The sequence below is a fragment of the Chaetodon auriga genome, chromosome 16 (genome assembly GCF_051107435.1).
Source record: "Chaetodon auriga isolate fChaAug3 chromosome 16, fChaAug3.hap1, whole genome shotgun sequence".
In the NCBI taxonomy this organism is placed as follows: Eukaryota; Metazoa; Chordata; class Actinopteri; order Chaetodontiformes; family Chaetodontidae; genus Chaetodon; species Chaetodon auriga.
The window spans coordinates 10959317-11242477 of NC_135089.1; the positions used below are offsets into that span (position 1 = coordinate 10959317).

The window sequence follows — 283161 nt, forward strand, 5'->3', positions numbered from 1 at the left end:
TTCAGTCTGGTGCATTGGTGTCACCCACACTCTTTCACTACTGATGCAGTGATGTGGTCAGTCCAAATAGACAGAGCTTCTAATGGTTGAATGACATTGATAAATATTTGCCCACAACTGGACTTGTCTCCAAAAAATGACAGAGTGAAAGCATGAGAAAGACAAAAGCATGCACAAGAGCATAAACAAAGGAGTGAAAGCCTGTGAGGGTGAAAAGCTGAACTGAAACTTGACTTTCACTTGGCACTCTTGTAATGTCCCTCTGTGGTTTAGCAGCGATGTGCAAAACTGCAGTTGCAGAGTCTCTGTGACGCCCAGACTTTAACCTGTGGCTACAGACAAATATGAGTGGGATCAAACATGAGTGGAACATGCATTCGCACATACACAGATCTCTCTTAAGGTCACTCAAGGTTACACTCATGGCAGAACACAGTGTTGATGATGTGAGTGGCTGGATGTGTTTTTCACATTTCCATCCCACAAACTTGCCGCCCTCTCTCTCTCTCTCTCTCTCTCTCTCCATCCGCCCGCAGTTTACACATCCAAATCATGCAGACAGCACTTCCGCAAAGGAACGTCTTTCTGTCTATCTTTCTGTCTCTTTGGACCAAACACTCGAGACATCCCTCTCATACTGTATCATGAAGTTGTTTTTCTGACATTCATCCAACAGGGGAACAAAGTGTAAGTGAACCAATTCTAAAGATATTTGTGGTAAAATAGCCATGGATATCAGGCGAAAAGGCTGATCATCATGAGAAAATGAGGCCTCTGCGCCCTTTATTTATGTCTAGAAAAGAGGCCTAATAATCGTCTGGCTTTTTGTTGGTATGAAACTATTCCAATAGTCTCCGAATGTCAAAACACAGAGGAGGTATAACATTACCGTCTACAACATCCGCAAGCAGAACAACCATACACACACCCTCCTCTACACCCCTCTCTTCTCTTCCCATGCCCCTGCTTCCTCCCACACTCCCTCCTTTTATCACTTTACCAGTCACATTACATGATCTGCTCCCCCTCCCTTACTTGCTCTTTGTTTCTTGTCCTCATCCTACTTTTATAAAAACCTTTCTCTATTCATTTCTACGTGCTGTGATTATTGAAAATGGTCCCAGTCAGGAACTACTGTTCTGTAACAAAACCCAGTGGTGGTTCAACTTGCACTCTCATAAATATAATACATCCACCACACTGCACTCATTGTTTTCCAAGTGCCCAAACAAGATATTTTCTTCCTCCTTTTCTCAATGACAAATGCATACAATATCGAGGAGCCTCTTGTTCTCTTTGTCTCCTGTCCGCCCTCATTTCTGTAGCTCATCACTCTAGTTTGAGAGGAAAGAAAGTGGAAAAAGATGAGGCCTGCGGTAGAGCAAACATGCTGACCTGCTCTGAACAAAACTATAAGACACAGGAGGAAAACAGACGCACTGAGGAATGTCATTACTGTGCAGAAACCTGCTAACGTATCCTAATCGGCTCCAAGATATTAGTCAACACCTATCAATTGCAAGTGCACAGATACTGTACAGATGGGCCTGCACACACAGACGAACACACAGGGTTGGAGAGGACATTTCAATAAATTACTCATTAGAAAGGTATGGGGAGGAAATATTAATTGTGTCTGATTTACTGATTGAATTCAGATGGCAGACATGTGCAGACATGTTGTTGGTTAAGCTCTCTGCTAACAGACATAAACATTGCACATTGCATGCTGAGGGCTTAGCTAATAGAAGAAAGGTGTTGTCCCTTATGTGTTTCTTTGGAAGAACATCGAAAAAAAAAAACCCCATCAAAAAACACGTAATTAGCAGAAAAATGAGTTTTGTGACTGTCATGACTCACTTGAAAAATAGATTACTTTTGGAAAAAGGAAATCCTCCAAGAAACACAAGACATGACCAAACCTTAGGGTCTATTTTGATGGATAGGCTTGGCAGAGCTTCCTCAGTGCATTCCCGTTTTGGATGCAGCCAGCCATGAGACCGCCATGCATGTGCTTTAGTGTATGACAAGGTTTTGACAGTTTCCAATGCACCTATTAGCCCTGCAATCAAAATAAACAGACACATAAAGCAAACACATACCTGCTTAGGCTGAGACTCAGGACTGCAGAATTATAGGAGTTCATTCAAAATTAAAACACTATTCAGGTCTTTGCTGACACTTGGGAATGGATGAGATGTGGCAAAAGCTGGTCTGGTTTTTCACCAGAAAGATTGCAGGGGCAGAGGTATGATGGGAGTGCGTGTGATGGAGTAGCAGTGAGCTGTGACGAACACAGAAAGACGGCCTGAAAAGGGAGAAAGCCGGGAAGAAGGGGGAATGTGATGCGTGCGATAACATCCGCGGCGGAGACGAGATCCATAAGTGTGTAACAAATCGAACGAAGGGGAGAAGGATGAAGATGACGAGGGATGCAAGAGAGTGAGGGGATGGAGGGAAGGTGGAAAAAAGTTTAAAGAAAAATTTAAAGAATGAGCATTTAAGGATAGAGATCATGTGCGTCTCCAAGGTTGTTTTTAGGGTTGTGGTACATTTTAGTTTACGATCAGCATGTTCCAGTGTCTCAGCCGGTCTGTTCTGAGAAAGAATTGTTTACAGCTGTCCTGATAACATCAGCAAAACACATCTCTGGACTCACGCTACAGCCTTGAGCCACCTCTCCACTCATGGCTAATGTCTCTCTCTCCCCCTCTCTCTCTCTCTCTGTGTCATCACACAAGTACAAAAGTGCTGCTGCAGACATTACATAAGCCTGTTGTCGATGAGTGCTGGTAGTGCATCATACTGCAAAAATGGGATTGATGTTGTTTTGTGATGACAGCACGTGGGGAGGCTGAAAGGTCTCCTTGTTCTTGGTGTGAGTGGACTCGAATATATCCTGAAAAATGATCAAGAATTTCAGCATTATACTTAAGTACCCGTACTGCGGTACATACAGTTGAGTATTTCAATTTTATATTACTTTATATTTCAACTCCACTACCATCCAAAGGGAAAATATTGCACTTTTTTTACACCAAAACATTAATCCGAGTTACCATTTACTTTACAGATATAGATAGTCCCAATACCCGATAAGCTTATAAAATATGATGCACATCATATGTAATACAATGGTATTATTATATTTTTACACAAGGGAAGTAGCTGAATAATATTTCAGAAGCATTTGAGAGAGATCATGTTTAAGGGTTCATGAGTTATATTCTGCATTAATAGGAGTTATATATTTTAGGTTAGCGTTTGGCACAGTGCAGGGATTGGTTATGTATTTAAGAGCATGTAAAGAAACTTTAGGCGTGCCCTCATTTCCAGTGCCTTGTCATTCCTTCCTCAGATTCAAACCATTTGTTTTCTTCTGTATCGGGACAGATTGATGTGCTCATTAATCTCCAACAAACCCTGGGCTTTCCTAACCCAATATGTTCTGCTGTCATGGCTCCTTGGCTACACTTTTTTTTTTTTTTTTTATCTTCTTCTCATCCTGTCTCCACTCGCTTTCCATCCAGGTATGACATCTTCGCAGGCTCTATATCTGTCTGCACGCTGTCTGCGGGCTGAGGATGACTTGGGGAACTACCCCTCCACGCTTTTATTACCTGAACAATTTTCATGTGTGCTGGCTGTGTCTTCAGAGCTGCAGATGAAAGAGACGCACTAGGTGTGTGGGATCAGCATGCAGCTTAAGTGTGTGTTTTTCATTTGACTTGGACGTGATCCAGGTCTGCCTTCTGTCATCATGTCCTTCTTTTTTCTGTATTTGATATGTTAGTCAGCCTGTATTTCTATTTCATATCTCGTCTGCTGTCTCTCATATCATACTTTTATTGGTCGCTCTCTTTCTCATCTCTGCGGCTGTCTCTCTTCATCCTCCTAACTCTTCTCTTTTTTCTGGTCATAATCAGTTGTGGGTGTTCCTCCTTTCTCTTCTCTAAACTGCACTTCCACAACTATCTGAGCTTTTATATGCTGCGATTTCTCCTCAACTTGTCAACCTGTTTCCATTTTCACACTCCCACCTTGCATCATATTTTCTGCCCACGGTTCCTTGTTTCTGTCCTCCCACCTTAAGCTCAGTGCAGTATCACTTCTCTCTCTCCCCCCTCTTTGTCTTCCTCCCTCTACATTTTCCTCTTTTCCTCCATGTCTTTATGAGCTGTAATGATTATCTGTTGGTAGGGCTGAGCCATAGGCCTGGGCAGAAAGAAAGGCAGGCCAGAGGCAGTAAAGCCTGTTATTCTTTCCTCCCCTCTGTCTGGCATGTGTGGAGAATGGAGGGAGATTTGGAGCCTGCACTGCTGTAATTTCAACCCTTCCATCTGAGTCAGTCGGTGGAGGTGGGAAGGTGAGCCTGTTTCTATGATAAGGGGAACGACAGGGGTGAGACGGGGCATTCACTACCTTTTGTTCGTCTTATGGACCACCTCGCTAATCCTTAATTTCACCCCACCCTGCCGACATCCACAGAATGTGGTTTGCCCTGAGGAAGGTATGAAAAATGGGCAGTGTGCAGAGTGCATCAGGTGTGGATCCGTGTTTCCATTCATTACACAATACTTACAAATTCTACAATATTTATCACATATTGGCTCATTAATGTGTCCAGTCAGAGCACCTGAACCTGTCTGCATCTGTCTGCAAGACACCAGAAGAAATCCCTAACTCCAAAAATTCGCTTCCTGGGCCATGTCCCTTCCCACATGAATGGACATGATGCCTCTGCTCTTGTCCAACATTTCTTCTTGTGGTCAAACTTCCTGCCTATTCAGGCATCTTCTCGCATCACTGATAAAGTTTTAACCAGTGGTCCAGCATTCTTGATTTTTCCTTGTACGCATTGCAATTTGTGGAGGTTTTGTACTGACATTTTTGATTTATAGCAGTATAGCATCAAAGAGCTGTGAAAGGATTCGCTGTCTTGCATCCATGGTTTTCAAAGGATGGCGTCAGGTGCATGTGACCAAAGTCAAGTCCTGTACTGTACAGTTGCAATATGGTTATTGGTAAGAGGCAAAAGGTTTGTTAATCACTCGATGGAGCACAGAAAACAAGTTAAAGACAATTCCTCATTCTGAAAATCATGATGCTTTTTAACAAGTGTTCTTTTTGAAAGCAGAGTACCTGGTGACACACACAAAGAACTCTTTGGCGGATCTGTGGTGATCCAGCTGCCCACCATCCATCCACTAAATGCTTTAGCATGCATGGTCAAAATAAAGTACTTCAAAACTAAATACATTTATGTTTTATTCATGCAGTTTTGTCTGTTATGGTTTCTAAATCAAGCTCAACTTCAGTGTCGCTCAGAATCAAGCTGCCATCTGTGATGTCAGTGAGTTCACAACATGAATGCACAGTATGTTTATGAATATAGATGTATGTGCATGTGTGCATTTGTGTCTAACCATCAGTGCATGTGTGTGTGTCTTGTGTGCCGCACCTGAACGTGAGAGAAAACCTCAGATTTTGTTGGATCAAACAGCAGAACAACTCTGGGGTTCCTGGGGTTCAGACTGGCAGCCGAGAGAGAGGCCCAGACCCAGGCACAGGTGTGTGTACTCTGAGGAGAGGGGCTGTGTGTGTGACTGGTGGTGGTGCTAGTGGTGAGGCGGGTGGGTGGGTGGGTGGGGGGGTTAGCCTTTGGATTGTTGCCAGGTTCACCCGCCAACCCCCCATCTGGACCTGGATTCCTCCAGTCAGCAGCAGGGTTTGCATGCCTGCTGCAGACAGCAGAGAGAAGACACATGTTGCAGAATAGACCGAATTTACTGTCGAGATGACCGCAAGGACTTTATGTGGGTGAACAGGATTGAGTGAATGACCATCAAAGATAGCTGTAATGTTAAGTTGAGGGCGAGGGATTGACACATTGTAGTGCTGTTGAAGATATGCTTCATAAATCAGGGACTCATTTAGTATGGTTGGGCAATCTGACTGAAAAATATATACCTTAAAGTGCTGATACTGTATACTGATTAAACTGCATTTTATAGGAACTGATTTACATTTCCCAGGGCTGTGAAAAGACCCACTTAAAGAGGGACACTGCATCTGCAGGACCTGGAATGTGTGTTTGGCACAGTGCCTGAATTCAGGAAAACATCAAATAGCTGCTTCAAGGTGATCAGCCTCTCCATCTTCTCATCACACTAGGTGAGCTGTCGAGGATTTTCATCATTAGAAAATCAAACAAAGGACGAGAAATGCCCAGCAGTCATTTTAAGCCCTGCCTGGACAAGTACAGTTCTGCTCTCCGCAACACCTCACTGATCCCTCCTGCGTTTACTTTTCCAGGTTTAAAAAAGTAGTACAAAGTTACAAATGCATACACCGAGGGGTATTGTAAGGCAATACCTTGCTGGGTTTTCCCCTTTTCACAAGTTCTGCAGCGGAACATTAAAAAAAAAGCACACAGACAACACACCCTTGGCAAAAAAAAAAAAAAAGTTAAAAAAAAAAAGTAAAAAAACGTGGCTGAAAGCTGCATTGTGTAGGGTATTCTTCAGGGAGTTCAGTCTAATAATCATGGGGCTGGGTGGGTTTATTTTCTAAATAAAACATCAAGGAGCCGTGTATTAATCACCTATGTAACCCTGTCGGACTTCCCCCCAGTGGAAAAACATCACTGTGGTCAGAAAGAGTTTTATCCCACCACGTCCGGCTCTCATGCCTCAGGAACCCCAGCTCGCCCCCCTTATACCCATGTACAGTACACGTACATGCATGAGCACATAAACACATGCTTATATATTTAGTGCATTCTCGGAGAGCAGCAGAGTACAGTAGACACAGGTAGGGCTGTTCTGAGAGGGCCGAGGACTCAAGTGTTACCTAATGGCTGGATATGTGCTGCTGTGAAAGGAGCTTTGTGAGGATCCTCTTTAGCCCTCATAGCGCTTTGGTACTTAACTCGTTGCACATGCCGTCATCTCTTAGTCTGGGGGATTTCTAGGTGGTTCACCCAGTGTGGAACTACATTGGTTTCCTATCAGTGCAACGATTCTGCAGAGGGAGCTTATAAACGGCTGAATTTCTCAGAATTTCAACAAATGAATGAAGCAATAACGGGTTCTCTTTTGTGTGGTTCCACTCCGCTGCCACCAAAGCATGACGCTGTATCACGCTGCATTGAGGCCTCTTGACTTTGTTTATTGTTAAGCCATGACGTTTCCTCAGTGCTGCAGCCAGACATCTCAGCTTGGCCAGGGCCTGGCTTGCCACAGGCTCCACTGCTGGACAAGAGGCCTGCAATTATAGCTCACTTCAAAGATGCCAGTCAGTCAAAGACGGCATTCATGCATTTATTTTGGCAAACCCCAGTCCACTCCCCCTTTCTTGCCTCCTCACCTTCCCACCTCCCGCCCCCTTTGCCCTTCTTCTTCCTCCTTTCCCACCAACCCTCAAGCTTGTTTAGATGAGCGATTAAGGAGAGAAACAAGTGCAAATGGAGTTTGGTTTGGCACAGATCACTATTGACACACAGTTTACTGAAATATCTCGCTGCATAGTTTTCCCCTCACCTAAATTTGGACGAGGTGGATGTCGGCAAAGATGAGGGGAGGAGTGGGTCTCATGCGCCCAAACAGGGAGGCTTTAGTCCTGGGCACAGAGACCATCCTCTGGCCCCTTCTCACCCCTCCTCCTCCAGCTGATCCAGAAATAAAACCCAAAGAGTGGGGGCCGGAGGACATGTTTCACCTTAGGCCATCTGCTCTACGCCAGCTATTAGATGTTCAATTAACATGGTAAACTGATAGTTTGCCATGTCAACAGAGCACTGTATTACCAAGCATCAAGTTCTGCCCCCCTAAATCTGAAACCCTCCTTTAAACCACAAAGTATGCCAGCTTTAACTGTCAATGACAAATTTAGAGAAGTGTTTATTCACTGGCCATTTCATTTTCTGCCAAGGTTTATTTGATCATGAGAATGCTGTGTATGTAAGGGACTAATAATACTACTTCCTAAAGCCTGTTATTGCATGGGAGCTTTAAAGTGGCCAAGTCAGAGATTTGAATTGAGAGGAACAGCTGGTATATTCTCTCCATATATTTCACTTTATTAGAAGGGCATTATCTGGCATATAAGTGATCATATTTCACACAAATCCAGTTGTCTACCATCTGCTGGGTGAGACCTAGTCTTGTAAACCTCCTGATCCGGTCTGAGACCCAGGTTTGGCTGTGATTGGCCCTGTAACTTCATCACAGTTACAGTTACAAGACACAGGAGCCTTGGGTGTGAGGTGCATGTGTTGTGTGCATGTTTTCATGTGTGAAAGCTTGTGTTATTTTGCTCATCTGTCTGATTTCGGGGTTGTGTGTGAGTATTGTCCGACACTGAGTGGTATGTTCGGGAGTGTCTGTAAATGTTTGTTGTTAAAGCAAACCAGACACCTCAGCCCCACTGGGCCATGAGCTCCACCATCACACCCCCTGGAATTTGAAACCTGATGCTGGAAGTTGGGCAGCCAGAGTGATTAGGGGGACCCACCACGCTGGCGGTGTTACAGTTTGGCTCAGGTGTCCCATTCGTCACACCATTGATCGGCTCCAGCCTGCACCAGCCCGGACCGACACCCCGGTCGCAGCACCGTCTCTAGGGTGGAGTCAGGGGGCCGGGGGGACCTCTCTATAGGAGCCTGTATGGCTCCCATGGGTCCAACTTATCCACCCGTCTGCGCAGGCTCCTCTAACTCGTTAAAAAGCACAGACCTGCGGTGCTAAATCATCAGGCTGTCACACACATCGCACACACCTGGTGGGACTTGTATCCCAGTAGAACAATAACTGTCACAAACTGGATATTGTGTGGATGCTGAGAAGTGGACTGAACATTTTAGGCTGCTGAACTGAGAGAGATCAAATCAGATATACTACACCATATGGCAGATACACACACAAACACACACTCCATCTTGGTCTGACAGCAGAGGTAGTTACGGGTCAAAACCACAGTGAGTGGGTCCACATAATGGCAGCTTTGTTAAGATGCACCGTGCTCCAAATACCATCCAGCTCAGCCACAAAACGTTACAGGAGACATGGCGAGGAGAGAGAGGACTGAGGTATGATCATAGATGTAGAGGTGGGATTTGCTGCTGCTTTTCTAGGAAGGAAGTTTATAACAGGTATACATGTATTCAAAGAGCTGTGCACTTTACACAATCTGTGTACGCACACACACACACAAACACACACTCAGTCAAACAGTCCCTCAGGGCCTTCGCTGCTTGGCAGGCCCCCTCATTCTCATCAAAGTGCGATCATGAAGTTCCCTTTCATATCTGCCCCTTCGCCAATGCCATACCTGACAACTTGCAGAAAGGTGCAGATCATAACTCACACACTCAAATACAATCACTCACAGTCTTGTCATTGTCTTCTCCCCACAGTTTTGGCTGGCATCCACGCAGGGCTCAACATGAAAAAGGTCTACAATTTATAGTTTGCTGTCCTTGACTCCACACTGTTTATATTAGGCAGGATAATGTTTGTCACTGTGGGACTTGTTTTCGCTCTCCTATTGTCTCCAGGGTCAGCTTTTTGACCTTTTTTTTGGACTTTTTTTTTTTGGGGGGGGGGGGGGGGGGGGCGATGATTGAAAATGTGTTCACACTAAGACATTTTCAAAGCGCTGGTTCTCTGCAATTATGAACAGTACATTAGTAGTTGTGCTACTTATCTCATTCGGTGTAATCAATTAATACCATATAAACAACTTCAAATACTATAATATGGCATGATATCAATAATTAGCTGCTATTTGTAGCTCCAAATAGCCAACAGCCATGCACAGATTATAAGACAACAGCCTGCTGCAGACAGACATTTAAGAGGTGCCCCACCCCTCCTATCAGGAAGCAAGACACCCAGACTGAGAGCGATGCAAAATGACGCACAGGCAATGTTTGTAGTTGTTTTGTGTCTCTTTGTGGTTGTTTTACATCTCTTGTTCTTCATCTCTGTGTTGACATTTGAGCGTCATTGTGGTTTAATTGATTTTCCATCAAGAAATGTTAATAGTCGCTACATACAGTGGTTCTGCTCCAAGGACTCATTCAGTCAACAAGCCAACCACCAGACTCTGGTAGGAGGGTTCCAGCTTTGGCCCATCAGGCTCTGCCCCTGAGTGCCGTAAGAAGTGTGAGGGGAAAATACTGATAGCTAGCTGTACTTATATTGCTTGAAGAGACAATCAGAGTGGAAGGGAAAAAGGAAAGACAGATCCCTTTAAGCAAAAATAACAATAATTATAATCAGAAACTTTTCTGTGAAACCCTTCTGGGTCAAGAAGTAAACAAATGACTTTGCCTCTGCAGCAGGTGACCTTTAACCCCCTCACACCGTCCCGTCACGGTCGTACCTTGAGGCGGCATTGTTAATGGCTCTCTCTGCTGGTATGCAGAGAGCGTGAGCAGAACAGAGAGGATTCTGCCAACCCAGCATGAAAAAAAAAACCCGGCCCCTGTGTGCATTAAGCCCTGCAAACGCCTAGGTGGTCCTGGAAAAGATGGGAAGAGCGGGAGATGCAGAGACACAGGAGTACATGGGAGGGCAGGAGTTATGTGGGAGGGAGATTGTCAGGTTGTCTGTGTCAACAATAAGGAAATAATTGGCCTCTGTAGCCCGTGGGCCTCGCTGCTGCAGCCTGGAGGCCCGCTGGGGTTGGGTGGGGCATGGCCCTGGCATTACACACAATTAGGCCAACAAGGGGGTCAAATGGGGAGGCAGGGGAGGTCCCAGCCCTGTCATTCATGAGAGGGATGTCTTTGTGCCGCAGGGTAAGCCGAGGCAAGGCCTGGGTCACAGGAAAATGCCCTGAACTAGGCCTCTGTGTGGAGATGAAAGCTTCAAGTGAGTGTCCTCCTGATCTGAGACCAGGCTGACGATGTATAATTACAGAGGAAGAGTTGAACATAGGTAGGCTAATGGTGGACTGAGGATGTTAACAGTTAGGTGTAAATAGGTGTTTGGTCTATGAGTAGGCATAAAACCTTAATCACTTGGTATTGGAAATTTAAGAGGCTGCTTGTTCTTTCAAAACCCTCCGTCTTTCTTCAGGCTCAGTTAATCACACACATGTTCCCCCTCCATGCTTTTGGAATCCACTAAATCCTACTCAACAGGTTTTCGTGTTTGTGGTCAGGCTCTGGACAGTATCATCAGCCAGACTGCTGGGTGGCAGCCCACTAGCCCCTCTCTGACTTGACTCCCTCCTTGACCTCTCCCTAATGTGATAAACATTCCCAATCAATGGAGGAAACAGGGTGGAAGTGGCCGGGGCCGTGAACATGACCTTCTGGTTGGCTTCAAACGACCAGCGACTCTCTGTTTACACCTAATCCTCACCTTGCTCTTCAGATTGGGGAAGCTCAGTCAGAGATGGAGGGAGGTCAGCTAGTTCAAATCTGACAAGGCTGACAAAACGCATCCATCTTGTTGAATCTGTCTCTCAAAACTGCCAGAAACATCTGCCAGTAGGCTGAGATAAATTATCTCCTACTGTAAATCAAAGTATTCTCTGGTGAATCTGATATCGCTTTTTATATTCGTTGCCAGGAAACTTTCACATCTGTACATATAAACACATAAAGTGTACCTGTACAAACATCGAAGCACACTGACATCTAAGCATATTTATTCAACTGTATAGTATATTGTTTTCTTATTGTCAGAGCTTCTCTACATACATTAAAATTATACTTAACATATTTTTTCCCGTTAAGGCTGAAAATAATGACTATTTTCATTAAAGACCTAATTGATGCCATCAAATTGCTCATTTGTCCCAACCAGCTACCCCAAACCAAAAAATATTCTGTTTAATGGTGAATAACCTCTATTTAAGGTCAGTCAAAGGGGCTTTACATTGATCAAAAACAATGGCTTGTCTGATATTACAAACTTTACCAGCTTCCCTATCTCAGAATTAACATCATGGTTTTAGTGGATCAAACAGTCTTGGGACCTAGTGCAATGTGAAATTGATCTCTAGTTAAAAAGACACGTACAATACACAGGAAGTTTGCCAAGAGGCGCTTTGTGTATAAATACGATGCAGTGCTGTTCTGTTCTCACTGCCAATGACTGTCACACCACTTTCTCTTGTAGTAAACAATGATGTGCTCAAAAGCCGTCTCCACTTATCAGCCTGAGGGCAGAATGAGCCAAAGAAAAGCTGCAAATCATCAGAAGTGAGGAGCTTGAACTTGGAAAAGTTTAGCATTTTTGCTTGGAAAATTGCAGAAATTAATTAAATTGATTATAATTGTTATAATTCTAAATGCCCACGTGTTTGAACAGTGTCATCCTTTTACATTCTGCACCACATGCCTCATGTCCCATGATGCCTTTTGACCTAAATTTGCTCCTTTGTGATGTTCCTACTTTTTCTGTTGTTTATATACTTTTCATTTTTTCACGTTAATACTATACACAGTCTACATTTCAGTGCACACTGTGGTGTTGATTGTATTTGTGCATTGTATTTAATACAGTTCCTTTAAATAGTGGCTCTTGCAGTCATCTGCCTGATGGCACACTTTTTTCAATTTCAGAATTAGTATTAGTTACCAATACAAAATGAACAAGAATCATATGTTATAAATTTACTATGATATGCCTCGTATAAGCTGCAATGTTTACACATTATATCCTATAACATTGCAGCCACTTTCATGCAGACTGAATCCAACAGTGTACCCATTCTATATGTTTTGAATACAAAACATATTTCTATACAAATATGGAGCCCTAAATTAACTAACTCAATAAAGCATATATGAAAACCACAGTGACAACAGATAAGATTCATGAAGCAAACAGGTGTGGACTGATCTGTTAATAGAACGTAATGAGAAAAATGTTTGTTGACAGATTTTGTTGCTAAATCATGACAGTGATAAATGTGTATGAGGAAATCAAGAAACTGAGGTAAATTCTTTAGTCCAGACACTGATTATCAGTTTGTCTAAACAGAGTGTATGTGTTACATAATACAGGCTTCCTTTATGGCTGCATCACCAGACCTTCATTGGCTTCCATTCAGGTCTTCACCTTGACACAAACGTGTGTCAGGACTCACAGAGCACTCTTTATTAGCTCTCCCCTGCAGATGAAACAACTTTTTAAGAATCGTTTTTCCAACTTTTGCTTTTATTGATAGAGAGGAGTGACAGAGTGGAAAGGGAGGAGAGAGAGTGGATGACATGCAGTACAAGGCTACAGGTCATACATGGGGCACAGGCTCTGCCAGGTGAGCTGCATGGACACCCTAAAACTTGACAACTTTATACATATCTGCAGCCAGTGTACAACCAGCATTTCACATTCTCTCCACAGAGGGCAGGGCGCTCTCACGTTCCACCAGAATGACTTCATGTAACAAGAGACGAGAGAGAGTAAAGGATCTGCACTCACAGGTCCATGTAACATGTTCTGTTCTCCTTGTTGACTCTCTTCTACAAGAGGAAGTGCCACAGCAAACTAACGTCACAACAAACAGTAGAGCACACCTGTCGATTGTCTTTGTGTTCACCATCCGCTCTGCCTTTGCTGAGCCGGTTGTCTTTATCACAATATCTGTGAAAGGTCATTTGTGAGTTTAACAGCCTGTTTTGGTCTGAGGAATTGGTCCCCCATGAAACTCCATCTGTGACAGTTCATGCTGCATTACTTTACCGCTGCAGTACCTCCACCCACTAGACTCACTCCATCTCACCCTCTCCCAGTAACACCATGCCCTCCTTTGGCTGATGGACACACAGACAGTAATGCCGCATGCACCCCCGCAGGAATTCACGGCTGGATGTAACAAAATATATGTCAGAGCTCTCCGTTTACTGAGGCCTTTCACTGCTTCCTCTTACAGTTTAGGACATGATCAAACAAGACGGCACAGGAAAGTGGGATAGCATTTAAGTGTATGTGAGCTGGGGCAGTCAAAGTGTGTGTCTCCGGGGATGAGGAGGGGATGGGGGATTGTATCTGTATCTCTGATCCCCCCCCCCCCCCCCCCCCCGGCCCCTGGGGAGCAGGCAGGGCTGCTGCTGAGACCGAGTAGGGCTCAAGTTTTGTCAACCAGCATCAATCTCTCTTGTCTGTCAGCCCTATAACTCCCGACCCCTGACCCTGCCCCACCCTCTCATGGCCTGGGTTACAAAGCGTCCTGGATGGGGATTGGTTGTCAGGGAGGTCCAGCTGAGAGACAGTGGAGACAGTAATCTGGCCTGTGATGCCGCTGCGTCTCAGGAGGATGCAGCTCCTATTGCTTAACTTAAAGAATCCAAATTTCTGCTAGGTCTTTTCTGGTCCCCTCTCCGCTCTCCTCTGTCTTCTCTGATGTTGTCCCTTATCGCTGTTCTTTTACCCCTTTACTATTAATAACATATCCTCCTCTACTATCTGCTATCTCTTGGTCATATCAGTCCATTTCCCCTCCCTCTCTCTTCAAGGTACAAAGTGTCTTCATCCATCTCTCTTCTAGTGACTGAACAGTCTGTCAGTGAGGTACCCCCGGAGTGAAGGATGGTGCTGTCGTCGAACAAAGAGGCTCACTTGTTCTCTACACATGCACTGAGTCTGATCTAAGAGCTCAGAGTCTGGGATCCTGGAGTCGGGACTGTGGTGTGTGTGTGCGTGTAGGATAAAGATATGGTGGGAGCACTGAGAGAAACTGTAGAGAGAACATGACAAACCACTCGTGGCATGGTTGCCTCATTGCATCTTCCAGAACCATTAATTCTTGCACGGCCCTGCTTGGCTGCTGTCCTGTCTCAAAGCCTCTCTGTCAGTGAGCAGCCGAGGTCAACAATTCACGGAGCTCCCCCCTGCACGGCTGCATTCATCTTTTTCTTTCCGCCAGTACATTCTGGGGTGTTGGCCAGTAGACAGTGACATTTTTTCTTTTTTTCTGGGGGTGGGGTAAGAGGGCAAACAGAAGGCAAGCAAGGGTTATTGGGGTGATGGGTGGGGGTTTTGAGGTACTCCAGCTGTAGTTCTCCATCTTTGTCACTTCTTGCCTCACCGTCACCCTCCATCACTCACTGTCCCTTGTCTATCAGCATCCTGCAGGTTCTTGATTAAAGGGAATGTCTCTTTAATGCCCCTTCCAACTAGAACCCCCCCTCTCACACACTCTTCCCCTCTTACTCCATCTTCTTCTGTCCTCTCTTTCATATCTCCTCCCCTCCCGTGTGAGGCGACCTGGCTCACTTCCATCAGCTTGTCTTTGGAATCTGTGAGCTGAGCCCCGGTATGCGCCCGGCGTGCTCAAACTAAATGCTTTTCCATTCTTCTTTATTTCTTTTCTCTCTTTATCCCCCTCGGATTTGAGAACTCTTGTCTTGAACATTGCTTTCCCACGAAACAGGTGGCAAGCCACGGTAGTCATGTGGGTCTTGCCTGGATTGAGTGTTTAAGTCGCTGACTGAAAGAAAAAAAAAGAAAGGAAAGCAGCTTTATTTTCTTTCTGCTTTTATCTACAGCTCCTCTGTTCTTAAGTAACATTTCAACCAAAATACCCAGTCAGCTCTTGCCTGTGTTTGCCATTAAAATCAGGACAATACACCTGCTTAACTCAACCTTTTGTCCCTGTAGCCCAATGATCAGTGAGATGCAGCTGACATCAGCGCCACCATGACACTTAATGAAAGACTCAAATCAAAGGCGGGGTGAACCTGTATGATGGTGCTTCTTGCTCACACACAGTTCTCTGAAGCAGGAGGCCCTACCCTTATGCAGGGACCCTCAATCATCATCAAATCATCGCTGGTGGCTTTGATGCTCCATTCAGTTGATGGCCCATTGTTGCTGCGCCCTATTCACCAGCACCTGGGCAGGCTGGCACAGTTAAACCCTTCTGCTGTGTTATCAAAACAAATGCATGACCTTACTTAGAAGACTGCAGATCGGGGGCGAGTTGAGAGACTGTTTAAGAGAGCAGTGAAGTGAACATAGATGCCCTCTCTCTCAACAAGATGTGGGCAAGTTCAGAATACGAGGGAGTTTAGACAGAACCAAATCCTCAAACCATTACCTGCAGATCATTTTTGCAATGCTTTCTGAATGTGCCATCATACAGGTCACAAACTGGATAACATTTTAATTTTAAGCTTTTACTAAATATCATCTTAACCACATCGTGTCTGGCAACATGTTTTAATCACATTTCTGATAGAACTAGAATAACCTTGGGCCCTGATTAGCAGAGACATCAATCCTGACATGAAGAGATAAAGATGGGAAATGCTGACCTGGCTAATCTGTAGTGGTTGTGGAGTCCTTCACAGCTGAGCAGGGTAGCTGTGGGCAGCAGCGGGCAAGACAGCCTGGCACCATCACCTTGAGAGCAGCCAACCCTGGTCTTGTCAGCTGTGTGAATGTGGCCTCAGACGCCAGCCAGCGTGTCCCCTGGGTGCCTCCTCACCTCTGTGGCCATGAGTGGGGGTGCGGGGGACAGAGTCCTCCTTCATCACCTCAATGTGGGGATGGGACCAGCGCCCAGAGTGGCCATGCCCAGCCAAGTCCATCCTTAGCTGAGCCACAGCACTGGGCAGAGCAGCCAGGGGGCTCATGGACCCACTGGCTACAGTAAAACTGACCGAATATGACTCCCCGTGAACTAAACCAGCCTGGGTAAACACTTTGAGATCTATGAAAAGGTATGTGCTGCTTGACAAAACACACACGCAAGTACCTGTGCATGTCTATGCGTACACATCATATAGCGGAGCCTCTAAGGTTGTTTTGGCCTGGAAAATTGCTGTTTGGAAATGATAACAACAATAAAGGAGACTTTGCTGGTTGCCCTCATGTTGGTCTTTCTCAAAATAGGGTATGAGTGTGAGAGGTGGAGAGAAGCAGAGACAAGGCTGGTGGTTCAACGTGGTGTCTTTGATGCACCGTTGTTCCGCTGGCTGCCCTCTCCTCTCTGTGTAGCCCCTGTGGTTTGGCCTTGGCTCTACGACCCTCTTCACAGCCCTCTGGTCCAACTCTACCACCGCAGGCTCACTTCTTTAGCATGTGTCAATATTAGTTTAGGATTATTTCTAGAAGTCCAGAAGGGTAAAATCCTTTTAGAGATTACAGAGCTGACACAACATAATGAGGAAGAATCTGAGGAACTGTGGAAGAACCATTAATGAATATTTATTATTTGCATAACACACACAGATGATTTAACTCAGGCATACTGTGGGCAGCTAAATTTGGATGAAGCCACATGGTGTCCTGGGTAACCTCAGCCCAGAATAGCCTGCGATGAAGACAGGAGTCACAGTAGTGTGTTAGGCTCCTCTGCTTACAGATGAGGATGGGAGGGATGAAAACAGAGTGAATAGAAGTCCTTCCACCCAGGGTTGATCCTCGGTAAAAGGCTTCATGTCTGGGTCAGCGGTAACAGCCAGCTGGCATTTGGCATCTCTGTTCTGGACAGAATGAACTAGGAAACCTGGGATCTGACTGGGTGGTCAGGTCACTCTCGCATGTGTGGCGGTACGAGGGCTGATACAGTCTTATGGACAAGGTCAGAGTATATAAATTTGAATAGGGAAACCGACAACGCCACCCTGGGATTTTTCACCCAGGGAATTCTGGATAGTGGAGAGGCACGCAGGTAAGTTATACAAAGGAGGACGGAGGTGTGGTTCAATGTCAACCAAAGGTTTATTAACAAATCATGCAAGGTAAAAGAAAACAAATTTTAAAAGAAAACTAAGGTGTTAACACTCCACTCCAACGGGGAAGCTTACCGACAGTGCAGGGGAGACCTGGGGGAGGAAGTCCAACTTAAAAAGAGGAGCACCCCACTCACACGTGACACCTAACCCAAAAAGTGAATTACACTGCAACTAAACTCCAAAATCACACCACACACAAGGGACACCGCCACCCGGGACACCACCACCACCGTCGGCTCCCAACAACTAGAAAGGAGAGGGGAGAACACAATTAGTTGAAATGTTACTAGTTATTGGCATTAAAAGCCGCAATAGGCAAGCAATTGGTAACAACAAAGGAAAACCAAAAACAAACAAACCAACCAAAAAAAGGAAACAAAGAACACAAGCCTCTGGCCAGAGAAACAAAAGAACAAATTTACATGAACCTTAATTCAAAATGAAAATTAATTAATAACTAACCAACCAAAAAAGTAACACAATGCACTCTAACAGGCAAAAGTGCCTTATCCCATCGGAGCCCCCCCACACACACACGCGCACTCACCCGTCCACACACGCACGCACACGCACACTCGCACACCCACACACGCACACACAGTCCAGGCTGGGCAACCACCGCTGGGGCCCGATGTTAGGAGAGGAGCTGGACCGAAGTACCAGGGCCCAAACAACCACTCCAAACTAGTCCCAACACGATGCGGTGGCAGCGATAGCAAGCTGGGCAAGCAGCGGCGAGCGGAGCAGGCAGTAGCGAGCGAAGCGGAAGCAGGAGCAGGAGCAACATGCACGAGAGACAGGCAATAGGGGTCGGCGAAGCAGCAGCGTTCCTGCACTTATCTTAACATCCCGGTTCGATCCCCTGGTCCGGGTCAACGGGCATTCAGCCAGTGAGGAGAGAGATGCAGAGGCGCTGCACGGCTCGGTGTAAAGAGGAGCGTCTGTGGTGCGCCGGTGATGCCTTAGCGCCGCTGTGAACACAGACCAGTGAGGCGTTTAGCACCTGGGCTAGCCGGCTATTGCTAGGCTAAACCTACATTAATGTGTCCGTACCTGGTCTCCTTTCTGTCTAGTACTTATGGGCAAGACGGAAGATCGCCACCATCCTCTTAACCACGAGGGAACACTTAAAAAGAACACACAGCCGAACCATTTACTAGGCTAATGTGAGCTAAAAATGCCTGCCGGTATGCGGCCGCGTACCTACCTGCACAGGGAAGAGAGGAGGAAGTGGAAGGCTGGGAAGCGGAAGGGCCTTCGAGCCAGGAAGTGAGAGGATGAGGGAGGGACGCAGTCTACCTTTTATACCTTCGCCCTCTGCACCGATAGGCTAATGCGCCAAGTATTGTACAGAGCAGCCGAACCACCGGTATTCAGCCCCAGCAGCATATCATACTGCTACAATCCACCCCCCCCTTTTCCATCGTCGACCCGACGATGCGCTGGAACAAGGTAACGTTAGTGCCAGGGTCTAAAGAGAGCAGACACAGCATTCGACTGGGCAGGTGGAGGCCTTGCCTGGGCCATTTCGTGGGCAGGCCTAGGAAGATGATGGGGGTTTGAATGATGGCCGGCCGTGGATCGGACTGTCCGCCGCATGACCACTTCGTTACTCCCTGAGGGAGGGACCACGAATGGGGCGGAATGAGTGGAGGGTAGGGGTACTGCTGCCTCAGCAGGAGGGGCTGACGCTGGCTGTGCCATACGTTGCACAGCAGTCACACTGCTCTCTGGAGGGGAGACAGCTGAGGGTGCAGAATGGAACAGGGCCAAAGGTACTGTCGCAGCGGCAGATGGTGCCACTGCAGGTGCCGTTTGGACTTCTCTTACCACTCGCCCAGCTGGTAGAGCAGGGGTCTCCTTTACCAAGGCCATCAAATCCTCATCCGAAGATTCATCTTGCGCCACAAGCTGGTCAGGTGGGGTGGCAGGGGAAGCAGGCATGCTGTCTGGAGAAGCAATCCCCACAACGGCCTTAAGCAGTGTTCGGTGCACCCTCTTGACTTTGGTAAGGTCATCTACTGGGGCAACCGTATACACAGGACCTTCTCCAGTGGGGGCCTTAAGCACCTTATGCAGAGTTGGATTCCACTTATCCTGAATCTTACACCGACCCCTCCTGCCAAAATCCCGCAATAGGACCATCTGACCCTCCACGAGGGGCCCAGACCGAACGGTCTGATCATGGCTCCTTTTTCGGCGCTCAGCTGCAGCCTTTAGCCTATCTCGAACCCCTTCGAAGGCCAGTTGCAACCGAGTCTGGTGCTCTTGCACCCACTCGTTCACGGTCCCACCAACAGGATCCTGCACCCTCCCCAACAAGAAATCAACTGGGAGCCTTGCCTCACGACCAAACATGAGGAAAAAGGGCGACTCCCCAGTCGATTGATGGGGGGTGGTATTATAGGCATACAGTACCTGTGGTAGACAAGAATGCCAATCGCGTTTTCGAGAGGCTGGAAGGGTGCGCAACAGGTCGTGAAGCGTGCGGTTAAACCGCTCGCATTGCCCATTCCCTTCTGGATGGTATGGGGTGGTTCGGGACTTCTCGATCCCATAAAGTCCACAAAGCTGTCGGATGAGTGCGCTTTCAAAATTCCGACCTTGATCGGAATGTATGCGGGCCGGGACACCAAACTTAGAGAACCACTCAGTGACCAGCACCTGGGCCACAGTAGAGGCTCTCTGATCGCGAGTGGGAACAGCAAGGGTATATTTGCTGAACACATCAGTCAGCACAAGGACACTCTCCAGCCCATTACAGGTGGGTTCCAGCATGGTGTAATCCATGGCCAACAGTTCGTTAGGCTCTGAGGCTAGCAGATGCCCCATGAAGCTCCGGACCGGTGGCCCTGGATCCTTGGCCACCTGGCACCGCTCACAGGCTTGGCACCAGTGCCTCACATCAGAGGTCATCCCGGGCCAATAGCACCGCTGCCTAAGCAGTTCTAAGGTCCTGTCCACACCTTGGTGGCCGTGGTTTTGGTGAACCTCGGTGAGGACCTTGTTCTTCAACGCGACTGGCAACAGGACCTGGAGAACTGCTTCTCCACCATCTGGGCGCAAAACCTGCCGGTAGACCACTCCAGCCCCTTCCGTCAGCCGATCCCACTGCTTGAGGAGAACCAAAGCTAGCGGGGATAGCTGCTTGCGCTCCTCCCGGTCAGGATATCGCTGCTGCCTCCAAAACGCTAGCACCTCCCCAATCACAGGGTCGGCCTGCTGAAGTGTGCTAATGTCAGCAGGCAGATGCTGAGGCAAAGCTAAGACGGCAGCCTGACGGGCTTCAAGCCCCCGAGCTTGCAGAGCTTGCTTCAGGGGTGGTGGGAGTGTGGTTCCAGGGGCGACAGCGTCGAGATCCACTGCCACCGGTGGGTGCAGGCGGGACAGGGCGTCCGCATTTGTATTGCTCTTACCCGGGCGGTAGCGAACCTCAAAGTCAAAGGCCGCAAGCTGGGCTGCCCAGCGCTGTTCCAGAGCACCGAGTTTGGCAGATGACAAGTGGCTAAGCGGATTATTGTCTGTGAAGACAATACACCGGTGACCGAGCAGGTACTCACGGAACTTCTCCGTCATAGCCCACTTTAAGGCCAAAAACTCCAGCTTCATGGAGCTGTAATTGGCTGGGTTGCGCTCTGTAGGCCTCAAACCTCGGCTTGCGTACGCTATTGGCCGGACCTTCCCATCCTGCTCTTGTGAGAGTACTGCGCCCAAGCCCCCATGACTCGCGTCCACCTCCAGGATGAAGGGGAGGGAAAAGTCAGCGTAGGCAAGCACAGGAGCATTGGTGAGCCTAGATTTTAAGGCCTCAAAGCTGTGCTGGTGTTCTGGGGTCCACTTCTCTGCCACCCGGCCTGCCGACCGCTTGGACTTGGATCCCCCAAGCTCGGCCACAAGGCGGTGTAGAGGGGCAGCCAACTTGGCGAAACCCTCCACGAAGCGGCGATAATAGCTGGCAAAACCGAGAAAGGACCGCAGCTCCAAGATGGTGGTGGGGGGTTGCCAGTTGGCTACCACCTCCACCTTGCCTGGGTCTGTGGAGACACCATTGGCAGAAATGACATGCCCGAGGTAGCTCACCTCTTGTTGGAAGAAGGAGCATTTTGACAGCTTGGCCTTCAGGCCCTCCTGTTGCAACCGCTGCAGCACCACCTCCAGCCGCTCGAGATGTTGTTGAAAGGTGGCGGAGAAGACCACAATGTCGTCCAGATACAAAAGCAAGGACTGACATTGCTGGTCTCCAAAGATCCTCTGCATGAGCCGCTGGAAGGTGCTAGGGGCATTACACAGCCCAAAGGGCATGCGGTTCCACTCAAACAGCCCGAAAGGAGTGCAAAAAGCTGTCTTGGGTCGGTCGGCCTCCGCAACTGGAACCTGATTGTACCCGCTGGCTAGATCCATAGTGGAAAACCAGCGGGCTCCAGTCAGTGCATCCAGCGATTCCTCAATACGAGGAAGAGGGAAGGCGTCCTTCCTGGTCCTGCTGTTAAGTTGCCGGTAGTCGACGCACAAGCGCAGACTGCCGTCTTTCTTCTTAACCAGCACGATTGGCGAAGCGAAAGGGCTGCTGCTTTCCCGGATGACCTGCGCACCGAGCAGCTGGTTGATATGCTCTTTAACCACCTCGTATTCCGATGGGGGAATACGCCGGTAGCGTTGACGGACGGGGGTGTCATCCAAGAGAGGGATTTCATGAGAAATCAAGTTAGTGCAGCCCAAATCACCGTCGTGAGAAGAGAAGACTGTGGTGTGCTTACGAAGAAGGCCTCGCGCTTCCTCTTGTTCTTCGGCTGACAAAGCCGACAGGTCCACTGCATCCACTGGGTCTGACAGTGGAGGGGCCACAACCTGGGATGCCATAGTGGCTGCATGAGATGGAACCTCCTCAACACCAGGAGGCAAGCTCACCACACGAACCTCACTCAGGGCACCTACCACTGTTCGAGGATAAAGCAGCACATCCGAGGAGCCCACATTCACAATGGGGATGTATGCAGTACCGTTCTCGACTCGAACCAGTGCTGGGGATGCCAACAGTCCAGCAGGAAGTCCCTGATCAGAGGGCTCAAAGAGCACAGTAGTGCCCGAGTACTGTGCTGAACACGTTGCCAGGACCACCTGCATGGTGCCACCAGGAATGCGGCACGCCTTCCTGCCTCGCACCTTGACCGTACCGGCGGCCTCAGAAGGAGGGTCTTTGGAGGCCTGATGGCACCTCTGCAATGCCTGCACCACGGACTCTGGGGCTCCAGTGACAATGGGTAGATCAAACAAGCCTAGTCCATGTTGTCCGAACAGCACCCTATAACATCTCTGTAGGATGTTCATCCCCAAAACACCAGGTGCATGAGGAGAAGCATCCGCCGGAGGGTCTTTGACCACCAGTACCCCACACCCTGGCAAAAGCCTACCACAAAGCTCTACTTCAAGCTCCAAGTAGCCAAGGTAGGGGATGGGCAGCCCGTTGGCCGCTCGAAGCTGCAGCCAATGGCAGGACCGAAGCCTCTCTTGGCCCCAAGCCTCAAAGTGCTGCCGAAAGAAGCTCTCGGTAATGGTGGACACCATTGACCCGGTGTCCACCAGACAAGGAACCACGACTTGCCCCATGACCACATCCACGTGTGGACAAGCAGCAATTAGCTTAGTTTCATCCCCATCCCCCAAGATAAGTGGTGAGCCGGTGGTTGCTCCCCCCGAACTTTGGCTCTGCAGTTCGGCGGGCGCTAGTTTCCCGGGTGCTGCACTGATTCATGAAGCATGCCCGGCCGAGAAGAAGCGGGCGCTAAAGGTCTAGGGCGGGAAAGTGCACGCCCTGCTTCACACTCCCTGGCAAAATGGCCAGGTTGCTGACACCGCCTGCAAATTACTGGGCCACGGTGGGGAGGATGACTGCGCTGCTGGCTGGCCTGCAGCTGAACCAGGGTTTCTGTGAGCTTGTTAAGCTGTTCCTGTTGGAGCCTTAACATCTCTTTCACCTCCAGCAGCTCACCCGCCTGAGGTGGATTAGCCGCCGGAGGGGCACTCTGAACACTGCACTGTAACCCAAGCAGAGAGGGAACCGAATGACTCCGGCCCCGCACACCTCCCGGCAACCCCTCTCGCTCCCACCTAATTGCCTCTGCTCTTACCTCGAGCAGGGTGACAGCAGGCTGCCTGCGTACAAGCTGCTTTAGCTCACGGCGAAGGGAACCATCAATGACATTCTCAACGAATTGGTCACGCAGTAGAACATCTGCATTTAGCATGTCACTGGGAGCACGCTGTTTCACCGACGTCATCAGACTCATTAGCGCGAGGGAGAACTCCTGAAGAGTCTCCCCCTCTTGCTGGCGCCGCGAGAAAAAGGCTTCTTGTAAGGCAACGTACGAGTCTGAGCAACCATACAGCTCCCGGAGAACAGAAATAATTGCAGCCGGGTCACTTCTCTCTGCACTGGAACGATACTTTATCTCTTCACGCGGCTCTCCCTCCAAGTGGTCAAAAAGAAAAAAGGCCTGATCGATTGGGGACAGGTGGCGAGCTCTCATACATGCCTGAACCTCTTCTATCCATTCCTCTAGCCCTAGGCCTGACCTACCCCTAAAGACTGGGCACTTCCTGTCTCGGGGTACCAAGATCAGCCTCTCTGTTCCAGGGGCGCTAGAGGTGGAGGGTGCTAGAAGAGGCTCAGTGGGAACGGGGGGTGCAGCACTAGGGCCAGGCACGGCCGCAGCCTGCTCCCGCTGCAACCTATCGTTCTCCGCCCTCAACTGTGCCACCAAGTCCCTCAATTCTTGCAGCTCTCCCTCCATTGTCTTTGACTGTTAACAATAACTCTGGACACCAATCTTACCACGATAAACAGGAAACCCACTGCTGCTTCGCCTCCACTTGATGACTTCACACACAATTTACAATCAGGGGAATAGGCAAATCAGGTATGAAAAGAAAACAAAAACAAACAGAAGGACCAAAAAAAAAAAACACAAAGAACACACACCTCACCCTTACTAAGTATATCCTGCCGACAACGCCAAGTTGTGGCGGTACGAGGGCTGATACAGTCTTATGGACAAGGTCAGAGTATATAAATTTGAATAGGGAAACCGACAACGCCACCCTGGGATTTTTCACCCAGGGAATTCTGGATAGTGGAGAGGCACGCAGGTAAGTTATACAAAGGAGGACGGAGGTGTGGTTCAATGTCAACCAAAGGTTTATTAACAAATCATGCAAGGTAAAAGAAAACAAATTTTAAAAGAAAACTAAGGTGTTAACACTCCACTCCAACGGGGAAGCTTACCGACAGTGCAGGGGAGACCTGGGGGAGGAAGTCCAACTTAAAAAGAGGAGCACCCCACTCACACGTGACACCTAACCCAAAAAGTGAATTACACTGCAACTAAACTCCAAAATCACACCACACACAAGGGACACCGCCACCCGGGACACCACCACCACCGTCGGCTCCCAACAACTAGAAAGGAGAGGGGAGAACACAATTAGTTGAAATGTTACTAGTTATTGGCATTAAAAGCCGCAATAGGCAAGCAATTGGTAACAACAAAGGAAAACCAAAAACAAACAAACCAACCAAAAAAAGGAAACAAAGAACACAAGCCTCTGGCCAGAGAAACAAAAGAACAAATTTACATGAACCTTAATTCAAAATGAAAATTAATTAATAACTAACCAACCAAAAAAGTAACACAATGCACTCTAACAGGCAAAAGTGCCTTATCCCATCGGAGCCCCCCCACACACACACGCGCACTCACCCGTCCACACACGCACGCACACGCACACTCGCACACCCACACACGCACACACAGTCCAGGCTGGGCAACCACCGCTGGGGCCCGATGTTAGGAGAGGAGCTGGACCGAAGTACCAGGGCCCAAACAACCACTCCAAACTAGTCCCAACACGATGCGGTGGCAGCGATAGCAAGCTGGGCAAGCAGCGGCGAGCGGAGCAGGCAGTAGCGAGCGAAGCGGAAGCAGGAGCAGGAGCAACATGCACGAGAGACAGGCAATAGGGGTCGGCGAAGCAGCAGCGTTCCTGCACTTATCTTAACATCCCGGTTCGATCCCCTGGTCCGGGTCAACGGGCATTCAGCCAGTGAGGAGAGAGATGCAGAGGCGCTGCACGGCTCGGTGTAAAGAGGAGCGTCTGTGGTGCGCCGGTGATGCCTTAGCGCCGCTGTGAACACAGACCAGTGAGGCGTTTAGCACCTGGGCTAGCCGGCTATTGCTAGGCTAAACCTACATTAATGTGTCCGTACCTGGTCTCCTTTCTGTCTAGTACTTATGGGCAAGACGGAAGATCGCCACCATCCTCTTAACCACGAGGGAACACTTAAAAAGAACACACAGCCGAACCATTTACTAGGCTAATGTGAGCTAAAAATGCCTGCCGGTATGCGGCCGCGTACCTACCTGCACAGGGAAGAGAGGAGGAAGTGGAAGGCTGGGAAGCGGAAGGGCCTTCGAGCCAGGAAGTGAGAGGATGAGGGAGGGACGCAGTCTACCTTTTATACCTTCGCCCTCTGCACCGATAGGCTAATGCGCCAAGTATTGTACAGAGCAGCCGAACCACCGGTATTCAGCCCCAGCAGCATATCATACTGCTACACATGCATCAAAGCCAAAAGATTTTACTCATTCTCTTTTTGCTATTTAATAGCAGACGACAGATGTAAGGGGGAGATGTAAAAAAAAATATGCTGTGTTTAAAAGGATGAGCTGTGTTTCCATGATCTCTGAATGATTCCCAGGTGGGATGTCCTCCTGGCAGGCCACAGGCTTGAGCAAGAGTTTCTGATTGTTTGAAGCAGTCAGCGATTAGTCACGCAGTTCTTAAATATGGCTGATGGATAACAGCCATGTCGTCTTCAGGGGCCTGAACTATATCTTCTTTTTTTTTTTTTTTTTTACTTGACTAGATGAGGTTATTCACCCTTTTCTCGGCCAGGCTGGATTGGATTAGATTAGACTGGGGCCTACCAAAGTAATTAAGGTTGAAATAAGCCTGTTTAGCCAAAGAACTACTTCAGCTCAAAGCTATGTGATCCCTTTAGAGCGTTATAGTTCCCTGTAGTTTCTGAAGAAATACTGTTTTACCTGCAGTGAAGGGGATTTCCCCTTCATTTTACAACTCTGCGTGTGTGCGTGCGTGCATGTCTGCATGCACGCGTGTCAGTATTGACCATAAACTAATGCTCTAGAGTGCTGCCTCTCCACTTGAGCTTCATTGAAGTTTAGTACAAATTACTTTTAGCGATTTCAACCATTTATCCACTACTGTTGAGAGCTTTTCATCATTTATCCATTACTACTTACTATCATGATTATTACTTTTACTAATATCAACTATTTTCACAGTTTATCCATTACTTTAAGCTATATTTTAACCATTTATACACTTCTTTTAGCTGACTTTTTCAACCACTTATCCATTCTATTTCAATGATTTATCTATTATTTTCAGTCTTTCAACTGTTTATCCATTACTTTTAGATAAATCAAATTGTGATTTCTATTATTTCTATTAGTTGAGCTCCTTTGCATGTACCCCAAGTAGCCCTGAATGGGAATCACTGCTGCAGAGGAAATACCCTCCCACCACACATACACATAGCTGCCAGGATTTAGCACAGGCAGAAGAGGCGGCTGTCATTTTTCACAGACAAATGCTGCTTGTCCAGTGTTAACTTTTGCAGCATGGGAGTCATTGCTATCACATTATCACTGTGTTAAGTTTATCCATTCCCTGTATGCCACACACAATATCACAGTTCGCACTTTATCTTCATGTTTGTCTTGGAAATATATAACTCAGATTATTTGTAAATGTCTGATCCCTTGAAGTCTTGGCTGAGGATATCAAAGAGTTGAAATAGCTTCTGAGGCACTCTGTTTGTCAAGTTAATAAATGAATGAAGCAATCCAAGTAAGCTCTTCCAGGTAAGGCGTTGCAGGTAAGGAATCTATCACTCCAGGGCTCTGCAAGTTCAAAAGTTCAGGTCCCACTTGACACTTGAACTGGGTGACCTGCAGAGCGACAGCTTTGTGTGGTGATTCGGCCGCAAATGTCTTCTTATCGCCATTTGTTGGTCTGCTCAGATACACATTGAAGTTACGTAACTTTTACAAAAGAACGGCATATGCTTGTCTTGTTCTTGTCTGTACCACAGGGTGTGTAACATGATGACGCGCTGCTCAGAGCACATTTATCTTTGATTAGGTGAATAATGTAGGTGACCATCATGTCTGAGTCGGACAACAGGAGAAGGCGGGAGTGAGTCACATGGAGAACCTGACTGAGTCATGTTTATGTGGAGTGTGTGTTTGAGTTTGAGTGTGTATGTGTGTCTGTGTGTGTGTGTGTTTGCCCCACTCTCCCTTTACTCTCCTCCTCTGCTGTTCAAGAGAAGAGTGGAAAGTCCATAAGCAGAAGTTGGAAACTACAACCACAACCAGCCAATGCACAGGACACTTATTCATAGACTCACACACACACACACACACACTTGGGGTGGGGAACAAGAGCAGCAGCAGTGGCAGTAGCAGTAAATTGGTACAGACATCCGTCAGAAGCCCCATGAGTCACCCACTGGAAAACGTACAGCTCTCCAAAGCCAGAGTAGATATCCATCAAAAGTGATTGCGGCTGGTGCGAGCTCCTGCAAAAACACATTTAGATATACACACAGTTACGTCCATACACACACGAGCACGTGCTCAGTCGCACACAACAACACACATTAAGTGCATACCCATGCATGCACCCACACATGCACAGTGGAGTGGAGATTTTTGTGGTGTTGATGGTAAGGTGGTGGAGGAATAAAGAGCAGTATGTTGTCCAGAGGGGAGACAGCAAGCCTTGGGAAGCCATGCGTAACCACTGCAGAGCCTTCATGAGGCTTTTAATTGCAGCCAACTTTACTTGTGAGGTCACCTGACAATATTAATACTGACTCAAGAGTCAACCTCAAATCAATCTCCTGTTCTTTGATTTTTTTTGTGAGTGCAAGCCACTAATCGAGAAGCCAAGCACTGCCACCTGTCAAAACCATGGGTATGGAGCATGGTGGAGAGTAACGCAAATTGATACGATTGATCCAGACACAAAAGAGCCTTAGATAGCTGTAACCAGCTCCTGCCAGAAAACAGAGAACAGTCTGATACCCACAGGATACTTATACCAGGCAATCAGGTGTATCATAGGTAAAGTGTGTGTTTGATGAGAGTCAGGAGGGCAGAGTTTGACGTTAGCGTAGGCTTTTCCTGAGTGAATACTGTTCAACTTTCCCAATTCCTCTGAACTGCATAAGAGATCTCCCATATGGCTGATATATATTGCCCACATGTGCTACACACATTACACTTGCACTCGAATAATGTGGAACATGAGAGAACATAAGGAGAAGCCCTTGTAGAGCTGTTCAGAGGATCTAAATAGCTCAGTATGGCACTGAAGCTGTATGCTCTCCATGTTTTTTGGGAGATCTTTTTTTTTTTCACTTGTAATAAATCAAGCGTGTGTTGTTCCTGCCACCCAGCCTGCTGTGTGTAAGCTCTGCCCCTCCAGCCATCTTTCATGGCTTTGATATAGAGTACATCATGAAGTTATGAATATGTAAAAATGTTCCAAGTGATGCTCTAGGAAAATATATTCATTGCAATTAGATACAGAGATATGGCTATGCATCCATTTACTTGCAGGATTTAGATTCAAAAGCATATCAGTATTATAGGAGTTAGAAAACAACTGAAACTGAGAGAACGCAGACACACAGCAGAGGGAAACGCACTGGAGTGTCAAACTTGCTATCAAAGCGGCTTATTATGAGCTGATGTTCGTGAGTCATTTCTCCCTTTTCTCTGTCTTTGCCCGATTCTTTACCCAGGCTCCTGCTCACCTCACAGAGGGCCCAACGGCTGTATTATGCTGCGTGGTCATGCAGGGCGGTGCTACACAGATTCCTAAGACGTCGGACATTCTGGTGTTGGTGGGGCCAGTGGCTGCAGCCTGCGCCTCACACATGACCTCCTCAAGGTCAGCGGGTCAGATCCTGTGATAATCCTGTCCGCATAGCAACATGGCATGCATGCGTTTGTCCTCTCTTTAAACCAGAGGGATTGAAGTTGTTTGCACGTTTACTTGCCTGAGTGTGTTTTCATGTTGAGGCTGTTGCTCTTCTGGATGGGCACTTAATTTGCCACCTGATGCTCAACAATGGTGTTTTACGTTTTGACCGAGAGGATTGAAAACACACTCCATGCTTTATTTGGCAGATGGTTTTGTATCTCATTTCGCTGTGCACGTGCTAGAGCCCTTATGTGAATGTTTGAGCATGCACATGTCTGCGCAAGCATTTACACTCACATCTTAGTGTGGATGTGTGTGTGTGTGTGTGTCCCAGAGGGAGGTCAAAAGGCCCACACCTGCAGGAGATCTGCAGAGAGCATCACTGTCATCTGGAGAAGCAAGAACAGAGAGACAGAGGAGATGAAACAGAGAACAGAGGGGTCTCTCTCCGCCCCCAGACATTATTATTTCAAGCTTTTCTCATCATATTGAGGAAGAGGGGAACAATGCACAGTGCACACACGCACTTGGAGCGCTCAGTGAGAGCAGCACAGTCAGCTCTTTCAGCAAACAGAGGACAGAGAAAAATCAAAGAGCAGAGAGGAGAAGGAGGGACGGGGTGAAAGATATAGACAGCAGGGGAGATAAAGTACCTTATCCACAGAGGCTTTGCTCTTCACTCCTCGTCTGCTACTTTTACACTGGTGTGATGCAATACATGCATCAACACCGCCTGAGCTAGAGGCAGCTTTAGCTCTTCGACTGTTTTTCCCTTCCACATTTGCCAGCTATGTATCACAGAGCCTGAGAGAAGTGAGATAGGAAAATGAATGAAAAAACTGAACAACGTGGAAATCTTGTCTAGTATTGCAGAAAATTAAACAGACAGAAGAAATTGTTTTCAATCATTTGGTCGGTTATTCCCAGTCACACTCAAAATGTATCCCTTTTCAAATTTATTAGACTTGAGACTTGACATTTTTGCCCTCATGTCTCAATCCCCCCCCCCCCCCCCCCCCCCCCCCCCCCCCACGCACTACCCCCTTCTCCAGCTGTTAGGAAGGAATGCCTCTCCTGTAGATCTAATGGCAGTTGGGATGATTGATCAGGTGGCAGAGACAAGAGTCATGATAGAGTCTACAGTCTGTGCGAGCATGCATACATTTGTGCATGCATGTGCAGTATGCATGTCACATACGTGTGTGTGTGCTGCTGGCATTTCTGTATGTGCGTGTGTAAATTCCTTGAACATACATGTGTGTGCTGCTGTGGCTCTACAGCAATGGAGACACCAGGACACTTGGCACCACACTGACGTGACCCAACACTCGACCCTGCAGGACGCCAGTGACAGTCTGACATGAAAGATGAAGCACAGAAGAGGACATCAACAGGCAGAGAGAAAACTAAAACCCACGTCTGCTTATTGCTGCACTTGCTTCCCTCAGAACTCTAACTGCAATGTTGTTTTTACTCTGAAAAACAGCCAAACTGAAACAGAGACACAGTACAGGCAGAAAACATGCTGTTGCGCACAAATTCATTTTCACACTCAGTGAGGCTTGTGCTGTAGATGTGTTTCTTCTTCACAAACCTGACTTCATTGAACCTTGACAGATTCCATACAGAGAAGGGAAAACAGCTAAAGACAACTTCAGGCACTTGCGTAACAAACTACAAGAAGAAACATATCTGTGTGCATTTCCCTCTTGGGAACTGTCCAATATTGAGGCATTTTGATGCTTCTGCTCTTACTGGCTGCAGAATGATTCTGTGTGCGTAGTGCTTCTCCACTGGCCAGCCCTTGCTCCTCTGTTTTTCTCCTTTTTTCTTCTCTGTTTCTTTTCTCCAAAAAATATTTGTTGGCAGGGTTGAGTAAGAGCTTGAATAACCTTCAATAGGCTTGGGATATTGGCGCGAAGCCACTGGGTTCATCTCGTGTTGGCATTTAACCCCCTCTATGGGAGGGCAAGATAGCCAGCTTTTCAAGGCTTTCATTCAAATATTTTCTGTCCAACAAGCACATGATCATGTTTGAGTAACAAGAGCTGCAGCGCAGTTATGATATACTGGGACACCACTGGCCCGTATAGTCATTTTTTACTTTTAATACATGGAAAATTCCCCTCTTATCATATGAGATGTGAAGTTTCCTGAGGCTATGTGGTGGTGGCACTTGGGGGTATGGTAGGCTATACTGAGTAAATACTTTGATGCATGCCTTGCTGTGTCTACCCGCCCTCCCTCTTTCTCTTTCGTCTACAATTGCTCCATTCAGCCCTCTTATTTCTGATCCCTTGGGGAGTGCAGTTGGGTCAGCTAGCTGATCTAATGGCCAATCAGCTGAAGGGCTGGTAGTTACAGAGCAAAGCTTTATGACTCAGGTGCATCCCACCTACAAACACACCTGACAAGAGCCCATGGCTTTGACTGGCCTGGGTGGGAGGCATGTTAAGAGTTTTGCCTTGGGACATTGTGACAGGCCAGCAGTTAAATTTGGGCCATCCCCAATTCGACTCCGGCTGATGACGTTTATTGCATGTCATCCCCCTCTTGCTCTCCAGTGTGTCCAGCCAGACTGTTAGCTATCTTGAAGAGTCAAAGATGCCAGAGAAGGATTTGGCCTTCAAAGCTGCAGGTCAATAAGAGAAAGAGAAGGCACATGAGGGATGTAACATCGTATAAAATGAATGAATGTAAAATAACATGGCCAAAAAATTAGATTTATATGTCTAAAATCCTGCTTTGGTACATTGATGACCTTAAGCAAATCCTTGATAATACAGTTTTCCTTCACAATGCACATGGAAACCTTCAAGGTAGTAAAAAATGATAGAAGGGAGAAAGATTTTGGTGTTTCTCCCTGCCAAAAAATTTGACACTGTACAGGTCAGTATTCCTGCGTGGCATGCTTACTTGTCTCCTCATGTCTCACATGCTAGACAATTTGAGTTTTAAAGATAGCAGGGCTTGGAGTAAGCAGGCAGGCAGGCAGGCAGTCAGTGAGGCAGGCACAGGGAGGCAGCTCACCCACACAATAACAGGCAGAGAGGCCTGGACTGGTACAGCAAATATTGATACTGACCTGTGGGCTTTCTGGTGTGTTTTTCAGGACGTTGAGTGGTGAAATTTGGCTCAGGGAGGGTGATGGATTTCTACATGGGTGCAACTATTGAGGAGTCTTAAATGCTTGCCAACACCTCAACCGACTCTCCGCCCTTTAACTGTGCCATACCTTCCTCTGGCGCTGTCATGTTTAGTTTTCCAGTCAGTTCCCCGTGCACCTCCAGACTTCCCCCAACTCCCTCCAGCAAAAGGATGCGTGGAAACTGAATCAATCAGCTGCTCTTCCTCGAGGTTTCCTTCTGTTTGTGGAGGAACTGTGAGGAGGAACTCAGTGAAGCCAGTCAAGCCTCCACTAACACTGCTGCTGTATAGTCAAATAGTCAGAGAGGAGCTCCCACAGTCAGATATAGCTTGTATATGTTTGCACAGGGTAGATAAAAATCATTTGGCAGTCACTGAAGGTGTACAGACTATAGAGAGATGTGTGCAGTCTAGCCTACCGTGAGATCAAAATGTAGAATTATATTCAGATGGACAAAATAATGGAAACAGCACACAATGTGTGTTTTCTGTTCATTACCTTTTCAGTAGGGCTGCAACCACCATCAATTATTCTACTGACTGTTTTACCTTGATTAACTGACTCGTGGTTTGGTCTATAAAATGCAGCTTCCCAGTGCTCAGGGTGGCATATTAAAATGTTTTGTCTGGCCTACAGCCAACAATCCAAAAATATTCAGAAAACTAGCAAATACTCATATTTCTGATGCCAGATCCAGCATGTTACTGGCATTCCTATTCCATAAAATGACTGAAACAATTAATCAATTATCAAAGTAGCAGGCAATGAATCCACCGGCTATTGTAGGAAAATAGAAAGAGGGTCAATGTTTTTCTCACTGTGAGTCAACTTCCTTCACAGACACTGTAATGGGAGCAGCGCACTTCCTCACACACGCAAATACAAACAAATGCAAGCACAAGAATCACACATTCAGTCTCAGTAGCACCTCGACAAAAAATCACATGGGTCAAAGCAGAGACATTGCTTTTAGACTGGTTATCTTGCGCCATCTGTAGGTCATAGATGATCAGTCCCTGTTCATGTTGAGACACTTTCTTTCAGTCTCTTTAATGAAAGAATGTCAATTTATTTTCCCTCAACTCCATCTCTGTTGAAATAAGCCACTTTGGCATAAAAAATAATTGTAGTATTGTGTGATTTACCATTTTATGCACACTCAAACACACATACACTAAGTAGGTCCTCTATCACCAGTAGGAAGAAGCTGTGAATGGATGCAGATATATAAGTAGGTGCATGTACTGTACGTGTCTATCTTTCCACTTGTCTGTCAATATTGTGTGTGAAAGAGAGAGACAGCATTCACGCCGGGTCCTCCTGGCCTTTGCACCACTCCCACCTCAATAGTTAGCAGCTTCACTGCAAGATTTATTTTTTCCTAAAACATTTACCAGGCAGATTGGAAAGTTTTAAACAAGCCCAAATGAATAGAAACACAGTCTTGCCTATAAAACAAGGATTTCTCTGAGAACGCAGAAGCCAACACTTTGTCTTTTGTGCGCTCCATTCAGCAGTAAAGTTCCATATGCTTACATTTATGTTTTCCTACTCCTACTATAATTTTGGATTTGTTTTCTGTGTTAACGGCAGAGGGAGGGAATGACAAGAGAGAAGCAGGAGAAAAGGTCAGGGTATGAATGGGCTCCTTAAATACTTTGCTTAGCTGCACTTTTAATATTAAAACTTGTTCTCTTACCCTAAAAATATGTTTTGACTTTGGTTGATTTACCTCTTTTAATAGCCCTTAATAATGTGTCATATTCAGGCTGTTCATGAGGAAAATCGGGATCTCCCCCTTTCTTTTTGACTCCTTACCTCTCTCTCTCCATCTTGCCATTCCTTCCCTCTATCCATGTGCCAAAGTAAAAGCTTAATAAAACCATCACTCATGAGGACTCACTGAGGAGGCCAGCAGCTTGACAAATCCAGGGAACCTTTTCATTGTGAGGAGGAGGGCCTTGTGGATGAGCTGCATGGTGGGGACCATGAACCACAAATGCCAGTGAGGGCCTTAGGGAAAACTCATTGTGACCTTACTATTAGAGCTCAAACAATATAAAATTATAAGGGTTTTAATCCTCAGAAGTTTTTAATGATTTGCCAAGCTCTGACACTGACAGCATTCTCTCTGTTACTGAGCCTGCCATGGCACTGGAAAACTTTGCGCAATCTTTTAATGTTACTGATAACAGAAATGCCCCAAATAGAGTTTATAAGAGATAGAGTCTCTGGTTCACTCCAACACTCCAACCAACTCCAACCAACAGAGACAAAGCCTCATCCAAGGTTAGAGCCAGTGGCATCCCTGAGGACTGGTTAACCTAAAGGCAACAAAGAAATGCCAGCATGATTAGGAAGGATACGTCAAATTATTATCAGTCAGCTCTCTCTGCCTGTGACAGTTAGGGTAAATTTTGGAAATTTCAGGTTAGCATCTCTTTAGAGTTTATCAAGGCCACACTTCTCATCTCCAACCAGAAAAGTATCCAGTCGTGCATGATTGAATCTTAATCCCCATTTCCTCTCCTTTGGTCTTTTACTCAATGTCTGTAGACACAAATAGACAGTTACCATGTCTGTCCAGCAGAGGGAGTCCCCAATGCCTCAACTGCCTGTGACTGCAAATTTTCGTTGGGTTTGGTAAGCAGTGTCGATGTTTACAAAGCTCTGCTTTGGTTAAAAGCATGGAAAAATACTGGTGCAGATAATTCTGACCAACTACTGTCCAATATCAAACTTCCTGTCTTTGCAAAAATCCCAGAATCATTGGTAAATTTACAACTATGCCCCTTTATGGACTCACTAAACATCCTACAGCCACAGCAGCCCCTTGTTTTAGTCCACATCACAGTACAATAACAGCGACAGTGTCATTCGTTGATAGCATGGTCTCCTCCATAAATATTGACGTATTGATATTCTCAAAAGCATTTGATACCGTTTATCATAAAATTTAACTCTACGAACTACAGTCCTTAGGTCAAGATGAAGCCATGCTTAAATGTTTTCACTCTTACCTTACAGAGGGAACTCAGACTGAGGGTACTCAGTCAAGGCCTCTTACCATCAGAAATGGCTTCCCACAGGGGTCTATCCTTGGTCCATTATTGTTTATGACAATATCTAAACAGAACATTAAAATAAGGCAAGGAATAAAAAACAGCAGTAAGAGGAGATAGAGGTAAAAGTAGTTACATTAAAACACCTAAAGGTTATGCCCATTTGCGCTTTGATAGCCTGTAGTATCTCTATGTAAAGTCATCAAAGGTGAGGAGCAAGCAAAGAAGAAAAAACAAGAGTAACACTGCATGTTTTATAGGTGTATGTACAAGATGAAATTTACTGTAAAATATGTGTCAGATAACATGAACACGGCACAGTCAATCATGTCTATTTCCATAGCTGAGAGGAGGGAACTCTACCCCACTGCACCTGTTTCTCCCTCCCTGCTCCCCGTCACACTCTCTTGAGCTTGGCTACAAATTAAAATTCCTCTTCAACAGATTTAGGGAATCAAAAACCCAAAGCCAAAGAGAAAAGGGATTCTGTATCCTGTCCTGACGGAGGGGAGGTAAGACAATAGTGGGTCAGGGGGAGAGGGGTCTGGCACGATTAGGCCCAGCTGTAGCATGGTTGTAGATGACTGATGGCTCAGGGTGAGCCACAAAAAGAGAGGAAGAGAAGGATGTGATGCTATTCTCTCTTCCCTTATTAAATCAAAGCCGAATGCTCTTCTGTGAGCCCCGTCATGTATGTGCGTACGTATAAATAACAAAGAACTACATACACAATATAAATCACAAACATGTAATGCAATGTGGGATGAGAGCTGACATCCTGCCAAACACAGGAAGTACAGTGTCTGAACCTTATTCTCAAAATAATCCAGTATTAATCCACTCCATTCATCCTCTCAACAACGGAGGAAGTCTGTTTTAATAGTGCGATACGGGCTTACAGTACAAACTTGACAGCCGATAACAAAATCTGAAAGCAGCAGGCGTGAGAGAACATTAAAAATGTATCCTGGGATGGCCATAATTGTGTGGTGTGGTACTAAGCCTCATGCGTAGCCATGCTGGTGGGGTGAGAGAGGAGATCACAGGCGACAGAGGAGGATGTGGAAGTTGTCTCACCACGCCTGGCGGCAGATGAGCCTGCTGCCTGGTCTCTCACGCTGGGGAGACATGGCCGCAGACTGCGTTCAAGCCACACTGAGACACATGGCGCGGCGGCGAGAGCTTCGTACTTCCTCACAGGACTGTCATCACCTTTTGTGCAACATGGCATCTGTAAATGTTAAATCAACAGTATCTTGTAAAAGAAATTCTCATAGCCAGGAGGCACAGACGGAGTGCAGATGTAGGTCTTTTGATTCTGGTCACACTGCGAGGCTGCAGAGACAGAATATTCTTGTAAATAGGAGAAAGGATCAAACATGACGTACAACATATGGAAAAGAGAGGGCACTGTATATTCATGATGATGGAGAGGCAACCCATGGTGGTGGGATGTCGGTTAGAGAGGGAGAGAAGGACTCATGTGGGAAGGAGAGAGGGAATGGAAGAAGAGCTGGAGGGAAAGGGGACGTTGTTAACTTTCCTGGAATCCCACAGTGTTGTGAGACAGCCTCGGCTCCATCAACATTTGTAAATGTGTGTGCAGATGTGTGCAAGCCCTCGGCTGTGTGTTCAGCACTGCCTTTTCCAGTCGGTGACACACAGGCTGCCAACAGAGCAGCACTCAGCTCAGACAATCATGCCCAGTCAGATTTATTGGAGTGAAGAGGTGTTGATTCCATATAGAAATGTAAAGGGAGGATGGCTCTATAAGACTGCATGTTTCCTTTTACTTGTAAAGTGCTATGTAAAATGCAGTCCATACATCACACCTAATTGTACTCTATTATATACTATGGGCAGGACTTCATATTCCAAGCATGCTGTAACTGGGACTGAAGTGGAAAAGACGCTGTGGCTGTCGAGTAACAAATGTCTCTGAGGTGAAAAGGTTGCTATCAGAATTACTCTTGTTATGACATAGCATAAGGTAATTTAAACCTTATCTCTGTTCGTTGGGGTTTTGATGGATTTTATTAGCCTAAGCACGGTTCTCTAAATGGTCTCGACTGATATAGGTGCTTTGGCCTTCACAGTTTCAAACTCTGAAACTGAAAAAATTTAATGTGTGCGGTAGTGTAGTTGCTAAACTTGATGTCTGGTTTTCATGAGAGGAAAAAGTACATAGTGTTAGTGAGTTTTATCTCTCGTATGAAGAATGGGGCTGATTTTAGATGCACTGTCAGGAACATGGGCCTCCTGGTGCCTTTGGTCTGGTTGCTAAGGAGCAGTTTGTCGAAGACCATAAAAATACAGCAGCGTTACTAGGTCTGGATCTGAGGACAGGGAGTGGGGAGGTGGGCTGGCAGGCAGGACGTGGTGTTTTTGCTCAGCAGGAGATGTGGTTCCCCCTGTGCTGTCATCTGTGAATGGAGCTGAATGGAGAAACTGCAGGAGCTCTGCAGCGTGGCACCACTGCTCCCTGTTCAGTCAGAGGCTCCGCTGCCATCCATCACACAACATCCCTGCCTTTTATGGGCTGAAACAGAGGGTGGGTGAGACGGAGAGAGAGAAAGAAAGAACGAAAGAAGGCCAATGGAGACTCATCTTTCCCCTGTTTGTCCTCTTTCTCAAATGTATCCCCTGCGTGTGACTGGCTGTGTTTGGTTACCAGGTAACAACCTGTGTTACTCTGACAGATGGGAATGTTGTGAACCTCCCACATAATCAAGATCTAATTTGGAGCATCCTAAATCAGACTGATCCTCTCACTTTGTGGAAGCATCATTCCATACATGCCTCAGTCACACACTGCCGTCCTCTGCTGTGCTTCTTTAGAAGAGATCCCAGGTCCTCTGAGATGGTGCCAGTCCTCTTGGCTCCTTGGATTTATACACACACACAAGTTAATCCAGCCACTTTACATTGGGCAGAGGCCTGTCCTTCCTCCAATTACCATGCACAGCATCACTGCGACCAGCATTTTTCCTGGCCAGTGGCAGTGTTTACCCATTGCTGGAATACTGACAAACTCCATGTGCTTGTACACAGACAAGCACACAGATAAGCATAAACACACAGACATACATACAGAGGCTGGGGAGATATGTTTGACAACAAAGATGGTGGAGAGGGGCCAGGGTTATATGGACGAAGCAGAAGAAAATGAAAAAAGGAGGGGGAGGGAGAACATACTGACTTTGTTCCTGATAAAAATATTCAGTACGCAGTCACTTATATGACAATTTGATTCCACATAGGATGTTGTTGCGTATCATCTCCCTCTCTGTTTCCTGTCTGTCTTCCCACCGTCACTATACTAAAGGCTAAAGACTATCAAAACAAAACCAAAAGTCTACTGCCATGGTAGCAGTCAGATCTGCATGCTAACATTTGCTAATGAGCAACATACACAAACTACAGCTGAGGCTGATGGGATTGTCATTAGTGCAATTAGTGCATTAGTCAAAAACCAAAAGCAAAGTATATGTAGTGATGATAAATGCAGTAGCATTAGTTATGGTGGGATGGTTCTTAGAACGTCTAGGGGCGTACAAGATGAGAATTACGAAAGGGTTTGAATAGATAAGAATCAACATTAAAGCCATCTTACTGCTTACACCTCTTAATGACCATGCCCTGAAAATGACCCTTCCTGGGCAGAGGACGTGGCTGTACATGCCACAAAGACACACGTACATATCTGCAGTCAGGAAAGAGCAAACAAAAGTGACCTGCAGTTTGACCATTTGCCTATTTACGGTTGAAGTCCACAAGTGCACCAACAGATATGTTTATTTGCACCTCTCACCGCTCGTGAGATCTTAGTTTTTATTGTCAATTAATTCTCTCATCCACAGTTTTGACCACTAATCTGTTTTTCTGGATTTTCTGATGTTCGAGAATTACCCTGTCAACAGGAAAATCCCCCACCTGCTCAGCATCACTACAAATATAGACGAGGGAAATGAGGGGAAATGAGGTAAACTGAGGTAAACAAGCGGTAAATAGAAGAGCAGTTGTGCCAGGGTGAGCAGGGCACACCTGGGTGGCTGGTTCTGAGTCAGGTCCGGCTCAAGACCTGGTCTGACTGCCTGTTTGTTTTAAGAGACTTGTCTTGAAGGAACCGTTGTTTGGCCCCTTCTGGTATGGTGTGTTGTTCAGTGCAGACTGGGTGCAGCTGTCACCACTGAGCAGGGTCATGGAAAGGTCTGGTCAGCTGGGTTTGGCACTGGAGGCAGGTGAACGGGGCGCTCATTTGCAGAGTCACCCAAACACGCACTGAGTTGCCAGTATATTTTTTACAGCTACATCCACTGCAGTCTAATACAGTACCTTTAAAGTAAATCCTACCTTTATGATCCTTATTATTGACAAGGTGTCTAAGAGTTGTTGATTATTATAGGAGATTATTAATCGTGATGCATTGAAGCAGCATTTTAATGTTGGAGCTGGTCCAGGAGGATGCTAACTTTATACTTAAACTGTCGTTATAAATGAATCAACTGTTGGGATAGTTCAATCTAACAATGCTTCATATTTTATAAATCAATCATTACTTTTTGATGTAAAATCTGCTAATTAACATCTGCTAATTAACATGTAACTAGAGCTGTTACGTAAATGTAGTGGAGTATAGAAAGTAGAATTTATGCCTTTGAAATGTAGTGGAACAAAAACAAAGTACCAGAAAATGGAGAAGTACCTCAAAACTGTGCTGACTGTGAAAACATTACTAATATTTGGATCTTTTACTGAAAATACTTCATTATACAAGTAAATGTGCCAGCTGCCTTTAAATCTTACTGAGCTAAAAGTAGAGAAATGTAAAAGTAATTTCAAAAGCAGATGTTCTCACCATGCAGATGCATCATGCAGGTGCCTTTCAAAGACTCCCATTTTTACACGGTTATGATATTGTTGCATTATTGTTGATGCATGAATATGTAATCAGCTTTTTTTTTTTTTCAAAATTATTTGGCAGCTGTTTTGATAATCCATTGATTGTTAAAGTCACTCATCCTTATCATTTTTTGCAGTTTTCTGGTGTCTTAAAAACCAAATAAAAAAAAAAAAAACGTTCAAAACTGCATAAGAAAAATGGCACATTTTAGAACTAGTTAGATAGAAGGTGAAGCTGTATGCTCTTGAAGCTCGGTTGTATTTATTTGGATATACAAATGTTAAGATAAGTCTGTGTGCATGTCAGGGTTTAAGGTATCAGGCTGAGCACAAAGTAACCTTTCAGTTTAATTTTAAACTGAATTGCAGGATAATTAGATCACTAATAGAGCAAAATGCCCACAAGTTCTGTTCTCTAAGTCAGCGAAAATTTCGCGGGACATTCCTGGGTCCGACCCGGAACTTTGCCGGAGCCGACCCGGAAAATTTCCGGAGACTTTACCGGAAAAACCCGGGAACGGTTCCTTTAAAAACAGATTTATTATTCAGAAAAAACAGCAACATCCATCCTCCACCACCAAAATTTGGAATAGAGAGTGAATATTTGTTCAAAAGCTTTGAAGCCCCAAAACACATTTGAATCTAAAACCTACAGCTCACAGGTGGATGTTACCAGGAGCTCAGTTCAAATCAAATCAGGTCTCATTCAATGCTGCATGAATGCATTCATAACTTGTGGTCAACTGACCTTCACGTGAAAACACACTCCTAACCCTCAGCAGAAACATTCAGAGATAGTATGGTCGCATACCTGCGTGTGGCACATTCTCCACATGTATTTTTGCTCCACAGATGTCACGAAGTTTATAGGGAGGGGAAATCCTGACACCTGGTGGACAGATGAGACTATTGCAGCTTGTCTAATCGCCTGTTCTTTGTCTGTTTTTGTCTCCAAAATAACGATGTACCAGCAGTGAGATTCCCTGACAGATTCACCCAGCACACCCCTGCACTAGAGCTAATTACACTCAGTCATCTGACACAAGATGGTGTGTTTGTTTTTGTTTACGGGGCAAAAAGAGGAAAAGAGAGAGGAGGAGTGACCACGTTTGTGTGTGACACTTAGGGAGGTTCTGGGCCAGATCTGGGCCACATAATTTTTGCTATCTGGGTGTGTTCACAAAGTGGACTGAGTCTTTGGAGAATGCCCCTTTTATACCCAATCATGATACTATCACCTGTTACCATAGAACCTGTTCGCCTGTTTATGCATAGTCCATATAACATAGAAAACATTAAATTCTTCTCTATTTGTTGTGGTAACAAAGCCTTATGGTCAATTTTAAAAGATGTGTCTGCATGCTTGTAATAAATGTTGTGACAGTGAGGTGTTGTATCAGCTTTGCAACTACTGCATTTGTCAAGACTTATTCAATAAAATAAATAAATATAATAAATTGTGTGAATAAAACAGCACTCGTATTTATTTGTTTTCTTGAAAACCTAAAAAAAAATATATATATGTTCAACATAATGTTTTAACCTTCACTAGATTTTATTTTTCTTCAACTCACTGACAAGGATAGTTAGGAGAACAACACTTCAGTGTGTCTATCTTCACAAAACTACATTGTTATTGGGAGTGAATTTGCAATAAAAGCACAGCAGAGAGATTAATATCACTTTGTCTGGTTTTAGTTGCTTGCAGTCTTGAAGACGTTTGAAAAATCAGATAGAATGAGCAAATGAAACTGAGTGTTTATCCTCAATCAGTGAAGCATCACCTCTCTGCTCCTCCCTCTCTTCCTTCCCAGGATGCACCTGCAGGCCTCCTCTCCTTATTTATAGCTGCATGTAAATGAAGTGTCAGCTCTCTGTGAAATCAGAGGGAACTCAATTCAGTCCCTTTATTCCCTTTTTTAAAGAAACAAATCTATGACAAGAAAAGTGCAGGAAGTCCTTTTCAAATCATGTTGTCATATTTTGGGGTCGGGGGGAGACATTGTCTACAGAGACAATAATGGAGACAGAAAAGACTTTTCCCTTCACAGAAGATAAGAGAGCAACAGATGTGCCAAAGCATGCAGATTGAAGCAAAGCTCCTCCTCCTGTCAGTCACTCTCAGTTTCAGTGTTGTCTTAAATTGCTCCTCCAGCACCTCCTCTCCTCATCCTCCAAACCCTCTAATCTGTCAGCAGGAAGCTCACTTTCCAAGTTCCAAGGCCATTCTCAGCACACACTGACAACATGCTGGGGACCCTCTGCACTCTCATCACTGCTCTAACATGTAAGGAGGCTGACTTACTGCAGCTTTGCGCTCATGTTGGATTCATCAGTCTGTGTGTTTCTCTTGACTTCATGTCATCTTGTTGCCTCCAGAAGCCTCCTGTTGTGATGCTGAGGACAAGAGAGACAGCCACCATGGACTGTAACCTGGGCACTGTTACTAACAGTCCTGCTTGGTGGTATAAACAGATTCCAGGAGGAGTTCCTCAGTTTGTATTATATTTTTTATCACAGCAGGAGCTCCCCTGGTTATGGCTCTGGATTCTTGTCTTCAAAGTTCACATCCACTCATCAGTCACAGTCAGATTATCATTTGATCATCAACAATGTGGAGGAGGAAGACTCAGCAGGCTATTACTGAAGATATATGACAGCTTTGGGGATGGTTATGTAACACTGTGATTTACACTGTGACAAAAGACTGCACTGACCGGTAAGTAGCCTTACTGAGCAGGACGGAAATCACAGAGAATTAGTGAATCTGAGCACAGGTTAGCACAGGATTAATCACAGACACAAACAACATGAGCAATTACAGAACTAGAGCTTGAATGATGAGCTAATGAACTAATGCTGTAGCATTTGCACCAAAATGGCAAACTGAAGGATCTGGAGATGAGAGGCTGAAGAACGAGGGCTGATGTACTGCAGGGTTGATGAGTTGATGGGCTGCAGGTGAGCGGCTTGCAGCAGGTGTGTCAGCTGAACAGTAATCAGGAACTCAGAGGAACGCTATGGCCAGAACACATCCAGACAAACAAAGAGGGGAGCACAGAACTTCATGTGCAATGGCTGCAGAGGCTGGGGTCCTTGATCAGACAAGATAAAACCTTACTGATCCCTCACCAGTGAAACTACGTTGTTACACACACCAAGAAATTACCAATACCAAGAATAAAAAGGAGATGTTGAAAAAGAACAAATAGACAATAAAAAGAGATACAAAATACAAAAATGCCTTGAGGTAGATGGTTCAGTTTCTCAATGGAAAATTTGATTTGCACATCAGAAAGACATTGATAATAATGTTTTTGTACTGTTGCACAGTAGAAAAGTACATAACAGTAAAAATTATATTAGCGCAGAAAGAAATTTAATATTGATGTGGGGCATCTGTGTTGTTGGTCCAGTCCAGTTTGTGGTTGATGTGAACACCCAGGTATTTGTACTCAACCATGATCTCAATGTCCAAACCCTGGATGTTCACCATCTCCTTTGTCTTGCTGCCGTTTATGTCCATCTCACTGAAGCAGCTATCAGTTACACCATTCAAACGTACCAGTGTACGAGACGACACACCTGCATAAAAATGATATACAGTTAAAATGCCACATGCAATACTTTATATAGACATCTGTACATGCCTGCCAATTCTGGCAAATGTTTTAGTATAACCATACGATATGCCAAGCACAAATTAAGCTGTTTAATGATTTTTAAGAGAGCTGACATTTAAACTCTTCATTTACATGCTGCTACATAAACAAGGAGAGGAGGCCTGCAGGTGCATCCTGGGAAAGAAGAGAGGGCGGGGTAGAGGTGATGCTTCACTGACGGAGCATGACGACTTTGTTTTATTTACTGATTTTAAGAGGTATTTCTAACATTCTGCAAGCAACTAAAACCAGATTAATACATATTAGTTTAGTGTAGTTTGGCTGTATTGTGCTTTGAGCGCACTTAAAAATAATTTTCTCAATTTACATAAATACCTAATGAAATGTTTTTTATGCAAATCTTCATGATAAAAAATAGTTTGAGAGAAAGCAGTCTTGAAATGTTTCCTTTGCGTCTTAACTGCCACTCTCACTGACAAAAATTACAAAAGCAATAGATGTTTTGATACAATGCTTTTTAATTGAACAGGTCTTAATACATTTGCAAAGCTGATACAACACCTCACTGTCACAACATTTATTACAAGCATGCAGACACATCTTTATGAACATACGAACCTTGTCACATGCAAACAGCACAAACAGTAAAGAAGCAGCTTTGAAATGCTCATTCTGCTCCTCTGCTATTCTTCAGTGGGACAGTTTGACTTGTTGATGTTTTTCTCTGAAGTCTGGGAGCCCAGAGACACTTTACACGTGTAAACCTTATCCATGTTCCAGTCTGACGTCTGGATGGCCAGATAGCTGCTGATTCGGAAAGTCCGGTCCGCTTGCTGAACAGCGGTGCTGGTGGAGATCCCGCTGCTCACTGGACTCCCACCAGACAACCAGCTCACATCTGCAAAACCCTTAGACTCATGGGGCAAAATGGACAGACAGACCAGAGTGGCATCGTTGGACTGGAGCTCAGCACTGGACGGAGGGAAGACTGTCACAGCAGGATGAGGGAAGCTGATGCCTGGAACTACATGAAGTATCTTTATCAAATCGAATCAAATCAAATCACTGATTTTGAAGTTCATTAAATTAGTTACAATATAACAAACACAGTGAGGGAGTAAAGCATTTCAAATCAACGAAAACATTTTGAAATCATCACCCAAAATATGAGCAGTGTTCCGCTTTAAAACAAAATGTTTCAGCCACATTTTCAAAAATGTTTTGGTCGATTCACTTTAATGTTTCCGTTGGAAACAAATTTATGAAGTCACTTTCTGTATGTGACAGATTGGTACTGGTATCAAAGCAGATGTGAGAAATTAAATTGAAATTATTCCCTGAACAGTTAAATATTCGTAACAGTTAGCATCATATAAAATGTTTCATTTCTCTTCATTTGTATCAGAAACAGAGAATCTGTCTTGTTTTGTGATCAGTTAAAAAGTACTTACTTGTCACAATCAGCTTGGTGCCTTGTCCGAATACCACAGTGATTCAGTTTGTACACATGGCCGTACAAAAACCTCCTGACTCTCACTGATGAGGGGAGTGGAACTGAAACATCCTGTTGAGACCAACTTTCACTGTCAACATCTCGTTCACTTCATCAGTCTGCTTCTGTTCACAAACACTGCTGGACTTGAGGACTGATTCTCAGTCTTCTTCTGCATCCTTTTGTTTTCATGCTGGACATGTTAAAAGTCCAGATATCATCAGTCAATTCAGTCCAATGTTAATGAGGAAAATCATTCAAACAATGTAGCTGAACTTGCATGGGTGTTATTGACTTCATGTTTAACTTGCTGCAGCCAAAAGCCATCTTCAAACAATCAAATTTAATCAAAGCAGTTGCTCTAATATTAGAGACATAATTATCCTGAAAAATAGTAAATTCTATCGTGGACTCCTCAGGCTGTATTTTGTTTGCATTGTTAGAGGTCCCATAGTGCCCACTGCACTATGTGTAAATACATTTAAAAAAATCTTCTTTTCTTATGACCTAATTAACCCAATATGTTGAAAAGAACAGACACAGCAGACAAATGTGATGTTGTAATATAATAATAATAATAATGTAATATTGCAAGTTATTTGCACCGATGCAGTGGATATTAGCAAAAGTTTAACATTAATGGGGCAAAAAGAAGGTTTGTGATGTTGTAATGTGAAACAACATCAACACAGTGCTACATTAAACAATGCTGATGATGAGTTAAACAGTCTGACAGCCGCTGGAATGAAGGACCTGTGCCAGTGTTCGTTCTTATACAGTCGATGCAGCGGTCTGTTGCTGAAAGAGCTGCTTACATCCACGATTGATGTCAGCTTGGCTAACATCCTCCTCTCAGCCACCTCCTCAGTGGTGCCCAGAGGGCAGTCCAGGACAGAGCCAGCTCTCCTGATGAGTTTTAGTTTTTTCTGTCTGTCTTGGAGCTTCCACAGCCCCAGCAGACCACTGAATAGAAAATTGCAGGTGACACCACAGTGTCATAAAATGTTTTGAACTGTTTCCTGCACGTTTCAAAGGACCTCAGTCTTCTCAGCAGATGAAGAGGACTTTGGCCCTTCTTGTACGGGGCACCTCCAGTCCAGTTTGTGGTTGAGGTGAACTCCCAGGTATTTGTACTCAACCACGATCTTGAAACCCTGGATGTTCACCATCTCCTTTGTCTTGGAGACAGCCAACAGCAGAATTTACAACCATGGCAATAAACATTAAAAATCGTTTCCTGCCCATGCAGATATTCTGATCAGCTCCATTCTTTTTCTTCTCCAGTTCCTGTCGCACTACCACCAGTCCATCATTTCTTTCCATTCCCTCAACTGCTTCAGTGTATGAAAAACACTTTTCTGCTCTGATCTTATTCACATTTATTTTCTAACTTGTTTTTGGACACTTTGCTGTCCCACCATGATGACTTTCCTCACAGTGCAGACACATTGGTTGCTATTGATCCTCTGGCCTGATCTTACACATTGTATCTTATATGAATGACCATAAAGCTTTGTATGTAATTGATGACATGTTGCCAGTGGCAGGGTTGGGGGGTAGAGGTTCATTGTTGTGTATGTTGTTTGTCATTCATGTTAAACAATTAAGATGAAAACAAAAGAGCAATGAACATAAAGACAAGCAGATAAGGAAGTGATACTGAGGCACACACAGAAAGAACAGATTAGACACACTAATATAATAATGAATATAACTATCTTTGGCGTTGTAAAAACGATCAAGCTATGAGTCAAAGTGGAGCCGGGCTTAAAAACTGCCAGGCTGACGAGCTGATGGACAGCAGGTGTGGGCAGGTTCAGCAGGTGTGCCTCATCAGCAGAGATCCAGGAGGCCAGAGAGTGAGAGAGGGATTTCCACAACAACACCAGAGACAGACAGGAGCACAGGAGACAAAGGGAAGAGGAAAACATCAGGAAACACAGGGGAAAACTGGACATGGTCCTGACCATTGGTGTTTTTTGTCTGTGCTGTCTAGAGCAAACAAAAAGCAAAAAAAAATAAAAATAAATACATAAACTAATAATTATTATTGTTGCTTCATGTTCAGCAAACAGTAAAGTTCAGTTTCATGAAAGAAAACTTTGATATTTAACTGGTCCTTTATGAAAGATTGAGGTAGATTGAGTAATTGTTTTTAAAGTCTCATGTAAGGTAGTTCCAAAGAGCATTAGCTGATACGTAAGTGTCAAAAAGCAGAAGTTGTGAGGAGGTTTTTGTCTCAGTGTGAATCACTGTGATACCCACTTCTTAGCAGAGTCATCCCATGTAGCACAGTAATAGACAGCAGAGTCTCCTGCCTCTGCCCTCTTAATGATGAACTGGTAATCTATGTTTGATGAGGCTTTAGAGTTGAATCTGTCTGAGGAGAATCCTGTTCCAAAGGTGGGTGAACTGTCCCCGTGGTTAAATTTGAGAACATTCTCAGGAGCTTCATCAGGAACCTGTTTATACCAAAAGACATGTTTATTATCATATCTCTCAATGTTGCAGCTGAGAACAACCTTTTGTCCTGTAGAAACTGCGTGGACAGCAGGCGTCTGGGTCACCACTTTCACTGCATCAACATCTGTCAACAAACACAGAAAAGTCCATGAGTGAAAGGTTTGTGTGTGAAAATCTGAGCTATAAAAGCAATGAGAAGAATATCTTACATGTTAGAGCAGTGATGAGAGTGCAGAGGGTCCCCAGCATGTTGTCAGTGTGTGCTGTAAACGTCCCTTACTGTCCAGCTGAGAGGTGAGCAGGGTTGGAGTGTGAGGAGAAGAGAGACTGAAGCTTATAAAGACACTGAGGAGAGGAGAAGAGGAGGAGGAGGAGGAGGAGGAGTTTCAGCATTAATCTGCATCATGTATGTGTATTTCTTTTCCTAAATTTTGATTATCTCCCAAAAAATAACTTTTTCATAGCTTCTGTCATTCACAAACACCTTTCTTCACTTTTAGTACACTTTTGTATTAAAGCGATTTTATAAAATAAAAGGATGTTGAATATTCAGTCAGTTTGTTTAAATTTATCTTTTGTAAATGTTATAAATCTCAGAATCAACATGATCCTTCAGGTCAATGTAGTAAGAGCCAGTGTAAGTACTGACATACCTGCATAAAAGTGATATACAGTTTAAACTCTACATATACTTAAAGGAGTCATCTGTACATGCCAATTCTGAAAAATGTTGTAGTATAACCATACGATATGCCAAGCACAAATTAAGCTGTTTGTTAAGAGAGCTGACACTTAAACTCTTCATTTACATGCTGCTACATAAACAAGGAGAGGAGGCCTGCAGGTGCATCCTGGGAAAGCAGAGGGGGTGGGGCAGAGGTGATGCTTCACTGACAGAGCATGAAAACTTTGTTTTATTTACTGATTTTAACAGATATTTCTAACATGCCGTGAGCAACCAAAACCAGATTAATGCATATTAGTGTAGTTTAGCTGTATTGTTCTTTAGTGCACTGAAAAATATTTTTTCTCAATTTACATCAATACTTCATGAGATATGTATGTTTTGTATGCAAATCTTCATGATAAAAAAAAGTTTGACGGAAAACATAGTCTTGAAATGTTTCCTTTGTGTGGTCTTAACTGCCAGACAAAAATTACAAAAGCAATCGATGTTTTGACACAATGCTTTTTTTATATATATATATATAAAAAGCATTGTGTCAAAACATCGATATATATATATATATATATATATATTTTTTTTTTTTTTTTTTTGCAAAGCTGATACAACACGTCCACCTATCTCCCACAACATTTATTAGACGCCATGAGTCAAAGTGGAGCCAGACTCAAATACTGCCAGGCTGACGAGCTGATGGACAGCAGGTGTGGGCAGGTTCAGCAGGTGTGCCTCATCAGCAGAGATCCAGGAGGCCAGAGAGCGAGAGAGGGATTGACACGACAACACCAGAGACAGACAGGAGCACAGGAGGCAAAGGGAAGAGGAAGACATCAGGAAACACAGGGGAAAACTGGAACATGGTCCTGACCATTGGTGTTTTTTTTGTCTGTACTGTCTGGAGCAAACAAAAAGCAAAAATACCTCATGTTCAGTAAACTTTAATGAAAGTAAACTTTGATATTACACCGATCTTTTATGAAAGACTGAGGTAGATTGAGTAATTGTTTTTAAAGTCTCATGTAAGGTAGTTCCAGAGAGCATTAGCTGATACGTCAGTGTCAAAAAGCAGAAGTTGTGAGGAGGTTTTTGTCTCAGTGTGAATCACTGTGATACCCAGTTTCCAGCATTTCTGTCCCATGTAGCACAGTAATAGACAGCAGAGTCTCCTGCCTCTGCCCTCTTAATGATGAACTGGTAATCTGTGTTTGATGAGGATTTAGAGTTGAATCTGTCTGAGGAGAATCCTGTTCCAAAGTGGGGTGAACTGTCCCCGTGGTTAAATTTGAGAACATTCTCAGGAGCTTCATCAGGAACCTGCTTGTACCAAAAGACATGTTTATTATCATATCTCTCAATGTTGCAGCTGAGAACAACCTCTTGTCCTGTAGAAACTGTGTGGACAGCAGGCATCTGGGTCACCACTTTCACTGCATCAACATCTGTCAACAAACACAGAAAAGTCCATGAGTGAAAGGTTTGTGTGTGAAAATGTGAGCTATGAAAGCAATGAGAAGAATATCTTACATGTTAGAGCAGTGATGAGAGTGCAGAGGGTCCCCAGCATGTTGTCAGTGTGTGCTGTAAACGTCCCTTACTGTCCAGCTGAGAGGTGAGCAGGGTTGGAGTGTGAGGAGAAGAGAGACTGAAGCTTATAAAGACACTGAGGAGAGGAGAAGAGGAGGAGGAGGAGGAGGAGGAGTTTACATCAGTGTTCATATTCTCAGGGGTGGTACAAATATTCTTTTTAAAGTGCTGTTTGAACAACAATTAATATCAAACAATGTCTGTCAAATAATGCTGAAATAGATATTGAATGATTAATATAACAGGTTGCTTTATAACCATGAAGTGACAATATGCATGGATACATGTGTGTATGCAGCATGCTCACATTTATATTTGATGTGTGTTTGTTAGAAAAATGTCTGTTGAAACTCTGAAATCCTTCATTTATAATTCAGGTTCTGTGGATGTTTAGTGTTTCAGGGTTATTGCACAGTGATTGTTTCTGACACCATGTGACTGATTTGACTCTTCATCAGTGATGGTCTGTGGGAAGAAACTGTTCTTGTGTCTGGTTGTTTTGGTGTACAGAGCTCTGTAGCGCCCACCAGAGGACAGAAGTGGGAACATGTGGTGTCCACTTTGTAAATGCAGGTTCAACAGTTTGAACAACATCCAAATGTGTTTTAATGAAAATTGCAAGCAGTTTAAAATCCATGTTTTTGTGAACTCATGAAGTTCAGTTATTCCTGGTGTTTCCTGTGTTTTCTCCCTGACCTCGTGTCTCCTGTGCTCCCCTCTTTGTTTCTCTGTGTGTTTGTCTGTGGATGTGTTGTGGTCGCAGCTCTCCTCTGCTGAGTCTCCCTCCTCCACATTGTTGATGATCAAACGATAATCTGATTGTGACTGATGAGTAGATGTGAACTTTGGAGACGAGAAACCAGAGCCATAAAATACAGAGCTATAAAAGAGCAAAATATACTGAGGAACTCCTCCTGGAATCTGTTTATACCAGCGAGCAGCACTGTCAGTCACAGTGCCCAGGTTACAGTCCATGGTGGCTGTCTCTCCTGTCCTCAGCGTCACAACAGGAGGCTTCTGTGTCACCACCGTCACACCACTCACACCTGGAGGCAACAAGATGACATGAAGTCAAGAGAAACACACAGAATCCAACATGAGCTCAAAGCTGCAGTAAGTCAGCCTCCTTACATGTTAGAGCAGTGATGAGAGTGCAGAGGGTCCCCAGCATGTTGTCAGTGTGTGCTGAGAATGGCCTTGGAACTTGGAAAGTGAGCTTCCTGCTGACAGATTAGAGGGTTTGGAGGATGAGGAGAGGAGGTGCTGGAGGAGCAATTTAAGACAACACTGAAACTGAGAGTGGGCGGCCTCACAGCAAGAAGGTTGCTGGTTCGAACCCTGGGTCGGGCAGGGCCTTTCTGTGTGAAGTTTGCATGTTCTTCCCGTGCATGCGTGGGTTCTCTCCGGGCACTCCGGCTTCCTCCCACAGACCAAAAACATGCTCGTTAGGTTAATTGGTCTCTAAATTGTCTGTAGGTGTGAGTGTGAGTGTGTGAGTTGTCTGTCTGTGTGTCTGTGTATGTAGCCCTGCGATCGGCTGGCGACCGGTTCAGGGTGTACCCCGCCTCTCGCCCATTGCTAGCTGGGATAGGCTCCAGCCCCCCGCAACCCCGAAATGGGATGCGCGGGTAAAGAAGATGAATGAATGAATGAAACTGAGAGTGACTGACAGGAGGAGGAGCTTTGCTTCAATCTGCATGCTTTGGCACATTTGTTGCTCTCTTATCTTCTGTGAAGGGAAAAGTCTTTTCTGTCTCCATTATTGTCTCTGTAGACAATGTCTCCCCCCGACCCCAAAATATAACAACATGATGATTTGAAAAAGACTTCCTGCACTTTTCTTGTCATAGATTTGTTTCTTTAGTCACTTCTAAATAAAAGAGATTGAATTGAGTTCCCTCTGATTTCACAGAGAGCTGACACTTGAACTCTTCATTTACATGCAGCTATAAATAAGCAGAGGAGGCCTGCAGGTGCATCCTGGGAAGGAAGAGAGGGAGGAGCAGAGAGGTGATGCTTCACTGATTGAGGATAAACACTCAGTTTCATTTGCTCATTTTATGATTTTTCTGACGTCTTCATGACTGCAAGCAAATAAAACCAGACAAAGTGATATTAAACTCTGTTGTGCTTTTATGGAACAGGAACACCTCGTAACAAACTAGCTTTCACATATTCAATTAAAAATCGGAGATAAGTCTGTTATCTCTGTGTCCTGGATTACCTGCAACTATCAGTGAGATGAACATCTGGAGAAAAATAAAATCAAGTGAGATTTTGTTCAACATTATTGTTTTAAATGATGTTTTCAACAAAGCAAACAAATACAAACATTTTTGTTGGCCACAGTTTTTTTTTTCTGTTCACATTTTATTGAATGAGTCTCGACAAACGCAGCAGTTGCAAAGCTGATACAACACCTCCACCTCACTGTCACAACGTTTATTACAAGCATGCAGACACATCTTTTCTAACACGTCAACCTTGTCATGAGCAAACAGCACAAACAGTAAAGAAGCAGATTTGAAATGCTCATTCTGCTCCTCTGCTATTCTTCAGTGGGACAGTGCGACTTGTCGATGTTTTTCTCTGAAGTCTGGGAGCCCAGAGACACTTTACACGTGTAAACCTTATCCATGTTCCAGTCTGACGTCTGGATGGCCAGATAGCTGCTGATTCGGAAAGTCCGGTCCGCTTGCTGAACAGCGGTGCTGGTGGAGATCCCGCTGCTCACTGGACTCCCACCAGACAACCAGCTCACATCTGCTAACGGCACAGACTGACTGGACAGACAGACCAGAGTGGCATTGTTGGACTGGAGCTCAGCACGGGACGGAGGGAAGACTGTGAGGACAGGAGGAGGGAGGCTGGAGCCTGAAAACACACCAAGGACATTCATCAAATAACTCCAAATCGAATCACTGATACAAAGCACGACAGCAGCAGATTATTTCACTGTTTTCTTCAACAATACGACAAACACAGTGAAGAAGTGAAGCATTTAAATGAGTGAAAACATTTTGAAATCATCACCGAAAATATTAGCACTCTCCCTGATTCAAACAAAGTTGATATGAAATATTTGGATTCATTCAGGATCATTTTTATGTTGAAAAAAGTCACTTTCTGTGTCTCACAAATGGCACGACAGTAAATCAGTGGTCATTTAGCTGTTTTGCTGTTGTCTGTCTAATCATCCAGAGAAAAAAAAACATATTAATTGATATAAAAAACTGCAAGAAATTCCCTAAACTTTAGAAGATTAGTCAGTAAACATTAATAAACTCAATAATTTAGTGTTGATATGACAGAATAAATTACATTTGACAGATTATTAGTATTTGTAGATATCATTAGACACATTTTGATCATTAGCAGATCTTTACTTTGTCCTCAAAGACACAGTCTGCCATCAAAGCAGATGAAAAGAAGTCAAAGTGAAATTCACTCAACAACATGTTTGACTTTCTAAACAGTCAGCCTGATATGAACTGATGATTTTCACCTAATTTGACTCAGAAACAGAGAATCTGTCTTGTTTTGTGATCAGTTAAAAAGTACTTACTTGTCAGTCAGCTTGGTGCCTTGTCCGAGTACCACAGTGATTCAGTTTGTACACATGGCCGTACAAAAACCTCCTGACTCTCACTGATGAGGGGAGTGGAACTGAAACATCCTGTTGAGACCAACTTTCACTGTCAACATCTCGTTCACTTCATCAGTCTGCTTCTGTTCACAAACACTGCTGGACTTGAGGACTGATTCTCAGTCTTCTGCTGCATCCTTTTGTTTTCATGCTGGACATGTTAAAAGTCCAGATATCATCAGTCAATTCAGTCCAATGTTAATGAGGACAATCATTCAGACAATGCAGCTGAACTTGGTTGGCTGTTATTGACTGCAGGGATGGGATAACAGTCATTGTTTAACTCGCTGCAGCCAAAAGTCATCTTCAAACGATCAAATTCAACCAAAGCAGTTGATATAATGTCAGAGACATAATTACTCACAAAAATGGCTCCTGCTGTACTGAACTCATCAGGCTGTGGATTTTGTCCTGTAACAGTGTTCACCCTGTGTTTGGTTGACATTGTTGGAGGCCCACAGACCCACTGCTGTCTGTGCAAATATACTCAATATGTTCTTCTTATGACCTCATTAAAACTCAATGTGTAGAAAAGTGAAAGATGTTTTGACACATGGTGACATTTCTGATGTTTGAGGTCAATTCAACGTCAGAGAGGTCAAACTCCCTGTTAGACCTCTTATGAACAGACTGTTATAAAACTCCAACAACATGAACTGATGGAGACTGATTTGATGTTTGGGAGGTGAAATGCTGCATAAAAAGTGCTGACAGCACCAATCACACAGATGGAGCTGATTCAAATCCATTGGATTTAATCTTGTTTCACAGACGGAGTCTCTGAGACCACAAACAGAAGTGATTCATCATTTCCACCGACTGATCAAGACAGATGTTTACCACATATATTTATCCCCAACAGTAAGAGTGAAATTCTCTGTTTATCTTTGTTTAGCAGTCATTGGTGTTTTTTCTGTCTCGTGCAAATGAAAAGAATAAAATGAAAAGCAGAAAACAACAAATGCTGAATCTAATAATTGCTTCTATTTCAGTATCGAGAGATTTGGAAGAAACTTTTATATGAAATTGGTTTTTCAAGATCAGGTTGATGAAACTGGTTTGTAGTTTTTCAAAGTCTCATGTATGTTAGAATCCTACGGACCTGTTCTCTCCTAGTGTGTCTCCTTGCCTTTTTTCCTAGTGTTTGTTGTCTGTCTGTTCTCCCCTGTCTGTGCAGCAGGTTGTTTCCCTGCACCCAGTCAGCTCCGCCCCCTCAGGGGCTCACCTGAGAGGCATGTTCCTGATTAGGCACAGTACTTAAGGAGAGAGCCCTCTCCTACCTGTGCCGGATTATTCATCTTTCCATGGCGATGTCTGGTCATTCCCAGCTTGAGTACTACGTTTCATTTCCTCCTCTCCTCCACAGATCAGCTAATGTCCATTGTCTTCAATTGCCACTAAGTTGTGTGCTCCTTTGTTTCAGTGCCTACCTGCCACTTCAGCGCATGCCTTGCCTCAAACCTGCCTCGACAGAGCTCCCTTTGTTCTTTCCCACTCCTTTTGAGTGCGCCTTTAGTTTAGTTGTTATCCACTCATACGAGTGCGTTTTCTGTTGTTTATTATTGTTAGCAAATCTACGGTCATGTGATTCCTGTGTCTGGGTCTGCATCCTTGGGTCCAAACAAAATACAAAAGCCTAACAATGTAGGGTAGTTATAGAGAGCATTAGTTCATGTGTCAGAGTCAGAAAGCAGAAGTAGTCAGTGAGGAGGTTTTTGTCACAGTGTGAATCACTGTGGCACAGCTACAACAGCATAGCTGTCCCCTGTGTTACAGTAATAGACAGCAGAGTCTCCTGCCTCTGCCCTCTTAATGATGAACTGGTAATCTATGTCTGATGAGGCTTTAGAGCTGAATCTGTCTGAGAAGAATCCTGTTCCAAAGATGAGTGAACTGTCCCCATAGTAAAAACCCACAACATACTGAGGAGCTTCTCCAGGAACCTGCTTATACCAGCTGACATAATATCCATCATATCTCTGAATGTTGCAGTTGAGAACAACCTTTTGTCCTGTAGAAACTGCATGGACAGCAGGCGTCTGGGTCAGCACGATCGCTGCATCAACATCTGTCATCAAACACAGAAAAATCCATGAGTGAAAGGTTTGTGTGTGAAAATCTGAGCTATGACAGCAATGAGAAGAATATCTTACATGTTAGAGCAGTGATGAGAGTGCAGAGGGTCCCCAGCATGTTGTCAGTGTGTGCTGTAAACGTCCCTTACTGTCCAGCTGAGAGGTGAGCAGGGTTGGAGTGTGAGGAGAAGAGAGACTGAAGCTTATAAAGACACTGAGGAGAGGAGAAGAGGAGGAGGAGGAGTTTCAACACTCAACACAGAAATCAGATTCTTTGCTTACTACCTAATAAAAGGGATTGAATTGAGTTCCCTCTGATTTCACAGAGAGCTGACACTTGAACTCTTCATTTACATGCAGCTATAAATAAGCAGAGGAGGCCTGCAGGTGCATCCTGGGAAGGAAGAGAGGGAGGAGCAGAGAGGTGATGCTTCACTGATTGAGGATAAACACTCAGTTTCATTTGCTCATTTTATGATTTTTCTGACGTCTTCATGACTGCAAGCAAATAAAACCAGACAAAGTGATATTAAACTCTGTTGTGCTTTTATGGAACAGGAACACCTCGTAACAAACTAGCTTTCACATATTCAATTAAAAATCAGAGATAAGTCTGTTATCTCTGTGTCCTGGATTACCTGCAACTATCAGTGAGATGAACATCTGGAGAAAAATAAAATCAAGTGAGATTTTGTTCAACATTTTGTTTTGAATGATGTTTTCAACAAAGCAAACAAATACAAACATTTTTGTTGTCCACAGTTTTTTTCTGTTTACATTTTATTGAATGACTCTCGACAAATGCAGCAGTTGCAAAGCTGACACAACACCTCCACCTCACTGTCACAACGTTTATTACAAGCATGCAGACACATGTTTTCTTTGGCTTTGTCTTCAAAGACACAATGTGGCATCAAAGCTGTCAAACTGAAATTCACTGAACAACATGTTAAATGTTTTAAACAATTAGCCTGAAATATCATCAACTATTGAATGGATTGATGTGGACTTTCAGACACTCATGTTTCCCTCGAGATGAACTGTAATAACTTTGTGACACACAAGGTGATGAGGCTTTCCAGAAGCATAAAAACAACCTTTGAGGAATTGAGATGGAGGACCGCTGAGGACTTAGAGTCATGATTATTGGTTAGTTACCTGTTTATTAGGCACACCTGTAGCTAAAACTAATGCAGTCTAATACATGGAGGAGGCACTCTCTCCCGGCCTGCTCGTAAAGTTTGGTATTCCTACTTTGACAGTGACTTCCACTGTGGACAGACGACAACACGGTGTCAGTAAACACAGACACTCACACATAGCTACAAGCTGGCTAGTGCACGTGCCCAAACACCGACATAAAAGACATATTAACAGATGCAAAAATATTTTACCTAACTTTGATCAAATTTGTAACACTGAGTGTGTCAAACAAACGTCGATGGTGCATTGTTATTCTGGAGACACAAACACACAGAGAACATGTGATTAGACAAGCTGCAATGGTGTCATCTGTCCACCAGGTGTCAGGATTTTCCCTCCCTCTCAACTCTGTGACATCGGTGGAGCAATAACAGTGGAGAGTGTGCCACACATAATATGTCTGAATGTTTCTGCTGAGGGTCCAGAGCTCAGGAATGTGTTTTCATGAGGTCAGGTGACCACAGTGCCTAAAGCTAAATAAGTTTTGAATGCGTCCATGCAGCACTGAATGAGTCCTGATTTGATCTGAACTGAGCTCCAGGTAACATCCACCTGTGAGCTGTAGGTTTTAGATTCAAATGTGTTTGAGGGCTTCAAAGCTTTTGAACAAATATTCACTCTCTATTCCAAACTGTTGTTTCTGAATAATAAATCAGTTTTTAATCAGTTAATCAGTTTTTTGGATTACAGACCACTGTTGAAACACTTGTATCAGAACTGTTTCACATCCAGTCACTTCACTTAAAGAACAGAACTTATGGGCATTTTGCTCTTTTGGCGATCTAATTATCCTGCAATGCAGTTTAATTTTAAGGTTACTTTGAGCTCAGTCATCCCGTTATCACAGTAAAACACAGTAAAAATTATGTTGATCCATGGCCTTTTAGGCCTTCCGTAGTTTTCACTTTCAGCTCTCTGTCACCATTTTGGCATGAAGGGTTGGGGTTTGAAGGAGGGTAAGAAGGGCATGATTTCCATATAATCTGCATGCTAAGGAGAGAACCCGGTCTTGAACCCGACGTCCACTCTGAAGCCTCTGGCACTGCACACCTGACATTTTTTGGTGCCGAAACTTCCAATACAACATTTCCCAATACAAGTGTTTCAATGAAAATGTTTCCTTTTTCATTTTAGCTTTCAGGTTCAGGTTTTATTTTCTCTGCCAAAATTTAAAGTCACTGTCCTGGCTCCATCGGCACAGTAATGTAGATTTGAGTCAGGAAAATTAGTTTTAAGTAAGAATTAGACAACAGCGAGGTTGGAAACTCATTTGCTTACAGCTTATAATCGAAGCAGAAACAGCGTAAAAAATAAAGATTTCAAACTACACGTGACACTTTGACTCAAACATGAACTTGATTGAGATTTATTTGCCAGTAAATCATATCAAATACATTTCTACATTTAGAATCAGTGGAAATGAAAACAAAACAGTTGTTAACTAAATAACTGAATGACTTATTTTCCATCTAGTTGTTTCCTTTTTTCATATTTGAACACACACAGAAAGCATTATTTTTCAATAAGCAACAGTTTTGATTTTGAACATGAAAGAAAAAGTCATTGAAGCCACTTTTTGAAAAGTCTAAAGGATATGTCAAATCCAACCCACAGCATGTAATCAAGGTTCAATGCTTAATGCAGACACCCATAAAATACCTGAAACCACCCCAATCACCCAATACTAAAATCATTAAAAAAAAAATCAAAACATGGAGAAAAAACATGAATATATTTCAGAAAAAACTCATTAAAAACTAAAAGTCTCTAAGATTTTTAATCAATAAATGGTAAAAAATTTCCCCCCAAAATAAAATCTAATCTAATCTCTCTCTCATCTAACAGCAAGGTTGAGACACTGACAAGTCATGAAGGTAGAGCTGTCACATGATCCATTCTGTTATCTGTTTGAAAGCTTGGTTTGGATCAGTCGCTGTCACTAAAACACACCTGTGCACATGTCATGGATGCAGTGCAGATCCTGGGCCAGCTGCAGATTCAGGCCTAGCATAATGAAAAGCATTGTTAGCATGATCAAGAACATCTTATAATCAGGCCAATTATGGAGACATTTTAACAGATGTTTTACCACATTAGTCTTCTTCATCTGGAGGGCCTCGTAGTGTTTCTTCACCTCTGCAAGCTCCTCTTTAACATCTTAAAAAGAAAAATGCCTTGTTTATGAGTTCACTATTAATTACACTGCTGGGAGTTTGTCCACTTGTTCATTTCAAAACAATAATCACAGTATTTTAAGTGATTATCATGTTTTCATTTTGATGCCTTCCCTTTACCTGGGAGTGAGTCACCATCTATCTTGAGTGACAGCTCGATTGATTTCTGCAGTGTGTCCTCGAGCGTCTTCAGGATGTACTCCTAATTCAGCAACAAAATCATCATCACTGACTCATACGGCCAAATACTGTGTTCAAGATTAGCTGAAAGCTGCATGGATTAACTGCTGAAATGGAGGCTCAGAGGGCTGCTCAGACAGGAAAAACAGTTCATAGCTGCATAAGCTTTTGTATGTTTCTGTTTGAGCTTAATAATGACGTTGCATGTTTGTAACAGCGCCTGCAGTGTTTTAGTAGCAAAAGCAGCTTTCAGGATGATGCATGTTTCACTAGAATAGAGAAAAAGCCTTCATGTAAATGATGACATAGAATAGTGGATAAAGATGTGCAGCAAATGTGTTTTATTTTGTCATCACTGTATGACAAACTACAAAACATGACAAACCTTCAAGTCAGTCAGCTGGCTCAACATAACATCTCTGGCCTGCTCAAACATGGTGTCCTTTGAATAATCGACGTGGTCCTCAATAGCGCTCCTCATTTTTTTCAGCGAGCCTGGTCCTTTAAATCCTCTTGCAGCTACAAAAAAACAGAACATTTGTGCACAATCACAATGAATGTAAACATGTATTATTATGCTGTCAGGCTGTATGTGTCATGATCTTACTCTGATAACATTCTTTCATGGTTTCCCCAATTGTCTCCGTCAGACTTCTGTAGATTGTTTTCTTTGTCTTTCGAATTTTGTTGTTGAGTGTAGTCTTCATTTTTTCTTCCTACACAAGAAATACAGATAAACAAGTTTTTTAAAGAAAGTCAAGGTGATCGATTCAAACCTTTTTAGCTTGATAATGTACTCATGGATAGGAAGTTATTAGTCTCGTCTTTTACCTCTGTCTGGAGAAATATCAGCTGCAGCTCGACATCTTTGTACTTTTCAATCAGCCTCTTTGTGTCAAGTGAAAATGTACCGATGACCCCGTTGAATGGTCCACATTTACTCTGATTTCTGAAACACGTTAACAAGTTGACATGTTTCATAACGGCAGCACTGGACGTCAATAATGTCCTTTGTCTGTATGTATGATCTGACATAACTTGTATAAATGTATAATGTAGAATCTATTGATTCCAGACACTCAGTGAAGTTTTTATCATTGGTCAACAAAAGGTTTTATGTTCTCAGGAAGTCATTTCTTACGGGAAGGTCTTCTTGAACTCCTCGTCAATGCTGTCAGTCAAGTGTGAAGCCAGCTTCGCATTGAGGTTTATTTGTTTCCTGTTTTTTGGTTTGTGGGTGCCGTTGTTCTCAACCACACACTTCAGTATCCCGTAAAATCCACGTTTTTTCCCTTTCTGAAACTGAACAGAAAACATGTGAAGACAGTTGTTATTCAGATTAAGAACCAAATCGTTGTTTTGATGTAATTCTAATTCAGATACGTACAGGATATAAGACAGACTTCAGGTCTCTTTGACATGACCTTTTTGATTTTTCAACCCCCTCACTGAGGCATTCTTCAAAGGTCTTATAAGCCTTTTCCATGGGTTTTGTGACTTTGTCCAGTTCACGCCTCATGTTTTCTTCAAGGTCTTTGCACACATCTGCTTTTCTACCAGCCTGAAATGAAACAACACATTCAGCATAAAAACAATGAAAGTACAGTGCTGCCTAATTGTTGAAGACAGAATTTATTGTTTATTTATTCATGAAATTCTGTTGCTGAAGTCTGAAAAATTCAGAGAATCTACCTCGATGGCCAAAGTTTTTTTCAATGTGACAACACTACAATATTTTTTCTTTTTAAACGCAGCATTAACACAGTTTCACTGGATTTAGGCAGAGTTTGCTTAACCATACTTATTTGTGATGAATATTATTTGTGTCTGTAAATCAATGAAAGAAGTGACTTATTCTTACCACGTCTCTGCAGCTGGCCCCTTGAATCAGAGAAAGAATCCCATGAGCTCCAGACACGTAGTTTAATGTCTCTGAGTGACTGTCATTGAGACCTCGCAGAAATTCCTGAAGTTTGGGTAATTCTGTAAAAACGTACAGTTTGCAGCTTACATATTTGAACATAAATATCATCACATTATTCACTCCTATTTGGATTAAAGTGTTTAACATAAACGAAAACAAAATAGGTTTTGAGCGTTATTTACAAAGGGCTGACATATGAAGACTTCACCCACCAGTTTCTTCTGGTGTGAGTCGTTTTTTCTTTAGAAACTCTTTGGAGCTCACTGTGAACACTTTGAAACAGTCTTCACTGAAATGTTTCTGAAAAAAAAAAAAAGGTTTTAAGGAAGCATTGAAGTTGTAGACAGTGTTTGTGTTTGATTTCCCGTCGATCTATAAAACTCACCTTAACCTTGTGCAGTTTTCTGAATTCTTTGGTCACTTCTTCCTTGGCTCGCATGTTCCTTTTAGATATGAGTGCACGAACAGCAGCGGCTGAACTGTAAGAAAAGATTTGCATCAAGTTGCACTTCGTGCAGTATTTAGATCATCTTTTATTGCATACAGTCTTCACACCTCTCAGAATCAAAGTCAAAATTATCTTTTGTAAATCCTGTAACTGTTAAAGATAACTCTACCATTCATATATTATAAAAGCTTTAAACTTTGCAGGTCTGTGATTTCTTACAGAGTTTTCTGGAAAGAACAAAGAATCTGATTTGGCTGTTATTATGATGAAAATAAACAAAGTTTCTAAGCAGTTACATAATTAATAATGTGCTTTCCAGGAATTTCCCGAGAAATTTACACTTACAATAGTTCCTTTCTAGGAAATTATATGATGAATGTTGCATTTTTTCAAAATAAATGACAGAAATGTTATTTTCTAATGTTTCATTTCTTTTTCTGTGTGTGATCCCAAAACTGAGATCTACACTGAACTATGAATTTACATCTCTAATAGTATTTGTATGTTCGTGTTCACTCATGTTGTGTCGGGTCTATTCTGGCATCTTAAATCACTCACTAATCATCTGAATCTCCAAAATGATCAGACTTGGTGCAGATAAAGTGGATTTGCTGACACTCGCCACCATTTCCCATGAGGCTGCTGGCACTTTCCAAGATGTCCCAGGCTTCTTTCTCTGCTGCCGCTCGATTGATCTCGGTCACAATCCACACGGTAGAACAACTTCCAACAAACTGAAGGGGTATAACAATGAGGTAATCACAAATTAATGGTCAGTGCTTTGTAATAACATGATGTAACAGTTTCCAGATAGCACAGTAAAGCAGAATAAACAGCAGTGAATATGAATGAATGACCTCTTTCCACATTTTATCTCTGCTCTTGTTCCGGTCACCATTTCCAGGAAGATCCACAAGTGTGACATGTTGGAGAAGATCATTACGAGGCACCCTGACAGTCACACACTTCACCAGTGGCCAATACCACCTCTTTACTTCTTCACTGTCGCTGTCTATTGAGCCATTTCTTGTGTATTTGGCAAGTTTTGCAGATAGCTCTTCAGCCTGCAACAAACAACAAAATAAAGTTAAAGCAAAGGTGATTTTATTGATACGAACATTCAAGTCAAGTCAGTGTTCATGGTCATGTCACTTAGGACCTTAACGCATACCTGTCAATACTGTGATTTGAAAATAAGGGACATTTTTAGGTGCCCCGCCCTGGTCTGCCCCCCATCCTTACCACTGTCAACATGCCCCTGACATTTAGACAAGGCTACACACAGTGAATCCTAAAATCACTGCTGGGCAACTACTTGCTTTAAGATATCAGACAACAAGGACTGGGTCAACTAGTTACTAGATACCTGGTTGAAAGGGAAATGCTGTGAAGGCTGCGTTCAATGTGTAAAAACATAAAAGGGCTTAGACATTCAGCAGTTTATTTATGTATGCTTCAATTGTGATTTTAAGGGATACATCTGGCATGTGGGACAATTAGTAGGAGACGGTGATTACAAAAACGGATGGGAAAGATAGTATAATATAACAACAATATATAAGAACATTGCTCTTCATTAAGGACGGGTAAGCCTCGTCCTCTTTGATGAGATACTTTTAAGCCTTTTTGGCAAGTACTCCATCCCTCACACATTCAGCTGTCTTCTTCTTGTTTTACTGGCGCGTGCTGTCTGAGTGAATGACTCCTCGTCAACAGATGTGACAGCTGACAAACTGCTACTGCAGGAGGGGAACGCAGAAAACATCAAATAGGCAGTTATGCTTACTGACGACATGAGAGTCAACCCCCGCCTCTCTACAGATAGATAGATAGATAGATAGATAGATAGATAGATAGATAGATAGATAGATAGATAGATAGATAGATTTTCCATTTTCCTCTTACTTACTGATTCACATTTCAAAGTCTTCTTCTTGGAAGGAAGAAATTCAGGAACTTCTTTGAAGTATTTGCCCTCCATGAGGTTTTCAGGGGATTTGTCTTTCCATTCTTCTCCATACACGGCTGAAAGCTTTTCAGCTGCGTCATCATCACTGTCAACTACCTGATCATCTTCCTGATCATCTTCCTGATCATTTTCCTGATCATTTTCCTGATCATTTTCCTGATCATTTTCTGGATCTGCATTATCGTTAAAGAAATTAAATGAGGACCACAACTCCTCTTGCCAGTCCTGGAAAATAAAATAATAGTTATGTTTAACTTGGTATCATTAAAGTTTATGTAATGTATCCAGAAACTGCAGTTTTGCAGCGATATCTTAACTTTTCAAATAGCTTTAGCTCGTTACCTCTTTTGTAATGAACTCAATTTCTGCCTCATACTTCGTGCTGTGCATGTTAGCCTCCACTTTGATTATGACTGAGGTACATGCTCTGAGGGCTCCAGAGGGCAGAAGATTCTTCTCTCCAATGATGGCATTTATCAACGAGCTTTTTCCAGCCCCAGTTTTACCAAAGACACCGACCAGCTCCCTCTTGTCTGTCTCCAAATCACTGATTGTATCCCTGTTGTAAGAGAGTTTAAATAGGGGTTAAATGATCGATTTTGGAAATAGACAAACACTGAAAGGAGGTGTCAAGCTCAGGAAGAGCAGTCTACAAACAGACTACTGAAGCACATTTAAAGAAGACTTTATCAATATTTTTATATTAGCAATGGTTCTAATGGCAATTTGTATGTGAAAGGGCTCACTGATGAGCTTATGCCACACAATATTATGTCTTGATTAGCAGCTGTTAGCAGTATAGCTGGTGAGCATGGTGAATTTAGTGTACAACTAGGTTCAGGAACAAAGACCACGCCCCAAACACATCCCACTTCCGCACAAGTATTTAAGATCACCTGATTCATTCATTTCCCCTTTTTCTTTCTCTCTCCCTTGTCTCTTGCTTGAATAGAGGAACTGGGGGCTTTTACTGAAATCCAAGAACATATGAAGAGGCGGCTCCCCCACCCTGAGCCTCAACTCCATCCATCCACCTCCTACTCCATCATCTCTCTACCCTCATGCCTCCATCATTCCATCATTCACTCCTTCATCCCTCTCTCCCCTCATCCCTTCATCCCTCCTTCTCTACACCGTGCCCTCCCTTCATCCCTCGACCCTTAATACAATAATAATAAAACTTAATACTTACTTCAGGAACTTATTGAGCTTGTTGTCTTGTTTCGGTAGTTTCCTTTGAACACAACTCATTATTTTTTTCACATCAGACAGGATGATTCCTTCTGTCAAGAGTAAAAGTAAACACCTGATGAGCAGGAACCATAAACCACTTTATTCACCCAGCAGTGATGCACAATCAGGTGTCTTCTTACACAAAAAAGGAGAAAAATAATGTGCAGCATGAGAGGAACTTATCTGCTACGTTAATGAAGGATGCCTCAGAGTGCATCTTCAAGTTTACATTATGGCCACTGACCAAAGGTAGTCTGGGTTTAAACCATCATCTAGTTAAAGGCCATGGTTACGTTTTTACTGATGCCTCACTTCCAATGTGTGGTACGGCTCGGCTCGGCTCGGCTCACTTGGAACCTTTAATTTGTTTGAGCCAAGCTGTACCATGCAGTGGAAAATGAGGCTTTGTTGTTGCTATGGATACCTGCCTCTTAATACACATCGATGGCATACATAACATGCATACTGTTGACAGTTTACAGACTCATGATCCAGATGAATGGAGAATGAGCAACAGTTTCCTGCTTCTCTGAGTTCTGTCTTATATTTCCAGGTTGGTCACTCACTTTTTATGTGACTCCGGATGTTTATAAGCTAATATGAATCCTTGGTGATGGGTGGTCCAGAAGCTAAAAGCTCGTTAAGTGTATAAATAAAGTAAAGTGTTACAGTACGTGACGATCCTAGTGGAGGAAATGTCACCCGACGCTGTAGTCAAACAGATACTTTCGTTTGTTTCTTTCAGCTCCTGGGCATTTGTGGGTTATTGCTATATGTGTGGAAATCAGTGGATGTGGTACATTATTACATTACATGCGTGCCGTTGACAGTTTACAGACCCCAGGCCAGGAAATGAATAAATAGTTTCTGTGGCCAAGATAAAGAAACAGACATTTCCTATACAAGTCAAGATGTCATCAAATAAAAGTTTTAACACCATATTAGGTTGAAATTGTTAAGAAAGTTACATAAATACCTTGGTGTGATGCCGGTGTAGTGCCACGTCGTTGCTTTGTGGTTGGTGATTGTCTTTTGCTGGGCTCACCCTGTAGATCCAACTTTCTCTTCCCTTGTTGGATTTTTTTTTTTTTTTCATATAAAAAAAGGAGACAAAAAGACAGGTTTTGGTTTCTCTCACAATATGAAAACTTGGTCACAATATAGTTAATTAAAACAAAATATTAGTGCCTTGAACACATCAATGAACACTACATCTAATACAGTGTGATCCTGTGTATCTCACCTCTACCACTTGTGTTACTGGTGGACGGCGAAGCCTGAGGATGAACATGAATATTTGATTCTTAAGAGAATGCATTCGATCAAGGAATGATATTCAGGGTTAAACGAGAAAGGACAAAGTTAAAATAACAGAAATGGGCCATGCTAGCTCGTGACGTGGAAAGGTTTCATGCTCGGGTTGATGTATAGTGCACTTCTTGTATGCATTTAATGAATAACGGCCTGAACAAACATCTTTACAGTTCACATGATATTTGAATTTGTGTTTTCATGCAATCTGGGATGAGACTTTCAAACCTCTGAGGACTGGAGCAAATTAAAGGGCTAATAAGTGATCACAGCAGCATCCAGCAACAACCCCCTGAACCAATGAGACACTTCTTCAGTCAACGGTGACTTTGTCTCAGGACACTTCAGTGCCTCAAGTGCGTCTGCATGAAGAATAGAGGAATGTTCACTGATTATATGCCTGACAAATTCAGTGTCATCCTTACCTGAGCAGAGCCAGCTGCTCCTTCATGCTCCTGCTGACACTGCAGATAAAATAGTCTTAAGTGCGAGATCATGTAAACTTTTGAGCAGACATTGAAAATATAGATGATTATAATAAATTGATTAAATGTTATCTATTTTTCTGAAGCTTTATTCAACTTACTTGAGGAGATAAATCAGCTGTCTCCTGATTCATTGTGTTTTCCTGGTGGCCAAAGAAAATACAATATTAATTAAAACTTGATCCTCCTGTAAATTATGAATGCGTGTGTGTAAATAAGTCAGATTTATGAGACCAAATACAGTATTTGTTTAAAGTATCTTTACAGTGCAAATCATTACCTTTAAAAGCTTAAGTCTCCTCTTGAATTTTGCCCTTGGTCCCACCATTGGTATCAGCTTAACAATGTCATCATCATCAAGGCAGAGAAAACTTTCTTCGTCAACGCCTTCATCTGTAATTTAAAAATATTCAGTTGAATCTTGGTCATGCAAAAATGAGAATAAATTTCAAATTGCTGCAGCAATTTATCTGATAAGGAGTGAAACAGGTTTGGGCTCAGCTGCTTATTTGACTTTTTTAAGAGCATGACAGCCTCAGACAGCTGATAATTTTATGAACTGAGTCCATATTGATTTGACTGTATTTCATCTGTTGGTTACTTTTCAGTCTTGAGTTCAGTGCTGCTTGTGCTGAGATCCTCGTCTCAATGCTAATGCTCAATGAGCTCTCATCTCAATTCTCAGTGTTTTCAGATGCTAATGAACAGCAGTTACTCTCAAATGAATGAAGCGTTCCTTCTATCTGTGTGAAAATGTACAAGACTTCAGTTGTGAGTGCTCTTGTGCTTATCAAACACAGACAGCAGTTGGCAGAATTTATTTATATATCTGGATCAGTAGATACTCATATTTCAGTATTGATAGGTCATATCAATGTTGTATAATATCTATACCAACACAGAAACTTGGTAATACTTTACCTTGAAATTTTTGGATGAACTCGGTGAGACCCCATTCAGTCAATTTGTTCCAAACAAAATCATCCATGACCAAATCCAGCAACTGGAAGAGAAACAAATTATCATTGCCCTTTAATCAGTTGACATTTTAAGACAGTTGTCATGGATGACACAAAGTCGATGGAAGCAGAGCAAACGAACACCATCTTACTTATCAATGTACTGTAACTGTTGCCTGCTGAAGGCTTTGACTTTATTTCCAGTGTCCCACACTGACAGGTCATGTGTCTCATTTATAAAAGTGCATCAGATCCACCAAAAGTGTCCGTCAAAAATGACAAAAAATGGCATGCGTCTCATAAATGCACGTGCACCCGGAGGCATTGTTTATAAATCACAGTCCACCATGAAATGTGTGCACATGGATCAGCCTGCAAAAGTTTAGCTATCCTTGCTCAAAATTTCTGTTACTGTGAATAATGACGTAACCAAAAGATGACCTGATTTCCAAGCAGTATAAAGTTAAAGATCACACATTTCTTGAATAATTTCAAGCAAGATTATTTGTTTATTTCCATCTTTTACTGTTTCAAAATAACAAAAAGGAAGAGGGCCACAAGAAAAAGTCTGGGCTCCTTGCATGGTCAGTACTTAGTGACACACCCTTTGACAATGTAGTCAGCTAAGAGTCTTTCAGTTCTTGTTTTTGGGGATTAGCGCCCATTCTTCTTTTCATGCACTGCTCTTTTGAGGTCTGTCCACAGGTGATGTTGATGTGAGGGCCATGGTAAAACCTTCAGCTTTCAGAGAGCTTTGTTTTCAATCCATTCTTCTTCTACTAATTTAACTATTTACAATCTCATTGCACATTCGGTCTACTTGCACAAAATGTTTTGTTGTTTTTTGCTGTAAATACTCTTTATATACTTAGTTCTATTGTATTTTTATTATAATATTATGATATTATATAATATGTATTATATATTATAATACATATTTTATATTTAGTTTTACTTCGTTATATTTTTTATTTTTATTCCCGTTTATATTTTTTGTTACTTTTTCTAAATAATTGTGTATACATCCTGTGTTTGCTGTATGTTTAATTGCTACTGCAACAAAATAATTTCCCAAATTGGGATCAATAAAGAAACCGTCTAAGTCTAGATTTTAAACAGGGGCACACGGACTCTTGCATGTAAACGGTTAATGCAGAGCATCTCCTGATTGCTACACAGATGTGCGTCACGTGGTACGTTACTATGTTCATGGCAACAACAGAGAGGAGGGAAGTTCACAGGCAGAAATCTTTCTGGGTGTGGTGGAGGCCAGAAAAACTGCTGCGAGTGGCAACACGTTGCAAGTGTGTGGATATCTGTTCCATCAATTTTGACTCAAAAATATTATATTTGTATGTATTTGTCTGTATTGTATTAAAATTACGCACACTCTCTTATGCAGTACTGCTATTTAATATAATAGTGGGTTTCGTCTTCCTTGTATTTGCACTTTCTCCCACCGCTCCAAAGTTTCACTTTTGTCAAAACGAAAGAAAAGAAAGACGTTCAGCTTTCCAGACTTTGTGGATTTAAAAAACATGTACAATTAAAGAATCATAATTAGCGGGCAGAAGTGCTCGTTGCAGATATATGGAAAGTTGGAATATATAAATATACACTGAATAAATAATACATGTATATCATACAGCATGACTGGGTTATAAATCCCAAACAGTGCAAAAGAAAAAAGATAACATAGTCCAGTAACTTTCTCCACGATCTTACTGTTTAACTTAGAGTCTCTGTAATATGATCAGTCGTCAATTTAACGCACTGATTCAAGTGTACTTACGTTTGGTTCCTCTTCAATGCCCGAACATCTGGCGCTTGATCTAACTTGATCACGACTCTTTTATGTTGTCTCCACCTCTCTGCCCAGGAAGCACATTCAGGAAGATCAGTTCAAATCTAAATATGTTGCATAATCTGATGACATCACAACAAACACACCTCGCAGTCTTTAAAAGGCAGTGATGGAAGAAGTACTTACTTAACTTGTAAAAATACTCTACAAGTTAAAGCTGCATTCAGAATCATATTTAAGCAAAACTGTAAAAGTATTTTTAGTAAAATGTCCCAACTTTTTTTGGATCGGGGTTGTGTTGTATCAGTCACAGGAGCAGTTTATCTTTGGAACAAATGTTAGTTTTGATTCTGTTACTTCTGATGCATTGAGGTACATTTTTTCAGCTTGAGTCGGATTTTAAATGCAGGACTTTTACTTGTGATGGAGTATTTTTACAATGTATTGGTAGTTTCACTTCATGATTACTTCTAGATTAAACATCTCTCCAGATCAGTGAAATAAAGATGGAGAATCCACCTGGAGAAAAGGGCTCTATTTCCATGTGAGCCAGGAGGTTAGATGACTCTGACCACTTGCTACAACAGTTTTTGTTTTGTTGGCACAAAGCAGCAGCCTGAGAAGACAACTTCATCCATGTATCAGACCATTATGTATCTGCAAGAAAGGTTGAGTTTTTTTCACCACTGATTTGGATTTTTCAACGTAGAAATTGCAAAAAGTTGATGATATTCTTCTGATTTGACCTCTTTCATATGGAAAATCTGCATGTTGTTGCAAATCACAAATCACAATTTTATTTTATTTTTTTATTTTATTCCAGGGAAGCTTTTTTGCTGGCATCATTCCTATCACATGTGAACATCACTTATAACTTGCTCACACCCAAAAAAAAAACGCTTAACCCTAACCCATTAAAAACGAATACTCTCTGTTGATCCTGAATTAACCCTGAAGGCAGAGGCCAGCCACATAACACAGGGTGTTTTACTGCAACATTATGTGGTTGAGTGATGTCACGCCACTGATATTTCAGTTTTTTTTACCCCTGTGACCCCTTTTTTCATTTTATGTAGCGAAAAAATTGTATTAATTCATTTCTTGCACAGTAATACAGGAACTGATATGAGTGATGATAAACCTCTGCACCGATGAGCAGTAATAAAACTGGTCCTACTGATACGTGTCCATACATTTCACACTTATTCACGTCTGCATGTCCCATTTTGCTTTGATAACATGAACAAACAGAATACAACTGAAGCTGTTTGGACATAAAGCGCGATCATTATCAGGACGACTATAAATACTAAATACTTTTACAGTTTTGCTTAAATACGATTGTGAATGCAGCTTTAACTTGTAGAGTATTTTTACAAGTTAAGTAAGTACTTCTTCCGTCACTGCCTTTTAAAGACTGCAAGGTGTGTTTGTTGTGATGTCATCAGATCATGCAACATGTTTAGATTTGAACTGATCTTCCTGAATGTGCTTCCCGGGCAGAGAGGTGGAGACAACATAAAAGAGTCGTGATCAAGTTAGATCAAGCGGCAGATGTTCGGGCACTGAAGAGGAACCAAACGTAAGTACACTTGAATCAGTGTGTTAAATTGGCGACTGATCATATTACAGAGACTCTAAGTTAAACAGTAAGATCGTGGAGAAAGTTACTGGACTATGTTATCTTTTTTCTTTTGCACTGTTTGGGATTTATAACCCAGTCATGCTGTATGATATACATGTATTATTTATTCAGTGTATATTTATATATTCCAACTTTTCATATATCTGCAACGAGCACTTCTGCCCGCTAATTATGACTCTTTACTTGTACATGTTTTTTTAATCCAAAGTCTGGAAAGCTGAACGTCTTTCTTTTCTTTCGTTTTGACAAAAGTGAAACTTTGGAGCGGTGGGAGAAAGTGCAAATACAAGGAAGACGAAACCCACTATTATATTAAATAGCAGTACTGCATAAGAGAGTGTGCGTAATTTTAATACAATACATACAAATACATACAAATATAATATTTTTGAGTCAAAATTGATGGAACAGATATCCACACACTTGCAACGTGTTGCCACTCGCAGCAGTTTTTCTGGCCTCCACCACGCCCAGAAAGATTTCTGCCTGTGAACTTCCCTCCTCTCTGTTGTTGCCATGAACGATAGTAACGTACCACGTGACGCACATCTGTGTAGCAATCAGGAGATGCTCTGCATTAACCGTTTACATGCAAGAGTCCGTGCACCCCTGTTTAAAATCTAGACCAATTTGGGAAATTATTTTGTTGCAGTAGCAATTAAACATACAGCAAACACAGGATGTATACACAGTTATTTAGAAAAAGTAATTAAAAATATAAACAGGAATAAAAATAAAAAATATAACGAAGTAAAACTAAATATATAATATGTATTAGAATATATAATACATATTATATAATATCATAATAATATAATTTTAAAAAGTATATAAACAATATTTACAGCAAAAAACAACAAAACATTTTGTGCAAGTAGACCGAATGTGCAATGAGATTGTAAATAGTTAAATTAGTAGAAGAATTGATCGAAAACAAAGCTCTCTGGAAGCTGAAGGTTTTACCATGGCCCTCACATCAACATCACCTGTGGACAGACCTCAAAAGAGCAGTGCATGAAAAGAAGAATGGGCGCTAATCCCCAAAAACAAGAACTGAAAGACTCTAAGCTGACCACATTGTCAAAGGGTGTGTCACTAAGTACTGACCATGCAAGGAGCTCAGACTTTTTCTTGTGGCCCTCTTCCTTTTTGTTATTTTGAAACAGTAAAAGATGGAAATAAACAAATAATCTTGCTTGAAATAATTCAAGAAATGTGTGATCTTTAACTTTATACAGCTTGGAAATCAGGTCATCTTTTGGTTACGTCGTTATTCACAGTAACAGAAATTTTGAGCAAGGATAGCTAAACTTTTGCAGGCTGATCCATGTGCACACATTTCATGGTGGACTGTGATTTATAAACAATGCCTCCGGGTGCACGTGCATTTATGAGACGCATGCCATTTTTTGTCATTTTTGACGGACACTTTTGGTGGATCTGATGCACTTTTATAAATGAGACACATGACCTGTCAGTGTGGGACACTGGAAATAAAGTCAAAGCCTTCAGCAGGCAACAGTTACAGTACATTGATAAGTAAGATGGTGTTCGTTTGCTCTGCTTCCATCGACTTTGTGTCATCCATGACAACTGTCTTAAAATGTCAACTGATTAAAGGGCAATGATAATTTGTTTCTCTTCCAGTTGCTGGATTTGGTCATGGATGATTTTGTTCGCAACAAATTGACTGAATGGGGTCTCACCGAGTTCATACAAAAATTTCAAGGTAAAGTATTACCAAGTTTCTCTGTTGGTATAGATATTATACAACATTGATATGACCTATATCAATATTGAAATATGAGTATCTACTAATCCAGATATAAAAAAAATGGTGTAACATATTTCTGTAGTACAGTGCTGACATATCCATGATGGGAGGGATCAGTGCTGATAAATTCTGCCAACTGCTGTCTGTGTTTGATAAGCACAAGAGCACTCACAACTGAAGTCTTGTACATTTTCACACAGATAGAAGGAACGCTTCATTCATTTGAGAGTAACTGGTGTTCATTAGCATCTGAGAACACTGAGAATTGAGATGAGAGCTCATTGAGCATTAGCATTGAGACGAGGATCTCAGCACAAGCAGCACTGAACTCAAGACTGAAAAGTAACCAACAGATGAAATAGAGTCAAATCAATATGGACTCAGTTCATAAAGTTATCAGCTGTGTGAGGCTGTCATGCTCTTAAAAAAGTCAAATAAGCAGCTGAGCCAACACCTGTTTCACTCCTTATCAGATAAATTGCTGCAGCAATTTGAAATTTATTCTCATTTTTGCATGACCAAGATTCAACTGAATATTTTTAAATTACAGATGAAGACATTGACGAGGAAGGTTTTCTCTGCCTTGGTGATCATGACATTGATAACTTGTTGCCAAAAGTGGGACAACGGGCAAGATTCAAGAAGAGACTCAAGCTTTTAAAGGTAATGATTTGCGCTGTGAAGATATGTTGCACAAATACTGTATTTGGTCTCATAAATCTGACTTATGAAGATACAGTACATACATTTATCATTTACGGGAGCATCAACAAGTTTTGATGACGCCTACATACAACGGATTGTATTATGATATTGTATTTTCTTTGGTCACCAGAAAGGACAAAACACAACGAATCAGGAAACAGTTGCTTTATCTCCTCAAGTAAGTTGAATAAAGCTTCAGAAAAATAAATAACATTTAATCAGTTTATTATAATCATCTATATTTTCAATGTCTGCTCAAAAGTTTACATGATCTCGCACTTAAGACTATTTTATCTGCAGTGTCAGCAGGAGCATGAAGGAGCAGCTGGCTCTGCTCAGGTAAGGATGACACTGAATTTGTCAGGCATATAATCAGTGAACATTCCTCTATTCTTCATGCAGACGCACTTGAGGCACTGAAGTGTCCTGAGACAAAGTCACCGTTGACTGAAGAAGTGTCTCATTGGTTCAGGGGGTTGTTGCTGGATGCTGCTGTGATCACTTATTAGCCCTTTAATTTGCTCCAGTCCTCAGAGGTTTGAAAGTCTCATCCCAGATTGCATGAAAACACAAATTCAAATATCATGTGAACTGTAAAGATGTTTGTTCAGGCCGTTATTCATTAAATGCATACAAGAAGTGCACTATACATCAACCCGAGCATGTAACCTTTCCTTGTTATTCTGGAGTTGTCATGTCTGATTCTACACTCTCAGTCATCTGTTTTAGACATGAGTAACTTTATCTCAGCCTCCCGGTCTTTAATGTTCGTCTGCACATTGTTAATTGTATCTTCCACAGATGAAATGAGTTCTTCAGCCTCATTCAAGCAGACTCAGCAGCTGTTGGTGCCCCTTTGATTTTCTGCTGAAAGTCGTGATAGCTTCATGATGTCTGCACTGCTCACATTCTGTCTGTGGTCTATATCCACGTCACGAGCTAGCATGGCCCAATTCTGTTATTTTAACTTTGTCCTTTTTTCCAGACTTCAGCATTTTATTTTCCTCAAAACTCAAGATTAGATTAGTACAAGTTTTTAAAGGGTCTCAGGGTGGTTAAATGCAAATAATGAGATTGTTAATGATGGAGAAGAAGCAATCACTCGGGTTTCCAATCCAGATGTCCCCTGAATATCATTTCTTGATCAGATACATTTTTTAAGAATCAAATATTCATGTTCATCCTCAGGCTTCGCCGTCCACCAGTGACACAAGTGGTAAAGGTGAGATACACAGGATCTCATTGATTATATGTAGTGTTCATTGATGTGTTCAAGGCACTAATATTTTGGTTTAATTAACTACATTGTGACCAAGTTTTCATATTGTGAGAAAAACCAAAACCTTTCTTTTTGGCTCCTTTTTTTTTATTTATAAAAAAATGCAACAAGGGAAGAGAAAGTTGGATCTACAGGGTGAGTCCAGCCAATGGCAATCAGCAACTCCAAAACGACGTGGCACTACACTGGCGTCATACACAGGTATTTATATTACTTTTTAAACAATTTCAACCTAATATGGCGTTTGTGATGATGATAGCGCCCCCTGCATGTCGGGGTAGATTCTTACCTGACTGTCAAACAACCAAACAAATTAAAGGTTCCAAGTGAGCCGAGCCAAGCCAAGCCATACCACACATTGGGAGTGAGGCATCAGTAAACGTAGCCATGGCCTTTAACTATATGATGGTTTAAACCCAGACTACCTTTGGTCAGTGGCCATAATGTAAACCTGAAGATGCACTCTGAGGCATCCTTCATTAACGTGGCAGATAAGTTCCTCTCATGCTGCACATTATTTTTCTCCTTTTTTGTGTAAGAAGACACCTGATTGTGCATCACTGCTGAGTGAATAAAGTGGTTTATGGTTCCTGCTCATCAAGTTTTTACTTTTACTCTTGACAGAAGGACTCATCCTGTCTGATGTGAAAAACATCATGAGTCACGCTCAAAGGAGACTGTCTAAACAAGACAACAAGCTCAATAAGTTTCTGAAGTAAGTATTAAGTTTTTCATATTCCATAATCATTGTTGTTGACGTGGTTCCACTCCTGACCAGTGACCAGGCTCACTAAGAGATTTTAGACTGCTCTGTAGTGTTGAGCCAGTCTCAATTTTGGTGAAAATGTAAAATGTACTATGATTTAAAATGAAGGTCTTGCTCAATGTTTTTTATCAACCTACACACTGAAAGTGACACAGGGACATTCTCTGGACAGACAAAGTCAAATCGAACAGTTTGGATCAATACATTAACTAAAACTGTGCACAAAATAAATGTGAACTTAATAAATGTTCTGACACAGTCAGATGTTTCTTGGCCTTATGGCACAGAGTTGCCTTGAAGGAGCACAATACTTACTTGGTGGGGAATGCCAATTTTGATTATTGATACATTATCAGCTGATAAGATCGAGATTTATAATGGTTTAATACGTATCATGGATTGAGGAGAGCAAAGCTGATGAATGGTAATACATTAGGATGAGGGTCGAGGGGTGAGGAGATGAGGGAGTGAATGATGGAATGATGGAGGGATGACGGTGGAGAGATGGTGGATTAGGAGATGGATGGATGGAGTGATGCAGAGATGGGATGAACTGAGGGAGTTGAGGCTCAGGGTGGGGGAGATTTCCAAAATCGATCATTTAACCCCTATTTAAACTCTTGTACAACAGTGATAAAATCGATGATTTGGAGACAGACAAGAGGGAGCTGGTCGGTGTCTTTGGTAAAACTGGGGCTGGAAAAAGCTCGTTGATAAATGCCATCATTGGAGAGAAGAATCTTCTGCCCTCTGGAGACATCAGTGCATGTACCTCAGTCATAATCAAAGTGGAGGCTAACATGCACAGCCCGACGTATGAGGCAGAAATTGAGTTCATTACAAAAGAGGTAACGAGCTAAAGCTATTTGAAAAGTTAAGATATCGCTGCAAAATTACAGTTTCTGGATGCATTACATGCAGTTTAATGATACCAAGTTAAACATAACTATTATTTTATTTTCCAGGACTGGCAAGAGGAGTTGTGGTCCTCATTTAATTTCTTTAACAATAATGCAGATCTAGAAAATGATCGGGAAGATGACAGTGATGATCGTGACACAGCTGAAAAGCTTTCAGCTGTGTATGGAGAAGAATGGAAAGACAAATCCCCTGAAAACCTCATGGACAGCAAATATTTCAAAAAAGTTCCTGAATTTCTCCTTTCCATGAAGAAGACTTTGAAATGTGAATCAGTAAGTAAGAAGAAAATAGAAAATCTATCTATCTATCTATCTATCTATCTATCTATCTATCTGTAGAGAGGCAGGGGTTGACTCTCATGTTGTCAGTAGGCATAACTGCCTATTTGATGTTTTCTGCGTTCCCCTCCTGCAGTAGCAGTTTGTTGAGCGTCAGCTGTCACATCTGTTGACGAGGAGTCATTCACTCAGACAGCACGCGCCAGTAAAACAAGAAGAAGACAGCTGAATGTGTGAGGGATGGAGTACTTGCCAAAAAGGCTTAAAAGTATCTCATCAAAGAGGACGAGGCTTACCCGTCCTTAATGAAGAGCAATGTTCTTATATATTGTTGTTATATTATACTATCTTTCCCATCCGTTTTTGGAATCGCCCTCTCCTACTAATTGTCCCACATGCCAGATGTATCCCTTAAAATCACAATTGAAGCATACATAAATAAACTGCTGAATGTCTAAGCCCTTTTATGTTTTTACACATTGAACGCAGCCTTCACAGCATTTCCCTTTCAACCAGGTATCTAGTAACTAGTTGACCCAGTCCTTGTTGTCTGATATCTTAAAGCAAGTAGTTGCCCAGCAGTGATTTTAGGATTCACTGTGTGTAGCCTTGTCTAAATGTAAGGGGCATGTTGACAGTGGTAAGGATGGGGGGCAGACCAGGGCGGGGCACCTAAAAATGTCCCTTATTTTCAAATCACAGTATTGACAGGTATGCGTTAAGGTCCTAAGTGACATGACCATGAACACTGACTTGACTTGAATGTTCATATCAATAAAATCACCTTTGTTTTAATATTATTTTGTTGCTTGTTGCAGGCTGAAGAGCTATCTGCAAAACTTGCCAAATACACAAGAATTGACTCGAAAGACAGCGACAGTGAAGAAGAAAGGAGGTGGTTTTGGCCACTGGTGAGGTGTGTGACTGTCAGGGTGCCTCGTAATGATCTTCTCCAACATGTCACACTTGTGGATCTTCCTGGAAATGGTGACCGGAACAAGAGCAGAGATAAAATGTGGAAAGAGGTCATTCATTCATATTCACTGCTGTTTATTCTGCTTTACTGTGCTATCTGGAAACCGTTACATCATGTTATTACAAAGCACTGACCATTAATTTGTGATTACCTCATTGTTATACCCCTTCAGTTTGTTGGAAGTTGTTCTACCGTGTGGGTTGTGACCGAGATCAATCGAGCGGCAGCAGAGAAAGAAGCCTGGGACATCTTGGAAAGTGCCAGCAGCCTCATGGGAAATGGTGGCGAGTGTCAGCAAATCCACTTTATCTGCACCAAGTCTGATCATTTTGGAGATTCAGATGATCAGTGAGTGATTTAAGATGCCAGAATAGACCCGACACAACACGAGTGAACACGAACATACAAATACTATTAGAGATGGAAATTCATAGTTCAGTGTAGATCTCAGTTTTGGGATCACACACAGAAAAGAAAATGAAACATTATAAAATAACATTTCTATCATTTATTTTGAAAAAATGTAACATTCATCATATAATTTCCTAGAAAGTGTAAATTTCTCGGGAAATTCCTGGAAAGCACATTATTAATTATGTAACTGCTTAGAAACTTTGTTTATTTTCATAATAACAGCCAACTCAGATTCTTTGTTCTTTCCAGAAAACTCCGTCAGAAATCATGGACCTACAAAGTTTAAATCTTTTACAATATGAATGGTAGAGTTATCTTTAACAGTTACAGGATTTACAAAAGATAATTTTGACTTTTATTCTGAGAGGTGAGAAGACTGTATGGAATAAAAGATGATCTAAATACTGCACGAAGTGCAACTTGATGCAAATCTTTTCTTACAGTTCAGCCGCTGCTGTTCGTGCACTCATATCTAAAAGGAACATGCGAGCCAAGGAAGAAGTGACCAAAGAATTCAGAAAACTGCACAAGGTTAAGGTGAGTTTTATAGATCGACGGGAAATCAAACACAAATACTGTCTACAACTTCAATGCTTCCTTAAAACCTTTTTTTTTTTTTTTTCAGAAACATTTCAGTGAAGACTGTTTCGAAGTGTTCACAGTGAGCTCCAAAGAGTTTCTAAAGAAAAAACGACTCACACCAGAAGAAACTGGTGGGTGAAGTCTTCATATGTCAGCCCTTTGTAAATAACGCTCAAAACCTATTTTGTTTTCGTTTATGTTAAACACTATAATTCAAATAGGAGTGAATAATGTGATGATATTTATGTTCAAATATGTAAGCTGCAAACTGTACGTTTTTACAGAATTACCCAAACTTCAGGAATTTCTGCGAGGTCTCAATGACCGTCACTCAGAGACATTAAACTACGTGTCTGGAGCTCATGGGATTCTTTGTCTGATTCAAGGGGCCAGCTGCAGAGACGTGGTAAGAATAAGTCACTTCTATCATTGATTTACAGACACAAATAATATTCATCACGAATAAGTATGGTTAAGCAAACTCGCCTAAATCCAGTGAAAATGTGTTAATGATGCGTTTAAAAAGAAAAAATATTGTAGTGTTGTCACATTTAAAAAAGTTTGGCCATTGAGGTTGCTTGAGCAACAGAATTTCATGAATAAATAAACAATAAATTCTGTCTTCAACAATTAGGCAGCACTGTGCTTTCATTGTTTTTAATGCTGAATGTGTTGTTTTATTTCAGGCTGGTAAAAAAGCAGATGTGTGCAAAGACCTTGAAGAAAACATGAGGCGTGAACTGGACAAAGTCAGAAAACCCATGGAAAAGGCTTATAAGACCTTTGAAAAATGCCTCAGTGAGGGGGTTGCAAAATCAAAAAGGTCATGTCAAAGAGACCTGAAGTCTGTCTTATATCCTGTACGTATCTGAATTAGAATTACATCAAAACAACGATTTGGTTCTTAATCTGAATAACAACTGTCTTCACATGTTTTCTGTTCTGTTTCAGAAAAGGGTGTCAGGGAGTGCTTTTCACAAGATACTGAAGTGTGTGGTTGAGAACAACGGCACCCACAAACCAAAACACAGGAAACAAATAAACCTCAATGCGAAGCTGGCTTCACACTTGACTGACAGCATTGACGAGGAGTTCAAGAAGACCTTCCCGTAAGAAATGACTTCCTGAGAACATAAAACCTTTTGTTGACCAGTGATAAAAACTTCACTGAGTGTCTGGAATCAATAGATTCTACATTATACATTTATACAAGTTATGTCAGATCATACATACAGACAAAGGACATTATTGACGTCCAGTGCTGCCGTTATGAAACATGTCAACTTGTTAACGTGTTTCAGAAATCAGAGTAAATGTGAACCATTCAACGGGGTCATCGGTACATTTTCACTTGACACAAAGAGGCTGATTGAAAAGTACAAAGATGTCGAACTGCAGCTGATATTTCTCCAGACAGAGGTAAAAGATGAGACTAATAACTTCCTATCCATGAGTACATTATCAAGCTAAAAAGGTTTGAATCGATCACCTTGACTTTATTTAAAAAACATGTTTATCTGTATTTCTTGTGTAGGAAGAAAAAACCAAGACTATACTCCACAAAACCATCCGAGAGTATAAGAAGACAATCTACAGAAGTCTGACGGAGACAATTGGGGAAACCATGGAAGAATGTTATCAGAGTAAGATCATGACACGTACAGCCTGACAGCATAATAATACATGTTTACATTCATTGTGTTTGTGCAGAAATGTTCTGTTTTTTTGTAGCTGCAGCAGGATTTGAAGGATCAGGCACGCTGGAAAAAATGAGGAGCGCTATTGAGAAGCACATACATTATTCAAAGGACACCATGTTTGAGCAGACCAGAGATGTTATGTTGAGCCAGCTGACATACTTGAAGGTTTGTCATGTTTTGTAGTTTGTCATACAGTGATGACAAAATAAAACACATTTGCTGCACATCTATATCCACTATTCTATGTCATCATTTACATGAAGGCTTTTTCTCTATTCTAGTGAAACATGCATCATCCTGAAAGTTGCTTATGCTACTAAAACACTGCAGGCGCTGTTACAAACATGCAGCGTCATTATTAAGCTCAGCAGCTATGAACTGTTTTTCCTGTCTGAGCAGCCCTCTGAGCCTCCATTTCAGCAGTTAATCCATGCAGCTTTCAGCTAATCTTGAACACAGTATTTGGCCGTATGAGTCAGTGATGATGATTTTGTTGCTGAATTAGGAGTACATCCTGAAGACGCTCAAGGACACACTGCAGAAATCAATCGAGCTGTCACTCAAGACAGATGGTGACTCACTCCCAGGTAAAGGGAAGGCATCAAAATGAAAACATGATAATCACTTAAAATACTGTGATAATTGTTTTGAAATGAACTAGTGGACAAACTCGCAGCAGTGTAATTAATAGCGAACTCATAAACAAGGCATTTTTCTTTTTAAGATGTTAAAGTGGAGCTTGCAGAGGTGAAGAAATACTACAAGGTCCTGATCGGGAGTCCGGATGAAGAAGACTAATGTGGTAAAACATCTGTTAAAATGTCTCCATAATTGGCCTGATTGCATTATTTCTGCATAATGCCTGATTATAAGATGTTCTTGATCATGCTAACAGTGCTTTTCATGATGCTAGGCCTGAATCTGCAGCTGGCCCAGGAGCTGCACTGCATCCATGACATGTGCACAGGTGTGTTTTAGTGACAGCGACTGATCCAAACCAAGCTTTCAAACAGATAACAGAATGGATCATGTGACAGCTCTACCTTCATGACTTGTCAATGCTAACCTTGCTGTTAGATGAGAGAGAGTTTAGATTAGATTTTATTTTGGGGGGGAATTTTTTTTTTTTTTTTTTTTACCATTTATTGATTGAAAATCAGAGAAAATGTGGGAAGGGCAGTCAGATTCACAGCAGGGACGTTGTGGTTTTCATGGAACTAGTTTTAGCCTCTACACGGTGATGAAGTCCCAGAGACTTTTAGTTTTTAATGATTTTATTCTCAAATACATAAACGTTTTTTCCCCATGTTCTGATTTTTTTTTAATGATTTGGGCATATGAGTTGATTGGGGCGCTTTCAGGGATTTCAATGACTTTTTTCTTTCATGTTCAAAATCAAAACTGTTGCTTACTGAAAAAAAAAAAAAAACTTTCTGTGTGTGTTCAAATATGAGAAATGGAACAAACTAGATGGGAAATAAGTCATTCAGTTATTTAGTTAACAACTGTTTTGTTTTCATTTCCACGGATTCTAAATGTAGAAATGTACTTGATATGATTTACTGGCAAATAAACCTCAATCAAGTTCATGTTTGAGTCAAAGTGTCACGTGTCAGCAGTGCCAGAGGCTTCAGAGTGGACCTCGGGTTCAAGACTGATGTTCTCTCCTTAGCATGCAGATTATATGGAAATCACGGTCTTCTTACCCTCCTTCAAACCCCAACCCTTAATGCCAAAATGGTGACAGAGAGCTGAAAGAGAAAACCACTGTAACTGAAGAAAATCAGTCAGTGTAAAAAGAACTGACAGCAAGAAAAAGAATGAGAGATTATCTTTGAAAAACATGTCATCATGCAAAAAATATCAAAATGAAATCATTTTTTCACCTGAACTTTTCCATTTATACAATCACAAAGAATGTAATTAATAAGATGAATGATTTAACTGCTTTACAGCACTAATTGTGATACTTACTGTTGGTTCGCCACCCAAAACCACATTTATGCCTATTGACTGTTATGGCATCAACCCTGTCATTCACAAGTATTGTTGTCTTTATTTCTCATGTTGGAGAGAAAAAGATCTCCACAGTCCTGATGCTGTTCATTTCCAAACTTTGTGACATACAAGCAACGGTGTTTGTTCTGCTGTCGTCCTGATAATGATCGCTCTTTATGTCCAAACAGCTTCAGCTGAGGTGTGGTGTTATTCATTCAGGGTTAATGGTAATGACAGGTGCAGTTGTATTCTGTTTGTTCATGTTATTAAAGTTCCTCTTGCAGACATGTATAAGGACCAAATGTATGGAGACGCATCAGTAGGACCGGTTTTATTACTGCTTGTTGGTGCAGGGGTTCATCATCACTCATATCAGTTCCTGTATTACTGTGCAAGATATAAATTAATACAATTTAAGTCAACACATAAGATAGAATGAATTCCAAAGAAAAGTGGGATCACAGGGGAAAAAAAACTTTAATATCAGTAGCATGACATGACTCAACCAGTAAAGCAGTTGCAGGAAAACACCCTGTGTTATGTGGCTGGCCTCTGCCTTCAGGGTTGCTTCAGGATCAACAGAGAGTATTCGTTTTTAATGGGTGTTACGCCCCAGTCTAGGGGAGCCAAGACGCAACATAAAAGAGTGACAAAAAAACAAACTTTGTCTCCAAATCAACAAATACTCTACGACCAAACCCAGGTACAATGGTAAACAATCAATTTATTGTTATTAACAAAAAGAGACCTGATGTACAGGTAAAAAAAAAAAAAAAAAAAGGGCCACAGCCAAAACAAAACAAAATAGTGCTGACTATATACCGTGTAACAAACTACAAACCAAAACCTGGAGAAGATCCGAAACCCACCACCAAAAACCACACTACCAAAACTAACTCTACCACAAAATACACCGGAGATCTGGGGACAAAGCTCTTGAGTCCAAAACGCCATAAACATACGAGTCACTGCTGTCAAGCCGAGTCCCCCGGTGAATGAGACATCCCTGGCTTAAGACACGCTGGATGCTGCAGCAGGGACCAATAGGAGAGCGACACCACTTGGTGTACGGAGGAGGGCACGACCAGCACAGCTGCTAAAAAAAAAAAGAAAGAGCACACACTCACACACAAAAACATGAACCGGACAAAAGGATGCCACAGGACCACACAGGAACAAACACATAGCGCAATACGGCCAGGGCCGTAACAATGGGTTTGTCTGTTTTGGGTGTGAGCAAGTTATAAGTGATGTTTACACGCCACAGGAACAACGCCGACAAACAGGCTTCACTGGAAAAAAGAAACCAAAAACACCAACAGTAAAAGTTTGTGATTTGTGATTTGCAACAACATGCAGTATTTCCATATGAAAGAGGTCAAATCAGAAGAATATCATCATCTTTTTGCAATAAGTACTGATTTCTACATTGAAAAATCCAAATCAGTGGTGAAAAAAACTCAGCCTTTCTTGCAGATACATAATGGTCTGATACATGGATGAAGTTGTCTTCTCAGGCTGCTGCTTTGTGCCAACAAAACAAAAACTGTTGTAGCAAGTGGTCAGAGTCATCTAACCTCCTGGCTCACATGGAAATAGAGCCCTTTTCTCCAGGTGGATTCTCCATCTTTATTTCACTGATCTGGAGAGATGTTTAATCTAGAAGTAATCATGAAGTGAAACTACCAATACAATGTAAAAACACTCCATCACAAGTAAAAGTCCTGCATTTAAAATCCAACTCAAGTAGAAAAATGTACCTCGATGCATCAGAAGTAACTGAATCAAAACTAACATTTGTTCCAAAGATAAACTGCTCCTGTGACTGATACAACACAACCCCGATCCAAAAAAAGTTGGGACATTTTACTAAAAATACTTTTACAGTTTTGCTTAAATATGATTCTGAATGCAGCTTTAACTTGTAGAGTATTTTTACAAGTTACAAGTTAATCACTGCCTTTTAAAGACTGCGAGGTGTGTTTGTTGTGATGTCATCAGATCATGCAACATGTTTAGATTTGAACTGATCTTCCTGAATGTGCTTCCCGGGCAGAGAGGTGGAGACAACATAAAAGAGTCGTGATCAAGTTAGATCAAGCGCCACATGTTCGGGCATCGAAGAGGAACCAAACGTAAGTACACTTGAATCAGTGCGTTAAATTGACGACTGATCATATTACAGAGACTCTAATTTAAACAGTAAGATCATGGAGAAAGTTACTGGACTATGGTATCTTTTTTCTTTTGCACTGTTTGGGATTTATAACCCAGTCATGCTGTATGATTAGATGCATTATTTATTCAGTGTATATTTATATATTCCAACTTTTCATATATCTGAAACGAGCACTTCTGCCCGCTAATTATGATTCTTTAATTGTACATGTTTTTTTAATCCACAAAGTCTGGAAAGCTGAACGTCTTTCTTCCTCTTTCGTTTTGACAAAAGTGAAACTTTGGAGCGGTGGGAGAAAGTGCAAATACAAAGAAGACAAAACCCACTATTATATTAAATAGCAGTACTGCATAAGAGAGTGTGCGTAATTTTAATACAATACAGACAAATACATACAAATATAATGTTTTTGAGTCAAAATTGATGGAACAGATATCCACACACTTGCAACGTGTTGCCACTCGCAGCAGTTTTTCTGGCCTCCACCACACCCAGAAAGATTTCTGCCTGTGAACTTCCCTCCTCTCTGTTGTTGCCATGAACGATAGTAACGTACCACGTGACGCACATCTGTGTAGCAATCAGGAGATGCTCTGCATTAACCGTTTACATGCAAGAGTCCGTGCACCCCTGTTTAATATCTAGACTTAGACGGTTTCTTTATTGATCCCAATTTGGGAAATTATTTTGTTGCAGTAGCAATTAAACATACAGTAAACACAGGATGTATACACAATTATTTAGAAAAAGTAACAAAAAATATAAACGGGAATAAAAATAACAAATATAACGAAGTAAAACGAAATATAAAATATGTATTATAATATATAATACATATTATATAATATCATAATAATATAATTAAAAAAAGTATATAAACAATATTTACAGCAAAAAACAACAAAACATTTTGTGCAAGTAGACCGAATGTGCAATGAGATTGTAAATAGTTAAATTAGTAGAAGAAGAATTGATTGAAAACAAAGCTCTCTGAAAGCTGAAGGTTTTAACATGGCCCTCACATCACCATCACCTGTGGACAGACCTCAAAAGAGCAGTGCATGAAAAGAAGAATGGGTGATAATCCCCAAAAACAAGAACGGAAAGACTCTTAGCTGACTACATTGTCAAAGGGTGTGTCACTAAGTACTGACCATGCAAGGAGCCCAGACTTTTTCTTGTGGCCCTCTTCCTTTTTGTTATTTTGAAACAGTAAAAGATGGAAATAAACAAATAATCTTGCTTGAAATTATTCAAGAAATGTGTGATCTTTAACTTTATACTGCTTGGAAATCAGGTCATCTTTTATTCACAGTAACAGAAAATTTGAGCAAGGATAGCTAAACTTTTGCAGGCTGATCCATGTGCACACATTTCATGGTGGACTGTGATTTATAAACAATGCCTCCGGGTGCACGTGCATTTATGAGACGCGTGCCATTTTTTGTCATTTTTGACGGACACTTTTGGTGGATCTGATGCACTTTTATAAATGAGACACATGACCTGTCAGTGTGGGAAACTGGAAATAAAGTCAAAGCCTTCAGCAGGCAACAGTTACAGTACATTGATAAGTAAGATGGTGTTCGTTTGCTCTGCTTCCATCGACTTTCTGTCATCCATGACAACTGTCTTAAAATGTCAACTGATTAAAGGGCAGTGATGATTTGTTTCTCTTCCAGTTGCTGGATTTGGTCATGGATGATTTTGTTCGGAACAAATTGACTGAATGGGGTCTCGCCGAGTTCATCCAAAAATTTCAAGGTAAAGTATTACCAAGTTTCTGTGTTGGTATAGATATTATACAACATTGATATGACCTATCAGTACTGAAATATGAGTATCTACTGATCCAGATATATAAAAAATGCTGCAACATATTTCTGTAGTACAGTGCTGACATATCCATGATGGGAGGGATCAGTGCTGATAAATTCTGCCGTCTGCTGTCTGTGTTTGATAAGCACAAGAGCACTCACAACTGAAGTCTTGTACATTTTCACACAGATAGAAGGAACGCTTCATTCATTTGAGAGTAACTGGTGTTCATTCGCATCTGAGAACACTGAGAATTGAGATGAGAGCTCATTGAGCATTAGCATTGAGACGAGGATCTCAGCACAAGCAGCACTGAACTCAAGACTGAAAAGTAACCAACAGATGAAATAGAGTCAAATCAATATGGACTCAGTTCATAAAGTTATCAGCTGTGTGAGGCTGTCATGCTCTTAAAAAAGTCAAATAAGCAGCTGAGCCAACACCTGTTTCACTCCTTATCAGATAAATTGCTGCAGCAATTTGAAATTTATTCTCATTTTTGCATGACCAAGATTCAGCTGAATATATTTAAATTACAGATGAATGGATTAGCGAGGAAAGTTTTCTCTGCCTTGATGATCATGACATTGATAACTTGTTGCCAAAAGTGGGACTAAGGGCAACATTCAAGCGGAGACTGAAGCTTTTAAAGGTAATGATTTGCACTGTGAAGATATGTTGCACAAATACTGTATTTGGTCTCATAAATCTGACTTATGAAGATACAGTACATACATTTATCATTTACGGGAGCATCAACAAGTTTTGATGACGCCTACATACAAAGGATTGTATTATGATATTGTATTTTCTTTGGTCACCAGAAAGGGCAAAACACAACGTATCAGGAAACAGTTGCTTTATCTCCTCAAGTAAGTTGAATAAAGCTTCAGAAAAATAGATAACATTTAATCAGTTTATTATAATCATCTATATTTTCAATGTCTGCCCAAAAGTTTACATGATCTCGCACTTAAGACTATTTTATCTGCAGTGTCAGCAGGAGCATGAAGGAGCAGCTGGCTCTGCTCAGGTAAGGATGACACTGAATTTGTCAGGCATATAATCAGTGAACATTCCTCTATTCTTCATGCAGACGCACTTGAGGCACTGAAGTGTCCTGAGACAAAGTCACCGTTGACTGAAGAAGTGTCTCATTGGTTCAGGGGGTTGTTGCTGGATGCTGCTGTGATCACTTATTAGCCCTTTAATTTGCTCCAGTCCTCAGAGGTTTGAAAGTCTCATCCCAGATTGCATGAAAACACAAATTTAAATATCATGTGAACTGTAAAGATGTTTGTTCAGGCCTTTATTCATTAAATGCATACAAGAAGTGCACTATACATCAACCCGAGCATGAAACCTTTCCTTGTTATTCTGGAGTTGTCATGTCTGATTCTACACTCTCAGTCTTCTGTTTTAGACATCAGTAACTTTATCTCGTCCTCCCAGTCTTTAACGTTCGTCTGCACATTGTTAATTGTATCTTCCACAGATGAAATGAGTTCTTCAGCCTCATTCAAGCAGACAGTGCGTTCTCTCATATTGGCCTCAGCAGCTGTTGGTGCCCCTTTGATTTTCTGCTGAAAGTCGTGATAGCTTCATGATGTCTGCACTGCTCACATTCTGTCTGTGGTCTATATCCACGTCACGAGCTAGCATGGCCCATTTCTGTTATTTTAACTTTGTCCTTTCTCGTTTAACCCTGAATATCATTTCTTGATCGAATGCATTCTCTTAAGAATCAAATATTCGTGTTAATCCTCAGGCTTCGCCGTCCACCAGTGACACAAGTGGTAAAGGTGAGATACATAGGATCTCATTGATTATATGTAGTGTTCATTGATGTGTTCAAGGCACTAATATTTTGGTTTAATTAACTACATTGTGACCAGGTTTTCATATTGTGAGAGAAACCAAAACCTTTCTTTTTGGCTCCTTTTTTTTTATTTATAAAAAAATGCAACAAGGGAAGAGAAAGTTGGATCTACAGGGTGAGTCCAGCCAATGGCAATCAGCAACTCCAAAACGACGTGGCACTACACTGGCGTCATACACAGGTATTTATATTACTTTTTAAACAATTTCAACCTAATATGGCGTTTGTGATGATGATAGCGCCCCCTGCATGTCGGGGGAGATTCTTACCTGACTGTCAAACAACCAAACAAATTAAAGGTTCCAAGTGAGCCGAGCCGAGCCGAGCTGTACCACACATTGGAAGTGAGGCATCAGTAAATGTAGCCATGGCCTTTAACTATATGATGGTTTAAACCCAGACTACCTTTGGTCAGTGGCCATAATGTAAACCTGAAGATGCACTCTGAGGCATCCTTCATTAACGTGGCAGATAAGTTCCTCTCATGCTGCACATTATTTTTCTCCTTTTTTGTGTAAGAAGACACCTGATTGTGCATCACTGCTGAGTGAATAAAGTGGTTTATGGTTCCTGCTCATCAAGTTTTTACTTTTACTCTTGACAGAAGGAATCATCCTGTCTGATGTGAAAAACATCATGGGTCACGCTCAAAGGAGACTACCTAAACAAGACAACAAGCTCAATAAGTTTCTGAAGTAAGTATTAAGTTTTTCATATTCCATAATCATTGTTGTTGACGTGGTTCCACTCCTGACCAGTGACCAGGCTCACTAAGAGATTTTAGACTGCTCTGTAGTGTTGAGCCAGTCTTAATTTTGGTGAAAATGTAAAATGTACTATGATGTAAAATGAAGGTCTTGCTCAATGTTTTTTATCAACCTACACACTGAAAGTGACACAGGGACATTCTCTGGACAGACGAAGTCAAATCGAACAGTTTGGATCAATACATTAACTAAAACTGTGCACAAAATAAATGTGAACTTAATAAATGTTCTGACACAGTCAGATGTTTCTTGGCCTTATGGCACAGAGTTGCCCTGAAGGAGCACAATACTTACTTGGTGGGGAATGCCAATTTTGATTATTGATACATTATCAGCTGATAAGATCGAGATTTATAATGGTTTAATACGTATCATGGATGGAGGAGAGCAAAGCTGATGAATGGTAATACATTAGGATGAGGGTCGAGGGGTGAGGAGATGAGGGAGTGAATGATGGAATGATGGAGGGATGACGGTGGAGAGATGGTGGATTAGGAGATGGATGGATGGAGTGATGCAGAGATGGGATGAACTGAGGGAGTTGAGGCTCAGGGTGGGGGAGATTTCCTAAATCGATCATTTAACCCCTATTTAAACTCTTGTACAACAGTGATAAAATCGATGATTTGGACACAGACAAGAGGGAGCTGGTCGGTGTCTTTGGTAAAACTGGGGCTGGAAAAAGCTCGTTGATAAATGCCATCATTGGAGAGAAGAATCTTCTGCCCTCTGGAGACATCAGTGCATGTACCTCAGTCATAATCAAAGTGGAGGCTAACATGCACAGCACGACGTATGAGGCAGAAATTGAGTTCATTACAAAAGAGGTAACGAGCTAAAGCTATTTGAAAAGTTAAGATATCGCTGCAAAACTACAGTTTCTGGATGCATTACATGCAGTTTAATGATACCAAGTTAAACATAACTATTATTTTATTTTCCAGGACTGGCAAGAGGAGTTGTGGTCCTCATTTAATTTCTTTAACAATAATGCAGATCCAGAAAATGATCAGGAAAATGATCAGAAAGATAATCAGGAAGATGACAGTGATGATCGTGACGCAGCTGAAAAGCTTTCAGCTGTGTATGGAGAAGAATGGAAAGACAAATCCCCTGAAAACCTCATGGACAGCAAATATTTCAAAAAAGTTCCTGAATTTCTCCTTTCCATGAAGAAGACTTTGAAATGTGAATCAGTAAGTAAGAAGAAAATAGAAAATCTATCTATCTATCTATCTATCTATCTATCTATCTATCTATCTATCTATCTATCTATCTATCTGTAGAGAGGCAGGGGTTGACTCTCATGTTGTCAGTAGGCATAACTGCCTATTTGATGTTTTCTGCGTTCCCCTCCTGCAGTAGCAGTTTGTTGAGCGTCAGCTGTCACATCTGTTGACGAGGAGTCATTCACTCAGACAGCACGCGCCAGTAAAACAAGAAGAAGACAGCTGAATGTGTGAGGGATGGAGTACCTACTTAATGAAGAGCAATGCTGTTCAGAGGTGCTTTTTATACCTCATGGATTAAATTATCTTTCCCATCCGTTTTTGTAATCGCCCCCTCCTATATCTTAAAGCAAGTAGTTGCCCAGCGGTGATTTTAGGATTCACTGTGTGTAGCCTTGTCTAAATGTCAGGGGCATGTTGACAGTGGTAAGGATGGGGGCCAGACCAGGGCGGGGCACCTAAAAATGTCCCTTATTTTCAAATCACAGTATTGACAGGTATGCGTTAAGGTCCTAAGTGACATGACCATGAACACTGACTTGACTTGAATGTTCATATCAATAAAATCACCTTTGTTTTAATATTATTTTGTTGCTTGTTGCAGGCTAAAGAGCTATCTGCAAAACTTGCCAAATACACAAGAAGTGACTCGAAAGACAGCGACAGTGAAGAAGAAAGGAGGTGGTTTTGGCCACTGGTGAGGTGTGTGACTGTCAGGGTGCCTCGTAATGATCTTCTCCAACATGTCACACTTGTGGATCTTCCTGGAAATGGTGACCGGAACAAGAGCAGAGATAAAATGTGGAAAGAGGTCATTCATTCATATTCACTGCTGTTTATTCTGCTTTACTGTGCTATCTGGAAACCGTTACATCATGTTATTACAAAGCACTGACCATTAATTTGTGATTACCTCATTGTTATACCCCTTCAGTTTGTTGGAAGTTGTTCTACCGTGTGGGTTGTGACTGAGATCAATCGAGCGGCAGCAGAGAAAGAAGCCTGGGACATCTTGGAAAGTGCCAGCAGCCTCATGGGAAATGGTGGCGAGTGTCAGCAAATCCACTTTATCTGCACCAAGTCTGATCATTTTGGAGATTCAGATGATCAGTGAGTGATTTAAGATGCCAGAATAGACCCGACACAACACAAGTGAACACGAACATACAAATACTATTAGAGATGGAAATTCATAGTTCAGTGTAGATCTCAGTTTTGAGATCACACACAGAAAAAGAAATGAAACATTAGAAAATAACATTTCTATCATTTATTTTGAAAAAATGTAACATTCATCATATAATTTCCTAGAAAGTGTAAATTTCTCGGGAAATTCCTGGAAAGCACATTATTAATTATGTAACTGCTTAGAAACTTTGTTTATTTTCATCATAATAACAGCCAACTCAGATTCTTTGTTCTTTCCAGAAAACTCCGTCAGAAATCACAGACCTGCAAAGTTTAAATCTTTTACAATATGAATGGTAGAGTTATCTTTAACAGTTACAGGATTTACAAAAGATCATTTTGACTTTGATTCTGAGAGGTGTGAAGACTGTATGGAATAAAAGATGATCTTAATACTGCACGAAGTGCAACTTGATGCAAATCTTTTCTTACAGTTCAGCCGCTGCTGTTCATGCACTCATATCTAAAAGGAACATGCGAGCCAAGGAAGAAGTGACCAAAGAATTCAGAAAACTGCACAAGGTTAAGGTGAGTTTTATAGATCAACGGGAAATCAAACACAAATACTGTCTACAACTTCAATGCTTCCTTAAAACCTTTTTTTTTTTTTCAGAAACATTTCAGTGAAGACTGTTTCGAAGTGTTCACAGTGAGCTCCAAAGAGTTTCTAAAGAAAAAACGACTCACACCAGAAGAAACTGGTGGGTGAAGTCTTCATATGTCAGCCCTTTGTAAATAACGCTCAAAACCTATTTTATTTTAGTTTATGTTAAACACTTTAATTCAAATAGGAGTGAATAATGTGATGATATGTATGTTCAGATATGTAAGCTGCAAACTGTACGTTTTTACAGAAATACCCAAACTTCAGGAATTTCTGCGAGGTCTCAATGACCGTCACTCAGAGACATTAAACTACGTGTCTGGAGCTCATGGGATTCTTTGTCTGATTCAAGGGGCCAGCTGCAGAGACGTGGTAAGAATAAGTCACTTCTTTCATTGATTTACAGACACAAATAATATTCATCACGAATAAGTATGGTTAAGCAAACTCTGCCTAAATCCAGTGAAAATGTGTTAATGATGCGTTTAAAAAGAAAAAATATTGTAGTGTTGTCACATTTAAAAAAGTTTGGCCATTGAGGTTGCTTGAGCAACAGAATTTCATGAATAAATAAACAATAAATTCTGTCTTCAACAATTAGGCAGCACTGTGCTTTCATTGTTTTTAATGCTGAATGTGTTGTTTCATTTCAGGCTGGTAAAAAAGCAGATGTGTGCAAAGACCTTGAAGAAAACATGAGGCGTGAACTGGACAAAGTCAGAAAACCCATGGAAAAGGCTTATAAGACCTTTGAAAAATGCCTCAGTGAGGGGGTTGAAAAATCAAAAAGGTCATGTCAAAGAGACCTGAAGTCTGTCTTATATCCTGTACGTATCTGAATTAGAATTACATCAAAACAACGATTTGGTTCTTAATCTGAATAACAACTGTCTTCACATGTTTTCTGTTCTTTCTCAGAGAGGGATGAAAGGTAGTGCTTTTCACAAGATACTGAAGTGTGTGGTTGCGAACAACGGCACCCACAAACCAAAAAAGAGGAAACAAATAAACCTCAATGCAAAGCTGGCTTCACACTTGACTGACAGCATTGACGAGGAGTTCAAGAAGACCTTCCCGTAAGAAATGACTTCCTGAGAACATAAAACCTTTTGTTGACCAGTGATAAAAACTTCACTGAGTGTCTGGAATCAATAGATTCTACATTATACATTTATACAAGTTATGTCAGATCATACATACAGACAAAGGACATTATTGATGTCCAGTGCTGCCGTTATGAAACATGTCAACTTGTTAACGTGTTTCAGAAATCAGAGTAAATGTGAACCATTCAACGGGGTCATCGGTACATTTTCACTTGACACAAAGAGGCTGATTGAAAAGTACAAAGATGTCGAACTGCAGCTGATATTTCTCCAGACAGAGGTAAAAGACGAGACTAATAACTTCCTATCCATGAGTACATTATCAAGCTAAAAAGGTTTGAATCGATCACCTTGACTTTATTTAAAAAACATGTTTATCTGTATTTCTTGTGTAGGAAGAAAAAACCAAGACTATACTCCACAAAACCATCCGAGAGTATAAGAAGACAATCTACAGAAGTCTGACGGAGACAATTGGGGAAACCATGGAAGAATGTTATCAGAGTAAGATCATGACACGTACAGCTTGACAGCATAATAATACATGTTTACATTCATTGTTCTGTTTTTTTGTAGCTGCAGCAGGATTTGAAGGATCAGGCTCACTGGAAAAAATGAGGAGCGCTATTGAGGACCACGTCGATTCTTCAAAGGACACCATGTTTGAGCAGACCAGAGATGTTATGTTGAGCCAGATGAAATGCTTGAAGGTTTGTCATGTTTTGTAGTTTGTCATACAGTGATGACAAAATAAAACACATTTGCTGCACATCTTTATCCACTATTCTATGTCATCATTTACATGAAGGCTTTTTCTCTATTCTAGTGAAACATGCATCATCCTGAAAGCTGCTTTTGCTACTAAAACACTGCAGGCGCTGTTACAAACATGCAGCGTCATTATTAAGCTCAGCAGCTATGAACTGTTTTTCCTGTCTGAGCAGCCCTCTGAGCCTCCATTTCAGCAGTTAATCCATGCAGCTTTCAGCTAATCTTGAACACAGTATTTGGCCGTATGAGTCAGTGATGATGATTTTGTTGCTGAATTAGGAGTACATCCTGAAGACGCTCAAGGACACACTGCAGAAATCAATCGAGCTGTCACTCAAGACAGATGGTGACTCACTCCCAGGTAAAGGGAAGGCATCAAAATGAAAACATGATAATCACTTAAAATACTGTGATAATTGTTTTGAAATGAACTAGTGGACAAACTCGCAGCAGTGTAATTAATAGCGAACTCATAAACAAGGCATTTTTCTTTTTAAGATGTTAAAGTGGAGCTTGCAGAGGTGAAGAAATACTACAAGGTCCTGATCGGGAGTCCGGATGAAGAAGACTAATGTGGTAAAACATCTGTTAAAATGTCTCCATAATTGGCCTGATTGCATTATTTCTGCATAGTGCCTGATTATAAGATGTTCTTGATCATGCTAACAGTGCTTTTCATTATGCTAGGCCTGAATCTGCAGCTGGCCCAGGAGCTGCACTGCATCCATGACATGTGCACAGGTGTGTTTTAGTGACAGCGACTGATCCAAACCAAGCTTTCAAACAGATAACAGAATGGATCATGTGACAGCTCTACCTTCATTACTTGTCAATGTCTCAACCTTGCTGTTAGATGAGAGAGAGTTTAGATTAGATTTTATTTTGGGGGGGAATTTTTTTTTTTTTACCATTTATTGATTAAAAATCAGAGAAAATGTGGGAAGGGCAGTCAGATTCACAGCAGGGACGTTGTGGTTTTCATGGAACTAGTTTTAGCCTCTACACGGTGATGAAGTCCCAGAGACTTTTAGTTTTTAATGATTTTATTCTCAAATACATAAACGTTTTTTCCCCATGTTCTGATTTTTTTTTAATGATTTGGGCATATGAGTTGATTGGGGTGCTTTCAGGGATTTCAATGACTTTTTTCTTTCATGTTCAAAATCAAAACTGTTGCTTACTGAAAAAAAAAAAAAACTTTCTGTGTGTGTTCAAATATGAGAAATGGAACAAACTAGATGGAGAATAAGTCATTCAGTTATTTCGTTAACAACTGTTTTGTTTTCATTTCCACGGATTCTAAATGTAGAAATGTACTTGATATGATTTTCTGGCAAATAAACCTCAATCAAGTTCATGTTTGAGTCAAGTGTCACGTGTCAGCAGTGCCAGAGGCTTCAGAGTGGACCTCGGGTTCAAGACTGATGTTCTCTCCTTAGCATGCAGATTATATGGAAATCACTGTCTTCTTACCCTCCTTCAAACCCCAACCCTTAATGCCAAAATGGTGACAGAGAGCTGAAAGAGAAAACCACTGTAACTGAAGAAAATCGGTCAGTGTAAAAAGAACTGACAGCAAGAAAAAGAATGAGAGATTATCTTTGGAAAAACATGTCATCATGCAAAAAATGTCAAAATGAAACCATTTTTTCACCTGAACTTTTCCATTAATACAATCACAAAGAATGTAATTAATAAGATGAATGATTTAACTGCTTTACAACACTAATTGTGATACTTACTGTTGGTTCGCCACCCAAAACCACATTTATGCCTATTGACTGTTATGGCATCAACCCTGTCATTCACGAGTATTGTTGTCTTTATTTCTCATGTTGGAGAGAAAAAGATCTCCACAGTCCTGATGCTGTTCATTTCCAAACTTTGTGACATACAAGCAATGATGTTTGTTCTGCTGTCGTCCTGATAATGATCGCTCTTTATGTCCAAACAGCATCAGTCGAGGTGTGGTGTGATTCATTTCGGATTAATGGTAATGACAGGTGCAGTTGTATTCTGTTTGTTCATGTTCTTAAAGTTCCTCTTGCAGACATGTATAAGGACCAAATGTATGGAGACGCATCAGTAGGACCGGTTTTATTACTGCTCGTTGGTGCAGAGGTTCATCATCACTCATATCAGTTCCTTTATTACTGTGCAAGATATAAATTAATACAATTTAAGTCAACACATAAGATAGAATGAATTCCAAAGAAAAGTGGGATCACAGGGGAAAAAAACTTTAATATCAGTAGCATGACATCACTCAACCAGTACAGCAGTTGTAGGTTTTTAATGGGTGTTACGCCCCAGTCTAGGGGAGCCAAGACGCAACAAAAAAGAGTGACAAAAAAACGAACTTTGTCTCCAAATCAACAAATACTCTACGACCAAACCCAGGTACAATGGTAAACAATCAATTTATTGTTATGAACAAAAAGAGACCTGATGTACAGGTAAAAAAAAAAAAAAAAAAAAAAAAAAGGGCCACCGCCAAAACAAAACAAAATAGTGTAACAATGTGTAACAAACTACAAACCAAAACCTGGAGAAGATCCGAACCCACCACCAAAAACCACACTACCAAAACTAACTCTACCACAATATACACCGGAGATCTGGGGACAAAGTTCTTGAGTCCAAAACACCATAAACACACGAGTCACTGCTGTCAAGCCGAGTCCCCCGGTGAATGAGAAATCCCTGGTTTAAGACACGCTGGATGCTGCAGCAGGGACCAAAAGGAGAGCGACACCACTTGGTGTACGGAGGAGGGCACAACCACCACAGCTGCTAAAAAAAGAGAAGAGAACACACTCACACACAAAAACATGAACCGGACAAAAGGATGCCAAAAATCCAAATCAGTGGTGAAAAAAACTCAGCCTTTCTTGCAGATACGTAATGGTCTGATACATACATAAATAACTGCCAAATGTATGGACGCACATCAGTAGGACCGCACTCTTAGACCTCGTTGTAGTTTTTGCAGTACAGTACTATAAAACCCTACAGTACAATGCTGCATTTCTTTATTACAGTAAAGTACTTTAGTTTGTGTTGCATTATGGGTAGTTTTGATAAGGCGGGAATATTTTATATTGTTACTGTAAGCTGTTGTAAGCTGAATGTAACCTTGATTTATAAGTTAATGTAAAAATACAGCACAGTTGTAAATGGCGAGTTAGCTCCGCCTCCCCTGCCTGCACACATGCGCAGACAACTCCCACTTCCACGCAGCACTGCAGCTAGCTAGGAGAAGGCACTGTGGCAGAAAAAAGACTGCGTGGATTTCTTGTGGATAAAGTTTAAGTAAGTTTATTTTTCTTGTTAATGGTTTTCATCCAGACGATTCAGACGATCCAGTGAAATGCTGGAGATAGACACCACTGTACTAATATATATTTCCTGAGGTTTGTATCGAACGCGCGCGTATCGGCGACGGGGGCTGTTATTTCCTTATAGGTCAACTCTGATATCTCGTGTTTATTTCCCCAAACTGCAGCCGTTGTGTGCATTTCTACATAACTTGGAAAGTCTTCCTCACTCTGGCACGACGGCGCACTATTGGAAAGCAGACGTCAGGGAGCTGCCAGTGTTGTTTTTTTCCCCCCCATGCACCATCGCAAATATGTGTTCAGCAGTGTGGAAGTCGAGGTTTTTAGCGTCTGGACCCTCTGCGACGCACTGACGGCTGCCAAAGTCGTTCACACAGGTGAGATTGAGTCAGAGAGCTGAAGCTGACCCGCCGTCACACACACCGACAAGCACCGACTTCATTTAAATCTTTGCTCAAAGATTGATTGATATGAAAAATGCTAATATGAAAATCTTTTAAGTAATTGAGTAACAATTTGGTGTTTCATTTTCAGGACATTCCATCCTGACAGCCTCCAGGTGGATGCTGTTTATTGAGGGAAGTGTGGTCATGACGCTGGACAGCAGTGCCAACTTCACAGATGCCTTGGCTGTGCTCTTTGCAAGCTTCTATGTCTTCAATATAGAGTACCAGGAGGCTGCTGCTTGCACACTGGAGCTTGCTCAGAGGTAAGTGAATATTATCACACTGATGAATTATTATTAAATCGGGTGTACAACCTTAGAATGGAAGTTATGAGGACTGCTGTGAGGACATTACGGTTATTTATTATAATAATTCTTAATTGGTATGATATTGCTTACAGGTTTCTGGTCAGGATCAACCCAGAGGATGGGACCAAATGCTCTGCCAGACAGGCAGTGAGCAAGAATACCAAGAAGATGGTGCAGAGGAAAGTGACGGCCATCAATCCTCAGGTCAACAGTTTCATCCGTTCCTTGTTGGAGTTCGAATGGAAGACATCAAACTGAGGGCCGGTAGTAAGCAGCCTGTGTTTTACTGTCCACCACCCTTCATTAAGATAACAGATCACTGTTGTTATTATTGTTGTATTGTTTAAGTTTTATGAAAGAAAAAAAGATGTTCACTGAAATAAGCACTGAAAATTGCTGCAGCATTATTTTGAAGAAACTATTACTGAAAGAGTTGATGTGTTTAAAGTTGCACTCTCTGGATGGGTAGACAAAATATATGTATTAACAAAGTTGCACTAAAAATGTTTATGCATGCTCCCTATGCATTGAGAAAATGTTAATTCATTTTATGTTTCATACTTTTGATGTTTTAATGCAATGCGTTTGAATGTTCAAGAACATTTCATTAACTGCAAACAGTTTTTAATAGTGTTAATTGTGAGTTTGAGATTAAAATAAATTCTTTATAAAGAAACTTGATTTGAATTCATTGTTATTAATGATTACAGAAGTATAGTAATGCAATATAATTAAATACAGTAAAAGGTTTAAAATGATAAATACAGTAGTATAGTAATATTGCAGTACATCACAGTATAATAAAATACAGTAAAAATGGGCTACATTAATAAAATTAAAATTACAGTAATATACTGCTTTGTATTAATACAGTAGTGTGCTTTATGCTGTAAAATGGATTATAGTAGTTTATAGTAATTCGGAATTACAGTAACTTGCTGGCCACTCTGCTGCCAGTAATGTACTGTAAATATGCAACTCAAAGGCTTAGAGTGCGGTTTTATTACTGCTCGTTGGTGCAGGGGTTCATCATCACTCATATTAGTTCCTTTATTACTGTGCAAGATATAAATTAATACAATTTAAGTCAACACATAAGATAGAATGAAATCCAAAGAAAAGTGGGATCACAGGGGAAAAAAAACTTTAATATCAGTAGCATGACATCACTCAACCAGTAAAGCAGTTGCAGGAAAACACCCTGTGTTATGTGGCTGGCCTCTGCCTTCAGGGTTGCTTCAGGATCAACAGAGAGTATTCGTTTTTAATGGGTTTGTCTGTTTTGGGTGTGAGCAAGTTATAAGTATTGTTTACACGCCACAGGAACAACGCCGACAAACAGGCTTCACTGGAAAAAAGAAACCAAAAACACCAACAGTAAAAGTTTGTGATTTGTGATTTGTGACAACATGCAGTATTTCTATATGAAAGAGGTCAAATCAGAAGAATATCATCATCTTTTTGCAATAAGTACTGATTTCTACATTGAAAAATCCAAATCAGTGGTGAAAAAAACTCAGCCTTTCTTGCAGATACATAATGGTCTGATACATGGATGAAGTTGTCTTCTCAGGCTGCTGCTTTGTGCCAACAAAACAAAAACTGTTGTAGCAAGTGGTCAGTCATCTAACCTGTATTGGAAATGAAATTACCAATACAATGTAAAAACACTCCATCACAAGTAAAAGTCCTGCATTTAAAATCCGACTCAAGCAGAAAAATGTACCTCAATGCATCAGAAGTAACTGAATCAAAACTAACATTTGTTCCAAAGATAAACTGCTCCTGTGACTGATACAACACAACCCTGATCCAAAAAAAGAGTTGGGACATTTTACTAAAAATACTTTTATACTTTTGCTTAAATAGGATTGTGAATGCAGCTTTAACTTGTAGAGTATTTTTACAAGTTACAAGTTAATCACTACCTTTTAAAGACTGCGAGGTGTGTTTGTTGTGATGTCATCAGATTATGCAACATAGTTAGATTTGAACTGATCTTCCTGAATGTGCTTCCTGGGCAGAGAGGTGGAGACAACATAAAAGAGTCGTGATCAAGTTAGATCAAGCGCCAGATGTTCGGGCACTGAAGAGGAACCAAACGTAAGTACACTTGAATCAGTGCGTTAAATTGACGACTGATCATATTACAGAGACTCTAATTTAAACAGTAAGATCATGGAGAAAGTTACTGGACTATGTTATCTTTTTTCTTTTGCACTGTTTGGGATTTATAACCCAGTCATGCTGTATGATATAGATGTATTATTTATTCAGTGTATATTTATATATTCCAACTTTCCATATATCTGCAACGAGCACTTCTGCCCGCTAATTATGATTCTTTACTTGTACATGTTTTTTTAATCCACAAAGTCTGGAAAGCTGAACGTCTTTCTTTACTTTCGTTTTGATAAAAGTGAAAGTGTTTCGAGCGGTGGGAGAAAGTGCAAATACAAGGAAGACGAAACCCACTATTATATTAAATAGCAGTACTGCATAAGAGAGTGTGCGTAATTTTAATACAATACAGACAAATACATACAAATATAATATTTTTGAGTCAAAATTGATGGAACAGATATCCACACACTTGCAACGTGTTGCCACTCGCAGCAGTTTTTCTGGCCTCCACCACACCCAGAAAGATTTCTGCCTGAAAACTTCCCTCCTCTCTGTTGTTGCCATGAACGATAGTAACGTACCACGTGACGTACCATCTGCGTAGCAATCAGGAGATGCTCTGCATTAACCGTTTACATGCAAGAGTCCGTGTACCCCTGTTTAAAATCTAGACTTAGACGGTTTCTTTATTGATCCCAATTTGGGAAATTATTTTGTTGCAGTAGCAATTAAACATACAGCAAACAAAGGATGTATACACAGTTATTTAGAAAAAGTAACAAAAAATAGAAACAGGAATAAAAATAAAAAATATAACGAAGTAAAACTAAATATAAAATATGTATTATAATATATAATACATATTATATAATATCATAATAATATAATAAAAATACAATATAACTAAGTATATAGTATAAAGAGTATTTACAGCAAAAAACAGCAAAACATTTTGTGCAAGTAGACCGAATGTGCAATGAGATTGTAAATAGTTAAATTAGTAGAAGAAGAATTGATCGAAAACAAAGCTCTCTGAAAGCTGAAGGTTTTACCATGGCCCTCATATCACCATCACCTGTGGACAGACCTCAAAAGAGCAGTGCATGAAAAGAAGAATGGGCGATAATCCCCAAAAACAAGAACTGAAAGACTCTTAGCTGACTACATTGTCAAAGGGTGTGTCACTAAGTACTGACCATGCAAAGAGCCCAGACTTTTTCTTCTGACCCTCTTCCTTTTTGTTATTTTGAAACTGTAAAAGATGGAAATAAACAAATAATCTTGCTTGAAATAATTCAAGAAATGTGTGATCTTTAACTTTATACAGCTTGGAAATCAGGTCATCTTTTGGTTACGTCGTTATTCACAGTAACAGAAATTTTGAGCAAGGATAGCTAAACTTGTGCAGGCTGATCCATGAGCACACATTTCATGGTGGACTGTGATTTATAAACAATGCCTCCGGGTGCACGTGCATTTATGAGACGCATGCCATTTTTTGTCATTTTTGACGGACACTTTTGGTGGATCTGATGCACTTTTATAAATGAGACACATGACCTGTCAGTGTTGGAAACTGGAAATAAAGTCAAAGCCTTCAGCAGGCAACAGTTACAGTACATTGATAAGTAAGATGGTGTTCGTTTGCTCTGCTTCCATCGACTTTCTGTCATCCATGACAACTGTCTTAAAATGTCAACTGATTAAAGGGCAGTGATAATTTGTTTCTCTTCCAGTTGCTGGATTTGGTCATGGATGATTTTGTTCGGAACAAATTGACTGAATGGGGTCTCACCGAGTTCATACAAAAATTTCAAGGTAAAGAATTACCAAGTTTCTCTGTTGGTATAGATATTATACAACATTGATATGACCTATCAATACTGAAATATGAGCATCTACTGATCCAGATATATAAATAATGCTGCAACATATTTCTGTAGTACAGTGCTGACATATCCATGATGGGAGGGATCAGTGCTGATAAATTCTGCCAACTGCTGTCTGTGTTTGATAAGCACAAGAGCACTCACAACTGAAGTCTTGTACATTTTCACACAGATAGAAGGAACGCTTCATTCATTTGAGAGTAACTGGTGTTCATTAGCATCTGAGAACACTGAGAATTGAGATGAGAGCTCATTGAGCATTAGCATTGAGACGAGGATCTCAGCACAAGCAGCACTGAACTCAAGACTGAAAAGTAACCAACAGATGAAATACAGTCAAATCAATATGCACTCAGTTCATAAAGTTATCAGCTGTGTGAGGCTGTCATGCTCTTAAAAAAGTCAAATAAGCAGCTGAGCCCAAACCTGTTTCACTCCTTATCAGATAAATTGCTGCAGCAATTTGAAATTTATTCTCATTTTTGCATGACCAAGATTCAACTGAATATTTTTAAATTACAGATGAATGGATTAGCGAGGAAAGTTTTCTCTGTCTTCGTGATCATGACATTGATAACTTGTTGCCAAAAGTGGGACTAAGGGCAACATTCAAGAAGAGACTCAAGCTTTTAAAGGTAATGATTTGCGCTGTGAAGATATGTTGCACAAATACTGTATTTGGTCTCATAAATCTGACTTATGAAGATACAGTACATACATTTATCATTTACGGGAGCATCAATAAGTTTTGATGACGCCTACATACAAAGGATTGTATGATGATATTGTATTTTCTTTGGTCACCAGAAAGGGCAAAACACAACGAATCAGGAAACAGTTGCTTCATCCCCTCTAGTAAGTTGAATAAAGCTTCAGAAAAATAGATAACATTTAATCAGTTTATTATAATCATCTATATTTTCAATGTCTGCCCAAAAGTTTACATGATCTCGCACTTAAGACTATTTTATCTGCAGTGTCAGCAGGAGCATGAAGGAGCAGCTGGCTCTGCTCAGGTAAGGATGACACTGAATTTGTCAGGCATATAATCAGTGAACATTCCTCTATTCTTCATGCAGACGCACTTGAGGCACTGAAGTGTCCTGAGACAAAGTCACCGTTGACTGAAGAAGTGTCTCATTGGTTCAGGGGGTTGTTGCTGGATGCTGCTGTGATCACTTATTAGTCCTTTAATTTGCTCCAGTCCTCAGAGGTTTGAAAGTCTCATCCCAGATTGCATGAAAACACAAATTCAAATATCATGTGAACTGTAAAGATGTTTGTTCAGGCCGTTATTCATTAAATGCATACAAGAAGTGCACTATACATCAACCCGAGCATGAAACCTTTCCTTGTTATTCTGGAGTTGTCATGTCTGATTCTACACTCTCAGTCTTCTGTTTTAGACATGAGTAACTTTATCTTGGCCTCCTGGTCTTTAACGTTCGTCTGCACATTGTTAATTGTATCTTCCACAGATGAAATGAGTTCTTCAGCCTCATTCAAGCAGACAGTGCGTTCTCTCATATTGGCCTCAGCAGCTGTTGGTGCCCCTTTGATTTTCTGCTGAAAGTCGTGATAGCTTCATGATGTCTGCACTGCTCACATTCTGTCTGTGGTCTATATCCACGTCACGAGCTAGCATGGCCCATTTCTGTCATTTTAACTTCATCCTTTTTTCCAGACTTCAGCATTTTATTTTCCTCAAAACTCAACTACAAGTTTTTAAAGGGCCTCAGGGTGGTTAAGTGCAAATAATGAGATTGTTACTGATGGAGAAGAAGCGATCACTCGGGTTTCCAATCCAGATGTTCCCTGAATATCATTTCTTGATCAGATACATTTTTTAAGAATCAAATATTCATGTTCATCCTCAGGCTTCGCCGTCCACCAGTAACACAAGTGGTAAAGGTGAGATACAATGTAGTGTTCATTGATGCGTTCAAGGCACTAATATTTTGGTTTAATTAACTACATTGTGACCAAGTTTTCATATTGTGAGAGAAACCAAAACCTTTCTTTTTGGCTCCTTTTATTTATTTATAAAAAAAATCCAACAAGGGAAGAGAAAGTTGGATCTACAGGGTGAGTCCAGCCAATGGCAATCATCAACTCCAAAACAACGACGTGGCACTACACTGGCGTCATACACAGGTATTTATATTACTTTTTAAACAATTTCAACCTAATATGACGATGATGATGATAGCACCCCCTGCATGTCGGGGGGGATTCTTACCTGACTGTCAAACAACCAAACAAATAAAAGGTTCCAAGTGAGCCGAGCCGAGCCGAGCCGTACCACACATTGGAAGTGAGGCATCAGTAAAAACGTAACCGTGGCCTTTAACTAGATGATGGTTTAAACCCAGACTACCTTTGGTCAGTGGCCATAATGTAAACCTGAAGATGCACTCTGAGGCATCCTTCATTAACGTGGCAGATAAGTTCCTCTCATGCTGCACATTATTTTTCTCCTTTTTTGTGTAAGAAGACACCTGATTGTGCATCACTGCTGAGTGAATAAAGTGGTTTATGGTTCCTGCTCATCAAGTTTTTACTTTTACTCTTGACAGAAGGACTCATCCTGTCTGATGTGAAAAACATCATGAGTCACGCTCAAAGGAGACTACCTAAACAAGACAACAAGCTCAATAAGTTTCTGAAGTAAGTATTAAGTTTTTCATATTCCATAATCATTGTTGTTGACATGGTTCCACTCCTGACCAGTGACCAGGCTCACTAAGAGATTTTAGACTGCTCTGTAGTGTTGAGCCAGTCTTAATTTTGGTCAAAATGTAAAATGTACTATGATTTAAAATGAAGGTCTTGCTCAATGTTTTTTATCAACCTACACACTGAAAGTGACACAGGGACATTCTCTGGACAGACAAAGTCAAATCGAACAGTTTGGATCAATACATTAACTAAAACTGTACACAATGTGAACTTAATGTTCTGACACAGTCAGATGTTTCTTGGTGTTTAACTGCCCGTTGCCCTGAAGGAGCACAATACTTACTTGGTGGAGACAGCCAATTTTAATTATTGATACATTATCAGCCAATAAGATAGAGATTTAAATGGTTTAATGTGTGTTATGGATGGAGGAGAGCAAAGCTGATGAATGGTAATACATTAGGACGAGGGTCGAGGGATGAGGAGATGAAGGTCAAGGGATAAGGGGTGAGGGATGAGGGGATGAGGGAGTGAATGATGGAATGATGGAGGGATGACGGTGGAGAGATGGTGGATTAGGAGATGGATGGATGGAGTGATGCAGAGATGGGATGAACTGGGGGAGTTGAGGCTCCGGGTTGGGGAGATTTCCAAAATCGATCATTTAACCCCTATTTAAACTCTTGTACAACAGGGATAAAATCAATGATTTGGAGACAGACAAGAGGGAGCTGGTTGGTGTCTTTGGTAAAACTGGGGCTGGAAAAAGCTCGTTGATAAATGCCATCATTGGAGAGAAGAATCTTCTGCCCTCTGGGGATGTCAGTGCATGTACCTCAGTCATAATCAAAGTGGAGGCTAACATGCACAGCACGAAGTATGAGGCAGAAATTGAGTTCATTACAAAAGAGGTAACGAGCTAAAGCTATTTGAAAAGTTAAGATATCGCTGCAAAACTACAGTTTCTGGTTACATTACATTAACTATTATTCTATTTTCCAGGACTGGCAAGAGGAGTTGTGGTCCTCATCTAATGTCTTTAACGATAATGCAGATCTAGAAAATGATCAGGAAGTTGACAGTGATGATCGTGACACAGCTGAAAAGCTTTCAGCTGTGTATGGGGAAGAATGGAAAGACAAATCCCCTGAAAACCTCATGGACAGCAAATATTTCAAAGAAGTTCCTGAATTTCTTCCTTCCAAGAAGAAGACCTTGACATGTGAATCAGTAAGTAAGAGGAAAATGGAAAATCAATCAATCTATCTATCTATCTATCTATCTATCTATCTATCTATCTATCTATCTATCTATCTGTAGAGAGGCGGGGGTTGACTCTCATGTTGTCAGTAGGCATAACTGCCTATTTGATGTTTTCTGCGTTCCCTTCCTGCAGTAGCAGTTTGTTGAGCGTCAGCTGTCACATCTGTTGACAAGGAGTCATTCACTCAGACAGCACGCGCCAGTAAAACAAGAAGAAGACAGCTGAATGTGTGAGGGATGGAGTACCTACTTAATGAAGAGCAATGTTGTTCAGAGTTGCTTTTTTAAAAATATACCTCATGGATTACATTATCTTTCCCATCCGTTTTTGTAATCGCCCTCTCCTATCTCTTAAAGCAAGTAGTTGCCCAGCGGTGATTTTAGGATTCACTGTGTGTAGCCTTGTCTAACTCTAAGGGGCATGTTGACAGTGTTAAGGATGGGGGCAGACCAGGGCGGGGCACCTAAAAATGTCCCTTATTTTCAAATCACAGTATTGACAGGCATGCGTTAAGGTCCTAAGTGACATGACCATGAACACTGACTTGACTTGAATGTTCATATCAATAAAATCACCTTTGCCTTAATTTTATTTTGTTGTTTGTTGCAGGCTAAAGAGCTATCTGCAAAACTTGCCAAATACACAAGAAGTGACTCAAAAGACAGCAACAGTGAAGAAGTAAAGAGGTGGTATTGGCCACTGGTGAAGTGTGTGACTGTCAGGGTGCCTCGTAATGATCTTCTCCAACATGTCACACTTGTGGATCTTCCTGGAAATGGTGACCGGAACAAGAGCAGAGATAAAATGTGGAAAGAGGTCATTCATTCATATTCACTGCTGTTTATTCTGCTTTACTGTGCTATCTGGAAACTGTTACATCATGTTATTACAAAGCACTGACCATTAATTTGTGATTACCTCATTGTTATACCCCTTCAGTTTGTTGAAAGTTGTTCTACCGTGTGGGTTGTGACCGAGATCAATCGAGCGGCAGCAGAGAAAGAAGCCTGGGACATCTTGGAAAGTGCCAGCAGCCTCATGGGAAATGGTGGCGAGTGTCAGCAAATCCACTTTATCTGCACCAAGTCTGATCTTTATGGAGATCCAGATGATCAGTGAGTGATTTAAGATGCCAGAATAGACCCGACACAACGCGAGTGAACACGAACATACAAATACTATTAGAGATGGAAATTCATAGTTCAGTGTAGACCTCAGTTTTGGGATCACACACAGAAAAAGAAATGAAACATTAGAAAATAACATTTCTGTCATTTATTTCAAAAAATGCAACATTCATCATATAATTTCCTAGAAAGGAACTATTGTAAGTGTAAATTTCTCGGGAAATTCCTGGAAAGCACATTATTAATTATGTAACTGCTTAGAAACTTTGTTTATTTTCATAATAACAGCCAAATCAGATTCTTTGTTCTTTCCAGAAAACTCCATCAGAAATCACAGACCTGCAAAGTTTAAAGCTTTTCCAATATAAATGGTAGAGTTATTAGTAACAGTTACAGGATTTACAAAAGATAATTTTGACTTTGATTCTGAGAGGTGTGAAGACTGTATGCAATAAAAGATGATCTAAATACTGCACGAAGTGCAACTTGATGCAAATCTTTTCTTACAGTTCAGCCGCTGCTGTTCGTGCACTCATATTTCAAAGGAACATGCGAGCCAAGGAAGAAGTGAACAAAGAATTCAGGAAACTGCTCAAGGTTAAGGTGAGTTGACGGGAAATCAAACACAAATACTGTCTACAACTTCAATGCTTCCTTAAAACCTTTTTTTTTTTTTTCAGAAACATTTCAGTGAAGACTGTTTCGAAGTGTTCACAGTGAGCTCCAAAGAGTTTCTAAAGAAAAAACGACTCACACCAGAAGAAACTGGTGGGTGAAGTCTTCATATGTCAGCCCTTTGTAAATAACGCTCAAAACCTATTTTGCTTTAGTTTATGTTAAACACTTTAATTCAAATAGGAGTGAATAATGTGATGATATTTATGTTCAAATATGTAAGCTGCAAACTGTACGTTTTTACAGAAATACCCAAACTTCAGGAATTTCTGCAAGGTCTCAATGACAGTCACTCAGAGACATTAAACTACGTGTCTGGAGCTCATGGGATTCTTTCTCTGATTCAAGGGGCCAGCTGCAGAGACGTGGTAAGAATAAGTCACTTCTTTCATTGATTTACAGACACAAATAATATTCATCACAAATAAGTAAGGTTAAGCAAACTCTGCCTAAATCCAGTGAAAATGTGTTAATGCTGCGTTTAAAAAGAAAAAATATTGTAGTGTTGTCACATTTAAAGAAACTTTGGCCATCGAGGTAGATTCTCTGAATTTTTCAGACTTCAGCAACAGAATTTCATGAATAAATAAACAATAAATTCTGTCTTCAACAATTAGGCAGCACTGTACTTTCATTGTTTTTAATGCTGAATGTGTTGTTTCATTTCAGGCTGGTAAAAAAGCAGATGTGTGCAAAGACCTTGAAGAAAACATGAGGCGTGAACTGGACAAAGTCAGAAAACCCATGGAAGAGGCTTATAAGACCTTTGAAGAATGCCTCAGTGAGGGGGTTGAAAAATCAAAAAGGTCATGTCAAAGAGATGTGGCGTCTGTCTTATATCCTGTACGTATCTGAATTAGAATTACATCAAAACAACGATTTGGTTCTTAATCTGAATAACAACTGTCTTCACATGTTTTCTGTTCTGTCTCAGAAAAGGATGAAAGGTAGTGCTTTTCACAGGATACTGAAGTGTGTGGTTGCGAACAACGGCACCCACAAACCAAAAAACAGGAAACAAATAAACCTCAATGCGAAGCTGGCTTCACACTTGACTGACAGCATTGATGAGAAATTCAAGAAGACCTTCCCGTAAGAAATGACTTCCTGAGAACATAAAACCTTTTGTTGACCAGTGTTAAAAACTTCACTGAGTGTCTGGAATCAATAGATTCTACGTTATACAGTTAAACAAGTTATGTCAGATCATTCATACAGACAAAGGACATTATTGACGTCCAGTGCTGCTGTTATGAAACATGTCAACTTGTTAACGTGTTTCAGAAATCAAAGTAAATGTGGACCATTCAACGGGGTCATCGGTACATTTTCACTTGACACAAAGGGGCTGATTGAAAAGTACAAAGATGTCGAACTGCAGCTGATATTTCTCCAGACAGAGGTAAAAGACGAGACTAATAACTTCCTATCCATGAGTACATTATCAAGCTAAAAAGGTTTGAATCGATCACCTTGACTTTATTTAAAAAACATGTTTATCTGTATTTCTTGTGTAGGAAGAAAAAACCAAGACTATACTCAACAAAACCATCCGAGAGTATAAGAAGACAATCTACAGAAGTCTGACGGAGACAATTGGGGAAACCATGGAAGAATGTTATCAGAGTAAGATCATGACACATACAGCCTGACAGCATAATAATACATGTTTACATTCATTGTGATTGTGCACAAATGTTCTGTTTTATTGTAGATGCAGCAGGATTTAAAGGACCAGGCTCGCTGGAAAACATGAGGAGCGCTATTGAGAAGCACATACATTATTCAAAGGACACCATGTTTGAGCAGACCAAAGATTTTATGTTGAGCCAGATGAAATGCTTAAAGGTTTGTCATGTTTTGTAGTTTTTCATAGAGTGATGACAAAATAAAACACATTTGCTGCACATCTTTATCCACTATTCTATGTCATCATTTACATGAAGGCTTTTTCTCTATTCTAGTGAAACATGCATCATCCTGAAAGTTGCTTTTGCTACTAAAACACTGCAGGCGCTGTTACAAACATGCAGCGTCATTATTAAGCTCAGCAGCTATGAACTGTTTTTCCTGTCTGAGCAGCCCTCTGAGCCTCCATTTCAGCAGTTAATCCATGCAGCTTTCAGCTAATCTTGAACACAGTATTTGGCCGTATGAGTCAGTGATGATGATTTTGTTGCTGAATTAGGAGTACATCCTGAAGACGCTCAAGGACACACTGCAGAAATCAATCGAGCTGTCACTCAAGACAGATGGTGACTCACTCCCAGGTAAAGGGAAGGCATCAAAATGAAAACATGATAATCACTTAAAATACTGTGATTATTGTTTTGAAAAGAACAAGTGGACAAACTCCCAGCAGTGTAATTAATAGCGAACTCATAAACAAGGCATTTTTCTTTTTAAGATGTTAAAGTGGAGCTTGCAGAGGTGAAGAAATACTACGAGGTCCTGATCGGGAGTCCGGATAAAAAAGACTAATGTGGTAAAACATCTCGTAATATGTCTCCATAATTGGCCTGATTGCATTATTTCTGCATAGTGCCTGATTATAAGATGTTCTTGATCATGCTAACAATGCTTTTCATGATGCTAGGCCTGAATCTGCAGCTGTCCCAGGAGCTGCACTGCATCCATGACATGTGCACAGGTGTGTTTTAGTGACAGCGACTGATCCAAACCAAGCTTTCAAACAGATAACAGAATGGATCATGTGACAGCTCTACCTTCATGACTTGTCAATGTCTCAAGCTTGCTGTTAGATGAGAGAGAGTTTAGATTAGATTTTATTTTGGGGGGAAATATTTTTAGCATTAATTGATTAAAAATCAGAGAAAATGTGGGAAGGGCAGTCAGATTCACAGCAGGGACGTTGTGGTTTTCATGGAACTAGTTTAAGCCTCTACACAGTGATGAAGTCCCAGAGACTTTTAGTTTTTAATGCTTTTATTCTGAAATATATTCATGTTTTTTTCCATTTTTTTTAATGATTTTAGTATTGGTTGATTTGGATGCTTTCAGGGATTTCAATGACTTTTTTCTTTCATGTTCAAAATCAAAACTGTTGCTTATTGAAAAATAATGCTTTCTGTGTGTGTTCAAATATGAGAAATGAAAAAACTAGATGGAAAATAAGTAATTCAGTTATTTAGTTAACAACTGTTTTGTTTTCACTTCCACTGATTCTAAATGTAGAAATGTATTTGATATGATTTACTTAAGCAATACATCACGACAGGCCGTGATATGCGAATGTAAAGAATTGTAAAATATCATTTCCATGAGGCTGTTCAATCAGACAGTGACAGAGCACCCTATGGAGCCCTAAGTGTCATAGTCGCTGTCAAGGTGCCGATCCTGTGACTGACCGTGAACATGTTTGAATGTTGTTAACACCTTAAAAAAAAATAGACATCAAAACCGGCTACTTTTTGCTGCGTACCGTAATAGTTGGTTGTTGTCATGGAAACATTGTTGCTTCCCTGAAGCGGAGTGATATGCTGTGATAAGGCTTTTTAGAATAGTCGCTGTGGTATACGTCATTATATCACAGTTAACAGGCAATCAGATTGCCGGATTTCACCTTTCCGTTTTATAATGGCAAATAAACCTCAATCGAGTTCATGTTTGAGTGGAAGTGTCACATGTATTCTGCAGTGCCAGAGGCTTCAGAGTGGACCTTGGGTTCAAGATTGATGGAAAACACGGTCTTCTTACCCTCCTTCAAACCCCAACCCTTCATGCAAAAATGGTGATAGAGAGCAGAAAGAGAAAACCACTGTCACTGAAGAAAATCAGTCAGTGTAAAAGAACTGACATGAAGACAAACTCCCAGAATTAGACAAGATAATACTTTATTAATCCCACTGTGGGGAAATTTCCAGTGTTAGAGCAGCAAAGAGGATCGTGTAATAGTAGGAATCGTGATATCTAAGTAAACCATACACAGAGTATAGTGATGGAGCTGTTGATCAGATAGGAGCACCATTCTATGCAAATGTTCGTACCATCAGAGAGCCTGAAATGCTACGTCAAAGCAAAGCACTTGGCACCGAACTTGAAGGTCAGACCGAGCACACTCTCTGATGCTACCATGAACACCAGTCCCATCACACTCCAACAGTAAGTTTACCTGTGACAGATGAATCAACTCAGTTGCTGAATGAATTACGAAGTACCGCAGGCCAGTTTCAGTGGCAGAGTTCCATCAGTCTGTTTTATCACTGTGGCTGACCTCATATACCTTCAGGTCTGCTTCCTCTTCAGGATGAATAGTTTGCATTTCATTTGCATTAGTTCTTTTTGTGTATACAATGGGGATTAAGCTTCTCTTATTACATGTACCTGCAAGTCGGACTCATCAAACCATGTGATCTCTGTCAGTGCAGGGAGGGGACAGCTACAAAAGAGCCCCGACATCAAAACAGGAGTAAAAGTGGACAAATTTTAAGACATCCTAAAAACTCATGGCACTCAGTTGTTACCTAAAACAGTCAACCATTGGAATGACATTAAAGATGGACACAAAGACAGGAAAATATAATAGTAGCAGGACTTTGGTTTGGCAGAGAACAACCTTAGATGAACCCAACATGTTGGGTCAATAAAAAGGTGCCTCCTGTGAGTGCGCTTGCCATTGCAATACATACCCTGTTGCACATACTGTATAACATTGTTAGCATGACAGACTCACTGCTTGAAATGTGGTTTTGGAATTTCTGAAAAAAATGTCTACTGTGTCTCCGTGGCTTGAAGACCTAAATGTCCCACACTTAGGTCTTAAAGAAAATGAAATGAAAAATAATATCCTTAACAGAATCCCTATTTGAAACCATGAGCAATGTGTGTGAGCGACATGTTTATGAAACATCATCAACTGAAATCAAATGGGAGAAAATGAGTTTAATGTGGATTAATGTGCTTTAAAGACCCCAAATCAACTTTAAATGACGTTAAAGGTCCAGTTTGTAGGATTTAGTGGCAGCTAGTGGTCAGGCAGCTGATTGCAACCAGCTGAACACCCCTTGTCTCACCCTCTTTTATAATGGCCATGAAAAATGCAAAACACTCTCTGGAGCTCAGGTGATTAGACAGCAATGAAAACATAAATGTGAACCTACAGACTGAACCATTAATGCCGACAGTACTGCATCATCACATTCATTTACTCCCATGCGTGTCTTGTAGAGTCAAGTGAGTTTCACTCTAAATATCTTCACATTTTATCATGAATGAGAGTCCAGAAAATTCAAGTAATGTCAGAATTTATTCTGGTCATAGAAAACATGACAATTTAGCATTTCAAATAAAAAAACAAAAATGTTTTTAAAAGAGCATAGCGATGTCAGCATACACTAAATACAACTGACGCAGAAGTATAAAGTCACTGTGGTATTGCAATGAACAAGTGGGTCGATAAGATATTGATGTGAAGATATTCACATCAATATTCTTTTTTCCAGAGGAAACTCTGCTGTTATGTGAAGCTACATTAACGCAACAGTGTGCCAGTAGTGTTGTAGTGTCAGTAAACAAATACATTTCGAATTTTTTTTTTTTTGCCATTTGGCGTTAAGCCAAATGTTGAAACATACTGACATGTCTCAGAGCACAGTAAACTCAGCACCATTTAATTAAGAAATAAAGCACAAACAGGTACTCAAAGCCCTTGAACAAAAGACTTCATGAACTATACACACATAAACACTATTTTTATGGCAACTACCTTATGTGACTGCCAGCATGAAACGGATGTTTGGAAATTCAGTCAGTTAAAACCACTAGATGCTCATGAACAAAAATGGCAAATATACTGTATGCATGCTAAGATACGACAGATAGCAAAAGCATAGTTATTAGGCACAGATAAACTTTTGGCCTCACTTCCTTTACTTCTGGCCTTCTTCTATTTCTCATTTAAGTACAGATTCTCTATCAAAAAAATCTTAAATGTACCTAACTATTCATTAAATACTCCACATCAAGCTACACTTGAGTTTTGTGTATGACAATCAGTTGTTGCTACTAAAATCTATTTTAGCAAACTACAACAAGGGCTTTGTGACGGTGTGTATCATTGAGCTTAAGTGTGGTCGTGAATACAATCATTTACATTTCAGAAGGTACGTTAAAGACAATCATGTTACTACTAGCAGCTGTGAGTGGAGTTTCGGTGGTGCAAGGTTTGTATTCAAAGACCGAAAATTCAAGTTGATGCGTCAGGAGACGTTGGGTCACCTGTTAGCCCAGAGAGTGCTGCTTCTTCAGGCTGTCTGAGCGCCTCACTCTCTCTTCTGGGGTTCGTCTGTACCAGCTCCTGAGAGGACACAGCCACTGTCATACCGTGATGACCTTAAAGACGTCTTTTAAATCTGAAATCCATACATGTATATGCATGGTTGCCTTTGCTGTGAGGTGATTATAATGATGTTGGCATTACAATTCATTTCTCAATACCTTTAAAAGTTAATTTTTTTAGCATTGTTAATCAGGACAGGAGGAGCCCAACAAGTCAATACATTTTTTTTTTCAGGAGTGAAGGAAGTGTCTCTTCAAATAAATTACAAATGACAGTTAACGTGTTTCATGACAGCAATTATAAGATAAGGGGTGAAAAGTTAAACACAGTGAAACAAGTACAAGTATATACTCACCCCTGGCGGTTCAATTGGCCTAGGACAGGAGAGTTTTGGCCTTGGCTTGGCTTCAGGACTCTGGGAAAGGAATAACAGTGTATGTACAGTGTGATTTTCTGGGGACAATAAAAACTGCAGTATTCAGCATGAAACCAGACAGTATTAAAGCACAAACTAAAAGAGAGGTGATAACAAATCACCACTGCACCTGCTGGTAGTTGGGCTCTTTGGCTTCTGCTGCATCTTCCTAGCCTGTGCTGGGGATTCGCCAACCCTGAAGGAGGACCAAACACTGATGAGTGGATCTCATCATTAAAAACATTAACATCTAAAACGAGTAAGGCTGTGTTCCTCTTCCCCATCTTACCTCTTTTTCCTGTCCAAAGACCTCTGTGTGGCAGCAGACAGAGCCACTCTCTCCTTGGGGCACTTTGCTTTCTCCTGCAGTCAGTAAAGAACAAAGTTTATGATGGAAGTACTAACACTGACAGCATAAGACAAAGCGTGTCAAAAGGCTGCCACAAAACAGTGTTGTTCTAAGCTTTACGGCAAGTCACTGTGATCAAGATGCTACATAAATGCAGGTCATCGTGATTATTTTTGCCATCAGTTATCAGCAGGTAGACCAATTATCATTAATCTAACAGACGTAGCTGTGCAGCTGGCAGAAAAACAAGCCATCAATGTCATTGATTACTGGCCTGTATTTTGAGGTTACCATGTCTCGTAGCTTCCTCTCTGCCCGGAGCTCCCTGTCCTGCTGCAGCAATGCCAATCGATCCCCCAGAGGCATTTCGAAGAAGATGTCATAGATGTCATAAAGGGCTGCACGTAACTGAGGGGCAAAAGATACTCACATGAAGGCAAAGAAAGAGGGACCTCTGCTGTCGACAGAGTGTAACTACTCAATTCATACCTGGGCTCGAACTCTCTCCTGCAGGGAGCGATCTTGTGCTGAGTAGGTGCCTCTCTTCTGTGAAGCTTCAGTCTGGAATGAACAGATGAACTCCTGCGTATCCTAAGCACACATATATACAGACCACACTCTCCTTATGACACTCACATCACTGTTTTCGACTGGGGGTACACATTTTTTATTGTGTGTGTGTGTGTTTTTTTGTGTGTGTATGTGAGAGTGTAGTCTCACCACGATGGTCTGGCGCAGGTGTTTGACCTTCTCTGTTTTGAGGAGTCTGCGTGTGAGGAATCCGCGAATTATGGCGCCTATTCGACAGAACGCTCTCTGCTGCTCTGCAGTCAGAATCTGGAGAACACAGTGCAGGGGGGTTTGAGAATACCATCTACGGTATTGTATAAACACACATAGTCACACACACCCTCTTGTCTACCGGGGACATACGCACCAGACTTAGCCTCACTCGAGGTTTGCTAACTACCCATGTGGGTCCCCACTGATAGACAGGAGGCTGGACAGAGGGAGAGGACACACTGGAACTTACAGGACTGGGAAAACCTGGAAAAAGAAACAAGCAGATGCTTTCAGTGTAGGTGTTTGACCTTCTTTGTTTAGGGCAGTCTGCGTGAGGAAGCCGCAAATGACGGTATCTATTTACCTTGTTTAAATATTTAATGAAGAGTTGCTCAGATATTACTGTCCTGGGCGGCAGTAAATACAAATTTAGCTTAGAATATGGACAAAAGTGCTGTGTTTTGAAGGGCAAAGCATAAAACTCCAAAAACATACAAACTTCAACACAGCAGTTAGTGAGCCTGTTGACGTGGTACCTGTGCTGTGTCCAGGTGATCGCTCAGATGGTGTGTGGCCGGGGCTTAGTCTTGGGCAGGAGGGGCTCACAGGGGGACAGCTGTCACTCACAGACCTACAAGTCCAGCCACAAGCATCCCCACTCAAAGGCCGCACACAGCCCTGCTCCTGCAGTCTTCTCTCTGTCTCCTCAAGCTCCTGAACACATGCAGTACACACACACACACACACACACACACGCACGCATTTCAGCGCTTAAATTCACTTGTAAACAAATAAATCAAATTAAAAATAAAGTTTTGGTATCTACTTCTATTTAGAATAGATATATATTTAGAATAGATATCATGTGACTTCACGTGCTGACCAGACGGAGGCGCTGTTGCTCTTTCTCCTGCTCGGCCAGGAGCAGAGACATCTGCAAGGCATGCTCCTCCTCCAGACGCCTTTGCATGTCCTCCAGAGCCTGTGCTCGCCTCTGGGTCTCCTCTGTTGATGTGAACAAATAAACACACATAATATCAATGATCTTTTACCTTTTAAATGGTTTTATCCTTTTCCTTCACTTTCACTGTCTCTCGATCACACAATATTTAACCTAAAAGCTGCACTGGGAGAGACTCTGTGATCTCAGTGGACACGACACAGTTTAACTCTATAGATTTTAGTGAATAAAGTGCACATTACTGGAAGTGTTCCAGAGAAACTCACCTGTCTTGCTGGTCTGTGCCTCAGCTGCATTTCTGAAGACCGCCGGTATGATCCTTCCATTGTTTGTCCCCTGAGGGTCGTCAGGGTCCAGCCTGAGTGTGACCTGAGCCAGGTCAGGAGTCACGCGGGGCCTCAAAAGAGATGGTGAAGGATTATCTACCTCATACGACTGGTTTAAGGGAGCTGCAGGGGTGCGCCAACTTGGAGCCTTCCATGTAACTCCTGCCATGAAGCGAGGAACCCTTTCCTGGCTGCGGTCTATGTGCTCAACTCCAGAGTGGTAGGTATGCAGCTGGCTGTCCAGGGTGTGGCAGCGCCGGCGGAATCCTGCCGCCAGATGGTCATGTCCCTTTGGGCTAGGCCCTGAGGCACTAACAGGGCTACAGGTCTCCTGCACTGGACTGGTACCACAGTGGCTGGATCGACGACTGCCACTCTTGCGAACACTGGCCCCACCTTCAATTCCCACTGAGACCCAGTGATCAGAGGACTTTGTGGCCCCTGAGAGAGCTTCTCCCCATTCTGCCATGCCAGAACCATCCCCTGACCTTCCTGGGCTTCGGGGGATAAGGTCTGCTGGGCCGACGGGAAATGAAATGTGAATATTCCCGGTAGAAACTGGGCGTGGTCTGCGTCTCTGTGCACGGGGACTAACGGTGGACTCTGGACTGGGAAGACGCGCATATCGGTCAGGCAGACTAGGTGAGAGGCAGCCAGACTGTTGGGGACTGGGGTCATACAGAGTTTGATGCTGGATTTGGGTCTGAGGTGGGCCAATAGGACTATGGTGCAGACTGAATCCAAACTCAATGCCTGTGTCCCCCATGGGACTGCTGCTCTTACTCTCCTTGTCAGAGGCGGTCTCAGGCGGGGAAGTCCTGGTGACCGTGTGGACAACTATTGACCCCTGCTGACTCTGCTCTTTCTTCACATATTCCCTTGATCTCTTAAGAAGGCTGTCCAAACTAATATCCTCCTCCTCCTCTTCCTCCTCCTCCTCCTCCTCCTCACTCTTCTCTTCCCTCTCCACCATCATTTCCTCTACTGCCTTGAAGCCATTGAGGATGGGGGTCTCAGGGCATGGAGTGGCAGGCTGCTCATTTGTCTGAAACCCAAATCCAGGGTCTCTGGGAAGTCCCGGAGAGTCAGTGACCAGGGTGTAGCCACTGACTGTTGCAGATTTAGAAACTGGCAGGTTTTCAACCTCTTCACTCTGTACTTTATGTGCCTGTGCAGAGATAATGATCACCCATCACCAACTGAAACCCATTGTTGGTTTTTCAGTAAAAATACTTTCACAGCCCCAATTCCAAAACAGTTAAGACAAACTGTGCTTACTGACAGCTATACAAAGTGTTCCTGAGCCCATGTAGTAACATCCTTTACACAATCATGTGTTCACAAAGTGGTGAAGCTCGCTTCAGCTGATTTGCAAGTGAGCATTATTGCTTTGGATGCTGAGTTGACAAAAAAGGGCCATCATCAGGCAAAAATAGCACAGCTTACCGGAGACAGTCAGACAACCTGTGTTCAAGTCTGCACATGTCACAAGAGATTCTAGGACAGACTGTAATTCAGTTTTTGTATGATATCGTGGGACTGACACACAGACCTATTTCATACTTGAGCATATTTAAGACTTTTGGGTGATGTAAGACACAAAGTGGCTTAATGTTTTCTAAACATAATAGTAAAATGTAATGTGGCATATTACTTACGTTTTCTATGGAAGGGACTGATTTTGCTATTTCATTTCACCTATTCAATACACAATATCACAGGAATATTGGGTGCTACTGACCTGAGCTTGGTCCAGTATGTCCTGAACCTGAGCCAAAAGCTTGTTCCTCTGCCGGCTCTGTCGGTTCCCCTCCAGCTGGACCGCTCTCTGTCTGTGGTCACACATCTCACTACGCTGCTCTGCATTCAGCTGGAAGAAGAAAAAAGTGACACGTAAGACGAGATTAGTCAAGAACTCGTTAGAACAACGTTTACAATACACAAAATGTAAAATTCTTTTCTGTTATTACTGATGACACAATCACTGTTACATGTTAGTGTCTCCTTTGTCTGACTGGAAGAGAAATCTTCATCAATCCTCACACTGACCTCTTCATCATGTGGCTATTCCTGATAACTTGTTTTGTCAGCAGTCTCCTTCTCCTGACTGACATCAAACAGCCTTGGTGTTCCACCTCATCAATTACCTCCTCTCTCCTCGCCCTGCCGACTGCTGATCTAATTGGAACTACTCGGCCCACGTGTTTCAGATATATTCTCAGAAAGAAACAAGCAATTTCCCCTGAGTGTTACCTCTGATTTAATGTAATCCGTGTGATTCTGTATCTCTGTGCACATCTGTGTTTTATGCCTCAAATGTGTCATAACATCCTTCCATTGTCACTGAGCCTGAACAGCGTAAGCTGTGTTTTCTGTTACTATGCAGCACTGAGATACAAACCCAGAGCGGGGCAGTCACAGACATACAGACTCTCTATGGAAACCAGTCAAACACTTTGTCATATTTCTCTGAATAACAAGTCATCTGATCTGCAAACCGCTTGAAAGCATCCATTAGCTACGGCTTCTGTCTGTGGTTACGAAACTTTAGAAACTTTCAGGTTTCAGCTACATTTTATGTTACTCCACTAATTTCTCATGTCTGCTTACTTCTTCCTTACCAGAGGCGAAAGCACAGCTCTTCCATAGAAGCAGATGACTGAGCGAGCCTTCAGGGACCACAGTGGCTCACATGTCCTCTTCTTGAATTTCCCCTCCTCCTGCAGTATGGCCAAACTCCGCAGACAGAACTCCTCGTAGCTTTCCATGTCCGGACACCCACACATCCACACTCTGAATGGGAAACACACACCATGTAGCCTCGTCACCCAGCTGTTAAATTAAACGGAGAGCGTGGGATTAGATGGACGTCCACAAGTCAGTGTGAGTTCAGACTCCCTGGGCGTGGATCACTAGAGGAAACATCTGGGATCGCAAGTGGACGAGCAGAAAAAAAAAATCGCCTGCAACAAAAGAGGGTCTGTGTGCCTTTAGTGGCTTTATCTCGCTCATCACATTCCTGCCATTCCTCTCTGTCAGACCTGGCTGCGACCGACTTCCATTTCCGTGTCTCTTGGATGTGGTGTGGTGTGGATGTGGTGTGTCTAATCAATACTGTTTCTATTTCTGAAAAGCATGTCAGCGAATGGATGGTACAGACCCTTCGCAGACAGGTAAGGTAACTCAGGGCGTTAGCCAGAGCGTGCAGCCGTTACATGGACGGAATTAAAGCATAAAATCGGTGAAAACTGCTTTATAATTAGTGTCACTCGTTTTACTACAGGGGTATTCTTTTAAAGCCACCATCCATCTGCTTAGGTTTTAATTCAACCTGGGGTCCCTGCGATGCCGCCCGTAACCTAGTGGTCTTCAGTCGCCTAATTACAGTCGCTACCTCACACTGATTCATTACAGCCGAGTGACAGCACAGGAGAAGTGGGATTGGTTTTCTTTTTGCATCCAGCTATTACAGGGCAAGCTTGATACCAGCACTTCTGGCGGCTAAGAGATGCTCGATTTTAGGGCATCCTGTGAAGCCATAAAGGCGCTGAAGTACAGATGTGCCCTGGCGCAATGACAGTTGATGCCTGTCGCCCCTTTACGCCTTTCTTACCTTCACAGTGGAGAAAAAGCGATGTGTCCTTTCCCTCCGCCCGACCACAAATAGGCACGCACAAATGTTGCGGGGAAACAACAAAGTGAGGCTACAACACGAAGCTTACGTCTCCCCTCTCAATCTCGGGCTGCCCGTCATCCCCATGTTCAACTCTTCCGGTCTCCAACAGCGCCTCCTAGCAACAGCGCGTGGGCCACGTTCCAATACGCTCCACGCGACCTGCTCACGTTGCCTTCTCCGGAGATTCCGTTATCAATAGTTTGGTTATAGCAGCGAGAAGAGTGTTTTCAGAATGCTGTTGAAGAGATAGCAAAGAAACTAGACTAAAGAAAAGAGTGAAACTGAGATCTCTGTGGAACAGTATCTCACTTTTCCATCTGAAATCTATTTAATTCTATTTGTGACAGATGACAAAGTATATCCTATTGTTCATCATAGGTTAATCTGAAGGAGACCTACATGGATTCATATTTATTCTTCATCATTTTATTTTGCAGCATTACATAGGCAGGCACTCACAATGTGTCTGCGTTTGGTTTGAGGGATCTGGATCACAGCAAAGGAATAGGTGGACGACCGCTCTACCTCCTGAGCCACAGCTGCCCTTTTGACTGTTTATATACCACTGCCCTGACACATAGGGCAAAGGGAAAATACATTAGAAAAGATTCCAGATAGATATATACTTACATCAATGTAGACTTGCAATATACGCTCAGTATCTGAGACCAAATTAATTCTACAATAAACTTTAGTAGGTCTGAAGAGCTTTGTATTATTTTTCCATCACTAAAAGGTGAGGCCTTGTGAGGACAAAGGAGCCTCCATCACGCCCGATATAATGATCAGCACAGGACAATGTTTTTCAATGATGTCTTTATTATACTGACGCTCAGAGACGCAGTATCATGGCAGCAAACCATCACACCGTCAACAAGGTGGCGTAGCTGTTTTCACAATTCATCTCTTGAGTGCACATGTGAACCTGAATGTGTAGGTCGAGCAACGCGCACTTTTTCCTTGTTGGCCCGAAGTAGAGCTTCAATGTCACTTTCTGTAAAGGTGTTTTTTATGGAATCCTGTCACAAAAGTTAAACAGTATTAGTTCTCATAGGAAGAATTTCGTCTAATTTGATTGATCTTAATGTGACCTACCTCAAAAGACTGGCGTTTCACCCCGACACATGCTGTGGACTGCTCATAACACAGGACTATATGCAGATGCTTTGGTTCCTTATTCACCAAAACTACATGGAACTGGTCATAATGAGATTCTGCATGGGGGTTCAAAAACAAATCAGTCATTCGAGTGTAAATAATATGCAAATTCATTGTTATTTCATCCCAATCTTACCTAATAAGTGCATGCAGGAGGATATCATTTTGTCCTTTGAGACCTGGTCATGTTTGTTTGACAGCAGTTTCTCACACACACCTCCACTGATGAGGCTCTCAACTACTGTCTGTCTACTCTCAGCTGGGGCTTCCCTCAAGGCTTTCTCAATCTCTGGAAGGCAGTACGCATATGCTTTTGTTTGCTTTCTATGTCTTAAATAAAATACAAAACTATATGAGGAACAAGGGACTCAGTGTTATAAGAAACCATTAAGTCAAAACAAGTGTCACATAGGTGATAATTCACTGCATATCATTTTGAGTTATCCACCATACCGTGTGCTGCTGCTAGACAACTCTCACAATAGGCATCTGTTAAAAAAGAAACAGTCAACAAGCTACAGCCACTACCCAACAGAAACCAAGACATGCCAAACTGCAAATACTGTCACAACTGGGGAAACTAAGTTGGGAGAATTGACTTACAGCGTTCTATGTCATCAGCCTGCGCAGGAAGAAGGAAGCACATACACATTACAAAAATTAGGATTTTCATTGTCAGTAATTGTAGCTCAGCATGCACACTGTGAACTAACAGCTCTCTACACACTAGGAAAGAAAAAAGAAGACAGAGCAGTCAGCTGCACTCAGGCTAAATCATCTTTCCGTTCACATAATGGTGTCATGTGATTTTGAGGACAATGGGATCACATCACCATCATTCCACAAATGACAGGGGTCCAGTTTTTCAGGTTTTTCTCTGACTGTTTAAAGCTATCACACACAGATTGAGTTGTTACTGGTCTTTGAACAGGCGTCTAATATATAAAATAATACAAGAGATACAGTATTTTTAGCAATGGGAGGGGGAAAAGGACAAGCTCAATGAATAAATATTTTGAACAGCAAATGTAGAACTGAAAAGATTATTTTGCAAAAAGGCAGGAGTAGCTTCTTGTCAAGTTATTATTATCATTGCTATTATTATTATTATTATTATTATTATTATTATTAGTAGTAGTAGTAGTAGTAGCAGTAGTAATAGTAGCGGTACTAATGGTAGTGGTGGTAGTTTTTAATCCTTATTATAAATTAATTCATTATTACTTGCTGTTCTGTTAACGGCCACTAAGTGACGCTGTTTTATATCGAAAGCCATTTTCAAGACGTTTTGACAGATCCCATATATGGTCATTTTTACCATATAAGGATTGACGCTTGTGACGCCTCCGTTGCAACGGAAAATATGACCGTGTGCGGGAAAGGCGAACGTTAGAGCAAGGTCCTCTTTTCAGGGGAGCAAATGTACAACTGCTGGAGAAGCTTTAAGGAACTTGATGGAAGAAACTACAAAATAAACCAGAAGGAGTTCCCCCAGCGTGTACCTTCAATAATACGCAGTCAGACTCAACATGTGAGTAGTCTGAACTTCTGTGTTGTTAATTATGTAAATGAATTTCACATGTGCTATCATGAACTGTCATGAGAGGCTACAAGTTATCTCCAGTCTTTGGTGTGCTGATGGTATCCACAACGTTTTGCTGTGGTGCAGTATATTTGAGGACACGTGTTGTGCCGTCCTTGTGTCTCCGTCTTATTTTAGGTTTTACTGATTAAAAAAAAAAGAAGAAGAAAAAGCAGAAGGAGAAGAAGAAGCCCATAAAGAGGCTTAGAGACTGACTTCGGCTTTTGTTTTTCCTGACCAGTGCCGTTGGACCTAGCTAGCAGGGGGCTAGGCTAATTTCTTGTACACTTCCTTCTCCGTTTAATTTTGTCACACAGTCGCATTTTTGAAGGCTATATATTTTGTTGTGCAGCAGTAACTACTGGCTTGTTTTACTAAACAAAGTGGTTTTTGTTTGTCTGTGACAAGCATGAGCATGGTGTTTCTCCTGGTCCAAGGCTGCTGCAGGCACACAGGGCTGGAGTTATGGCTTGAAAAAGAAGCCAGTGGTGGAAAATAAGTATTTGAGTTAACATTTTCTCCTGCTTTGTACTTCTACTTCACAGCAATTCAGAGGGAAACATTGTACTTAATGCTCCATTACATTAATCTTACTATAGGTAGCTCGTTACCAGTAACTTTGCAGTTTGATATGTTACACTAAACACATATAATAAGCTGTAAAATACATTCAAGATTAAACTGCTGGTTTCCAACCTTTTGTCTTGTGGCCCCTTACAGGGAAGCAGTGCTGTTGGGGCTCCTGGTCTTGTTGCATATCACTCAGTTGGTAGCAGTTCCACAAATTTCCCCCATAAACATCTCTCAGGGTTTCGTTTGAATAACAATTTGAGAGACAGCAATACACACACACACACACACACACACACACACACACACACATACACAGGAAGAGAGAGAGTGTCCCCAAAATGACCACAGAGTTTTGAAGCAGAGCTTAATCATTTCACAACACCTCAGACTTATCTTGTGACCTATTGGAGGAGCCAGACTCCTCTCCTTTGGACTTAGTAACTAAAGTAGTGAGAACAGCTTCACAGCTTCACTTTGACCAGCTACAGCAGCAGAATTCTGCCTGTCATTAATGAATTGACTCATGATTCCAGTTAAGAGCTATTTTGCTGAGGATACTTTTGTTATTTTAAGCAAAAGCTCTTCCACCACTGCGTGTCGCTCACCTGAAACACATCTATATGAGGTCTTATCTAGGCTGAGATGGGGTGTGATCAGCCATGTTGTTAAGTCTTTGGCAGAGGGATAGCCCACCTCTGCTGTTGCTGTCTAAAGGTCGCAGTGAGATTGGACCTCAAAGTCCATCTAAATGAAGTGCGTAGACTGTTGTCCAGCAGATGGCGCTGTGTCCACAACCTTTTATGCTCTCATCAGTACAATCACGGGATCCAGCTTTAGTTATCGGTAATGTTTTATATATCCCTGTGGAACATTTCCTGCTTCATCTGTTGAGCTGCGGGTCAGGATTCATTTGCTTGCATATTGTTGGACTTTGACTATAATCCATAATGTTATACCACCCCCCTGTCAACACATATGATAGTATAACTATGCTGTTTTTCATCTTTTTCTAATATCAGACAGTGACAACGTGTTTTTGTTGGTGTTGGAAGATAATTTGTAAAAGCAGCAATACCACAGAAGGTCCTGCATTTGAAATTCTACTCATGAAAATGTGAAAACTATTACAAGCAAAATGTACTTACTATACTGTACTATAAGAAGTAGTGCTCACTATGCACAATTACCCCTTTCAGAGTGTTGCATTTTGGAGCCTCCAAGATTCTGAAAGATATATATTTTTTACCTTATATACACAAGGTGATAGTTTTTACCCATAAGTTATTATTCTGCATAGCAAGATAAGACTTTCTTTTTTTGACTCTGGGGACTTGCCTGTTAGTTTGTTGTAGGACAACGTCCAACTTTATCATTCTTATTAGTACATGATGACTTCACACAGTAGGTCTAATCAAACACGACTGAAAACGCATGTGGGCAAACTCATGATAATGCATTACATTTAGAAAGATGATTGTATGTTTTGTATGTAAACTAATGACGTAATGATTTTTTCCCCCGGTTGCATTAGTGTTTGTAGTAACAATTCAACAATGCTGATGCCACCTTCCCCTCTTACTGCAGTCTAATGATAAGTTATAGCAACTCTGTTTCAGTGCTGAATATGGCATTAAGTACATGGAGTATAGCAAGCAATGAGGCCATTCATCTATTTTTTTAGGGAACGAGGGGAGCAGTGTATATTCCACCACTGAAACTTAACCATTATGTACATGGTCATGTAGGGCATTTTTCTTTTTTGTGTTCGGAGGGTATTAAAAGTCCTGACTCGTCCCTGCATTTGCAGTAAATGTGGCAGAATATAGCAATGACTTATTTACCTGATAAAGGAGAGCAAAAACTAACATTAGTTGCTAGAAATCTATTTTCCACATTATTTTTATGATATTAATTATACACACATAAATAAAAGTTACACGTGTTGATATTATTAATATTATTGTTGTTATAATACCATCGATCATTCATGCGATCGTGAATGTCTGTTAAGGTTGTTTTGGTGGCAGATGTGATGCGATCCAGGGACTTCAGTTTCAGTTTAGATCGCCTCCAGGGTTCAATGTCAACTTAAACAATAGTGTGATCCCTGTGAATGCACAGACCCCCAGCTGCAGTCCCGGGCATGCCGTTGCACCAGTGCTGCTTTCCTCCAATAGATTTAAAGTGTGCGCCCCGGCCGACAATAGACGGCCTGGGAGTGGGAGGATCAGCTAGACAGCGATCCTTCTGGCTTTGTTAGCCCGGGAAGCCATTTTGGAAATCTGCTTGTTGTGCACTAGCATAACATTCAGAGGCTACTTGCAAACTTTTGTGTTTTTTTAAACTAGAGGATAACGTTAATGGTCTGCGGAAGCGCAGTAATAAATAACCTTTGAGATCCTGTTTGTCGGGATGCTGCCAGAAGTTTCCGCATCTTCCGTGACAGTGATGTGAAGATCTGTTTCCTTTGGATTACGCTCCTAAAGAATATCAACATACATGGACCCTAACCACGCGGGCAAGTTGACATGCTATTAGCCTGTAACTAACATCCAATATATTACATATAGCTGCAGTTTTCTGTAATGAATGTGCCATTTCGTTTTCTCCACGTCTATTTTGTCCTTGCTGAGCTCCTTTACCGACAACTAACGCAATCTCAGGCCTTACTTTCTGGTCTGATTTGTACACATCTGCGACATGAACTGTTAAATGTTATCCACCATAAAGAGTGGCAGCCGAGTGCGTGTTTTTACTGGGAAATGTTAAATGATCCTGTACGGTGAGAAATGGGAATAGTGCGTCGTTGCACAAGCCTGTAAGTCAGAGCTGAGTGACGGCGTTGTTTAAATACATGGCGTCTAAATTTAGCACTGTGCAATATGAGCATGTAACTGGGCTTATATGTCATTTGGCCGGACGCTATCTGCAGTTATTATTAAACTCAGTGTGTGTTTGAAACGGCTCCGCTCTGAACACTGTTTTGACAGTAGGACGAGTCTCAAAACTCGTAGTTCGCCCTCTTCGTCGCAGGTGGTTTGCGTAAAGAAGCTAGCAAAACAAACGTGTGAGTAGAAATGCAGCACTGTGGAAAGGTGGCGTAGTTCAGGTCTCTCTCTGTGTGTGTGTGTGTGTGTGTGGCAACTTGGTCTGTTATGTTGAACCTGTCGCCTGATTTGTGAGCTCAAGGATTAAATGCCATCATTTTTCTGAAACGATTTAGTCACATGCACAGATATAAAGTGCAGGATGTATTTTGCTCTTTACTTAAACTGATAAGAGTAAAGGTGAGCTTACACCATGCCATCCCTCATCCTCAGCTGTCACAGGTGAGGCACAGTTGATGTGCTGCAGGAGGTTTGGCGTTTGGTTTTGTAGGACCCACATTCAGGGCTTGCATCATGATTCATTGCACCACTTGGCTAGTCAAAAATAAATAAATAAATAAAGTAAGTAAGCCTGGCTGAATTAAAGTAGTCCCTTGGCTTTTGGATATTTGTTTCCGTTTATCCCTCTTTTCGGCTCGGAGACTTGGATGGGGATTTGAAACGTGATTAAGATTATGAGTTGAGATTTTGGTGGTGGATTTTAGGAAAAGCCATCTGTTTTATTTGCCGCTCCAGCTACACATGATCTCTGTTTGATGGAATAGCTGAGCAGAAGTTGGAGCAGGAGTTTCCTTCTTCCTCAGGATATATGAGGAGGTTTTGGCCACATGGATAGAGCGGTATGCTGCATGGCAACTCAGTTGGCAGTTTCATTAGGTACACCTAGCTAAAACTTCTGCAGTCTAATACAACAGTCCTGCAATAAATCCGACCTTCATAAGGTTATAATGTTCTGTCTTTGTTGAAAGTGTTTCAGAGAGGTTTTAATTCAACTTACTGATCATTTTGGAGGATGGAGTTGAATTTTACTGCATTATATGAAGAGGTGTTTCTATTATTTAGCCCTGTGGTTCTCAACAATTTTGATTGGGGACCCTTATGCATAAATCACTGTCTACTTGGGGCTCCATGTCACATTTCAGGTGTCTCAGTTGAGTGGTTTGCATTTCCACCAAAAAGATTATCCCCCTAAACTTCTCACATGGTTGCCTTTTAAATACCTGTGGAAAATATCCAGCATTTCATAAAGAAGGAAAGATCGGCATGTTAATGTTTTTCCTCTCCGCATGAATCATTCACAACCTCTCAGATTCATCTTTGCAGAGGACATGACTGTAGAGTTGAATTAGTATCTCAGTCAGCAGTTTCAACAAAAACTGAATGTTATAACCTTCATGGACGTAACACTTATTGCAGGACTGTTGCATTGGACTGCATTAGTTTTTGCTAGGTGTACCTAATAAACTGGCAGCTGTACGGCGTACTGTGTTATGGTGACAGTATTTGCATAGCCTGTTCATACAATGCAGGTTTCCCTGGGAGAAGCTCAACCCTCAAACCAGTTTTTTTTCCCGCCCATTGCCTAAAACTCAGCCCCACCCCTTGCAGTTTTACTTGGTTTCATAATACTGTTCTTCCTGTGTGTGTGGAGCATACCCAAGAAGTCACTGTAGGAGTAGCTGTCCTGGTGAGGAGTCTGCTTAATACAACAGGAGAGAGGATCGTCGTTCTCTCTGTCTTGTCTCTGGCAGCCATTCCTGTCAGTTGCTTGCCGCCGCTTTGCCGACCAGAGAAGAGACAAGTCATTCATTACAGCTTCAGTGGCGTCAGTAGCGTCCGTCAACAACCGGCCAGAGCCAGCATGCAGGAAGAGGTCGGCCAACTCTCCTCCACAGTAGCATTGTTGTTCCTGGGGAAAAGGAATGTCCTGCAGCTCTCATTAGGGCCTGCCTGCGCTGGTCTTTCTGACATGGTTTTATAGCGTAGCAGTAACCGGTGGTCATGTTATCTTGGAGAGCAGCCCAGTGAATAGCACTAGAATTGATTTGGGAAGAGGCAGGAAATTTGCCAGTGCTGTATTGCATTTAATGTGTAGATGCGGTCCTGAATCTGTTTTTTAAATACATTTTCTCAGTGGCAAAACTTGAGCTCATTAGCAGAACAAATTTTTCTGCAAGAGACAGGCTGAACAAGGCAGTGCATGCGTTTTTTGTGAGTGTGTTTGGAAGTTACTTTGTGCTTGTTATCCCTCTCCTTCATGTCAGCTTTGGTTAAAGAGTCCTATTCTTTGCATCCTGACTGTTGCAGTCTAAACAAAGAAGAATGACCATGGATTTTTCCCAACTGCACACATACACGCCGCCACAGTGTGCTCCAGAGAACACCGGCTATACCTACTCTCTCAGGTGAGACTTCAGTGCCGTGCTGCGGTACGCTGGCTGCAGCATCAAACAGTCAGGCCTGTGGCATTTCTGTTACACTCTGCCTGTCATTTGTGACTCCACGCAGCTCAGAGAATTAACTCTGAATGAAGCCAAATTGTCCTTGAGACCCTGCTGTTGCATTTTAATCAGTTTTTTAGGCTTTGAAAGTGAAGTGTCAACCAGCTACTCCATATTCCATTTGCTCTTGCTCTTGTTAGCATATTATGCTATTAAGGGCCATCAGCCTTGACACTGCTATAATAATGGTTGTCAGTTTACTCATGTCATTGTGACAGTGTAATATAATCAAAAGTTTCTTGGCAGCCAATTTATCTCAGAGGCTGTTTTATATCCATTACTTGCATTCTGGTTTCCTGTGTCCTGTTTAAAAACCTTAAAAGCAACGAGCGTATGTTGTTTTTAGGGTGCAGCTTGCTTTGATAGTGGAGCCCCTTTTCCCAGTTAGACTGGAAACTGGCTACAAACACAATTACAGCATGAAATATTTAAATGTATGCACTTTTGATTATATTGTTTTGTTTTTTTAACTTTCAGAGGTTTTGCAAGTCAGTTACTCTCTAAAAAAATCCTGCGGTTGTGGTTTTGATGACTCAGCCTCATGATTCAGTTGGTGTGTGTTTATATGCTTTGTGGGGAATTGAGGAGGCTTGCACAGGGTAAAAATGGCATGTACCCCAGATTTCTCTGCACATACTTTTACTAAGTTGTGGAGTCAAGGTGCAAGCGTCAACTTTTTTTCGGCTTAAGGGTCAGTGGCTTAATGGTCAGTTCTGGATAAACAGCGCACACCATTCCTGTAATACCAACCTCTCCTGTCATGCTCCTCATCCATGCATTGTTTCTCCAGCTCGTCATTACAAATCATACCGTAGGCGTGGTCGACACTTCACCGAAGGTCTGCGCATGTGGAGGAATGTTGCTGTCTAAAGTACTGTCACCGTTGATGTCAGTAGCTATCAGAACAGAGGCATTTGGGTGTGTAAGTCAGGAAATGAAATATCACCTTTCCCTGTGCTTAACTCGCTTTCTGACTTTAGGGAAACGAAGAGTAATTGCACAAGCAGAAGCCTACCAACATTTCAGTAAAAGTATGAAAATGTCTTGTAAAAAAATCGAGTTCGAACAAAGACCCCTCATTAGGTTTACGGCCGTGTTTTGCAGAGATGCATTTCATTGAGCTCTTTCCCATCCAGCTGAACAAGTTCAGACCGCCATGATAATTATATGTCACTTTATGTGACTGTTGCATTTGTTGTAATCTATGTTTAAATGTCAGCAGTTCTGTCTCATAAGTTGTGAGTATGGCATTGATTATGCACAGTGGGAATTAGCCTGGTGTTTTCATGTTGAGATGTAGATGTCCTATATGCTGATGTTGTACAGATAAATGGATAAACAAGAATCGAACAAACCCTAAACATTCCTGCGATTTCAGTTCAGCTTTGTGGCACCAAAAGTCCTTTGCAGTAATGTGAAATCCTCTCTTGATACCCATCCTATGAGTCACACTATGGACTGAGGCAAAATAAGATGAATGTACAAAAGCTCGTTTGACACCCTGCTGGAATCTGCCAGGTAGACTGAAAGGCTGGAACAAGCTAATCATGTTCCTTTTGAATGCGGTCAGCTGAGGAGCTATTAATGAACCTCACAGTCACAACCATGGCCCTGATCCCAGGATTAGACTAATAGTTTATGCTTTGTGACCAGCTAGTCGAGAGATCTGTGGTTTTTATTAGCCTGTGTGAACTGCAGCTGAGCGGCTAATGATTCTCAGCCCTCCTGAGAAATAAACTTGATGAAGTTTACATCAGCTAACAGGACAGTTACATGCCTTTGACTCAGCCTACTGTAAATTCTCAGTAAACAACAGAATAACCAGAGAGTAAATATTGTATTTGCTACTTGTCCAAAGTTCAAAGTCAGCCCATCAGAGTCTGACAGCTGATTGTGTTCAGACCTCAGAGGGTGTCTGTTGTATGTGTCTGTGGCCTCCAGCGAATACAGGAGGGCAGTGTGGAGACGGACAGGGTCAGGTGACAGAAACCGTTGGCCCATCTGTTGTCACAACTCAAAAGAGCAGCGACATTGAATGGTACAGGAGAAAGAGAGAGAGGAGGCCAGCCAAGCACACAGTCATGTTGATTTAATGAATACAGTAAACACAATTAGGGAAATGCTTTCATTCACAGATTTATAACCGAGCAAGTTTTTTGGTCGTGAATTGGTGTTTTTGAGCTCTCAGTCTCGCTCTTTACTGGACTGATTCAGTGTTTGCAGGAAGGGAGACTGCAAGGCTTCACCCAACACTCTCTTCTAGCCTGCTTTTGGTAGCATGTCTAGTGTTTGGTAGTAAGTATGGTCTTGTTTGGACAACATCTTAAATCATGTCAATCAGTTTAGCTAATCCTTTAATATGGGACATTGTGTTTTTGTGTTGTAATCATAGGTATCACATTTAATTGTTGCTATTGTTTAGACAAAACTATTTTTTGTTAACTGGAGGAAAGGGTGGAGAGATGTGGTGGAATAGATAGAAATAATATAATTGGAATTGATGTGTAACTTCATAATATTTCCTTTGGTTCTTTTTACACACAGACGTCTTTGATACACCTTCATTGGTCACTGGCCTGCAAATTAGAGAAGTACTGCATCAATAAAGCTTTGCGATTTGCATCTCAGATGGAAGGTGGTACAGTGGCTCTTTTTACTATGAGGTTCACAGTGAACTGTTCCACCTCTTGAAAGACAGAGTGAATCAGCCCATCTCCCCACTGAAAGCAGTCGCGTGTGCTGTGTATTGTATTGACCTTCATATTTTATGATGGTGGAAGTGGGTCAGTGGGGCCTCTGGCTGGTTGGAGTGCTTTTTTAACCAACCCCCCCCATACGTGGCTTTCTGTGATCAGCAGCAGCAGATAATTCATGTAAACGATTGAAAAATTGTACGAATGATACAAGGTAGAAAACGTTCAAAGCATTAAAACAAACTGACTTTAACATAAATCTGAGAGTGCATATAAAATACATTTGGTGCTGTGACATTTGTGCATGCAAGTCATGCTTTGGAAGACGAGCCTTGGGAATGCAACTAAAGCTCTGTTCACTGAGTGCCAGTTGGGCGTTTGTTGTTCATCCTACTGTCACAGTTGTTTTGACATCTGGTACGGGTGTATTTCAGTTTATGCATCACTGGTCAAGTGCTAAGCAAATGACAGCAGCTGGAGTTTTATTCCTTTTCAAAGTTAAACTCACAGCAGCACAGATATTTCTAGAACTGTTGCACTTTTCATATGCTTAATACTACACTGGAAAGGTCTATTCAGGAACTCCTCGCATGCATTTAAGCGTATGTTGTGATCTTAAGCCGTTAGAAGCATTTCTGTGTCCGTATGAGCCAGGCTTGTGTGCTACAGCGTCTGTCTGTTGGTAAATGGTACATGTTTAGCCTCTGCTACTTATCACAGTCTCTCTCAAGCCAGGGAAGCTGTTTGAGTGGTCTCTCTGGCAACCGCGGCAACATGAAACGATACGCTATAGTGCTATAATGTGGAGAGCGAGGGACACCACAGAGAGTGGGCACAAGGAAAGTGCTGTCTGTGGGAGGGAAAATGAGGGTGGGCTTGTATGATCTTAATCATGGTGGCAAATTGTGCCCACCCGGAGATAGTTGGAATGGAAATTTGAAGGCTCTTTGCTCTGTCCCAGACTACCAATTCCTGACCTCTGGTAAATATAGGCCTCTGCACCTCAGGGGAAAAGACTTTCTCCACTCTGTAATGGTCTGAGGAAACAGGAAGGCAGTGTACTACGATTTTGCTCTTGTGTGTTATTTTCCCCCACGGATTTCCAGAGGCTCTCATAGCTGAATTTCAGGCAAACAAATTGAGAGTATAATTTTAGTAAACACAGCTCCCGCAGTTTCACGGGGTGGAGATTTAAATAAATTGTTGGGAATGGGTGGCAAAATACTCAGTTTCCTTCAGCCAAATGAAAGCATCCCAGGTTTGAAATTATTTGTTGTTGGCAGGGATCCAACACATGGAGATTTAGTAAGAGTGTGGTTGCCTCAAATTTGCTTGTGCTTGCACTGCTCCCATATATCCCATCCTGTGCTGTGTGTGTTAGAGAGGAGGGAGAAAAGCTTTATTTACCAGTTGTGATTGGTTTAAAGAGCCAACCAAACAAATTCCTTCTCATGAAATGGCAGCTGCAGACTCGTCCGTGGAAAATAAACAAGATTACAGATCTGATGTCTGACTTAACATTTGCAAGTGTTAACATTTTGTTCTGTTAATCTGTTACATGGTAGGACAAGAGTCTCTGAGTCGTCTTACCAAAGACACACAGCACACAATAACGGCTAACTAACAAATGTTTCCAAGCAACTTAGAGTGTCTGTTTTTGTTCCTCCTGAATTTCATTGGGAACAGCTCACCCCCTCGTCTTGCAAGAACTTTTTTCTGTTTTCTTGTGCGTGTGAGTGTGAGAGAGGTTATAGGCTTTCTGGCAAGCATTTGACAAGGCCTTTGTAACCACATTTGTGGTTTTTAGGCTGAGATTTACAACCCACCTGGTTTCTATAATCTGTGTCTTAATGTGAGAGAGTGAGGGAGACCATAAACGGTAGTCAGTGTTTTTTGATAAGGGTTTTGTGGTACAAGTGTGTTACCTTTTGAGCTCACTGCAATTGACTTCAATCCCAGAGCTGCAGATTAGGTTCTACTATGTGATCAGTTTCTGAACTTGTAATAGAAGTCTAGCAAAGAGAACAGACTAAATGTCTCGTTTTTCTTAAAAACTGGCATTTATTTAGTTATGGAATCAAGTTTTTGGATAACGTTATTAAAGCTGAAACGATTAGTCAATGAAGTGATTAGTGGAGCACCATCATTAACTTAAACTAATAACCAAACTATTCTGATTGCTATTCTGACTTCAAACTATTTGCTCCAGTGAACCAAACACAAATGTGTTTTTGAATCCAGATGTCTTTTTTGATTTGTTCAAATGCAAACCACATCTGCTGTGTAGTTGGTAAAGAACCAGATCATTGTCCCTGCGTGTAAACCTGATGTCTCATAGTGTCCATACTGTATGCCTTGCGATGGGATCTCATTTTTTTGCATACACTATGCAAAGCAGGCAGAAGGTGGGTGGGTGGCAAGTCCCTTTAGTGGCAGCAAACCAAACATGGCGCTGGAGGTGTAGACTCACCAGAAGCAATCTTACTAGAATTACTTTTTCTTTGTCATTTGTCTTCTGCGGCTCTCTGAAAAGATCTGAAGGAAATCATGACAAGCCGGTTTTGCCTCTGTGTTTTTGGCAGCTAATCTAAACCTCATGCTGCTGCAAAAAAAATCTAGTTTCTTGCTGTCTCCAGGTTATAATATCCTGAGGAGCTACTTAAGAGCAGACAGTGAAGAGATGGTGCCTCCGCCTCACGGGTAGATACCTTCTCAGTTATGTGAACACATTTGTCAAGTCACGTTTACACCTGGATGAATGCCTTAGATTCAATCAGCCCATCCTGAGGCTATCTGGCAGATCTGATCCCATTTGCACTGTGCATGTGCATCTTAAAGTTATATTAATTTTTCTTGGGCCAGACATAGATCATGTTTTAATCATGCTTAGCATAAAAAGCGATTTAGAGCTAACCTGTTTTGCTAAACTCATCTTATTTTCATTTTCACATTGTGTGTTATTGTCTGCAGAGCTGCACCGAATAGTTCGAAGCTTTATTCATTGTGTTGACATTCAAATTCTAAATCAACATTCAAATGCTGCAGTTTTTTTATGCTGCTGACTGGAGGCATAATGTTGTCAGTCTGTCCATCTGTTTGTATGTGCATCCCATTCTAATAATCTTGGGAGTCCTCCTTGAAATTGTGACCTTGAGACATGAATGTGAATGCAACTTGGCACTTTGCTGGATTTATACAGCCCTGACACTGCAGCTTTCATTTATTTATTTTTTGCAAGTCTGGTCATTCTATTTACATCCTGCATTTGTGCACAGTTACACATAAAGATTAAGCTACTACACTAATATTCTAAGTATTGCATAGGATTGTAAGGTATTCTATTAAAAGGATAAATGCAATCATTTCCAAAATTCAAAATATTCTGCATTAGTCCACATTTGTTGGCATGTAGCCTATCAAATATAATATTTCACTGCAGCCAAAAAACTGGTTGCTCTTAAGCAATAAGCCTAAGGCTGTGATTATTATTTCCTCATTATTTTATGCCTTTATTGGATTACCTTGCTGCCGACATTATGGTGACGAAAGTGACTAGTCATATTCATTTAATAAAATCATTGTCCTTTGCACTCCAAGTTATAGCACTTTTGTGTGCAGTTTCATTTTGCCATGGTTGCGACGGAGATCATAAGACTAAGAAAGAGAGCAAACATATTGATTAATGGACTAATCATTTCACAGCTTTTTGTATATTTGTATCTTTGCTATTTATTGTGGGCCATATATATCATAGCAGTGTCTTGCATTATCTTCTGATGGTCATCAAACCTTGAACCTCATCCTGCATGCTCGTTTCATGTTGCTCTGCATTATGAGACGTGCTTCACAACACAAAAGCAAAACATAAGCTGCTAAAATGTAGGATCCTATCTGATGCAATGCTCTGTGTAGTTGTGCCTTGTAAGAAATCCGGCTGTGCCCACTGAGTGTGGGAAGAGAATCAGAGCTTTAGTGTTACGTAAGGAGAGATTCCGGGAAGCTGAATGTCAGGATGGAAGTGTCTTCTCTCTCAATACTGTATGTCTGTCTCTTCATCCGCGTCTTTTTCGCGTCTCTATTTTTATCACTGATGTAGGCCGTGGGAGCCGCCTGGGAGAGAGCGGCACACAGATCAGTTTGGATACCGAGAACAGCTGAAAAGTGTTTGCAAACGAATTAAACACTGTTTACAGCCACTGATGAGATGGGCTGGGATCTGAACCCTTGCTAGTTTTTAAACATTGTTTTAGCTTGAGCTGGATGTACACTCTAATTTGTACAGTCCGGATAGGGGCTTGGCGGGTGTGTTGTTCAAGATCTCTGTTCATGAGTTGTCAGGTACAGGTTACATCAATGATTGTGTCTGGCTGTAGGCTACACAGACAGATGAGTCTGTTTGCTTTCTCACACACACCCTGCCCCACCCAGGAGCTCAGTCAGGGCATTAACAATGATTCCTGATTCATTATGTTCTGGTATGATAAACTAAGTTTGAATGCACATGAAGACGTGCCACAGTGAATGTTTTTCATTTCTGGATCAGGATGTCACCTTGAGGCAAGCTATATTAAGTTTAATAGCCCTGCAGCTGTATATTGCAACTGTGAGGGCAATAAAATATTGTTTGCAGTGCTCTCACTCAACTCTGGACTCACTGGTTTTTGAGACATTCAGCCCACTGGAATGAATTGTTTTTCTACAAAGTTTGAAATTCAGAGCAAGTACGAGCTCTGCACTCTCCGCAGCTGTTTTCCAACATTTGAATTTCACGTTTGAGTGAGACAAGCAGAATAGAAACATGTGATGGAAAGTAGATTGTTCTGTTGATTTCTGGCCCTCCTGCATTTAGGGACACACTGTTTTTTCGCTCCTCTGCTTTCACTGTGTCCTCCTGGGTCCCCATGTTGTCTACTGCAGGGAGCCACAGTGACTTCACTTCACCTCTCCGCTCGACTGTCCTCGTGTGGTCTCTCGCTCTGCTGTGTACCTCTCGCTCTCAGGCAATTCAGTACATAGAGATACATGGTTTAGAGTTTGTCACAGATGTATTTGTAGATAACAGTTCATTTACAGCTCAGTTTTACATGAATTTCAATATACTATTATTGTCTGTTACTTAAGTAGTATTTGAAAGTGGCGTGAGTTGGTATTGCTAATGTTATTAGCTGCTGCAGGTAGTACTAATGTCAGTGTTGTATTCATACTGTGCCGCTGTTTTTTAAATTATTTTGCAAGCCTGATGTGTGATATTGTACCTCTTGCGTTCCGCCTGGGTGAGATTTTATTTCTTTTAGGGTGTAAATGATGGCTCATAGGTATATGAGGAGAGACACAGTTTTCTACTCCCATGTATTTATTTATTTATAGAGGACAGATTGACATCAGGAGAGAGTCCTGTCAAAGAAAGATGATGATAATCTCCAAGTGTTGGAACAAATATGGAGTAGTGTTGTGCTTTTAGAGAAAAAGCAGATATTCCACATAAACGCACATGTAAACGAGGGCTGTGGTCCTAAATAACTAGTACATGTGTAGTCATTCTCCTTGGCAAATGCTTGATAGTAGAAGCTAGCTCTGATCAGTGTCAGACCAACAGGATACAGACGGAGAGGTGCTGTCTTGGTCATGTGCTCTGAGAAAAGCCAGTTGCAGCAGCAGGCAGGAGGCAGAGCGAGGATGAAAGCACATAATTGGCTCTCAGTGGGAGTGTAATCCTCAGGGTTTATAGCCGGTGGGAGGACCAGAGAGCAACACGCACAGTACATGTACACATGCAGCTGATATTACTCAGTCTACAGTCTCTGCCTTGATATACTCACTTCTGTGCAAGGACCACTGACAGGACTCAGGTGCCTTAAGCCAAACAGCTCTTGTTTATAAAGGGAAGGTCCCTCTTTCTTAAGTGTCAAGCAGGAAGTTTATTCTCTCTCCTCCAGGGACAGATAAAGTGCTCCGCCCCTCCTCTTCCTCCACCCTCCCCTGCCTGTCTGTGGAGTAGTTCTGCCTGACCCAGTTGAGCCACATGCTGAGGAGAGTACACAGCCTGCAAGGAAAGTGCAACATGGTCCTTTCAGTTCAGGTTGTCTGATTGGAATTGATCACACAGTACCAGCATAGTAAGCTTTAAGTAAACCTTTACCAGCTCTACCACTGTAGAGAAAGAGGGCATTTCCATGGGAGGGATTATAGACATAGTTTCTGTAGTGGTTCCTGTGGATTTCGCAATCGTTGCCCTGCTGCCTGTTAGTCAAGGCTGACTGTTGGCTATGACTGTGTGCCTACCCTGCCAGGTGGGTGTGGCCCTGTGAGTCACAGCTGCACGGCAGAGGCAAAATTTACAACATTCATGGTGTGTTTCCACTTACGTTTGGCATTAGGCTGCAGTGAGTGTAGAATACTTTTTTTCTCCAACCCACTAGCATACTTCGGGATGTTTATCGGGCTCATTTTTCCAATTTGTCTTGCAGAGACACATTGTCCCGTTTCTTTTGTCTTGTTTTCTCACTCCCCTGTGAGTGAGTCACTTCCTGTCAGGCCCACTGCCAGTTGCAGGGAGCAGCAGCTCTCTGAACGGACCGTCTGTCCCTGTGTTTTGTTTGTTTTTGTTCAAAAACAAGAAAGCTTCTCTGACTGAGGATGACACATGCATCTGGAAAAGCGCAGGATATTTCTATTCAGTATTGAAGTGAGGTTGAAAGCCACTGTTTGTTGTTTCCAAACGAATTTCCATGTAGCAGATATAAGAAACTTCCCGCCTTGGAATTAACCGTCATGCATTCCTTTTCTTTTCGATCTTCCCCACTTTTCCCGTTCCTTCTGTTCTACTCGTCCCTCTTTCCTCCCTCCTGCATCTCACTCTCTCAGCTCCAGCTACTCCACAGCAGCATTAGAGTTTGAGAGGGAGCACAAGATTGCAGCCGTATACGAGTCGCCCAGGATGTCACGGCGGAGCCTGCGTCTGCAGACCAGCGCTGGCCACTACGGCGGCGACAGCGCAGCTGATTACTCCCAGAGCCACAGCAGCAGCTACTCCAGCACCAGGAAAGAGACGCGGTGAGACTAGTAATGGATACTAATGCTCTCACATGTCAGTTTTCTAGAGAGTAAATCAGTAAATGTTGTCATCTTTTTATGCCTGTCTGAGCCTCAGTCTATGGGTATGTGCTCATACCCACTCTTGTGGTATTTGCAAGAGGTCAAGTGCCTGTTTTGTTGCCTACTACCTGGAACCCAGTGAATGTGCACTTAAGTGAACAGACTCTGCTGTACATATTATATCTAACTAGTGGTCTAAACATGCCTTGATCACACTCGTACACATGCAACAAAACTCATTCTTCTTCGTGTTTCCTGTCTTTGCTGTCCCAGGACACTGCGGAGCAAAAAGCAGCAGTCCGGTTCAGGCACCCTGTCTTTATCCCTGAGCCAAGCTGCCACACCGAGGAAAACCCTCTCCTTCTCAGCTGTCAGTACCCCAGTTAACAACAGCAGCAGCGTCATACAGGAAAGCAGCACAGCATGCGATGCCTCTCTGCTCACCTCCTTCATGGACCAGTCCCACCTGAGACACCGCACTGTCACCACAACCACCACCACCACCACCTCTACTTCTGTGGATGGACACTTGGGTCAGTTATTGAAAATATAGAATCCGTCGCAAATGACCCATTATGCTTGTGTAAAATTAAGTTATCTGTGCATTTTTAATTGAACTTCATTACGCAGGGCACACAACACAAAGCTAGAATAATGTCAGAAGCAAATGAAACAGCAGAAAATAATTCAATGGTAAATACTAGTTTAGGTTCTGACCTATATTGTCACTATTTTCAACATGTTGTTACAGTGAATGAACCTGAATGATATGGAACATTAGAACAGGGAGGTTTACATGCTACTGCAGCAATAATATTCCAATAATACAAAATATTAAATATAACACTGTCAGAGCCCGTTTTGGTTGCACAATGAGTACTTTTATACTTCAAGCACATTTATAATAATACTTTTTCTTGAAATAGTGTATCATATCCCGCATGTCTTAATCTGCAAATGCTGCATTCAAAGTAAGTCCCAATTCAGAATATCCAAGCGAAATATGCTGTTTACATGAGCCCTATAAAAGTAGGAACCTTGTCATATTTGGAATAATAGTGGAAAATTGGTGAACATGTAAACAAAGTCAATGAATTCCCTCCAAGTGAAGCAAAACATCTGTGCTTAGTAATGTTTTTCCACTCATACTAAATGCATGTGAGTGTTTTGCTGTGTGTTTAAAAATGAACTGGTTTTATTTACCTGTGTACATGCTGCTCTCCCTCAGGGAGGAGCTTCCACGCTGACCACAGCTCATCAAGTGTCAACGGCGGCGCCAGCGCGTCAAAGTCCCACACCTCGCTCGCCAATGGTTACATCTGCAAAGATTGCTCTTTACACTCTCAGAAGATGGACTCCTTTATCACACGGTCTTCATCATCATCATCATCATCATCTCAGGCTGCAGAAGCTTCGTTAGACGCCCTCTCCTCCTCCTCCTCGCCTTTCACAAGTATATACTCCAGAGACCGGAGTCGAAGGAATAAGACAGGTGAGAAGCTGTTGAGTTGGACTCAGGTGTCACATTTGAAATGCAGACTGCTGGTCTTCCTCATATTGAAGTGATCGGAGCTGGGACGTGCTGACAGTCCAGTATGTTCATAGCTTCATAAAGCTGTGATAATAAGAATATAATTGGTAGTGGTGTCTCTCTCCAGGTGTCCTGGTGTCTATGTCTAACACGTGTATGCGCTACAGCAAACGAGCCCTGGCCCCCATAGTGTCCTTAGTCACCCTGCTCTTCAACAATGTGCTCTGGCTGGGTTCAAGGGCCAAGAGCCCTCCAGGAAAAGGTATACAACAAGAGACGTTCTTTGCTTGTCATCCATCACCCATCATTCTGTATTTCGTCTCCTTCCTGTCTTTGGCGGTGGCAGTTCTTCCTGAGTCACTCTGCTCAGGAAGAGATTGACTTCTTTGCTGATTTGAAATTTCAACTCCTTGTTGGTTCCTGGCTGATAAGGCATCTTGCCATCACTCTTAATGTTTCCGGCTGAGTCATGGTCTAGATCTATTTCAGATGTAACCTTACTATCTTTCCTCTTATTGGGCTTTTCGTGGCTTCCTGTGGGTTTTCTCTCAGGTTACCTTCAGGGGATGTTTCTAACTTTCACTTCCTCCTCATCCTGTCACACATTTATATCGGTATTAATTTGTGCCTGGACTGTGCGTTGTGACTAACAGTGATTGTACGGGGGTGGGTGTGTCACCAGGTGTCCTTGCATCGTTTGCGGACTCGATGAGACGAGCAGTGTCCTCCAGCTTGTCCCAACTGTGGCTGTTTAAGCAGACCACTCTCCACAGAGTGATGGCCTACAGGGCTAATGGTTATGAAAAACAAGGTACCAGCCATTACTCCAAAGGTCAAGGGTCACAGCTTGTGACCTCTTCTGCTGCTCCTCTATTAATAAACCTTCTTGTCACCATTTCTCTCCTTTCAAAACTCTTACTTTCTGTGTTTAAGGACAAAGAAGCCTCATTTGTAGTTGAAGGATCATCTTTGTCATTTCTCTCCATCCAGCCTTCACGTTCACACCTTTTATTTCTGAGGAAGTATACTAGAAACAAAATTTAAACACCCCAAAACATCATTTCCTGACTTCCAATAAAACTATCACATGATAAGTTGCATTTTTTTTTTAATAGGAGTCCTTTAGTTCACATGAGGTTGTGAGAACATGTGCACTTAAATGAACTCTTTTAGCAGAACTGAAAAGACAGCCTGACTCCCGCCTCAATTTGTCCAAGGTTGGTTTTATTTCTAGTATGCTCCCGATTTAAGCTGGTTCTTTTCACAGCTGCTGAAGAATTGGATGAACTCTGAAGCTTCGGTTTCACCACATTTCTGCACTCTTGTCTCTAGCAGTCATCACCGTGTGTCCCCTTCACTGTTTTCATGCACCTCTATTCTCGTTTTCTTCATGAAGACGTAGAGCTGCCGTCACACTGGCAAAATGTGCATTTAACTCTTCTTCTTTGTCATCCGTCATTCATTCCGCCGCAATTTTCTCACGCGACATCGTTTTGTTATGTAAATAAATGTGTTGTATATATGTTGCAGCTCACTCAAGTTTCTGTGGAAGCATGAATGTGAAGGACCTGGTGACTGAAGATGCATCACATCTTAATCTCAATGGTTCACTGTGTAAGCAGACATACTCACACAAAAACCTCACACACACACACATGCTCTCTCTATACTTGGTACATTTTCTGGTGGTAACCGTGATTGACGGAGTTAATTATATGCGTGACCTGTGTGAGGACCAGTGAGCAGAGGTTGTGTGAACTGGTCAGCAGCCTGTTGACCGTTGTGACCTCCATTTGCTTCTCTTTCTGTCAAGTCAGTCCTCTAAAGCTATTTCAAGGGACCAGTTCAGCACCAAAATGTAACATAAGTGATGACAATTCCAAACATGAGTAAACTTCCTGTAACAAGCTCCTTGTTTTTAGCAGAAACTGAGGCTGAACAGATGCAGATCTTTCCCTATATTAAATAAATAACGTATGAAAAACACAAATTGCTAAAACGAAAGTATAAGAAAACAAAAATATGAAATAAAGAAAAGAAATCAACACTCATACAGCAATGCAGCTTCACCCAGCTGACAATCAGCATTTTGGGTCATTAGCGAGGTTTGAATGGTGAAGTCCATTCAGCCACACAGTTGTAAAATCAAGCTAAAAATCAAAATAAGAGAGTTAGGATGAAGTGAAAGTAAAATAAAAGCATTTTTCTGTCAGAAGATAATGAGAATGACTGCAGGGGCATTTGAGGGTTCAACAAGGTGTGCTGTCATACATTTAGCTGTGCATGTTGTCATCACACACAGTACACTGCATATAAGTGGCCCACTTGTACTTTTTTTTTTTTAAATCATATGCATATGTTTTTCATGTTGCTGATTCATTTATATATTAATTTCCGTTGCTCTGGTTGTTTTTATAATCTTATTACTTTAGTTCTTATGCTTGTAAGCCATCTTCATTTCATTCATTCACACATCCTTTGTTTTTCTGTTCTTTTCCGTTCGCCTGCTGTCCATCGTTGTGACGCACACAGGTGATGACTGTAAAGGGAAGCAGCACTCCGAGACACACACCGTCCTCCTCACACAGTCCTCCAGGCCTCGACGCCTGGTGGGGGCACTGTGGAGCGTCCTAGCTTACACAGGTTGACCAGCACTTCCCTTATGTTGATGACAGCCCATAGATATACTGTTACAAGGATAGTTTCCAACATAACCTCTTTGTAGGGATAGACCACTCATGCTGCAGTTAATCAGTTTAAGTATGTCCCTCTGTCACCCTGTCCTCCAGGTTACTGCCTCCTCCAGCCAGGTTACTGCGTGGTGAGAGCAGGCAAAGCGCTGGGCTCCGGAGCCGGGACAGTGGTGCAGAGACTGCTCTCGCTGTTCTGGATGCTCTTGGCAGCTCCAGGTTGGTGGAGCTTTTTTCTCCTCTTCTTTGGAATATGCTCTCTTTCTTTCTTTAGCAACATGGTCTGATTGTGTTCTCATTCTTGGTCTGTGTGTGTGTGTGTGTTTTTGTTTTTTATTTCAATCTGCCCAGTGAAGGCAGGCCGGGCACTTCTGTGGTTTCTTGCAACAGGATGGTACCAGCTGGTGTCTCTCATGTCTGTCCTCAACGTCTTCTTCCTGACACGGTAAGAGCCCACCCCCTATTATCTACCAGCTATTTTTGATATGTTTATGACAGCACTGTCAAGGAATATTGGACTTATATTCATCAGATGACCAGAAATACAACTCCACATGAATGCAAATGTTGCTCCTTAACTGCTGGATGTGTAAATAAGCAACTGTTTCCTAACAAATCCGCCTTACTAACTCCTCACTGTGATATTATGTCATTGTTGTGTTGCTTCCGCTGCCCCCAAGTGGCCAAAAAAAATCAGTTACTCTAGGTTTAAATATTCAAAATGGATGATTTTCTGCAAAGTCATTAAAAAGTAGATGGCTCAAAACAAAACAACAAAAAAATGTTGTCATTGAGCTTTTCAAGAAGTCATAGTTGACATTTTTCTGTCATTTATCAGTTATCTTTTGAGGAGTTTTAACATTTTCCATAAAGGTCCTGGTGTCTTCGGATTAACAGCATGTGCTCCTGTCGGTTGTACATGTATCTGACTGTGTGTGACTCTGTGTTTCAGATGCCTTCCCAAACTCTGGAGGCTCCTGCTGTTCCTTTTGCCCCTTTTGCTCCTCCTCGGTGAGTCTATAAGAACACGCTGCACCCTCTTCTTTTATCACAGGTGTAACCCATTTAGTGAGCACATATAGAGAAAAATCAGTCTGTAGTGAAGCAATAGATGTCTTAACCAGTACACATCCCCAGAGAACAGAACCAGATTCAGGTCTGCCTCTCTTGGCTGGTTGGAAGTTATTCCATTCTGTGGTTCAGCACGGCTCACGCACACTTACACAGCAACAAAACAATTTATGGATTGGGGTACTGGATGAACTGCTCCATACCTCTGTGAATCCTGACATCTCTGAATGGTTATAACAAAGTTTATCCACAAATTGTGAGTTTATGATGCGAGTGTGGTTCAACCTTTGGTACCTTTTTCGTCTTACATGCAGCTTTATGGTTGTGGGGTCCGTCCACTGCTGCCCTGCTCGCCTACCTCCCAGCCATAAACCTAACCGAGTGGCGTCCTGCCTCTCCCTTCACCCTCCTGTCTAACCTGGTGCCAGCATCTGCTTCTGTTCCTGCGTCTGTTCCCGTCCCTGCACCAGAGTCTCCAGTGGAGCAAACCCCAGCCACCCCAGTCTCACAGGCACCAGTAAGATACAGCGATAAAGCAATGAAAGCATAATCAGAAAGCACTGAGTGATTGCAAATGTGTGTATAAATTATTACATGATGTATGTTGTTGTTTTTTCCTGTGGTCAGCTGCACACAGACACTGTGTATTTCAGAGATGAATGATGACTTTGTGTCTCTGGTGCAAGGCAGGGCCGTCCAGGGAGTCGCCACAAAATTGTAACTTGTTTTGTCTTTGTTCACTTCTTCATCCTCAGCCAGCGCTTCCTCCTATGGCAGTCTCTGGTGTGGACTTAGAGCGACTGGAACGATTAGAGCGGCAACTAGCCCTGCTGTGGGAGCGAGTCCAGCATGGTGACCAGAAGCAGGAGCAGCGTCACGAGGACATCTTGGGTCTCTACGGCACCCTGAGGGAGCAGCTCCACACTCAGACCGACAGGGAGACCCTGGGACTGTGGGTGTCCTCCCTGCTGGAGCAGAGACTGGGGGTGTTACGGGGAGAGCTGGAGCAGGAGAGGGCACAACAAGCACAGGTAGGGAGATGAGGATAAGTGTGAAGCTACCAGAGTGATGCTTTGCTTCAAGTGTTTCTCATTTTGTCTTTTTCATGCTCCATGCAGAGTGCAGAGCAGCAGAAACAACACCAAGAGAGACAGGCAACACGGCTGGCTGATTTACAATTGCTGCTCAACGTTCTGGCGGCTAAAACTGAGGTAGATTCACTGCTGTTCCACGAAGGAAACACCTTGAAAACATGCCTGCAGAATGCATGTGAAAATGTTGCAAGATGGCTTATTTATCTTACATTTTTGGCATTTTACAGGCTAATCACACACTCGTGCCAATTTGTAATTGTCATTTACTGTCCTCGGAGATAATGTTGAATTAGCTGTAAAACATAAATCATTAAAGCAGCTAAATTTGTAAATTAAAGCAAATCATATAAGCAAGCAAGCACAAGACTATAATCCATAACAAAGTACAGAATCTAAGAGTACAGGTCAAGTGGTAAACATTAACAATACTCAGCACCTGTCAAGTCATGCAAAGCGTGGAGTCTAATTATTAACTGGCAAAAAACTGTTGGCAGGAGATGAAATGGTGGCACTCTTAAAGCTGTAGAAAGAACAGTATTAAAAATAATATCCTGACAGGCTTAAACAGGTATGAAGGCAGAGCTGGTTCTAAGAGAATACATGTGTTGTAGGAGGTGCAACAGAAGCAGCAGCAGTTTGAGCACGAGAGGCGAGAAAGAGAGCGAGAGGTTGTCACTTCAGCAGCAGACACAGTTCCTGTCAGGTAAGAAAAAACCAAACCAAAACAAGAAATCAGACCTTCAAATCCACACGTTTACTGATTTTTACTCATATTTTTTTACTCTGCTATTTACATTTTGTGAAGATTTTGGCAGCTCACGTATGTGTCTTTCACTCAGTGTGGGTGTGAAGCAGGAGGACCATGATGCTCTGCTAGTGGAGGTGCAGAGACTTGAGGCAGAGCTGGGCAAAGTCAGACAGGACCTGCAGGGTGTTTTGGGATGCAAGGGCAAGTGTGAGCAGCTGGACGCACTGCAGGAATCGGTAAGTAACACAAATGTTGACTCCTGTTTTGGCTTTACAGTAATATTGACGTTTCTTTATTGATTAGATTTTCTGTTTTAATGTTCCAGATATCAGCCCAGGTGTCCTCCCAGGTGCGTAAGGAGTTGCAGGCTCTGTTCTTCGGCAGTGGTGGGACAGGAGAGGAGGAGGGAGCGGTGCCTGAGTCTCTGATCCACTGGCTGTCCCAGCGCTACGTTAGCACGCCCGATCTGCAGGCCTCACTGGCCTCCCTGGAGATGAGCATCCTGAGAAACGTGTCGCTGCAGATGGAGCTGCACCGGGCCCAAACCCTGGGTGAGGCCGAGTCCCAAGCCAAGACCCTTGTTCAGACAGTAACCGGGACAGTCCAGCACACTGCTGCCACAGAGGGACTGACAGAAGAGGTAATGAATCAGTCACATGATCTGAGCAGAGCTCTGTTAGATCAAGAGTTTGTCTGTCGTGTGTTTTAGGCTCTTGTTTAATTTGCAATTCTTGTGTTTTGGTCTCTACCCCAGCAAGTGAAGCTGATTGTCCAAAACGCTTTGAGGCTCTACTCCCAGGATCGAACAGGCCAGGTGGACTACGCCCTGGAGTCTGGAGGTAGGAAGGAAGCCTCACATTGGTATCAGTTCTGTCCATCCTGAGCCTTTCTGCAAGTCTGTAGTTAACCCTGCAGGGATTAGCAAGATAGCTGCTCCATAACGCAGTGCTGTACTCTAATGTATGTCTCTTACGTAACGAGGGTGCAGGCATTAGCCAGGCTCGAGGACAACAGGGTATTAACGGCAGAATCTCAGACTCCATTTTCATGTGTGTTGACCTACATGATAACATGGGCATTGGGATGTTGAGGAGTTAATCCCAACATCCCTGGTTTGATTTTCAACACCCTCTCTTTCCCCAAATTTCCTGTTTGTCTCTACTTGCACCATCAAAACAGGCTACATATCAAATTCCTCTTCACCTCTGTGTGTGCTCAGGTGGCAGCATCCTCAGTACTCGCTGCTCGGAGACATATGAGACCAAGACGGCCCTCATGAGTCTGTTTGGCCTGCCGCTCTGGTACTTCTCCCAATCTCCACGTGTTGTCATCCAGGTGAGCCTCACTGTGACACAAATGTCACTTTCACTGTGAAGTTAGCTAAAGAATAGGTTCACAGTTTTTCAAGTCTGTCTTAAAATCAAAGCGAGGTGTCCGTGTGAACATTGAAACAGCTTTTCTAGCTCCAGTTCTTCCTCCTGTTCACGCTGCTCATATTGGATTTCTCTCAGCCTGATGTGTACCCAGGTAACTGCTGGGCGTTCAAAGGCTCTCAGGGCTACCTGGTGATCCGGTTGTCCCTGAGGATCCTGCCCACCTCCTTCTGCGTGGAGCACATCCCCAAGGCTCTGTCCCCAACTGGAAACATCACCAGCGCCCCACGCAACTTCACCGTTTTTGTAAGAAACACGCAAACATAAAGCCGTACAACTGGACATTTGTGAATCCAACACAAGCATGAGTGAGAGTGTTTTCCCTGATGTTTTGTTTGTGTAGGGTCTAGATGATGAGTACCAGGAAGAAGGGAAGCTGCTGGGGCACTACACATACCAGGAAGATGGGGAGTCGCTGCAAACCTTTCCTGTTATGGTAACCTAAGACACTTCCAACCTGTTAGAAGAGTAAAGATCACTTCTCTGTTCGATGGCCTGTTCTGAATGTTTGTCCTCTTCACTTTCAGGAGCAGAATGACAAAACCTTCCAGATCATTGAGGTGCGGGTCCTTTCTAACTGGGGCCATCCAGAATACACCTGCATGTATCGCTTCCGAGTCCACGGAGAACCTCGGCCTCAGTGAACCAACCACTAACATTAAAGCTCATATATGACATATCACACTATCTGTACATAGCTCTCACCAACCTGTTAAGAACGGAGGGGACTCGGCTGTACTTTGTGGACGTTTTTGTATGAAAGACCGGAGGAAAGCAAAAGTGGAGGATGGTCAAAGGAACGTGTCTGGAATGAATCTTGAACATGTGTTTTGTAATATTGAAAGAATCACAGGAAAGTCTGCATGAGGACTGTCGGCGGTCGCAGAGGAAGAATGGAGCCACGGAAGAAGCTAAAACTCCAAGTCCCCTTTTCGTAAAAGGTCTCTTGCACTGAATCAGCCCATCAGGGTGGAAGACTCCACTGAGCGGACAAATCCATCCCCCCCTCAGCACCTTCCACTTGTACAGTGGAAAATGGGGGATTACAGACTCATCTCCAACATTTCCTCACACACTGCATTTCAGTCTGATTTAGTTTGTGTTTCTTGACCATCTCTATTGAACTTTGATTTCCTGTTAGTCTGCCGTTATCAGGATCAAAGCCACTGCACGTTTGCCTGCGACGCTGTCCAGGCACATCACCCCCTCGTTGCCGTCAAGTCTCTGCAGTGACTTTAACTGAGCTGTTTGCGCAGCCTGCAGGACTGGACCACACTCACAGCGGGTGTACACTGGACATGAAAGGTTCACTACGTTCAAGGCTCGGCATCATGCATCCACACAGCCATAACTAAGATTTGTTTTCCTTTGGAACTGAACATGCTGCCTATGGACTGGCTCTGAATGTTTTGTCAAGCGGAGGCTTTGATGCAAATCATCCTTTAACTTCACAGCAACACTATATAACCACTGACCTGAGCTCTGTGTGTTCAGAGTACCAGGAGGCTCTTCACTACGTACATCAGACAAAACGTGTACGGTTAAGGATGGACTCCAGGATACATTCTAGCGTGTGACTCTTCTCAAACCATGCTCCTGACCTGTTACATGCATCATGGATTTACATATGAGTGTGTCCTCTCTGAAGCTTTGAGTCCTGTGCCTGGGTCTGAAATTACCAATCAATGTTGAAAGCTAAATAATATAATTACTCCTCTAGACAAGTGTGATTTTTGTTTTTTTTCCCTTCTGTTTCTAGCAAGAAGGGACTCTGTCTCCCACTTGCTCAGTTCTAAACGTCCTCCTCTCATGGCTCCCTCTATTCTAAACCCCTGAAGGAATGTAATCTGTATATTTCATTGTTGATAGCTGGTCCTTTATAATATCTGCTTTTATCAGTGTTGCGTTATAAAGAATCATCCTGTTATTATCATAACTATTATTGTATTACTACCATTATTTCTACATCGTGTTGTTTTGCTTGTTTTTTTTTTTCTGTTTTGTTTTAGGGGGGTTATTGATGATGTCAAAGAATGCACTGCAACGACTTGTTAGAGAAATATTTGTGGCACGGGTTTTCACGATTTGTTTAAAAGAAATGGGGGCAGGGGTGTAGTCATCAATTTTAGGTGCAAACATGGGGAAGTCTAAAATGTTATGTATAAAATGTTTTGTTCACAATCTTATTTATTAACAAGTCAATTAGTGACTGCAAGATATGAGTTACTGCAATGTATATTTTGTCAAAAGCTGTTCAGTGCATTTTGGAACCATCTTGGGACTTTTTTTTAAGATAAATGGCTATTTTTGTTCAGTCATGAGATGACTTAACTGCTTTGGAATATGTTCCAATAAAGACTTTAATTTTGAAAAACTTCTCTGAATAACATAATCACAATTTAAGACTAAGATTATTTTCATCTCAATCAAAACTTCAATCAAAAATGTTTTCTATGATGCAATTTTGTTGTGTTTGGTTGATCATACACACACTGAATTTTTCATGGCAGAATAGAAAAATAAGCACACAAGGAATATAATTCAATTTTTAATAGACAAAAGTACAAGATGACAGGTGGTATGAAACAAGAATCCCTTGAAATACCATTAAACTTCAGAAAACGTAATCTTTAATGATGGTGTTTGGTATGATAGCCAAAGCCACCCCCTGTCCTTTCATTTGAAAAGGTGAAAAGCAGACTCCTTAAAAATACTCCCAGCTCCTTAACTAACAAATCATGTGCATGAAATTCCCTTTGTTTATACGTTAATTTGAAATAACTATCAGTTTAAGGTGTTTTTAAGGTTCCTACAGGCACAAACCTCTACAATAATCAGAGACATAGGTGAGCAGTTAGATTCATAGACTTTTATTTGCAACAGTCCTTTCAGGGTAAACTAAACAGAAACGGACTCAAACAGAATTCTCTTTTTTCTCGTGAGGCACACGTAAAGTCATATTTTATATCTGAAGTATTTCATCAGCTCTCCAGTGGAAAGTGCTTGCGTTTTAAGACTAGACAGTATTAATAGTACGTTATCTGCTGCCCTCTAGCGGTGAATCCGGGAACTATGGGATTTAAGGCGAGGTGCTGCAGCGATTTGGTTCCGACGCTGGAAACGGCTGAAATGGCAATATTTTCTATTTTTAGCTTAGATTCAGGGACAAAACACGACCTTGTTTATTGTGATGTAGAAGAGGCTGCTTCAGGGGCGGTACACGTCGACACAACCAGCAGCTGTAGGCTATTTCAGGAAAAGCACTCCGTTTGTTGGGTATGAATTGCACCGTTTTAGCCCATAGTATGCTACTAGTAACGCTGTCGTGATATGTTACACTATGACTACAACGAGCTTCGTCAGTATTGTATGCCAGATACCGTTATTATTTTGGTTATTTTTCAGTTTTTGAATATATTTGACTACTAGTTTTGTATGGTTTTATCTTGTCACTTGCTAGCGCTGCCCTGCAGTCTACTCTTGCGGACCTTATTTGTGTGACACCGGAAGTCGTTGATATGACTACTTCCTTGGAGACGGATGTGTCCAAGCAACCGTTGGCGACAATTGGCAGAGTAATGGCAAAGACAATCGGTGCCAAAAAAACACTTTGGCAGCAAGTGTGTGAAGGTAAGAATGTACTGTTCGTTTTGTTTATGCTTTCGTGGATTGAAAAACGGCGTCAATTAGAACTTTTTTTGTGTTTTTGGAGAGTTTGAAGCTGAGCGGCCCAGCTCTCCCAGTGCTGTGAGGACAGATAGAAGCCCAGTGAGCACCCAGCTCTCCCAGTACGGCGCCAGTACACACTCCCTGGACTTTTATGGACTCACCACACAGGAGGTTAGGGGAGATCATTCAGCTCATTCATCCCTGCAGCTGATTGGTTTAACCTGCATCCTCTGACACGAGCATCATTGGTTTTATCAGGTGCTTGTGGATGATGATCCTCTGAGAGACTTCGACCCTCTTCTCTGCAATCCTGCTCTTGCTGACTTCTCTGCGTTTGGAAAACCTTGTCCTGCAAGCCAGAAGCACCTGTCAGCAGCTGAAACCACATCGCCTCCACGAGTACCTGAATGTAAGATGAACGGGCTTTGCTCTGCAGGATGCAACTGTATGCTAATATCTGTCTGGTTTCTATATATTGTATAAATATATGTTAATGAGTTTGTGTCAGGTCCTGTCACACGTTTTCTGGAGAGGAGAGTGTTTCCGGTGTTGTTGCCTGGACTGGAGGCTTTGCTGAAAGAAGCCCAGAAACATGGCTGTTTTGAGGTCTGACTTTCTTCTCCTTCTAGCCATTAAACAAGCTACGAGCGGCTCATGATGCTGAACACTTCTTCTGCATGATGCAGGACATTCATTACTGTCTTTTGTGTTGCAGAGAAAAATGACAGCATTTAACCCCTGCGACTTCCTAACTGAGTGGCTCTACAAGTAAGAGCCCCCCCCCCCACACACACACAACTCTTTCTTCAGTGTATAATGCTCATCTTACCTCACCCCATCAATTCTCCCCCAAAAATGTGTGTCTGTGTGTTTTTTCTTCCACAGCCACAACCCCTGCAGGCGAGGACAAGTTCCAGTGACCTTCCATGACATCCCCTTTGTGAAAGAGCGGCTCAGCATTCAGTGAGTGTCTCCTCAGCCCACAGCTGTCACCTGCAAACTGTTTGTGAAGAAATTAAACTCCTATTTTTTATGGGAAATTTGTCTTTTGGTGTTTCATGGCCACCAGCTTCCTGTCGACAACACACGGACAGTGCACTATCACAGATAAATGTTTCGACAAACCTTCATCTCTTGTCTCTTTTTGCACTTTTTCCTCTCTGTCTTTCTCTCTCTCTATCTTCAGTCCCAGGCCTCCGCTCCCTCTCTTTCTGCTGCTGAGTGAGGACCAGGCTGCTGTGCTCATCCAGGCTTTCTGGAAGGGATATAAGGTACACTGGACATGACCAAAAGAAAAATAATTTGCAGGCTTTCTGTGCAATAGTCTATTAAACACAGGTCTGAAAAGCCTCAAAAATATGGAAACAAAACATATTAAGGCTAAAGTCTGAGAAAATCAAGGTAATTTCAAATTGAAAGCTTTGTAAAAATACAAAATGTTTTTATTGTAAAATGAGTTTTTACAAAGCTATCACTTGACATATGTACACATAACTTTAGCTATGCCTGGCTAGGCTGCTAAAGCTGGCCGGCTCTAATTATCCCCTCTTTTCAGACTGATTTAAGAAGTTACAATGTGGAAAAATGGGATTTTGAAGTTGGAAGCGTGAAGGAACCCTGCAATTACCCCACACACCACAGTGAGCCTCTCTGCCTGGCCGTGTGCATCTGGTCAAACACAACAGGCGACCTCCTGCGTGTGCATTGGCCCACAGTACGGTCTTGTTGTATAATCCTATCCCGCTGAAAAGCCCCTCTTCCACAGGGACAGCAATTTCATTCAGCAGCTTGATTATGTCATCAGTGATGATGCCGGGATTTAATTCCTTCCTGTGTGGGTGTTGTGGTCTGAAGTGCTCTGTACTGTGATATAAATAGACATAAACAGACACTACCAGAGGCAAACAGCAGCGATTTCTCCGCGCTCACACACAAATAAAGCCAGTCTTGTGTGGTAAGCAGGGCTCATGTTTTTGTTTGTCTCACATGAGGTTCTTATTTTCTCTTTCGTTATCCTTCTTCCTTTGAGAAGACTCAGATTCAATCTTGCTACACAAACCACTGAGAGCAAAAGATGCCAGCTGCACAATTTGGCTGTTTAAATGATACGAAAATGTGTTTTTTCATGTAGTTGAATTTGTGGGCGTGTGCATGACAAGATGTGATGAACGTGTGAGTGCATGCATCCACGTTTGCCCTATTTATTCACCAGCAGGGGGCAACACTTCCTCTTGTCTTTGTGTGACAACACAGAATCAAATTGGCCTTTGCTCACATGAGATGGCAGCATTGAGCCAGCTGCCTGTCACTCCTCACTGTGTTTACCCTGAACTGAGAGAGGTTCAGTGGGGCCACAGATAGCACTGCAGCCCAGCACCCCAAGGGATTTAGAGGAAGAGAGACGCAGCCAGAAAGAGACAGAGAGTCAGTAGTGAGAGAATGGGAGGATATATCTGGGAGGATGAAGCTCAGGCTGTGTCAGGAACATTTTCAGATGGATGACGAAAGGGAGGAAAGAAGCAAGATGATGTTGCAGAGTGGCCTTGGATTAGGAATGGGGTGAGATGGAGGGAAATGTAGCCTTAGCAGCATTCTGCAGTGGGTAAGAACAGGGAGAAAGACGGAGACTGGAAAAGCACAGAGAGGCTGTGAATGCAGAACAATCAGGGCCCGAAGTTGGCCTCTTAGGATCATGACTTATTCAAGATACACGGGGTGGAGATATTTTGGGTATAGGCGCTGTGGCAAAGTCCTGACAGGCGTTGTGGTGTGTCACGACTGCTGTTACCTTGGCTCGAGAAAAACAGCAGTTAACAGCTCAGTGGGCAGCGGAGCAGAGCCGAGGACATCAGCACAAACTGAGTCCCCCGTGAAGCACTGATGCACTGTAAAACTTCAATTGTGTCTGCTGGCGAAAGAACGTGTGTGCACTAATTGTCTCCCATTATAATTGTATTCTGCCCAAACTCGTATTTCTAGATATCACGGCTTACAAAGTTAATATCAATAACAAGCTTATTTTTCACAATAAAATGGCCTACTGTGAGATTTTTAAATACTTGAGAATATTCTTGAGGGTTTGTACAGTAAGAGTATAATAGGATTATGGGATTTCACTATAGAAAAACACACAAACAAAAATTGGCTCGATGAATATGAGTTTTCTGTGCGGATTTTGAATTCTTCTCTAAAAATTATAGATACAGAGATAATGCTCTGATTATTATCCTCATCTAAATTTGATCCTCTTCCTTTATTACTATACCTTGCTCTCTTCAACCCCGTCCACACCCCCTCTTTCCCCCTCACTCTTACACCCTCTGCTGTTATATAACCTGCCTGACGCAGCGCTGACTGCAGAGGGTGTGTGTGTGTGTGTGTGTGTGTGTGTGTGTGTGTGTGTGTGTGTGTGTGTGTGTGTGTGTGTGTGTTTGTGCAAGTGTGTGTGTTTGGAAGAAAGACAGACAGACTGAGAGCCGGGGCAGGAAGCTGGGAAGGAGGGTATTTTTGTAGATTGGATTTTTACTCTCCATTATTAATATGTTTCATCAAAACATACCAGGGACTGAAGAAGAGCAGCGGTAGAGATAGCACATGCAGACACACACCCTCACACACACACACTCACATCAGTGACCCAGCAGGCGATTGTGTCTTGTTTCACTCACATACAACTATAAAGAGCTGATGGGTCTAAACATATTACATAATCTTCTTTAGACTGTGTGCCTTAGCCCAAGTCTAATCCATTCATCCATGTCTGCTGCTGTAATTCACACATATGTACGGAACATGCATACACACACACACACACACACACACACACACACACACACACACACACACTCCACTGATCACTAAGACTTCTCAGGCTCTCTCAGGTCCAGTCAGCTGAGTCGGAGTAATGTGGCTGCTGTGTAATAAATAGGCAGTACAATTAGGCTGTCAGTATTAGGGGTTTGTGGTCAGCACAGACGAAGGCTTTTATCATAATCATTTCCTCTGCCCACTCTTTGCACATTTATTAAGCATACACACAGTGAGGTTGGTCTTTTCCTGACCATAGCACGGCACCGTCCTGTGCAGCCTGGCCATGCCTAACCTAATCCTGCACACTCGATTCTGTCCAGGTGGGACAAGGTGTTTGTGGTTGGTTAGCTCTTCTCAGCCTGTGATCTGTTGTCAGATTTGATTTTGCGTCATGTTGGTTTGTTTTATTTTTATACATAACAGAAAGGAATAGTTCAACATTTTGGGAAATAAGCGTATTTGCTGTCTGGCAGAAAGTCAGATGAGACGATCGATACCGCTTTCACGTCTGTGCGGTTTATACAAACTGAGCAGCTAGAAGTTGGTTGTCTTAGCTTAGCATAAAGACTGGAAACGGGAAAACACCTCGCCTGGTTCTGTGCAAGCGTGAAAATGACCATTCTCCTTGCTGTTTTATAAGAGTTATGTGTCCTGCTATTTCTTCATTTGCCAGGCAGCCAGCAGAGATTCCAGGAAGTCATTGCTTCCAGCCAAGAAATAATTTGCCACATAACCGCTCGTACAACGGCAAATTGTTTTTACACTTTGGTCTTTGTGGAGATTTAACAAAACAACATGACATGTTCATTTTTGAGCTTTAGAAGTGCTGGGAGATGGATTTCCTTATCTTTGGGCAGGGCCAAGCTAACTGTTTCCTACTGTTCTCAGTCTTTATGCTAAGCTAAGCTAACCGGCTGCTGGTTTTAGTTTAATTCTTACCGTACTGGCATGTGAGTGGCATTGTTTGCAGAAACAATAATGATTTGCTCACCTGAACTAAATGCTTTGTTTGTAAGAATAACAATGTAATGCAAAAAAAATAAAAAATAAAGCTTTCTAATCATTTGCTAACTCATTTAAACACAAAAGTGTCACAGTCTCGACATGTCTGAGGAAAGTCTTCTTGGACTAGCAGCTATTGTCTAAAAGTGGGACACTGTGACGAGTGAGTGTATTCTTCTTGACATAAACTAATAGAGCTGTTTGAAAGAATCACACACACACTCATACCGGGAGAGCTGTATAGTTAAGAGCAGAACTAGGTCTGTGATTCCAGCTGAATGATCCTAGGGCAGCAATAGATGAATGGTTTGAATTGAGGTCCGGTGTTGAGTCAGTGACAGGCCACGTGCATTGACACTCATGCAGAAAATATGTCACAGGCACTCAGGACATCCAGTAGCCGGTGGCCCTGCTTCGTCCTCACTTTCCCCTCCTGCAGAGGGCCTGTAGGGGCACGCTGTCCCAGAATGAGATGGACTGGTCATAGCGTGAGGCCTCCTCGGGTAGTCCTGTGATATCCACTATAATCTGTAATATAGATCATATTTTGGATCTAATTTACATCTAAGTGTTCTTACAAAGGACAATAGGGACACAGTGCAACCACTAAAAAGGCACGAATCAGATCACAGCTGGTTAAGCTTCGATAGAAGCATTGGTCAACAAAAAGATGATGGATCGGTGGGTGGATGGAGTGTGACGCGTAGATAGAGAAGGCTGTGGTGGCTGTGTCTTTATGCAGCCTGTCAGTGAGGCTGGTGATGTGAGTGCAGCCAGTTCCTCCGAACAGAAGCCATTGTGCTGCTGCAGAGTGTGAGAATGGGAGAGGAGCTCAGTCTCACAGGCAGCTTTGCACAAAAAGGAAGGCAGCTTGAAAGGCTGTGCAGTGGGATTGAGGTGTGTGTGTGTGTGTGTGTGTGTGTGTGAGAAAGAGGGCATAGTGCACACAGTTTGTGTCAGTGTGCGGTTGTACGCATTTTTGTGGGTGAGCTTAGGGGGTCCTGCTTGTGCTGCTGGTGCTGTCGGCTTTGAGAGAAGGAAGAGGATGGAGTTCCTCTTTTTAGTGTTTTGGTGCTTTTGTGTGATTTTCAGTCTGTGTGTGTTCGCTGTTGGCTTTGCTTTCGTGTGTCAAATAATGCGTGTGAATGCACGCAGCCTTGAAATGTCTTACTAATTTTTCTAATCACTCTAATCCCAGCCTTCATGCATACGCACAGCATGTGAGGACTGACTCACGTGCACAGTGAAACACACTCCGTCATGTGTGACACGGATGATTATAGCAACAAGACACTGTATTGTGAAAGGATCGTGAATGACGCAACTGAGGAAAAATCAGTGAAGAAAAACATTACTTGCTGTTGTACGTCAAGTTCAAATGTACATGCAATCGCACGCAGCATACAGAGACTAACTCTAACACACAGAGTCCTAGATGCACACAGTCAAAACAATTTGGCAGCCCTGCTAATCAGCTGCGCTGATGCACACAGACAGGCTTCAAACGCTCAGGCACACACACTCAACTCAGCTCTTTGTCTCCTGCTATCACACACAAACTGTCAGCATCCTGCATGTTTATTCAAAAAGCCGGCTTTCCAAGAACCGAGACTTTGATTTTGTCTTTGTGTGTGACACATTTAAGCACTGCCTCAGGGGTCTGATGGCCGTCAAATATTAAATTGTCATTTAGCAGTGGCTGGCAGCAGCACAAGAACTGGAGTTATAAGGATTCTACTGCACACCAGTGGAAAGTGACACAGAGTAGAAATGGCCAAAAATACACAAATAGACACACACAAGCAAACACAAGACTCCAACCCATCCACCCCCCTGACCCTCACCCCTCATTTCCATTTCTATGGTTTGCTCCCATCAGCAGAGGGACTGCTGCGGCACTGTGACACCCAGTAAATTAACTATTGGAGCCCGCTAGTCTTACCCATTCCTCAACCCATCGCCAGGCTTATATAACAGGCCCACTTTCATACCCACTGCTAATAGCGACACAGTTGTCGCCATTCAAGCAGGCACTTGGGAGAAAGTTGGGGTCGAATGGAGAGGGAGGAGTAAGAGGAAAATAAGATTGGAGAGGAGAGGTGTGAGGGAATACAGACAAGAGAGGAAAGAGATGGATGGAGGGGGATGAAACATCAGTGTGCTGGAGAATGAGGAGAGAATAAGGGGTTGGTATGAGAGATAGAGGTTGAGTGTGAGGGGAGAGAGAGGCACAACTGGGTACTGAAGGAGAAAGAGGACGAGAAGAGAAGAAAGAAGGAGTTAGCGGGAGAGTGAGCTCTTCAGGGACATTTTCTGTTAATCTTAAACAGCAAGCCTGTTTAGTAACCTCTCAGGAAATCCAGCTGCCCACACACAAACACATTACAACTGCAGGGGTTTCCTACGAGAACAAAAGCACAGCTCATGCTAACTACTGCCTGGACAGAGAGAAGAATATCAGACAGCTTATTCACATTCATCTGCAGCAGAATGTGACCCATTTACCCACCTATGTGGACACGGATACACACACGCTCGCTCATACATCTTAACACGCTTCATTTCTCTCAGCAGCGACGGTGTTTCTCTGCAGAATACAGCTCAATACAGTTGTGTGCAAGACTTTTACTTAACACACACTGAGACACACAGGCTTTAATTTATGTTCATAGCTATGTTGTGCAAAAGTATAGCAACAAAGTTAATGTTGCAGTTCAAAACTTACCACATGTTAAAGCTATAAGTGTAAGAATAAAATCAGGGAAAATCAAAACATAGAGAGTCAAATACAATAAAATAAACTGCAATAATATGAGATAAAAATAACAAATTAAATAAATAATAATTGTCAATTTTCTATGTAATATGAATACAAATACATTCTTATATAGCGTAGTGGACACTAAATGGACCTCTTTTGGCAACACTGGCAGCTTGCTTGGACTGGCTTGCTAGCAACTTAATAACGTTATTGATGATGTTTGCTAATGAGAATTTATGCATGTGCTGCTGCCTTCACACGTGTGCTTGTGTTTGTTATAGATCAGGGCACGCCCAGATGTGCAGGAGCTGCGCCAGTGGCAGAAAGAACTGAGAGAGAACCGTGACATTGCCAAAACTGTTGAGCACTTCTGGGCCCAACAAGAGAGCAGAGGTGGGAGCACACATGCACACACACGCGCACACGCACGGTATCACTGAATGCCAGGCCTCAGGCTCGCTGGCAACACAATACCATTGATCTTTGAATTTTCTCCTGTGGCTGACAGCAGCTGCTGATAGGCAGGCAGGATGCCCACAACAATGCACAGATGTCAACCCATACAGTACTATACACGCCAATATGCACCCACACATATATCAACTGGTGCACTGTACAGTCTCAGGCACACACAATTACACACATAAACTGCAGAGATACAGTATTCATCCCAACACGGCTTTGAAGTTAAAGCAGAGAGATGAGGATTCAAAGCGCAGTGACACAGAGAGAAAATGAGGGCAGAGATAGAGAAAGAGAAAGAGACAGAGGCAGTGAGTAAGGAGAGAGAGTAGACTGCAAGTGAAGGAGAGAAAGAAAATGTCCGCAGGGCTCAGGGTGTGTTTGTGTGACAGAGAGATAGAGCCGAGGATGGGGAATGGGAAAACATGTGAAGAGAGAGAAGAGATACAGAGCGAAGACAGAGAGAAATAGAAATTGATAAACTGTGTCTGGGCCTTTGAGTGAATGTGAGTATGTGTGCATGTGTGTGTGTGTGTGTGTGTGTGTGTGTGTGTGTGTGCGTGCGCGCATGCATTTGTCTGCACAGGCATGGATGTGTATTTCTCCTGTTGTGGCGACATAAATCTGTTGACACAGTCAGGTTAAGACTTGGGTTAAGGTTAGGGGTCGGCAAGCAACGGTCACATTAAAAGTTAGAGTAAGTGTTCAAGAAATGAATGTAAGTCTATGTAATGTCCCCAAAAGTATGGCAGTGTGTGTGTGTGTGTGTGTGTGTGTGTGTGTGTGTGTGTGTGTGTGTACAGTGCGCACACATGAAGGACAGAGCAGAGCAGCTGAGAATGCAGACCCATGTCCAGTGTGACTGACTGGCATTAGAGCCGATGGGAGTGATGAAATTTTGCCCTTGAACGCGCACACACACACACACACACACACACACACACACACACACACACACACACACACACAATGGTACACTCTAGAAGTGATTCCCAACCAGTATACAGATAATAGAGAGTACATGACCAGACTGAGGAAGTTCAGCAAATGTGGAAAAATATGCAATTAGATTTTATTTATTTATAAATGAAGGAAGGAAATTAACAGACAAATAGATGACTAATTGGTTTGGTGCAGATTTTAGCTCAGATGTCGATGACTCAGTCCACCACTTTGTTCCAGACTGAACTATTGAATCGATGACAATGAAATATTACAGATATCCATTATACAAGGATGAGGCCTCATGACTTTGGTGAGCTCTTAATTTTTTCTCCAGCACCACCATCAGGTGAAAATTTCAATTTGTCCAATACTGTGATTTATGATAAAATGCCGGCAAAACTAATGAAATTACCATCAACTTCAGCTATACGTGGCCTGTGCTACTTAGCAAATGTTAGCATGCTAACATGCTAAACTGAAATGATGAACATGTTACATCAGCATATTAGCAGTGTCATTGTTCCCACTTTATGTAGCATGCTGATGTTAGCATTTAGCTCAAAACAGCGCTGTGTCTAAGTACCCCCAGAGCTGCTGTGGAGTCTTTGTCTTCTTTAATATATTTATTGTCACAACAACTTGCATCCTTTCAGCTACAACAAGCTGACTGCACAGGACACACCCCAGTGTCCCAGCCACCTGCGTCAGTTGTAACATTGTGCCACCAGGTGTTACGATTGAGAGTGCATGAAAACTAGTACACAGTAAGTGAACAGAAAAGTCAAAATAGATGTTCCCAAAAAGAGCATACTAAAAGCAGTAGATAACTGGTTTAAACGTCCAGATTCAGCCACTCCAAGTGGTAGACTGTGTACGATAATTGTAATAATAAGGTAGACTTAGACAAAGTCACTAGTTTTGTTTGCCATTTGGTGCTGAGCAGAGCGTTTTTGCTGAAAAGAGCTGCTTGCTCTGACTGTAAACGACACTGTGAGAGCAGTGACAGTGAACCAAAAGCAGTACAGTTGTGGGCCAGAAAATCAAAATAGCTTACAGATGCTTTAAAACACAGTGGAACTGAGTGGAAGTGCAGAGTCATGAGTTTGCTGCTACAAGTTGCCACGTTCAAGAAGTCATGTGTCCAGAAGTTTTGGTTACAGTCGCCTTAAATGAATGTGCACATAGATAATGACAAACACGCACACACGCTACAGCTGGGTGTCGTTGCATCTCTGTTTTTGTGGCTCACAAACAATGACACCGTCATAAACACAGGTTTCTTCCACACTGACACATTCCACACAACAAAGGCGCCCACTGCAGCCGTGGCGGGCTGACGAACATTCTTCCACAGCCACACTGCGCTGCTGCTGCTGCTAGCTGCTGCTGCTGCTACGGTACCACTACTGCTGACCTGTCATTCCAGCTGGGGGGGGGGGGGTGTTGCTGGGGATGTGTGTGTGAGTGTACAAGAAAGTCTGCCCAGACTGTCCTGAATGGAAGCCATTTTCTGACCTGAAATGGATGAGACAGGGAGAGAGCCATGTGAGGTGGAGGGAGGGGGAGGGAGGAAGAGAGGGAGGAAGAGAGGGAGGAAGAGAGGGAGGGAGGGAGGGGAAGAGACTGATGCTGAAGTTGCACTTTCTTTCCTGGTTTTGCTTGTTGTTGTTTTGGTTCTAATGAAGCGAGCACTGCCCTCCAGCACTCAAGGATAAATGACCCGTGTTTAGGACCGTGGTCCAGAGCGGGTGAGCTACAGAGAGAGATTATTTAGGGAAGCCCCCCCCCACACTGTATACACGCTCTTTAAGTCGATCCAACAGCTGCACTCGGCTCATTTGACCCGAGGGGACCAGCATGCGATACCTCCTCTGCCATTTCACGTTTCACAGTCCGAAATGAGAATTAGTCAGAGATGAAGAGAAAAACAAAAGGGGGAAGTGCAAAGTAATCCAGAGAGCAGACACAGGATGATTCGTCAGGGTCAAAAGGTCACGGCTCATTGGACAGGTGCAGCTCTCAACAGCTCATGAATCACCGCAAGACTGTCCTTGACATGTTGGATGTTTACCAGGAGCCCAATCACTGTTAAAACAGTGTTGTTAGCTAGCCTGGGAAGCATTTTTCCTCCTGGTGGTGAAGGTGAAGAGTCAGAGTGCTTGTATTAAAACACCAGTTCAAGTTGTTGCCAATAGTGTATCAGGACATGAAACAGTATAAGAAATGTGCCAGTTACAGTGAATTACTCCCACACAAGTTGCATTCTGCATTTTTATTATCATCATTTATTATAAAGCCCCGCCATACCATGTTTCTGATTGGCACATTATGAAAAGTGCCGCTGATGCACCTCAAAGAATAAAGAAAAGCGTAGCAATTTAGAGATTTTCAAAACCACGTTTTAAACCACAGTTACAGTCATTAGTGTGTAAATAAAGCAAAAGAGCTTTCACTGCCATCACTGACAACCCGTCCATGGCTCTTGTTGTGGTATAAATGGCCAAATGTAGCAGTCTATTCATCACAGCTTCACTTCCATAATGTCAAAGCGGTTGCCTTTTACTGGCAGTTAACAAAAGGCCACCACAATAGCTTTGCAGCTGTCACAGAGAGAAAGTGTCAGTAACTGGCTGAATCATGGTTTGTTAAACAGGTTCACTGTTTTTCAACACAGGCCTTATTAAAATATTGTTTCCTATCAGCTGTAATTGGGACGAGCTCATCTCCGCCATATTTTGATCTCTGAGAAACTGCGATCAATTTAGGCAGCAGAATAATGTAACTTACCAAAAACAGGGCGCTTGCAGTATAATTAGATGTCTTTGTTTTACAGATAAAAAGATGGCTTGTTTGTTCAGTTTTTTTCTGAAAGGCTTCACTGATATTTCCCATTGCAACATTGTGCTGGAAACAGAAAGTTGTGCAAAGTGAAGTCTGTGAGACCTGACGGCAAAGAGCCTTGTGGGCAAGTCTCTGCTACAACATTTAAGGATCTGTCTGACAATTCGGAGAGCTTTTAATCTTTTAACAGATGATTTTTTTTTCCCCCGTTTTTAGGGCGCCAAACCGTTGTTTGTGCAGCGTGCAGCAGAATGGCGACATTCTCAAAAAATAAAGCTTATTGTTGAGCTCCGCTGTGCACATTTCTAAATGATGAACATTTGTCACGGTCTGCTGAAAGCAACAGTGAAGCTGTTCATATTAAAGATGTAGCTCTTGTTTGTCTCCAGTGGGCTCTGCCATGACAGACCTACCAGAGAGCCCCCAGCCCGGCAACTCCGATGTATCCATCCAGGTCGTTTCCCCCACCCCACAGAGCACCGTGGTCCACACCCCCACCACCCAGATGACCCCTGAGGACGGTGAGTGGCTGACCCCCAGCCTGCACAGCGATGAAAAAATGGCCTCCACCCCATCACCAATGACTGATTTCCTAGTTGTATCTGAGCCTGGTGACAAATCCCAGATTGCTTTATCTCCATCTTTACTAGGAACTCCAAACCTGAGCTCGACTGGTGGTACTATTAACTGAAATCATTAGCTCTGTGTACAAGGGTTCTGTGGTGTTTAAAGCCTATTAAACTCTGTTAGGTTGATGTCAGACTGACCAAAGTGATCAGTCAAACAGGCCATTAAAAACGCCTGTAACCAATTGGATATGGCCAGGCAGGGATTTATGGTCTGAGATCCATGTCTAATTAGTTGATTGCTTTCATTGCCTTTTTGATGGATTACCTCCCTTCATGAGTCTCACCCAACAAATGAACAGCACATAGCACGGTTCACATATTAGAGGACCTGTCGTAACAGACTTAATATTTCCTCTCCGTTCACTGGAAGATACCCAAATCGTATTTCCTTGCCTTGTCATTTCCTTTTTCCTTAGCAATACATATCACTCCACAAAAGAGGTTATAGCGTTTCCATTCAAGCCAGGAACTGAGGCCAGAGTGAAAGGTGACTCGGCGTGCAGAGCAGCGCTTTCTGTCCTGTTTATCAGAAAAGGAAATTACCCTGTCAGGGAAACAGAGGATGAAGAAAAGAGTGTTTAAAAACATCGCTGAGATCACTGATGAGTGATTGACAACTGTCTGGCAGAGCAGCATACAGGAATATCCAATGTTCTCCTTAAATTTTACCTTTTTACAGGTGAAATTAACCCTGTTATATATCTCCTGACACTACATGGATTGAATGTTAGCTTAGTGGGGCAAGTTTGACATTAAACCCTAATATTTTTAACATTACTATGTGTATTTTATGGAAAAGCTGCTTCATGTCACAGAGGAAAACATGTTTACTTGTTACCAATAAATGAACATTTCCACCATGAATTTTGCTGAGATAGGAAAGTTGTGTGATGATTTGTGGTTTGACCAAATATAGAAAAACCTGCACTCATCAAGACATAAAACACCAACATCACAGTAAATATACACTCTCATTAAAATCGACACTGTATGATTTGTAGGCGGATGAATTATATTTCTGATGAATTATGTACATACTGGATTTTGGAATATTTGTATATTTCTTGTGTGGTTTCGGTCTTTTTTGTACTTAAAGCTTTGGTGTTTTGCACTGACCCTGCTGACTCCAGTACTTTTTTTGCACCAGGTAGCAATCAAACATCAAATTAAATATGAAATGTCAGCCATGGAAAGTTCAATGTACAGAATATTCCAGATAAAAAGGCTGCTGCACAACTAACTCTGCAGGTCTTCGCTCTCCTCCATTCCAACTTTAAAGACAGGTTTTAACTGTCTTCTCCTGACTGAATGTCAATTAAACTGAGAGAATAAAGTGCACTTCTGGCATATTTCCACCACTCCTTGAACCCTGCATACCTGAGAGGATACTCCTGGTTTCCCCTCCAGTGTCTCGGCAGAGCAGAGGCGGTGGTCTTGTGATGAACGGTTATCCTGACCGTCTCGGTCGCTGACGCACACCGACTCACACTGAAGCGCGAGGAGGGTCGGGTATCTCCCTTTGCAGGTATGTGGATGCCTGGGAGACAGCTGCCACTGGGTGAGGTGATAAAACAGCCCATTTCATTCTGGGGACATCTGATAGTGCAGCCAGCTCCACGGAGTCTGGCAGCTCTGGGCCCAGATGAAACTGGATCACACACCAGCAGGAGGGTGTGGGCACCAGGCTGTCAGAGCGAAGCCAGAAAACAGCTGGTTCTGGGCTGCGATTCTAGGCCGAAGATGGAAGCAAAGAATACAACTGTTTACACGCAGAGAGTTTAGAGTGTATTCATGCGTGAGCGAGGAATACAGTGATTATAAGTTCCACTCACACCATGTCCTTAGATTTAAACAGTAGGACAAACCCATAAAACATGGAGGATGTTAGACGCTGAAATTAAAGGCAGTTTACTCTATTTAAGAGTGCAGTAGCTACTAACTTCCACTAAAAATAAAACCTGACAGAACTGCTGCATGACCTTTAGGACTGAAGGGAAAAAATCCAGTTGCTTTCATAAAAACATAATGTAAAATAATACAATGTAAAATAATTGAATTTTTTTGGCCACTTGGGGGCAGCAGAAACAAGTTGTGAACAGCATTGATATATCAGCACATCTTTAATTGCGTAATTTCAGGGATCTTTATCGAAAATGTTTATATTTCTGTATTGTTTCCCTTAAAAAAACAAATATTGGATGACAAATAATTTTTAAGATTTCTAACCTCTCAAATCTCCATATTGTTGTCTGCTTAAAAAAAAAATCCCCCAGGCTCTGATTTTAACTCTTCAGACTAGTCATGATTGTCACTGTATCATTCCCATGTCCTCATCTCTAAACGACTGAATAGGTTGACTGCCAGTGACTCCCAAGATGACATATATGCCTGTTGAAGAGTGCCAGCTTACTGGACCTTCATCGTCACATAGTTAACATTGAGAAACGGTTGCACTACTTGGTTAGGTTCAGGAAACCCTAGAAAGTACATTACTGTTACATACGTGACCTAACTTAAGTACATTATGTAGATTAAAGTAAGAACAGCAGCCACCTGGGTTTGTTTGACCCATCCATTCACCCCACCTCCTCCACCTCTATGGGCTTTTCTTGCTCTTTGCACTACATCACCTGACTTCCTCCTTTGCTCGTGTCATAATTATTAGCAAACAAATAAAAAAAAAAAAACACCACATCCAATTAAAAGTTAACTACAAACATGACACTTTTATTGAACTTTTTTTTTCCTGATTCAGTTACAGAAACAAGAGAGTTAACTGTTTTTTTCTTTTTCTAATCAGGGGAATAAAGTTCTATACATAGGCATGCTGCGTCACTGCACAGTCACAGCTGTGAAAACCAATATCACCCCTGTCAGCTGCCCCGCTGGAACAGTCTGAAGGCAAGACAAATCAGGAGAGGACAGGCAAGGACATGTCAAACCCAGGGAGGATGGGTGTTCAGTGGGCTGCCCAGGGATGACAAACTTAACATTTAGAAGTTTTGTGCAAATTTCACCACAGTCTATTTGATTTTAAACACAGAGACGATATCAGTCGGAAGATTCTCCTTTTTTCCCCTCGAGTCTTCAAACTAACAGAGGAAGTTATTATTAGGTCCAGTGATGATGGCATTTTGTTCCTTTTTGGGGAATCATACTATTTTGGACCATTTTTCCCCTGACTTTAATCTCTTTGTTTCTCAACAGCCAGCTCTCTCTTGTTGTTCAAGAAAGCACAGACATTAAGTGTGTCATCTGATATACACTGAAATTATGATTGCTGTCACATGACCCTTACATAAATAGAGTTAGTATTCAAAAGTACGTCTGAGAAAGGTCTTACATGTAGAAATGGTGATAAGCATGCACAGATAGGTAGTCGACAAGTGCAAAATCTACAAAGTCACATGTTATTATGCTTTTTTTTTTTAATTCCACATTGAGTGAATTCATCACAAGAACTGAAACCTCCCCCCTCCGCTCGGAGTGTAGACACTGACGGAGTTTTGTCTCGTTACTGCTGACCTTCCAAAAACCTGAGGACAGTTCTTCTCCGTGGGCTACGATGCTCGGATCTGGGGCCCGTAGCCTGTTTCTGACCAGGATCGGCCCAAACAGAGCCTGGCGTAGCAGCACACGCTCTCTTTGGGCATGGAGCTGGCCTGCTGGTACCAGTCCTATTTTAGAATAGCCAGTGGGTAAGACATAAACATACAGCAGCAGCCAAGGGTTGACCCTTAGTCTTTTCTTAGTCAAGGGTTTCTGTAAGACCAGGGGTCACCAAAATGACTGGTGGTGGGCTAGTTTTTTCAGCCCTCCCTGTTTTTATCCCTTAAGTATCACAGATTGATCATGGTTTACTGCATGAAGTGCCAATAGTTATTCACAGCCATTGTCATTTTAGTGAAAAAATAAAAAGAATTATGCTTGCACCCCCGTAACTGTTACAGCAAAGAGTGGACCACTGTCTGCACAGGAGGTACAACTGACAAAAATCCCTATAAATGACAACTCATATCATTTCCTTGAACATTAATCAAGCAAAAAAAAAATTTAAAATAAAAGCATATCTAGTGTTGGCAAAACAGTTCCAAAATGCTAGTTAAAAAATAAAAGACACCAGCATGAGATCAAATAAAAGCATTATGCAACAACAAGCAAATGTATGAACACAAAGCAAACCAGTTAAAAAAAAAAAAAAATCCAGATAAAAACAGTTTGCAGTAGTCAGTCATATGACACTGGTGTCTAAACTCAGTCTACAGTTAAAAAAAAAAAAAAAAGTAAACAAGCAAGCAAAGCTTTACAGCACTACTATGTACACAGCTCCTCGGGTGAAGAGAGCGAGCTGGCGAAGGGAAAGGGCGTGAAACGGAGACTCCGGTGAAACAAGAGTCCGTCTTGGCACGGAGACTTGAGCTTTAGCCGACCACAGGGAGACAGGAGGAGAATGAAGAGGAGGAGGAGGAGGAGGAGACGCTTCACCAGATGAAGAACCACATAGAGCAGAGCAGCACGGGCCGCCCCCACATCACACACAGACACACACAGAGACAGACCAGGGAGCCATTTTCTCACACATATCGGACTGACTGGGATTTCACTGTCGCAAAGACCCCCCACGGGCCGCCTCGCACTATCTCCTTCCTCCTCGCTCTTCCCGTCCATTTGATCTCCCTCCTTCTACCTTGCACTGTAAATCTGATCTTTCTAAGGCTCTAGGATATCTCCACACACCAGCACACACAGCCCTATATATAGCCTGTCACTCACAGTCTGACTACTGTATCTGCATCAGTGTTGTTCCTGTGGTTCTGTGCCTCACTGGGAAGCCGAGTGGAGGAATATTTAGCACCAGAAAGCAACCTTGACTTTGAATTCAACTCCCAACGCTCATAAAATCACAACACTCACGTACGCACACATAAAACACAGATAGAGGAACTAAGAACAGGAGACCATTTCATTTCCTCGCTCCGTTTCCTGCTGATATAAAGTGACAGTTTCTCCTGGCTGGTTCAAACCGCCAGTGGCCACCGGAGATGTGGGAGAGCAGCACACAGTAGTCTGACCTAGATTCATGAAGCGGCGGCTCCCTGCTAACGACTGACGCCCTCCTCGTCCAATCAGAATCCACTCTACTCCATCGTATATCTATATATATATCTGAAAGCAGTTCATTAGCAGCTTGTGATCCCTCTGTTCGGGCTGCTTTTGTTGGGTGCGTGGTCACTGGGAGCTTCTTTTCCGACCGCAGTTCAGGCTTCACAGTTTGTTTCACATTTTGCAAAGTGTCCATGCAGGTGGGAGGATGATGCAAGGTGAGAGGAGTTATGTGTGATATTCACAGACGATGCAGAGAAATGCGAACCGGAGACGGAGATGGAGAGGCAGGAAGGAGACGTGTTGGAGGGTGAAGCCGAGGGGTAACAGTCTGGAGGGGGAAGGTTTGAGGTGAGGTGTAGGGGATACACGCACACTTTTTTTTCCTCTCATGTACTCTACATACACACCCACAGAGGCTGGATTCTTTTTAAGAGGGCCGTGCTCGAGCTGTACAGTTGCCCATGTGCTCTGCCTTTCACCTACGCCGTGGATGGATGGAGGACAGAGCCAAATGTTTCCACTTGAGCGCCAGCATTGTGAGGAGCACCAGCAAAGACATCCTGACGGACAGGAAAGAGAGATAGAGCAGGAAAAAGCGATAGATTTCACAGTTTTCGAGGATGCTTACAGTGCTGTAGTCTCAGGGGAGCAAATCAAACAAAACGAAAAAGAATACTGCATGTTGATGTTTTCAGATCTGAGTCAGCGTGGGGTTTTTTTTTAGTTTTTTTGTTTTTCTTTTTGCTACTTGCTGGTCGAGTTTTTCAACCCTTCTAATAGAGATTTGTGTGCTAGAAGAGCTTTAGCTCTGTCCTCCATACCCTGCTTTCTCTCAGTCACACACACTCATACTATGGTTGATTGGCACACAGTCAGTGTTTAAGTCTGTACACAGAATGAAAGGGCCCTGTTGGCGTCCATGTTTTAAGTCCAATTCAACCAGGCGGGCCCCTCATCCCGGACCCCTCCCTCCTCTCCATCCTCTTCTTCTCTTCATTTTCTACCACACATCTTCTTCCCAGTCCTCCAACTCACCACAGCTGCCTCCCCGTGTAGGTTGGAGGGGCAGAGGGCACCTGTAGAAGGAAAATTAAGATTGTAAAATGATTAACAATCTGGATAGCACATTATACTCTCACACACACATCTTTACACACATGCATACAGGAGCTGCATAGGTCCCACTTATACTTTTTACCCATGCTTTCTGCAAATCCCTTCCAGGTTAAGGGCAAGTGCATCTCTGACTATCTCTTACTTTAAAATAAAACCCTCCTGTGTCATCCAGTAGGTGTCTAAATGTCCCAGATTTTAAAGTTAACGACAGAGTAGCAGCGTTTAATTATTTTTCTCTACAAAGCCGGAACAAACCTCCAGAAGATATAAGACCTGGTCCGACTGTTACCACCTTTAAACTTCAAATCCGTTACGCTCCCCATTCCCTTTAAAGCAACAGTTTGACCTTTTGGGAACTAAGCTTATTTGCTTTGTTTGCTAGGAGATGGATGAGAAAATACCAAAACCATTCTCACGTCACACCAGAAGCTGGTTAGCTTAGCTTAGCTGAAAGACTGAAAACAAACAGCTAGCCTGGCTTTCTCCAAAGGTAACAAAATCCACCTACCAGAACCTCTAAAACTCAGAAAGTAACATTTGAAACCTCATTTGTTTAATCCACACACAAGCTGAACAGCAAAAATTGCATCTTGAGTGAGGTAGGTGTTAATTTGTTCGCTCTGGACAGAGCATGACAAGCTGCTTCCAGGCTTTATGCTAAGCTAAGCTAACTGTTGGCTGAATATTTACCAGACAGACAAGAGAGTGGCATTGATCTTATCGTCTGGCTCTCGAAAATGTCAAACTCTTCAGTTAACTCAATCTCAGACATTTAGACCATTATCCTCTTTGCCCCTGCATCCTTAGCTCTCTTCTATTTAATTCTGAGCTTTCATCTTTTACAATGATTTTATCCTTTCAATTTGCTGTGTGAGAACTTCTTATTTAATATCTTCTGTGCTTCATGCAAAGCCCTTTGTGTGTGAAGCATGCTCTATGAATAAACTTGTCTTGAAAATGACGCCACAAAATCACTGTTCATACAAACGAACGAATGATATTTAATGCAGAGCAGCTTAAGGAGACGTCTCTGCATTCTCTTCGTCGGCTAAATGAGCACACCTCGCTGCAGTCTCTAGGAATAGTGACTATAAATTATCTCTTAGTCAGTAGAGAGTGTGTGCTTCAGCGTTTTAGCCTCCAGTGCTGTGTGAGGTGGTGTGTTGTGCTGTTGTGTGGCAGGCTTAATTCATAACACAGTGGCTGCAACGAAGTTCACCTGTGCCAGCCAGAGTGCCCATTCATCCTGCATAATGAAGGCGGTGACAGGCCGGCGGACAGTCACATCGCTCAGTGGACAGATAGCATCGCGGCTTATTTACACACACATGGAAACTCTCTGACACTCACCCATACACAAATCAATGTCAGATGAGTGACCATTTGTGACAAACCCATCCATGCATGTGCCCACAAGATACAACACACACATGCACCCACAAAGTGATAATGCACACACACACTCACACCTCTCCCTCATTCTTGTGCAATGACGTACAGTACGGTCTGGAACGCACAAATGTGCATGCAGTTTTGCCGGCGTGGTCGAATGAGAGAGCGGCGTGTAAGCGGCGTGTACCTGTGACTGGGCGGATGTACTCACCGCTCCCCCGTTCAGGATCATGGTCATCTCGGTGGGCTGGTAGACGTTGCTGCGGAAAGGAGCGCTGGGCCTGGCGCCGGTGTTACTGTTATGCTGCCCGGCACCGCTACCGCTCCTCAAGCCTGGTGTGGAAGAGACAGAGAGGCGGACAGAGATTACTTACTGTGACTCACCGCATCACTGTCTGTCTTGAAGGAAGAAACACTTGCTGTGTAATTCTGCACCACAGAAATCTCCTCCTGTGCTTATTTCTAGACACACATGCAAATATTTCCTGGTGTTCTATTACTCACTCTGGCCTACATTCCACCTACAGCCTGTCCACACATTACGCCTGTCTGCTGTAAAATATTGGATTGTACTGCACCTGCAGTGTTCTCATCGTTGTATCCGTAGCCCTGGTTCTCCACAAACTGCCTGTGAGAAAGAGGGATGTCTTCGTCGAAGCTGGTCTCCCTCATGCGTGTCGAGTTCTGGGAGGTATCAAAGTAATCCGGGGCAGTGGGCTGTGGAGGGGGTCTCAGGCAGATGTGGGATTCAGGAATGGCATGGAAGATCAGCAGCAGCCAGCCCTGAGCCACTAAAGCGATGGCCAGTGCCGGGTCATTCCAGTCCGGGGACCTCCCCAGCCAGGCGTTGCCGTACAGATAGAAGCCCACCCAGGCCACCCACAGCAGCAGTGACAGCAGGCAGGTCACCAGCAGCCAGATGGCATTGCAGCGCCACTGACGTGTCTTCCCGCACAGGGCCAGGGAGGCGGCAGTCAGCGCGGCTATCAGGAGGGCTAGCACGTAGCTGCAGGCTAGTGAGAAGTCCAGTGGCAGGTACTGACAGGCAGCTCGTCCCTCCCTCAGCACGGTCAGAAGTAGCCACTCGGCGGCGATGATGCCCTGCACGGCACTCAAACCCAGCGCAAGGCCTGTTAGGGCGCAGCCACCAGGGCTCCGGCGCTCGCGGCCAAGCCTGCGCAGGCGGACACCCTGCACCAGCAAGCAGGAGAAGCAGACTGCAAACAGGAGACCCCACAGGGCCCTGCGGAGCAAACACAAAGACTCATCCTGCTCGATCAGGTAAGCGAAGCTCAGGCCAAACAAGCCAAGGATGCCGAGTAGCAGCAGGAGGATGGGCCCCACGCCGCTGCGCTTCTCGGCCTCACTGATGTGGTGTAAACGGCACAGCAGGACTAGGGCTAGCAAGATGGCAGTCAGCACCCCGCCGGCAGCCACTGACTCAACAGCCACACCCCATATGGAGTCCAGGTCACAGAGGAGGGTGTAGGGACGCACAAGGCCCCAGCCGCAGCCTCTTGGGAGAGCCTCAGAGTCCTCAGAGTCTTGACAAGTGGCGCGATGAGCTACAGTCAGCAGCAGCAGGAGGAGGACCGGGAGGAATGCCATCTCTGAGAGATCAACAGACCAGAAGACAGAGAGAGTTGAAGGACCAAGACAGAGGATGGAGAAAGTCAAAAGAATGGAGAGAAACGGGAGACAAAGAGAGTCAGTCAGTGGTTCTGGTCATAAATGTTTGAAAAGCAGCAGTTGAGTTGAGCAATCAGTCATCCACAGTAATCATCCGCCTGTGAGTGACAATACAGACAATCAGCCACTGCTGTGTTTTAGAGAGGAAACAAAGGACAGTAGTTCATGCAGGGTGAATGACTGAGGCCTTTCCAAACACACAAAAGCACACACACACATCCTGTTTCACTAATGGTAGCCTATAGCCCTGCCCTTTTTTGAGCCTTTTAAAGGCTTTAAGGTTTCATTTTGTGGCAAACAACTTGAAACAAACAGCGTACACATGGCTGAAAAATACCCATAAACCCAGAAGAGCCCAGATAAGCTGCCCGCAGAGAAGTGAGGTCAGAATCGCACCTACAATGCTACAAAGCGGACTTGCAGATGCATTATTTGTCAAGCCTTGTCCAATGAACAGGCTGCCCGGAGCACTGACAGGGAAGCTGCAGCATCATGCATATTTTCATGAAAAAACAGATACAGAGAAGGGAAGCAGTGGGTACAAGCAGTTCTCCTCACTATCAGGCATCTAAGGGCATCTAGCAAGACATGAGACAATGCATAATGCACTGCACACCAATACGCGTCGCCCCGAGCACAAGCACAAACACACATATACTTTTGTGTCACAGAGAAGAAAAAAAAAAGACAGCAGCAGTTTGTGTGGAAAAACCAATGCTGTCCCAGTCTACCTATCCCTTTATTCATCACAGCTGTCACACACACACAAATACACATTCTTTCTTCGCTTCATTGAGGTCTTTGCTGGATGATCAGTGCTGTCGTTTCTCCTGACAAGCTGTGTGTTTTATGAGAGGTTGATCTGTATTTAAAGCCACCACGAAACCGCACACACACATGCACACACACACACACACACACACACACACACACCATTTTGCCAGGTTACTGTCAAGCTTTCAGAAATTCTTTCCAAGCTGGCTCATACATGAGTGTGTCAAACAATCTGCTCTCACAAAGAACACACACACACACACTATTTAAGCTTCTCCATGCTGGAAGCTACACTTTGGATTGTTTATTTCAGAGGACTTCAGTCTCGCTGTAGTTTGGACGTGAAAAAAATCCCCCGGTGTCCACAAATACACAATATTTACATACCCTGTAAAGGACACTGGATATCCCCAGCTTCATATTCTCTCCATGCCAGTAAATCAAGGGGAGTTACACGGTAAGGCTGTCAGGGGAGAGTGGTAGGTTTAAATACACACCAGCCAGGGCTACGGGTCACACACAGTCCTTCCAGCATGCAGCTTAGTAAGTGGGGCAGACAGAGAAAGAGACAACCCCCAAGACACTCTATTTTGTCATGAGGAAAATAGCGAGAAAGTGGGAGGAAGTCTGGTGGATCTGCAGCAAATATACTCAGACAACTCCTGATTTTCATTGTACACTTTGTCACTCTGACTTCTAACTTTTCTACAGTGGTGAGATGTAACTGAGTACATTTACACACATACCGTACTTCTAAATCTGAGGTACTACTACTTTACTTTTCTACTTTTCCTTGTTTTAAACTACAGTAAACTGAAGCATTTTGAAGTTTGGATCATTGCACAGACAAAACAAGCAATCTGAAGGTGTCACTTGCTGCTCTTGCTTATGGTGATGATATTACAAACCAACCAATCACTTAATCAGGAAATAATCACCAGATTAATCCATAAATTTGTTAACAGCACTTTGGCATAAAAGTTATGTCCGTGATTCCACCTTGCTGAAATCTGGAGAGGTTGTTCCAAACGAGAGGTACTTTAGCACAGAAGAGTTCAGTTTGGCTCACTTCTTCCCCAAACTCGCACGCACACACGGATATTGCATCCATCCATTTATTGCAGGCGTTTGATGTGTCTGCCTCAATATCTATTAAAAAAAATATATTTTTAAGGCAGCGGTTGTTTACAACTTCTGAAATATCATTATTTATTTCGGCAAGACCCCAGAGGGCATAAAGATGTGTGCATGTGTGCATGTATGTGTGTTTGTGCATATTAATTTGCTTAGAGCTCTTTCATGTATCCTTCAGAGATTTACACCCTCCAAATTCCTCCTCACGCCTCCTCATTACTAAAATTCTTCGCTCTCTGCCGTTACTGCAGCCCCTCGTTTCCTGTCGTCTCCTTCCCTCCTTGTTGCAGCAGCTCACATCCGCTGGTTATTATTGGTCTACATTAAGATCAGTCAGTGCTTATGGAGGGATGAGTCACCAAAACATGCACAATAAACAGTGCTTTGTACACACGCAAACACAAGCACCTCACACTAACATGCATACCGGCACAAATGGCACAAGCACACACTCCTGGTACACTCGTAGCTTTCTCCTAACTGGTTACACCCCATCTCTAAATGACAGGAATAAAACAAAAGGGAGAGAGAGACAAAGAGAGAAAGGCTCGCTCGTCCGGGCGGACTGCTCCTCCTCCGTCTATTTTTTGGGACTTTTATTGTCTTTCTTTACCGCCTTCTTTTGCCATTTCCTAATGACAGAGCCTGTAAAACCACACAGACACAGTGTGCATTCACAACATCCTAGCGAGGGACTGCTTTTTCATTCACTCACCCTCTCACCCAGTCACTCCCTCTTGCACAGATGGTTGCTCTGGCTGCTTTTTGAGTGTGACTTGGCAGACTAGTGAGCTGAAAGCTGAGGGATGCACATAGAGGGCTGCCAGAGGCCACACACACATGCATGTGCACAATCACCAGTGTCCATGCAAACATGCACCACATACAGTACAGTAACACACACCTACAGCACACATGCCACACACTCGAGTCCTCTCCGCTGCTTTTCACTCATATGAGTCATGTGAAAAGAGAGAGAGAGCCCTTGGCCTTCCGCTTTGTGCAGCACAGAGGATGCTGCCGCCGTCTCATCCTCCCCTCCCTCCCATCTTTCTAGACATGTTTCTCTCTCTGTCACTCCCGCTCCATGCAGCCATTTCTGTCCTCCCCTCCATTTAAAATCCTCTATTCTGTCGGATTTCAATGCCACCTCTCCTCCACAGCAGGCGGAGCGGTCTCATCTCTCGGCTACATTTGAAGATGTGCTGTGAAAGATGTGCCTCACACACCTCCTCTCCCCACGTTTTCTCCCTCTTTTCACCCCAACATCTAATCCAAAGCTCACCACAATTCCTTCCATTTTGGCTTCTCCTTGTGCCCCTTCCTCCTCCCTCCCCCCTTTGCCTCTGTTCTTGCTGTGTATCTTATGTAACTGGGGAAGGATCCAGCTCCTGCCAGTTCTGCTGCATGGCTGCTGTTTCTCAGGCATCATCTTCCTCAGTGCCAAGCAGCTTGCTGGCGCTCAGAGGTCCATCTTTGTTGTGTATTCTGCACATAGCGGGGTTACATGCACTCACGCTGCACGTGTCGCTCACACACGTCTACACAGGCTAGCATAATGCCCATGTGTGCTGGCTCTATTTGCATGTAAATATAACATTCTGCTTGGTGGCATGTATTATGCGTCTGTGTGTGTGTGTGTGTGTGTGTGTGTGTGTGTGTGTGAAGGCACCACATTCTCACACAAAGCTGAACGTGGCAAGTATGCAGCATGCATTCCTTATAGCGCTGCTGTTTAACACACGCAGGAATACAGGCGTGAGAGTGCAAATGTGCAGCACTGCAGTCTGATCCAGGATCCAGGATAGGCAGAGATGAGGAAATCTAACGAGCCGTCCTGTACAATTACCTCCTCCTATAATTATCAGACATAGCACACAACCAGATGCTGTCTAATTACTGTGGTGATAATTGGGAGGATTATTGCGTTTTGATGACTCGCTTCAATTCTCATTTTTTCTCCTACTGTTTTATTCATATAGACTATTGGGATGATAATGGAGGAAATGTGTGTGTGTGTGTGTGTGTGTGTGTGTGCGTGTGTCTGGAAAGACGCTGATCCAGCTGTCGAGGTGAGCAGGTCATTTGCAGGACCTGCGCTAGCATCTGCTCGCTGGTGACGCTATTCGAGACTCCAGCCTTATCCACTGTCTTCTCCAACACTGAGACACCTTTCCTTTTCTGACAGTGCATAAATTTACATCTTACATCAGTCGCTGGGATTACATAAGGCCTTAGATATCAGTCATGTTAAGTTAACCCGGGCTGTGCGGATGTCCTGTCTCACTGCATGAGATTTACTGTGGATTAAAAACACAACTGCACTTCTAAATAAGCCGGTATGCTCTAATGGTCAGCTTTGTTATTGGTGCCATCTCAGACTGGTTTCTTTTTATTAGTTGCAACCTCTGTGTTTCACCTTCTCGAAGTGAGTCTAGAGCTAGGTTGCTCCAAGAGTTAAAGTCTGAAATATTGTTCAGAAAGGAGAAGAAATGGAGGGAGTAAGAAGTGCCAATAAGGAGATCTTAGATATGTTACAGAAATATGTGTGTCTTTCTTCTTCTTCTCTGATTCATGTGTCTTTTTGGTTCTCAAGTCACGTGCTACCTTTATATGTACATCTAGGAGTTTTAACGTAAGCAAATGGCTGAAACAAAGAGAAAAGGCTGTTTTTTAAAAAAGAACTGCCTCTAAGCGAGGATGCTCATCCACAATAGATCCGCAGGAGCTCTCTTTCGCACTCAAGGACACTTTGACAGGACACATGGTTATTGTTGTAATCTACGAACTTGTTCCCAGAGATAGCTTTACCAATCGAGCATTCAGCTGTCAGAGACCTCCTACGCAGAAAACTGTAAAAGTGCAGCCAATTTACATGAGATTTCCAAGTCTGCATTTCGAGAGAGATATCTTTGCTGACATAAACGGACCCGACATCACAGCTGCACAACAGTGCACACAGAGCCCTTTTCCAAACACATGTGCTGGCTTGGCTTGACTCGGTTTGACTCAGTGCATCAGCGTATCGCCATTGCAACAGGGCTACCTGCTTGACGTGTGCCTTTAACTGATGACGCACTTGTTTGAATTGATGACATTTAAAAGCAGTGCCCTCTTCAGCCCTGTTGTTGCCCTGTTTGTTGGCAGCCAGCTACTTATGATCATGGATTTTCAGGCTGTTTTTATGATTTTGCTTGGCATCTACTGCTTATTGCTTGAAAAACAGACATGATGATTGAAACTGATCTATTATGTCTGGCAATAGCAGCAGAGGCTATTTAAACATGTCGCTGAATCAACCCTGAATGATGACGAAGCCCATCCGACGTCACTGCAACTCACTTGGAGGCGGTAGGGTGTGCTTTGACCCAACTCTGGAGATTGTCCATCCTCGGTGTGAGTCACATGTTTAAACTGGTGATGAAAAGGCAAATCAGCATGACACGGTTTGATGCGTGGCCAAAAGTGACCATAGAAACGTCCTAACAGTGAACCTTTAGTACAAGTTCCCTGCACATAGATTTACACCACATATGCAATAACGTATTGTTTTCTAATGTCTTGACAAGATATATGTTGTGGCTGCCTCTTCCAGCCCGCTCATGATATCATTTGTTTGATTGATAGACAAGTCTATTTTTTCTTGAGCAAATGCAAAGGAACGCATTTAGCTCACCACTGGAAACACATCCCACTTCCTCCTTCAAATAAAATGCACAACAACCATGAATTACAATGCACACACTGACTTTGTCTCCAACCTCCACACATCTGTAAGCCTCCGCAGTGACGTCACTGAGCCCTCACAGCTGGTAGTGGCAGATAAAAAAGATGGGAATAAAAGGGGACGAGGGAGAAGACAGAGGGGGAGAGATGCAGTAGATGTCAAGCTATGACGTATGGAGCGCTAAAGTATTGAAAAGAAGTCGGTGAGGACAAATTTTTGGAGAAAAAAATAGACTCACAGGAGACAGGAGAGGCAGAGCTAAAAGGAGACAGACATGAAACGATATTGAACGGCCAGATTGAAAAAGTGGTAGTTCATTCACTGCACGGCCTCCTGGGTGTCAGCACGAAGAAAGTGACAGTGGAAGTATTTTCCCCAGCCGCCTCAGACATCCCCAGCCATCCTAATTAGGCCTCATTATCATGTGACTGGGCTCACAGCAAGACCATATGCTAATTGACTTAACAATTAACAGTGCCAGTGCCTTACACCCCTCCCTCTGCTCCCCTTTTATTCTTCCTCCTCCTCTTCCTACAACAACAACAACAACAGATGGGGAGGGGGTTCAGCGATGGATGTGAAGGCATCCCAATAAAATGCACTCTGAAAGCAGAGCTAGATTCCATGTGATATCAATAACCATTCTATAATTGATAAAGTGATGGGATCTTTCGGAGGGTGGGCGGTGGGCGGTTGATCACAGGAGCACAGAGAGATCAGATCTGGTTTGAGAGTGTGTTGATAGTGATCAGAGGAGCAGGAGGAACAAGGAACAGCCGGATGTGCAAAGGAAGAATTGGAGCGAGCCTTGTGCCTGGAGCGTGTGTGTGTGTGTGTGTGTGTGTGTGTGTGTGTGTGTGTCTGTGTGTGTGTGTCTGTGTGTGAGGGGAGGAGGGGTGGCTGCATAAACACAAATGCACAAATGAAAGGAGAAGCAGGGAAGTTCGGATGTACGTGAAAATCGCAGTCTGTTCACCTCCTAGACTCAGCTGTGACGTGCACATAAAGAGGCCACACACACACACACACACACACACACACACACACACAGGAGTGACGTTTCCATCACTTTGGGGGACATTACATAGACTTAAATTCATTTCTTGGAGCTGAGAACTTGCATTTTGTCCCCAAAAGAAAGGCAAGTCCCCACATTGTGACTGTGTACATGAGTAATACAAACACGCACACACACACTCATCTGAACAAGGTACATATGGCATCAGCCCGGAGGAGATACTGTTGCATCGTCTTCTCCCATGAGGAAGCTAACTAACTCATGAAAGCGCAGCCTGAGAATAAACAGCTCCTCTCTCCTGAATATTGATTAATGATGGAAAACAGAACACTCCAAAATAGGCCCCGGAGCTTTCTGAGTACACAAATACTGCACTGACAGAGGCTCCAGGCTCATGTATCATCTGTCTGTTCACCAACACATAGTCAATCCACACATTGATTTCCATTCCCAAACAAACTTCCTTTATCTAATTTGACTCCAGTGGGCATTTAAGTGCAATTTCTTAATGAGTTAAGGCGAGAGTGCAGGGCCCTGCCTCTTGTTTATGAGGCCAGCGTGGGAGGGACACGGCTCCTGCAGGGGGACACCCTTGGTTTTAGCTGACCTAAGGAGCAGCTTAATGCAAACACACATTTAGAGAATGCTCTTTTTTCTTTTCTTTTTTTTTCCAGCACCCCCCAACCCCCATCCTTAACAATACCGGCCACATGGGAGGGTCCCTGTGGGGTTCCAGAAGAGTGTGTTTGTTTGAGCAAGCAGCAGTAAGACCATTGTTACTCTCTCTCTCTCTATGTGTGTGTGTGCGTGTGTGCGCGTGTGTGTGTGAGAGAGACAGCGAGATCCAAAAATAAAGAATGACATCTAACCTCCAAACTAAAGAATGGAGGAGTGATTGACACTCCTAAAATATCCCACCGTATTGTGAGGTGAAAATGGAGGCGCAGCCACCAAAAGAGACCCGACGTTTTCATCCTCGTGAGAAAAACGTGCCACAGCCAGGCTCTCGTTAAATTTCACACAGGTCAAAGTCCTGCATGTCTTTAGTCACGCTTAACATGATTCTGTCAAATGCTCCTTGGGGTCAAGGCCATATGTTGCCAAGCCCTGTGCGTAAATATACTGTACATCCCTGCAACATGCCCTGTGTGTAAATGCACATTTCTGTAACACGTCTAACAACACTGCGTGCCCTCTCGGCTTCACACACCTACACCTACATTTGGTGCATCGACATCGCCTTTCTCCAGGGGCTGTCAGTGATGCAACTTCCACTTCAGTGGCGATAAGCCCCCACAAACCGAGAGATGTATTCAAATACACGGAGATCCCTTGTGATTTCTTCAGCAAAAATAGTCCAAATCATAGAATATACTGTACATCACGCACACGCATATCCACAAGGACATATCACCCCTCTACTCCCATTCCTGTTGATCAATATCCTGTGGGCTACATGATGAGCAGCACGTACCTTAATCGACGTAAACAAATCCGATGGAGGACGAAGGCAGATGCACGGTTGTCAGGTACGATGGCAGGCTGAGTAAAAAATGTCACATTTCGGTGTCAGCTCCGCTCGCTGGGTTTGCGTATCCTCTCTCCATCCACATGGACCCGTGCGCGATCAGCCCAGACGATTCCTCCTGCTCCACGTTTGAAACTGGAGGATCCCGGTTATTCAGCCCGTGTCCGTTGTCCTCAGAGGCGGAACGGGCATGAATGCCGAGTCTTGACAAGTCCAACCCGGGGAGACGGCACGCTCCGGGGTGTCAGGATTCAAATGTGGCAGAGCTTCTTGATCGTGTTTCCCTAAATCCTTTGTTCAGCGGTGCGCACCTCTGACTTTCACTCTGCACCAATAAAGCGGCATTCATCAAAAATAAATAAAACACAATCAGGCTGAATCCTGTGACGCGCAGAGACGGCGCCCCCCGAACAAGCCGGATCCCCTACTCCTGCTATTGCGCCGATTATGCCGCCGAATGTCCGGGTTGACGCTCACTGCTCCCCGCTGCACATCTCCCGACTGAATGCATCACCAAAACTGCGCTCCGAACGTGCGTACTGATAATCCCTCTCTGCGCGCACACACACACACGTACACAGAGAGAAAGTGACAGCTCTCCAGAGCCGCCACTGTCCCCACTGAGTCCCCTGTGTCCTCCCTTCCTTTCACCGTTTTACCCTCCGGTAAATGAATTGGTGCCTGACGCGGGGACCGCCTTATTAAACCCTTTCTAGGTGCACAGCGCGCGTCTCACGCGCACGGACAAACACACACACGCACTCACACACAAACAGACACACACACCTCGTGAATCTATTGTCTTAATGTCTATGTCACGAGCTGAACACACAGTGTGGACTCTGAATGCTGCTCCTGCTTAGTTCCAGTTTGTGCCACTGGTTTTGCCTCGTTCACTGCGCTAAGTCATAGAAAATATGCCGATATAGTGTCAAGTTAAACTAGTAAACTAATTTCCGGTTATATCTTTCAGAATAAAGTTTTTAGGATTATTTTATGTCGGATGAAAATCAAACCAACTTATTGTAATGTGTTGCTATATAAGTCCTGAAGGATTGGTCAATGAACTGCATTTTTATCCAGAGCACTGTGCCATTTGCCTCTTAACCCCCATCTACATTTACAACCTTATCTGTCAGGGGCAAAGTAGAATTCAGTGTTTAAGTGCTCAACATGAAGATAGACAGAAGGACCATAAACCCTCCGGTGCAGCCATAAAAGCACATTATGAGTATTCAACTGAGACCTAATGCCAAGTTATTCATACTTAAAATATCGCCAACACAAATCTCTGCCAGTTTTCTGCCAGTCATTTTGTAAATAAATGATACTTTTATTTTGAAAGTAATCTAGCCTCTTCTCGGGGATTACTCCGCTTATCTGCGGGAACTTGACACAGCTACAAACTGCTGTGGCGCTTATTATTTCTCTCTCTCGTCACATGCTTGTCGCCTCAGCTGCTCCAGTCCATTTGCCAGGGAGGCTTTCTATGATGGAGCCCACACAACCCCCACTGCCTCCACCCCCACCCCGGTCTTCCATCCTGCCTTTATCCCGGTGCATGCCGTGAGCCAGTGGTAGTGATTTGTGGCAGTGTTGTCACAATTTGAACTGCCTCCCAAAAATTACCTCTGCAGTCAAACAGGAGTGCAGCACAGCAGCCATGACACCTCTGACCAGGTAACCATAATGGTATAAAAATATTACCAGACAATGGAGGAGCAAACCTCCTTTCTCCATCCACTCACAAAGCCAGGACTCATTTTCTGGGACTGCAAATAATCCAGGGGTTTGGGGGTGTTAATGTCACCAAGACAAATCCCACTGCAGCGTGAGGGAGACACTGGGAACCAACAACCAATCACACACACATTTCACACACACATTCTGCATGGGATTGCCTTCTCATTGCCGCTTTCCCCCCCTCGCTTTCCCTTTCACACACTCAAACGCATAAATACATGCAAAGTGAGATGACATGCGGGCTGTGGGCAGTAAGGAGGCGTATCATATGGAGTGGCAGCTGAGGATGTGAGACTAATCTGACAGGTGCAGCCTGGGAGAGTGACAGCATGGGAAGAAGGGGTGGAGGGAGAGGTGGTGGAGGAGGAGGGGTCGCAGCTCGAAAGAGGACGGCTGAGGAGATTAATGGTTCTCTCACTTTATCAGCAGGCAGGCGTCGTCAATACCATCCTCATCCTCGTCATCTTTGTTATCAGCAGTGAGAGATTATGTGGGGAAAATGCAATCGTTACTCCATCACACATAACTAATCACAACGAATGGATTTGGAGGAACACCTCACCAATAGGATAATAGTGTATTTAAGGGGTGTATTAACAGGTAGTCATTAAATGTGGATCTGGGAAGATAAATTGGACCTGTTTGGTGGTGTGTGTTTTGGTGTGTGCGAGTCCTACAGACTTAAACTAATTAGAAATTTTGGGGAAAACTCTTTTTTTGCTTTCTTGCTGACGGATTCACCATTTTTGCATCAAACTTAGCACATATATGCAGTTTTTTAAATCATGAGTAAACCTAAAGTGAAAGTGCATGACAGCTTTCCTGTTTGTTTGGGGTGACACATTCAACATCACAAAGCGCCTGAGAACAGAACAGTAGGAAGCAGGAAATAGGATAGGAAGTAGGAAGTAGGATATTATGGTGGTTATTTTTCTTTTATATCTTTTATGACATGATGATCATGAGATGGAAATGGGATGTAATGAGCTGACAGTGCTGTCTGGTATCAGGATTTATTTACATGCCATGGTCTTGCTCTTCAGTGCACCTCATCATTCGTCACAGGGTTTGTGTGCCCGATTATTTCCCAGCAACTTCACACAGTCTTGTTGTGCTGGCAACCAGCGGAGACTCCAGGAAGTTGTCCCAGTCCAGAAATAGTCCAGCACATAACCCTCTGTAGAACTCTGTAACAAGAAACAAGATACAACATGAATCGTTGAGCCTTGGGGTTGCTGCTAAGCTAATTCTGTCACCTTTGGACAAGTTAGCTTGTTGTTTCCACCTGTTTCCAGTCTTTAAGCTAAGCGAAGCTAACCAGTTGTTGCAGTATTTACTACACAGATGCATCTTAACCCGAATGAGACATGAGCTCATCTAACTTCTCTGACCAAGCCTGCGAGCTGAAACATGGTTTTTGGTCGCTGAATTCCAGCTTTTTGTAAACATTCTGCACATTCATTGAGCTCTGTGGCAGAACACCTGTGTTTGATCGTTCCACTGCATGTGTGCATTGCATTCATACCTACGGTGCCGTCATCAGAGCGGAGCAGCCAGCGGAGAACTCCTGCTTTAATATTTATGGAGGGTGACAAGGTAGCTCTGCATCACTATGATCATGTGTGGCGCTCAGTCGCTGACTAATATAGCTTCACAGACAGGCAGCAGACTAACTTTGGCTCTGGATGGTGAGTTATTGTCCTTTAATGAGGAAGGCGCATGATCTTAAGGTGTCATGTGTCTACAGGAACAACAGCGTCACAGGCACCGTCTGACCTGATTCCTTTTGGTTTACGTGCTATATTTGTTATACAGTATGTAGACTCTCACTTTATCTGTCTCTTTATTTCATGTTAATCTAAAATTTTCTCTCCATAAAGTGCAGCCTCCACATGGTTTTGTCTCTGTTTATCCCTCCCTCTCTCTCATCCTGCCCCTCATTACGTGCCCCTTTGCTGCCCGGTAGTTACCTCACCTTGTCTCTGCTCCACACAATGAAGCGCAGAAGTGACGGCAGGGTGGCCGACATGCAGGCCAGCATGCTGCATCTGTTTCCAGTGACAAGCATCAGGATGAGAGCCTATGACCTCACAGGATGCATTAACTATGACAGGATCCAGGTGGCCAAAATTAGCAGGAAGAGAGTCTAATTTTAAAGATCACTTGGTTTCCAGACACACGTCCCATTTTAAAGTGGCTGCAGTGAATCTTACAGGGGTGTAAAGTGGGATAGTTATAGCTGTTTGGTGAGGAGAAGAGGTCAGCTGTAGTGTGTCATAAACATACACAAACCCACACTTAAAGTGGTGCTGCACCAATTTCAAACATCAAGATCAGTTTACTGATCATGGGAGCCTGTGAACACAGCTGTACAATGTCTTTAATGGCTCTGGTGAGCTTTGCCAAATCTTAGCACGTTGAGGCAGAAAGTGAAGCACATTTTTTGTCCTGTGTGACCACTGCATCCATGTTAATTCAATCTAAGAGCCAATATACCAATTCTATAAAGTTCAGTTTGCAGAGCGCATCTTTGCCTCTGAAATTTACCCCAAAACACAACAAAAAAATAGCTAACATCACTTTGCTTGGAGACTACACATGTTTAATAGTAAGCCGGAACTTGGGAGTATGTAGTCAGAAAGGCCTGGGAGTTAACCAGTAAAGAGGAGTTTTAACGAAATGATGCTGTTAAGTTGCATTTTGGGAAGTGTAAGGATCCAGTTTTTTGTGTTTTACCCAAATATAAAGGACTTAAAGTCAAGATATGTCAGTCTCTGTTGCTTTGATTTGGACCATCTTTCTTTGTCTCTTGTGAGTCCCATAAATCACCCCTTTAACACACACACACACACACACACACACACACACACACACACAACTTATTTATTGATTTATTTTGCAGTGATGGTTCACATTAATAAAGATCCCTGTAAATGTGTCAGCGTTGGCTAAAAGGCTATTCATTACTGAACTTAAAAAAATAAAATGTTTACTTCCTCACTGAGGTAATGCTGGTAGTATGTTTAGAGGGATAATGTGACCTCATCTGTTCATTATGGTGACTTAAACCCTCCGGCTGTCACTGCCCATTCAGAATAGTATAAAACCTGCAGAGGTCAGGACCTCTTGAAGTAACACAGCTCAACAGAAGGAGGGTAGATAGTAAAGGTGATCTGAATGTGACCTAGTCAGGTCATCAGGGCACATTCACAGAAGCAGTCGTACATACATCTCTTGCACAGACACAGAGGTCTTATCTGGCCACTTCAAAGACCACCACATGGACCGTAGTGCACTTGTGTTCATTCAGTGAGCCTTGGAGACCTTTCTGTCACCTCCTCGGGTTTCTCAGTGGCTCTAAACAGGATTTAACCCTCAGAAGGTCAGGGTGAGGTCAGTGGAATAAAGGCAGCTCCAGGATTTACCTTCCTCCTCCGTCATCCAGTCACCAAGTCGGCATGCTGAAAGTGACGTATTGTTTTTAAAGCCTGTCTCAAGGACTGAGGTGGATGAAGGAAGCTGTTATTATCAGCAGAGCAGAAATGTCATGGTGGAAAGTCACTGAAGACCAGAGGAGGTGAGACTTTTAGTAGTTTCTCACTCTCTCTTGGTTTGGATTGTACAGAGCATGACCTGGTTTTGGGTGACTTTTCATCTTGCGCTACCATCAAATTTTGTCCAATACTTTAGTTTATGACCAACTACCTGCAAAACGGATCCCATCGGCCTCACTGTTCTTTGTGTTTATGCTGCTTAATGCAATGTCAGCAGAATGGAAATAACAGAAAAACCTCTTGGTGTTCCAACATGGCTGCATTCGTACTAGCATTCTAATACATCTGAGCTAAGACGGTGCAAAAGGACAAATGTTATACCTGCTAAACATCAACATGCTAACGTTGTCACCATGTTATCTTAGTGAGAAACACCTCACAGATGAGCTTAGACTCTTAGGCTTGTTTGCCTGCTAAGATGAGGCAGAAATGAGACCGCAGCTGAGTTATATAAAAGTCCGCCTGTCTCTCTCTTTCTCCTCCAGCCACTTCATCGCAGTCCAACGCCTAACCTCTCGAGGTCCTGCGTTACCTCCACCCTCCTGCACAATTACCCAACCAAGTGGAAGCTGCTGTGTCTGGCATGGGGCAGAGTTTGAGACGGGGTGGGGTAGAGTGGGGACGGGGGGGAACGGGAGAAGCTTTGCCACCCAGTCTCACTGCAGAAGCCCCCCGTGTCTGTGGAGTCCCAGGGAAAGATTGGGGACATGGATTTTGGGAAGGGGGATTATTGGACAAGATCATAGGCATGCCTTCACAGATAGCGGAGCGCTCATTACACACATGGCACGAGACTTTAACTCAGTCAATCTGCCTTCAATGCTCAGACATACTGCCAACCCCCTGTGGAATCAGACACCACACAGACAGATAATCCCACCCAAAGTCTGTCATTTGATGTCCCCCCCCCCCCCCCCCCCCCCCAGACTCAAAAGACACAAATAAGCACATCTATGTTATGCATACGTACACACACACACACACACACACACACTCAGGGATTTGCACTCACAGCGTGCAACTATTTTCTGGGTTTGGGGAGAGTAAAGGATTATTGATTCAGTAGGACACTGGCCAGATGTACCCACATGTCTGACTCATCGTGGTACAATTCAACTCCATCAATGCTTTGTAGAAATCTTGTCCAGCAATATTAACATTTGATTTGTTTAGAGTGAAAGCTTTGGCATTGAGTGCTTGCACTTCCCTCCATCAGCAACGGCCTTGCTAATGTTTCTCTCTGAGGCCTTTTCATTCATGTCTAATAAACTGCATGTCCATCAATGCGTCCACGCTACGACTGACTTCTTTTCTGCGTCAACATTGCAAATCCCAGGTCTCTTGGTCTGTCCCTGCTCTTCATCCATTAACTATTTTCCTGCTCTTCATCTCGGCTCTTTGCTTTCTCAGCCTGTCAAAAATATCCCTCTCGGCCCCCTTTTCCCATCTCCTGCTATTTTCCCCCTCTCTGCATTCACGTCACGTCCTCGTCTCCCCATTTGCTCAGATTTTAGATTTGATTCAAAGAGTGAAAAAAAAAAAATGATGCAACAGCTGTTTGATATCTAAGTGATGCATTGAACAGGACTTAAACGCAGCCTGAACTCAGCAGCTCAGAGTCTAAGTTTAGCTGCTCGCTGTGTGTTTTTGTGCGCCTCTGTGTATATGTAAGCTCGAGCATATAAATGGAGCTGGCAGGACCAGAGAGCAGGACCAGACTCAGGAAGGAAGGAGCTCCACTCAAATTAATCTCCACTGGATGGCCCAGTAAAGGAGCAGAGCCATTTTTGGGAGCAAGGAGCCATCTCCTAGGTGAGAACCATGGCAACAGCCAACGTGGGCCCCAGCTTTCAGGGCTGTCCTTTTCAAGCGCCCGATCAAAAGTGGCAGGCCAGGTTTTTTGTTAGGTGGCGTCTCTTACTCTCTCTCTCTTGGCCATTCTTCTGCCTCTTCTTTTCTCCCGCTGCACGACATGGTCCTGGCCTTGTTCACCAGGGAGGCTGTGAGAAGACTGCAGAGGGCGAGTGTCTGTGGGAAAATGTTGCCAGACAACACGGGGGTATGCGACAGCAAGGGCAAGCTAATATGGTCTGTGGACAAAAAGGGAATATACGACTTGTTGAGACAGACGGTCAGAGCTGCGTTCTTGTCATTTCCACGTGCATCACAACTGCAGATTTGATGCTTTCCTCTTTGCTATGATCGGTATTATAGCCTTTAGTCACCATTAAACTTCTTCACATGACTTGGATCCTTTGGCTTGTTTCAACTGTGCATGTTGCTGGTTTAGGTTTTATTTACCCTTTTGTGTCATTACTGTTTTTATTCATGCTACCAGCATGGCCCTGATGTGCCAGGTCTCACCTATTGGAGGGATTGTCGTGACATTTTGTACAGACATACATGTTCCCCAGAGGATGAATCATACTGACTTTGGTGACTTTTTCTGTCGTGACGCCATGAGGTTGACTTTTGTGTTTTAGAGAAAACTGTCAACAGCTATTGGATGGATTGCAGTGAAAATTGGTACACAGCTTCATGTTATCATCCATCAAAACTTTCATTTGTCCAAAATGAAAATTTGTGCAAAACTAACAACATTCCCATGAGTCTCAGCTATACTTTGTGTTTAGTGCTAATTAGCCAACATTAACACACTAATATAAGAATTGGGTCAAAGTACTATAGACTTTTCTTTACCTTTTGAAGCTCACTGGTTTCATTTTCCATCATTAACATGATTTTACTTATTATGGCAGCTGTGTACTCATATCACATATCTTCGTAGTTTCATGCTGATGATGATAGTAATGTCGTGGGTGTACGTGGGACTGGAGACGATCATGTTTGTTTTATAACATTATTTTTGATTATCTTGATTTTGCTGTACTTTATAACATATTTACTGTCTGCGAATGCCCATCTTTTCATGTCTATAAACCATTGAAAAACACGACTGAGCCATCTCAAGGAGCTTACCCCCCAATGTAAAATTTAAAAATAAACTCCTTTATATTTGATGAGATTTCAAATTTCCGGGAAACTTCTGTTTTTCCAGAATACACTTCATGCTAAAACAATAACAGAACTGACATCAGGTGTGGTATTAGAGTTTATTACATTGATAGAACAGTGATTATTTGGAGTGTTACAAGGTGCATGTCCACCAGTACAGCAGTCGCTAAAGATAACTTCACTTAAAGGTTATTAGAGGTATGTCCACATCACAAAACTCATGCTGAATAATTCACTGCATCTCTATCTGCTTCTGACCCTCTGGTTTGGTGGGTGCATACAGGAAGTGCTTCTCTGTTCATGTTAACAGAGCTCCACCGTGTGGACAGATGGGGAAGTCCACAGAGATACACATTATATGACTATATGGCTGTTAAGATAGTTTTTACATTATAAGAGATGGGTATTATTAAAAGACAAAACAAATGAACAGGCTGAGCAACAAGTGCACAATGAAACTCTAATTCCCTGTGTTTAGGAGTTATTCACCTGCATTTTCCAATATTTTCCATAACCAGTAACCTCCACGTTCTCCCTGACTCCCCAATCTAACGTGAACCCATGAGCGGCCGCAGCCAGCCAAGGTAGCGGGACACTTTCTGGAAGATGTACCCTTTGGTGCAGTCGGCCTCTGCTGGCCGGCTGACCACCCCAGTGAGGAAGAACACATCCCTGTACAGGGTGAGCAGGGGGCTGCCGGAGCTCATGGAGCAGTCGGCATTGGTTCGCGGAGTGGTGCATCCCATTTTATTGGTCATCAGATTGGGGTAAGTCTCCACACACTGAGGGAGGCCTTTGTAGGCCAGTTGGTTAAGGGTGAGCGAGTCCTGGAAAGAAGATCCCTGACTGGGTTCTTTCCAGCCAGTGACGATTGCTGGCAACTCCCCCGACATCAGGACGCTCTCTGCGAAGTCTCTTTCTGGCAGACAGGCAGCAATCACGTCTTTCTTAAAAATGATGCGGTCGTGGAGCTCAATCACAGCCAGGTCGTTTTCAGCGCGACCTGCCACGTAGCGCGGGTGCTCGTGAACTACTTTTACAGACAGCGTCTGCTCTCCAGCGTCATAGCTGGTGCTGCGCTTGCCTGAGGAGGTGCAGGTAAAGAGAAGACATACAACATGATGGTGCTTCTCTAGATCATGCTCACATACTAACATGCACAGCTGCAATCATTAGTCGATAAGTTCATTGACAAAAATCACTCTCCAACTACTTTCATAATTGAATAATCATTTCAGTCATTGCCAAACACTTTCTTGCTGCAGCCTCTCAAATGTGATGATTTGAATCTGATCTGTGACTGATGGTATGTGATAGTAAACTGAATATATGAGAAAGTGCAGATCTAACTGTCATTAAATGTCTTTTCTTTTACATTGTGTTAGCAGTAGTGGTGGCACAGGTGTTTTATCTACTCACCAACAGACACCTGGAAGGTGTCGTATTTGCTGGCACACATTGCTGAAGTCAAGACCAGGTTCTCCTTCAGAATGACGCCGCTGCAGAAACCTGTGGACTGTGAACTCTTCAGGAGAGCCTGCGAACAACATGATGCGCCCAGCGACATGATTTACAGCAATACCGACGTAAAGGGAAGAAACACTTTGTCGTGACCTGTAATGTGTCACGGTTTGAGTGCATGCGCTCCCACCTGCCAGGGACACTCTGAAGAGCTACAGCTGAGGCCTTCAAAGTTGCTGCGCACATTGCTGGCCAGTCTGTCGTTCCACCGTGTCAGACTGTTCACCTTACCGCAGGGGAACGTGACTGAGAGAAGAACATGAGATGATTGCTTTCTGTCACTGAATTATTTCTCAAGTGTGTTGTTAATCAGAAAAGCTCTGTTTCGTCTCAGCCGGCTGGAGGGCGTGTCTGTGTCTGACTGACAGCAGCTGGCAGGCTGAGCTGAGTGTTTCTCCTTACCTACATCTGAACCACTCCTTATGCCCGACCCCAACTAGTTGTCTTCTGAGACGCTTAACCTCACCCCAACAGTCCTCTCTGCTACGCCTAACAATACCCTAACCTTTGCCCCAACTCCAACCACGGAGGGGGTGCAACGTGGGAACGTCATTTAAATTCAAAGGGGGAACAGACTTCAGCGCAAGACCTGCAGTGGCTGGCGTAGCATCTTGCAAGCCATACGCAGACGGTTTTTATCAACAGCGAGAGACCAAATGGCATCTGTACAGAGCACAGTAACATTTGCAGGGAATGTTTATTGTGCTGCAGCTGAGCAGCTAATTAGCCTGAAAAGTGATGTCAGAGTTGCACTTTTCCCCAGTGCAAGTTTGTTTGGTGTAGCATACATTGGGGTCACAGAGGTTAGCATCAGTTTCTCTGAAAAATAATTAACCAACGATGTGTGAAAAACAATTACCGCTGTTCTGACAGTATATTCAGGATCCTCAAAGGCTCTTCTATCCACCACAAAAAAGATTTTTAACCTGTTTACCAAGTTTCCACGGTGTTCCCTATGCAGGTTTGTTTTAATGCAGAGTCAAAACTTGGAAAACTGGTTCAAAATCTTTTTTATCTTTCAGCAGATGGAGTATTTTTCATCCCCATATTCAGAGAAGTCTTCAGGGATTCTGGAAGTAAGTCAGAACAGCTGTAATTTGTTTTTAAACAGCCGTCTGTGGTTTCAAACATCACCCGTTAATTGTCTTTTAGAGAAACTGATGGTTACCCTCTGTGACTTGAATGTATGCTAATAAATGAGAGGCACCAACTGGGGCTGGGCTTAGCTGGGCGAGCTAAGGTGCAAGCTAACTTCCATTTGTAAGTTTGTTAAGAAGGAGACTTTCGCAGGAAAGCTAATGTGGGTTGTTGTTCTGAAAAAAAAAAGGCTAATTTAATGCAAATAATAGTTGCTGTCATTACATCGAAATTATAAATTTCTCCCATTGTTGTTTGTGTTTTATTCGCCAATGAGAACAAATGATGTGATTTACAGAGCAGACATGTATGTTGCAGCAGGAAAAGAACAAACAGACGCACCTGCAGGCTCACACTTGTTCCTGTCCGAGCGGCTGAGCTTCCATCCTTGCGCGCAGGAGCACTCGTACGACGTGTAGCCTGGTTTACAGAACTGGGAGCAGCCCTTGTTCTTTTCCAGGGTGCACAGAGTCACGTCTGCATCGTGGAAACAGAAAGGCAAGGCTGTAGCACTCCAAACACACACCAAATGGGACAATAATAATGGCGACATCTGCTCCTCACCGTTTTCACAGTGCACCCCTGTGAAACCCGACTTGCAGACGCAGTCGTAGCCTCCCACGCTGTCCGAACACATGGCTCCATTTCTGCAGGGCTTCTCTGCACACTGGTCTCCATCTAAACACAGACAGCAAATCTATGAGTACATGTAATGTGCTACTAATGGACGATCATTTTATAAAGCACTTACCAACATAGACAGCCCAGAAGATATCCTGCAAAAAAACATATGCAGGATAAGTGCTCGGCTAAAGCTGCAGAGCGAAATGAAAGAGGAGCCACTCAGGAGGTTAGAGTTAACAGTGCAATGCTGGAGCTCACCGTGCGGTACGAGTCCTGGAAGAAACCTCTGGCCTGCTCGTAGGTGCACACTTTCTCCATGCAAATCTGCTCCAGGCTGGAAGCCGGAGCTGAGCTACTGCCGTCAGTGTTCCTCTTCTGACGGGTGATCAGCGAGCTCGCCTGCTGCTTGTCCAAGAACACTAGAGGAACAGTTCACGTGTCAGCTGGTTCATCCACAACACTTCAACTACTACTACACACTTCAGTCTTTTTATTATTAGTCTTTTTATTTTGTTACTTATCAAGTAGTTGACTGACAGGAAAAAAAGGTAAATATTTTTATGAGTGGGAAGTTGCCTTTCAAGCAAAAATGCCCTGAATTCTCTATTTCCAGCTTCTCAAATGTGAGTCTTTGATGCTTTTCTTTTTGTTTTGTTTTGGAGTGTTTGCAAAATAGTGACGTTTTACAAACCAACAATTAAATGGAAAATTAATTATGTCTGAATGATGAATAAATAAACAGGGCGGTAATCATCATGAACATAATCTAATCTTTCTTATCCAATAACATAGGACAGGCTGTATGATCCTGCCTTAAAATAGAGCAGAAGATACAAAACTGGAACCAATGAACAGAGCTAAGCTAAACTAACTATGCAGCATCTCCTCCAGTGAGACTAAAGCTCCTTTTTGATAAACGCTGCAGCTCTTAAACACACAGCATCCACTCGGTGCTTTCTTCCTTTCTCATGCAGAGGACAGACTCTGACCTCCGGCCCTCTCACCTGACTGGGAGGTGTGGACGGCGGACACAGCGCCCGCCAGCAGACACAGCAGAGCGGCACATGTGGCCGAGGAGTGCATGGTGACACTGAAGAGAGGTCTGACTCAAGTTTTCGGTGATGGATCGTGAACTAGACAAGCAGATGACAGACATGATGATTAAAAAAAAAGACAGTGAAATGCTATTGTTTCTTTTTGGCAGCAGTTGCCTCACGCATCTATGGCACCACAATAAAATTCACAAATATGGTTTGGTCATTAAAAAAACATTCATTAGCAAAGACAATCATACTGAGAAACAGTCTGATAACTGATGGATTAAAGGAAGGAATCCGATAATTAATTGTCCATTAAAGATTTAAGGGCTCATTAGCTAAATAATTACTCTCTGCTTACACTTTGTGTCAGGGCCCGTCATTTCCCAAAGCGTGCAGCCATGTTTTAGCTTCTGCAGTATTTAATAGAAGTCTCTCAATGATCAAAATAAACGTGGTTTTTATTTGTTGTTGTTGTCTTAACATGGTGTTTATCTGTATGTTTCATGCTTTGATATATGTAATATGGCTATGCAGTTCAAACGTCAAGAGCAGTTTGATCATTCCGCTTGTGATTTGGCATTTTCGGATCAATAATGATATGATAAAACTAATTTATAAAACTATTTTCTATGTGCTTTGGAAAGTTAATTCACACCTCCCAGTCCCAATTACATGTAATACCAGGTCGCAAATGTGATTGAATCCGTATTATTATTATCATTATTATGTTTTGTCTGTTAGATCATTTATGAGGATCCAGTAAATGACCTCATACATCATCGGTGACTGTGCAGTTTTTCTGCAGCAGCCCATTGCTGCCATATTGGTCGGCCTTGTAAACAACATGCATGCACAATGCACACACACCCTGAAGGCCTCTTGTATAATCTGATGTAGGTTTCCATCAGCTCAGAGCACAGTGTGTTTATTTTCAGGTTAGAGAGCCTGCGCTTCCTGTCTGTGCAGCTTTCACCAGCCAGGTAGCATTAGCTCATCTGATGCTACAAAACAAAGATCCACAACAACTGTAAGGCATCCTGCGTGCAGCACGAGTTATCCGGATGCTGCTATACTGTTACACATCCAGAAGCCATTAAAACAATCCGAAAGCCGTCTCTGTTTTCAAAGCGGGGGTCCTGCAGACCAACGTGGGTCTGTGTACAAAATAACAACAGTCGGTACCTACCGCTCCGGACAGGATGACGGTTCCGCTCCGGCCTGGTCCTCAAACGCACCGCAGCCTCCCGGACGGATCGGGCCTATCGATCCAAGATAACGGATGATGACCACATCCGAGCGTACTCACCCACCCATCCACCCACCTCTCAATGTTTACCGCCTGTGCTGCGTGTAATGACAGAGAAAAGCCGGTGGGGGGCGCCGTAACACAGAGCTGGCTGTCACTGTGCAGGAGAGGGTGTTTCCCTGCAGGGTCAGTCTCACACAGCCTGCAAGACTGCTGCAAGTTGAGTTTAAAGAGCTGTTTAGTAAAAATCCCAGGCTCAAAGAGAGGGGAAACCAACAAGAAAGTACTCAGAATTTGTACTTAAAATTAACAATACCATATAAATGCAAGTCATGCATTCAATATTGGTAAAAATGTACAAGTATCAGCATCAAAATATACTTAAAGCACCAAAAGTCAATGTACTCATTATGGATTATGGACTCAGGATTGCCCGTTTCAGAATAATTTGTATCATGTTAGTTATTAGTTATTAAAGTTATTAAACCTATTAAATGCATGCACCAGAGTAAAAAGTATGATATTGTCCTTTTAAATGCAGTGAGGTAGAGTTATACAGTAGCATAAAATGGAAATGCTAAAGTACCTAAAAGTTGTACATAAGTACTGTATTTGGGTAAATGTATTTAGTTACTTTTCACCATTGCAAGATAAGATAAGATAAGATAAGATGGCGCTTTGCTCATCCCAAAGAACATGTCCAAGATGCTCAGTTCAGTATTCAGAGTATACATACGCATAATACATTAAAATATACATATACTAAAATAAAACAGAGTCAATTAAAAGTAAGATGATATAAAGTCCAAAGTCAGTGGTGGATCATATACAAACCTCTCAGATGGCTTCATTACAACATCTGTGTGGGGCCCAAAAAGGTAAGATTATCCAACATTTGACAAAAAAAAAACAAACAAGAAAAGTCTCTCTGTATTGTTGGTATTTGTGCTGTTACTTATGTAAAGGATCTGAATACTTCTTCCTCCACTGTCCAAAGCATAAACGAAGGTGAAACGTGGGACGAACGCAAACATTGTCTATATTTCATATATTTACAGTGTTTACTTCAAGGACCAGGAAGAGAGCATTATTAGTCTGGAACCTCCTTCCTAATCTGTGGTCTGCATTCACCATCTATATGTGTATTTGTGCAGAAGTAAACGCGTATGTGGCCAGAAAAGCAGCGCTACATGATGCACCCAGGCGCACACATGCATTTAAAAAAAAGATTTAGGACCATCACTGCTCAGCAGTGCCATCAGAATCAGGAGCACCTCTGATGTGCACACTTGATCAAACAAAATGGGATGCAATCTGCTGTGATCAATAGGAGAAGCCTCACTGCAAACAAATACACATCAGTCTAGACAACAGCAAACAGCAAACGACCAGATTGGGGCTCTACACAAATCAGCTAAAGCAGACGAGTGAAAATCAAAGTGGACAGGAGGATTAGATAGAAACTGTTGAGAAAGTGAGAACAGAGAGGCCGTGGCAAGGTCTCTGCCAAAGTGCACAACGAAGAACATTCTTACGACTCATATCGACAGCAAAAATGAAAGCTGCAAGATGAATGAAACATTTAGTGGAGTCAGGAGGAGTTATGAGCCACTAATTCAGACTTGTTGCATACTTAGTGTCAAACTTTGTGGTAACGATGACACGCACAAAGACAAGAGCCACTGAAACTGGGTCATCGAGGCTATGCTTCCCAAAACCAAAGATCCTCCTGTGTGGCCTTATTTCAGTGGGACTGTTTGTGAGAGCAATGTAATTTGCAGACAGGGCCGTGGGGCTTTAGTCTCAGCTGCAGCCGTGTTAAACGTCTCCATTTCCCAAGTCTAATAACAGAGGTATTATAAGAGCCTGCTCGGACCAGCTGGTTCCCTGGTGCTGGACAGGGGCAGGAGCTGGACTGCCCAGTCCAGGGAGACTCACCCGGGGGTGCGGAGAGCCTGCCCCGGCCTGCAGAGCTGCAGCAAGATGTGTAAATGATTACGCTTGTGATAATTTCCCTTGTGATTGTGGTTTGAGGTGAAATGCAGAGTTGTTGAGTGCATGCATGTGTTCATACATGTGCATGTAATACGTTGACTCTGTGGGCGTGTATGACAGAGCATGTACTGTACAGGCTGGCTTGCAAACAGCAGCGGTGGAAAGCTCTGCATATCTCCCACAGTCATCCATCTCTTTCTCTCAGTTATGTTTTATTCAACATCCCCTCTCATATTGTCTCCCACCTTCTCTCTCTCTCTCTCTCTCTCTCTCTCTCTCTCTCTCTTTTTCTCTCTCTCATTTCTTCCCTCTCCTCTCGTGACGGCTGTAATTTGAAGGGGGGCAGGAAAGAAAGAGCGGAGCGGAGCTCACGTGTGACCTCGCTGACCCGTTCCTCTTCAAATCCAGGGTACAATTTTACAGGAACCCTTAACAAACAGCTCAGCCATCACAGAAGGCATCTATAATTAATGCCACCTGATACTCGACAACTTTCTGATGGATATATCAGGCTGGAGACGTAATCCCCGGGACTCCCTTCATGTTGGAGTCTTGATTATTCTCCTTGCATCTTACCTCCTCTGCTTTTCATTACTGGTGTTATTTACTTGTTAGTCATGCTAGCAGCACCACTATTGGATGGACTGCCATTAAATTTTGCACTCATGACCTCCAGAGGATGAATTGCAATGATGTTGTTGAGCACGTGGCTTTTCATCATGCACCATCATCAGGTCTAATTTATGACCAAATACCCCAACTAATAATATTCCCATCAGCCTCAGCTGTAGGCTACTTTGTGTTTTGTCCTAATTAGCAAGTGCTTTCAAGTAAGCATTTAGCTCAAAGCACAGCTGTAAACTGCTATCTTGTTTCCCGTTCTGCACTCATGTCACATCCTCATTTTCTCTACCTTTCTTAAGGCTTGACTGAGGAAATAAATTGACTAATGCACTAAGATGGTACAACAAGGAAAACATTATACCTGCTAAGCACAAAAGCGTTGTCAATGTGCACATCAGCATGCTGAAGTTAGCAATGGATTTGAGCAGAAGCACAGGCTTACAAACCGTCGCCCTGACTGTAGTTTTGTTCCCATATGTTGTCATTTTTACTGTGTCACATCCAGATATTCAGTGATTCTCATATGCAAGCATCACACACATAAAGGGCAAGATCAGTATCAGCTCTGTTCTGCTTCATAACCAACCATAAATGTGAACATGGCACATGTTGGTGGCATTTGAAGCGATGACACGTGTTTGGTTTTGCACGTTTGAACATGTTCACATGTGATTGTTCGGTTTGGTGAGGATGTGACAGTGTGAGGTCCCTGGACAATGTCTGTAATGATGATGTAATGGATTAATAACACACACACACACATACACACACACACACACACACACACACACACACACACACACACACACACACACCTGACCTGCACAGACCGTCCTTACCACTGATCCTAAACACATACATCACCACAGGAAGAAATGAGGTCAGGTGGGGTTATGTGCACACTGCAGGACTAACAATACACAAAAACCATCACCTGCCCTGGTTTGGTTTGCCACAATATAGCTTCACATCAAAAATACCCTCACACATGTACAGTATGTCCTACATTGAATCCAACTACAAACAACAATCACCACACAACACAATCACGCCTATATCAAAGCGCCAAAGATTGGGTGTAATCGAATTTGTGTGACAAGGACCAATGATGATGTTGTATTAAGTACTGGAGAGCAGGCAGGCACTACCCCTGTGGGGGTCTTTCACAGTTATGCTAGCTACTCTTGAAGAATCACCTTCCTCTGTCCCACATTTCTCCGTGATCAATTCATGTCAGCTGGCCATGTTTTATTTAACACTTAATCGCGGCGCTCCCCTCCCTACGTCCCCTGCAGCTCATTTGTTCACACAAAGGAGAATTAAGAGCACGCGACTGCCTCTTTCCACTCTTCTCGCCTGCCTTCCCTCTTTTCTTTCACTTTCCTACATCTGATTCAAGTGGCATTCAACAGAAGCAGGCCAGCCACTCTTGTACAGTTCCTGTAATTAATTCTTCCTTTCATCCAGGGCTCTCCATCTGATGGGCAGAGGAGGCTCAAGATGCCGTAATTGAAGCTGCAAGCAGGTGTTAAGATGCTCCTGATCCGCTTTTGTGATCCACTGCTTTCCACAAGCTCAGTGACTCATGTTATTCTCACCCACAAAAAAACTCTCTCTTCTTTCTCTCTTTCTTTGTGTGAAACTCTTTAATCTCGTCTGCCCTCAGGTCTGTGTCACAGCCACATGTGCTACCTTTTAAATGATGTACTGTATCTCTCTCAGACAGCAGAGCAGAGTGTGGTTGTGTTTCCTCAGACCTGTGGAGAGGTGGCGTAGGCCTTGATTGTGCTGAAGAGGCACAGAGAGAGCAGAAACACAGCTGACAGCTCTCTAAATGGACATGATGTTTCACTTTACTCATGTCAAAGCTGCTCTCATGTCTGCTCTCTGCACATATAGCAACTCCTAAAAGCCCATGCTGCTGCACAGGCCACGTGCAGAGGCTCATTACAGGCAGGCTGGAGTAGAAAACAAACCTACCTTTCTCAAGCTCACAGCCATGGATAACAAAGAATACAGTAATGTGATAAAATTACGTATAGATAAAGGCAGATAAAACATACCTAATCCTAAATGTTTAATGTACAGAGGAATAGTAATTATTTTCAATATTTTACTTAGAAAATACATTAAATATTTAAGATTAGCTATGTTTGATCCATCTTCATCTATATGTTACATTATTACATTACTGTATTATGTTAGTTTTTCATCCTTATAGGACAATACAAGTCTTCTATACTGTATCCATTAGTGAAATGGATTATACCATCATGTAATTTATTTTTCCTTTCCTTTCCGTTAAAACCTTCCATAAATATGGAAGGTTTCAATGGTCAAAACTTAATATTTAAGTACATAAATAATCATTTAATTGAAGGCTTAAATAAATGAATAAATAAAAAAAACATATAATTGTATGCTAAATAAATACATAATTCAATATCAAAATGCTTAAATAAATGGATAATTATGTAATTTAATGATTAAGTCTCATCATAAATAAATAAATCGCAAATTTGGTGACAGCATGTGTTAACTGCATAAATTTTTCAAATGCATTAAATATTTCAAATTAATTTAAAACTTGACACATTAATTCTAACAGCATTAATAAATAAGTAAACCTGGCTTGCCCTCTATGATAGCTGATTCTGCACTTCATCTTGCTGGTCCCTCGCTTCTAATCCAATTTAACTTTAATTTACATGATGCCGCTCTGCCCCATTCGCCTCTTAATGATGCACTCTGACACTCTAAACAGCTTTGGATATGCAGCACGTAATTTGCCCTCAGTCGGATCTAAAAGAGCACAGAAATTGGCATTTGCTTCCATCTGTTCAGCTACAGCCGACATATTTACCAATGTAGCACACAAGATTTCATTGCACTGCTTGCTGCCATCTTGAATTTGGCAAAAGCAGCAGATTCAATTTCAACCACCAGTTGCAGCGCCTCCTTTTGATAAATGAATTTGAAAGATATATTTGTTTTGCTGCAGAAAGTTGTGTATAAATGAAGGTATAGGTAAATAAATAGATAAACCAATCAATAAATGGATAAATATATGAATGAATATAGAAATATGCAAATGTGTAAATATATAAATAAATAGATTTTTAAACTCTCATTTTATTTGTGAATTATTTATATATTTATGGTTACAATTAAGCACTAAATTACACAATTATTCATCTATTACTTTATTTAAGCATTTTGTTATAGAATTAGACATTTATTCATTCATTTAAGCATTTAATTATCTAATTAAATATGTATTTAATATATTTAGTTTTGGCCCTTTAAACCTTGTGCACCATGGGGGGACCAGCTCCAAATCCTGTTTGTCCCAAAAAATAGATTAAACATGAGTTTTGATTAGTTATAATCTAATAAAACATTACAATTAGAGTAGAATACTGGAGGGCACGCCCACCGTGACCACCTACACCCTGGTTTTCTTCCTCTACATCCAGGTGTATGATCAGGGAGTGGTCTAAGGTGGCCTGGGCCATCCTGAAATCTGATTGGCCACCTCTTTATCCTAAACTGTTATTGGCTATCTGCCCAGTCAGAGGCGGGGCCTTAGTTCATATTTTATTGTTGCATTGTAGATTTGAAGTTTTTGCACAAGTTTGTCAGTCCAATATTTCATCTCCACAGGCTTATTTCTCAGAGGACTCAGAGTGAAGTATGGAAGCTTTATATCACATTTCTTTGGTGCCACTGTGTTCTGCTGTGATTGGTCGGTCTATTTATCTTGAACGAGCACTTTAAAGACATTATTTTTCTTAATTTCTTAATCAACAGCAAATTAATACACAGGTCCCACAAGTCCTCTCCCATGCTGTATGTGTAGTCCAGAGATGTTTTCAGCCACATTGCCTTCATTAGGTTGGCGAAAGCAATGTACTGTAGCTGATGTTTGGGGAATACACACATGATATTGGAGAAAAGTTTATTAATTTGATATTTATGGATTTGCATCAGTTATGCTTTTGCTCAGCGAGGTCTGCAAATTTCTGTGCATTCCTAATTACATTTTTCCGCCTAAACACCTCACGGATGTTTTGTACAAATTGGCAGATTAAACCATAAAGAAAATGACAGCATTTGCTGCAGTGATGAACCAGAGACTGGAGTGTTTCTTTAGAAGGAATATTTGTGTTTTTCAGTGTCAGCCTTGTGCTCATTAACACATTTTAGATGGAGATTCAGACAGTTCACACTGCATGGCAAATTAGATTGAGCAGCCAGTCCCAACCCCCACTCACGCACATGCATCCAATCACATGCATTTATACTGTATGTTTATGATATGCAAATAGGCTCTGTGGATAAATGTTTGGCCTCGCATGCTTGTGCATTCATTTGTGGATAAATGATCAAAAGCAAGTTAGTGAAAACGCACTGAAGCGTTTGCAAAAAGACAATAAAGAGACACACTGACAATACGACAAGGGCAAACACACTCTATCCTTTTTCCACAGTCGACTTAACCCTCCATTTATCTTCTCTCATCTGTCACATCTGTCTCCTCGTCAGTTTTATTGTCTCTTTGTGTCCACTGCCCTCAAATAGGAACATGTTATGCCTTTCTCTCTCTCTGAGCATCCCTCCACCTTCAGCCTCCCGCCTGCAGCCTCCGTCTCTCTCCCTCACTTTCTGCTCTCTAGCGTGCCCTTGCTCTCCTTCTACCTTCCTCTCTCCTTCCTTCTCTCCCTCCCTCTCTGCTCCTCCTCCCGCTGCACTCCCGACTCGCTCTCATTCCCCCTCGCTCACACACTCAGGCAGCATCCTCCCCTCTCCACTTCTACCTTCACACTCACCTCTTCGCGCCTCCTCTCTCTGCTCCTCTCGCCTCCTTCCTTTCTGTCACCTACTAACACATATCATCTCTGGCATCTCCCCCTATCTGTTGTGTGCCTCTCCTTCCACTCTCTCCTCCATCTCTTCCATTCCTCCCCCCTTCTCACACACTCAACCTTGCTGTCTCGCGCAAACTCACGCATACACACACTCATGCTGATTGGCACCCAAGGACAGAGCACCCTCTCTCCCAAACCGGCGTCCAGGCGGTTTGCTCGTGTGGCCGGGCTTCTTGACACTGAGCTCAGCTGAGGAAGAGGACGACGAAGAGGCCATGGAGCACAGCCACATCTTCCCTGTTTTTTCCCCAAATGGCAGCACCTGGAGTCCAGGGCAGCATCCCTCTGAGGTTGCCCAGGGATGCCCTCTCGGACCACTGCCTGTCATATACTACAGCGTCCTGCTCTGTCTCGGGCTGCCGGGTAAGAGATGTGCGCACGAGTGTGTGTTTTATCCACGTGTGTCTAATCACATGCACGTCTCATTCTGTGTTAATTTGCTCACTTGTGTGATTAGAGACTGCACCGGAGGGTTGCAGGAGTCACGCTTTGCATCTTGATTTGTTGTGCACCTGTCTGCAGGTTTGCGTGAGTGTGTGTTGTGCACAGCTGCTCCGGAGTGCCACTGTTTGCACACACACACTGTTGATTTGTCATTCTGACCTTGTGGCAATCACTTGTGCATGCGCACGTACTTTGTATGCATATGTCTGCGCTTGTGCCTGTCTGTTTGGAGTTTGTTTGTGCATTTGTCTCTTTATTGGAAATATTCACGCACTGTTTAAATGGAGAAAAACAGCAACTGTATGTGCAGAGCATCATTAAATCGGACCGTTTACACGTGATTCTCGAAACTGCACCTTTTTTGTGTTAATCTGGACTTGTTATAGATCTATGTGTTGCATGACAAATTATATGAATGATGACACAAGTTTGACCTCTGGGACAAGTGTGTTACATGGCTCCTCGTGATGACCTGAATTAATGACACTTACTTGTCCTCACCTTGTCTTCACCATTGACTGATTAGTCCATTCACAGTCACTGTCAGACCCATTTACTGCCTCTGTCCCACTGCGTGATCTATGAGTGCTGACCTAGTCTCACACAGGGAGGCAAAGTGGTGTGTGCATAGCAGTATATGTGTGTATATGAGTGTGTGTGTGAGGCAGAAAACCTGAGGGATGAAAGAGGAAAGGTGTTAATGCCTAATCAGAGATTGGGGTTCAGATGAAAGCCCTCTGCAATGTTAGGTCCACCTGCTTCAGCCCGTCACTGAAATGCTGCACTCAAACAACTTAGAGGATAATTCAGGGGTTTTACAATTTAACCCTGCTTTTATGGTGAGATTTATTAAGACAGTTGACGTGAATAAACCCTCAGTTTATGCCTTTAATCGATACAATCAGGGACTCTCGTCTTATTTGTCCAAATTGCTCTGCACCTATTTTCCTTTACAAAGACCGGGAGTGAGATGTTATCAACAACCTAAGCTGTTCTGCTTCAAAACAAATCTGCAATGCAAAGCGAATGGCTTTTTGTATGCCAAGACTGCAGTTGCTCCACAGATTTGCAGTCTCAGGAAAAGTAAAGTCTGTCTTTCTGATCAAATCTCGCCTAATTATTTCTCCTGGACAGCAAATCAAGTCATGCACGAGCAGCTCTCTCTGCTGTCATTTAAGGTTTCTGCTGCGCGGCCTCGGAAGTTTTATTTGATTCTGCTGCTGAGTCTCTTTACAAATGTGATTGAGGCTGTTTGTTTAATAGCTGAGTAACAATAACCTGAGAGAGTAATGCAATCTTACAATAGCTGTTGTTTGAATTAATGGCAGACTTGAGCGCAGCGGGTTGATACTTTGCCGACTTATTCAATCATTATGACACAGCTTGTTCCGCTCAAGCTGAATCATGAATGTTTCATGAGTGTGGCGTGTGTGAGTAGTAGCGGCGTGACCTACAGACCCACACGTATTTGACACTCTGGATGGATTGGAGGCTGTTACCTTGATTACCAGCCAGCTTTTCATTAGTTAACGGCAACAGGGCTTCACAGACGTCGTCGTGTCTGTATATTTTCTCACAGACGTTATTGACCTTTAAGCTGCAGGCGAAGAGGGGTCGCATCAACAGCACAGATTTCAGGGTGAAAAGAACCATGAAGGGAGGTGATGAGAAAAAGGATTACGGAAGTCAAGTGGTTGGAAATGATTACAGCTTGACCGAGGGAAATGATGAACCGAAAGAATGGGAGGAACAGAGGGGAGGCTGGGGGATAAGGAAGAAAAGGACACCCAGAAAAAGAAGAAGAAGAGGTAGAGGAAGAGTGGAGTTAAGAGAGAGAGATCAGAGCAGTAATAGAGAGAGAGATTAATAACAGCAGAGCCAGTGAAGTAGCACCTTTTGCGCCCTGAGTGGGGGAGCCACAGACGACAGAGCCGAGACGAATTGCCACATTTTTAATTAATCGCTAACTCGCTCTCTCTCTCACCACACCACACTGCTTGAGACAGAACAGACGTGTGCTGGCATAGCAAACAGCACAATGAAGGACTCGGCTCTTTGGCTCGGTCTTCGACATGCTGGGATTACAGACGTGAGGCCTGCTCTTTGTACAGTACAGTATGTCCGAAGCACTCAGTGCTAAGACACATACTGTATGGTATGTTGAGTGGTCCGGGAGGCTGATTCAGTGTGACTTAACCGGATGTTCAAGTGGAGCTGCTTTCATGACTTGAACATTTCTCTACACAATCACCTCTTTATGACAGACTTTTTTTTTTAACCTGCAAATATACTTTTTAAATTCCTTAAGTAAATCCACTGTAGATGCCTGAATATCGCCTATGGATGTCGGCATTTGAAGGATTTGCAAATGTTAATGAAATGTCTGTGCTCCAAAATAGTGAGGGCACAAGCCACTAAGAGGATTTAATGAAATTCTTTTAAATTCTCTTGAATGATTATACATTTGTAGTTATTTATTCAGTTTAGTTTCTTCTTCTTTTAAATGGTGATAACAGGCACTGGCAAATGATGTTGTTCTGTACTGTATGTATGTACATCATATGCAACTAATTAATCTGTCAGCACGTACAAGCGATGATTAAAACTGTCTCGGGTGTCACCACGTGCTCTTAAAGTGTGGAACACGTGACAAGAAGTGGTTGCATGTTGCAGAGATGTGTGTCTGTGCTTCCATTTGCATCCTGCGAATCCCTCCCCCACCTGTGCACAGGAACGCTGCGGTACGCTGGTGCGTTCCTTCCCTCTTTCCTGAAGCATCTCACAGTTTGTGTGGCTGTCCAAGCGCTGTGACAGGCACACATGCAAGTTGGAAAACATCTCCTCCCACTCCCACTTATCCACCTACCTAAGGGGAAAAGGTCAGGGATGTTCATCGCTAACGACCCCCCCGTTCCACGTCACAGCGTAGGCCAGATGTCAGCCGCTAGTTAATGAAGAGATGGGCCCCATCGATTTTCAGTTTGGACTATTGATCTGTCAATCTCCATCAGCGACAGGGCATCTGCAGTGGGATGGGGTCTTGTTAATAGATGGTATCACTCTAAAAGTGTGAGATTAGGGGGTGTGAACTGGATGAAGAGGAAAGAAGGCGATTTGTGCTGAAGCAGGGGCCGTGGGGGAAAGAGTATTTCAGTAAATCAAATGGAAGGAGGTTGAGATTTTGAGCTCTGGTTTGTCTCCAGCCTGCAGTTTGAGAGAGGAGAGGAAGGCGGGGGGGGGGGGGGGCCTGGTGAGCGTGTCAGCTTGTCATGGGGGAGACGAGCCAGAGAGGGCGTGGGGGGGCAGAGGAGGCAAGAGAGGTGGGAGGTGTTGTTTGAGGCAATAAATCAGAGATGCTGTTGATGCAGTGACAGAGCTGACTTTGTTTGACCAGCTGACAACAAAACGCAGTCACTGCTGCTGAAAACGCTGCAAACACAAATCCCTGCATGTTGTGTGGCGTTATTTGGACACGCATCAGTCTGAGGCTCATTTAACGTCCCTACATTTCTCTCTTCTGCCTTGTATCTCACTCCAACTAACTTTCACCTTTCATGTTGTTTCTGAAGATTCATAAAACCGGCTTGGAGAGCGCCCAAGGGCACGTTGTAACTGTGAGCATTGTTTATGAGCCCTTTAAGCACGATGAGCCGAGTTTTGTCAGTCTGCAATACCACATCACTGGCAGCGGGGCTAGCCTTGATGTAAGGACAGTCGTCTCGACCAAACTTTGACTCGCTGTGCCTGTCTGTAAAATGAATAGCTGTCGACGTGAGCAGAGGCAGAGCACTGCAGCAGCATCAATACCATTAGCAGCAGCCTCCTTCTCTAAACATGCCCATTGGACCTAAGTATCCTGTTTCAATGCATATCTTTCTTTTTCTCATTCTGGCTGCATTTTCTTCCCTGCAAATGTCTTTTTCTTATGAGCTTCTTCCCCATTAACTCTCAGACCGCACATCAGGCTTACGCTCACAATAAAATGTGTTTGATTGATTTGATCACATTTGCATGTCACATTTCAATGCAGATTAACAACACTGGGGATTGTCGCTTCATTTGAAAGAGAATTCAGGTTTTTTGTCTTGATCTTCAATGTGTTTTTTTTTTTTTTTTTTTTTTTTGTGGTTTTGTAGCAGGGATGTGCTTCTGGTTTTTGTTCGGGGGAATTAAGGAATCGCCCTGCTTTATGTCCGGTCTGACACTTAGAGAAGACAAAAGGGAAATGGTTGTCATCAGGAACAAAGTGCGTGTGACCTTTGAAGCAAGCTTTGATATTCACCCCCCTCTCTGTCTCTCGCCTCTCTTCCTTTCCTCCCACTCTCTCGCTGCTCTCCTCTGTACCTCTCTCTCTCGTTCTCATTCTGTTTTTCCGTCTAATCCTCCCCTCCAGTCCCTCTCAATAACCTGCTCTCTTTTTAACTCTCTGTGACCTTCCTCAGACCACATTTGCCTTCCCCCTCCATCTCTTCCCCTATCCTCTCCTCACCTTTCCTCTCCTCTTGTCTTATTAGCGTTCGGATAAGTCGTCAAAGCCAAACCTCAATTTCCTCCACATGACAAAAAAAAAGAAAACATAATTACAGTATTCAATTTCATTCTGGTTTTTTGGGGGCATCATTTCCTTTTTACAGTGTTCTGTCTGTGTTGTACGAGGCCCATGAGAAACCGAAAATGACTAGTGTGCAGGGAGGAAGCAGCATCCCATGTTTTGCCGCCGGTTTGGAGGGGTTAAGCTGCGCAGTGTCGTTTGTCGACAGCCCGTCTGAACACAACCCTTTAGTGGTGGGATGAGTCAGCCTCGTTACACACCTCAGGGAGCACGCTGTGCCTTCTCCTTTCCCGCTAAACAACGTCAATGGCCCTCGTTATGTTAGAGGAGCAGCAGGGGGAGCCGAGACACAAAATCACTCCCACACAAACAGACAGAAGGGGTCACCCATGCAAACGCACACAAACACAAGCAAATGCAGACAGACAGACAAACACACAGCAGCGCATTATCTGTCCTACAGGTCATTCTAATTCCCTCTCAGCTGGAGGAGTTATCTCTCAGAGAAAAAGGAAAAGATGGGGGAAATTTGTCTCTGCCTCTGTGAGTCCAGGCATGAGATGCACATGTCTCTGTGTGCATGCACGGATGCCTCTTTGTATGTGTGGCTGGTCTGGCTCTGTGCATGAGTGTGCATCCCTCCAACTCGTCTGTCCCCGTCCCCGCTGAGACCTCAGTGCCACATGTGCCACCTCATACCCACAGAATGCCGAGCAGATCCATCCAGCTCCAGCAGCCCCCCTCCCCATACCCCGGCCCCTGAGACAACGTAAAGAGCAGGAGTCAATTGAAATGAATGGGCAACCCAGTGCAAGCTGGCTAGAGCTAAATGGAAATGTCAAGCTCGCCACGGATCCCTTTTGTCTGTCTGTAGAAGGCCCTGTCTCACTGGGGAGCCCAAACAGAATAATACCCAGCCAGTGACAGTCAACACCTCACTGTTTCCATTTCATGTCACTCCTCTCTATTTAGCAGCATGTGGAAAGAGAAAGAGGTCTACAATAGACAAAGTGAAGCAATGGATTAAAGGGGAGTTGCATTGTGCGGTGGATCCCATCGGGATATTTTTGAGCAGCTCAGAGTTTAGCGGCAAACTTTTTCTGGTTATCTCCTGGATAAACTGGGTGAGAGGCTGCAGGTGTCATGATCAGTGGTCGCTGACAGGCAACTGTGTGGAAATGACACGTACAAGTGACAGTACGAGCAGACCAAAGACAAAAGAGATAAACAGTGGGTGAAAACAAGAACTAAAAACAACCTTATATTAAGTAACTTGACAGATGAGCAGCAGATCAGAGGTTTTAGACTTTTGTTTATTCCACAACGACTCCTCAAGGAGGTTTATGGGAGTTACGCATGCAGGAAAACATAAGAGACAGAAGGGCTGTAAATAAACATGACTTCATTGTTGGTTATTTTGCCAATAATTTCCTTGATTACTAGTTTTTCTCTGATAAATGTCAGAAAATAGTCAAAAACATCCATTGTAGTGTCTCAAAACCCAAGGTGATATCTTCAAATAGTTTGTTTCCTCTGACTGAAAAGATATTCAGTTTGCTATTCACTTATAAAATGTATACAGTCAGTATGATTTGTGGCAACTAGCAAACCTCACATCATACAAAAATGTCACTGACTGTAAACTTGAGGGTAGTTGGCAGAGCAAGTAACAATTGCTTAGTAGGAGGTATGCGTTTGGATTTCACGTGGCCATAGTAGTAGTTATTATTTCAACAAACAACTGATTGAAAGAGTACATCTCTAAGTTAGCATTACACTCCATAACATGCATGCACAGTTTTTAAAAAGAGGGTTATTAAAAGCTGCATAATTGTCCACATCTGTATCCTTGAGTCCAAGGTCAACCTAAAACTGAGGGTATTCCTGGATTAATTTGCTATGATTGTGGAGCACAAAAGACAGAAACAGAGAGAAATTGGATGACCAGTAGCTGAAACCAAAGAATCAATAACTTAAGGTTCAACATTAAAGTAATTTAACTTGCCTGTGGAGAGGTTAGAGTGGTGTACAAGCAGGGGTGACTGTGATGGTGGGGAGTGTAGTGTAATCCAGCCACCCTACATGTACACATATATTGGCTTGTCAAGCTTTGTAAACTGCTTTGACATCTCATTTATGTTTATTGATAGATTGTATGTTAATGAATTGGTGCATCCCTAATGATCTGTGTGTTTGTGTGTGCATGTGCAGACATGCGTTAATGTGTGTGTGTGTGTTTGTGTCTTCTGCTGCACATCCTCCAGTCTGGCAAGGACATCTTTAGTCATTATCTGGAGCCGGCTTTGTAATTTGTAATCAGCTGATAGTGGCTGAGGCTGTGAAGTGTGATGTACCAGACTCCAAGCTGCCATATTTAATCCAATCCCAGATCTATTACTGCAGAGGGGGGACAAGACCAAAGAACACACACACGCATGCACACACAGACACATAAACACACAGGCATACACTGTATGGACAGTCAGTGACGGCTGCTAAGTGCATTGATGTCTCAGCGATACAAATCAATGTCAGAGGCATCTTTTTTGAGGAAACAGATTGGACATGGCTTCATGCTGCACCAGCACATTTCACTGAATGGAGCTGGATAGCAACAGTATAGGATGTATATATTACTGTGAGTACATGGTCGTTAATTTAAGGATTAGAGCATGAAATGGAAATCCTTGGATAGCTAAAAATGTATTGATTTTCTCAAATAATGTGTTTTAATTTTACACTTCAGGTCACACATGTATTGAATGTTCTTGAAGTGCAAACACACAAGTGTCTCCTTAAGGAAATAGAAAGGTCCGGATAAAGATTTCATGAAATACCATACTCCAAATCCACCAGAAAACAGAGTTCACACATTGCTTTCTGATGACAACATTAATTTTTAAAATGTCTAGATCAGCTATTCAGTAGCTAAGAAAAACAGTGTCACATAGTGAGGGTGATTCTTGATATTTGGATTAATATGTGGGACAAAATAAGCTTAATTAAACCATTAAAAAAAAAAAACTTAAAAAAAAAAAAAAAAAAACAAGGAAAAAATTCTTAGAAAATAATATTTACCCAGCTTTTTGTCAGCCTTTAAATGCATCTTACAGTCTAATGGAACTGGATCGGATGCCATGATGTGGCACCGATGACGGATTGTAGGACACCACTGACCTCCAACACCAAACACTGTCTCATCAGAGACAGCTATGACCTGCGCCCCATCCCTGACCACCACTTATTATCACATGATTGAAGTTCACACACAATTTCCATCAGGCGTGTAAAGTCCATGTTCCGTCACAAAAACTGACAGAAATTGGGGCTAGGTCGCATGAGCACACCTGAGACGAGAGAAATGAAGACGGCGAAATAGCTCACAGATAATTTTTTTTTAGATAATCCAGTTGTTTTTATAGCATTTTTATGAGACAAAGAGGAATGAGATTTTTGTCAAGTCATAAAAAGCTATTAATCATCTTAAATGAGGATGCTTTCATTGGACAATGATGGCATACAGCGTACTGTACTGTGCAGTACATCACAGTACTTCAGTAATTGAAATAATTTAGAAATTGTCTTTACTGTTTTGTGGTCCAGGTTTTTACATCCCAGTAACACCACAGTGTACGCAAAGCCAGCATCTTGTTTGCTGTCTCCTCCAGGCTTGGGAAAGGCGACGATGATGATGGGAATATTCTGGGATGGGAATAATATGCACCTACAGCGACGGTGGCAGGGGGGACAGAGGACAGAGTAGGACAACAAATAAAGAAGACGTGTAATGAGCCTGTTCAATTCAATTGCCCGACTGCAATTCCACGTGAGAAGCAGAAAGCTGTGCTCCTCCTGTGTGATGCAGCTGCACATAAACCGTGCTTTGGTAAAAGCAGCAGTGGGATAAATCACTTCCACACCTTTGTGTCCACGTTCTACTTGGCAAAAAAAAAACAAAAAAAAAACAAGAAAGTAGTGGTCCCCCTCCTGGGCTGCTTAAGTGCCCTGTGAAAGAAAGCGAGGTGGACTAAATAAGCGGAGCCAGGGAAACATTTCATTTAGCAACATGGAGGAGAAGGTATGACGGTATATGCTGGGGATCTGGAGTAAAGGTTGAAAAAGAGAGGCCGACAGGGAGAGATGGGGTGTATTTGTGCTTTGTTTTAGGAGCTAAATTGCCGGCGGCAGGGAGAAGTGAACTCAGCAGATTGCCAAGGCTGTGATGCTGCACGTTGCCCTCCTGTTTTTGTTGAGGCTTTACTCTTTATTAGAGATAACAATTTGGCCAAAGGCAAAGGCAGGTGCTGCTGGAATTACACAGCAGGTGTAGATGAAGGGGGAAAGGGAAGGGAGCAATAAACAGGGGAAGGATTACAGAGTAGGAGAGCTGGTTGAACATAGTAAACACTGACTGGGGACGATAACAGATTTGATTTTCGCTTGCGCGGAGCAGGCTGAAACTGAAAGAAAATGTGGCAAAGAGTTCACCTGGCATGCTCTGTTCGGTAGCTGTGATGGAGCTGCGCATTTTCCACATAATTTAAATATTTCTTTTCCTAATCTTTGTGTTTGTGTATTGCACCGTGTGGTTCTGCAAGTGCAGTTACACTTGTGTGTGTGCCACAGCTACAGTACACTGCATCTCTGTTGTGTGTGTCGCCTCTTTTCAATTGCCAGCCCACTAACACTCAATTTTTCTGTTTCCTTCCCTGCCCTAACCTGTGCCCATTCATTTTCCAATCTCATCATACCTCTCCCTTTCCCATCACTCCCCTATTTCCTCCACCTGTCTACTTTCAATCACCGTTCTTCCTCCCCTCCGTCCTCCTCATCCTAGCTAACATCCTGACGGTGGTCATCCTGTCCCAGCTGGTGCTGCGTCGTCAGAAGTCCTCCTACAACTATCTCCTGGCTCTGGCAGCCGCCGACATCCTAGTCCTGCTCCTCATTGTTTTTGTCGACTTCATATTGGAGGATTTCATTCTGGCCACGCCGCTGCCTCCGTCACTCAACAGTGCGGTGCAGGTTCTGGAGTTCTCCTCCATCCACACCTCCATCTGGATCACTGTGCCGCTCACCATTGACCGTTACATTGCTGTTTGCCACCCGCTGCGCTACCATACGGTGTCCTACCCAGCCCGCACACGAAGGGTGATATTTGCCGTGTATATTGGGTGCTTGCTCTCTGCAGCTCCTTATTACTGGTGGCCTGAGCTGTGGCACAGCCTGCCTGGGGTGGGCAGTGGTGGTGGTGGTAGTGGTGGAGGAGAAGGCAACAGGAGAACCGTGGCCCAGCATGTCCTGGTGTGGGCCCACTGCGCCACCGTCTACCTCCTCCCCTGCACTGTCTTCTTCTCTCTCAATGCCGTCATTGTTCGCAAGCTGCGCAGACGCCGCAGCTGCTTCCGTCTGCGCGGCTACTCGACCGGCAAGACCACCGCCATTCTCCTCGCCATCACCTCTATTTTTGCTGTTTTGTGGGCACCTCGTACCCTCATGATCCTCTACCACTTCTACTCCCCTCCTCCGGCCTCGCAAGGTGCCGGCCGACTGCTCCACATGCTCACTGATCTGGCGAACATGCTAGCATTGCTCAACACCGGTGTCAACTTCTTCCTTTACTGCTTCATCAGCAAGCGTTTCCGGGGCATGGCGGCCAACGTGCTGCGGGCCCTGGTCCACTGCCGGAAGCAGCCGCCACCATTCTACGCCAGCCACAACTTTTCCATCACAAGCAGCCCCTGGATCTCACCAGCCAACTCCCACTGCATCAAGATGCTGGTGTACCAGTACGACAAAAATGGAAAGCCCATCTGCATTTCCTCTTGAGTCCTCAGCCACCAGCAGCTGCCCCCAACCCGCAACCACTGGGGGACAAATTTGGGCTTTGTCTCCATGGTGACCAGCTTTTCCCGCATGGGACTCTTTGAGGCTTGAAAATGTCAACACGCCCAGAGAGCACAGAGGTGGCAGTTTAGCTATCTTTGAGCGATAACAAAGTGGTAGGCTAGCAAGGTGGAAAAGCAAACAGCAGGTATTCACAGTATTCACAAAAGCAGCGACCAGCATCAAATAGATGTTGATTGTTTCCTCCATGCAAAAAAATAAAGGTACTGTAGGTGAGTGACTGCTGCTTGAGTGAGTGACTCCAGACTCACAGACTGATGAAGGGATATCAAAACCATCTATCACTGACTTTTATGAGACACCGTTTGTAACAGCGCTTAAGTACAAACTGACAACTAGATGAATCCTCGGTGAAGCATCAAATGCCTGGTGACATTGGTTTCTTTATGGTAGTTGCACACTGCCGCCAGCGGTGAAGAGCTGTGAACAGCTGCGTCTTTGTCCACTGGGAGTCATTTCCAGGAAGCAGAGATCCAGTCAGAGTCTGGGCACTAAACATCTCACCTGAAGGGGTGATTCACTCAGGCAGAGCCACTGACGGTGTGTCCACTGCCCACAGTTCTGACTGTCTCTCAAGCAACGTAAAACAGTGCAGCGTCATTTCCGGTTTAATATGCAGAGGAGTCTCAAAGGCATGCTAATATGGGCTTGTAGAAAATGAACAGCCCTCCCAGACTTTCCTCGTGTGTGTGCTGAGTTCATCCTAGCAGTGCAGGTCACCTACACGTCGGCACTCGCTATGGAAGTTATCTCACATCCAAGCTCACAGATTGTGGTAGGACGAGTAGGCACTCTGCTTATTGTTGGTTAAATATTTATTAATGGTAGACTTGACTGTTATTGTAGCTTCGCAAAAATACAAGACAAATATGAGACAAAAAAATATAACTTGGAAATATGTCACTTTGGCTCCAAGTTGTCATTAATCTAGTAATCACATTTCCAATATTAGGAAGAGGAAATTTCTGCTATTCGTAGATAGTCCTCTATTAACTATTAATGGTCCTTGATGACTTACTGTTAGCCATTATCTGGATGAATATAATGAATGTAACTGAACATCTCTTTAACCCTTTAGCTTACTGAGAGAATGAGAGAAAAGAGAGAGAGATAGAGAGGATGGAAAAATCTGCTCTCCTTCCCTTCGGTTTGTTTTCCCCGTCCAAGGTTTTCTGTCCCATCATGCACCAGTGGATTTGGTCTCAGGGCCACAGCGACACATTTCAGCTCGGCTCACTCTGCTGCTGGATGATGGCAGTTCAGTAACATTTTACACCGACACAGTCACGTTCATCAACTTTTTCTCAGTGCTGCCCGAGCCCTGCCTGGTAACAAACCATAAATGTGAACACACACGCACACACACACACACACACACACACACACACACACACACACACACACACACACACACACACACACACACCGCTGTATTGCCCACACACAGAGCACATTGAGATCAATGCACATCCATTCTGCAGACACCTTGGGGCATTAGCAGTGTTCATCTATCTCGTGAGAATGGAGCTGTGCCAAAGGGCAGATTTCTGCTAATACTCACCTGGATGGATCAGGCCTTTTTTTTAATGGATAAGACTTTAAATCTGATGAATGTTCAGTGTGTCTGTCACAGCTGATAAAGTCATGCCCTCCAAACTCTTGTTAGACACTCAAAGGTTTCAGACACTTCAGGAGGTGACTGGAGGTGCATCATTTCTTATTCTCACCATAGCAACTATCACAGCAAAAACTGGCTGCAGCTGAAAATCAGGCCAAGGGTTTTGTAGTTTGAGCCATTTTTCATGTCCGTTATAATAACATTTAACTGAGGAACTTTATTGCTGAAGCGTGCATGGTGACACGGTGACTCAGCAAATTTAAGTCAGACTGTTTGTACAGCTTAAATAATACAATCTAAACCAGCGGACATGCACACATGTTTATACTTGTTTGCTGGTTTTATATTTAGCTTAAATTGGGATTTTCTTAAAAACTGTCTGGTGTTTTGTGCTGTAATGGACATATAATATGATAAGTGTAGAAGATGAATAATTAAAACGATAATATTAAAGACCTCCAATCATTTAAAGGACATACAGCTCAGCCACCAACAGACCATATTCACACTGCAGCCTCGCTCAGTGAGTCAGGGCAGCATGAGTGGGGATGTGTGGCTTCAGATATCAGTGGATATGAAATACAGGAAATCTAGTTTGAGTAATATTTGAAGGCTCCCAAGAGACTGCAGAGCAATGTGCAGTACTCACTCACAGGACGTTACAGCTCTGTAAAGTCATTCTGACAGCAGCTATTTTATCTTTCATCGTTATGATCACTAGGTAAACAGTACAAATGAAGTGTTCACAAAGTAACTGAGAGACACAATTTCTCTTTCCACACAGAGCTGATCTGAATGTGGCCACATCCAACTTGGCACCTCATGCATCAGCCAAAGTCTGCATTTAAGCTAATTAAACAAGGACCTATCAAATGTAATGCTTTGTTGTCGTTTCACGGTATTTTAAGCCTCACATGACTAATGCAACATTTATATGATTGTTCACCTTAAAATTAGTTTTTAGCATAGATAAGGTGAGCTGAAGAAGTGTAAAAGATGGAAAGAGGACCAAATTTAAACATAAACAAAAAACAAAACAAAACACTTATACACTTAAATATTTAAGAGCAACTCTATGAAACACATTAATTAAGAAGTCCTCATTCTACAAGTGTTATTTTAACCCTTTATGACTGCTGTCCTTTCACCCCACAAGGACTTAAAGTTTTGGCCCCAACAATCTCAGCAATATAACTGTCGAATAGTTAAGATGAAATAGGAATTGTGTCTAGAAAAAAGGGGAAACTTCCTTCAATTTCCTGTCAGAGCTACATTTAAAGACTTTTTTTTTTTTTTTTGCAAGTGCTGTATTTGCACAGATTGTAACTGTTAGTTTATGTGATAGTCTTTCCAATTTCTTTTTCACATCACAGATCACTTTAATCAGAGTAAACCTAATTCTCCAACTTCCAAACTCTTTTTCAGCTCAATTGTGCACCCAGGCCATAACTGGCTCCTCCACTCTAAATTCCCATTTCTTTGTTCCCCCCACAAATTGATTTTCTTCAAAATTGCAAAGTGAACAAGGGAGTACCGACTGCCACTTGCTCCTCACCTCCTTCACTGTGTACTCCTCCCACTCCTCCCTCCTTCCTCCCACTTTAAGTCAAATGCACTTGCTCAAAGTTAATTTCACAAGCGTCCTTTTTTTTACTCGTTAACTGATTACCTTCAAGTCCTTTGCGCTCCGTGTGCATACTGAGCACATCGAACCATCGTTTCTCCTCAGATAATTGATCCATGAAGTTAAGGACCTTGAGTTGATGCTGGTGGATGTCGAGCGTGATGTGATGAGATAAAGGTCCAAAAGGTCGATAACCAGTAATCACTTAGCGAGCTCCTTGACTGCCAGTCATGCTCAGCAGGACATTTCATTTCCTGTAAAGGCACTAAAATGTGCTTTAATCCTAACCAATACAGCCTAATGATTAGACTGTGATCATCAAGAAAATGAACTCACCGAAAATTATTTGGGCGTCAGCCTGAGGAGCTCATGCCAGATCAATATTGCCATGACATTTATTTCACGTGTTAACCTCATCCAGTGTTTCGGCCATGTTAATGTGACATTTATGCGAGAACCAGCGCCTCGCTCCTGCGGCCTCCAGGGAAACAGGCTGGCATGCTGGGAAACCAAAGCGAAAGGGATGAGTTGGGGGCTTGAAAGAGTGTCACATGCAGGTGTCGCTTGGTCTCCCACGTGAGGCTCTTGGGAGCAGGTGGAGGGGGAGTGTGTGAGGGGGAGGAGGTGATGCCAAGAAATCTTCCACATTATGAAGAAAAAAAAAAGCACAGGATCTATATTTTGTTCAGCCAGATATTAAAAAGATAAGCAAACATAAATCAATCAGAGGGTAAAATTGTATTTTCTCTCTCACACATCCTGCTCTGCTCAGTTTCCTCTCCATCTCTCTCTACCTGCGTAGCTCTGCAGTGTGTGTGAGTGTGTATGTGTGTGTGTGTGTGTGTGTGTGTGTGTGCGTACATAACGTCTGTGTCAGACAGAAAGGAGCTTTTAAAAAAGTGTTTGTGCCATAGGACCTGTAATGTATGAAATCAAATATGTATTTATACTCAGTCATGATGAATATATTTACATACAGCACAGTATTATAACGATATATCCATGAATGTACAAGTGACGCTTCTGGCATCTTTGTTGGTATTTTTCTGATTGTGATTTTCTACACAATGACCTTTTTTGAGCAGTCTTTTACCTTTCTCCATGGCAGTGTTTCAGAACTGTGTTTTTTGATTGTACTGGAGTGATTATAGGCTTGCATAATTCAGTTTTTTCCTCCTAATGAATGTACTGACTGTATACAGAGTATGTATTACTGTGATGTGAGAACGTATACAGAAAGTATTGGCTGATATAAATATTTTTGATTAAAGGAATAAAGACATTATCTCGAAGGATTCAGACAGAGTGCTGCTGATGATCTGTCTCTTTTTTCCCTGCATGTCAGATCACACTCTAATCTCAAAGAAAGAGAAACTGAAGTGTCATTTTCAGTCTTCTAATCCATCACAAACACACACAAACATCTTGAAATGAGGGAAATACAGGCTGGTAACCTTCAATGACTCCTATTAAACAGTATCTTTTCTTGAGTAAATCTCTTTTCTTTCTGATTTCTCTGTTAAAACTCTATCTATCTGTATGTAGTGAGGTAACACAGCGGTGATTGAGCCCATCGCCCACATTGCAGTATTATGAACTGTATGTCTGTGGAGACAAAAATCACAAGTGTGCACACATTTTCCATTACCCAGCCATGGTCTGTCCACTGAGGGGGGTAAACAGAGCTAACACAACACACTCGCTCCTCAAATCACTTGTGTGTGGAGCGATGCTAGTGTTGCAAGTAACAAATTACTCTGGCTGGACAAACCTCGAATTGTTATGAGGGACAACTGCCCACTGACTGCTGTCACACAGGCGATGCCGTTTGGATCTCTGGGAAATGAGGTCCAAAAACACACCTGCAACAACCACTTATCGCCATAGGTGCAGCCAAAGAGAAGGAAACAGAGATCGTTGAGATTGTTATGAGGTATAACACATCGCTTTGTTGATTTCAGCGCCAACGCAGTGTTGAAAGATAATGCTGAAAGACCTTTATATTAGCAAGCACAAATTGCTGGGGTCAAACTACAAATCTAGTATCATTACTATTGAATTTGGAGTTTGTCTTTATGAATTCTTATCATTGCAAGACGTCATGATAAACCCTTTACTTAATGTTGAGCAATTGATGTTAAATTGCATTTTATTTTGAACGCTTTGATTTAAGAGACAGTCATTTCTGAGGAGTTTCCTAATAATTTGGTTTGGTTTATGATTGTTTTCTGAAAATCTGCAGAGCAGGTGAGCTGAAGATGAACATTCTGTTCACAATAATCAACTGATGATGAGAGCAACGTGGGTTAAAATTCCTGCTTTCCTATTTTTCTGGGAAATTACTGCTGAACTACTAATTGTGAGGAGGAAACTTTCAAAGAAAATATTAGAAAATGGCTTACTGGTCAGAGGTGTTACCCAGTTTGTCCAGTTTTGAATGAAACCCTTTATATTGGTTATGGTAACCCTTTTATACCTCACTATAGAAGAAATATTCTTATGACCTACATAAACTTCAGAATTTCTCCCTGCGTATTGGCATTGCAAAATCCAAATTCAATTCTACAGCATTAAAACGATGTGAGCTACACACCAGGGTATTTGCCTCAGTCCCACACACTCCATCTGTGAGTTTTCTAACAGAGAGATGAATGTCAATAGATGATCAGTGACTTTTAAGCATCCTAAACCCACTGCGGAGCTCTTACAACAGTGCTGGCCACCCCCACCAGTGTGCTGCTGTGTGGTCACAGTGTGTGGGTGTGTTAGTGTGATAACAGTTAGTTATAATTCAGGCGAATACACTGTACAATGGAGCGACAAACAGGGATTTGTTGTTCCACAGCACCAACTCATCTGTAACAATCCAGGTGATGATCACAGGGAGGGATTCATGCGTGAGTGTGTATGTGTATGTGTGTGTGTGTGTGTGTGTGTGTGTGTGTGTGTGTGTGTGCCTGTGCCTGATTAAAGTCATGACAGCAACACTGACTCAGTTGACACTTTGTGCCTGTCAGTGTCAGGATAAGTGAGAAACGGAGCGTAGCGTACATGAGAACAAACACTCATACACACAAAGAGGCTGTTTTATTCACCTATAATGACCTCTGATTGGAGTTAAAGCAGCACGTGTGTTAGCTTTCAAACTCCCCCTGGTTACATCCATAGGCACAGTCAGCCAATCACCATCTTGCTCATATTCACAGTCTACCAATCATTAACACACAGAGATCACGACAAGCCAATTAACACCTCTCACACACAAGAAAAACACCCACTCCTGCCAAATATGGCTCACTGTTAACTAACATTTTCCAGTATAAACAAGTCATCAGCAGCTGAACAACAGGATCGCTGAGTCCGTTTCAGAGAGACAGCCTGTTCAGTAAATCAACATCAGCATGAGCTGAGCTCACCGCACTTTTCATCCATACTGTAATATAAAGTATGTCTGTCTGATAAATGTGCTGTCAGCCCTGAACTGTCTCTCATGTGAAGCTTATGCAACTGATGAGGAGAGCCACAGGCAGAGAAAAGGAGAAAATGCAAGAATGAGGAGAGAAAGATGGAATGACAGGGAGAAAAAAACAGAGGGAGTCTGTATGTCTTCATGTGTGTGTGTGTGTGTGTGTGTCTGTGTGTGTGTCTGTGTGTGCATGCTTATTGCCAAATCTTACAAGCGTGTTGCTGCAGTGATAAAGATGGATGAGCGTGTCTGCTGCTGCTCTGATTGCGGCTGCTGCTGATTGCGAGTGTGTGCGCACGTGTTTGTGTGTGTTGTGCACACATGCAAGGATGTATTTATTTAATTAATGTGGACTTCAGGCAGGTGCATGCATTTCGGAGGCAAAGAAACACAGAAATAATTTTAGAAAATAAATAAAAATTGCATCCTGTGAGCATCACTGCAAGAAAAGACGTGTCTAAATCTATGTCAAGGCTATTTATTATCTACAGTGTGTCTGTCAATATCCAAAGCAGGGACTATAAATCATGCAATGTGGGGACAAGAGTCTGTAGATTTTTACTGGTACATTTCTACTTAAAATATATTATCAGCAAGCAGCTTATTCGCGTACAGATACGACACATACTCAATTTAACAGAAACCAAAGGATTTGATGTAAATGTGTCCACTGTCATTCAATCAGTAATTGATGGAACTTAAAAATAATCACATCATGTCATCCAAAGTTCCCCTGTTTATCTCTCACTCATATTTCAGTGTTGTATTCATATGTTACAGTGAAATACTGCAATTGTCTTCTAATTCCAGGATGCAAGGTTTCTAATATGAGGTTGTCACATTTTGGAAGAATAAAAAGAATGATGGCTGAATTCCATTTGGCTGCTTCGGTTTCAGGATCCTGGTATTGTGCATGCTGCCTCACTGTCACACTGACTACATTTGCATACACAAAATATTCTGGCTTTTGCCCTTGTTCTGAAAAAGGCAATATTTCTACGAAGCTGTTTACATGGCAAATGGAAATTATTATTCCTCTAATATCCCCGTTTACATGCAGCCATGCATACTCCAATTAAGGTAATTATTTAACGTTAATCATTATTTGTTGTGGTATTTGCGCCAATCCAAAAACCTGCTGATATCCAAGCCTTTCATAATGGTTAAAAGCGGACGCATTTCTCCTTCAGACCAGCCATGTGGGCTTTTCTCCTGCACATGCATCTCTACCTCAGCCCTGCAAACTGCTGGTGAGGCGATGCACAGAGCTGACAGTAAACAGGCGAGAGGCTGTGTGTGCATATTCTGATTTGTTGTCAGAGAGCTTGTTTTTTTTATAAAGAAAAGTCTGATCTCTAAATGTTGGGTATTAACTGAGTCATCATCATGAGTTGTTTTCTTCCACTGTGTGATTATCTTTTTCTGTGATGACTGAATAATGAGTTTCTGAGCTGCATATTAGTCAAGGATGATCAGTAAAGGATCTGGTTCTAGACTGGAGTTCTTTTGTGGTCATTTCTAGTGTAAGAGCTTCCTGTGTTGACAGAAAACTCTTTACTCATTTAGGAGCTTGGCCTCTAATTCCCCCCAAAAGAAATCCTTTAGACTGTGAATGAGATCTGAGCGATCGATGGTATCACAAGCGCCACTGGGATCAAGGAGGACCAGGCTGGAGCGCTGCCGAGTGGCACCGGCTGTAAGGATGTCATTTTAGATTTTCAGCAAAGATGTCTCCGTACTATGCTTCAAAAAAGATCTCTTCTGTGTTTGATACCTCTGAGGCTTGACTTTTACCCTCATGAAGTAGCAAACCTCAAAGATCTCTGGAGCTGGGTCTTAATTCTTAGTGTGATAAGAAGTGCTAACAACTCGAGTCATGCTCTCCTAATATCCAAGATTGTGATTATTATCATTTATATGCCGGGCAACACTGTACTGTGTCACAAGATCCTTCAGTTCTAGATGAAACACTTTTAGATTTGTGCTTTTCCACGCGAGCTTGGTACTCTATTAATTGCATGAGAACATCCACTTAACCTTGAGCAGGGATCACAAGAAGTGTTTAAATGATGAACTGCCAATAGAATATAGTATATTTACAAGGGGGTGGACATAATAAGAGGAACAGTCCAGTATAGTGGCCCTGCAAAAAAAACTACTGTGCAGTGTTGGTGTTCACGTCTTGTGTGTTGGGAGCTTGTGGTGCTGTTGTGCTGGACTGCATTGAATTCCTTAACACAAAGGTGTTCCAGCACATTGGTGTTCCTGATATTTTCTTCACAAAAGGTTGAGTTCATCGCAGAGCCGTTCTCTTAGATTGCATTATATTGTTATTGTGTCCACCACGTATCTGTCTGTGATATAGGGGTCTGTGACTGCTCCAGACTCTCTCTAATATTTCAACTCATCTTCTTTACTGAACAAGTGCTACCCTTGTTTGTGTAGTCAGACCAAGTGTTTGAGATATCAAAATAAAACTGAAAAAGGGGAGAGAGATGGCACCACTCTGTCTTGTGACTCAACCGATGACACTCAAGCTTTTCACACAGAAAAGCACAAGAATATTACCAACAGCTGATTTTAAAACAAGTTCTCTTCATGCACAGATCATTTACTGACACATATCTGCAAAATTACAGTCACAAGTGTGTCACACCTGAGCCTCTTTCTGACTGCAGCTGGTGGAAAATTACACCTTCAGAGTGACAAAATTATCCTCTGGGGGGATGGAGGCTCCAAAGTGGAGGTTTGTATGCAAGGTGGGTTAAAGTGACACAGGCACACAAGCGTCGTTCAGTATTGTTCCAGGAAGCAAAATGCCTTTTTGACGAAACCACAAAGTCATGGTGTGCAGCCAAACATTGTTCAAACACACAGAGGTTACATTTTTGGTCGAGGTCTCAAAGTTTGGTGGAAGGGTGCAGCCATAACAAAAAATTGGATTTGTGTTTGAATATTTCACTCAATGTCAACATCAGCTTTTTATAGTTGTGATCGTATTTACAGGTTTTAAAATCAGTGGAACATTAAGTCCATAACTCTGTACTTCATATGCATTTTATACACACTAGACAATTGCTGATAATTTGGGATATTGTAAGGTATAAAAATGTCTTTGTTTCAGACAAGGTGCAAATGCTTTGTTGACACCTTGTGCTACTTCAACAGACAAACCTGGTGAGCTCCCCTCCTGACAGTCGCATAGAAGCTTCTTGTAGCACTCATGGCTTTCCTGTGATAGAGAGAGATGATGAATCCATGCTAAGCCCCCTTTTATCACACCCCGTCCTTCTCCCCAGATGCTTTGCCTGTGGCTGTGAATACCTGCCTGTTTAATGTATTACCCGCCGTGCAACCCCCTCCGCTTTCATCTAGCGAACCACACCACCTTGATGTTGGAGTAGTGCTTATTTCAGGGTGGTTAGAGCATCAAAGTCCAAACAAATGCAGACACAAAAGGTCACCTGTGAAGTTGACGCCGTTTTTGTCTTTGCATGTGTGCAACTGTGTGGGTGACATATTATGCACATGCACCTGACAAATTTGTTAATGTTTGCATCACAAAAGACTGGTTTAGTGAAAGCTGAGCGGTTTGATCAGAGGATATTCTCCCATGTGGTGCACTACAGCGACCCCTAAAACCACAATGAGTATGACTAAAGCTCTTTTCCCTGCACAAAACATACACTCCAGCATTAATGCCTCCCCTTGGTTCAAGACAATCAAGCAGGGTTTAATGAGCAAGTCTAGTAGTTCACATTAAAGCTGTGGCACATGGACAGACGAGAGTCTGCCTGCCTTCCGCAGGGACACATTGTGAAGTGATGGAAAATACAAAAGGATGGCCGCAGATTTAATGAGACAGAGGAACTCCTCTTGCAGCCCCATGTTGCCACCTCCATTCATCCTCTCCCTTTATTTCCCCTATCCCCTCTCCTCTTCCTCCAGTCCAAAGGTCTCCTCCAGGTCAGACTCGCACAAAGGTGCGGCAAATAATGGATGAGGGTCTATTACCCTACCATCACCTTTCTTTAATGATGACCTCTCCAACCGCTCCTCCTCTTCCTTCCTTTTATTCTATCCTTTCTTATGAGCTGTCATTAATCCTGCATCAGTTTTTAGCCGTCTCCCTTCTTAATCATAACTCAAACAATGTATCACAATGCAAGAATAAATGGCAGCAACAGCAATCCATCAAAATACTGGAGCTGAGGAGGGAGCTGCATAGCTGATGAGGAGCAGAAACAACACAATGCAACAACATTTTGCAGATCAGGTCCATTTTTCTTTGAGGTGTTGTTTTTCAAACTGTAAACCCACTGACCCAACTTTCGAAAATTTCACGCTACTTTGTCATTCAATGACGCCTCATAGATTTTGCATCTAACTGATGAAAACGTTTGTTTTCTGATAGACTGCAGCAGTGGTGTTGATTCATTATAACTGAATGTGGGAAACACGCTAATTAAATATTGCTAATTCAATCACTGATGGACAATGTGCTGATAGAAGCAAATAGCAACACGTGACTCCAAAAGCATGACTGCTTGTGTAGTGTATGGGTGCTCACAAGCTGGACTTTTAGTGTAGTCTAGTACATTAAGCCCCTGTAAAACAGAATACTATGAGTCTTGTACAAACTATATACAACTTGTGAATTAGTGATCTTAAGAGGTGAAAATAGGCAGATTTTGACACCTCTGGAGAGAACCCGGGTATCTGTTTTCCCCTATTTCGTGTCTTTCTGTTCAGCTAAGTTAGCTGGCTTGTTGCATTAGCCAGTAAAGGTAGAGAATGCTAATTAGCCAGCTAATTAGCATTAGCCAGTAAAGGTAGAGAATGCTAATTTCTAGTGCTAATGTCTTTAACGACACAGTATGTCTTCCTGTAGGTGCCGCTGGTGTTGGTGAGCTTTGAGAAGTTGCTTGAATAAAACAAACCAGATACAACTTGTGAATTAGTGAGATTTAGAGGTGCTAGTAGGTGGGTTTTGAGCCAGACTAGCTGTTTCCTGTTTCTCTGCTAAGCTAAGTTAGCTGGCTGTGGTCTCTAGCTAGCTTCATGCTTATTATACAGACAGTTAGTGGTAATTTATTTTTTTAAACAATGTATGCAGTATATCCTTCTGTGTGTATGCTGTAGGAGCTGCTGATGTTGGTGAGCTTTGAGAGGTTGGCGAGGGGCTTTCACGCTGTCCTCCGCAGCGCCCTTTACCACCCTCCAGGGAGCCCCCTTTGAGCCTCTCCCTCTCCCCAGTCGGAGGGACAGGAACCTAAAACAGCCCCCTTCATCTGCCAAAATGACAACCACTGACAATGAAGACTATCCCATTTGACACAGGGCAGACTCCAAAGACATTTTGTTCTCCTGTGGCCAGCTGTTCGCCGAACACTCCTGTGCAACTTCAAAGAATGGGAGTGGGAGAGAGGGGAGGTGGTTAGAGACAGATAGTGTGATGGAGAGGTGTGGGTATCAAGTGTGACAAGCGAGAAGGAGGGGGGAAAAAAGCACCAGGTCCCTCTCATAAAACACAGCAGGCTTTGGCTGCCGCATGTCAGTGAGGGCCAGACATCAATAATGTAACACATGATGTAATTTTAGGAGACACACAAGAGGTGGACATGCATCAGGTAACATGGAAGCACAGGAGATTTCTGACTATTCTATGCTCCTCCTCTCGCAGTGATTAGTTTTTACAATCAGCGGATGCAAATTGGAATTTGCTGACAGCCTATCAATCACATCCCGGCTGTAATGCGTTGAGCGGCTTGCCACGTGCCAGTAGACATATCGTACAGTCAATTTGCTCTCAGACACTCAGACATATCTCAGTGCCAAAGGTATATGGGACACATTAAGAACATTCAATTTTCATCTACCCTTAAGTAGGAGAGCGGGATGCTTGTCACAAGAGTCATTTGTCTCAGGAGCTGTGGAGCAACTCTGAGCTCTTATTTTGCTCAGCAGGAAAACAGGTTTAAGCTATTGTATGTGGTATATTTTAGGATTCGCGTCATGACTCATGAGGTCAAAATTTAGTTCTAAAGCGAGGTTTATGGCAAAAATAACACACCAGAGTTAATGTTCTTTCAGTTTCTGGTTTCAGATTTACACAAATCAATTGAAAATATGTAAAATGCATAAAATTATCAATAAAATGGTTCAGGACAAAAAATACATCACTATACACTACAGTTACTTTGGCTGTACATGGCTAAAGCAACCTAACGCTGACCTTATGATTGGCTTTATATTGATTATTTCAGACAATGATCGATAATATTGAGTTCTCTGAGCAGCTCAGTTCATACTGTGGCAGTGCCTTGAATAACAACAATTTCACATGTGCATCAAATTGTTTTGAACTTTAGTTTTCACGAATTATTGATGCTGTTATGTCATTTAAATAAAATCCATAATAGTTTTGGTGTGGAAGAGCAAGTAACATTTGACTGTTATTGTACCTAACAGTGGAAAAATCACACTGCTTGAAGGAAATACCGTTGCAGTAAAAACACTCAATAAAAACTGTAACAGCAGTCTAATTTTCTGGACTTTCACCATTTTTAGTGGTGAAAGATAAAAGCTGTGCCCCAAATCTATACTGAATATTAATTCTATGCAGCATTTGAGAAAATAAATGACAAAGTGAAGTACACTGCAGCTTTTAAAACTTTTATGCACTTTGGAAAGTTTCACTGGGAGTCATACTCTCTTTTGCAAGATCACACATTCACACCTGGAGGCTGCCCAGTACAACCAAAGTGCATTCTGAAAACAGCTAATCTTTGAGTGCGGTATTGCTGGACATTATTGTCACACAGACAATGCACAAAGGAGATAAAGGAGCTACTCACAGCTGCAAAAGGGGACGTAGTGGGACATAGCAGAACTGTACAGTTACTGACTGTTCGGCCATGGGCTGTTTGCTCTCCCAGATGTTTTACAGCTGTGACAGAAGATGTCTACTGGTGAGCATCCAGCTGCCAGACAGGCCTTGTTATGAAGTGAAGCAGTGGACCGATGTGTGGGTCAGCAGTCAGAAATGATGTGGTTAAGCACTGCAGCAGCCAGGCTGCAGTGAGCTCCAGAGCACAGGAGAGACAAGTGGAAGTTTCCACTATGAGGTGAATAATCTGAGAGTCATAAAAAGGACAGCAGGAAGAATAGTTGTGCTAAATTATTGGGAATTCCTTCTTGCACACACAGGCACACACTCACAGCTCAAGGTTTGGTTCACTGAGTTCATTGCATTTAGCAGTCTGGAGAAGTGGATGCAGTCTCTCTCACCAAATCATTCCCCTGTACTCAATACAACAGAGTGTGATTAATTAGTATGGCTGGCAGCTATAAAGGGTCCAAATAAGTTGTCATCACCAGTCCCGGAGGTGTCTCTCTTTGGTGTAGTTTGAAGACAGATCACACTGCCATTTCCCTTGCGAAGACCTCGCAGTTATGTGCCTGCATAAAACTCAAGGGGCTAAACTTAATTTGTGGGTGGCTGTGGCAAGACCAGCAAATCCTATCTTTGATTGAAGAAGTAATCAGTGGTGGATGTGAAGTTCAGTCATTTAATATTCTGATCAGTCTCCGTCTTCACAGAGAAATCTGGCCGTTACCGTCTAATAGCAGCACAGTGCAGAAGGGAAGAAAGTGTGGTCATTATTTTTAAGGAGCCGTTTCAGTCTGACAGCTGTGAAGTAAACCGGGAACCCCCCTCTTCTGAATCTCCGGAGAACTTCTGTTGTGATTTCCCTCATGCCACAGCAGCAGCTCAACAATCAATCACTGTATTGAACCGTGCATGTTTAAAAGGCTTTGTAGTCTTTACTGAAACTCTATATTCCACACCAGCAGGGATCCTGATGTTTCACCGCTCATCAGAGCTGCAGAAACATTACTGGCTGCTGCATGCAAACTGCAGCATGTTTAAATAAGTGTGAATTTATTGAATGCAAACACACCGAAAAGCGCCTTAATTCAATTTTAATCACCTGAGACAAAATGAAAGAGAAAGAGAGCATCCTTTTCCTCACAAACAAATAATTTCTGAATTCATCACCAGTCCAGAAAAGACAATTGGTGGTTTATGGTGCAATTAGGCAGAAGCAGAGAGGGCTGGACATGGCATTTGTCATAATTAGTGACAGTGGTCCTTTAATGACAGAGAGTAATGCCAGAGAAGCCCGAGAAGGAGGAGGTGATGTGTGGTTGTACGGGTGGTAATACACTTGAGAATTAGAAGTATCAAAGCAGACTGGCAATGTTCAGTTAAGTTTATCTTAAATAAATTCAATATTGAGCCATTAAGGTTGCATAGTGCATAACTGCCTTTATATATTGCATAGAGCAGATTAAATCAATTACTGTTGTTAATAATAATAATGATAAGAAGAATAATTCTGGAAAAATAAGGCTGGAATCAGGAAGACTAGTGTCCACATCAGAAAACAGGTCTTTATTAATGCACTCATTACCAATACTGATGATACTGTTATTTTTTTAGACTCACACTAATAATGAGTCATGATTCAAAGAATGATTATACGGACTTGAACACTGTGTTCACCCTTGATTTAAATACGTATTGCAGTTCCTCAATGTGGCCACTGGATGGCAATGTGACAACTGGATCCTGAATACAAATGTGTGAAAAATCAGACCAAGAATAAGAATCAGTGTTGATATATCTGCATAATTTCCACTGACTTAATTCCATGTTATTTCCATAAGTATGGAAATAAATAATATGAGACAGAATTAAATAAATGCAAAAATATATTCATTATTTATTCCTGATTAACTGTGCACTGATTAACTACTTATTTTGGCTACTGATTTATAATTTTGTTTTGTTTTTGAGGGGCAAAATGTATTGCTCGCAGTTATTTTCTCATTAATTCAGTACATTTAGCTTAGTTTGAAGCCCCCCCATTCTTTATCAAAGGATATAGATCTTGCCAAGTAATTTTTCTAAGGTTGAAAGTAGATATCTTATTAACTATAGCTGTGATTTCCCCTCCCCCCAATAATTAATAATAATTATTCCACAAATAACACTGAGCCACTTCTACAGAAAAGCAAAACTCATCTCTCACTGAAACATATTTGGTGAACAGCAGATGGCAGAAACAACAACCAACAAGCCTGTTAACGTCTGCAATCAGGAATCCAGTAGAGGAAGAAGGAGGAGGAGGAAGAAGGTGTGTTTTCATACAGGGTGTGTTGCCACTGTTGGAGGGTCAGGCTACTCCAGGACACAACTTCTCATGTTGTGAGCTGAATTTGCTGAGAACATAACCAGGTTTACCACAGTGATCAGGTTTGTACTGACTAACTTCACTTTGTTATGTGCTCTCAGGAATGTTTTCAAGTTGTTTATAGTGCAGAGAACAACAGCTGAGGTTCAGTACAGCCGTCAGCTTGTTGACTAAAGGCTTGTCTTCTGTTACAGCCTCAGCCGCTCACTTGAATCCTGTCTGTATCTAAAGAAACACGCCAGCTAGCTGTAAATTGTTGGATTAACCTCAGCTGTGTGGTTTTACTCATGTCTTTAGTTTGGCTGCATGTATGGAGATGCAGCACAGCAGCAGCAGCAGCAGTGTGACTGACTTTCAGCAGCTGTGGGGAAGCTGGACCACCCTGGTGAGCCGCCTTTATGATGACCCCAAGGTAATGTCTCTAAGGCCCTGCTCTTTATTCTTTATTTTCTATCATTTTCCCATTAGGAATGCAGAGGGGAACAGTCTGCGTGTCCTCCCAGCTCACTGACAATGACAGCTGCGTGTGTCTTTCTCTGTCTAACAGGTATCACAGCTGATGAATACAAAAATCGGGCTGTACCTCAGCAGCCACCCTGTCGCAGCTCTGGCAGTGTTGCTGTTCAGCGCTATAGCTGCACTGCCCATTGGCCTTTTCCTCGTTTTTGCTCTTGTGACCAGCGTTATGTCTGTAGTAGGTTTTGTTTTCTTTGAAGGTAAGTGTAATCGGGTAAAAAAAAAAAAAACAACCAGTGTATGACATATTTTACGATACACCGCAGCCTCAAACCTGTGATTTCTGTCTGTGTCTGTCAGCGTTCCTGCTGTTTGTAGGAGGGTTGAGCCTGCTGTGTGTGCTCTCCGGCATCGCCCTCTTCTCCGTCGTGGTTTCATCCATCTTTAATGTTTTTTATATCACCCTCTCCAACATCCTCAAACACTATTACCCACATCTGACAAAGGTAATGTACTGTCGAGGAGATATTTTATGGTGTCAGTTTTCAGCACTTTCTTGTTTTTGACCACCACCATCTGATAGAGTTAGAAAGTGCATTATATTTAAGGCTGCACCTGACGTCTGATGCATTGAAATCAATGGAGTTTAGTGTATCCTCTCTTCCAAAATGTTATTACTCTGTATCATATGCACATTTGTAGTAAAATCTGTCTCACTGTTTCCACGTTGTCTTCATTTTCCTCTCATCTCTGGTGATTTTCCAGGGGAAGGAGAGGGAAACTTCAAAGCTGAAGGAAATGCAGTAGCTCGATTCTTCTTCTCCCTCATTTGTCAGCTTTGATGTGGGAAAGCTCGAGATCGCTGAGTGTACAGAGGCCTTAAATCAACACTACTGAAGCTTGATGGGAGGGATTCAGAGGACCCCTGAATGTAGTTTATGGTGGCTTGAGCCTGAGATGTGCAGATTTAAAAGATTTTCTAAGCACAAAGACCCCCTGATGGTTACTGTCTTTCTATCTTTATATATATGGTGCAGCAAATGTAATAAGTCTTCAGCAGCCAAAGGTACATGATATGACTCATTTTTCAACTGCCTCAATAGTCAAATACTGAAGACTTGTTTTAGTTTAATCCGTACATATTTTGAATGTACACATCTTGCACAAAGCAGCTCCTTTCAAGAGGAAAATGTTAACTCGTGTACTCTGTCCAAAAAGGCACTGCACTACTGTGGATTATGGTTTTCAGTCTGAAAATGCATGTGTATGTTGTGTAAATCTGCATTTCTCAGATAAGACCAAAAAAAAATGCACTGCAAAGTAACTGTTACATGTTTGTATTTACCTTAAAAGAGCACTATGTTGTACATTTGTAATGCAGCTTTGAATAAATGCTCATCACAGTTAATGTCTGTGCTGTTTATATTCTGTTCGAACAGAGATGGAGAGACGTCTTTGAGGTGCTCTTGCTGTTAGCTCATTAGCTGGTAAAAATGCAGTGTGTTTGGCTCACGCCAGCTCAGTCCTGCATGTTTAGCTGTGTATTTTGGTTGTGAGCGGCCACAAATGATCTTCATTGCAATGAATTGAGCTACAACGTGTAGTATATTGTCTTATTTAAGTACTTTTCAGCATGTCTGACCCTTATTCCTGTCACCTACTGTCCAATTGGGAAGTTTCTATTTGAATAGGTGAGGACGATGGATGTGAAATGTTTTCTACTATTTTGAACGTGTCTATGCGACACGCAAGGACTTTGCTTACTTCATTTGATCACATGTAACGTTGCCTGACGTTATTTTCACCATCAGTTAAATAGTGTAAAACCATTGGTGGGAATGTGTATAACGTCATGTGACAAACAAAATAAGGGTCTGTACATTTAAAAAAAAAACAAAAAAAAAACACTGATCCATAGTCCTTAAAAAATGAGTGCTTCTCATCTGTTCTTGCATGATTACAATGAGAACACTGTGACACTGGAAGGTGAATCTCATAAAATCTTTAATGGAGGTGATATCATGCAAAAAATGACATAAAGAGTTGAAATAATCCTTTAAGAATGACTAATTTGAAAAAGTCAACAAGAGGCCTTTAATAGAAATGCACTCAGCGAACACCGTGATCACCCTTACTCAACCACTGAGCAGCACAGCCTCCAGTCTGTTCAAGTGTTCACACTCCAGGCACACACTTAACGACTGAAGTATCACAACCAGTCAAAGGCTGCAGGATTCTCATGCCAAATATCTGCACACTCCTCGGCCCCGCTATGAGAAGAGAGATCATTATTCAGCCATTCATTATTGCTTTACTCTGACTTCATTGATTTCAACCTTTAGATAACTGACACGTCACTGCTGGAAGGTGTTCAGGAGTTTGCTCGTGGGGTGCAACTGAAAGCAGAAACAGGGTTTGTGCTCTATCGACATTCAAAGTGTGATGCTTTAAGACTGTATGAAATCTATATTAAAGCTGTAGAACGACTGATGCATTCAATACACTAAGCTGAGGGGGAAAAAAACATATGAAAGGTTTTAATTCAAAATGAGTCATTTGAAAATACTGACATCTATGACAAAACGATTGTTGGCGTTAAAGTGATGTATCCATGGGTTAATTCATAAACTTAAGATGAAACCACAAATCCACCTATGAGCTCTACTTACAAAAAAGTTCAGATTTTTAGATGAGAGGAACCTGTTAAAACGTTGTTTTGAGCAATTCTATAAAGCAACGGTTTTACAAAATGGATGCGTGTGTTGGCGTAAAATTTTGTTGGTTGGCCTCCTTTAATGTCTCCAAGAGAGAGTACATGTATTATAGTAGTATGCATACGGTTATCTAGACAAAAACTAAAATAAAAATACTGTGAGAAACCGGATCCAATCCTCACCAGGCACTCAGATACATCACTCTTTATCTCACTCTTTAATAAGACTGTACATTTGTGCATTTCATTACCAAGCCAAACAAGGTACTTCTCAAGAGTTGACCCTATTTGTGACATTATAAAAAAATAAAAAAATAAGCGTATACACCTCACATGTAGAAAAAAAAAAAGAAGCCTTTTCTCCCATTTGAACAGCAATGAAAAGAAGTTTAAGGCAAGATGCTGAACACAGAAATCCAAAGGTTGATCTGGGATGATCTTTGTTCAGCCCTGGTGTTTGTTGGCATTTACCAGTTCCATCAGCAATCATCAAGAAGACTAGTGTTTTTCCCCGATAGTTGGCTCTCTGTCTCAGGCATCTTTTGCTGTAGGTCACGAGATTCCATGATGTCATCTCCACACCCCCTGAGTCTGCTGGGAGTCACCGTCTCCTGCACTTTTTACGCTGGCAGGCTCAGCTTCTTGCCTTTCAACACTGAGAAGGTGAGACACACAGTTAGACAGGCAGCAAGTAAGAACCATAACAGGGCCGGTGTTGAGGATTTAGGCCGGTAGGCATTGATTTTCCCATTTCTCTTTGGTTTGAGCTGATGCGTAACTCCCAGTGGTGGTCACAGAATACTTACAGTGACTCTACAGCCCCAGGAGTTAAAACTCATAATAAAAAGTTGCTTGTGCACTTTTCCTATCTGAGTTTCAACCCATTCTCAAGAACCACATAGATTAGTCAAATCATGCCAATGACGACAACGGCGTGACGGAGTCGCATATTCGCACAGAGACGTGTTGTTGTTCATAATTTACCGTTTGAATGGAGGCTGAAGAGACACACAGAGGTGAAGAAGGAGATGAAGATCTGCACAACTGCCTCAAAAATAAACAATCTGCTCACTGTTTTATACATATTTCTACATAATTTTACTGAGTTTTGTTTCTCACATTTGTTCCCTGCACTCCATCTTTCTTCATCGCATTATTTCATTCACAAAGTTTCATTCATTCTTCAAGCAGAAATGTCAAACACTGGCTGGTTCCTGCTTCTAAATTTAAGAATTTTCTGCATTTTTTGTCGTTTATCACAGTAAATGTTGGTTGGACAAAAGAGGCAATTTGAAGATGTCACTTTGGGTGCTGAGGAATTGTGATGAGCATTTTTCACATTTTTTGACATTTCCAGACTAAATAAATCATGAAAATAATTGTCAGATTAATCGATAATGTAAATAATCGGTGGCTGCAAACCCACTTTACTGTTTATGTTAACGTTTTGAATGTCAACAAACATCATGTGAGTGAAGGCTATCACAAGCACAGTTTCCAGGCCATTTGAACGCACGACACAGACTTTTTGAAAGAGGAAGTGAAGTTAGACTTGCAATGGAAATGCAAATAAGGTTCCTGTGTTCCTAAAAAGGTTCCTGGAAAAGTTCCAGTGGTGGGAACAGGCTACAGGTAACGACCACCAAATCAGCTTTTTTCCTTTGTTTTATCTGCCTACTTTGCCATAATAGGTGATACCAACAAGAAACCCACCTTTGGTGACATAAAGGTAGAAGAAGTCGCAGTAGAGGACAGTCTGGACCACGCCGGCCACAATGGCGATCATGTCAAAGAAGCCTTCAAAGTAGTAACGCCAGATCCAGTTGAAGAGATAGAGGGCTCGATACAGGCCCAGGCAGAACAGGTAATGGGTGGTGATGGTCTCGGCCTCGCCGGTCTTGCTGATCATGAAGAGCTGAGGCAGGATTGCCACTGACTCCAGGTAGATGGAGAAAGTCCACAGGATCTGATGACGATACAATTACACTTCAATGTACAGGAATAGGAAATCTCAATCGTGGTCAGCTTGTCATCAATAAGTTATGTCATGGTGCGACAACAACTCAGGAGGTTGAACCCACCTCTAGGAAAGAGAAGTCGTGGTTGATAAGAACAGCAAGACCCCCGACAGGAACAACCAGGAACTCCACTCTGAAACTGTCATGGTTGCCATCATAGGTGGCCCTGAACTTCATGTAGATCAGGTAGACTGTGGCATATGCACAACCAATGTAGATCACCTGGGTAAACGACACAGACCAGCTTGTCACTGAGGCACTGAGGGCAAATGTGGGACCTGAATGAAAAGCTACCGCTTAGAGCTGAGACAGGACTGGTGTCTTACCTTCATGCTTGTGTTATAGAGGGAGATGAATGAGGAGAGCAGATCCAAGTAGCGTGTGGTGAACACTATGGCAAAAAGGATTTGGCTCTTTCCAGAGATACCTTTAAGAAAAAAATAAATTTACCATTTAGTTTGAGGTGTGCTGTCAGCAACTTCAGAACAGTTTCACAAGCAGTCTGGACAAAACATAAATCATCATGTTGTTCCTTATTGAACAGTGACATCTACTGGAAACATGATGAATATTTATCTGGAAAATCTGCAATTTCAGAAACCAGTGACAAAGCGTTTTTCTCAATTTGGCCTGAAATTAAATGCATACTATCCCTAATTTAAAGCCAGTGTTACTCTTTTTAACTAATGCTATCTTAGTCAAAATGCATAAACTGATGACCTCAAGTTACACAGGACACCAGACACAACAAGAAGTGTGTACAGGTTTCTCTCTCGGTCTGTGTGCACTTGTGACCTGATCACAGCCAAAAGACTATTACAGGCAGTGCAGTGCTTACCAGCGATGGTTCAGCAAAAAGGTTCTTGGTTTGAGTCACCTGGCTTTGCAGGTTAGGGGAACTGAAAACTCTGAACTGAACATAGATGCCAGTCTTTGTCTGAGTGAGTTGTTGTCTGTCTGTATATGTGAGCCCTGTGACTGCCTGGTGACCTATCCAAAAGGTACCCCTGGTTCTCACCTAATTTGTGCTGGCATAGTCTCCAGGCCTCCACTTGGTCCTCCAAGAGACAGAACTATTGCTTTCTCCATCATCGGTCATGTCTGTTTTCACATTGCATGTAGTCTGCAATAACTGCTTCACCCTCTCTTAGCAATTTTCTTTTCTCTCTGTGTGAAAGGTATGCTCTGCACTGTGTGTACAGTATTTCCTCTTTCCAAGTCTTCATGAAACAGAGGTTTTGGTTGGCAGTTTGGTAACACACTTGTTGCTTGATATCTTCACTTATCAATACTCTTCATATATGTATGCAGTTTATTTACCTAATTTTGTCATTTTGTTTCTCCGGAGAGTAAATCTACTATTGCATGGCTGTCCACTAAAGGGTTTTTTCCCTTATCCAAATCAATTAGTCATAAACGTTATCATAATCTTAGCTGATACTTAATGTAACTTTTAACCTAGAGTCAACACCCCAGCTTTGTGGGTCACTCACAGCGTTTCTCCTCATAACACAAGTACGATACACCACTGTGGCTCCAGAAATCACTCTAACTTGTGTGGTTAGAGGTCCTGTTCACTATTAACACATAACACGTGCTAAAAAGTGTTACAGAAATGAAGCATGGCAACAAAAACGTAAACTATTTTAATTCGTTAGCTACTTCCGTAGCGTCTTCTAGAACGCCACGTCAGAAGCCAGACCAAAAAAATCGAGCACCAAACCTCAAATTAACAGAGCGTGGAGTAAATGGATGGGCGATGTGTAGAGAAGGCAAAATCAACCAGTAAAAATGAATCTGTGGCAAATGATACCTCTCCCAAAACATGATTATTCTTCTTATAATCGGTCATTGTACTAAACAGCAGGTAACTAACTGACCATAAACTCCCTCTAACCATTGTTTAGCTAACATGCTTAACTCACACTAGCAATTCCAATAAAGTTAGTTGTTTCTATGATATATCTGGATAATATTGCCACTTACTTCAACATTTGACTATATATTTTCAGTAAATATAGCAGTAGTAGTATGTTCGGACAACACTTTCTATTGGCCATCGCCTGCTAACGGTATTAGCCACTGACTCAAATGAATGAGTGGGAAACGTTAGCATGTAGCTAACGTTAGCTAGCTTGGAGCTTGGTGTGTATGAAGAGACAAAGCTAAATCGACAATTTTAGCTATTAAAGAAAGGCAAAGATAAAGAGTAACATTAATCCGCATTGTAGCAACTGTAGCAAAGATTAATTCCAGCTAGGGCTCACCTGCACACGACCTGCTTTTCCATATTTTGAGTAGCAGGATGATGATAGCAGCCAGATGAGAGAGGTCCCCTGTCAGTCTGAAGACGTTCATTGCTGCAGAATGAAAAAACAGATAGGAAAAGATAGGGAGCTACCGCAGGTGTGCCTTTTTGCGTTTGAAGTGGATCGTTTCACACTTAATGCTGTCTTGCGTGAACGCTTCCTCTCGACAACTTTAGAGGCAAACCGGTCTGCGGGATTCACACGGTTGAAAATATGGCGAGAGTGCAGGTCGACGTGGAAGGGGGCGTGAGAAAACACACAGGGAGCTTTGGATTGGACGAAACATTGAGCGACAGCACGAGAGGATCCGCCTACAGCGAGCTGAGCAGAGCAGAGACTGAGCCCCGCGTGCAGGAGGAAGGACTTCACATTGGGTGGGACCAGGGCTTGACAAGCATTGAACTATATACAAGATATTACCGCTACATACAAAGTACAGATGTAGTACTTGATAGATATTATATAAATGTATACTGTATATCATTGAGTTGTTATCAGTGAAGTGTCGAGGCGTGAGCAGCTATTTAATGCTAAAGAGTGTCGAGGTGGAGCTAATTTTAGCAACCTTATGCACTGTTGTTGGGTGGTGTAATCTGGTATATTAATCTGTAAAATAATACAGTAAATGTGAGAGAGTAAAAAATACGATATTCCCTCCTGAAAAGTAGTGGAGTAGAAGTGAAAAGTAATGTAAACTGAAAGCATCTAATAATAATACTGATAAACTTTATTTGTATAGCACCTTTCATATAAGAAATGCATTTTAAAGCACTTTACAACAAAGGATTCACATTAACAAGACATAGGATGGACATAAAAACAGAGATAGTAAATTAATTTAATATAAGATGGGGAATAAAATCCACGTTGTAATAACACTAAAATAAGATGAATAAAGAGAGTGCACATAAGATGGAATATAAAATACACTGAATAGTAGTAATAAAATCAAGTTAAAAATCATCCAAATCACCCATCCTAACAAGAACAATACAACTAATGAAGGGGTCAGAGAGATGTCAGTCAAACCGAGTCTGTAGCTGCCCACACAGTCCTCAGAAGAGGGCGATCGGTGTGTGTGTATGGCCTTTAAGTACAGTGGTAAAACACTTACTTCCATTACACGTATAGTATAGTAAATGTACTGAGTTACTCTCTAGCACTAGTGGACTCAGAGGCCCTATGTTTAAAAAAAAAAAAACTGTACAAGAAAGCATGACAAAGTGCCCAGTAGGATGCCCTCTAGTGTGGCCTACATGTTAGAACAATTTTAATCTAAACCAGGATTTGGAGTTGTTTCACCATAAATGCATCACGACTTCCTGCACACTGGTGCCCTTTAGATTTTTTTTCCACTTCTGCCCTTCAGACAGCCTGAGTCCACCCCTGTTCTCCAACAGCAGCCAAGTCACATCAACTGGCAAACTGACAACGAAAGGACACTGAGAAGGGTAGATAAGAAATACGATAACGGCATAAATAAATGCTCTCATGCAAGAGTAGATAATGTTCAGCGACGTTCTGTTGTAGTATACAACATGTACAAATATGTACAATAATCCTCAGAAGAGGATTCATGCAGGTTAATGTGGCCATGATGAAAACATTGTCTCACTGAATTTAACATTTCTTAACATTTTGCCTCAGTAATTTCTACATGATTTATCTGTGCATACTGTGTATTTTGAATCCAGTCCCACTCTACACTGCATATTGCTTTTTGAGCATTTCTAAACACACATCAGACATTTTACACAGCTGATGGTTGTTCCTTTATTTTCAGATATGCTGTTCAAATTAGGCAATAACATGCTGATGGGCCTTTTTGCTGTTTCCCATTTACAGTGACACAAACTCTTATCTGTGACCCTACATTTATCTGTAACAGCTAAATCTATTTACGCTTGATATTACGAATGTCATCATGTTATGTTACTAATACTAAACACATCAAAATGCCTCATGTTTGTGGAAAAGCCACAGTGTCGCCATTCAGCTGCAAAGGACAGGAAAATAAGTAGGAACTAAGTGTTGAGGAAGTGCAATAATATACCCACTTCCCATGTTGTCAGCCACTGAGACACCCTCATGAAAAGACTAATGAGATCATTCACACTGTCAAGCTACAGACATGGAGCAGTTGTTTTGGTTTTCTCTCCTGCTCACCTACCTGCCAGCAACAGGTATGTCTTTGTTATGTGTAGCATTGTGTATATTATTCCTTTATGGAGTAATGCTTTCAAATCATTGTTCCGCATTAGGAATTACAGCTTCTGTTCAACAGTCGCTCAGTGATTTCTCTGACACATTATGGGCTGAAAGACACTAAATCTGTTAAATTTGTCTGTCTGTCGTTCCAGAGAGCTGCTTATCGCAGCCGAACAAGGTGATTTGGCGGAAAACAGGACAAAGTGCTGTCCTCTCTTGTACCGTCAGTTCACGTTGTTCGTCCACAGGCTGGCAGTATGAGTGGTTTTCTTTCAAAGAGAACTCCCATTTTCGCATACAGCCACTTAACAATCCAAAGTACAGGCTGGACGGCGCCTCTTTACACATCAAGTCACTTCATACTAATGACAGTGGGATCTACCTCTGTGCTGCAGTATCGCATGGAGTCCCAGCACGTGGCGCACAGCATGTAGGGTTGGGTACAACGCTTGTAGTGAGGGGTAAGACAGAAAACTGCTTTTCACAGGTCAGTCGCTGATGTTTGGATGTGTTAAGATGAACTGGGATGGACAGCTTTTCTTTTTTTTTTTGTTTTCCAGAGAAAGTTAAAATAATGGTGAGGAACATCCTTCTGTGGTTGTTTTTTGTCCTCTTGGCCATCTACAGTTTGGCAGTCATGACACTGATTGTAAAGAAGGTAAATAACTTAACAGATCTACAGTAATGTTATGTGTTAAGATCCACCCATATACAAACAAGAATGAAAATACACTCAAGTGAAACGTACCTGTCTCATCTTTGTTCTAGCACGGCTGCAATATCAGTGTCTGCAGAAGGATGCGCAAAACTGAAAGGGTGTGTAGATAAGTGTCTGATTTTCTGCTTTAATTCATGCTTGAGGTGTTTATCAAATGAGGGGGAAAGGCAAAAGAAGCAAAAAGAGGAACGGAAACCATTGTCTCAATAAATTACAACACCACAAATGACAAAGCATTTTTTCACCAGCTTTTCTTCTAAACTGAATACACAGTTTTATGATCGATTTCTTCTCAACTTTCCAAACAGGATAGCTCAACTAAAAAAAAACAATTCCGTGATGTGCTGCAAGAGATGTACAGCAGAGAGAATTTGGAGAAACAGAAACAAACTGCAAGCAGAAACCGTTCTCAAGCTGAGGTAAATCTCATTGCAGCACGTTAGATGCAGTCGACAGATTGAGCAAGCACGAAAACTTCTGCACAGCTTGCGTTGCAACATGTAGTTTCCCACTAATATGAACATTTGCTATTTTCCCCATCATTTTCACAAGAAATTTCATCTCATTGCAGGCTGCAAGCACTGACCTCAACATCTCAACCGATGACATCTATCAAAACGTCTAAGCGTCGTTCAAGGATATTAAAGGACCTCCATTATCCTGCCGGAGAGGAAATTCCAGAGCAATGAAACACCTGACGGATGACGCAGTTGTGTGACCGAGGAAATCGACACAGGCTGCAGGGTAGCTGTGCGCTTGCTCACCTTTTCTCATGAACCACAACAAAGGTCGTGAGTCACTGTTCCTTTTATAGCTGCAGTTTTTCAGTTTAAGCAGTGACAGACGGGCCGACAGCCCTCTAGCCGTAGTTTTATGTACTTTCTGCTGATTGTAATCACTATTAGAGCACCTTCAAACACTTCAATCTTTTCTAAACAAGAGCAGTGTTCGGGGAAGAAAAAACAAGAAAGTCCAATTCAATTCAAAGACGTAGGCACATGATTTTAATTCTTGAGTCTCATCTCTTCCATATGTTTAGAAAAGTAAGCCGTTTTGATAGAACAATAATTGTTGAATTGTACTTTCAGGAATACAGAATAAAAAGTAGCACACACATTTTACATTTTCAGCACACGCAGATCACACGGTTCACTAATGAAAGTGGAAGTCAGAAGAGCAAGTGTGCAACAGTGCAAAGGAAGCCGTCAGAAGAAGACGTCAAGCCTCTTCAGAGAATTCAAGGTCAAGTTTAGATCACATGATATCAAGATTATCTTACTATTGCCCGTGTTCTCTTGCTGATCAATAGACATATTCAATCAAAAACCAAACAGAAACTTTCACATTCAGATGTAATTTGACTATCCGTCGATCATTATAAACAATGCAATGACAAAAAAGGCACATTGGAGATCACTTTACATACAGTACATCTTACATTAAAAAAGCAAAGGTTGCATTTTTGGTGTTGGGAGTGTGTTTGGCTCTGAAAAATCATCAATAAACTTAGAGGAAGGCACATTTAACAACCTGATGTGTCTGAGTCATCTTGCTGTGTCATATTCTGTACAATGACGTCCATACACATTTGCTCACTGTGAAGAATCTCGCCAGATAACATTAGAATGGACTTATATATCACCTATGAAGTCCCCGTGTTTACAGGTGTGTGTACATTATTTACCCATTAAAAGCTGTGGAATGAACTTTCAAACACAAGTTTAAGGCCCCACAGATGTGGACGCACGTCAGAATTGCTGCACGCTGGAGCGCCGCTGGAGTTAAAGCTGGTATTTGAAATTCTGCCCATGTTTGCAGTGAAGATGATGTATGAAATGTCTTTTGTTTTGTCATTTGGTTAAATGTTGTGGTTTGTTATGTGTCTGGTATGTACGTCTTGTGCACACAAGACAGGTTTCAGAAAAACATTGTGATAATAAAGTGAAATCAAATCATCTTGTTTCTTCAGGCGCGTACTTACTTAAGTGGTAAAATTAGATTTCAATTATCCACACTGCAGACGCAGATAACAGTATGACACGTTGACTAAAAAGTTATTACAGATCTCAGCTGTAATGTCTTCTTTGGGTAAAATATGACGATGCCATTAATCACACAACCACAATCAAGTCTGGAATGTGAAAGAGCTTGACTGAAAAAAAAAAAAAAAATCCAATGTCATATTCTTTACATTTTTGGACCTAACTTCCTTACATCATGGTGTGGCCAAGCAGCACCCTCCATATCACTTCCATTTCAGCTGACTGCGTCAGCTCAACAGCCTCTGCCAATTTCTGTCGCATCTTTCTCTTTTACATTCAGTGTCAATGTTAACACAAGTACAGCTCCTTTATTAAGAACAACACAGTATTTTTCACATGCTTTCTGTGGAATCTGCCCTTTTTTTTTTTGCAGGGCACAGCCATCATACACTATGTTCCTGCTAATTAGCTGCTGAGGTCAGCGACTGGACAAAGTGTCTGACATTTAACAAAGTCTCATCAGTCCTGCTATGTTTGGTCCAGGTATCCAGTTTTTAAGCAACTAAAGGGCTAGTTATGGACTCATCAGTAGGCCTTCAGATCAAGTATTTGTAGGAAAGTGGATATGTGATCAAATAAATGGTCATCAATAACCCAAATCTCCCTTGTATGCCACACTCTGCTACTATGTATTCATAAACTGCATCAGTATAACCCTGGATTCTCTCAAATATACAGTCATTTACACATTACTTTCCACATAATCCCTTACTTAGCAATAAAGAATTTCCCAGTTAAAGGAATACCAACCAGCTTCCGCTGAATGCTGAAAATATAGAAGTTAGCTGTCAACATACTTTGCATCGACAGTGTGACTGCTACGTATGGAAAACCGCCTCCAAGTCAGGACCTGCAGAGAAGCGATGCACATGGGCGCCAGACACACCAAGTAGAACATGACGGTGAGGAGGCTCTCCAGGGCGCTGGAAGCAAGGGGGATTTTTGTTATGACACTGTTATCGCAACCATTTAAAACTGTAAATGTGTGTTGACCGTGCTGATGTGGATCTTTCCGGCATTAATGTCACTGTGACAGCAGCAGATGTGTAAAACTGAGTATGTTGGGTAGATTGTTTAAAGTGAAACAGACTGATAATGTGCTTCTAAATGTTTTTAAGTAAAATGAATGTCATATCATCATATCTTGTGAACTTTTCAGCCGGTACTCATCAGGTCAAATATCTGACTCCAAAGCAAATATTTCACTGGCTCCGAATTCATGAAATTATATTACCGGTGACCTTTGAAATAAAAGGCAGCCGTCTCTTAATCACTGACATTTGTTCTGTTGAAGTTAATGAGAAAAGGTCATCAGCTGCTAGTTCAAACTTTCTGAGCTTTTAAAGTTGTGTGTGAACTAAATGATTTCTGTGTGAGCATGAAACGTCGGCGTATTTAACTTTGGAAAATACTCGGTTCATTTAGCGAAGGCAGCTGACGCTTCAGAAGAACTTCAGATAAACTGCGGACTGTACTGTTGCTCATAGTGTAGACGTGGATTTTGTTCTCCATCACTTTCATTGGAAGTGAACAACAAAAACAATCTCAGTCCAGACGACTGTTTTAGCACTGCACCAGAAATTAAAAGATGCTTTCAATCCACTCAAGTTTTGAGTCAAGAAGAAACGAGAAACTCTCTATACCTTGGATCTGAATTCCTTCCTGCATCCTTCAGCTGTTCATATCCAAACTGGTTGAGGATATTAAGCACTATCATAGGGGCCAGAGACTGAGCCGGCTTAGTGAACAGAGCGTTCGTCCCAAACACCATGGAGGAGAGTGGGGAACTGTAGAAGGGGGCAGTAGGGAGAAGAAAACATGATGAAAATATTAAATCACCGGTCAAGTAACATGTATTTGATTAGAAATTAAAAAAGAAAACATCAGAAATTGGCTTCATTAGATGCATATGTACATTTGGCATTGGTTACAGAAGTGTGCTAGTGCCTATTATTTGTATTTTTTTATTTTTTATTTTTTTCTTACCTGCGCTTGTACTTCTGCAGATCTGTGTCAATGATGTCGGCCAAAGGCAAACCAAACAGGCTGAAGGCTGCTTGGATTATGACCCTGCACAGGAGATAAGAGACAGAGTGGAGGTACAATATAATCAAAGAGGAGTGATTACATCTCTGAGTGATTCTATATAGTGAATTTATTTTACACATGGAAGAATGTTAGACCTTTTTCAACCTCTTACATGTTAACGGTGAGGAAAAATGCCAGGATATAGTAGTGCTGAGGACCGAGCGCTAGCATCACAGCTCCCATTGCAGCCTCGAGGTAGAAGGTGAAGAGGATGATCCTGTAGTAGCCGATATCACGGAGGAGACTCTGACAGCTCAATACTAACAGCTGGGGTGGAGACAAGGGGTCAGGAACAACACATAAATACAAAGCAGCTTATTATAAAGTAACCCATCAAGTGTTTTGAAAGCATTTCCTTGTTGGTGCCTTCAGGCGCTTGTACGGCTTTGACAGTGGGCTGTGGGCTCTGTATTCACTGGGGATGCATTGATACACTTTTTTTCAGTTCCAATCTGATACAGAGCATCGATCACCACCAGCGTTTAATCAACAGGCTGTGTGTCTCACTGTTGTGGAAGAGACTGCCATCATTCCAGATACCCAATCCTGCTATTCGAGGATGTAACAGTTGTACCAGTATTGCAGAGTTTTAAACAATAAATCAAAATTGAGGCTGGTGCTCACACAGTACTGCCAAAAATTACTTCTTAGAAGGGAGGAAAATGTTCTGAAAATGTATGATAGGGTTTAAAAAAAGTCATCAGTCATGTGAAGGATGTGTGACTTTGACAGACTAAACCATGCAAAAGTGTGAGCATAGTCCTTTGAGGTAATGCGAGGACAAAAGGACAGATTAAAAAGCAAATGAAGGGTTTGTCAGCTCATTATGTACCAGCTACCATTTATCCTTTTATCCCTATAGCCACTGAGGGACAATACCTGCGGACAGATGAATCCCGCTCCGTACATGATGCTCTTGGCCAGAGACGGAAGCACATCTGGGGGAATCAGGTGCTCAGCAAATATCATGGTAAAATTATTAAAGAAAGCTAACATGAAAACCTGGCAGAAGTTCATGAGCACAAAATGCTGGAAGTCCCTGTTGGTCAGGATCTGCCACATCAAAGCTCTTAACATGGAGAAGGAAAATGAGGATTGATGAGAAGTCTGCTCAGCAGAGCACAGCGCATCTGATTCAGATCCTTTGTTATCAAAGCGGCTCTCGCTGTGGTAGCCTGTGTAGAGCATGCTGCCACAGCTCAGGATGGCGATAAACACTGCGAAGGCTTGGAAGGCCGCAAAGTCCTCCATGTTGTTGGACAGCACACCACAGAAGAGGACGCTGGAGGAGCCAATGAGAGAGGCAACCTGGGGAAACAAAAGGGAGAAGGATGGACAGTTACACTGTTAGCTTAGAAAAATGGAGGCGGTGCTGTGTATCCAAAGTCCCTACCTGGCTGTACTTTACAAGTCTCAGCCGGCTCTGATGGTGGCTGGATATCTCTGCAAACAGTGCACATTGTGCCAACAGCACAAACGTCAGCATGGCGTCAAAAGCACACAGCGCCACCATCAAGTGTAAGCCGCTCAACCAGTCTCCAGGGGCGTAGGACCGCCACGGGAACCAGGCTATAAGGAAAGTCAGCGAGTAGAGGGGAGCACCATACAGGATGGAGAGACGCCGCTGAGAGCAGCAGGGCACCCGCGAATTGTCTTGCAGGTAGCCAAAGAGAGGGTCATTGACAGCGTTCCACACCATGTAAACCACCTGTGGAGACAGGATTAATCATTCAAAACAGACGACTAATTTGATAATCGACTTATTATTATTTAACTGATCAAGCAAAAATGACAAACGTGTTAGTTCCAGCCTCTCAAATGTGAGGATTTGCTACTTTTGTCTGATTTACATGATCATGAATTGGGTATCTTTAGGCTTTGAACAGGAAGCAAGAAATATGAAGACATCTCCCTGAACTTTTTATTCACTAAAGAAATCGATCAATAGCAAAAACAGTAAACAACTTAATCAATAAGGCAAATAATCATCACTTAAATTTCTCACTTGTATGCTTGACTACACCAGTGTTTTTCACACATATTGATACGCATTTACAATCAAAGAACATCAATATCACAACATAATACCCTCACCTGTGATTGGTGGAAAGCTCCCTCTGATATCTTGTACTTATTGATGAAGAGTTTCACATAGTAGAAGCTGAATATGTTGTTTATCATGCCAGATCCCAGCGTAGTCATGGCATAAGCCAGAGCTGCAGGATTGAGCCCAAAGCTGATCAGACGTCGACCTATACTCATTCTTCCGTTGTGCACACCTGGAGCAGCTTTCTCGTCCATGGTCATGGCAGGTCACGCAAGTTTATGACCAAGTTTACCTGTCGGCCAAACCATCCGGAACGAGGAAATGCTGTTTCTTGCTGTTTTACGCGGTTCTTTTTTTTTTAGCGTTGCTCAATATTACTGCTAATAGCAAAAATAGTGAAATTGGTCAATAATCCAGGGACAAAAAGCGTTCAGTACTGTGCTCGTTCTTGTTCCACCTGTCTCATTTTCATGATGTCCACACTTCTCGCACTGTTTCCTGAAGCTGTGTCATATTAGGAGCATCTCTACCCGACTTAACCTCTATACACAAATAACTGTATACGAACACAGACGCTAAACCATCACCACATAATAGTACGTAGGTTTCCCCTATGGATTTCCCAGCTAAACTTAACTCAATTTCTGTGCCTTCCGGGTGGGGCGGGGCTTAAAACTAACAAACAAACATCTGATTGGCCAGAACAGTTATTTGGATCCTTTTCTTGATTCACGATTCGTCAGCGAAAACGGCTGTCATCGGGAGCAGGAAGCTGCGCCAAGAAAAACAGTTTTTAAAAATGTTAAACTCTCTCTTGTCGAAGTCAGACTGTAAATAATATTAAACGTGACGTTGAATATTCACTTAAAGTAGTGTTAAAGTAAAAGTTATTTTCTATGGTCGCAGTCAACGCTGTTTGTGCCACCTACCGGATGTGTTTAGAGATTTGCCACGTTGCTGTAGACAACAGACTTAACGACACCGGGAGGATGTAGTTGACATTACTCCACGCACAGAGAGGAGCGGCGGACGACCTCGGGCGGCTGAACAAACACACCTGTGGAACAGGTTTCTGTCAGGTGGAGTCCTCGCTCGCCCTGCGGCGGGAAAATGTTGACTGACATGATTTTGGAGGAAGAGTTTGAGAAGAATGGAGAGCCTTGGTACGACCCGCAGGACCTGGAGCACGGTAAGAGCTGCTCGGCTCTGTGGTCGCACCCTAAACTCTGTCTGACTGCGTGAGCTGCCATGTTATTACTCCATAGGCTTTAGAATAATGTCACTGTGAGCTATTCGATTATTGATTTATGTTAATAAAGTAAACACTCGTTTTGCTTCTGATATACTGCTTTTCACACATGTTTATGCCGGTTCGAGATAAAGAGACAGATGCACTGATGGAGCCCTTTAATTATGCCCATGATATAAGTCACATAAATCATGAAAAAATAAGGGAAGTAAGTAATAAATAAGGCTGTTAATAATAAGCAAAAACTAGGATGAAAAATAAAGCTGAGAAGAACATAAACTAGAATCTCACTCCCTAATATCTGTTGAATATTTAGTGTACAATTATGGGTCCCAGTAGTATACTGCACATAATTATAGGGGCTGCATGGCAAGATCCAGGATTGTTCTTGCACACTGTGTATTAAAATGGAACTATTATTACATTTAATATGCATTGTGTATATACTAACGCACAGAGTTGTTATATTACAGGGATATGAGATAAGAAAGAGATTAGTGATTATGTAGAAGGTCAGATAAGTCCGAGAGAACAGCACTGGAAAGATTAACAGCAGTTAAGTTATACAAGTGAAATCACTAGTCGACAAGTCAATTGACAGAAAAATGAAACAGCAACTATTGCGGTAATCACTCAATTGCTTCGGTCATTTTATTCCAGCAGAAATGGCAAACATTCGCTCTTAAAAGTGAGGATTGATTCCCATGTTTGGCACATATGACAATAAATGGAATATGTTTGGGTTTTGGCTTGTGGGATGTAAAAAAAAAAGGAACTTGAAAACATCAGCCTGGAATCATGCTGGCCATTTTTGGTTATTTTTGTGACATTTTACAGCATTTAAAAAAAATGCTGCATGTTGATTGATAATGAAAAGAGCTGTTATTTGCAGCAAGTGAAGTGAACAAGTAGATGTCCTGGTTGTAGGGAAAAAAAATCTTATGAGCCATGGTCCTGATAAAGAGTTATGCAGAGTGATGGCAGCCAGCAGGAAAGACTTCCTGTAGCATTCCACTGTGGAGCTGAATAAAACTGAAACTGCTCTGCTGTTTGCAGATTTAGGACGGGATTTGAATCAATCTGCATGATAGATATGTTGTGTCCCACATCACCTCAGAGGACTAGTCAGCAGTGTGAGAAAAATTTAGCATTAGAAAGGGTCACAAGGAGATCCCAAGGCATGCCTTAGATTCCTCTGTGATTCACCAGATACCAGCAGTGTGAGACAATGACGTTTGTGTGTGTGTGTGTGTGTGTGTGTGTGTGTCTGTGTGTGTGTACCCTTTGCGAGTTCTATCCCTTGCCTGTGTTTGGGCATTGAAACTGTCTCGTATCTTGTGTTTACATGTTTCCGTGTGTTTTGACAGATCTCCATTTGGCAGCAGAGCTGGGAAAAACCCTCCTCGACAGGAACCACGAGCTGGAGCAGGCCCTGCAGCAGATGTACTCCACCAACCAGGAGCAGCTGCAGGAGATAGAGGTGCGAAATGTTAGAGAGGAACGAAGTTCTTGAGGCTCCAGGGGCACTAAGCTCTCTCTGAGGACAGCGTGTGTGTGAGAGCCAGACATTTCACCATGCAAAACACATGTTTATACAGGCTAGTCAGTCCATACATATAATTGCTGCACAATTGTAGTGATTTTCAATGAATGAGACTGCAACGGGAGATAATTCATTGAGGAAAGTCCATGTTGAGGAATCTGAGAAGCTCTTTCACTGGAAGGGAAGTGCCATTGTGAATCCCTCTCAGCTTTAAACAGGATGGAGTAAAAGCTAATCCTGACCAGTCTGACCTAGTGAGCATTTGGCACAGTGTGTCCACTTGGCAGGCTGTTCATCTTTGTAATTATAGAAAAACTTTCACCAGCCTTTTTCCTCCTTCCGCTGTTTTGGTTTTGCTCTTAATCTACAAAATATTTGTTATTCATATATTCCCTAAAAAAATGCTAGATTATCAAACTCTCAGAAATATTTTGGCTGTTATGCCAGCCGACCTTAACACAGCAGAGCATAGATTTTGGTTTACTTGTGGGTTTTTAGGTAAAGCTTAAACACAATTAGGACTTATATTTCACTGCTCAGACATTTAATTTTGGCATGTGCAGACAGCGCTGATCTGTTTGAGCTGGAGGACATGGCACTCAGCAGCTCACTAAAGATAAGAGCCTTAATGTGTTTACGGTATTGAGAGGGCCTGTGGCTTGAGGATTTATCCAGGTTGATATGGCAATCCTCATACAACTCGCTGACCCTCGTCCTCACGCAGTGTCCACCACTGGTTTTGCCACCTGTGTGTGATACATGGCTGTGCTCCTGCATTAGAAAAAATGGTTGCATTGATTTGTTTCTCCATCGTAACGTAAAGAGTCCTTTAACAGGGCTTTAATTGGCAGCTCTTTGCTTCTAAGGAAGATGGGGAATATATAACATTTGTACCTGACTTTTGCAGACTAGTCAGTTAATTAGTCAACTAATTATTTCAGCTCTACATGTGTAATTAAATGAAAATACCGCATAGCAAACCCTAAATAAAACCCGGAAATGAAGTTAAACCTTTGTCATTTCCCTCCCTTGTTGATCAGTACCTGACCAAGCAGGTGGACCTGCTGCGTCAGATGAACGACCAGCACGCCAAAGTGTATGAGCAGCTAGACATGGCTGCCAGGGATCTGGAGCAAGGCAACAAGAGACTAGTGCAGGACAACCGCCTGGCCCAGCAGAAGATCCACAGGTCTGTCTCCCAGTTATCAATGAATCTGCCTTTTACATTATATTTTACATACTTATTCACCCAAGATAATATTCTATGTATGTTGCATATTTGGTTAAGTGCAGAGGCTCAGTGTCACAGTCGTCTTTCTCCTCTTTCCTCTTCAGTCTAACAGAAGCCATTGAAGGCCTTCAGACCTACATGGAGGACCTGCAGACTCAGGTGGAGGAGCTAAAAGCTGCCCACGCAGAGCGAAACATGAGAGACCTGGCAGAGCAGCGCCGCAGCCTCGGAGCACAGAGTGTGTCCTGTCTCAAAGAGCTGTATGACTTACACCAGGACAGGTATTCTCCTGCTGTACAGTGCTCTGTCTTTCCTGCACCTTTACATGAGACCAACGAAGAGAAGGGTAGTTGAAAGCATCTGAATAATAAGAGCCCCTGTCTAATGCCTGGTCCTCTCTTACCCTCTGTGCTCTGCTGTCTCAGCCCCTTGTATGCTGACTGGACACCTACAGGTCACCCAGAGTCAGACCAGGCCTCCTCCTTTAGACATAATCCAAAGGAGGAGGAAGTTAATCCTCCCCATTGTCAGCAGTGTGCTAATACATGCACACTACTGTTGTTTAAGCTCGCTACTTGTCATGTCACGTGTTAAGTCCATGCAGTAAACAATAATAATAAGTGAAACAGTCAGTGGTTGAATTCACATTATTATACATATGAAATACTGTTATTGCAAATGAGTGAGTTTGTCAGTTTCAGTGTGTGTGGTCTACTTGGAGCAATGTTGATTGTGCAGTCTGATATCAGATGCAAGTAAATAAAAACACAGAATGTTTTCTTTCTCTGTTTTTTTTACCCCAAAAGAAAAACATGTGGAGGAGGTGGAACAGTTTTGTTTATCTTTTTTTAGTAGTCTCCCGCTCAGGCTGAATGTGGCCCTTCTGACCTCCTGGAAAAGAAAAGGCAAACTCTAATTTGCCTGAGAGGCGAAACCCAGGGTAAAAGGGCAATAAGATTAATGGCTGTAAGTGCTTGATAATAATGGAAAGTGATTCAGAGCTTCTCTCATCTGAGATAGGGTTTACCAAAAGTGGGAAATTATGCCCTTGGCTGCACCTCTAGTCAACAAATTACTGCATTTTAATGCAACTATTGATGTATTGTGATCTCAATGTAATTTTGGTTTTATCCTGAAAGTCATATTTTCAAACATTCATTGACATTGGCCTTTTCTGGTTCAGGCATGTAGCCCACGATAGTCTGGGCACGGATGGACTCTGGTCACCACGGGGTTCTTTCTCTGGCCGAGACGGTCACCAAGACCCGGAGGAGGAGAACCAGGCTCTCCAGCGCACCGTCCAGACCCTTCAGAGCCAGATAGCTGCGGAGAGGAGCCGCAGGGAGGCTGCAGAGCGGGAGAGTGAGCTGACAGTCATGGAGAACAGAGGCCTGGAGGAGCGGCTGGCCCTGCTGGACGGCTGCCGGGCCAGGCAGAAGGAGCTGGAGGCCGAGGTGGAGCAGCTGCGGCTTCTGTGGCGTGCTGACTGTGCCAACAGGTAGGCCTGGACTAGATTCAAAATGTCAAATTGTTTTCGCTTTATTTTTTATGGCGACACTTTGTGATACAACTTTTGATTTACAGCACAAGTACACACCCATAGCAGCCGTAGTTTCTCAAAATACTGTGTCCCCTCCACTCCCACCAGTGTCAGAAGACCGGACCAGCTGCTGTTGCCCGATACAGTATTCTTTGCCCCAGAAGAAAGATCCAGCTCCGGCCAGGAGGAGATGGAGGAGAAGGTAAAAAAGGATGAGGAGCAGAGAAGATACAGCCGTCAGAGGTGTAACAGCGACAGCGTTTTGAGAGCGACGAACCCAGACGAGATTCGCCGTGGTCACGAGCAGCTATGTATAAGGCGAGCGGAGGCAGTGAAACAGAGGGGCATCTCTCTGCTCAACGAGGTGGATGCACAGTACAGCGCACTGCAGGTGGTGTATTCATATCTCGTCTGGTACAATTTATGTATAAAAAGCATTTAGGAAGAAAGTTTTTTTCTTCAGTCGATTGGAGCGTTCTGTTTTACAGGATGTGAACCTTTTCAATCTTAAGATTTATGTCTAAGAATGCTTTCCTGGACTGACACAGCAGTTAAAACGTGTGCACTCCCCTAAAATCTGTTTGCGTTAACAAGGTGAAATATGACGAGCTGCTGCGGCGGTGCCAGCAGGCAACAGACGAGCTCAGCCATAAAGCCGTCCAGACCTCCAACAGTCCCTTTGGGAGCAGCCGGACCCGCCGCCGCCTGTCCAGCTCATCTGCACTGTCTGACCTGACGGTGGTTCTGGAAGACGGCCAGCAGCCCGAGTACAAGGCTCTCTTCAACGAGATCTTCACCTGCATCCAGAAGACCAAAGAGGACCTCAGCGAGAACAGGCGTCCAGTCAAGGACAGTGATTCCCAGGGCTCTGCCAAATGATCGTATCGTTCATCATCCAGGGACGTTTTTGACTTTCACAGGCAGGAGGAACTCGCTGCTTTGCTCTACCCAGAGGGTGCAGATGCAGTAAGGACACTCACCCCCTGTCTGCCACATGCTACAATCCTCTTATCTCCTGTCATGTTGACACTACCTATGCTTTTTGTTAGTCGGCACTGTTCCTTTTATTCCGTCCGTATCAAAAAAAATGCAGCTTTATCGTTTGAAGTAAGAAAGCATTCCAAAGTTCAACAACAAATACACATAAAACTACAAATGGTGAAGAATTGTTGTTTGAGGAGATATTTATAGTTAGATAAATTTGTGCCAGATCAGATCAGATCGTCCTCTAATAAAAGCACATTTCAGTGGGTAGCTTGGCCTCTAGATCCGCAAGTATTATGCCCACGTCCAACAGTATTCAGTGTTTATATAATGTTGGGAGAGAAATGCTCACAGTGAATATTTGTGTGTGGTTAAGATTTGAGATATAGCTGTTATGTATGACTTGTGTAAAGAGAAATGTTGGAATGTTGGAATAAGATGAAAAGCTGCAGGAATAACTGAAGGCTCAGGAGTTTATGATAATTAGCTTAACGGCTAGTGTAAGTTGGTTTTTGTAAGTTGGCAATAGTTCAGCAGTTTGGGATCACTGGCATGTCACCAGAGAAATATCAGTGGACACTGGAAAACTGTTCTTAATGGTCTGCTTTCTGTTTTCATGTCTGTGTACAGCTTCTGATGATTGTCTTTTTTTGACTGAATCACATTATTTTATTTATTCTTTTTGTTTAGTTTTCTTTTTTTTTTGTTTTGTACATTTATAGAAAATTAAATTATATTTATTTTCTTTGTTGTTAATGCGCAGAGTAGATTGGCCAGCTAAGTTCAATATACACTGAGATGCTTATTTTGTGTTTGTTAATATTCTGTCTGACACAGGTGATTGGAAAAAAAAAATACAGAGGTTAATGGAAAGCACAAAAGAAATGTTTCCTCATTTAGAAACAATTTCCTTTGCTTCAAATTGTCTGACCTGGCTTGGACATTTCTGGCTCTTAATATGGAACAGAAGTTGTGTTGACCAGGTTAGCATATACAGAAAGACAACAACAGCAGTTTATTCTTATAACCCTTTGAATCTAAATCAACACGGTTGAGAAGTTATTGTGGGAACTCAAATGTTCAGGTTCTCACCTGTTACTGGTTTAACTTTTCTACATGACAAACCTGCCTGTCATGAGGTTGTTGTTTCACTTTCGCTCTCCATCATGAGAAATAAGATGCTTAATGGACAATTCTGATGTACTAAACCACAGTGCAGTAGAGGCATTTGGCAATGTTTTAAGCTGTGAAATTTATGCTGCTGCAGAAGGCATCGCTGTATGATCATAGGTGTCCTCCATGAAGACTAACATGTTTTTCTTGCAACTAACTAGTAAAAATGTTGATGCAGGAGCCTGTTGCGTCTTCTCTGTGTCCAGACGTCTGAAGCACCAACTCGTGCATGCATCTAAAAGCTGAACTGTAGGCGCTATAGCAAGAGAGATGGTGTGCAAAGATGTTTCAACCTGTCCTGCAGTGTGTTCAGTCTCCTACAGAATCCAGAGGACTCCTCTTTCCTCAAGACCTCCGTCCCCCAGTGCTTTCTGTGGTCCAGCAAATTAATGGGGCTTTTGTCTCTTGTCATAATTAGATTTTACATAACCGAAATCTCGAACTCAAGTGGCCCCAAATCCATTAAACCTCCAAACAAGGGGATTGCATACCACGCATGCATAAAGGGACAGGTCTTGGCAAGAACATGCACACAGCATCCAAGCAATCAGCAGAGCTCTGTGGCTGAGAGACCAGGCATACTGTGAGAACAAGAAGTGAGTTCATGAAAGAATAGATGAACTGTGAAATTATTTACATTGTCCCTCATGGCAGGAAGAAACAAGGTGTCAGCAGCGAGTCCCAATAGGAAGTAACACAGTAGTCAATTTAATAAACATAAACATACAGTCCACAAGAGTAAAAGTCAGAGTCAAGCATAAGAGTTAGCCCAAGAGTAAATTAATGCTAGCCAGCTAACAGTGAATTAAAATCTTGTATTAGCAACACATTAGCCTCAGAGAGCTAGCAGCTAGCTTGGTCAGCATTGGCCTAAACTGATACAGAAGGAAAACACCAACAAAACAATTACAAAACAGCTGTAATAAAAGAGTGCATAAAGATAAATATGATAGATAGAGTATAATCTGGCAAGATTTGTTTATTCACAGATCTGACATACAAAGAGTGCCCAACAGCACATGCATTCCTCTCTCTTTTAGCTCTACAAGCCACAACATCAAACCAACTCAACAGTTTGCATGTTCATGACAGGATTCTTATTAATATATTATTCCTGATATATACAATATTAAACATAAGCGAGGGAGCGAAGGAGTTCTTTTTACTCTATTACATTTAGCGGACGGTTACAAGTGACTTTGCAAATCAAGACTTTAGCCACACACTCGTCACAATTGTAGTGATTTGATCATAGTTTATCTCCATTCAGACTAACGGTAGCGTGGCCGAGTGGTCTAAGGCGCTGGATTTAGGCTCCAGTCATTTCGATGGCGTGGGTTCGAATCCCACCGCTGCCAGCACTCTTTACTTTTTGCGGATATGCTCTGACCAACATATTCACACATTGAGTCTTCAGTCGGTTATGACGTGTGCTAACATACGTGAAAACATGCACGTCTGTGTCGCTCATTCAGTTATTACTATGTACTACGTAGGGCTTAGGAAATCTTAGGTAGTACAAGTGCGCCCTCTTGTGGCAGCCCACATGTGCACAAAAACATCAGCTTAACCCTCAAATATGACACTGTCTTGGATAACACTTGACATTTATTTAATAGATATGGATTTTCATCAAAAAATATGCTTTTCCCTTATTAAAGATTTCACTTATAAGTAGAAGAAAGAGGGAACTTATAAAAGAATGTGCTTAGTGTACATATAAAATGGTCATTGGTATTAATTGTTAATGCTTTTATTGCTAAACGTGTACAAAAATGCTAATTAAATAATAATCAAACTCTAAAGATGTGTACATCACGACAAATCTTTATCATAGAAGCTGGAAGCAAGTTTTAAATACAATCAATCAAATTTTAAATATTTGTAATACAAAGATAAATAAAGTAACTTCAAGCTGTAGAAAAATCCAGAACATTCACACAACTCAGATTTAATACATTTCAGCAGCCTGGTAGCTTCATCACTTTTCAATCAGACACACATATACAGTACCAACATCAGAAACGTAGAAGAAATGACTGTCTCTGAAAAATTAGGAATAACATAACCTGATGTTCCGAAGACTTATTTGCAGGGCATATTTGATTGCATCTGATGAGCTTCGTTAATAAGCCATGTGTGGAGAGAATACATCATCACTTTGTGAGAAGAAACATAACACGAGACAGCTTATTGTGCAGCCGTCCATCCAGTATTTGCCGGTGAAAGTTGTTTAGTTCTGACAGAGGGTGCAGGATAGCATCAGTAGCACCAGACTGAGACCCAGCAGCAGCAGCAGGACGAGGGGTCGGGGCAGCTGGGAGGTCCAGGGGAGGCTGACAGGAGACCAGCCGGAGCGAGGCTGTCTGGTCTTCAGGTACTGCTCCACACAGTCCACCAGGTTGTAGGGCTTCGGACTGTAACCCAGCTCTCGACGGGCCTTGTCGATCTTGAAGGTGTGGCTCACTGTTATGCTCCTCACCTGCAGCAGAAGCCGGTGCGTTGTGTTACATGTTAAGAAATAAATAAATAAATTTGTCAAGACAGAAGCTGAAGCTGCTGCAGAGACAGAGTTAAAGGTCATACTGTCAAGCTAATGGTTCAGATTAACCTCAGTTTGGCAAACGCGGTTTTACATTCTGATAGCCCGTGACTGATGGATGCCTCCGGTTACTGCATCCTCTTACCGCCCCAGGATAAGGTGTCTGCATGTGATGTACACGCAGTGATGGAAGAGTTCAGACTGACACCTGCGGGCCATGAGTTCTTTAAAACTCCTTCACAGCTTTTCATCCTCCGGCAAGAGTCAGAGTTCCGCTGTATGACTCGGGGCTGTATGCCGGGTTGTTGTTCACTGATCTACTGACATTTCGTAATTGTTAGACACACTACAGTCACAAGCTACTGAGCCCTGCTCATCCAGTCTGACCTGACAATCATCCTGACTGAATATTTCTTTCCAGTAGTTGGGCCTTTTTACTGCCTTCACTTGAGTCAAATCTGCATTAAGAAGTCTTTTTTGACACATATGTAAAGTAGTTTGCAATGTGGTAGTGATGCAGGGTTTCTTATCAGTATCTAGGACAGAAAATTTGCCTTCTAGCAGTGGTGGAAGAAATACTTTGATCCTTAAGTGAAAGTACAAATGCATCAATGTAAAAAGAAAGAAAGAAAGAAAGAAAGAAAACCTTACAAGTAAAAGTTATGAATTTAAAATCCAACTTGAGTCAAATATTTGAGACCTCATTTGTTCATAATCCTAACACTGGATTTCCTAAAACAGCTGGGCACTGTAGATTTTAGCACTTTAACAGGTAAATAGTGCATTTACTGGGGACTATTTCAGCTGCGGAAGAATACACATTTGGTGCAGTATTTACTGCAGCATGATGAGGTACGTATCAAATCAAAATAAACTACAGTGCTCACGCTCATCAGAACGAATGAACAGGCCTTCCAGCGGAACAGTGTGGTTCACTGATGTGTTTTAATGGCACAGAGGATTAATCACCAGCCTGACCCTTTAAGTTCATTAACCACATCCAGATAAAAGACAGCTGAGTGCTGAACCTTGATGCAGCTGTCTGCAGTGTTTAAATTGTACTTGGTTGGACATTTTAAACTGCATCTTCCCCCATGAGAGGAAAAACTCCTCTGCACGTCACGCACCTTCACCAGAGAGTAGGCAGGATCATTCGAGCCCTGCCGAGAGGCTTCCCGACTCCGCTCACCATAGCAACAGCCACTGTACTGAGGTCACTTCCTGTGAACCTCATCTTGAACTTCCTGTTCTGACCCACAGCAGTTTATGTTTTATTCACAGAACAATCATCGATCCCCCGGCCAGCAGCTGTCTGACAGAATGAGCTCCATGTGCAGGCCCACGGGCTCAGCTTTGGTTTCTGCCTCATCACACATTCATGAGGACATTACAGGCTGCGACGAAGGCTCCTTAAGATGCATCATAGAGGCCTCCCCAGGCAGGATTACTGCAAACTGCCCTCATCCTGATGCAATTCTTATTTTATCTTAATAGTGTTTCAGACCAGCAGAGTGCATTATAAGGTTTCCAGTGAACTTTGAGATTTCATTATTTGACTATTTTTAATGCATTCAAAGCTCACTTTGGTTTTCCATAATTCATGCACAAGAGATAACATCACATGGGGGGGCTGATAGGAAAATACCTGCCTTAATGAAGTCTGTCTTCACTGTCGTGGGAGAGACTTAAACAAGAATCTACTCATCAGAGAGCAGGTAACCTATCTCCAACACACAAGACTTTCATTAGGGAGGTACATATGCATGCAAGTGTTCACTCACAGCTCCTCAGCGTTGTTACTTTCCACACTGTGGACATGCCGTCATGATCCATGCACATCCCACACTTAGTTCATTCAGGTCAGATGAAAGGTTTTAAAAGAGAACGAGGCAGAAGGATGCTTTATTACCTCACTTTGTGTGAAGAGGAGAGGCACTTCTACCACAGGTCTCAGAACGACATGTAAATATTCTACCAGTTTAGCTGAAAAGAGAAGGAAAAAAAAACATGCAATAGAGTTAGTGTCAGCAACAACTCATCCGATTGTTTAAACAATAAAAAATAACTGTGGGATAACTGAAAAGGGTACAAATTTTTAGAGAAGAGAGATGAGCTACCTGCTAAACAGACGACTGAAACAGGCAGAGTTATCAGCGGTCTGCTGTAGCCCAGATTTTCAAACTGCAACGGTCACATGAAACGCAGGGTCATTCATTCCAGTTAGGTTTTGACAAAACTCATATGAATTGAGCTGTAAATATATTTCAAGTCACTGTGACTGTAACTTTCAGAAAATGTTAATCCAACGGGAGAAAATAGTATCTGTGTAAAGAACTATTTTCATCTGTGGATTAATACACATTTGGTGCATGTGAAATTTCCCAGCAGTGTGTGTGTGATGCAGTCAAAACAAACTACACGTCCATCATTGTCAAGATGTCACCCAGCGAACAGTTTTTGGACAGCGACTGAGCTCTGTGGCTTGGTTGTTTTCATGGGATTTGTGGACAATCAGAAACACACAGAATGTCACCAGACTTCTCATTAACTCACCAGCGGTGTCAACCACTCAAACAGATTGACTGACACTCCATCATTAATGAAATAGACCTGCGCGCTCTGCAAAAGAACAGAAAACAAAGGGGACACTGTACATTATCTTTATTTAAACTATAAAAGTTATCATAGTAGCTAGAGCGCTAACCGTATCTCATCTTTGGGCTTTGTGATGTGCAGAGATAAAAGGGCTGACTAGCGTCTTCAGTTAATTATAACCACTATTCAAGTCATAATTTTCTGATACAAAAAAAAATGAAGGTTTAAAAATGAATCTTTAGGTCTGACTCGTCCTGTGTGGTTTTATCGTGTAATCACGTGGAATTTGGGGTGTTTGTCCTGACTCACAGAGACAAAGCTCCTCTGCAGTGTGAGCGCCTCGGCTGCCAGCGTGTGTGCCAGCACCAGGTTATCTACATGCACCCAGTTCATCCGCGCCCGGGGGTCACCAAACCTGAAGATGAACAAGCGACGCTCCACATTCACCTGAGCGAGAGACAGAGAGAGACGAGGGACAATAAGTAGACGGTTTGACTTTGTGTTTATGTTACTGTTTCTGTTCTGACATGCAAGATCAAGAGCAGTTCAGCAAACAGAGATACTGATCCTAAAGGCAGAGTCTGGAAACAGGTGATCAGTCAGCGAGGAGAAAACAAAGCAGTAATTGGGCCAACAGGCTAAACCAGGAGGAGGTAGGCACAAAAGCGAGTGACTGATGGAATGGGGAACAGGTGTGCTGGTGAGTGAAGGGATCAGGTGACTGGGAAGACACTGAGGACAACTACAGGACAGGTGAGGGAACAGCAGGTATCAGAGAGAGAGAGTTAATGATTGGACAAACAGGAAACACCTTCTGGAGCGTCTTCATCTGTGAATACACTGGACATGTTTTATTTTTAGACATCACAACACAACTGGTACTTTCAGTATATATTTAAACACGTCTGAGCATACGCACACATTTTGCTCAAAACTCCAGGCTAGTGGATAAAGTTGAAGGCAACCTGCAGTTTGCAGCAAATGAAAAGTCTTGGCCGACAGTAAACCCGAAGCATAACCAACCACATGGAGCCCTTCAGCAGACCTCACTGCCGCTCACAGAGGACGCACTGGAAGAAAAGGCGGCTGTAACAGGATGCCTGCAAAGCTCTATCAATAATGTAAAGTCTTCAGGCAGGGACACATTCTGCCAGGGACGCTTCAGACACTCCGAGATGCACATTTTTTTCCAGTTCCGACACAAAAGGAAATCACCTTGATTGTAAGACAAGATATATGCATTTTGTTTGCGTTGAGTCTCTCACCATCACTCTGTGAAGGTGCCTCCTCTCATCTGGTCCGTAGATGCCACAGGGCCGCAGGACGCAGGTCCGGAGGAGGCCTCCACCTGCACAAGAGAGGATTTAAAGCCTCACTGAATACAAGCATTTATGTGTTTTGTTTTAAGCTTTATGCTAATTGTCAGGTAGACGTGCTCAGATCTTTTACCTGCTTAGGCTGTGAGCTACCTGCATTTAAACTCCTGCTTAAGCAGAAGTACAGAAGTACTACCAGCTGAATATATTTGATGTATCAAAAGTAAAAGTACTCATTCCAAACAACAGCGGCCTCAGTGAGTGATACATCATGATATATTACATTATTAGACAGATGACATGATAGCATGAGATGATTGGTGGGGTGGTAAAGAGGAAAAACAAAGTTCTGCGACATTAATGAGTGTTAATTTTTTAAGGTATTTTTAATCTTAATGTGAAAAGTGACTATACTGGTCAAAATATTTCCCACTGGGGTGTAATACAGGTGTAAAGCAGCACTGAATCAAGCAAAGTACAGAAAAATAAAGTGTGATGACTGATTGAAAGGTGTCGTTATGCCACCAGACCTTTCAGTGGAAACAAACAAACCAACCACATCCTCCTGTGGCAGATAAACTTCAGCCTGCGGTATATAATGAGACAGCTCTTCGCTCTAAGCTTAATTGAACATATGGGGTGATGGCCGCTGATCGGGTGTGGGGTTACACTGAAGGAGGCGGCGGGAGGCTCCACACCTGTTAATGTAAAGAACGTGGAGGAACTTGAAACCCATTATGATGAGAAAACTGTGAAACAGCCACATGGACCGCTGCACTGCAAACTGGGACTGTTCTGTCCAGCTCTGCATTCGAACTGGCGTCACTGGCGCTGTACTGGATTGCACACTCCAGTTGCCATGGCAACCGCTGCCTCAGTGTTTCTCGTTTTCGCTCTCCATCACAAACATTTGGTTTTTACACGGAAAGCCAAAGCTGGTTGCAGTCTTCCTTGTGCTCCCTTTTCACATAATTCTGCGTTTTATTATGTTGTCGTTATTCCGCACAGATCGCTTTCACACCTTTCAGGGAGCCTCCGTCGGCAGAGAGCACCATCTGCTCGGCAATCGCTTTAGTTCTGGAGTAGTGGTCGATGTGCTGGAGCAGAAAGAAACATGGTTGTATGACATGACCCTCGCGAGCACTGCAAACACCTAACTGTTGGCAAACATATGAGACATTTAGACATTTTGGTCATGTTTGGGTATGCGTTCCAAGATTTGGTGACATTTACATAAATGTATGGGTAACATTTCAGTTGATATGGTTTTATCGTATACACATATGTTTCTTTTACTCACTACATCAGGGGGCACAAACGGCATTGAGGCCTCATCACACTCCTCAATTGGTTTCCCTGTAAACACCACATTGATGGTACTGGTATACACCAGCCTGGGGATGCTTCTCTCCTTACACACTGAAAGAGGGAATTGGAATTTATTTCAGTTTGCATTTCAGTCTTGACTATATAAATAAGATAACTGTCGCATGTGTTCTTACCATTTATGACATTATTGGTTCCGCCAACGTTGACCGACTCCACCTGCTCTTTCCTCAGCTGGCAGACAGACAGAAAAACAGAAAAATGTAACTATGCCTTCTCTATCTAACACAGTCCTCCTTGTCGCCTCCTGTGTCGTTCCTTTCTGTGCTGTCAGCAGTTTACTGTATGTACACCTCACCGTGCGTATTTGGTTTACAACAGAAATCCTTATCAGCACTGAGTTGTCCGCATACTGGACGACAGCTCTTACAACATGGCTTCTTGCTCTATCATACATACACACACAAACAAGCCAGCAAACCCAAACAAAGGCCCCCGACTACATTTTCCTGACAAACAGGCGGTGAATGTAGTACATACGGCATGCTGGCGTATGTACCTAAGAGATGGGTAACACCTATCTGATGACTGGAAGGAACCAGATTCACTGGCAAGAGATGCATAATTTCAATAAAATACATCAAAAATTAAAGGGTCGAAAATTAAATATATCTTTCAGTTGTGGGCCTGTCTTTCCTCTGCCATTGTTGGCTGGTGGGGTAAGAGGGGTCTCTGAGCGTGACTGGCAAGCTGGCTAGCTAGCTACCCCTGCAGGCGCTTATGGACCTTCTCAACTCCAAAATGCTCATCAGTTTTCACAGAACTGCCAATATTCAAAATCTACTGATTTCTCACCTCAAAAATTCTCAGGACTGAATTTAGTGAAGAAACGTATGAAAATTGTCTGAGTCTTAGAGTAATCAAGACAGGAAGTTACAAAAGCATGAATAACTTAATAGCCATAAAAGATCTACTTCTGGAGACAGTGTGACACACAGGACTGAACTCGCCTCTTAACATGGGACTTGAGATGGAGGTAGTGATCTAATAAAAGCTGTCAAGTTCAGATTACGGGTACTTGTATAGGAGCTGAGTTTCTCAGCAAGAGGAGAAAGGGATGACAGTGTAGTGACAGTTAGGCAAGACGACTACCAAGCACCAGAACACCGTTTGTGACTACGAAATCTGGTGTTTTTAACGAGGTATCAGGAAATTTTCCAGCTGTGTTTGCGCTGACTAAATCAATTAGATGTGTTGGGTGAGTTAAGATAAAGAAAACTTTGTGCCATCCACTCCTTAACCACAGCGAGCAGTTATACAGGGAGGATAACTTCAATGATTCAGAGGGTTTGAAGGACATGAAGGGAAGTCACCTGTTCTGGTCCAGACATGCCGTAAGACGCCGTGTGGAATATACAGTCAACCCCTTCACACACCTTAAAGAGGGAGGAATAGTCCCGGATGTCACTCTGTAAGAAAAAGGAAAGAAAACAACCCGCACTTCATGCTTCATTCATGCCAACTTGGAGGACACTTATCTTAATCAGTTCCATACATAAAACAGACAGCCGTCCAAATATTGCTTTTCAATGCTAATACCGTGTTGCATATTCTCAACACAGTTAAAAAGTTGGGTGTTGCAGGTTCAGAGTACATGTGGAGGTGTGAGTCGAAAACTATCCCATGAAAAACAGTTGTAATTAAAGTAAGTGTGCCATGAGGCCTACAGGTGAAACCTGAATCATGTCTCCACCCTCTGTGACCCAGTCAGCAGCTGGCGCTCTGAGGCGGATCACTCACCTGTGTCTGTTTCCAGCCTGCATGCAGACTAACCAGAGACACACACTGACACTGGCTGAGGTAAGGAAATACTAGAACCGACACTACGTTAGAAGAAGACCGCGCCGGTGTGCTGCAAGAGGGCGGACATTAAAAACCAAGAAACAATGCCTTTTCTCATTGAATATGAGACAATAAATATAAGATGTCATGTGTTTTTGAGTTGCTTTGAGTTTTGTTTGCATGGCTTAAAATCTAAGAAACAGCAACATAAACAGAAATACCAAAATATAATGTGCATGGAGAGAAACAGCATGTTTTAATGAGCTCGATCTAAATACTTTAAGAAACAGTTGCATTAAATATATATGTTAGAATTATTATTATGAACCATTTTTGTGATTAGAATTTAGTCTGGACGACCTCCAGACCGATGTACTTTTAACCAAATAAGAAAAAAAGTTCCATAATTTAGGATCACTGATTGCAATTAAGCAACTGGATTATCAATTAATGCATTGTAGGATTTGCACATTGATTATTACTTCACAAAAAAAATCTTAAACTCTCGCCATATCCATGTATTAATATACACTCTGCATCATTCTGATTGGTAGTTCACAAGAAGAGGCTTTTCAAAGCAAAATATTCAAAATAAAGAGAGAAAAAATTATAAACTATTATAAACTGCTCTTTGTCACAGTGCAGTGAAGGCACTAGCATGTCTATGTAAAGATAAATAGTAGTGGAGGAACAGTGTTATTGGGCAAAATGCCAGAAATGAAGAAATGGTAACCACAGCTTTATCTGTGAATAATCATTGCCAGCTGTCAGTGTCACAGCTAGAAATTAGCTGTCTCAATCAGGGAAAGTTGTTCAGTTATTAGTCAGGTCTCTCTCCACTGTCCCATACCTGACAGAAGATCGCTCCATCAGGGATATCACAGGGAGGCTTGTTTATGTCCAGCAGGATCACTGTCATCCCCTGTCTGGCTAGTTCTCTCCCCAGCCTGGACCCAAAGTATCCACCTCCTCCTGTCACCAACACCTTCCCTGTGCAGGCGCCCCTGGCCAGTGCCGCCTCCTCTCCCAGCCTGGAGGCAGCACACTCCTGGCTGCTGCAGCCGGCCACCGTGGCCCCATTTACCCTGTGGCGGAGGGCCACGGCCGGGCTGGAGGCGACGGTCGGGGCCGGGTGGTTGACCCACGGCTGGTGGGTGAGCTGGGGGAGGCTGTGCATGTGGTGTCCACAGGCTTGCAGGCGACAAAGGGGGACACTGTGGTGGGGAAGCGGCTCCACCTGGCACAGAGAGCCTGCACTCTCACTCATGTTGGGACGGCACAGCTCCATAGAGGTCCTGAAGGAGGATGAATATTTGTTATCCACTGTTTCAGGATCATAAGAGCTCACTGAGTGGAGACTTGTGATGGCTGTACCACTGCATCAGATGCCTTTTACATCATTTTATCTGAATTTATCTCGACATATTTGGTAAATCTGGAAACTTTGGGATCTCCACTAGATTTTGAAATACATTTTGAACAATGTGTGACCACATGGCATGGGTTTGTAAAGACTGACCTTTGCTTGTTGAGGAGTTAGATTAAAAAAAATGTAGAAAATGTTGAAATTGACAGAAAGCCAGAATTATATTTGTATATTAAACGGTATTTTGTAATTTTTATTGTTTGCTTTTCATATTTAACATGCATTTTAAAGAATTTTTCCCCACTTTTGGCTTGGGAAAACCCACAATAAACCTGCAGTCTGCCTTTCTGATGTGTTAAAATGAGACTTTATAACAACAAACTGCTTTATATTTCACGAAATTAGAACGAAAGATGAACGAATGTGCAATATTCAACTGAAACTTTGTTACTCCATGTTACACGGACATTGAACTGTGAATTGAATTTTCCAGATGATGTTTCACAGCTCACCTAACAAGTTTCGCAGGTTGTCATCAGTCATGAGTCAGTTATATTGGCATCCTATAATTTTATACAGCTACATGTCGCATTGAGTGAAACCTCTGCGGACATTCAGCGTTCAAAGTGATGAATAAACGATACGCAAATTTCCGAACACTTTGCTAATACTCAAATGAACACTCATATTAATGAGCTTACCTTAATATTCCTTTCGACCTCTTGCATCCATACCTGTGCCGGTTGGCTCATCAAATAATCCAGTCTATGCCTTCTCTTTGCCCTCGTGATCCCTCCCGATGCGACGCCTCTCTCACCTGTCAATCACCTGCACCTTCACCTGAGGACTCTCCTGCCGTAATGTCTGGATGCAGCGCGCATCTCCTGCCGTTTCAGAGCGTCAAGGTGCCCTTCTTTCGTAAACATATTTTTGATCAGTATGCGTGACTCTTGGAACATTTAAATGTTTTACATTTGCCCCAGCTTCACACCAGAGTTGGTCCAAAAGCCCCACTTACAGCTCAAATACCACTGTTCCACCTTGAGACCAACCAAAACCTCATTCCTCAGTGGAGAAGATAACACTTTTAACCCAGACTTGATTTCAAAATCTTGTTTCTAGCAATGATAAGCTGTACATTATTGATAGTTGTACTGTTTATTCAGTGTAATAAATAAATGCCAACTAACTAGTCTAATAAGAAATACATATCAATATCAATAAATACTTTCTATTAGTAACTCAGCCTATAGACATGGATAGATTATAAGACAACGTGCCCCTGGATACAGACTTGTAAAGTCAATTTGCATCACTCTGCACCTCTTTGTGGTCATTCTGCATCATCATCATCATTTGTGGTTGTTTTGCATCACTTTGTCGTCACTCTCTGTCTCCTTGTAGTCATCCTATGTCTCTTTGTGCTCCTTTTGTAGTTGTTTTGTAGTCATATGTATCTATTTGCAGTCACTCTGCATCTATTTGTTGTCACTGTCACTGTGTTGTTATAATGGTTACATACATTGAGTTACTCAGTTACCCCACATGAGGGAGTATCCGCTAAAGTGAGCTCTAGCTGTAGGGGGGCTCCTTAGACAGAGAAGGCCTCCTGCATCCTCTTTTCCTGGGTAAAACAGGGTGGTAGTGTGTGTTATCTCATTTGCACATTCATAAGTTGTAAATTTAATATGCAAGTCTTCATGTTGTAATGCGAAATCTTAATTTGTAACTAGGAAGATTATTATGGACAAGAGACAAACTGTGCAAATGAAGAGCAAGAGATAAATTCTGTTTAGTAAAGACAGCCTGCTGAATGATCAGAAGGATCATCTGTCTCTGTTTTCCCTGAACAAACCAGGATACATCAGCTGTTCACTGGTAACTCGTGCTGTAGCATCTTTTTCTTTATCTGTTTCACTTTCCACTACTAAATAGTAACAGCCACTTCATACAGAGGCTCTGACTGACTCCCCATCACCGTCTTACTCAGGTATGGGTGGCAAGGGTGGCCAATCAGATTCCATAGGAGGGGGCTTTCCCTCGGTGAGTAGATGGTCACTGAACTCCTGCTTCATGTTGGTGGCAATATCTAAACTCAGTCACTCAATAATTTAGGCTTCACCACCCTCAGCCATGATATTTAACCGCAATAATGAATAAGAATTTCCTTTTCTAAACAGAAATGTGTGTGGAAGAAAACACAAGATCATTAATCAAAGTTCAGGCATCAAATGATGTAACTGATGTATCTCTGACATGACAACAGGTCAGGTAAGACGTAAGCAGCAGCAGCGGCTGTCATTGCCTGAGCACAGTGTTTTTGGAGAGGACAGAAATAGACGCTTCATGTTTTATTTAACAGACAGCAGACAGACTGCCAAACCTGAGCTGACAGTTAAATGCACTGCACGTAATTAAAGAGGGGAGGGGGGAGTCTTAAGCAGCTACCAAATGACTGGAGCACTTGAGAATAGAAGCAATTTGACTATAAACTGCAATAGAAAAAAAAAGTGCTGAATTGTAGCGTACTCTTCTGATGTACTTTCCTTTTTTAAACAGAAAGCACATTATGTGTTGATTTAATTCTGATCCAAGATTGCATTTACCCTCATTTGGGTTAAACAGCAGCTCTGGCACTGCTGTTGTCCTGCAGTAGAGATCATTTTGTAGAAACTTGTGTCTTTGTACTTTCAGAAGAGACATATCCCCCCCCCCCCCTGCAGGGGACAGGCGTCACATGTAGTTGTTAATGTGTTATCTCAAAGGGAGTATTCACAGTGTTCTGAAAACAAATGGAAGTGCTCATAAAAGAAAAATGTCACTCAGTCTTGGCTGAGTGACTGCATGACCGTAGCTTTTGTTTAACGATTGCGAATATCCAGAAAATGTGATGTGATGTGATGTTACTCATTTGAGAAATTGGGCACAGACTCCTGGTAACTGATGAAGGTGAACGATTCTGTGTCATCAACAAACTAACAATGATTCTTCTCTTCAAAGTGCAGACAGTAATATAATAATAATAATAATAATAATAATAATAATAATAATAATAATAATAATAATAATAATAATAATTGACTTGTACACATGTATCACACTGGTGAAGCTCCCCTTTAATACACAGCTGCTGGGGTTCCTTAATCAATTTAAGCTTACTTTAATCTTAAAAGTACGACATCAGCCAGCTTCCTCTGTTTCCTGGTCTCACTCTGCTCCAATCATCTCCCCTCATCACTCCGATCAATTTATTACTCGTACTTTAGATCAGCGGTCCCTAATCAATCAGGAGAGACTGAAAAAGAGGCTTAAAGAGTGATGAAATTAAGGTATTGACAAATCCACTATAGGAAAGCAAGTCTTTTGCGATTCGACCCTAGTCGTGACATCATTATTTTAAGTAGTGATGCCATGAGCAGTACAGGAATACCTCCCACCCACACCCCCAGTGGAGTCTGGTGGTAGTCGTGCAGAGGTGAAGAGCAGTGGCTGAAGATCTGGATGAATGTGATGTGGAGCGGAACGTCTGAAGACTGGTTGTGTCACTGGTTGTGATGGAAACTGTAAAGTTTGACAGCAGCGATGTGATTGGCTCAGAAAGGTCTTGCCAAAATCTGATTGGTTTAACTGAGAGACAGAGAGAGAGAGAGAGTATGTAAATAGAGTTAGGTTGATAGCACATTCTTTTGTGAGTAAATGGATAATTATTTATAAGCCAATAAAATGTTGCAATAAATCAGTCTGGGAGGGAAAAGTTAATCTTTGGCTTACTGTTGACAGCCGGCAGACAGATACACTACTGGATGTAATCTGTGACGAGCATCAAGCAAACATTGTGGCACACTGCTTTATGTGATACATGGAGGTGATCTATACATGTACTACAACACTCCGAGTTCCTCTCTACAAACGGTTGCTCCACTCAAACTCATTACAGAACAAGGCAAAGTATGAGAGGAGACACATACAAGTTCAACTCACCTTTAATTCCATGTGCATCCTGTGCAAGCTGAATAGGCCTCACCTCACCTCCTCTAACAAGCTACTCTGATGACACCCTGCAAAGGTGGAGAAAGGCTGCGTGCGGGGAAGTAGACTTGCTACAGCTCCCACTTTCAGAGGGTTGGGAGGAAGAAAAAGTTCTGCACTGAAACTTTTATTCCATGTGAGACATCATGTTGCTTGTTTTGTCCAACTAACGGTCCAATCCTCTGAAATCTGATGAAATTTAACTTTAAATGGGATTTTTAATCACATTATTGGCCCGGAAAGATCCAGCTACACCTGCTCGAATCCCCCCCAAGCACACATACAGTGCTTAATGATGCCCAGTGCAATGATGCAGTTTGAGTGTTTGTCCTGGGATTTTACTACTTTTATTGATCTGAAAGGTGGCATGTCATCTGCTCACACAAAAACAATGTAATGCTTTAATAAACAGGGAATATACACCAAGGTAAAGTGAACCATTAAACGTTAACCAGATCAGTCCCAACCCACTGCCGTCTTTCCTCTGTTGCTCATTTGTTATTTCAGTACTCGGTGTGATAAAAGGGTTGAGTTACTCTCTCATTAAATGCTGCCCAGCACACCCATGAATCACAGTCAGCAGGGAGCCGTCACCTTGTCTGACCTGCCGCAGCGGGGAGGGGAGGAAAGTGCTGTGAAAAATGCAGACCTCTCTTGTCTACAACCTTGCCAAGCCCTCCCCTGAGGTGAACGTCATTGTGAGAAGTGGAAATAGGATGGGCAGCTCGCTGTGATTAGCCAGCAACTCCCTGAAGTCCCAGTGCAGCGTGGAGGGCGACCTGAGCAACTGCAGTGATCAAAGATACGAGGAGCCTTGTGAAGTATGTGAGTCACGATGTCAAGCAGGGCTGCAACTAATGGATTTTTTAATTATCAATTGATCTGATGGTTATTTTCTCCATTAGTTAATGGCTCAATTAACCACCTGTTCTAGGGAATGTCAGATAATAGTGCCCATCACAAGTCAGTGGCCCCAAACCCAAAGATATTCAGTTTACTATTAAATGAGACAAAGAAAAGCAGCACATTTTTAAGCATTTTTGCCTCAAAAATGATTTGAGCAATTAATCATTCATCTGTCTAATGGAAAGCACTGAATCAGCTAGTAAGCTGTCATATGCATTACTGATATTTCCCACTTCTCAGGACTCCAGTGAAAGCATCATCCAGCCAGTTCTGTGAGTATTACTGAATCATAATGTTAATAAAAATAATACACAAGCCTGCACAATCACAGCTGTTGTGGTCAGTTTCTCAGGACTACAACATCCTGAAAAATATAAATCCAACACTGCATGTCTGCCTGTTGAGAGACAAGAATCCAGTGCATTTTTTACCAATTTGTCAACAATCACACTGAAGCTACCTGGCATCACAGCTAATTGGCAAGCTAGGTCAAGAGAAACAAGAATCAAGGATTCAATAGAAATTAGTGAAGGGCAGCAGGGGGCGCCAGACAACAGTGTTTGAATCCACCATGAGTCTAAAAACGCTGCATATCACCTGACAGGTCAAAGATGGTTTTATTCTCTCTAATTCCAGGTCAGACTGTCAAAATAATCTACCAGACAGTTTACCATGATGAGCTGAAATACTGATGCTGGATCAGTTGCTCCTGTTCTTCTACAGTTCTCTGTTGAAGGTGCAGAGGTTTTGTATGCTCAGATTCTGTATGTTTCTGAACCATTTGGATAGAAATATGGACAAAATGCAGAGAACAGAGGTTCATGCAGCCGTGTGTGCCTCAATTTCATCAACATGCAGTAAAACATTCAGTGAAACCTTCAGTGGGCATTTATGGCTGATGACTTGAAAATACTTGGAGTGGTGAATTTAGCGGAGGAAGCGTGTGAAGTAGGAAGCAGACAGCTGAGAGCAGGTGAAGGAGCTTTGGAGGAGATAAAGAGAGGAGAAATGGCAGTGAAGAGCTGTCAAAAGCAGCCAAAAAAAACAAAGCAAAAAATCACTTTGCATGCAGCAAACCTACATATGCACTGGATGACAGGGCCAGGGCGGGTGGAAGGTTTTCTGAGGTAAAGGAGCCATCCTTTTTCACATGCTGAAACCATCCAAACTGTCAGAAAGAGAGAAAAAGAGCACGGTGTAATGTACACCGCAGCAGCAGCGTGTGACTGACAACTAAAATACCAAAGAGATGCCAAAGATAATCTGAAAATGTCTTTCTGAAAGAAGGGAAAATACCAAGAAATGTGCCAAATTACCTTTAAATATAACACATAAATGCTCCGACACCCAATGTCATGCTGTCACAGGCAAAGAGCATGCCATATAATAAAGTCATGAAAGAATATCATACTTATTAAGCGAGTTTAAAGTCGCCGAGTTACAAAATAGGGCAATTACCCAACATCCCGGCCTTTAACACCCTTCAGTGAAACTATGTCGGCAGGTATATTTTGCTGAAATGAGTAATTGAAGTGGATTAGTCATCTCATTTCATGCTCATTTTAGGAAGCGGGAGCTCTGAGGTCACACTCCTGAAAAAAGGCCGCCTGGCGAGCTAATGCACTGAGCGGATTTTAAGCTAAATCAATTAGCTTGACTTTATGTATAACCTCCCCAAATCACTTGTGTGATAAAGTGGGACACTGAGAGAGAGGAAGCCGCGCAGTGAGAGGAGGATGAATTCTATCCATCCATAAGACGAAGTTTATGAGCTGCTTTACTAAAAACTGAGCTATGATTAGACTCCAAGTAACTGTGTGTGTTTGTGTCTGTTGATGTTGAAGCCCCATCAGCGAGCATCTGAAGCAAGCACAGCTAAATGCTAATGCTAGCATGGCGCCATGACAATGGGAATATGCCAATATTAAGAAGGTGCAATGTCATTTCAGTTTAGCATTGTAGCATGCTAATATTTGCTAATTTGCACTAAAATCAAAGTAGAGATGAGGCTGATGTATTTTGTCATAAAACAAAGTATTGGACAAATTAGACTTTGACATTTCATAGTCATCCATTCAGCAGTTGTTGAGACATTTCACTCAAAACCACAAATGCGAACTTCACGGTGGATCAAATCATTAGACAGAATTCGCTATTAGCTCCAGACTCTGTGAGCAATGATTGTCTGCACAAAAATTCATAGCAGTCCATGCAGCCATTAAGCTGTTTCAGCCTGGACCAGAGTGGTGGGCCGACTGACATTGTCATCCACAGAGCCATGCAGCTAGCATGACTACAACAAGCAAAAACGAAAAGCAGTGTTTCTCTGTTACAATTAGCATTCCAACCCCAGACTACACTGTCGTAGAAACTGTGGGGGTCTGAGTTTTATCCACATTTACTCTGCTCATTAACTGTTCCCACTGCTCAGTCGCAAGCTGCTCTATAAACACACACACACACACACACACACACACACACACACACACACACTGCAAGAGACACAGGAGAAAGGTGTGTGGAGAGGGTAGCTGAAGCGGACAAAAGAGGCGCTGTGATTTACAGGATATAAAAACGTCAGCGGTGACTATTATTTTCCCAAAAAAGAAAGATATTGGGAGACAGTGTGTCGTATTGATACAGGTGCATTGATTCACAGATTAAAGTTAATTAAAAAGCCCTGGTGTTCTGCTCCCTTACACGACCTACAAATTTAATAAATAAAGCGCAGCCTAGGGGCTGTCGGCACTGCAGAAATGAGACAGGAAAGGAGAGAGGACAGACAGAAAAGGAAGTGTTCCTCAGTGACCTTCAGCCAACCTTAAACATGAGGAAGGAAATTACAATCAGCCACCAGCCAAACTTTTGACTGTGGGTGACGGGCAGCCAGCCAGAAGTCATAATACATTTTCTAGAATACTCTGAAAGCATACTCAGTACTTAACAAGTATGCTTTTCATCTCTTCAGAACGTACACTGGAGTTGCTTTAAATGGAAACCTCTTCAGCTGTACTTGCTGTATTAAAAGTTGTACTTAAAGGGTAAATTTACACTTCACTTTAGTTCCAGCTTTTGGCGAGTACTGCATGTGTTAAGAGTTGTATGAAGCCTTTCGTGCCTCCAGTGGACCTTGAGTTAAAGGGGTACACCAGCATCACACCTCCATAAAGTTGGGGAACTCACAAGTGATAGAGGTTGAAATATTGAGATACAGATGCAGTATATTTTAGTGTCAGCTATGTGGGTCATTTGCATCTAGACCACTGGACATCCAAACACACATTAATCTCATGATTTTGCTCTTTTAAAATTAGCTCTCAGCATGGCAAATACAGTTAAAATGACAGAATAGCTGATTAATTTCAGCTGATTTTGCCAGCGAATGAAGCTTGCTTGCTTCCTGTCTCTCTCAGAGAGATAAAGGAGAGAGCGACTGAGAAAGTGACAGACAAGCCCATAATTCCTTAGAGGGCGAAACTGGAAGTGTGGGACAAAGATGATGGCGGTACTGCTGCTTCAAGGACAGATAAAAAACAGAAAGGAGGGGGTGGAAGCTCCTGCTGGTAAACCATGGACAGATTGTTTTGTCGGGAACAGGTTCAGACAAGACCAAAAGGGGAACAAGATGGCTAAGTAACAAGAGAATAACAACAATGGGCATTTTGTGAGAAAGAGGTCAACTTTTTCTCCAACAATAACAAGGATCTCCTAAATTTATCTGCAAGTTATTATTTCAGCTACCTTCTGGTATTCAGCATGATGTTTTGTCAAGATACTAATCACCGCCAGTCAATATTTTGTAAAAACCCGGCAGGAGGCTGCACAAAAGCACAGATAGCAGAAATTGACAAACAGTTTTGACTCTAAGCTCTCGTTAAGGTCAGAGGCTTGCAGCCAATCAATATTTGGCAGTTACCTCTCAATCCATCGCTCCAGAGCCCAATCAGCCAAGCAGCTGTTCTGATACACCTGATGGCTCGGAGCGAAGCATGGGGGAGAGCACAGGAGGTGAGCAGCTTCCTACATGAACTCTGCATTTATCTGCAGCTGAAAAAAAAAAAAAAAAAAACAAGAAATGAAATAATTAAAGAGAGAAGAAAATGCATGAGTGCGTGCTTTTTAATAGCAAGGGAGTACAAGACAGAGACAAGGAGAGGACGACAAGGATGACAGTCACCTCTTCTATTATCACGATGACTGCAGCGTCCTCCAGTCGTCCCTGACAGAGACCGTCAGTCTGGCTGAGCTCTGATCTCCCTTCATAAAAGACTGGCATCTGTACCGTGATCTACCGCACACATATACAAGACACAACAACAGCTCCGAGAGATCATGCTTTTGAGTTGGCGAAGTGAAGCTGGGAGGACATGACTTCTTTTCACTGGGGTCAATGCAAACCAGGCCCACATTAATCATTCATTTCCACTGGTGAAAAGAATACATACATGCCTGCATATATAGTGCTTTGTGTATTCACTGTTACTGTTTGTGACGCAGAGGTCTATTCATGATAGCTGCTGCACTCCCAGCATGCACCAATCCGCAGTCAGTGACAGTGTGTGGAGCGCTGCTGAGGGCAAAAGAGGAGAGAATAATTAGAGAAAAGGTTAGAGAGAGAGGAGAAGTGTAAAAGAGAAAAGGAGAGTGAGGGAGAGGAAGCCTATTTATGCAGTACCCTATAGACTGGATGTTTTTAGCAACACTAACGACATGGCGCCATATCTTTTCAATGACAACGATTGAATGAACTGTCAAACTGGGCATTCACGTCCTCCTCAGGATGAACCATAATCCATTTGGTGATTCCCTGACTTTTCTTGTAGCGCCACCATCGGGTCAAATTATTTATTTTTCCTATACTTTTTTTGCGACCTGCAAAACCAATGACCTTTCCATCATTCTCACCTATCGCTGTTAGCATTAGTTAGCATGTTAACATCCAAAACTAAGATGATGAACATGGTAAATATTAAAGCTGCTAAACATCAACTTGACACTCGAAGTGTGTTAAGATGCTGATGTTAGCATTTAGCTGTGAATACAACCTTAGAGCCTTAATGTGTGTTTTACACTTTACATCAAGTATATTTATGTGAAGCCAAAAGTGTGAGTCAAGATTCAGGAGCTAACAGCTGTTTCTGTCTGAATATTAATGATTTTGGAAACTCCCTGACTTTTCCTCCAAGTTGTGTAGCCCCCTTTGTTGTTTGTTGCTACAGTAATTAGCATATGTTAGCATGCTAAGAGGCTAAAGTGGTGGACATGGCAAACGTTAGCCTAGACCTTCGTAACATCAGCACATTAGCGCTGTCATTGTGAAGTAAGGTGAAAATTAGCTAATGCACATTACAGAAATGTTGATTTCAATTCTGTGAATGTGAATGTTTCTGCTCATTCTCTCTAATTCAGTTTTTTATAGTTTTACTGATGCAATGAGGTCATAGTTCGGTGGTTTTATATGCTTAATTGTTTTTTTAGTCCTCTTTTGTGTTATCACAGCCTTCCTGTAAGCTGTGAGTTTGAATTCAAGCTAATATGACTCCCCCTTTGAAAACTAATAAGTTTCTTCCATGGATGTATTAAGAGAGCTGAATATAGTGCCAGGTGTCGTGCCACAAAGTGATTGCCTGCCAAAAACTGATTCTGTCTCCCAGTTTTTATATCAACAGCTGCTTTTATCCTGATCAAGCCGTCCTAATGTGCAAATAAACAGAACTTTATGTCTTGTGAAATGTTTCTTGCAATCGAATAATCACAATTCTGGCCGAAGATGTGTTTGCAGTTGTGTTATCAGGCATGACACTTGATTGTACGCAACACTATATTATTGTTTCCAGTGTTTATATGAGATTGATATGTGTAATGTCCTTGTTTAGGCCTATTTAGAAACTAGACTGTGTTTAACATGATTTACAATATATTATATTTAAAATAATTATTATATATTATGTGTAAGGTAAAGAAATGCAACAATCCTTATGATTCGTAAACAAACGGCTATCCGTTTTTAGCAGATCATTACCTTTTGGCAAGTCACCACCTCTCAGTTTTGCTGCTAGTTTGCCCCTGCGGACCGCAGTGAAAACATCCCTGCGGTCCATTAGACCACCAGTCTAGAGGAGACGTCTGTAAAACCGTAGACTGGACACCTCCAACTGTGAGCACGGTCTGTTATCCCTCTTTGTATAGTGTTTTTTTTTTCTTTTGGGCCTCAAAGAGTTACCCCTCCCCCTGGGACTCCCCCCATCTGACCCTGGCCCGACACTGTCTGGGGGGACAAACAGAGGCTACGGCCAAACCTACTGTCCACGTTCCCTCTCTCTCACTACACAATAAGCTACAGAAAACAATGAACACCGAACATGAAGCTTATTTTGTTGCAGCAATATCATTATTTGACCTGAAGTGTTATGTAATGTTTACAAAGCTAAAAATTTTGAAATGCAGTACACAAGAGACTTTCCCTTTCACACTGTCTATTCTCATCTCTTGGTAGCGTTGTTGACTACGGATAAAGAAACAAGCCTCTCCGCTCAACAGGACACAGAAGCCGACATTATCATATGAGTGTGTGCTATCTGGAGAACAAACGCACACACTCACATACAATCCTCTCCGTCGTGTGTGCGTCTCGTCGTGCTCTCACAAGGCACAGACTGTTCTCACATGTACCCACACATTCCCCAATGACTCATCTAAAATAACACAAGAGGCATATCGAAATAGACATTAATACCCTCATGAAAATAAACGGTGGGGTCCGGCAGAAATAAACACTGGTCAGAGGGCTTGGTCTGTGGGCCGTGTGACTGCAGCGCCTGCAGCCTCTCCTCCAGCTCCTACTGTTACAACAGCATATCGAACACATCGACGTCCACGGGGAGCTCAGGCTGAAGTGACTAAGCAGCTCCTCAGGATACCACAAGGTTGTCTGATGAATAATGGGCGCTTGCAGCAGGGCAAAACACTTGAAGGGATGTGTGCCAGCAGTAATATCCGGGGCTTGATGACAGTGACGGAGGTCTAGTGAGGCTTTGGTGGAGATTTTCTTCATTGAACTCATGTGGGGTCAAAGGTTAACTGCTTTATAGGAAATTAAAAGGAGGAGGATTTCTGAAAGCGTCGAGCCTGTCTGGGTTATCTCCAGAGCACGCTGGCAGATAATAGTTTGATTCTTGACTAACTGGTGTATATTTTGCTCAGTGAGTCAGCAGAGCCACACTATTGTTTTATTTTTTAGCTTCATTATTTAAATCATCAACGAGGCGGACTTAAAAATCTAAACGATCAAGTTAACCAATCACAACTTCGTCCTCTGAATCATTATAGCTGATCAACAGCTGAGAATCAATACATTTTTTGATTGATTTATTGAAACTTTATTATTATTTTCATGTTATGTAGATTAGGTTTAAGTGTGAAAGTTTCAGCCACGTCTCATGATCTTCTTCTGCAGATAGAGTTTCCTCTGAGGGCAAATGACTGATTCTGGTCATTTAGATGAATGAGAAAACAGCAGAGCAGCTTACCTAAATCGTCAATAAGTCTTGCTGTGAAAAACACAGATTTAGACAAAGACATACTCAACGTACGGTTTTAAATTGAACTGAAATGTAAAAATCTGACTCACGTCCAGAATCACATTGTAGTTTTTTTTCCCCTGGCTCTGTTAAAGCTAACATCGCTCAAACTGTGATATAACATCATGAGCTGTGATTCATTTCTGTGTGTTTTTGTGGCACAGGCACAAATCCAGAGAACTACATAACAGCTTGGCAGATTCAGTATGTTAACGATGGAGAAAGACAATCTCATTTTCTAATTTGTTATGCTGGAAAGTCTGTAAGTGGACTGGTAGCTTACAAACAGTGTGTGGACGGGCCGACTCCTTGAGTTTTGACTTGTGACACGATAATAATGATTATTCTAATAACAATAATTATAATAATAATAGTGCGATGTAGCTAACATTCACGCAAGTACTGTACTGAAATACAAATTTTAGGTATTTTTACTTTACTTGAGTATTTTCTTCTTATGCCACTTTAAACGTCTACTCACCACATGTCAGAGGGAAAGACTGTACTATATGAGTGTAAAGGGTGATCCTACCTTTGCAAGCCTTTTCCCTCAGTCTTTGTAACACATTGAAGCAGCAGTTATGGATTATGTAACCAGGGCTATTGAGCCATTAATTGAAACCAGTCTCTCCTTGTGTCTTGTAGGTACCTGGTGGGTGAATGAAATGCTTGGTTTTCATGAGTTAACACCACAATTAAATGTTACAATTTGAAGAGGTGACGACAATTATTGAATAGTTGCTGATGCAGTGATTAACTGATGTAAAAAGTTCATTTGACAATCCCAAAAATTCTAAAACTGGTCACATTTGACTGGTAAGCTGCTATTCATCTGAAAGAACAATACTGTCAACTTACCTGTTGTCCTATTATCTGCTGCTAAATGTGCTCCCTGAGGTGTAACAGCCATCCCACATTATTGCATGTAAAGGAGCCCATACAATTGCTAATGTTACTTCTCTGCTGGAGTAGGCAACCAAGGGACCAAAAACACTGATTTAATACAGGTTGAAACGGGCTGTGTGATCTCAGCAATCAACCTGTGTGATGTTTGTGTGTTTGTCAAACTCTCCTAATGTTATCTCTAAGTCCTGGACATGAAAAAGAAGGGCACAGAGCAGAGATCAGCCCTGGTTCATCTCCATGTCGCAGGGGGGCATAGTTCCCTCACCCTAAGCGCCCAGCCTTAGCTCACCTGAGTTCGACTTATTTAATGAAAGTGTACATTTTATCATCCTGGAGGTTGAAGTGTGCAGTATTTTGTTTGTCTTGTTTAGTGTTGAGTTTGTTGCCAGTCTTATTTGGGTAAGTGATCTCTTTCAGTTATGGCTGAAGTTTCCTAATAATTTAATTCACTTGCTTTCAGATACACTGAATGTTGTGGACATTTCTGCAGTTGTGTTTTCTTGCTGAGTGAAAGAAAATTGTGTTTCTGTGACTGAATGCTGAAACTACAAATAGAAATTAAAGCATTTTTTTATACTCTCGCTCAGTTGCACTCTCACTCTTTCCTGCCTTGAATAAAATCAAGTGTCACAAAGATCAGTCTCAGGATTTGCATGTGAAACGTTTTGATGCAACTGATGAACAGTTGCAGTGTTTAACACCCCCTAACAGTAACTGTGCAACTTTATCACATTAGAAACCAAACTTACCTAAACTGTAAACATAGTTAAACACTGGAAATCATGTCATGTGAGAGCCAACTGATAATTGGTACTATCATCTGATAACCTAAACAACAGATATGGATGACTAACATGTGATATGGACTTCTGCATGTAGTTATTTCAGTTAAAGTGTGTCTTAAAACATCACCAACATGCCCATATATAAACTGAAAGAGTTATTGATTTTTGTAATCATTCCTCCAGTCCTTACTAGCAAAGAGGAGATCCTTTTCTAAAGGGATTCAAATGTACATGATGGGGATGGGCCAACATTTGCAGCCCAGTTCTATGAAAAAATACATTCTGAAACACAGCTGAGGTGGAAATGGAGCCTCAAATGGCTGAATTTGTCAAATTTGCCAGTGGGTGTTCTTAGTGTGGAATTTGTATTTCATCTGATAGTTCATGAGCTGCGACAAAGCCTTCACCCGAACTTTGAAACTGGTATTTACACAGAACAGAAAATTAAAACCAGCCCATTCCTTGTATGTCTACACATACTAGATGAATGATAAGTATGGGTTGGGGAAGGGATCTGTTCAGGCAGTACAGTCAGCAATGGTTACAGTCAACAGTAATGTTTTCATCATATCATGTGGACATTATGAGCATGGTTGTAAGGTGGACTTGAAAAAATGTGAACCAATCCTTTAATGTACTGAAACTTCTCAGGAAATATTAGACTTTGATAGATTTGTTTGTCTTTACGTTGCTGCCGCAGAGGAGTTTAATATTGTTTTGATTGTTGCTATGGAAATTAAGAAAATAAATAATAACCACGCTGAGCAGTGACGTCATCTGCGACGAACAATTCACATTTATGGAACGTAGAACATAGTGACGTTCAAAGGACTGGAACACTGGCTTTGATCGCTAGACCATAAAAGGGTTGTCTTCGAGGGTTTAACGGATTCACTTTTAGGTTTTGGTGGATTCACGGGAACCGATCGACGCCGCAATTTCAGTCGACCGCCGGACGAGAGATAGGCGTCATCCGCACCCATGGAGGAGGAATTTAAAACAACGACGAAGTTAATTTATGGGATATGTTCCTGCCAATCATCCAAAATACTAAGCTACGAGAAACTACAAGATAAGTTAGGACAAACTTTGCCACAAAGGAGATCTGTGCTGAACTGATTTGGTCTGCTTGTTTTGATCAGCGATTGGGCGCAGACACTTTTATTTACGCTTTTTTTTTTTTTTTTTTTTTTTTTTTACGTTTTTTACGACGTCATGTATGGCAAGCCGTTCCTGCCAGAAATACGCCACATTCAGTCCCGTTTCAACTTCATTACGGCGTAAAAAACGGCGTTTTTCCAGGTTTTACGCCGTTTTTTTTAACACCGTAATGCGCAAAAAGAACGCCGCTTTTTACGCCGTAATGAAGTCCTCCAAGAATTCTCAGTTACAATGGATTTCACCCTAAAAACTTCCCCCTTCGTCCTCTTTCCCTCATTGAATGCTCTTCTCACCTTAGTGATAAAAGGCCATAAAGACAATTTTACAATTTTTTACAATTTAGGCTGCTGTAATCGGCTGGCGACCGGTTCAGGTGTACCCCGCCTCTCGCCCATTGCTAGCTGGGATAGGCTCCAGCCCCCTTAGTGATAAAAGGCCATAAAGACAATTTAACAATTTTTTACAATTTAGGCTGCTGTAATCGGCTGGCGACCGGTTCAGGTGTACCCCGCCTCTCGCCCATTGCTAGCTGGGATAGGCTCCAGCCCCCTTAGTGATAAAAGGCCATAAAGACAATTTTACAATTTTTTACAATTTAGACTGCTGCAATCGGCTGGCGACCGGTTCAGGTGTACCCCGCCTCTCGCCCATTGCTAGCTGGAATAGGCTCCAGCCCCCCGCAACCCCGAAAGGGATATGCGGGTAATCGAAGATGAATGAATGAATGAATGAAAGCTTCTCAGTTACAATGGATTGCACACTAAAAACTTCCCCCTTCGTCCTGTTTCCCTCATTGAATGCTCTTCTCACCTTAGTGATAAAAGGCCATAAAGACAATTTTACAATTTTTTACAATTTAGGCTGCTGTAATCGGCTGGCGACCGGTTCAGGTGTACCCCGCCTCTCGCCCATTGCTAGCTGGGATAGGCTCCAGCCCCCTTAGTGATAAAAGGCCATAAAGACAATTTAACAATTTTTTATAATTTAGGCTGCTGTAATCGGCTGGCGACCGGTTCAGGTGTACCCCGCCTCTCGCCCATTGCTAGCTGGGATAGGCTCCAGCCCCCCGCAACCCCGAAAGGGATATGCGGGTATAGAAGATGAATGAATGAATGAATGAAAGCTTCTCAGTTACAATGGATTGCACCCTAAAAACTTCCCCCTTCGTCCTGTTTCCCTCATTGAATGCTCTTCTCACCTTAGTGATAAAAGGCCATAAAGACAATTTTACAATTTTTTACAATTTAGGCTGCTGTAATCGGCTGGCGACCGGTTCAGGTGTACCCCGCCTCTCGCCCATTGCTAGCTGGGATAGGCTCCAGCCCCCTTAGTGATAAAAGGCCATAAAGACAATTTAACAATTTTTTACAATTTAGGCTGCTGTAATCGGCTGGCGACCGGTTCAGGTGTACCCCGCCTCTCGCCCATTGCTAGCTGGGATAGGCTCCAGCCCCCTTAGTGATAAAAGGCCATAAAGACAATTTTACAATTTTTTACAATTTAGACTGCTGCAATCGGCTGGCGACCGGTTCAGGTGTACCCCGCCTCTCGCCCATTGCTAGCTGGGATAGGCTCCAGCCCCCTTAGTGATAAAAGGCCATAAAGACAATTTAACAATTTTTTACAATTTAGGCTGCTGTAATCGGCTGGCGACCGGTTCAGGTGTACCCCGCCTCTCGCCCATTGCTAGCTGGGATAGGCTCCAGCCCCCTTAGTGATAAAAGGCCATAAAGACAATTTAACAATTTTTTACAATTTAGGCTGCTGTAATCGGCTGGCGACCGGTTCAGGTGTACCCCGCCTCTCGCCCATTGCTAGCTGGGATAGGCTCCAGCCCCCTTAGTGATAAAAGACCATAAAGACAATTTTACAATTTTTTACAATTTAGACTGCTGCAATCGGCTGGCGACCGGTTCAGGTGTACCCCGCCTCTCGCCCATTGCTAGCTGGGATAGGCTCCAGCCCCCTGCAACCCCGAAAGGGATATGCGGGTATAGAAGATGAATGAATTTGACAGGCTGCACGGGTCCATTTTTTGACGGGCGGGGCAGGGCTGGTTTGACATTTGATGTAATCACGGGTAACGGGTCGGTTCACGGGTCTGATGATTGACGGGCGGGGCGGGCACGGATTTTGAAAATTGGACC

The 283161-nt window shown here is 42.5% G+C and overlaps 19 protein-coding genes, 3 long non-coding RNA genes and 1 other non-coding gene across 43 annotated transcripts; 11 read left to right on the forward strand and 12 right to left on the reverse strand.

Moving 5' to 3' along the window:
* Positions 1–17664: 17664 nt before the first annotated feature.
* Positions 17665–18977, reverse strand: LOC143334495 (uncharacterized). The gene is made up of 3 exons (XR_013078336.1): positions 18909–18977; positions 18755–18827; positions 17665–18672 (listed from the first exon to the last, which is right to left on the reverse strand). It is a non-coding gene; the product is annotated as an uncharacterized LOC143334495 (long non-coding RNA).
* A 5897-nt stretch (positions 18978–24874) lies between these two features.
* On the reverse strand, positions 24875–26187 carry LOC143334540 (uncharacterized). Its single transcript, XR_013078339.1, has 3 exons — positions 26119–26187; positions 25965–26037; positions 24875–25882 (listed from the first exon to the last, which is right to left on the reverse strand). It is a non-coding gene; the product is annotated as an uncharacterized LOC143334540 (long non-coding RNA).
* Positions 26188–45100: 18913 nt separating this feature from the next.
* Positions 45101–51949, reverse strand: LOC143334175 (immunoglobulin lambda-1 light chain-like). Of its 2 annotated transcripts, XM_076752805.1 has the most exons (4): positions 51867–51949; positions 51484–51781; positions 45963–46000; positions 45101–45529 (listed from the first exon to the last, which is right to left on the reverse strand). In XM_076752805.1, exons 1-4 carry the CDS (start codon positions 51904–51906, stop codon positions 45195–45197), a joined length of 711 nt encoding a protein of 236 aa, XP_076608920.1. In that variant the 5' UTR covers positions 51907–51949; the 3' UTR covers positions 45101–45194. The 2 variants fall into 2 exon arrangements, 1 of the variants encoding a protein (XP_076608920.1); XR_013078320.1 differs by lacking the exons at positions 51484–51781; positions 51867–51949 and having other exon boundaries at positions 45428–45535; positions 45963–46034.
* A 1133-nt stretch (positions 51950–53082) lies between these two features.
* Positions 53083–56617, reverse strand: LOC143334243 (immunoglobulin lambda-1 light chain-like). Its single transcript, XM_076752923.1, has 4 exons — positions 56535–56617; positions 56113–56449; positions 54305–54333; positions 53083–53615 (listed from the first exon to the last, which is right to left on the reverse strand). The coding sequence occupies exons 1-4, from the start codon at positions 56572–56574 to the stop codon at positions 53284–53286; spliced, it is 738 nt and encodes a 245-aa protein (XP_076609038.1). The 5' UTR covers positions 56575–56617; the 3' UTR covers positions 53083–53283.
* Positions 56618–58999: 2382 nt separating this feature from the next.
* Positions 59000–70192, reverse strand: LOC143333552 (nuclear GTPase SLIP-GC-like). Its single transcript, XM_076751626.1, has 23 exons — positions 70135–70192; positions 68305–68386; positions 67664–67776; positions 67485–67526; positions 67324–67362; positions 66831–66864; positions 66564–66656; positions 65547–65637; positions 64697–64913; positions 64295–64579; positions 63243–63449; positions 62944–63119; positions 62323–62416; positions 62150–62237; positions 61875–61996; positions 61401–61574; positions 61155–61315; positions 60845–60962; positions 60621–60729; positions 60399–60532; positions 59954–60035; positions 59749–59816; positions 59000–59663 (listed from the first exon to the last, which is right to left on the reverse strand). The coding sequence occupies exons 2-23, from the start codon at positions 68369–68371 to the stop codon at positions 59658–59660; spliced, it is 2520 nt and encodes an 839-aa protein (XP_076607741.1). The 5' UTR covers positions 68372–68386; positions 70135–70192; the 3' UTR covers positions 59000–59657.
* Positions 70193–71661: 1469 nt separating this feature from the next.
* LOC143334417 (nuclear GTPase SLIP-GC-like) lies at positions 71662–82774 on the forward strand. Its single transcript, XM_076753206.1, has 23 exons — positions 71662–71728; positions 73439–73520; positions 74116–74228; positions 74401–74448; positions 74571–74609; positions 75459–75492; positions 75661–75750; positions 76174–76264; positions 76947–77163; positions 77281–77508; positions 78333–78539; positions 78663–78838; positions 79348–79441; positions 79530–79617; positions 79771–79892; positions 80173–80346; positions 80438–80595; positions 80788–80905; positions 81021–81129; positions 81218–81351; positions 81692–81773; positions 81911–81988; positions 82100–82774. Exons 2-22 carry the CDS (start codon positions 73454–73456, stop codon positions 81982–81984), a joined length of 2463 nt encoding a protein of 820 aa, XP_076609321.1. The 5' UTR covers positions 71662–71728; positions 73439–73453; the 3' UTR covers positions 81985–81988; positions 82100–82774.
* A 2470-nt stretch (positions 82775–85244) lies between these two features.
* On the forward strand, positions 85245–96081 carry LOC143334415 (nuclear GTPase SLIP-GC-like). Of its 3 annotated transcripts, none has more exons than XM_076753202.1 (23): positions 85245–85319; positions 87046–87127; positions 87721–87833; positions 88006–88053; positions 88176–88214; positions 88950–88983; positions 89152–89241; positions 89665–89755; positions 90438–90654; positions 90772–91023; positions 91661–91867; positions 91991–92166; positions 92679–92772; positions 92858–92945; positions 93099–93220; positions 93502–93675; positions 93767–93924; positions 94117–94234; positions 94350–94458; positions 94531–94664; positions 95005–95086; positions 95224–95301; positions 95413–96081. In XM_076753202.1, the coding sequence occupies exons 2-22, from the start codon at positions 87061–87063 to the stop codon at positions 95295–95297; spliced, it is 2487 nt and encodes an 828-aa protein (XP_076609317.1). In that variant the 5' UTR covers positions 85245–85319; positions 87046–87060; the 3' UTR covers positions 95298–95301; positions 95413–96081. The 3 variants fall into 3 exon arrangements, with proteins under 3 accessions (XP_076609317.1, XP_076609318.1, XP_076609319.1); XM_076753203.1 differs by having other exon boundaries at positions 95005–95078; positions 95222–95301; positions 95413–95501; XM_076753204.1 differs by lacking the exon at positions 89152–89241 and having other exon boundaries at positions 95413–95501.
* Positions 96082–97940: 1859 nt separating this feature from the next.
* Positions 97941–99497, forward strand: LOC143334321 (uncharacterized). The gene is made up of 4 exons (XM_076753071.1): positions 97941–98037; positions 98231–98440; positions 98598–98772; positions 98910–99497. Exons 2-4 carry the CDS (start codon positions 98341–98343, stop codon positions 99073–99075), a joined length of 441 nt encoding a protein of 146 aa, XP_076609186.1. The 5' UTR covers positions 97941–98037; positions 98231–98340; the 3' UTR covers positions 99076–99497.
* Positions 99498–100816: 1319 nt separating this feature from the next.
* LOC143334416 (nuclear GTPase SLIP-GC-like) lies at positions 100817–112198 on the forward strand. The gene is made up of 23 exons (XM_076753205.1): positions 100817–100920; positions 102678–102759; positions 103353–103465; positions 103638–103685; positions 103808–103846; positions 104708–104741; positions 104892–104984; positions 105407–105497; positions 106204–106420; positions 106512–106739; positions 107383–107589; positions 107713–107888; positions 108410–108503; positions 108581–108668; positions 108822–108943; positions 109245–109418; positions 109510–109667; positions 109860–109977; positions 110093–110201; positions 110290–110423; positions 110764–110845; positions 110983–111060; positions 111172–112198. Exons 2-22 carry the CDS (start codon positions 102693–102695, stop codon positions 111054–111056), a joined length of 2466 nt encoding a protein of 821 aa, XP_076609320.1. The 5' UTR covers positions 100817–100920; positions 102678–102692; the 3' UTR covers positions 111057–111060; positions 111172–112198.
* Positions 112199–113822: 1624 nt separating this feature from the next.
* Positions 113823–121499, reverse strand: ccp110 (centriolar coiled-coil protein 110). Of its 4 annotated transcripts, none has more exons than XM_076751513.1 (14): positions 121321–121499; positions 120329–120500; positions 119449–119577; positions 117648–118875; positions 117304–117425; positions 116957–117134; positions 116575–116684; positions 116358–116474; positions 116127–116228; positions 115929–116045; positions 115578–115651; positions 115419–115484; positions 115229–115288; positions 113823–114891 (listed from the first exon to the last, which is right to left on the reverse strand). In XM_076751513.1, exons 2-14 carry the CDS (start codon positions 120491–120493, stop codon positions 114816–114818), a joined length of 2544 nt encoding a protein of 847 aa, XP_076607628.1. In that variant the 5' UTR covers positions 120494–120500; positions 121321–121499; the 3' UTR covers positions 113823–114815. The 4 variants fall into 4 exon arrangements, with proteins under 4 accessions (XP_076607628.1, XP_076607630.1, XP_076607629.1 ...); XM_076751515.1 differs by having other exon boundaries at positions 120329–120539; positions 121321–121493; XM_076751514.1 differs by having other exon boundaries at positions 114683–114888; positions 120329–120539; positions 121321–121455.
* Positions 121500–122278: 779 nt separating this feature from the next.
* On the reverse strand, positions 122279–123247 carry LOC143333569 (uncharacterized). Its single transcript, XR_013078284.1, has 5 exons — positions 123145–123247; positions 122995–123030; positions 122678–122830; positions 122479–122597; positions 122279–122402 (listed from the first exon to the last, which is right to left on the reverse strand). It is a non-coding gene; the product is annotated as an uncharacterized LOC143333569 (long non-coding RNA).
* A 647-nt stretch (positions 123248–123894) lies between these two features.
* sun1b (Sad1 and UNC84 domain containing 1b) lies at positions 123895–150840 on the forward strand. Of its 12 annotated transcripts, none has more exons than XM_076751673.1 (23): positions 126968–127214; positions 129892–129989; positions 139643–139831; positions 140147–140406; positions 141102–141365; positions 141532–141666; positions 142087–142215; positions 142935–143018; positions 143937–144047; positions 144194–144313; positions 144446–144539; positions 145047–145105; positions 145480–145682; positions 145921–146196; positions 146284–146376; positions 146871–146962; positions 147099–147243; positions 147333–147647; positions 147762–147846; positions 148227–148342; positions 148519–148686; positions 148784–148876; positions 148968–150840. In XM_076751673.1, the coding sequence occupies exons 2-23, from the start codon at positions 129907–129909 to the stop codon at positions 149082–149084; spliced, it is 3231 nt and encodes a 1076-aa protein (XP_076607788.1). In that variant the 5' UTR covers positions 126968–127214; positions 129892–129906; the 3' UTR covers positions 149085–150840. The 12 variants fall into 12 exon arrangements, with proteins under 12 accessions (XP_076607791.1, XP_076607796.1, XP_076607799.1 ...); XM_076751677.1 differs by lacking the exon at positions 126968–127214 and adding an exon at positions 129096–129457; XM_076751676.1 differs by lacking the exons at positions 126968–127214; positions 129892–129989 and adding an exon at positions 123895–124072.
* A 783-nt stretch (positions 150841–151623) lies between these two features.
* On the forward strand, positions 151624–165441 carry iqck (IQ motif containing K). The gene is made up of 10 exons (XM_076751635.1): positions 151624–151716; positions 151901–152070; positions 152153–152280; positions 152368–152518; positions 152618–152715; positions 152825–152877; positions 152995–153072; positions 153296–153380; positions 159964–160075; positions 164320–165441. The coding sequence occupies exons 2-10, from the start codon at positions 151959–151961 to the stop codon at positions 164619–164621; spliced, it is 1119 nt and encodes a 372-aa protein (XP_076607750.1). The 5' UTR covers positions 151624–151716; positions 151901–151958; the 3' UTR covers positions 164622–165441.
* Positions 165442–167258: 1817 nt separating this feature from the next.
* On the reverse strand, positions 167259–182959 carry gprc5ba (G protein-coupled receptor, class C, group 5, member Ba). Of its 2 annotated transcripts, none has more exons than XM_076751637.1 (4): positions 181990–182959; positions 172752–173783; positions 172385–172506; positions 167259–170741 (listed from the first exon to the last, which is right to left on the reverse strand). In XM_076751637.1, the coding sequence occupies exons 2-4, from the start codon at positions 173779–173781 to the stop codon at positions 170697–170699; spliced, it is 1197 nt and encodes a 398-aa protein (XP_076607752.1). In that variant the 5' UTR covers positions 173782–173783; positions 181990–182959; the 3' UTR covers positions 167259–170696. The 2 variants fall into 2 exon arrangements, with proteins under 2 accessions (XP_076607752.1, XP_076607751.1); XM_076751636.1 differs by having other exon boundaries at positions 172361–172506; positions 181990–182923.
* A 7480-nt stretch (positions 182960–190439) lies between these two features.
* Positions 190440–196178, reverse strand: proza (protein Z, vitamin K-dependent plasma glycoprotein a). 3 transcript variants are annotated; one of them, XM_076752381.1, is made up of 9 exons: positions 195864–196178; positions 194642–194770; positions 193896–194056; positions 193765–193789; positions 193578–193691; positions 193356–193490; positions 192007–192122; positions 191775–191892; positions 190440–191439 (listed from the first exon to the last, which is right to left on the reverse strand). In XM_076752381.1, the coding sequence occupies exons 2-9, from the start codon at positions 194718–194720 to the stop codon at positions 190904–190906; spliced, it is 1284 nt and encodes a 427-aa protein (XP_076608496.1). In that variant the 5' UTR covers positions 194721–194770; positions 195864–196178; the 3' UTR covers positions 190440–190903. The 3 variants fall into 3 exon arrangements, with proteins under 3 accessions (XP_076608496.1, XP_076608495.1, XP_076608494.1); XM_076752380.1 differs by having other exon boundaries at positions 190440–191453; positions 191792–191892; positions 194627–194770; positions 195864–196015; XM_076752379.1 differs by having other exon boundaries at positions 194627–194770; positions 195864–196015.
* A 7165-nt stretch (positions 196179–203343) lies between these two features.
* On the forward strand, positions 203344–218912 carry gpr139 (G protein-coupled receptor 139). The gene is made up of 2 exons (XM_076752383.1): positions 203344–203833; positions 213304–218912. The coding sequence occupies exons 1-2, from the start codon at positions 203686–203688 to the stop codon at positions 214293–214295; spliced, it is 1140 nt and encodes a 379-aa protein (XP_076608498.1). The 5' UTR covers positions 203344–203685; the 3' UTR covers positions 214296–218912.
* Positions 218913–230304: 11392 nt separating this feature from the next.
* Positions 230305–231723, forward strand: LOC143334459 (lipid droplet assembly factor 1-like). Its single transcript, XM_076753272.1, has 5 exons — positions 230305–230403; positions 230639–230753; positions 230889–231057; positions 231158–231303; positions 231563–231723. Exons 2-5 carry the CDS (start codon positions 230652–230654, stop codon positions 231602–231604), a joined length of 459 nt encoding a protein of 152 aa, XP_076609387.1. The 5' UTR covers positions 230305–230403; positions 230639–230651; the 3' UTR covers positions 231605–231723.
* Positions 231724–232782: 1059 nt separating this feature from the next.
* LOC143334644 (ER lumen protein-retaining receptor 2-like) lies at positions 232783–238085 on the reverse strand. The gene is made up of 5 exons (XM_076753520.1): positions 237796–238085; positions 235855–235955; positions 235592–235750; positions 235224–235476; positions 232783–234165 (listed from the first exon to the last, which is right to left on the reverse strand). The coding sequence occupies exons 1-5, from the start codon at positions 237884–237886 to the stop codon at positions 234131–234133; spliced, it is 639 nt and encodes a 212-aa protein (XP_076609635.1). The 5' UTR covers positions 237887–238085; the 3' UTR covers positions 232783–234130.
* Positions 238086–239904: 1819 nt separating this feature from the next.
* On the forward strand, positions 239905–241763 carry LOC143334711 (immunoglobulin superfamily member 6). The gene is made up of 6 exons (XM_076753633.1): positions 239905–240020; positions 240198–240506; positions 240606–240703; positions 240814–240861; positions 241072–241182; positions 241335–241763. Exons 1-6 carry the CDS (start codon positions 239969–239971, stop codon positions 241386–241388), a joined length of 672 nt encoding a protein of 223 aa, XP_076609748.1. The 5' UTR covers positions 239905–239968; the 3' UTR covers positions 241389–241763.
* Positions 241740–247573, reverse strand: mfsd13al (major facilitator superfamily domain containing 13a-like). The gene is made up of 7 exons (XM_076753632.1): positions 246988–247573; positions 246287–246601; positions 245773–246201; positions 245006–245160; positions 244792–244875; positions 244449–244592; positions 241740–243728 (listed from the first exon to the last, which is right to left on the reverse strand). The coding sequence occupies exons 1-7, from the start codon at positions 247198–247200 to the stop codon at positions 243587–243589; spliced, it is 1482 nt and encodes a 493-aa protein (XP_076609747.1). The 5' UTR covers positions 247201–247573; the 3' UTR covers positions 241740–243586.
* Positions 247574–247880: 307 nt separating this feature from the next.
* cdr2a (cerebellar degeneration-related protein 2a) lies at positions 247881–254840 on the forward strand. Its single transcript, XM_076753373.1, has 7 exons — positions 247881–248129; positions 249557–249669; positions 250773–250921; positions 251068–251244; positions 252147–252461; positions 252612–252894; positions 253098–254840. The coding sequence occupies exons 1-7, from the start codon at positions 248051–248053 to the stop codon at positions 253380–253382; spliced, it is 1401 nt and encodes a 466-aa protein (XP_076609488.1). The 5' UTR covers positions 247881–248050; the 3' UTR covers positions 253383–254840.
* Positions 254841–255936: 1096 nt separating this feature from the next.
* trnal-uag (transfer RNA leucine (anticodon UAG)) lies at positions 255937–256018 on the forward strand. Its single transcript has one exon. It is a non-coding gene; the product is annotated as a tRNA-Leu (tRNA).
* An 875-nt stretch (positions 256019–256893) lies between these two features.
* Positions 256894–267722, reverse strand: sdr42e2 (short chain dehydrogenase/reductase family 42E, member 2). The gene is made up of 12 exons (XM_076752224.1): positions 267634–267722; positions 265132–265576; positions 263813–263908; positions 262616–262673; positions 262414–262532; positions 262135–262210; positions 261063–261145; positions 260107–260244; positions 259756–259821; positions 259320–259383; positions 259112–259185; positions 256894–257142 (listed from the first exon to the last, which is right to left on the reverse strand). Exons 1-12 carry the CDS (start codon positions 267720–267722, stop codon positions 256894–256896), a joined length of 1557 nt encoding a protein of 518 aa, XP_076608339.1.
* Positions 267723–283161: the final 15439 nt, after the last annotated feature.

Coding starts and splice junctions, on each gene's coding strand:
- gpr139 (XM_076752383.1), top strand. CDS start 203,686: ATGGAGCACAGCCACATCTTCCCTGTTTTTTCCCCAAATGGCAGCACC. Junction 203,834..213,303: donor GCTCTGTCTCGGGCTGCCGG/GTAAGAGATGTG, acceptor TCCTCATCCTAG/CTAACATCCTGACGGTGGTC.
- LOC143334175 (XM_076752805.1), bottom strand. CDS start 51,906: ATGCTGGGGACCCTCTGCACTCTCATCACTGCTCTAACAT. Junction 51,782..51,866: donor TCTCATCACTGCTCTAACAT/GTAAGGAGGCTG, acceptor TGTTGCCTCCAG/GTGTGAGTGGTGTGACGGTG. Junction 46,001..51,483: donor GAGAGCTGCGACCACAACAC/ATCCACAGACAA, acceptor AAACTGAATCAC/TGTGGTATTCGGACAAGGCA.
- gprc5ba (XM_076751636.1), bottom strand. CDS start 173,781: ATGGCATTCCTCCCGGTCCTCCTCCTGCTGCTGCTGACTGTAGCTCAT. Junction 172,507..172,751: donor CAACGATGAGAACACTGCAG/GTGCAGTACAAT, acceptor CTTCCACACCAG/GCTTGAGGAGCGGTAGCGGT. Junction 170,742..172,360: donor GTACATCCGCCCAGTCACAG/GTACACGCCGCT, acceptor TTCCTTCTACAG/GTGCCCTCTGCCCCTCCAAC.
- ccp110 (XM_076751513.1), bottom strand. CDS start 120,493: ATGTGTGGGTGTCCGGACATGGAAAGCTACGAGGAGTTCTGTCTGCGG. Junction 118,876..119,448: donor ACATACTGGACCAAGCTCAG/GTCAGTAGCACC, acceptor ATCTCTGCACAG/GCACATAAAGTACAGAGTGA. Junction 115,652..115,928: donor AGAGGAAGCTACGAGACATG/GTAACCTCAAAA, acceptor TACTGACTGCAG/GAGAAAGCAAAGTGCCCCAA.
- LOC143334243 (XM_076752923.1), bottom strand. CDS start 56,574: ATGCTGGGGACCCTCTGCACTCTCATCACTGCTCTAACAT. Junction 56,450..56,534: donor TCTCATCACTGCTCTAACAT/GTAAGATATTCT, acceptor GTTTGATGACAG/ATGTTGATGCAGCGATCGTG. Junction 53,616..54,304: donor ACAAGGCACCAAGCTGACTG/ACAAGTAAGTAC, acceptor TCCTTGGTGTGT/TTTCAGGCTCCAGCCTCCCT.
- LOC143334644 (XM_076753520.1), bottom strand. CDS start 237,886: ATGAACGTCTTCAGACTGACAGGGGACCTCTCTCATCTGGCTGCTATC. Junction 235,477..235,591: donor ACGACTTCTCTTTCCTAGAG/GTGGGTTCAACC, acceptor TATCGTCATCAG/ATCCTGTGGACTTTCTCCAT. Junction 234,166..235,223: donor CTACCTTTATGTCACCAAAG/GTGGGTTTCTTG, acceptor TCACCTTCTCAG/TGTTGAAAGGCAAGAAGCTG.
- iqck (XM_076751635.1), top strand. CDS start 151,959: ATGACTACTTCCTTGGAGACGGATGTGTCCAAGCAACCGTTGGCGACA. Junction 152,716..152,824: donor AGAAACATGGCTGTTTTGAG/GTCTGACTTTCT, acceptor TTTGTGTTGCAG/AGAAAAATGACAGCATTTAA. Junction 160,076..164,319: donor GGCCCAACAAGAGAGCAGAG/GTGGGAGCACAC, acceptor GTTTGTCTCCAG/TGGGCTCTGCCATGACAGAC.
- LOC143334321 (XM_076753071.1), top strand. CDS start 98,341: ATGCACCATCGCAAATATGTGTTCAGCAGTGTGGAAGTCGAGGTTTTT. Junction 98,441..98,597: donor TGCCAAAGTCGTTCACACAG/GTGAGATTGAGT, acceptor TTTCATTTTCAG/GACATTCCATCCTGACAGCC. Junction 98,773..98,909: donor ACACTGGAGCTTGCTCAGAG/GTAAGTGAATAT, acceptor TATTGCTTACAG/GTTTCTGGTCAGGATCAACC.
- cdr2a (XM_076753373.1), top strand. CDS start 248,051: ATGTTGACTGACATGATTTTGGAGGAAGAGTTTGAGAAGAATGGAGAG. Junction 251,245..252,146: donor TATGACTTACACCAGGACAG/GTATTCTCCTGC, acceptor TTTCTGGTTCAG/GCATGTAGCCCACGATAGTC. Junction 252,895..253,097: donor CACAGTACAGCGCACTGCAG/GTGGTGTATTCA, acceptor TGCGTTAACAAG/GTGAAATATGACGAGCTGCT.
- LOC143334417 (XM_076753206.1), top strand. CDS start 73,454: ATGGATGATTTTGTTCGCAACAAATTGACTGAATGGGGTCTCACCGAG. Junction 80,596..80,787: donor GAGTTCAAGAAGACCTTCCC/GTAAGAAATGAC, acceptor AACGTGTTTCAG/AAATCAGAGTAAATGTGAAC. Junction 81,774..81,910: donor AGATGGTGACTCACTCCCAG/GTAAAGGGAAGG, acceptor TTTCTTTTTAAG/ATGTTAAAGTGGAGCTTGCA.
- mfsd13al (XM_076753632.1), bottom strand. CDS start 247,200: ATGACCATGGACGAGAAAGCTGCTCCAGGTGTGCACAACGGAAGAATG. Junction 245,161..245,772: donor CGGGATTCATCTGTCCGCAG/GTATTGTCCCTC, acceptor TCTCCACCCCAG/CTGTTAGTATTGAGCTGTCA. Junction 244,876..245,005: donor TTTTTCCTCACCGTTAACAT/GTAAGAGGTTGA, acceptor TCTCCTGTGCAG/GGTCATAATCCAAGCAGCCT.
- proza (XM_076752379.1), bottom strand. CDS start 194,720: ATGCACTCCTCGGCCACATGTGCCGCTCTGCTGTGTCTGCTGGCGGGC. Junction 191,893..192,006: donor CTTCAGAGTGTCCCTGGCAG/GTGGGAGCGCAT, acceptor TGTTGTTCGCAG/GCTCTCCTGAAGAGTTCACA. Junction 191,440..191,774: donor CACCTTCCAGGTGTCTGTTG/GTGAGTAGATAA, acceptor GCACCTCCTCAG/GCAAGCGCAGCACCAGCTAT.
- LOC143334416 (XM_076753205.1), top strand. CDS start 102,693: ATGGATGATTTTGTTCGGAACAAATTGACTGAATGGGGTCTCACCGAG. Junction 107,889..108,409: donor TATGGAGATCCAGATGATCA/GTGAGTGATTTA, acceptor CTTTTCTTACAG/TTCAGCCGCTGCTGTTCGTG. Junction 110,846..110,982: donor AGATGGTGACTCACTCCCAG/GTAAAGGGAAGG, acceptor TTTCTTTTTAAG/ATGTTAAAGTGGAGCTTGCA.
- sun1b (XM_076751677.1), top strand. Junction 145,106..145,479: donor GCCCCTTTTGCTCCTCCTCG/GTGAGTCTATAA, acceptor TCTTACATGCAG/CTTTATGGTTGTGGGGTCCG. Junction 145,683..145,920: donor CCCCAGTCTCACAGGCACCA/GTAAGATACAGC, acceptor CTTCATCCTCAG/CCAGCGCTTCCTCCTATGGC.
- sdr42e2 (XM_076752224.1), bottom strand. CDS start 267,722: ATGAAGCAGGAGTTCAGTGACCATCTACTCACCGAGGGAAAGCCCCCT. Junction 262,211..262,413: donor CGTTTGTGCCCCCTGATGTA/GTGAGTAAAAGA, acceptor TTTCTGCTCCAG/CACATCGACCACTACTCCAG. Junction 259,822..260,106: donor TGCAGAGGAGCTTTGTCTCT/GTGAGTCAGGAC, acceptor GTTCTTTTGCAG/AGCGCGCAGGTCTATTTCAT.
- LOC143334415 (XM_076753202.1), top strand. CDS start 87,061: ATGGATGATTTTGTTCGGAACAAATTGACTGAATGGGGTCTCGCCGAG. Junction 89,242..89,664: donor TACACTGGCGTCATACACAG/GTATTTATATTA, acceptor TACTCTTGACAG/AAGGAATCATCCTGTCTGAT. Junction 91,868..91,990: donor GAGATAAAATGTGGAAAGAG/GTCATTCATTCA, acceptor ATACCCCTTCAG/TTTGTTGGAAGTTGTTCTAC.
- LOC143334459 (XM_076753272.1), top strand. CDS start 230,652: ATGGAGATGCAGCACAGCAGCAGCAGCAGCAGTGTGACTGACTTTCAG. Junction 230,754..230,888: donor GCCTTTATGATGACCCCAAG/GTAATGTCTCTA, acceptor TCTGTCTAACAG/GTATCACAGCTGATGAATAC. Junction 231,058..231,157: donor AGGTTTTGTTTTCTTTGAAG/GTAAGTGTAATC, acceptor TGTGTCTGTCAG/CGTTCCTGCTGTTTGTAGGA.
- LOC143334711 (XM_076753633.1), top strand. CDS start 239,969: ATGGAGCAGTTGTTTTGGTTTTCTCTCCTGCTCACCTACCTGCCAGCA. Junction 240,507..240,605: donor TACAACGCTTGTAGTGAGGG/GTAAGACAGAAA, acceptor TTTGTTTTCCAG/AGAAAGTTAAAATAATGGTG. Junction 240,862..241,071: donor GGATGCGCAAAACTGAAAGG/GTGTGTAGATAA, acceptor CTTTCCAAACAG/GATAGCTCAACTAAAAAAAA.
- LOC143333552 (XM_076751626.1), bottom strand. CDS start 68,371: ATGGATGATTTTGTTTGGAACAAATTGACTGAATGGGGTCTCACCGAG. Junction 66,657..66,830: donor CAGTAACACAAGTGGTAGAG/GTGAGATACACA, acceptor AAATCCAACAAG/GGAAGAGAAAGTTGGATCTA. Junction 61,997..62,149: donor ACTCACACCAGAAGAAACTG/GTGGGTGAAGTC, acceptor ACGTTTTTACAG/AATTACCCAAACTTCAGGAA.